Source organism: Micropterus salmoides, unplaced genomic scaffold, assembly GCF_014851395.1.
Source record: "Micropterus salmoides isolate LMB-PRFRI ecotype aquatic unplaced genomic scaffold, ASM1485139v1 Ms_hic_scaffold_19, whole genome shotgun sequence".
Taxonomy (NCBI): domain Eukaryota; kingdom Metazoa; phylum Chordata; class Actinopteri; order Centrarchiformes; family Centrarchidae; genus Micropterus; species Micropterus salmoides.
The window spans coordinates 27122441-27350518 of record NW_024041039.1 but is presented as its reverse complement, the minus strand read 5'-3'; the positions used below and the strand labels follow the sequence as shown (position 1 = coordinate 27350518).

The 228078-nt window shown below is 40.8% G+C and overlaps 8 protein-coding genes and 1 long non-coding RNA gene across 12 annotated transcripts; 5 read left to right on the top strand and 4 right to left on the bottom strand.

The window, feature by feature from the left end:
• Nucleotides 1–1312: 1312 nt before the first annotated feature.
• On the top strand, nucleotides 1313–3376 carry LOC119909867 (potassium voltage-gated channel subfamily S member 3-like). The gene has a single exon (XM_038728117.1). It carries the CDS (start codon nucleotides 1368–1370, stop codon nucleotides 2703–2705), a length of 1338 nt encoding a protein of 445 aa, XP_038584045.1. The 5' UTR covers nucleotides 1313–1367; the 3' UTR covers nucleotides 2706–3376.
• A 10600-nt stretch (nucleotides 3377–13976) lies between these two features.
• On the bottom strand, nucleotides 13977–22288 carry fosl2 (FOS like 2, AP-1 transcription factor subunit). The gene is made up of 4 exons (XM_038728598.1): nucleotides 21582–22288; nucleotides 18668–18922; nucleotides 18182–18289; nucleotides 13977–16808 (listed from the first exon to the last, which is right to left on the bottom strand). Exons 1-4 carry the CDS (start codon nucleotides 21708–21710, stop codon nucleotides 16257–16259), a joined length of 1044 nt encoding a protein of 347 aa, XP_038584526.1. The 5' UTR covers nucleotides 21711–22288; the 3' UTR covers nucleotides 13977–16256.
• A 6313-nt stretch (nucleotides 22289–28601) lies between these two features.
• Nucleotides 28602–32471, top strand: LOC119910900. Its single transcript, XR_005445712.1, has 2 exons — nucleotides 28602–28951; nucleotides 30517–32471. It is a non-coding gene; the product is annotated as an uncharacterized LOC119910900 (long non-coding RNA).
• Nucleotides 32472–40923: 8452 nt separating this feature from the next.
• On the bottom strand, nucleotides 40924–120842 carry babam2 (BRISC and BRCA1 A complex member 2). Of its 2 annotated transcripts, none has more exons than XM_038728064.1 (12): nucleotides 120711–120842; nucleotides 119876–120031; nucleotides 118290–118366; nucleotides 114883–114977; nucleotides 96484–96678; nucleotides 94247–94321; nucleotides 67435–67544; nucleotides 53619–53718; nucleotides 43461–43531; nucleotides 43238–43320; nucleotides 42836–42989; nucleotides 40924–41703 (listed from the first exon to the last, which is right to left on the bottom strand). In XM_038728064.1, exons 2-12 carry the CDS (start codon nucleotides 120010–120012, stop codon nucleotides 41640–41642), a joined length of 1161 nt encoding a protein of 386 aa, XP_038583992.1. In that variant the 5' UTR covers nucleotides 120013–120031; nucleotides 120711–120842; the 3' UTR covers nucleotides 40924–41639. The 2 variants fall into 2 exon arrangements, with proteins under 2 accessions (XP_038583992.1, XP_038583993.1); XM_038728065.1 differs by lacking the exon at nucleotides 120711–120842 and adding an exon at nucleotides 120480–120582.
• On the top strand, nucleotides 119925–154956 carry rbks (ribokinase). Of its 3 annotated transcripts, none has more exons than XM_038728068.1 (9): nucleotides 119925–120057; nucleotides 123610–123671; nucleotides 133015–133147; nucleotides 134167–134230; nucleotides 134577–134639; nucleotides 135693–135857; nucleotides 141538–141629; nucleotides 146765–146953; nucleotides 154359–154956. In XM_038728068.1, the coding sequence occupies exons 2-9, from the start codon at nucleotides 123613–123615 to the stop codon at nucleotides 154530–154532; spliced, it is 939 nt and encodes a 312-aa protein (XP_038583996.1). In that variant the 5' UTR covers nucleotides 119925–120057; nucleotides 123610–123612; the 3' UTR covers nucleotides 154533–154956. The 3 variants fall into 3 exon arrangements, with proteins under 3 accessions (XP_038583996.1, XP_038583995.1, XP_038583997.1); XM_038728067.1 differs by lacking the exon at nucleotides 119925–120057 and adding an exon at nucleotides 120989–121098; XM_038728069.1 differs by lacking the exons at nucleotides 119925–120057; nucleotides 123610–123671 and adding an exon at nucleotides 127389–132750.
• Nucleotides 154957–157063, bottom strand: mrpl33 (mitochondrial ribosomal protein L33). The gene is made up of 4 exons (XM_038728070.1): nucleotides 156928–157063; nucleotides 156464–156482; nucleotides 156215–156321; nucleotides 154957–155244 (listed from the first exon to the last, which is right to left on the bottom strand). The coding sequence occupies exons 1-4, from the start codon at nucleotides 156947–156949 to the stop codon at nucleotides 155195–155197; spliced, it is 198 nt and encodes a 65-aa protein (XP_038583998.1). The 5' UTR covers nucleotides 156950–157063; the 3' UTR covers nucleotides 154957–155194.
• Nucleotides 157064–179458: 22395 nt separating this feature from the next.
• si:dkey-16j16.4 lies at nucleotides 179459–197231 on the top strand. The gene is made up of 5 exons (XM_038728244.1): nucleotides 179459–180055; nucleotides 186792–186873; nucleotides 188453–188967; nucleotides 192911–192964; nucleotides 196743–197231. The coding sequence occupies exons 1-5, from the start codon at nucleotides 179987–179989 to the stop codon at nucleotides 196866–196868; spliced, it is 846 nt and encodes a 281-aa protein (XP_038584172.1). The 5' UTR covers nucleotides 179459–179986; the 3' UTR covers nucleotides 196869–197231.
• Nucleotides 197232–198705: 1474 nt separating this feature from the next.
• LOC119909954 (solute carrier family 4 member 1 adaptor protein) lies at nucleotides 198706–206719 on the bottom strand. Its single transcript, XM_038728242.1, has 14 exons — nucleotides 205692–206719; nucleotides 204108–204312; nucleotides 203822–203950; nucleotides 203680–203740; nucleotides 203410–203549; nucleotides 203123–203283; nucleotides 202514–202583; nucleotides 202213–202402; nucleotides 201844–201940; nucleotides 201500–201755; nucleotides 200893–200991; nucleotides 200684–200769; nucleotides 200511–200580; nucleotides 198706–199747 (listed from the first exon to the last, which is right to left on the bottom strand). Exons 1-14 carry the CDS (start codon nucleotides 206529–206531, stop codon nucleotides 199698–199700), a joined length of 2454 nt encoding a protein of 817 aa, XP_038584170.1. The 5' UTR covers nucleotides 206532–206719; the 3' UTR covers nucleotides 198706–199697.
• A 38-nt stretch (nucleotides 206720–206757) lies between these two features.
• Nucleotides 206758–212143, top strand: supt7l (SPT7 like, STAGA complex subunit gamma). The gene is made up of 5 exons (XM_038728243.1): nucleotides 206758–206856; nucleotides 207443–207927; nucleotides 208151–208475; nucleotides 210546–210783; nucleotides 211517–212143. The coding sequence occupies exons 2-5, from the start codon at nucleotides 207491–207493 to the stop codon at nucleotides 211807–211809; spliced, it is 1293 nt and encodes a 430-aa protein (XP_038584171.1). The 5' UTR covers nucleotides 206758–206856; nucleotides 207443–207490; the 3' UTR covers nucleotides 211810–212143.
• The last annotated feature ends 15935 nt before the right edge of the window (nucleotides 212144–228078 follow it).

The window sequence follows — 228078 nt, the reverse complement described above, 5'->3', positions numbered from 1 at the left end:
TGCATAATCTTAAATACTGTGTGTATGAATGATGTACTTGAAAGGTTGTACTGAAGGCCCGTTTTTATTTGCAACCAATGGTTTATTTAGTAGTTGTTATGTCTTATATACACCCATGCTGTGTTCTAGTAGTTTAGCAGTTTATTGTACAAAAGGTTTTAAATTATTTGAGGCAAAAGTCAGCACATAAAATCCACAGCAGGATGAGAAAAGAAGAGAAACAGAAAGCAGCTTTAAAGAATAATGTAGGCACTAAAGAATCATAAAATATTTACATTATTGAGATACATTTGCACACCTTAAACGAGCTGGCGGGCCTTGGACACTGGTAACATATCATACCAAAGCTTAAATGTGTCGTACAAATCAGCCTGTTAGTTGGGCATGATGTGACAGCAGAATGAGTGATCAGTTCATCAGTCCTGTCGCTGCTGTAGGTGCGCTGCGCCCTGCGCTGGACTCAGGAAGGACCACTGCAATGTGCCATGGACACTCCGGACCGAGCAAAGTAAACCAGCTACAGGACACCTGCTCCGCCAGAACAAAACATGCTCAGGTATGCTGCTGTAATAATTTACTCCAGTTTATGTAGAGATGCTTGAACAGGAAATAAACTAGTCCCTACTGCGACCGTTGACGTTGATTAGCTAAGTTAATTTTATTTCACGGTTTTCGGGTAATTTGGTGCAAAACTCCCAACGTCCTTGCAAGTGGCGCACAGAGGCTGTTTTATTTCACGTACTTTTTATGACACTGACAAGTTTTGGTGCGGCAGAAACGGGTCAAATCTGACCTTGGCACTGCAATTTAAAACGCTTCATTACAATAGAAGTAAGACAGTGCTACTCGTTTTAGAGCTTCAAGCCAGAGTGACTGAGGAAAACTAAGTCAATGTTTGCGTGTAAAATGTTGGTCTAGATAGGCCTATCATAGATGTCTACCATAGTAAACATTAATGGTGCACCAATATTATAATTTCATCAGCATTAGTTTAATGCTCTGAGCCACTGGGAACAAATATGTTCAATTTAATGAGCCAGTTTTTCTTGTGTTAAGGCATGGGTTCCTTTATGTGACTCAAAAAATTGAATAATGTTGTTCATTTCATGCAAATGCATACTGTAGACTACTGTAATGATGTGTAACTTGTCTAGGTTGTAAATTAAAACTGCCCAACAATACTGTAATTTAACCATTACATTACAGGGTGTCACAGAAACCCAGATGCAACTTGATGCTTGACAGCTTGACAAATGGCATGTGAGAAAGTGTGAGGAGTACTAATTTCACTGTCTTTGTATGCAGGCAACAAAGCCTCTGAGATTTTCACCAAAGACAGCTGAACAGCATCTCGCAGCTGCTCCATCATGGTGTATGGACAGATCCTTCATCGGCACAGCCCTGATGATTTATTTATTAATGTCAATGTTGGTGGTTTCAAACAACGAATGGAGCACAATATTCTGAAACGATTCCCACAGACGCGTCTGGGTCGCCTTCTGTGTTGCAGCTCCAAAGAAGCAATCCTGGAGCTCTGCGACGACTTCAGTCCCTCTGAAATGGAGTACTATTTTGACCGCAACCCATGTTTTTTCTCCTACGTACTTAACTTTTACCTCACAGGTAAAATCCACCTGGTGGATGGGCTGTGCGTAGTCTCATTTTTTCAAGAGATTGAGTATTGGGGCATCAAGGAGCGCCACCTGGACTTCTGCTGCAGCAACAAATTCTATGAACTGATGTTTGCTGAGGATAAGTGCTGGGATCAGAGGAGTGATGAACTGCAGCTCCACAGCTCAGACTCGTCTGTTGAGGAGCTGTCAGCTTTGGAGGAGGACATAGAAATGTTTGAAGGCTCCTGGTGTGCAGATGTCCGCAAGAATATTTGGATTCGACTTGAGAATCCAGGTTACTCCACTTCGGCCAAAGTGATGGCTGTAGCATCCCTAACTGTGGTCATTGTCTCTATCGTTGCCATGTGTGTCCACAGCATGCCAGACTTCCATCAGGTGGATGTCAATGAGAAGGAGATTGAAAACCCAGTGCTTCATTTCTTTGAGAGCCTCTGTGTTCTTTGCTTCTCTGCAGAGTTTATTCTTCGTTTGGCTGTTGCACCATCAGCCAGGAAGTTCTTGTGCAGCCCTCTCAATATCATTGACTTAATGTCAATTATGCCCTTCTATGTCACTTTAGTCTGTGATATAATGGATGAAGGTGAGAACACAGACCTGGAGAATGTTGGCAAAGTGGTGCAGATTTTGAGGTTGATGCGAGTGTTTCGCATCCTAAAACTGGCTCGCCACTCACCTGGCCTTCGCTCTCTTGGCGCCACGCTGCAGCACAGCTCCCGTGAAGTGGGGCAGCTGGTGCTTTTCTTGTCTGTGGGCATTTCCATGTTTTCTGTTCTTATTTACTTTGTGGAGAAAGAATCCCCTGAGTCAGAGCTGCAGACTATCCCCATAGGCTGCTGGTGGGCCACCATTAGCATGACTACAGTGGGCTATGGGGACACGGTTCCCATTACACTTGCTGGAAAGCTGATAGGAACCCTGTGCATTATCTGTGGGCTGCTGATCGTGGCTCTGCCCATTACTAACATCTTCAATAAATTCTCCAAGTTCTATCAGAGGCAAAGACATATCTCAGAAGAAGCAATAACTGAACCCTCTCCGGCAAGTACAGGGGTTTCCTACCCGAATGCATAGGCAACTTAGCAGTGGAGTAAGTGGAGCATATGCATCCCTGTTGTTTAATTATTAACAAATCATTAATCACATCATTATACAGTCAGACTAGCATGTGTTGAATAAACCTGCTTGGCCCGCTGACTCCAGCCAAATTGTAAATTAACCTAAAATAGGATTGTACTGTCACTGACATGCCCAAGCACAGTGTGGTTCTTAACATTTTGTATTAGCCCTGTTGACTTTATCATTTGGGATGTAGTGTAGGTAAAACATTCATAAACACAGTTTACCCACCTTTTTCAAATGCAACATGGGGTTTATTCCCCTTTTTATGAGTATACCATTATCTAATATTGGAATATTGTAAAGTTTATCCACCTGCCATGTTACCACTACATCCCCGCTGTGAATTTGTACAATTACTGTTAATATCTCAGGCTAATTTGCTGCCGCACTCTCTCCCTCGCCCAAACCTCTATTAGAGCCCCCTAGCATGTTTTCCAGGTGGTGTAGAAATGCATGTAATTTGTTTTAAATTATATCACCACACTGCCACCAATTATGTATCTTCCAAAGTTTGCTCCCCCATTTTAAAACATAACCAGGCTCCCATGCCAGGATTTTCAAACATTTAATCCTCAAAACTCACAACTCGAGAAGTTGTAAAAAAAAAAAAAAAAAAAAAAAAACAACAATAAAAAGCTAGCTAGCATACAGACTGTTCCTTTATTCCTTAACTTCATGGACTTTTATTTACAGTATGGACAAGTCAACACAAGTGCAATACCCCGTTTGCAAGCCAGTAAAACACCACGTCACATTTCATTCTTGCATTTACAGCAAGTTATTAAAATTCCTAATTTGTGCCAACTGAAAATATATGACACTGCATTCTGTAGTTGTTGATGCCCTGTCTCCATTCCTGCCATGCTGTTGCAGTCCTCATCTGCTATTGATCCATGCGTCTTGTTCTCATATCTCTGTTGTATTTTGTGTCAAAAGGCTTTTAATTGCTTAATCAAACGAGAAACTTCTTGCTGTTTGTTTGGCCAACGGATTAATTAGTTCTTAATCAATGTGCCTGCGTCACCAACAGTTAAAATCAATAAAATCTTTACAAGGAGCTGAATTCACAATTCCTCCCACAATGAGTATTGAGTGTCTTTGAGCCAAGAAGAATAAACTGGACAATATGTGTCTAGGGTTGGTCTCTTGACAGGATTTGTATTTCTTTCATGGAGCTGTTAACAGGTTATATTTCACATTTGTGTTTATATGTAAGCAAACAGTTAATCATGCAGTGGTTTTAATGCCCTCCTTCTTGCCGCAGTTACCTTCATACGCCGATCAGTGAAAACAGACCAAAATATCCGGGCTGTCCTCCAACGGATGGCAACAACAGGTTCATTTTCATTACTGTCTCAATCCAAGTGATTTTAATATAAATCATGGCCTCAACCATAATGTCTCTGGTGGGGATCTTCAGTCATAACATTCCCACTCACAGCTGATGACTTACACTATTTATGGTATTTTGCACCGGCTGTCAGGGAATTGCTAAGCAGCTTGTGGCTTCGGCCCTTAAATAAACATCTACGTCAGCACTCATGGTCACCTTTTATGCTTGGGTTACTCCTCCTACGCACTGCCTTTACGCTGAAAGTCACACGGTATTGCACTCTCATTTAGTGCACTGCTTCAGTTTTTATAAGGGAAAGTCGCTGTCAGCAATATCTGTGGTCATCTCAGTCTTGAAGGACAGCCAGGTGGTTTCTACAGGAACACAGAGATAATGACTGTGCTATTGGGGTACCTTAAAAACAAGATTTAAAGCCTATACATGCGAGTGATCGCCACGAGGCAGTTGACATGATGATGTTATTGACATGACGTTAACATGCATGTTGACAACTTACTTGCTTACTCTCATTTAAACCATTTGCTCCCATCACTTCATACTGTGTTTTATATGTTTGTTAAAGGCCCACTAAGTATTTTTTAAAAGGGAGTTTGGCACTGAACTTATTTTACTGAAACTGTCAAACTGTTGAAGCTTGGTATTAGCTTTAGCTGAACTTCCTATTGCATTTTTACGCAGAATCAGGACTGTGGATTTTGTCCCCCATCACCTTACATGTAAATCACTTTAGGAACGGATCTCTTCACAGCCAGGAGGACCAGTTACAGCAATCACTGACTATTTCAATATACATTTGGGCACGTTAGTATTGTTTCAAAACACACTTGTCAAGATTGTGAACCTATCCTTTAAGGTCCACCCAACACGGATAAATCAGAGGAACATGCCGCGCCAGTAGTCTGCAGGTATGCAAATGGCATGTCCTGGAAAACTGGATTACAATGTCTGATTTTCCTTTTCTTCTTCACTAACCAGCCTCTTTCACGTCAGACATTTTGACTTGCCATAGCAGGAAAAAACAGAAATAATTAATTACTTTAATTAGTTTTGCAACTACATTCAGCAACAAAGATCACTGCTTAAACATATCATGTTTTCCACACATAAAGTAGTTATTACACCTTTTCTGTTCACTTCCCCTATGACTCAGTTTTCCCATCCCTCCCTTCCCAAACCCTCTCTAGCTTGCTTGCTTGCTGGCAAGATTTGATTGGCCTTTTTCACGGCAGGCATTTTGACTTGTCAGAACGGGAACATCAGGTGTAACTGATAACATTAACTATGGCTTAGTTTGAGATACGAACCTAAAAAGCTACAATGTGAAAACTCATTGTTGGCTCACAGATATATAATATATATATGACTGAATAAATTAAGATGATTGTCTTTGTTGTTCTTCTTCTTCAGTGACTTTAGCACAAATGACCACCACAACATACCGTTTATATATGTGTACATATCTACATTATTTGTGCATACTGTACAATACAGTCACAATAAATGAAACTGTGCGTGTGGAAATACATTGAGTTTAATCATATCCAAATGGTGCATTTTATTGGATTGTATTATACAGTATACATGCTTGTAGAACTGTAGTGTTGTCTATTACAATACAACATGACAGAGAAAATATCACAGTATCACATTCCTGTTACCGTGTCTAATCAGAAACCCCCCATTTACAAATCACTTAATCAGTCTCCCTTTATCTTCTGTTTACACTGACCGAAATATTCTACAACTTATCAGTGTGTTCACAAGTCAGTCTCCGCCCAGTTGACCACTTGGTAAATAGTTGCATTTAGTGCTCTTATTTTGTTGTTTAGATATGTGTGCGTAGCTGCTGAAATCTGCTGATTAATAGCCCTACTTTTCTACTGTTATAAAAATGCATTCTATCAAATGTAACCGATAGATTAATTATTAGATTGACTGATTAACTAATTGCTCCTAAGAAAACATTTTTGGACGCTTTGCAGTTTCTTACTCCAGCACCAGAATAACGACTGCACAGCAGTTCACTGGCCGTCAAATAGGGCTTGAGCCACATGTCTCAATGTCTCCATGGTTCATGTTTATTGGCCTTGCCTTTAACTGCTTTGCTAGTTTCACAGTGGCTTCACAAGACTTAAATCAATTTACCTTTAATTACCCTTGCAGGGTTATCAGCTGCTTACTCAGCACACACAAATTGACTCACAGCGAACAAGTTGTGTTCAAATGAAGGGTGTGTTCTTGAAACGCTCCTCTGACTGTGGAGGAAAAAGGTCGGCACTCTGGCTGAAACAGAAGACTAAAAGGTCACAAATACCCGCGTATGTCTTAAATTCACTCTGAGCTGCAATTGTATCTCGAGGTAAAAATCGATTTGATCCGAGCACACGAGATAGTGACAGCAAAGGGAGAGAACGGAGAAATCTGTACGTCCAGGTTAGAACAGTTGCTGCGTGTGCTCATGCACACACAATATGGATCAGAGGAGTGTGTAGCATATTGTTTGTCTTGGATTTAGCTGTTTAAGTGTGTGTGTGTGTGTATTTCTGTCTGTCTGTGTGTTAATAAAAACTAGATAACGATTGTAACTACCTGATTGAAAGATGCTGGACTCAGTGTTTGATTTCCATGAGTGCCCATGCTAGGATCAATAGGATTCTCTCGATGTTTGTGGTGCTGGTCCACAAACACAATCAGATTACACTCTTTTGACATATTAAAAGAAGATTTGTCACTATGCTGCTGGATGTGGGCAACTGAGCACAACTACACTATGGTGTCTTACATGTTGGGATCAGATTGATTTTTACAATCTTTGCTGTGCTGCTGTGAAAACGACACTGAAAGACAAGATTAAGGCTGAGATCATCTCTTTTAAAGATGAAGCATGAAGATCCACAGTGGCTGATTGCAGGAGAGCATCTTAGTTATAGTAGCTATATTATGTGTTTGGTCCCCCACAAGTGCTGTTTAAGCACTCAAAACAGACATTTACAGCATGACAGGAGCAAGAGTTAAGGAGTATGAAGGAGAAATGAAGGTCTGGTTAATTTTCAGCAGCAGTCTTCTGCACTTGCTGTCAAAGACTCTCTGTTTCAGAAAAGCTACTTTCAGTTACATGTGATTCATTTGAGAAAAGAATAGTATCTTTATATAGGAATACAGCATCAGACTCGAAATGCTGTTTGGAGGCTGGGCTGCTTTTTTCATCTCATCATGCCTGGATTACTGCAACAGCCTTTTTACTGGCTTGACACAAAAAACTATTGATCTACTCCAGACTGGTGAACGCAGCTGCCAGGCTTTTAACCAGAACAAAGAAACGGGATCACATCACTCCAGTTTTAGCCTATTTACACTGGCTCCCAGGATGTTTTAAAATAGATTTTAAAATTTTACTGATTACTTTTAAGGCTCTTCATGGCCTCTCGCCTGCTATATATCTGACCATTTGGTACTGTACACACAGGAATGTATTTTGAGTTCCTGGCAGAGGTCTGTTGTCTGTTCCAGAGGCCCGGCTGAAAACTAAAGGGGACAGAGTGCATTTGCAGTGGGGCTCCCAAGGCCACCACTCCTTGGTTTTTATCTCTTTCTTGTTTTAATCTATTTCAACTGTTCTCTTGTTTTGTTTTCTATTTTTGTTTAAAACCTGATTGTTTTGTTTGTGTGTTTTGTTTTTCTACTCCACTTTGTTATGTGGGTTTTGAAAGGTACTCTATGTTTTAGTGGTATCTAGCGGTGAGGGTTGCAAATTGCAATCAGCTGCTCACAGTGCATTCACATGCTGCTCGGGTGGTCCTATTTCCAGAGTTGTGAAGTCGTTCCTACTTCAGTGTGTGTTCATGTGCTCTTAAGTTGGAATGTGGAATCAGCGTGCATGCTACTACAAAGATGTGTTGGATTAGCATTATGAGAGCATATATACAATGTCCATGTAAGAGGATCCGCGGTTATGTAGATAGAAATGACTCATTCTCAAGGTAAAAAAAACCATAAGGTTCATTATGTAAGGTCTTTATACACCACTGAAAACAGTTATGTATATTATATTGCATTTCTGTCAATAGATCCTCCTAAATATTACACACTGAACCTTTATTTATAACCTCTTTTATTGAATGTTTCTGCTGCTTTACATCTCACTGATTGTTGAAAAGTCCAGGATCCAGGAGTACTGGTTCTACATTGTCAGCTGTGCAAGTGGTAACAGGTCACATAATCTGAAACCATCCATGTGTGGTGTGAACAGTCAACAAATAAAATGCATTGTCACTCCTGTTCAAAATTTATACAGTTCCATTTATAGTAATTTACTTTAAAAGTGATTACAGTAGCGTAATTCATTTGGTGGTGAAAAAATTAGTTTTAAGCCCTAAATGTCCTCAGTCACCACTGTCTTTTCTAATTGTTAACATGTTTCTCCCATCCTAAATGACAGCAGATCTAATCTTAACACCATAACTGACTAGCATTGAATTTATAATATTATACCGTAGAAAATAAGGCAGCTGAATGACGTCACTTCTGACAAACTGTACCCCACTCTCCCTTAAACACCAGTCATGTTCTGAAATCTACAGCATTACCCATTGGGTTTTTCTATTTCATTAATTAATAAAAATTCCATCTAAAACAACACATCACTGGCTAAGATAACCATGTATATGAAATTGTACTCTGCATGGAATAATGGAATTGTACATGACTTTTTGTTGTTTGATATCAGCATTATATATCATGCCCTGATCTGCCTAAATATCAGCATCAGCCATTGAAAAAACCCTTATCAGTCGACCACTACTGTAGATTGTGTGGGAAATACTGTTACGCAAAGAACAGATAGCAGTTTTCACCAACTTGGTTAAATTTGGAAAATAGCAATCAATTAATGTTGTGTAAAAATTCAAGACTTGGGCCAGATAAGAAAGCTTGAACTTTTACCAACATTTTTATTATCAACAAAAACCGACACCAATTAGAATACAAAAGTTCCACCGGAGTGTGTCAGACATCGGTGCAAAATAGAGCCCCATTCTGTTACCAGAACAGAGACCCGAGTCGACATGAAAACCATGTAACGACTGACTTTCACCTCCTGTTTCTTGGCTTCACATCATCTCTTGGTTCTCTTTCCAACTGCACCTGGGTCTGGGAAATTCCCTGACTGCCTGCTCCTCCTCTCTGTGTCCTTTGCATGCACTCCGCTTGATCCTGCCATTTCATCCATAACCTGACTTTTGTGGAATAAACTGGTGTTGTTTGTGCTCCGTGCTAGAAACAGGACATTCTTACTGTGATGGACTATATTTATGTATGTTTTGTAATACAATTATCACAAAATCTGCTTCTACATTTTCCTTTGCAAGTGTTTTTGATGCTGTGTTGCTATCTCACTGTGCTCCCCCCAAGTGCCTGCTCACACACACAAGTGCTACTGCTGAGCCTGGGCAGTTAGATACAAAAAGGAGCACATACATTCAGAGCTGTAGAGTTTTAACACCGTGATCCTAACTTTACACTATAAAATAACACTTTAAATGATGACAATGTAGACCACCATTGCTCTAGTAATTAATGATAACAATTTAGGCTATAATGCTCCAAAATAATTCACAACACAATTCCAACATCTCTAGCATCAGCTGACAATATTCATGCACTTGGGAACAGTGCTTTACAAATAAGTGTCAGTACAGACCATGGACATCATTAGGCCATTTGGCCCTGTAATGCCATCATATATGGTACATGAGTTTTAGAGACCTCTACATCATCGGTGTGATAATTTCCCCCCCAAAAAAACTGATAATCCACCAGGGGCCCGAAATTTGTCCACCACAGGTCCTTTAATTGAGACAGCCAAAACTGACGTTATCAATCAGTGACCTACGGGTGGTTTTGCAAGGAAACCTTTGCCAATTTTGAAGGAGTTAAGGTGGGAAAAACATTCAAATTGTTTTGGATACTTTAATATGAATATTTAATGGATTGAAGCGATGTATAGTTACTTAACATTTCATAACTTAATTTATAGTAAAATTGTGTTGAAAATGTGTGTATCAAATTATATACAGCAGGTATATAAGGTAATTTATGTATTCATATATGTACTTAATAATAATTGCCTTTTGGTCATTGATTTTAAATAAAAACTGACCAATTCAGAGAGGAAATACACAGTAAATTGTGTTTTGTTTGTGTTTTTTAAATGGCAAAAAAGTACAGCATTGAAAATATCCTGATTATGGATGGCAATTCAAGTGACATAGAGCAGCTGGGGGAAGATGATGATGCTGATGATGAAAAATGGCTTAAAATATGTTGTGTCCACATCATGTTTTTTGTTGTTTCAAAAAACATGATGTGGACAAAACAAAACTCATACATACATATTTTTTTTTTGCTTTACATTTAATAACCACTCCATATTCAAAAAATTTTAATTTTCTGGCGATTGTTTGATGGTTCAGGTTTTACAGGGCTAACATAACTTGAATGCAGGAAATAAAGTGTTTAATGCTGCACTTTTCTAGGGGAAGAACCCCAGACCCCCTTTTCTTATATTTCAGCATTTCATATTTCTTCAAAATAGTGTTAAAAATATTTTCACCTTGTTCTCGTACATCTTCACATGATCCAAGTGTACCATCACACCCCTAATCTGAGCACTTATGTTCCCACAACATTTCAACACCAGGTGACGCCTTTGTCTACAGGTCAGTAGTGTACCAAGGCATAACTAAATTATTACATGATATTTATTATATTTGCTACCCACTTCACTTTCTGCATTAATTGGCTTTGATAAATTATATAAATATATAGATGTTGCCTAAATGGCTAGGCTCAGTCTGACCTAAGTGAATTCCCCTCACGCAGCTTTGATGTGTCTAAAAGCTAACGTTACAGTAACTTTTGTTCAACAGAGGAGAAATGGAAGAAGAGAATATTTATGTCACTTTTTACCTGTTAACATCTTTGCTTCTTGACTGGTTGTTTGCATAAGTGGTTAGAATACAGTAACAAAAGATGCAAGCGCAAAGACTTTGCAAGCACAAGTTACGCATACCCCGGGGGCTAAGCCCCCCTTGTCTTTAAATCCTAGTGACGTCCCTGGTGCTGACCATTTTAAGGAAGACTGAATAGACCTGTGTACTGCAGGCCTAGAGGGTAATTCCCTATAGTGGATTAATACTGGATTTTATACCTCTAATAATAACAACAATAACAATAGTAATAGTACTAGGAATATAGGTCCCTTTCACATAATGGCAACATAGACACAGACACAGAAACAGCGTTTCCTGTCCAGACGTCTGTAAATGTTTACTTTGAATGTCTTCACCGGAAGTGTCATTGTGCTTTTGTTTCTGCCTTGATGCTGGTGGAATTGATGTTTGTCATGACTGCCATGAGTGTTCACTGACCTTCAGTGGTCATAGTTCATAATTACATGTTTTTATACTTTGGAAGTTTTGCAGAGAGCTTTACTGGTGTGGCTCGAATGAAGCACAATACTGCCAAAGCATGATCTACGAGGTATTGTTAGTATAATAATTCAGGATGAAAAAACTACACAACACTATATACACTATATAATACTACTACTACATTACTGTGCTGTACAATATTTTATATTATAATGAGAGAATAACAAATTGTTGCAAATCATCAAAAAATATAAAATAAAATAATGTATTTACACATGATACGTGACGAGAACACAACTCGACGCCCGATGAATCAAAACTTCACAGGAACAAACCCACATCATCAGAGGCTCTTGTTTCACATTGAAAGGTCAAAGTACATTTGTACCACCATAATCTCATTATAAACCAGTGGGTAAAGGAAGGGCAGTTGTGCCACAAGATGTGTCAGGTTACAAAATCAAAATTGAGAGACAAATGTTTATTGAACAGTACTACCTCACCTGAAAAACTCTATGTACTTGAGATAAATGAGATTAGCCAACTTTTGGACAAGGCTGTAAATAGAGGTGTCATATCTAAGAAAGAATTTGACTTCTTACATGTTAAATCAACACAACTACCAAAGATCCACACATCTCTGGAACACCCTCCTGGTAGACAAGTAGCAACAGGCATCAATTCAGTCACAGCCCAACTGTCTGCTTTTGTGGACTATCACATCAATCCTTTTGTTTTTGAACTACCAACCTTCTTAAAATACATACAATCGATAAAGACACTACGCATTTCTGAATCGACAATCTCATGTGCCCTGGATGTGTGAGCCTCTGTAGTAGCATTCCACACATGGTCTACAAGCTTTGGACCAAGAAATGAGACCTTGATGATCACACAGAACATTTCTAGTAGTCGCAACTTAACAATATTTCAATTGTTTCAGTGTGGGGAATAATTTTTACTGGCAGCGCTATGGGCACAGTTATGCTATGGGCACAGTTTTATCACCAAACTATACATATAGTTTTGTTGGACTTTTTTGAATTGAAATACATCTTGAGTGAACCTAGTGGCAGTGACTTAGCCCCGCCCTAAAGCATACCCTAAAAGAACATAATTCTGTATTAAAGAAGATTTGAAACTAACGATTGAGACTTCAAGCACATTCGGAAAGTGTTTACTGAGGTAATAAATCAAGTTGGAAGTTGGAAGTAGAGTCATTTTCTCATGGATGTTTATACAATGGGACTTTTTTTTTGCAACCAGTGGAGTTGCCCCCCCTACTGGCCATTAGAAAGAAGGCAGGGTTATGACACTTCCACCTTGGCTTCACTTTTCAGACCTGGAGGTTGCTGCTTGAAGTAAACACAATGACATATTAGGTCTTCCGGTGAAAATTTCCAAAATAATATTTACAAATTCGACTTGTGGCCCAAATGTAGTAAAGCAGCGATTTTGCTTAAAACATTAGAAGGTTATGCAAAACTCCATTGTGTCCAGGGCATTATTTACTGGCATTGTGTCATTTTTCCAGTATGATATAACAGCCGTCTACTTTACCGGTGTGAAGGCAGAATTGTACTATTACGTTTAGTGACAACTTTCAGGATAAAACAAGTAGACATGTATGTAAATGGTTACATTATTTTCAATACGGCTATTTGCAGGCCTACTGATCCCACTGAAAATAAGAACCACCATGCATATCTGTACTAATCACTTAAACCTAGTGTTGTAATTCCCTCCTGTGACCACTTGAGGGCAGTAAACACTGATGATTTTAAAGACGCAGAGCCAATAATATGCCTAAACAATTCCACTTTCACAGCAATTGCAATACACAGCAGTGATTATAAATTATGTCCACTCCAATTTAATGGGGATGGACAAACATTCATAATGATAGCACAGGGATGTTGTATGAGAATTAATATGTTTTCTGTTGGTTATATTTTTCAGTTATGTGGCTGCATTGCAGCTGAAACAGCTTTATTGCCTGTAGAAGTCCAGTCAGCTATTGGTAAAGGTGTACTGCATCTCTGTTGTGACAGAGTAGTAACATTTAGTTACAGGGGACATGAGCCATTTTAAACCTAAAGCATATACTGAACATATAAATACCTCTGAATGTGCAATGTAAAAAAATATACATATTATTTACTATGTTACATGTGTTATCACGTCATGTAGGCTGAGAGGCTTCAGTTGGGCTCTTTAATGAATAATGAACCTATATAACCTTTTTTTTTTAAACCTGGGCTGAGCTTGACATCTTTAAATTCCACCAATCAAGTCAAAAATAGTGTCAAATAGTCTTATTTTGGAATGATGAGTCTGATGATGATTAATAATGAGAAAGATGATATTTACACCAGACTGAACGAGTCAGTTAACTGAATTACTGTAAGTGGCTTTCCATAAACAAAACAGGACAATTTCAGGTTGGAAATATTTTTTTTATTATTATAATTCATTTAAATTAACAAACACTGCTATACATATTGCTGTTTTTTATTAATTTTGAATCATTTTAAACAGTTAAAGCGTTTGGAAAAGAAGTAAGAGTAGTTGAAAACAGGCGACAGACAGTAGATGACATGTACAGCAGAAGATCTACAGTCAATGGCTTTTTTCTACGCGTGTCGAGGGGCTCCAGAATATTTCAACATACAAACATATCAGACTCGCCCACAGTAATGTTTTTGGTTATCATTTCGCCTCTTTATGTTGTCATACAGGATTAAAGATGTCCTGTTGCATCCACGTAATATCACAGCCAGTGATCTTAAACCCAACATCCTCAAATGATAAATAGCCAACATATTCTCTCCAAAGTAGCAGCAGCTTATATTGGATTGCAAAGTCCATTTTCTGCATCCAGCGCAACAAAGGTCTCCAACCCCAACTTCTATTCCTCTGATAACAAAAAGGGTTTGAGCAAAGATGACACCCAACTGTGACCCCTGACATTATATATTCATTAGGAATGTTTGAAGTAAACAAAAAAGTCCCGAATATCGCTGTTGTGTCCTCAGTGCGCAGTATTGAAAACCCTCATCCCTTTAGGATACACATGTATAAATAATGAAAAAGAAGTGCTCCATAGATCTCCCAAAATATTACATCTTCTCAAGGTGTCTCTTCTTTCATCTCAGGCCAGCTGTAGAGAGTCATCTAATCCCTTCCTTATTGTCAAAAAGTGATCACTGTCTGGCCCTTGTTGAAAGCCAACATGGCTTCACAAAGTTTCCACTGAGTACCTTGTCGTTGGCATATGTTCATACACCCATAAATCAGCACATCTGTGTTGAATTTAAACATAATTTCTTTACTAAAAGTGACAGATTTACAAACACGGTATAAACAGGGTTGACATCATTGGCAGCTGGCGACAGTCTAGACCACAGTGGCTTTTTTCAAATTTGAGCAAAATCCCTCCTTTTAGACAAAGACGAACAATTTGCATGTGTCATACAAACCTTTTTGGCTTTTTGAAACCTGACCTGCGCTGAGAGGCAGTGTTGAAAAAGGTTAGACCTTTATTTGGAGAGCGTAAGAAACAAAGTACAGAATCCAGTGAAGGAGGGGTTTGTTCAAACTTTTGTGTCATCTTTGAAATGTCTGTGCTGGAAAAGACAAACCTTTCTTGATGTGAGACAATGAAGCGATGGAGTTTATCGTCCCCCCCATCATATAGTACCACCTCTGCAACACTTTGGCTAGACCATACAACAGCCTGCAGTCCTGCAACGTTCTTCACGATGGGGTGCGACTACACATGAGAGATATCCCTGACATCAATGTAAATCACATACACTTTGTCATAAACAGTTCAGGTACAGAATCACTGAGGAAAAGCACATCAACACTACTGTAAAGTCAAGCCACTATGGCAAAATAGAAGGTATAGAGTATTGAAGAACTAGTCATTGATTGAAAGTTGGCTCATATCCTTTGCAACACTGAGAAGTGCTTTGGTCACACCGTGCATGACCGGTTTGCTTTTCTACAGGCAGATTAAGGAGAAGACAATGTCTCAACAAAACACTTTATAAAATTTAATCAGCACAGGCCATAAATACAATTAAAGAGATGGAAATAGCGTCAGAAACGTGTACACACTCTACGTAGCAATTCCTGAATCAAGGTCCAAGTTAGGAAAGGACAAATCTAAATGGAAAAAACGATGAGAGGAAGTCTTTGCTTACTGTCTCTTTCTCTCCTCAGAAATTCCAGTAGAATGCTGACCTCGTTTAGTGATTTATTGATTCGTCTTGGCGGAGTGCAAGTGTCGGCCACATGGCTTTTTAAACATTTTCAAAAAAATATATTAAGTACGCGCTCTCTAATTGCAGTCACATCAACTCACGATTGCCAGATTTTGGCATGTTTCTCTTCAGAACTGTCTGCTCAGTAAACAAGTTGACACTCTGGAGTTGAAATGGCGAAGGGGTGACTCTTCTTAGGATTGGTGCACACACTTTTACAAATAAAAAATGTACACTGAAGCAGAACAAGAAGAAACACACGGCGTAGCCCTTGTGGGTCTCCCTGCGGAGAGGGAAACGGCTCACATGGTCAGCTTGGTCTGGACTGTTGAATGTGCTCTTGGGTCTTTAAAAGACACTGAAGGGGAGGGGTGGGGGGGGGGGCACGCAGTTGATCCTCATGCTTGCCTTCAGCCACAGTGTTTGTTTCTCAGCAGCGCCGAGCCCTCGCTCAGAGGGCCAGGAGGGTGGGCGAGTTGAGGGAGTCTGAGGACTGGTCGCCGCTGCTGCTGCTGCGCCGGTGGGCCTTGGAGCAGGACTCGGAGGAGGGTGAGGGGCTGTCGGGCTCCAGCATGCTCGGGTAGGTGAATATGAGGCTCGGGGCGTGGGGTGTGGTGGCCGGGGTGGATGCCGCCACCACCGGTGTGTTCAGGCTATCTCCATCCGTGCAGTACATCCCGCCGCTGACACCCCCACCACCCAGGCAGATTGGCTTGATGACAGAGCGCTGGAGCTTGCCCATCTTGTCCTCGTCATCCTCTGGCTCTTGTTTCACTACCACTTGGTTCATCTGAGCCCGGGTGCCCATGTTGGGGCGCATGGTGAGGGGGAGGGGGGCGCACTGCTGCTGCTGGTGCCCTGATTGCTGGTGGCGCTCCTCGATGGGGAGCTTGCACACAGGATTGTGGGCAACCAGCATGAACTCCAGCTTGTCTTTCTCCTTCTGCAGGCTCTCGATCTCCTTCTGCAGGTCTGCTTTCTCCTCCTCCAGCTTCTCAGTCTCCTGTGAAGAGAGAGAGAGGAAATAAGGTTGAGCACAACGAGGGTTGTTGCAGTTCACGGTCAGCACCTTAACTTCTAGGCCACCAACTAAGCAGGCTCGTTTTACCTTGATAAGCCAAGATATTGAAAACACGTGGGAAAAGGATCTTCAGCCTAATCAAAGCTTTGAACACGTGATAAGTGTCTTCGACAATACTGACTGTAGTCAGATTGTATGTGTGTTCCCTCAATGAGCCAAAAGAGGGCACTGTTTGTTTGGACAATTTGGACTTAACAATGTGTAATCTCAAAGCTTTCTGTGTGAATTTACATAATAACTGTGTCTTTGTATGTGGCCCGGCAATATAAGAGCTGCATCTACAGACAAAGACAGATCCTATAAAAGCTGTTTGCCAGCTCTAGACATCAGATAGAGATAAGCTGACAAGCTGCCTGAGAACTTTGACTCATGGGCAAAGGTATGAGGAAATAGTACACAAAGAGCCAGGGAAAGGTGTCCAATGAAACACTTAAGTGAATGATATCAGTAAATCAAAGAGCAGACATTGTAGGAATATCGCGCCTTATTTTCACTGGAAAGCGACACTTCCTTATTTGTTTTGTTTTTTTAAACAGGCGTGTGAAGACGGAAAGGCGTTTGGTTTTTTCCCTTGAAGCAATGCCTCTGGTGTGTGTGTTTGTATATCTGCATGTGTGCGCAGCACGTCTCTATGTGGGATTGTGAGACAAGCAATTGGCCCCTTTCACAAAATGTCGTGCATTCATGGAGACAGCTGCCTACAGCAAATTCCATTCCTGGGGTTTTTTTAAGGCCTGACAAGCTCAACCTCGCTGTAATTCGGCTAATTAGTCCATTTAGTTGCCGTTACTGTCTGCCAGGCAGCGTCGCGAAACAGCCCTACCTCTGTCTACAGCTGAGCGAGACAAAAAGCTTTTCATCGCCTGTCATCTCTTCACTCAGACCTTGCACTCGGCGAGACACAGCGTGCGCGCGCTCGAGAGTCAAACCAGTAATGTGAGGTTGTAAATTTAGGTGTGGAGTTCAATCAATCTAGACTTCTGCCAGGCTTCCGAACAAGTGAGACTTGTTTTTTTCCCCTGTGCAACATGAATTCCCTATATGCAAATAATTTCTTTTGTTGTTGTTGGTTTTTTTTTGTTGCCAGTTTTGATATTTTCTGCCACAACTATAAGCACAGCAAATTTTGCCCCAAAACAGGAAGCATCGGAGTTTATTAACTTGAAGTGGTTGCCACATAAGAGGAACAAGATGCTTCAGCCCTTACGAGTGATTTGTGGTCATTTTGTGTGATTAAAGCAGGGCCCAATAACAGATTCTGATCTTGTGGCTACAGCTTTGAGGTTTCTACTCACCCCTTGCAGCATCTCGGTGAGCTCCCGCCTGCGGTTGCGGCATTTGGCGGCGGCTAACTTATTCCTCTCACGCCTCACCCTCCTTTTCTCTTCTTCCTCCGGGGTGAGCTAAGGGCAAGTAAAGAAGGAACACGGCAGGTAAAATAAGCTGTTTGACAGTCACACAATCAATATGAAGCGAAGAGTATAAACAAGAGCTGGGTACTACTGAGTATAACAGTGATACAAATTTTGGATTTGGAATTTATTGGCATGATAGAGTAAACTCATCGATTTGCTTCTTTTTCATTGAACAAACATGATAATTTTATGATTTCCAATGAAAATAATGTCGTGTTTTGTGTTGTTTTCACGACGAACCAACTTCAAATTGCTTTGTAAAAGATCTTCTGAAGCCAAATCCAGCCATATAAAAAGAAATCAATTTCTACCTATTGAAAATAAAATCCAGCTCTGTTACCCACACAGTCATCCCAGATCCCTCACCTGTTCGTCCCTCTTGCGTCGGCCCCTGGCATCCCCGATGGAGCGGATTACCCCGGGCCGAGCCAGTGTGTTGTGCCCCAACAGCCCCGGCCCGTTGGTCAGGTGATGGCCGTACGGGTGTGAGCGCGTGTAAGGATTGGACATGGAGGTGATGACGGTGGGCTGTACCATCCACTGTAGGTCTTGGCTGGTCGTGATTGCATTGATGGTGGGTATGAAGGCACTGTTGGAGCCGGGCATGTCGACCCTGTACTTCTAGAAAGAGAAGGAATGAAAATTGAATTGAATTGAATTGAACTGAATTGAAAAATTGAATTGAATTGAATTGAACTGAATTGAAAAATTGAATTGAATTGAATGAGAGAGATCTGATAAGACATTTTCTGGAAAAGTGGGGTGGCATCCGCTTGTAGAGGAGCAAGCCTATGCAGTGGTGTGGGTCAGCGCATGTAACTTAATCCCATAAGCATCTTACTTCATTTCTACGAGCCCTGCCTCATATTGCTGACAGCACAATTGCTGAGACACTCCCCACCACCCACCATTATAAAATTCACACATTTTCCACATTTCAAGCTCACAGTAATGATTCAATCTACATAGGCAAAACACTGTGTATGTAACCCCTGGAGTGGAACAGTGACACATGTTGTGAATCATGTGGGAAAGCCCAAGGTGTCCAGTGCATCTCACTTCACTACAATAACCATGAGACAAAACATAGCACTGGGCAAGTGTAACACATGTCTGGACTGGCAGGAGGGTAAGTATACATATTAGCTGCACTGGTATAGTGGTATGTTTTATTATTAAATAAATCTAAATGATGCATTTGCCTATAGTCCTGGGTATGTCTAAAGCAACAATGTGATGCAAAATACTATGTCTGGTCTAAAGATAAGATTATGACTTCAAAGCACTTAACTTTTGGCAATAAACCCCCAAATTGTAAATTTGGAGCTTCTGTCAAATCCCTAAAAGTATAAATATTTACATGGCCTTTATTTACAACCTACATCAATATGTGTGTGTGAATCACAAGTATGAGAACCGGTGTCAGGTCAGTGTTACTTCATGTCTCTAGAGTCCACAAACCTACTCGTGCGTGATTTACGCACGTCCCCATATCTCCGTTATTCCCGACTTTCCGTCGGATATCCCGGCAGTCTATTGGAACTTTGTTTATCTGGTGAGTCATTGTGTATGAGATTTGTTAAGCACATGTGAAACGCGTTGAGTTCCAGTAAAGGGGGAAGCAGCCAGCTGTGACAAGTCTGACAGTTAGCCAGAGATTTTTTTGGGCGAGCTTGGCTTCAAGAGCGTCAAAATTCACATTAAAAAAAGAAGAAGAATGTGTATGCTGTGTAGTGTGAAGGACATAAACATTCAGTGGAATCATTACACAAATATAGAGAAGCCCAGGTTTAACTGGTGAAACTGCTGGTCTGATCAAAAATGCAATTGGTCTAATAAAAACAGAAAATGCCTTGTTTTGATATGACCCAATAAACCTAACAAAGAGGTCATGTTCCAGCCCGCTGTAATAGGAAACAGACTGCCAGTGTGTGATTACAGGGAACTAGAGCAATGATAAATACGGGCCAAAAGTCGTTTACCGTAAAGTTGCGTGAGCCTGAGGAGGCTTTTCCACAGAAGTGCTCAATACGCAAGACTTGGGTACGGGTAAACAACCTCTTCCCGGATTTCTATCCTATTATTTTTTAACATATCGGCACGGCATCCCCATAACGTTACACTGGCACGCCTACAGTAGCCTATGTACATCTCACTGAGAACGGATCAAAGTTTACTCTTCTATGAAATCGAGGAGACGGATTGCACGGGTGTATGTAAACAGAACGCAGTAATTTCTTCTTTTTTTTTTTTTTTTGCATTTTCTCGGTAAGGAAAAACAGGCTTCTGACCCGCGCTCCCGGTCCGTGTGCGCTTCCCGCTGGAGGAAATGTGCCATGTGCAGCGCGAGACCTGCCTGAGAAAATCAGACTTCATCAGTCTAATCCTTGATCATGTCATTTCTGCTAGTGCAACAAAACAAATACCTGCCACAAACACCAACTCTAACTGAACTAATATCACATTTTGCACGTCGGTGGCGCACTCCTAACTGGCTTAACTGGTGGCTATAAGAAATTAGACATCGCCTAACCCTTCTATTAATGCCTGCATCAGGCAATACATGCCTGTTGCATTATCCACTATGTGTTCTATCTCTACCCGGTTTATTGACAGCAATGTTTTGCGCAATGTGAAAATAGCTCAGAGTGTATTATGTATGCGTTACACAGGATTTATCGTCATTATAATGCATGCACGGTAGAAAGACACAGTGATCTGTAATTGACATCTGGAAACCCCAAGCTCAAATCCGTTCCAATGTCTCATTTCTACTGCAACAAACAGCACACACCACCTTACATTTGTCGGTGGAACCTGAACGTTTAGAAGTTTTATTTACCATAAGGGCCAACTGAAGAATACATGTTTATTTTTTTTTTCTGATAAAAATCGCCGCGTCTTCGCATTTTACTGCATGTGCGCCACACAGTGCGTAAATGTGATATTTGATCTAAAGTACATCACCCGATTTTGTTTACATAGCCTAGCTTATGACAGAATTCAAATGGTGTGAATCCAGAATACTTGTTCACAGATCGAGTCTTGCATCTGTTGAGTCGCCGATGCAAGACTGTGTCATCAGTTTTTTCCCCAAGCGACCTGGAGAATTCCTATTAACAGAGGCGCGGTGCCATGAGAAAAACCATGATCCACAAGGGCAAACAAGTTGTAATTTTAAGAGGGCGTGTGCTTGAAATTTAACCTAAGACACACACACATACATATATATATTAGAAACATATTTCTAGATAATATCGCGACAGCTTCCTTATGTTACCTGGTAGCTTGAGGTAGAGATCGGACTTCCGATCGTGCTGCTGCCGCTTGTGAAGGACTCTGGCTGGGCCGGAGAGGTGCTGCTGCCGCGGGACGAGGTGTCGTAGTTCCCGGAGTAGTCCTGGTACATGATCCAGGAAAGAGGAAGATTTCAATAGACTGTTTGAGCTCTGAACCCCCTTTTTTAAAATCCTCGCAGTGAAAAGGCACCAGAACAGAAAATTCCTCTGGCTCGAGACGTTGTTAATTGCAGATATCCAGAGAAGAGTAGGCAAAGTGCAATTATGCTCCTCTAAACTAACCTGAAACACCTCACAGATATTGCCAGTTGAATAAATATTTTGTTGTGGGTTAGCCCTGCTTGTAGCCCCCTATTTCTTATGTGCCTTTATTATTCTTGAGCCGCATGTAAACTACACTATTAGAGATCCTCTCAGGTGTGCAAACTTCAACCTAAAGTCAGCAGCACCCCCTCAGCAGTCAAATCCAGTAGAGACAAGTGAACCTGTAGTTACAGAGTGACTCACGCAGGTTAACATTCGCTTTAAAGCCTATTGCCTTGCTAGTGTTCTGAATATTTTCCGTCGCCGTGCCTACTACACACTATCTGAGCTCTCTGCTGTTCACGGAACAGTTCTAACTTTTTTTCTTTTCCTTTTCACCACACTTCCTAGAGATGACTCACTTCAATGGCACTATGAAGAACTGCAACGGCTTTTCAACGCCAACGAAACAGCCTACGTCACGCCTGGGCGTTGCGACTTCTCCCAGGGAGGGGTCGTTTCTGGATAAGGCAGTGAAAAAGAAATATCCGCTGTGACCATCCTTCGCCCAGCGGACACTGAAGATACACTCGAAAAGCAGGGATACAGTTAAAGCAGCTAAAACATGTCTGGGGAGATTTATTTTTTGATACGGACGTCAGTGCCTGCTGTGGAGTTCACTATTTGTCTGACTTGCTTTGGTCCATTGACGCATGTTTCCTAAAATGGGCAGTTGCGTCAGAGAGCGCGTGTGGGTTTCCTTGGTAAAGGAAGCGTCAGACACTGGAGGGATTCCCTCCCCTCGCGCACTGCACTCCGGACTCGGAGCTCTCGGCGCGCGGGTCCCGGTCCGGTACTCATCAGAGCAGGAAAACGACGAATATTAAAGCTTTAGACGTACAGATAAAGAGCTTATGGGCGCAGGCTGGTTTAAAGTCGCGCGGCACACTTGTGCACACTCACTAGTGACTTTAGAGCATTAAAAGCATCTCATGGGAGTTTTCTGTGCCAGAATTAATTCGATATCCGCATCTGTGCTCAGCCAGAATGTCCTTAATTTATTGACGGCACTGAGAGGCCACGCGCGTATACCATGCCCGTTATTTCTGCTGCTTGAAGACACACGAGCTTAACATCCACCGGCTTTCATCTGTTGCTGTTCCTGTTAATAAAGACCACTCAAAATGATTGGACATGCAGCGTTTCTGCACAATCGAGTCTTTGTGTTATTTGGCGGCGACGCATTGTGCGTAATTTGGAGAGGTGGCATGGAGCGCAAAGGGATGGCACAAAACACAGCATGATCCCATGCAATTGGTCAAATTAATGTGGCCCACTGGTTAGGTCTACACAAAAGTACAGCGTGGATGCTTCAAAGGAATCTCAGTGAAATGTGGGCTAATTGTAATTCGGACGCACCTCATAAACAAGGGCACAGCGCCCAGAATGTGACACCTTACATGATATGAAATGGCGTATTAAGTATAATCCAATCTGCCATGGTTCCTATTTTAATCTGTACCACCATAACTGGTTATGCTGAGCTCTCTCAAAGCTGTTTGCCGCGCATGTCTTTGCCAGAAAGAGTCGCTCCCATCAAAAAGTTTCAGCTGCAGTGTTCAGTCGGGGGAAGTTGTGAGGAGGGAAAATAATCCGCAGGGGGTTTTCTAAGGTGACCACTGGCAGCGGAGGGACTCGTTTATGCGCTTGCTCATAACGTGAACACGTCACTCAGATTGTAGGCAGGCTGCTCAAGCCCTCCAATATGTCACCCTTTCCAAAGTAACTGGGCGTCATATTCGCTGCATTACCTTTTGACCCGCGCATTGATCTATGTGCAGAGGCTGCTCTGCAGTCCCTCCCGAGGTTCTGGTTATGGGAAATTGCGACAGAAAGCACGCAGATGTTCAATAAATCTTTATTTGAATGATATTAATTAATGATTAGTGTTTATCGTCTGCCAAAGGCACAGCTTTTGAACGGTAACGGCGTTGCTAAGCGACACAGTTTGTGCTAAATTGCTTGGGGAACTCTAATCTGCCATAGTCCTATAATTAATGCTGTAATATAATTTGAGATGCACCCATCGGCGTCAATTTGGGCAAAGCAAGGTATGGCACTGTGACAGCTTCTGTTCCTATAGTGAGTGCAATTTTGATCTTTAAGTACATAATGAGATATCACGCAAAAAAATTGGAATCCACAACAAACGGCGTTATGTGATGCCTGTCAGTCAGATCCTAATGCTCCAATTTGCCATTAGTTTCATGGATGTTGATGGTAAATGACATATTCGGGGATTTATAATAAAAAAAAACTGGGTGTCTAAGCGCCGCAGTGCAGAAGCCCAAGGAGGCAGCCAAGGCACGTGACAGATATAGGCTCGGGGGTCATTGTGCGCACTGGGGCCGGCTGATCCGCAGGTCGTGCGCCACTGACGCGTCGGTATCCCCTCGATCACACATCATAAAGAATCAGATCCATATAGAACATCCCATCCAGGCTGTCGTCCACTCACAGAATTATGATCACTGACAGACTATTAGCAAGAGGCTTACCTGGCCGTGGCCGACGTGTATCATAGGTGCTCGTGACGCAAGATGGTTGATGGCCCTAATGCTGCCTTCAAGTACCCGTCTGCTAAATCCGAATGGGGGGGGGTCAAGTGCGTTTGGTCAAGTGCTTTTGGTTGGCAGTGATGAAAAAATTACTATTAATATATTAATTAATAATGTTAAAGTCAGTTTTGGCGACACTTGGCTGCATGGCGCAGAGCTGTATGCAGCAGCTGTAAGGCGGCATAAACTCAATGAGACAGGACTATGGACATGGTATTGTGTAATAGTTCAAGTGCTCCATTGTGTGCATTTTATTTCACACATTTTCTTTACATAGAGGCCTACATATCACACATTCCCCTCAGGCTACTACCAGTGGTGGAAAGATTCAAAGCACATTCCCTGAAGTTCAATTTTGAGGAGTATGTTACTTTATGCTACATTTCTAAGGTAAATATTGTACTTTTTTACACAACTAAATTTGTTTAACAACTATGCAGATGAAGGTTGTACAAACATATGATCAGTTTATAAAATATAAGGCTTTGTAGGAGATTATACTACATAGATTAGTTCAAAGCGCCACACCAGAATCCCCAGGATCACTGGAAGATATAAGGGCTTGGAGGTTCTAGACGGTCTGCAAGCTCAATAAATGTAGAAAAGGACTTGCCGAAGTACTATTCAAAATGTCTATGTATGTTTAAATCAATTTTGTGATTACTGTTAAATAAGCCAAAAGTTTATTGCTAAGTTGATGTTCTACCTCTGTTTAAGTAAGTTATTTATTTATTGTTTTGTATATGTTGTTTCCTACCATGTCTTGAGTAAACAGACAAATCCAAATCTATATTTTTCTTAAAGAAAAAACAACTAGCTTAACTATTAAAATACTGCTTATAAATGTGTCCATCAGCAGAAACCATTGTGCTGCATAATCAGTACTTTCATAGTTGGTACTCTTAGTACATTTTTTTTGATGATGCTTTCACTGAAATACGATTTTGAATGCAGGACTTCTACTGTGGAGCATTTTTATATGGGAGGATTGCCTCTTTTACTTAAGCATAGGATCTGAATACTTCTTCCACCACTGGCTACTCCATAATCATCATTAAAATTACTGTTAGAATGCGATTTTGTGTGTGAATCTGTAACACGCACCAGCGCCTCAAACACCTCTCACATAATGCATGTGTTATTTGTTGCCACTGCCAAATTCAGGCATAATTCAGGTGCATTTTCTGAAGTTCTTCAGTTTGGTGATTGAATTGTAAACCTACTCAAAAGCACATTCATGGCATTTACAGTAATATTGAGTTACTTTATTGCTAAATAATTAGCAGGAAAACAGCTCAGCGGAACAGAGAGGAGGAGGCTGTTTTAACTGACACGTTTCCTCAAGTCAGCAAGTTCTGAATTCACCATAATCACTGTGTGTTTCACTTTTAATTTTTTATTTTATTTTGCCCTTGCCTTCCTTTGTTTTCTTTCCTTTAGCGTCACTCACCTGTCATGTTGTAATACCTTAACCTGGATAATAGCTCAACATGATCAGCATGGCTAATCTCACAGCTCAGGTGCAGCCAGCAGGACACACGCAGGCACCAAAGTGCTGACTAGGAGCATAGAGAGTGGGTTAAAGAACAATCAGCATGACTGACAGTGGGATTTGTTGTTGTGCTAGTGGCCTCTTCACAGTTAATATACTGTTTTATGATGGAACCCAGCAAAAAGGCAGCAATGTATGTCTATGTCTATGTCCCACCCAACTGACAATGACATCAAATCTATTGAAACTATCCCGTATGACTTGGATTGCTCTGACAATGCAGTGGCAAACACATGCTCTCTTGTCACAGTGTCTTGTGCAAGTTGGACTTTTTAAATAGAAATCTAATCAGCAGTTTCATCAGGATGCCCACTGTGCGGGTACATGGCTTTAAAAGAGGCTGAATGCCAGACTGGCAGACAGCTCCTGTGAATTAAAGTAACCATCCTTCAGTGATTTCATTTGCTGGTTGCCTTGGTGACTCATGTAAAGCAGTCAAACACAACAGCGCAGAGGGATAATTTGATCATTCTTGACCTCTGGAGTGTGGGACTGTGGAGAGAAGAATATGAATTCATTGGCTGCATATCCTCCAATAAGGCCAATCAAATCCAGGTATGCAAAATTCACCGCAGCTGCTCAACAGCGTCTTCCACTTATTCACATGCAGTCTATCTGGACTGCGTATCAAGACCATCTGATGGATTTATTTTATGTTTATGTTGCTGTGGTTTCAGCTTGAATGCCAGATACCATATGCAAAAACAATTAACATGCCCAGAATTCTGTATATTGCTGGCATTCTGGCACAGTAATTAAAGAGGCACTCCACCAGTTTTAACAAATGAAGATCTGTTTACTTATCATGGGAAGTGCGTTTCAGATATTAACCCTGGTGATGTCATCGGGGTAACATCAGCACAGGCTTGGAGTCAAATTTATAAGTGGAACACTGCATTAAAAAAAACACTGGGATTGTGGAGATTAAAAGAAGTGAGCGCTTACCACACAGGGATGTTCTTCCAAAAAATTATAGCAAACTGCATTATGGGAATTGAAGGATCCAGTGTTTCTGGAGTTTGAGCAATGCTAAGGGCCAAAAATCAGGACATCACTGCCTCTGTCTCTTAAATTTTTGGCCATTCATTTTCAAATCGGTCTCTCACATTCCCACCTGTATGTTAGTGCAATATGGCCAACTTGTTAGCAAACTGTTCCTTATTTACACATCCAGTCATTACGGAGCAACATTATCATTTATTCTGAGTCGTTTTTGTGTCCACCTGATGAATATAAAGTCCAATTTTCACTCTCTTTTAGCTCTGCTTTGGAGAAATATTTGCTTATTTAGCTGCTAAATGATCCATAATGTTCACCAGCTAGTCACTAACTATGTCTGTCTAAGCTTTTCTGTTGTTGTTGAAAACAGCGGTATAGCCGCAGAGTTGGGGGTCAATTCTCTGTAGGTTCATTTGAACCCCCCCCCCCCCATATTGTCATAAAACATTCTCATTAGAGCTGCTTTTAAGGAACAAGTTGACATTTTGGGTAATATGATTAGGCCTATTCACTTTCTTGCTGAGAGCTGGGTGAGAACAATGATGCCAACCTCATGTGTGCACTGTAAGCTACAACCAGGAAATGCTTAGCTTAGCTTAGCATACAGAAGCAGGGGGGAAACAGCTAGCTCAGCCCAAAACAAGCAACATGTTTTCCACTTTTTTTTTTGCACAGATTGAACAAACAGGATATAATTAGTGAGCTTTAGAGGTGCTGTAGGCAGATGGAGCCAGGCTAGCTGTTTCCAGTCTTTATGCTAAACTGGGCTAACCAGCTGCTGGCTGTAGTCTTATATTTACTGGACTGATATAAGAGGGGATTGATGGTCTTATCTAACTCAAACCAAGATATGAGCAAGTACTGAACTACTACTATAATTGTTTAAGTAAAGGAGATCGATTGACCTATTTTCCAGATTTCTGAGGGTTCTAGGTTTTCTTATGGTTATGGTAATTATGTCACTTATATAAATATCACTCCACGTAGTTAAAAGAAAAGGTAGCAGTTGGGAGAATTACTTACTTTCCTGCAGGGCTGAGATGTGGTTAAAGTGTTGCAACCTGAAACCTGCCTACACATCCACAGTGCTGGTTGTGGAGCTGAATCTCCCTTTACAGTAAACTAATGTATTGAACCATTTGATTTTCTAAATGAGACAAACACATCCTTTACTAGAAATGTTTGCTGGCACTCAAACCTGAAAGAAGAGCGGCACTGGAATTGCAGTGAGGTGGAAATTAGGGGGTGGGAGCATATTATCAAATGCCATCACTTAGCAACTGAATGTTTCCTTGCTTATGTGCTGCTGCAGTAGGGAATAAACCAAGTGACCTCATCTGAACTGAACTTTTTTTCATGTCATTGTGCAGGTCCACTAGCTGGCAATTCTAAAATATATTTTGTCACAGGAGATTGCAGCGAAGCGAGGTGCTATATTCTGTAATTTACCGGACAGCTTATTATAGCCAAGTAGAGGCACGTATTTACCTGTACTGAGCTTAGAGTACCTTTCAATCAACACACCCGAAAACACTCTTGACAGTAACTTCACAAGCATTAAGGTATCAGTTCCTGATACAATGGAAGGAAGTGCGTCACAGACACACTGTACCTCGAGGCAAAGAAGAATGGAACGCTGCTCGGGTGAAAACAGCAGAGAGAGAAAGGGAAATGTTGGAGCATGTGGTGGAAGAAGTGAACAAATAACAGGGTTGGAGAGAATACAAGACCGCGAGTGGTCGGGGGACTTCTGAGCAGGCACAGAGCGGTCAACACAGCCACCTGCAGCTCGCAAATATACAGGACCCTGGTGTTCCTTCCACTTTTACTGGACTGCTTGTTTTCAGTGGAAGAAAACAAAAGTCTCCCCCCTTCCCCACCAATACCAGAAACCAAGGAAAGGAAAATGTTGGCTGACTGACAAAAATGGGCTTTATATGTGGGTATTATTTTGTTTTGGTCCTTCTGCGTGTTGTTTTCCTTGTCGTTGGCCCGAAACAGTCAAATCAAATAGTGTTTCACAGTGACGCGTCTTAATGCAGCCACAGACACACAATGGGCAAGTTTAACTCAGTCCGTCAACAAGGTTGTCATTGTAATTTATGAGTATGCTGGTCTGAGAGCAGGCTGAGGGCTGTGCAGCCTGGAATGTTAATGGGTTTTGGTTGAGAAACTGAGTTGTCCGGCTGTTATTTGACCTCCGCTGTAAAACTGCAATCCTCCTTCCTACGACTTGAACTAAACCAATCTGAAGCTATCTTTAAATCTTTATCTGTAATATGTGAGGGTTTTTTGTAGTCTTTATTTCTGTTGTGTTTTCTGCACTTCACCAGAAATCACCTGTTCAACTAAAGGTGTGGGTTGGTTGATGACGTTTGTGTTTTAAGGCTGTTGATCTGTTCAGCTAACTAACTAACCACTCATTTTTCTGGAAGCCTGGAAACAAACACATCACTTCATGGGCACCAAAAGGAAGCGGTAAATGTGTTCAGTCCATAAGCATATCTGAACTGGAGGTTGAATCATGCTGACTGTTATTGTAAAGGAAAAAAAACCATGGATTTAAGAAACAGTTTTTTGCCATATTGCTACTGAGTCTCTTAATCAAGCAATGCTGTATTGGAAAACTTCACTTCCTGTTGAAGCTTAGAGAAGATTAGCACTGTTGGCTTGTTTTTAGATGCAATCTTGCATTTTTTGTGTTAACATACAGAATTCTTTGTGTTCAGTTTTATGTGTGCCAATATCTCGCTCAGCCGCTCATATGCCACTGTGAGGCTTATCTTCACTGTAGAATAATCCACATTGTTTTTGCTCTGTTTATCTGGGTCCTCAGAGATAAATCTATGGAGGAATCAAATGGCAGGATATCAGTGTTGTAACTGATGAGTTTTTAGACTAGTCCCACTGTTGCCTCTGTGAAATTGTACTACTGTTATATGTTGGATACCTTAATTACAATTTGAGGCAAGGAAACAAATATGGCAAACTTTTACCAACATTCACTTTATTTTCCAGATTAACATTAATAAAACAAGGGATGGGGAGGGGATTAAATATTTACACTGCATTTTAACAATGGTGAAATTACAGGACATTCATGGACATAAAGAGAATATCAGTACCTACCTGTAGCTGACATTACAACAGCCCATTTGATGCGATTGTGGGGTCGTGCTCTCCTGATGGCATTTCTTTTGTTGTCTTTCTTTTTGTATTGGTTCCCTGATAGGTCTATGTTGCTGTTAACATGCTCCTACACTGTAAAGTTTTGCACTGTTTCAAGTTTTGCAGACTTAATATTCTAAAATATTAACATTTGACACATAGTCAGCCTAGCAATTTACGAAAGTGAGTTATTACAATTTATTTATTTAAGTTGTGCTTCAGTACGTGGGGCCAAAGTTCTGAAAACACACAAGCATTTGTTGTGAAATGTAGGAAAGCCAACTTATACAGTTTACATTTGTCCTTCCACTTCTCTGACTGGCTGCTATGGATCAGAGCAAGACTTGAGAGCATCCAGGTAAGTTTTGATATTTTTTTAGTTTTGAAATGGTGTTCAGTATTCGAACAGTATTAAAAGTTGTATGCTATGATGAATCCATAGATAAGTTTGGAATTATCAAAGACAAGGTGACAGTTACATATTAAGAAAATATTTGTTTGAAGGAAATTAACCAACTCTTAAATGTTTATTCTATTACCGCATTGCTAATTTCTAGCAACTTGCCAACACTATTGCCTTCATCACAGAGGAGCAGACTGGCCTTGCATTGGCACTGTGTGTGCATTTTCAGAACCACTGGTGCATTGAAATTACACTTTTTTGTGAGATTACACAGGACTGTCCTAAGACAAGAGAACTCAACATTTCACCGCTGGTTGTGCCAGCCATTAACCAGCACACTCCAAGACTCTATTGGGCCATGAGGGCGACTTTTCCATCTGAGATGGATCAACTCCTAAACAGACTGGATGAAGAGAGGAATTATAGATTATAGAGAATATTCTAAATATTTTGTATACTGTGAACATGAATGTAAACCATGGATTTAGAAGGTTTGTTTCTCTTCATAAAGCTCCACAAATCATAACATTTTTTATATAAACAATTGATCTCATCTTGATTGAAGGTATTGCTTGTAGTGACAGTCAGAATAAACGAGCTGTACCTAAGGGACAAACAAAAACAGTGACCTAGGTGAACATCTATCAGATAAAAAGATATTTATATTAGGAGACTGCAGCCTTGACGGTCCTTCCCTTGTATTCCTGTGACAGTCAAGAGAAGCTGTTCAGGAACTGTCTTGTGAGTGGTTGTTAGTAACATTAAATGTATCTTTTTATATTGAAATTAAGTTTCGAAAGTTTGTAGTTCCTTCATTGCTACGCACAGAAAAATATAATCAAATTCATAGAATAACTCTTTCTCCACGCATTTTCGAGTAATGGCTTATTCTGAGCCACAGTAATTGAATGACATGTCTTTCACTTTGATTTACTTTTAATGTTTCCTTTCTGTCATCAAGGCAACTGACCCAGAAGAGCAGCAGACTAAAGACCTTATTGTGGGCATCCTCACTCTGTTGGATGATGATTCAGCTCCTGCAAGTGGCGCGTACATTGCTGTTATCATAGAAGAAGACATCATCATTCAAGATCTCCCTGACCTGCCAACAGCATTTGCCTACCTCTTTGGGCTGATCTATGCTTTAAACCTTAAGTATCCAAAGGAACTGAGGTACACATTTGAGACAATTCAGAGGGTTTCCTTGGGAATTGGAATTGATCTTTCTGCAAGAGTCAGATTTCACAAAACCAAAATCCATGCATGAATCCAGTGTGTTCAGTTGTCAGCTGTTAGCTGACTGACAGTTTTGAATTTCACAAGTCCCTCTTGCCCGTTGTATAATAATGTTTTAATGGTTCATATCTTTTTAATGAGATGGATCCCTCTCCACCTCTTCCGATTTGCTTTTCCCCCTCTCTCTCTCCTCTTTTTCTCAAGTTCCCTCTCTCAACGTCTCTTCTCTCACCCTCGTCTACCCTCTTTATCTCCTCCAGTTCTCAAGCTCTATCTCTTCTCTACTCCTTTTCTTTATCTCAAGTTCCCTTTCCACCTCTCTTCTAGACTCTAGTTCTGTGTGCAGTTTTATTTCAACCCATGAGCTACCTCTTTTGGTAACTTTTTGTTTTGTCATGTTGCATATTTCATACTGATGTCGAATACTAATATCGATACTAATATTAACTCCATCTTGGTATGGTCACAACTTCCAGGGAAGTCTTCTTGGATCTCCCTAAATGCTACCTCATTGTATTTTGCTGTTCGAGAGGTGATACATTGTTACAACCCGAGTAAAGTGTTAAGACTGGGATAGATACAGGTTCTAATTTGCTTGGCCTTGTTAAGAATTTGATACTTGGTTTGATAAAATACAAAAACTTTGAATGTGGATATTTGACGTGTAATTATTTATCCATTTAGACGTGTCAAAGTTATTACAATTCAAAATGATAAGTTATTACAACTTGGGGTTGGGTTAAGAAAACTTAAAAGTGAAAGTTGATCAAACTCAAAAGCAAAACTTAAAATGTTAAGTTTAATTTCCCAACTTAAAATTTTATTGAAGTTTGTTGCGTTAAAATTTTAAGTTCTCCCAACTTTTTATTTTTTACAGTGTATAAGATTAGCAAAAACATTTCCAACTTCCTCCATTTTCACACAAAAGTAAAATTTCACACTGAGCTGATAAAATGAAGTTAAAGCAGCTCTTCCCACAGAAAACCAAACTCCACTTTATCCACTAAAATACAGGGATGTTGCTTCAGTGCTTAAGAGTGTACAGTCATGCTAGCGGCTATAGCGAGGCCCAGCTTTGAGCTTTACATGCTAACATCGGTATGCTAACATGCTCACAATGACAATGTAGCAGTAACAATCAGATGTTTAGCAAATACTATTTACCAAGTTTTATCATCTTAGTTTTGCCTGTTAGCATGCTAACATCTGTTAATTAGCACTAAACAAAAAGTATAGCTGAGGCTGATGGGAATGTCAATTTTGGTATCAGCAAAAGTTATTATAATTCACCCTGTGGGGGACACAAATGTCGGTGACAAATTTCATCCGTTTATCCGAATCTATCCGTATGTATGACAGAATTCAATTCTTGTAACCATCTTAGGAAGCAAAGTAGAATTGTCGTTTTCCAATCTCTGAGAGTCAGTATTTATTATTGGCTAACACAGTTCACTTCATCACAGCTGAGAAGTAAAGGATAAAGTGTACTCGGAACATTTATAACCAAGTCTCTGTGGGGAAGTATAATTCTTTAGTATAGCCTACATTGGAAAACAAAAAATATTACTTTTCAAAATAAGTGCACATAGTTCCTTCTTTGATGAAAACTGAAAGATAAATATTGTGTAATATGACTTTGGAACCTCTTAACTATTAGCCCGATGTTTATCAGTGTTAGCAAAGTGTGGACTCTTTTCCCCTTCTCTTAAAAGCTGAGCTAAAGCAGAATCTACCTAACATTTTTTACTGTATGGTGGTCAGGAATTATAGAAATACAGGGCCATGAGTCTGTAGCATAATCAATAGTTTTTTAAAGGGATGTTTTGAAGCTTGCTGCCATGTTGTCAGTCATTTGGAATAAAAATAAATGCATATTTGGGTGGCAGCCAGGGTAGAGCCAGAGATGAGCTGAAGATGTACGAGTAAACAGCAATCACTAGTGATACATGGCGACACCTGTCAATTCAGAAAGACACACGGAAACATTCTTTAAAAACCTAAATGACGTAAAATGGCACAAAGACACATTAAAGCAAAAGAAGGAAAATGGCACAAAGACACATTAAAGCAAAAGAAGGAATCAACTGTGAATCAAACAGTAATTGATCAAACAGAAATGTGGAATTGCAGGGAGGAATGGGAATGAAGGAGGCGTGGGTGGTGGTTTATCTTCTTCCCGGGGTCGATTCCTCTGGTGCGTCCATTCATTCCGGCTCGATGGAGGCTTAATGTGAGTGTGGAAAAGTGGAAAATTTAATTAGGCTGCCAAGGGGGGTTTGTGTCACTTGGCATGAGCCATCCCCCACCCTCTCTACCACCCCACTCTCACTCAACCCTTGCTCTTATCTGATTCGCCGCAACAACCCCGATGTTTGTTCCTCTTTTTGTATTTATACTGATAGTCCTTCGGGGGACATGACCCACCGGGCCAAAGGAGCAGATAGAGGTCAACAGTTTACAGCTGCACAGAGGTTGTGAGAGTGGGGGAGACCTGATGTTGTGGAGCTGCCACTGAGCACTGACGTGTGGATACACTGAAGCAGTGCGGCTGCTATACGGAGAGAAGGGCAAACACACTGACAGCCATTTTATCTCGCTGCTTGTGTGACATTAAAATACGACGCTACCACCACACTACTGACACTCCAAGCTTCATTTTACATTGTTGCTCATATGTAGGTTTTTGGATAACGGATATTGGCTGGTTATACCCAATCACAGTGGCAAACCCACATTTGAAACTGACATGATGTGATGGCAGTTTGTTAGGGAATGTCTCAGCTGGTGGTGACTTAAGTACTGTGTAAATGCAATGCTAAGAAACATCTGTAGTGCCGCCCAATAAAAAGCAATCATCAGTGTAAACAGGAAGTTTAAGAAGGCAATTTATATTCTCCTTTATAGCCAATCTTGTACATGTAGGTTTCGGTTTTATTTACACTTGCATTAGTGGGGAAAAGTTAGTTTCAGAGTTAGTAGTATTCATGCTGTTAAGAATGAGAGGGAAATAACTAATAATGGTAACCTGACCACCATTATTTGGTAATTTAGTCTGTTATTGGCATAACAATTCTAATTTGGAGTATATTGTGTATTGGGAAATGTGATTCAAAGTCTTCTCAGTTAACATCAATATGTTTAATTACTTAGTGTCTAGTCAGACATGTCGACCATATTGCAAATTGTTTTACTCTTCAATTTAAAGTGGTCACATGCTAAGGTTAGTTCTGTAAGTAACCTTAGTTAACTGTGCTAATCCACACATAATCCACATAAGAAACTAGTTTGTGCCATGCGGCCTGCTTGACCTGCATGTGGAATTTAGTGATGCACAAATCTTCACTTAGTAAACACAAACACAGGACAGTTGGTGCAGCTCACACATTGCAGCGCATGCCAATGATCTTAATGCAAGATTTGTTAGATTTTGCTGCTTCATGCAAAGTCAAAAACACGAAAATCCTCATGTTTAAATTTGATTTCAGACACTAACCTCTGCAACGTCATCAATTTCAGCAGCACTGTGAGTGTCACAATGTTGGCTGGACAGAAAACTGTTACCTTTAATTTTATACAGCCCGTGTGTAGGAATAAGATTCAAAGTGCAAGTTGACAGGAAACTAAACTGATGCCCGGGCCGTACTTCATCATGTGGCTGCATCACATCCGCTCAGACTCAAAAGAAAACTTTCCACCAACTCGTCAGGGAACATGCTCATCCCTCACTTCCACCGCATGGATATTTATTTTTCAGAAGTGGGGGAGGGGCAAGGGATGCAGGAAGGGGTGTTGGTGGAGGGATGAAGGAGTCTTGTCACATTACATGTACCTGTCTTTGCGCGTCTTCACTTGCGGCTGTCATCTCACCTGACAGGTCTATCAGTGTCCACGGCTGATCAGAACGCGTCCCGCAGCCTGACAGGCTGAACCAACAGCACGGCAATCCAGACTGACAGCTCCTCAGGTAGCTGGTGGAGGGAGGGAGGGAGGGAGGGAGGAAAAGAGGGAGGAATCAGGGGGAAGGGGGGCAAGACAAAGGCCGCTGAGGAGCAAAAGAACACACACACAACAGTAAACACCCTGAGATAATCCACCCGGCATGACTGATTTAATAATTTCCTGAATTTCACAAAATCATCTGATAATAAAGTGATTCTGAGATAACGCTTTGTAACAGAGCGATTGTTGCCAAACATTACCTTTAAAACCTCCATTAAAGCCCAGAATCCTCTTTCTGCCGAGGAAACACAGGGTGCCAGTTTGAATATTTTTAAGCAAATTGAGTCTCGTCTCACGACAATCAAGCACATTGAACCAAGGCCAAAATGCTTGCTTAACGCAGGGGAACCAAGAGCTGTATTCCAGAGAAAAAACACCTGCGGGATGTGCTTTGCTTAACCCATGAAAGGTTTAAATCAAGTGTCTATGATCACACCCAGGGGAAAACAAACGAGGAGGGAGCCCCCCCCCCACACTGCTCTTTCCCCTCTTCGACAAAAACTGTCTTTATCTTGTCAAAAGCCATCGAAAACAAGCCCAGCCAGAACGCCTCAGCAACACGAAGACAAGACAAAACGGGAAAACCTACAAGCTCCAGAGCAAAGACTCATTTGATCAGCTTAGCTACGCTCTCCTGGCTTCGCATGTACGACGAGTAATTAGCAATTAACAATCAGGGTTTAACTAGATCCAGTTATTATCTGTAAGCAAAGGGGGGGTGGCGGGGTATCTGCCGCTTTGACTTGGAAGTGCATTAGAATTCCCGTGCTACTCAAGTTTGGTAAAAAAGAGAAGAGTGAGGGACCCAAGCAGTAATTCTCTCATTTTCACGACATCTCTGGGCCATTTTTTTCCTCTTCAAATTCCCAGATCAAACAGGCTGTAACAAAAGGCCCCAAATCCCCCCTCCGCTCTCCTCCCTCAGCTCTCTCTTTCCAAAATTAGTTAAGCCTCTCAGCTCCATCATCCTCAACATGGCTCGCATCAACAACCCTACGCTGCATCGCAAATGCTGCATAGCCTCTGAAATCCACCCCTCCTCACACACACACACACACACACACACACTCCTCTTCAACTCCCACCCTCCAAACACGCTGAAGATGGGGGTGGGGGGTGGAGAAAAGTCCCCATATGTCACTCTGAATTTGTACTTACAGACCAAAACACAAAGTACCCCACAGTCACTAGAGTTTGTGATTTCACCCCAACCCCCCCCCCCCTTCCACTTTCACTTGGCTAACTGTTGTCTTTTGTCTTTTCCGGGGGAATATGTTAAGTCAAAAGGCTGCTGCAAAAAATAAAAATGAAGGGCAAAAAAAAAAAGACTCAGGCGAAGCAGATTGGACACGGTGACAGAAGAGGAACATAAACAATCTCGAATAAGGCGGCTGTCCGCATTTACCCCTCTCTGACATATTCAGGCCTTTTGGATGCTCCTTGTTTCTGTCCGATTACCTCATCCTTGCTTCTGCCCCGGCTGTCTTGGTTCACAAGGTGATGATTCAGGATTTTCAATCACGTTTACACACTTTCTCCTCTTCACTATCATCTTTTCATATCCACTCCCCTCGTCTGTGCTGAACTCCCACAACTTTGTCGGTCTGCTGCATACTTTTCTACACTTCAAAAGTTTCCAGCTACTAGCTGAGGTGAAGTGGGGTGAGTGACGCCAAGAGCTAACTCCGGGTTATTGCCCAGGAAGGTGCTCGTTGCTGAGCTTTAAGTGATCCTGTTTCACACACTTGTCAGTTCTCTGGGCTGGCAGGTCCTTGCTGCCTCCAAGCTAGCTGCTTAAAGGGTTGTCACCAGAGCAGTTAATGTTAATCTAATGCTAATATTCATGTTTTCTGGCTCCCTTGAGCTAAGGACACCTGATTCTGGAGCAGACAGGCCTCCATTAGCATCAAGCCTGCTAGCATCCACTGTATTCTCGTTAGCTTGGGTCAGGTTAGTTGTTCCGCCAACAGCAGAGGCTAGGGCGGAGATGAAATTCTTCTCACCTCAAGCCATACAGTGGAATACAAAAATGGTTGAAACAAAACCAAAACACCACTCGATCGCCCATTCATCCTCCGAGGGAAAATGCCCATTGCATCTTCAGTCATTCCTCAAATGGAGTCCCAGTCCAGCAAAGCGTGAACTCCAGGACCACAAAAAAACCCACTCTCATCAATTTAATCATCCCCCGTCCACAGATTCCAAGCTAATTATTCCAGCCTTTAATTATTCCATCCGACTGCCGTTGAGATCTCTTAAAGACGGCTGGATTAGTGGATTTGGAGTATTAGCTTGGAAGGTTGGCAGACCTCTGCACTGTGATTCAGGGGGCTGAGAAACACATCTTCAAAAGGTACCTTGAGCAGCACCTTCACAGGATCATTACACTGGATAAATCCATGTTAAGTTGCTTAAAAGCGTGTAAAGGTGAGCCATGTTTAGGCGCAGACACTTTTGAGGGAGGAGGCTTACTAAATGTGACTTAAGCACTGCAACAGTGACACAGTTGAAGCCACTTCAGAAGGAATTGTTTACAAGTGACTTAAAGGGCTTATGTCAGCTTGGGTCAACATCAAGGACTGAGGGAAACTTCAGGACTGAATACTTTGTTCCAGATTGACAATCAAAGTTGGCAGACTTTACACATTACAATGTCGTGGTAGGTATTCAAAAGGAATGGTTTAAGCTACACCTTGTAAATTGAATCATTCACTTGAATCACTTTTATTCCAATGAACATAAACCCTTGCTTCAGATGTGTTAGGCTTAGGTTCAACACGCGGGGCTAACCACTATGAAATTCCCAGCTATTGATAATTAATTGCTATAGTTTGAGTGTCGTGTTGTCTCGAGTTGACTGTCAAGTCTATTCTTTGCTCATTCTTGTTAAAGATGCTACCCTTCCTTTGGACTCCCCCCCCCCATCTCCAAAATGAGAGCAGCTCGTCCCGCGGCTGACAGCAGAGAGGTTTTGAAAGCAGGTCGGAAAAGGTTAGAGCAAGAAACATGGAGCGGGGCAGTGAAAAAGACAAAAAGAATCTTGCTTTTTAATTATTTTATTAAGAGCCTTGATGCTATTAAATGCCCCAGATACATTCACCCTATAGTTCTCAATTAGACTTGACAGTTGCTGCATTACCAACAATAAATATAGCAAAGGGCTGTGCCTTAGGCCGGGAAGGACCCCTAACTATGACCCTCAAATTTAATGATGAAAACAAGCAAGAGCACACTCAAGCACATGCATGTGCACGTCCATGCATGGACAGACACACACACACACACACACACACATACATCCTCTCCGTGCTGTGGCTCCTTGTTACACAAGCACATTGGGGAGCTGTTAAAAAACAGCATCTCTAGGGTTCATAAATGCATTACAGATTCTAAGGTGTACACATAAAAGTAAATATTTACACATTTAGAGGGCAGTGAATCAATTTTCAACTTTAAGAGTAAAAATAATGAGACTGTGTTCTGCAAAAAGTGTTTCCCTTAAAAAAAATGATAAGAAGACCTGATGAAATGATAAATGATAATAATTTGGCAACACTAGCGACGCAGCCCTCGGGATGGATGTTGGTTGGTCAGTACAACATTTTGATGGATGCCGTTAGATGGACTGCCATTAAATCTAGTACAGGTATTCGTATATGTCCTCAGAGGATCCCTGACATTACCTCTAGCACCACTAGCACGTCAAAATTTATATTTATCCATTGAACACCTACTGGAAGGATTAGCAAAAAACTTTTTTTACAGACATTTGTGGTTTCCAGACAATGATGCCTTATGACTTTGGCGATCCCCTGACTTCTATATATAATAAATAAATATCATGACATGTATTCGATAACCATTTGGGAATTTGGAACAGACATTGATGTTCTGCACAAGATGAATAAATGGTGATTCCCTAGTTAATCCAGTGCCATTGACTATCTAGTGCTTTAGTTTATCCAAATTCCTGCAAAACTAATGACAGCTGATTAACATTCTAATGAAGATGGTGAACATGTAGTTGTGAATATGTTACCATGCATTTACCTCAAAGCACCCTAGTCACACATTCAGACTGTGGGACTGCTGTAGTTTGCCATTGCTGGCCCAGCTTTCCCAGCATAAAGGACTTTATGGAAATCTACTCTGACATTACATGCGTGGCAATCAGACATGAGACAATTGACCCTTCACTAAGCCACGCCCCCTTAGTTACTGTTGCTAAGTCTGACAAACTGTTGGACCTGTCGGACTTTTATCACTGCGCTGCCGCTGTCTCTAACTGCTCTCTCTGGAGAAATATTGTCTAATTTTTGGAAAAATCGATCTCAGAAAGAAGCAGACAGTTTTGCAGTTGCATTGTGCGTTTGAAGGTTGTATTCAGGCTGTCAAACTGACGTGAAACAAATAAAGACAGAAGCTAAACTGCTTTATTACCAGACTATTGAGAAAGAGGACAATGATATTAAGGATCAACACTGTTCCTGTACAGCTGGGTTAAAAAAAAAACCCAGAACAGTAGGGTTATATAACGTTATATTCAGAAGGAAGTTAGCTAGCGTTAGCTAACTAACAATCTACAGCCGACATTTTTCTGGATTTGTTTTAGGTTTTGGAAAGAGAATAAATCGTACTTCTCCTATCAACCCCTCTGGGTAGCGACTGTCATTATTACAAGTGCCGTAGCAACAGCGTTTCACCATATCTTAGAAAAATACATACGAGTCAATGGAGCGCAGCCATGAAAGTGTCCCACCTATGTTAGAGCTAGAGCTATACTGCACTGTGATTGGCCAGCTGCGTACTGAGGGCGTGGTTTAGCAAAGGGTCAATTGAGCTACACAGTTGTTACACCTACACAGTTGTTTACTCCACTGCTCCAATAAATTAAGTTTAAGCAACAGTCTCAAAGAGCTGCTAGCATGGCTGTAGACCCACAATAGCGTCTTTTTGTATTTATCATAGCTACGAGCTAACTTGTAAATAACGTTCATGTCAACATCTAAGAGGTGAATGCGACTGACTGATTCTTCTCCGACTACCTACGATTTGGTGCTGATCATTTCCAAAACAACAAACAAAGACAAAACAATGACACCCTGTCAGGGGAAACAGACTTTTACTGGAAAGAAATTTAGACAAACCATATTCTTCAGTAACTTACACGGTCAACATGTCAGTAAAAGACTTCGTAGGCCTTTAAACAGTCAAATGGAACATACAGACAAATAAAAGGCAAAACTATTTGTAGATCCTTTTAACATTGGCAGCGGAGCCAAACTTGACATTCACTTGAGTGACAAAGACAAACAAACAGTAAACAAAGGTGTTGCATTGTCCATGCAGCTCTTTGTGATTTACATCTAGTTAATAGTTTATATGTTTACATGAACATAGCACGGCAGCTCTGGATGGAGTGTTGCGAGCTCAACCCTTTGTTTATGACTTTATTGGCAGAACACAAATAAACAATTCTAGATATTGTTAGGTTAGCCGGACAGATTGGATAGATTGTTACATCAAGGTCCTATCAAAGTTTGGAGATTCTCTTCAAAAAAAAAAAAGGGCCTTTACTGTGAGCCCGCAACAAGCAAGAAACAATCATCATTTCAGCCCGATCCCACAAAACTAAAATAAAAAGTGAATGCATTTCAGAGTCTGTGTGCAATAAGCACACTCATTCTCACAGTACAGTGCATTTCATAAATGGTAAGTCTGTGCATACTCATGTACAGGTACACAATGGCATGCACAAACACGCACTCACATACACACTCCCAGAGGCAGCTCTCCGGGCATGTCATTAAGCCAGAGAGTACTAGAGTTTCCCGTTGGCAAAGGCTCCCTCTTGGAACTGAGGGATGAAGCTCTTGAAGTACGCCCTGAGTGAGAGACAGAGAGAGAGAGAGAGAGTTTACAGCAAATAAAACATCAAAATGTGACAGCAATTGTGCATCAGCTGCTTCAAAGCATCTAGCAAATTCACTGGGTCAGTCCCAGCATGTATGGGGGTGCAGATGAAAGGCGTTATGTGTTTACTTGTTACAACAACTTTACATGCGATATCTACTCTCCACGTGTTTACGCTCTTGAGGGAAACGCAAGAGACCTAACAAAAAAATCAAACCACATATTCAGGTCGTGCGTTTGGTTGTGTGTTTGTTTTAGGTTAGACTGAAAGAACTGTTTTGTGTGCTAGATGAGATTGATACCATTGTCATATATGTTGGTTCAATAAGTCTACCAGCTTATTGTGCTTACAAGCTCAACTCGCTTTTCGTGCCCCGTCCTCTGTTTTTCACTGCAGATATGGTACCCCCACAGTGTCGCTGGTTGTCAAAATGCCGCCGCACAAAACTGCCGCGATGTAATCTTCAATGCGACCCACACACGGCACACACTTTAATAATAATAAAGTACAGAGGGTACTCTTATAGCTTAGCATTAGCTTAGCAAGACTGGGAGTACGGGGACACAGCCAGCCTGACATAGTTCACATAATCTGCCTACCAGCACTCCTAAAGCTCACTAATTAGTGAGTTTGACAAATTATTAGTAATTTGCTGAGCCAAAGCTCTTCTAGTCAAATCCAGGAACTAACAGGCAGGAATCCAAATAGGTCTGATATGTTTTTGTGGAGATTTGTGTTAGTAAAGATACAGAGATAAGATATGAGCAAACCACATTTATGGCCTTCTGCATATTTGTAGTCACTCAGCTCTTTCAAATATTTACAGCAGTTATTAACCTTTGCCATGAAAAAGAAGACGCTTTTCAGGCTGTAGCCATCCCCTATAGATTTACTCTGAGGTCATACCAGTTTATGTTTACTGAAGGAGGAGTAAAATCTGGAATAAGGTTTTATTGTATCATATATCTAATGTAGATCATACATGATATTCATCATGATAAATGAATTTGTATGACTGGTCTGTTTCACTGGGCATTACATGAAGAACAGTCCTTAAATGCACTTGACTTTGTGGAGAAGGGAGTATTTCAAGAACTACCCACTTGGCCCTCTTTGCCATCTCATTGCCGTCCCAGCGAGGACTGTAGGGATACGACTTCTGCACCTGAGAATAGAGCTGACCGCTGTTGGTGAAGTGGTACACGGACTGGAAGGTGAGGGTGGGCTGGTCCCTGGGGAAGTACAGCGGGAGATCCACTACAAGGAGCAGAGGGACAGAGAGAGAGAGAGAGAGAGAGAGAGAGAGAGAGAGAGAGAGAGAGAGAGAGAGAGAGAGAGAGAGAGAGAGAGAGAGAGAGAGAGAGAGAGAGAGAGAGAGAGAGAGAAATGTGTAGAAGGAGAACGAGAAAAAAAAAAGGATCATAAGGTAACTGCATCAGGTGTGATCCGGGCAGATCAGAAACAGACCCCAGTATGCGGCTGTGTGTGTTTTGTGACTTTCCTACCGTGTACTAGGAAGCAAAAGTCCTTCCACATAAGTAGAAGAGTGAGTTTTGTGAATCCCTCTGCATCATACTCCACCACGCCCCTGCAATATACAAATATTTGTTTCTGCAAAGTCTCACTGGGTCTCATTTTACACCCACAGTACTTTCTTGTTAAAGGACAGGGACAGTGACATATAAGTGACTACTGAACACATGAAGTGGTCCTGCCTTGTTGACTCACATTCCAAAGTGGCTGAGGAAGGCAGCGATATACTCTCTCCTCTTGTGATAACCTTGGATGACATACTGCACCTAGAGAGAACAAAATGAAAGGTTTAGTACACACAATGGAACTGCTAAAATGCACAGCAACAGCAAAACAGCTTCTGAAACCCAAGCGGTGATGTAATGTATAAGGAGAAGTGTTAAGATGTTTGGAACAAAAAACAAAGAAACAAAAACTAAACAGCATGTGTGACTGTGGCATGTATTTGACTTTACAGTTAAAGGGTATCTGCTTAAACCAGGAAATAAAAAACGGTATTGCTCGATTTACATTTAAGATTAATGTAAAGTACACATGTGTTCAAACTAACTTGTTTCTGATCGAAAGCGAGTTGTTTAAGGTTTTGATTGCCCCAGTGGTGTGAAAAATTAAATAATAAATTGTATAAAGACTCCAGCATTATCATATTTCAGGCCAACCTACTGTAAATCTGTAAATTCAAATCTAGACTGAGGCACACCCAGAACTGAGTTTGCAATGTATACGAACATGTGCCAAAGGTCTGTGCTGCGATTCACAGTACATCCATGGTTCACCAAGTTCACTGCTGTAGGGTCTGAATATAGGCCAATGTTTATTATGCTGGCAAACAACACATTATGCACCGCATCATGCAAGTAGGTTACAGACAGCAGATATCAAGCAACACCTGAGCAAAACCATATCATATGAGCGTGTTTCACACTCATACCATACCAAACAAACGATGTGAAATACAGCCAGAAGTTGTGAGCGGCGGCAGTGGCTGTATGACGAGATCTCACCAAGAAAGTGATTGGACCATTTATTGCAAATCCAGTTTTCTGTAAGAAATTATAGACTGAGTGAACCTACGATGAATAATCAGGCTGGAACGACACGTCAGAATGATCCCAATTTTCACACAAATATGACATGAACACTAGGTCACTCCCTTAAAAGGAAAAGTAGCTAATAAAGAGAGACAAAGAGTCGAGGAATTATTTTCAATGGACTCCTTTTTAAAAAAATAAATAGGGATGCACCGAATGTTCGGGGATGCACTGAAATTAATTCTAATTTCTGTCACTCGTTTCTGAGAAGGCGATTAAGCTAGCCGCAACTACATTTGGAGTGCACACGTATTCAAGCATTTATGCTAAATCCACTGAAACGGACCTGAGCGAGCTGACAGGCAGGTTAGTGACTTTATCCTGTCAGTTTCTCTCTTTACAAAGACAAGTGTTGCAGTATGAGAGTCCTACCTGAAGAGAGGCTGTGAAGTCTTCATGTTGTGCAATAAGAGAACCACATGCAACACTTTTTATATACAGTCTATGATGCAACATTATTTATCATAATGGGTCTGACTTGATGAATTTAGCACGAGGAGGATACACATGTGACAATGTCCAGTTTTCAAAATAAGGCGTCTATACAGAATGGAAATAAGATAAATTGGATTATATTCACAGAAAGTATAAAACATATTACATGTGTCCATTAAAAGTACATTTCATTTTGGTAACTGTTGTTGATTTAAACAGTTCATAAGGGACATCCAGTATATTATTCTAGACTCCATCAGCTTGTCTGTCTAAAAAAAACATATTGTCATATTGTACTAAGGTAATACTCTATATAAAAAAAGGTCTACTTTGCTACTCTGTATTAGCACTTGATGTCAACCCGCAGGAGATCTACATATAATGTAGTTCATAAAACCTTATTTACTTGTATTCAATGTTATTTTAAAGATGCCATTATTTGATAGGTGATTGACAGAGGAGGAGATGACATGTAAACTGGGGACATCATGATTACATGTCTTTGACCCCTTGCAGCAACAGTACTTTTGCATATCCTTTTAACTGAAGAATATTGTGTTTATTGTTTTTAGTCTCATTAACTGCATTCCCCTTTTTATTCCCCTCAGCTCCAACTGTCCAGTCCACATGGTTTCAGGGTTTTTCTTGCCCTGAATTAGGCCCTAATAGGCAGAGCTAACTCTCAGCCTCAGAGGAAATCCTGCCAGTACTGTACCGCTGCTGGCAGAGGCTTTTCTGAGAGATCCTACACAGAATGTAAACAATTAAGAGAAGTGTACTTTTAAATGGTTGCTTTCACTTTAAAACCAGACAGCTCAGACTAGAAAAGCAGTATTACATGCAATCTTTGTACAGGCATATTTAAATGTCACTGAATTACAAAGTCTTTAGCTTACCACTTGACAGCCAAATAAGCTGGTGTTAAAAGCTCTACCATAGAGTCTGTCAAATGTAACCAGAAAATAGTGTCCGCTCAAGGTGCTGTGTTAATTTTAATACAGTTTCTCCGTTTCAGTCAACGTTTTTATATTGAGCCTCTACATTATGTTTTTTCCTACTAAGATCTTTATATGGAAACTGTTGAGCTCCAGGCATGTTGAGCAAGCTTCTGCATCATATTAGAAAAGAAGAAAAAGGCTTTCCAAATCCTGCGTACGCGACCCTGTACGCAGGATAAGTGGTTGACGATGGATGGATGGATAAAGGGGACAACCGTTTTTGTAATGGGTCCAGTATTGAGCTAGAGCGCTGCAGCCAGCAGCCACGGCTGCAATGTAATCCTTCGGAGCATCCAAGTATCGCTCAAAGAGAAGTCTCAATCTGAAATGTCGCAGGAGGTGTTGCAGGAAGACAACAGAGGAGATTTGAGTGATATTTGGAGAGAGGAGTACCGGAGAGAATTTGTTGTATACAGAAGAACACAACAGAAAGTGTACAGATGTCATGGCTGAACACTAAAAGACAATGTGGATGAGGCTTGTGAATTTGATAACTGTCCGTATTAATGTGAGCCAGAGTATACAGATGAAGAGCTCCTACAAATTAGAGTGGATGAGGAAACAGTGAGAGGGGCAACAGGCAGAGGAGGGTGAGGCGAAGCCAAGGAGACCGGTGTATGTTGTAGAGTGGGACCAGATCAAGCAACAGGTAAAGAAGAACTTTTTATTTTTCTGTAGGGTACATTGACGGTGTGCTATTACCCCCAAGGATTATAATGCAGCCCATTTCATGGCTGCCGGCTGCGGTGGTCCCGCTTAATACTGGACCAAGTCAAAGAATTGTTGCAAATGTTTTGCTCTGGCAGATGCGTCTGATGGACTGGTTTGATACAATGACAGACAGAGGAGCGCCGTTGAGCCAACCAAAATGGCTGTCGCTAACGTGCAGCTGTTTTGGTTGAATCCGCTATCACGTCAGTTTGGACATGGTAGAAACATAGTGGAATGAATGAATGACTAATTTGCATTTGTGAATCGGACTGGTGATGGAAGGCTACACTTCGAGGCAAAAATATGGGAAAATAGGGTCCAGGTGGAAAAATACCAAATTTTCCCTTTAAGGTAGTGTCTACACTGAGTGTAACACCCTAAAGCAACTGCTACTTATTCGCAATGATATCATGAACATGCTCCACAGAGCAGACAGACAGGCCCCAGCTGGCACTTTTGCTGAGAGGCAACAGGGTTTCAAAAATACACGAGAGCATATGAAAAAAACCACCAGTGAGTGAGTTGGGGGGGGGGGGGGGGGGGGGACGATACTGAAAATTCCCAATAAAAAAACAAAAACAAAAAAATAAACAACTCCACATTAATTTTCCAACACATGCACACAGGAACAGGTTCTTCTCTTGTGAGCACATGACCAACATGTTCTTAGCGCATGTTGGCAGGTGTGATTACTGATTATCTTTAAGTCCAAAGAAAAAGAGGCTCAGGGCTCACTTGACTGTTGAGCATCCTGGGCAGGTGAGAAAGCCTGCAGTTAGCCAGCCAGCCAGCCATGAAGGTGACCTTAGCAGGATGGTTATATATCACTGCACCTGTTATGCTGACAAAGCTCAGGTTACTGAGCATCACAGAAAAAACCATCAGCAGAATTCTGTCTTACAATTGGACATCCACACTATTTAATCAAAGGTACATGAACAAAATACAGCAATGTGAAATCCATTTCACCACACTAGTGGGAGCATTAAGTTATACACAGAGTTGGGTTGGCTCAAATTCCCAGTTGGCGAAATATTCACTAAGCAACGAGGCTAACACATCATTTATCGAACCTTTTTCTCTCGACATTCTTAGATGCGCAGAGCAACGTACAAAACATTCAGGTGGCAGGCTTATTTTTAGCCCGCGCCGACCGTAACCCTCACCAGCTAAATGACAATCATCATCAGTGACAGACTGTGTCTTTTGGTTAATGCACTTTCTGCAAGCTGGTGTCAATATTCATTTTTAAAAAATCACTCTGTCACAACACCGCACAATCAGGATTGGACATAAAGACCAGCTGAGTGGTGACTCTTCTCCAGAGAAATCACCTTACTGATCACAACACGTCAACCTGAACTGAATCAGAGCCTCTAAAAATATCTATGGCTGCCAATAATAATTGTTTCTGGTCTAGATCTTTCAGTTTAGTTTGTCATAACTTTAGGTACAATTAACCTAAATAAATAGATTAGGGATTCAAAAGGATTTGAATTTGACCCGGGGATTCTGCACTGGTTTTTGATTCAATACAACTTTATCAAACCCCAAACTGAGTTATTCGTATATTTGATGCACACATTACATTGATAAATTATGATGATTATGTTTCCCGTGACAGAAATGCTATCACTATACTGTGTGATTTATGAGCCAGGACTTTCCATAGTGTATCATACTGTACTATTACAGTCCTCTAAATGTAAACTTTTGGAAAGAAGAGTAATTTCACGGTTCACATATCTGAAGGCATAAACTGAGTCTCTGCTCCAGCAAGGTGAGAATAATGTTATAATATAATATGATAAAAGGGGCAGGTGCATCTATAATGCAAACTAAAAGTCTGTTGCTGGTATTGATCATGTGCCGTAAGCAGCCAAAAACATGTAGTAAGTGTGTGCAGTTCAACTGAGGACAGAATATATCAAATAAAGCTAGAGACAGTATTGCCTTACCCACCGCTACTGCATGGGTGTGATTACTCATCAGCCATGCATGAATGACAGCATTTTGTGAAAGAGGAAAGTAGTAATCTATGATACACACAGTCCTGTGTGATGGGGGCTCCTCTCTGCAAGAGCTCTTAAACACAGACACGCATTGTGACTCAGCCTCCTGTTCAATTATGTTTACATGGGACAGTGGAGGCGGCAATTTAGCTTTTTCAAACGCTGCAAGGCCACATACTCAATAAGCTGTTTATCTAGTTACACTGTGTGTGTGTGTGCCTGTTTTAAGGGAACTGTGGATAACTGAACTTTCCCACCCATACTGAGAAAGGATCCCCCCCCACCCCCCCCTCCCACCGTCACTGTGACTCGCAACCAAGTCTTTTTACTGGCTGCCTGGAGGTTTGAGTGATGCAAGACAGGTGAGCTTGCTCTGCAGGTATTCAAAACGTGCCTGCGCCCATGACTCCCTCAGCCGTGCATCCATTTATTGTGTTTGTGCATGTCTCAATGGGGAGTGTGATGCAATAACGCCGGACGTGCTTCCTGCTGTGTGATTAAGAAATCTCTTCTCTCGCATACGCATTCACACCACCCCCACCTTTCATATTATAAAGAGTGACTGTTGAGATATCTGATTGCAAATTCATTTTTAAAAAACAAAGTCTTTTGGTTATCTCATAAGATCCACACGGACATCAAAATCAAATGCTCGATATATGCTAGAAAAATAGTACTGAAAAAAAAAGAAGAAAAGAATAATTACTAAAAGAAAATCACTTGAAAAATTGGAAATTGCAGAACACGGACCTTAGACCTCGCTGACTACTTGACAGTTATTGATAAATAAGATGCGGTCTTCATTATGACATGCTCATTAAAGGAGTAAGCACACACAGTATCTTTCTAATTGATAATATACTTCTAAATATCACAGCATCTTCATATTTGTAAGAAGGTGTTACTCACAGGTTAGAAATGTTATGACTCATTTTTAAGTTTTTTACTCATGCACAGGGAAGAAGTCAGTGAATTGATTGTATATAGCTGACACATCATGAAGAAGATACCCAGCCCTGCCTTTTGTTTTACAGTGATTTAGATGTTAACCTTATTTACTACTATTTTTATTACCATTTCGACATATGACAGCTTCTATGAGATCTTGCGGACATATTTGTTGGCAAAAGCAGTTAAAAAGTAAAATACATCTAAAACACTGGAACAGAGAGCCATATGCCACCGAGACCTTTGGTAGATAGGTACATTTATTTGTCGCAATATAACAAGTTATATAGTGAAATTGAGTTTGTAACTCCCTTCTGCTACATAGCAGACAATATTCATTAATATATTATTATAAAAACGGTAAACAGAAATTTACTATAATCAATGGAGCAGTGCTGAGGATGGATTTTAGCTTGGGGGAAAAGCTGTCTGGTGGTGCGACAGCTGAAACTTCTATATCTCTTCCCAATCGAGAAAGTATCACTTGTATTTTCCTAGGTCATTTTTGTATTTAGTTTTTTTGTGTTACATAATATTACTTTATTATTATTGTAATGCACTGGAAAAGTGTACTGAGATCCTTGTGATTTTAAATGTGTTATTTTGCTGTTTTACAAGTGAGATGCCACCACAGTATTTGTGGCCTGTTTACTTAGCAATCAGCAGCAGAAAAACAACATTTTCCCTCCTCAAATATTACCAGAGTTGTTGCTGGTATAGTAATGTGTCCAACAACAGGGCGATCACTACGATTGTTTTTGTTGACCGTGCTTCTCCTCCTAATATTTACTTTGCATAGCATGTTTGAAAATGCAATGAGAATGGCAGACATGTGAACAAATACTCTACTTACAAGTTTTGTGTGTTGTGACTGGATTGACATTTCTGGATGAAGGCTACTCTTTAGAACCTGTTGGAAATTGGTCTCTTGTAGAAACATTAGTGCTCTCATAAGAGTAAGTTGAAGTGGTTCATTCATTACTAGTTACTCCCAGCTTCTCTCTCATAGGCCAATTTCCAACCTGACTAACAACTACAGATGATTTCATTGAAATGGACTGAAAGCAACTAATTAATTGTCTTGTGTGAGTTGATCACATACTGTGTGTACACTGGAGATGACTGAAAACCCCTCAGGGCCTTTTAGTGTCTGAAGCGGATTTTCATGTGTCATTTTTTTAATGATGCAGATACCAGGTGCTGCAATCACTTGGCACAATCATAGTCACAAGCACAGCTGAGGTATGTGGCGGTATAGTTGTGTCAATACAATGATAGCATCTGGAATAAGTGGGAGGCTGATGGTGTTAAAAGAACAAAATGACTGCACAGCCTGCCTGTTTTTCTCCACCAGTCTTTGGCCACAATCAATAACACACGTACAGAAGCCGAATATCGCTTTGTGTCTCTGCTTACAATTTCAGCTTCTGCCTTTCTCCTCTGATGAATCCACTTATTAGCTCGGGTTTTCTTTTCTTTGCCTGGAAGTGACTCCAAACAATGCCCAATGCCACTTCTGCCACAGAAATGAGCCACATGTCTGCAAGAGACAATGCTAATTGCTACTTCATGCTGTCTAAGCACTTTAAGCAATTTAAACTTTTAGTCCCTTTATGTTTGACCATTGAAAGGCCACAACAAATGACAAGTAACATTTTGAGGTCAAAGAAAGAGGTACAAAAATAACCGTTTTATGGAGATGTGGATGAAGTTGGCATGTGCTTAAACAATAAGCACCAAGACGATTGTCACATTCTCCAAAAACAGAGGTGTAAAAGTCTGTTATAATAATAGTAGTATTGTTTAAAGTTCGCTCTACACTAATGTCACTGTCTAGAAGATCTGTAGATACTGTTGAATCCCAATCAACACTGCTTAAGCTGGTTGGATTACTAGCTTTCAAACTATCTTAACTAACATTAGCCAGTCTTTTCTGTGGAAGTTACTTTAAAATCTCAAATATAATGAAAGCTTTCACTTTTCAAAAAATCCACTTCAAACGAATGGGAACTAACACATAGTTTGAACACAACCCACGTACAGTAGCCTAATCAGAAACTACATTGTGGAATTGATGTTGTTTTGCTCATTTGCATTGCCTCTAGGGCTATTGGTCATATTGTGGACAATATTGCGACTTGCGATTAGATTATAATGGAACGAATGGTACTATGAGTCCGCTTGCTTAATTATCAAGGAATGCGCGGAATACTGACATTTTGAAATGTGCATTTCTCAACCTGAACAAAGTTAAACAATAAAGGTTACGGTAGGTTGTTGTCTTAAAAGTTACTTGCACGCTGCTCATAAAACAATTTTCTTATTGCACGTAGGCTTATCTGTTTTAGGGACACATGCAAGAGCCCAGTGTGGGCGAAGATAATGAGCAGACTGCAGCGCACACACAGAAACCAGAGTGTCACGTACACTTTTTCTGTTTTATTAAATCGCACACTTTTTGCGGTTATGTAATCGCACATGACGACATAGCGATTGCGACTAGATTAATCGTGCAGCCCGAACTCATGAGCAAGAACGGTTTGGCGTGGTTCCGGACATCTGAATCAATGCCTGCCCACATCTGCGATTTGCTCAGCGAGTTGGGGTGAAACAGTCAATTCAGTCTAGTTATCAGGGCACTAACAAATGACTCCAGATTTGTTTGTGGTGGTAATGTGAAATGGTTCCACACATTAGGTCTCACTTTTTTTGTGTTATGATAATCCATTCCCAGCATGCACGTGAAAAGGCATGAAACAGAAATAGATCCAAGTGACAGAATTCTACAAATGTCCCCCACTGGAGTAATAAGCCTGTTGCGCTTATACACTAAACATTTTTAATTTGGACAGATCACTACTGATTACGTTCAAAGGATTGTGTGCATTTCATATTAAACGGCAGCAACATAGCATGATACACGGCTAACAAGGCAATGCTGTTTCACATGGCTGTGTTGTGTTGGCTGCAGTGCTCTTCACACTGCTTTCAGGGGAGCAAGATGTTTGTTGTTGAGTATTAAGTCACACGACTCCTCTGACACCGAAAACACAATAATCCCTAAAGCTGAATTTATGTTATTTATTGGAAATGCTAAAATACTTTTGACTTTAATAACAACAACAGTTGACCAGAATGCAGCACTTCGTGCCGGTTACACTTTGCATACTGCTAGAAAACCAACAGTCCTGAGTGAAATCAGTGAGAGTGACGCTGGCATGGAGAATGCTGGAGCTGTTTGGTTCAGTGTAAAAAAGCAAAGCATAGTGACAGGTCTTTTTTATGGCAGTGCTGCAGGATCTCTGATTAAAAAGGGCTTTAGAGGCAGTATTTGTCTTGCACTGTAAACTTAGAAATGTATATGTGCTCTTTAAAATTTAATAGTGATGGTGACATTATGAGCAAGACTCCTCCTTCCTTGTGTCACACTGCCTTTTATCTGCTATTGACTCTGCTTTTCAACATGCCTTTCCAAACACAGGCTGTGACCTCCTTGACTCTATCAGGGAAGTGGAGGGAGTGCCTCTGACACTGCTGGACTTTAACACCCAGAGACATGGAGGTCAGTCAGGGCCACATGAGCTCCAGACACACTGAGCATGCTGGTCAGAGTCCAGGTGAACAGGAAGAGATGGACGGTATCTGTGTGCATTAGGTGTGTGTGTGTTGGGGGGATTTGTGGGGGATGGGCATTTCCCTTGAGGGAAATGGCATTATGCTGCCTCTACACTGCATACCTACCTGTCAACCTGCAGAGGCTAAGGAGCGCTCAGACAGCCTATGGAGGTTGGCCAGTACGCCCACGTTGGCTGAAGCCAGACACACGTGCATGGATGCACATTAACACACACACACACAAATACACAGCTTGACAAAAGACATCCCTCAGTGGACGCATGCTTTGCTGCACCAAAGCTTACAAATTTGCAATAAATGATTCATATACCTGTCACACACATACACACACAAAGAGTAAAGAGTCTTGTGTTTATTTAAAATAGCTAGACATTAATGGCCACAAATAACGTAAAATAAAGCAGACCCCAACACTAATAACCTTTATTTCTTTACGATATCCAAATACATAACACATACACAACACACAAAGCACATTTAACCACACTGTGTAAAAGAAAAATGAGAACCAAACACTTTTACCTTGTTTGTGAGTAACTGGCACACTTGAGGGACATAGTCAATTAGGCATCCTCCACTGGGGAATGCTGGGATATGAAGTGCTGAGGAGCCTCCCAGAGCACTGATTGGAAAAAAAAGACTACAGTTAGCCTGTAAATTCACATATTTCGATTGCACAGAGCATCAAGTTACTGCCATGGTTGCTCTGCCACCAAGAAAATCTTGACAATTCAACTTGTGTCCATCTGGCTTTATGGAAATTTATGTGAACTACTGAGCAAAAGCAAACCTAACACTGAGCACATTAGTTGGCTGCTATCTACTGAAGTAGTGGAATTAGACAATAAAAGGAGTGACTCATGCCTGTGGCATCCTCGTCATTCTCCTTCACTTGTTCATTTATTCTTTTGACATCCTCCCGATTCAATCCTGCAGCACAGCTCCATTAGTGATTAGCGCATGCTTGTTTAATCAGGAAATCTTCTGCTGCAGCTCTCCAGTGACTAACCAACCGAAGTAGTCACTCCCTCGTTTTTTCTGATGTGGGGCAAAAACAAAGGGAATACCCTGAGGACGGGTTAAAGGTCTTAGGGAATCGCTTATTGGCTTTTAATTCTCATTTAAAGACACATAGAGGAGGACTTCGTCTGCTGCTATCTATTTTAATGTCATTCCCATTATAGCAGGCCAATCACAGGGCATTAAGAAATGCTGTTATGTCATTTTAAAAGCAATGCAGAAGTGGATGACTACCGTTTACCAGGTTAAGCATGCACGTATCATGCAAATAGCCTACATCACGTAACATTATGTCAAATGTCAAAGATGACATATGTTGAGATGCAGCACCTAGGCCAAGTTCTTTACGTGATCAGAAAGTCTATGGCGTGATAATAACGTATCTGAAAGCGAAACAACAACAGCGAGTTACAAACCATCTTTCTTAAGGTGACCATCATTGTGCCATCGAGCTCAACTAGCAGATCCTATCAGTATAACCAAACAACTGCATTTTAAGTTTCCTTTTTGTACAACGAAGGTTAAAGTCGAGGGAAACTGGACTTGGTTGAAGATACTGGAAACTTGAAGATACTGGAACAACTGGATACTTTCCAGTATCTTCAACCAAGTCCAGTTGCCCTCGACTTTAACCTTTGTTGGATAACTATGACCTGGATCACTATAATATAAATTCATGTCCGCCCTGTTAAAGTCCTCTGCAAATGAGTTCACACAGTGCTGATTAAGCCTTTCACCACCAGTTAAACCTCTCTTTAAAAATAATAATAAATCTGGTGTCTGATTAGGACAGCTCGAGGGCTGTACAGCCTTGTTGGACAAAAGAAAAAAGTAACTCCAAATCAACATTAGTTGAATGCACACACAGGCATACTGTGCTGTATTCAACTTAACTAACATGGCTAAACAGTTGTAATAGTTGGATAGAACTCGGAGGATTCTGAAACGCAGTGTCCTGGCTGTGTAACATCCTGGAAACTATCAAGCTACTTATGTGTGTGGAATTTTGTAAGTAAAGACCAATTTCTATAAGCTGAATTTAAAGTTTTCTCTGCTAGTGCCAGCAGCTGCAACTAAACATGCGCATTAGGTTGAAGATGTTGCTGCATCCTTGTTAAGTTATTAATTATTTATGACAGTTTGGCAGCTCTCCAAAGGACAACTACATTCATTAGAGTATTTTCATTAGTTACTCTAGTCTCCTCAGCTTGCCTTCAAGTCTCAAGTCAAGTTGAGTCTTCAGAGATTCAGAGATGCAAAAACTCAACTCGAATCTCAGGTCATCTCAGGACAACCACAGAGAAAGAGCTTATTTACGATACTATGACACTCAGAAATGTTTCCAATCCTATAGCCTCATCTTTGCAAAAATAATAGGTCTTACACACTGGAAGAAGACAGAAGTCCCCTACCACAAAGATGTGGCTTAGTGACTTCACAAATACACTGTATTTAGAAGGAATAAGTTATATTCTAATGAACAAAATTCCTTAATAACACAAGATCTGGGTACCTCTCACTCTTTATCTTGAGCATGTGACCCAAGTTTAATATTTCCCCTCTGACACCAGCTGAGTAGTGAGCTGATGGTAGGGTAGGGTGGTTGGGGTATGGTGGGATGGACCTCGTTTTTTCTTTGTGTCCTCCCCAAACTCATATTTTTTTGTATTAGTTGCTACCTTATTTGAAAAAGTGCACTTTAAGATATGAACATATGTTGATGCGAACGTATCTGCCCTGCTTTCTTTGGACAAATGTCATTTGCTCAAATAAAAAAAATAAAGTTTTAAGAAGGAAGAAATAGCTCATTTCACATGGTGAGGGGAAATATTTCCCACATTTTCTTATTGCTTCAAGCGTAAAGGCAGAGACTAGCACATAAGTCCTAAGAATTACACAATGTTGAAAATTCCAAAGAAAGGTTGTGGGAGTAGTGAGGAGGAAGGTGGAGCACAGCACCATGCGCTCCACCTTACTGTCATAACAAAAAACCACAAATGATTATGGGAAAATTATGCCTTAACGGAGGTCAAGAAAAAGTCAACAGTGAGTGGACTCATAGTTTTGACTGTACATACACACTTGGCCTAAGAGTGTGTTCAGAATAACTAATAAAAGCTGTCATGCTGTGTAGAAAACAGCTGGTTTCTTATCAGCTGGCTCATTTGTCACACGCAGGAGTTTTTTATTGATTGTCTGAATTTACTCAAATTAAATCAAAGATAAGACTCGCATCCATCCACAAAGATTAAAATATGTTAACAGCTTTTTCTCCACTGGTCTAAGTTTGGTCTTTTTTGCCAACTGATGCGCAACTGAATATTAATAAGGTCTTGTTCACAGAGAAGCCATGCAAACTGTCATGAAGCCATTTGTCATTGTCAAAAACCTTTTCTCCACAACTCCAAAGCCATCATTTACAGTAGGTTTTGTGCACATAATTAGCATTAGCCTGTGCATTTTGCTGTGCACCAACAAATGGTCGATTGAAAATGGCTTGCAGCAACGAGGAGAGAAGCCTTTGAAAATGAAAATCTAAATGATGCCCATCTATCCTCCCACAGATCTAAGAATAGCTCATCATTCAGATGGAAATGCGGACAGAGGCACAAAATAGACGGTGGTGTGTTCGTCACTCATTTGTGTCAATGGCAGGCATGTGAACAAATGTGATGCATTTTGGATTTCAATGGTTTTGCTTCTGGAACTCTGAATTGAATGGAGGCTGATTAGACACCAGCCTCTTTGCACTAGTATTAAATAAAAGGTCTTCCAACATCCAAAACTTGACTATCTGAGAAGTTCTAAAACAGTGGTTCCTAACTGGTCTAGTCTTGGGGTTCAAATTTTCCCTTAGACATCAGGTCACAGTCCACGATAGACCAACTAAACCCAGTGAATTTATTCCCATCCATCCATTCTGCCTGTCAGAGGATTCTAACCCAGGACCTTGTTGCTGTGAGGAGACCATGCTTATATTTCACAAAATGAAATCTAAAATACATAACATGTCAAAATATATAATTATGTCAAAGTAGAGAACTTGGCTCACTTTGAATGGACCTGAACCACCAGCTGGTTGGAATCTCTGCTCTAAAACACGACTGAAAATAAAGTTTTAAGCCTCCACAAAGAACAGCAACCTGAAAAATGCTGACTGAAGAGTATATTTGCTGAACATGAGCCATTTTTTACTGCAGGAGACCGTATAAATTGCATTTAGGTGCCAAAACTGAGAATCAAACGTTTGACAAGCTACACCTTTTCTCAAGGTCAAGCTGAGGGGGGGAACTTAATTAGGCCCGCTAGTTAACGCTGTGTTAACATTCCCTAAACTTGGGGGACTCATTTAAGAGATTACAAACAGAATGGTCAAAATGAATGCAGCTGAGGGCAAGATATCCTGACTTTCAGTTCCTAATATCAGTAAAGCCTGGATCCTACCTTTCCTATTACCCAACTAATAATATCTTTATATCCTGCCTGGTAAATGCCTGGTCTTCGGACCCAAGCAAAGTTTCACAGTGTTGAAGAGGAGATATCATACAACTGTTTTTACACGCTGAGTAGTTCTCCCCATGACTCGTGGACTGACTTCTGTGTGTAAAATCAGTGGAGTTCCCCTTTAATCACGGAGTAGGCTGTGAGAACACTGACCAAAGTGATATGCTGTAGGTGTTGATGTCAAAAAAAGGTTTGAAAGTGACTGAAGGGAATCTGTATGCACCTTTTCATATACAGTCTGTAGTATGCACACTCCGAGTCCGAGTCATGTTTAGATGCATACAAAAACAAACACATTTCCACATCTTAGTTTTAAAAGTTTCAAAGTGGTTGTTTCTAAAGGTAAAATCTTTATTAACATGTCAGTCATCTAATACTTCCAGCACGAGCTTTAAAATGCTTAAAATGGAGCTTCCTGTGGGTGGGCTCACAATCTAGACATAATGGTGTTTTACTTTCCAAGTGGCACCCTGAAGAGTCCCCGCTTCTGTCTCCACTGGTGACACCACTCTCGACACTACCCACACACACTGGAGTCATCAAGCAGACATGCTGCCTAACACAACCCCTCTGAGCAATGCAACCTACTGTATGACATATTTACTGTACAGTAGATAATGGTAGATACACGCATGTAAACAAACACATATACAAACACACACATGCTGACAGGGCTGCCTGTGACTTCATCAACCAGAGAGATTATCCTGTGTGACTCAGGTGGATGGTGACGAAGCTCAGTTTGTTTATTTGTGTGTGGTTTTGTGTGTGTGTGTGTGTGTGTGTGTGTGTGTGTGTGTGTGTGTGTGTGTGTGTGTGTGTGTGTGTGTGTGTGAGAGAGAGAGAGAGAAAGGGTGTGTATGACAGTGCAAAGACAGCGTGAGAGCAGATAAAGGCTCAATTGGAGAGAGGGCAGACATGATTCATTACCAAAGTGAAAGATAAGGCCAAGAAGAACTGTTTGGAGATTCAAATGTAGTTTCAAAGCAGCAACATTTCCATTTTGATTGCCTTCTTCATTTCCTAAAGCCTGGAGGGTGCTCAAAGGCCCACATATGACTCTGCTTGTTGACTGCTTGGACTAAATAAGAACCTTTTCTTCCTATGTGTGCCCTGGCCTATGGCCATAGGAGTCAGTAACCTTTCTGTTATGAGGTGACTATCTGGCACAGCAGTACAGAATCTTACTTAGACGCACTATTCATCATCCATTTGGATAAAACCTGATTAATAAGAGCCCCAGGATGCAACCATTACACACACTGACTAGTATATAAGGTTGGGCAAAATATTCTTGTTGGCCACTGTCACACCTTCAACTGGCGGTTGATTTATTTGGTGGTGGGGTGGGTGCTAATAGCCACGTGAGCTCCACATAACCCTCTGTAGGTCGTGGCTATACTCCTACTATCACTGGATTAGTAACCCTTTAATCAAATATACTTGTAATATGTGTATTTGAAAGGGCACAATTGAGAGGTTGTCAGGTGAGGGAGGGGGTTTATGCAGTTTGAGGACAGGCCAGTGAATTAATCCCATTTTGCCACTTCTGCAACTACTGATGACTTACAAATTGGGCTTTTAGAGGTCCTTTTTGTGGAGCTCATAGTCCCTAGATAATTCCTTGTGCCAAAGCTAGAAGTCAGGGCAATCAGTTTTATTTAGATAGCCAAATATCATAAATCTGCCTCAAGGGGATTTTCAATCCGTAGAGCACACGACAGCCTCTGTTCCTTAGACCCCTGTTCAGCAGGTGACCTCCCCCCCCATATAAAATTGATTTTGATTGTTGTCATGAAGATTTCTTTGTTATTTCAAAAAATCTACGATTTCAAACCACATTTTGGAGGGTTTTCAGGAGGCTTACAGTGACTCCACCATTATATTTGTGCAGTGTTTTATGATTATTGGCAAGATTTCTCTCTATATAATGGTACTAATAAATCTGAGAGCAGGAAATGTTTATGATTTCTGTAGCATTACCTAAAACCATAAAGTCACATTGCAAATATCACATGCATAGCAGGTACAGAAAATACATAGAATAAATACATAAAAGGAAGTGAGGGGAAACATTTTAAAAGTAATGTGTAAGTAATGTACATACAGCAAATTATTAATAATATATAAACTATTGTTATTATTAATATGTGTGTTTGCTTTTGGACGCCTCTGTATAACACATTAATTATTTACAGCAACTCAATTGCAGAATCCATTTGTGAAATTTGAATCGCGCTATTTTCAGCTTTTTAATGAACAAAGCTGGTCAGATCTAATGTTTGAACTTCAGTGAAGATATTTAGCATAAACACTGGGGATTTTAGACGGCCTACATATTGCAGGAAGAATCTACTTCCAATAACAAAGCAGCCAAAAAGTCACTTCACAGAAAAAAAAAAAAAACACAAAAACACACACACCGCAGAAGTGTTCAAGGAGACAAGGAGGAGAAAAAGTGGCAGAGTGCTTTGAGCGGCTGAGAGTGAGAGAAGTGTCTGCACTGACATCTTAGACTGTTGAGTGGGTTTGCCGGGTTAGTGGTGAATTTATTTTATCAGACTGACAATTTCTGACTGCGACAAGACGTTCACAAAACCTTGAAAAATATCTGATCGAAATGCAAAGATTTTCAAAGGCTATAAAACACCTCTACAGACCCTGGAGAAGGGACACACACAAACTGTACACCCACACAGGCACATGCACACACGCAATACTCACACACATCAGCAGGCAGGCATGCACACACACACAAACACACAGGCACACACACACAGGCACCTAAAGGCAAATGCAGATACACAAACATAAGTGCGCTGCAGCCTAAAACTGTCTCTCTGTGTTGATTTTTCTGGGCTCCTAAATCTGGTTTGGGGGCAGAGACGGTGCCCACTCGATTCTTTTATGCAATGCAGCAGGTTTTCTGGGGGAAGGAGAGATGTATCCAACTCATCTCATGGGCACCGCACAATCAGGTAAACGAGAAGTAAAAGAGAAAATGAAAAGAGCGGTGAGGAGTCTGCTTACAAAATGGTCGAAGGAGACACAAAAGCAATCAGGTTTAAAGGAAAAGACTCTGCAGATGTGTGGTTGTCGGTGAGGTCTACAGAGCCAAATTCTCTGATTCTGATACCAGCTGCAGAGAAACAGATCGTTCACTATTACAGATAAAAACTCAGTAATGCTAATGAGCTGCAGCACTAACAACAACAACAACATAATCATAAAAAAAAAAAAAAAAAAAAGAACTATAGCTGTCCCGAGCCGACCCTAAGGATCGGTGTCAGGGCAGATCCAGGTATCTTTTAATGGATCGGCTAAAATAAAGCAGTTCAAAATTAGATTCTTTCTGGTTCTGTCCACCTCAGCCTGCTCGTGTTGCAGCACTGCTCTCCTTAACGCCAGCCAGGTGCAGCATTTCACTCTCTCCTTCTTGTTAGCAAAGAGCAGTGTAGAAAGTATTCAGGTTGCAGATTCTCATTTTTAGCCGGCGCTGACAGTCACTTTAACCAGTTCTTTAAAACATCTGAAATCAATATTCATATATTAAAAAAAAAAAAAAACAGATCACAGGACTACTTACCTGTGGAAGGGGTCACTAATAGTGATGAACCTATAGAGATTGATAGCCTCACCGTGCAGTTGCATTTTAGCATCTTTTAGCTCACTGTTTTGGTTGTGTGAATATTGGACATATATTCAGGTAGATGCATGCACAACTGCAAACGAATGTTGCTCTGCATCTGCAGGATGCGTAATAATATGTAATATGTTCCACATACCAACCTAAAAGGTGATTATATGTCATCGCTGTGTTCACAGCTTGTTTCCGCTCTGCCCCAGAGAATCTGTTTCTTAAGGTTTAAAGACAGTCACCAATTCCCAAGCCATCTGGAGAACACAGCGTCTATGCATTTTAACATACAGCTCAGTGAAATGATGAAAAATGAAGTAAAAACAATGTTGCCTAAAGCCACAGAAGGATACTATCTATGTTAGCTCTGCAGAAATTGTTTGATGCCTGTGTGAGATTAACGTTCAAAAAATTCCACAGGGACGCATATTCTGAAAATCTCAGCCCATTCCGATAGCTATTCATATCTTTAATTGGACTTGTCTCTTTGGTATATAAATCCAAGCCAACTTGATCCCAACCCACTTGATACTAGTCACCCTATGACTGCCCTGTCTCATAACTATTCTGTTTCGTTGGGTTACTAGAATCCTGCATTTTTTGGTCTGATCAAAGCAGAACCTCCACTGCAACAGAAGTTGTTAAAAAAATTGGCTTGACAACAAATTCTACCCAAAGACGCCTTCAAAGCTAACATTTTTTACATTCTCTAAATGTCTACATCTATTTTACACTTAACAGTTACTTTAAATGAGCAGGGAGGGAAAATCATGGGAGCTACAGAGTGGAACACCATGCCTTTCACAGTATATTTTATTCTAGGCGGCCGTAAAACATTATATAACAAATGAAGACTGAATCTGAAAAGCAGGTGAATCTTTAAGCCTACAGAACAACAATGATTTGACTTCTCACAATCAATAATTTCTACAGAAAAAGCAGCAAATACGGTTGTACAGTCACATCAAAGATAGGAGCCGATGCAACAGTCTACGTACTCTGTACATTATTGGTAAAAATGTGGGTGTCTGTCAGGGTATTTCAACATCTATTTTTCCCCTTGCCGCTCTGTAAGGCAAAAAAAACCTTACAGTGATGGTCTGTTTGAAGACGGGAAGAAAAAGTAGCAGAGTAAGAAAGAGAGAGGAAGAGGGAATAGAAATAGGAGGTATAACACTGTAGCTCAGGGGGCTTACGAGTCTGCGTTCAGAGCTCTTAGATCCGAGCCCCTGCTGAAGGAGAGTAAAAGTGAGATATCAAACAACTCAGGAGTGATAAAAGAGAAGAGCAGAGAGGTGGAGGAAAGAGAAAAGGATAGAGAGGGAAAAGCTCTCTTCTCCCGTGTGTTGTTTTTTTTCTCTCGCTGCGTTTCAGTCGAGCGAGGGACGACCTTGCTGGGTAGAGCACAGCTCTTCTCTCTCTTTTAAGTCCCACTCACTCTCTCGGTTCCCTTTGAGGATCAGCCAGAGGGATCAGCAGAGGAGAGAGAGTGATAGAAAAATGGAGAAAGACGGAGAGAAAAGAGACAGGCGGCAGACATGTGAAAAACAGGGGAGGGGGGGTGGAGAGATACGACCGAGGACAGAAGTTAAAAACGAAAAAATAAGTGAATTTAAAAAAAGTAAGATAAACAGGATATCAGTGAAGGATAAGGGAGCGGATGGAGGATGAATGGACAAACGGAATGATGGACAAAATGATCAGACAATTGATAAAATGATATAATGGCGGAAAGACAGGTATACAGAAATTGCAGACAGACAGAACACGGGAAATTTTGACACTGAACAGATGTAGTTGCTATAAAAGCCTGTACCAACACTGAAATCCAGTGATGCCAGAACCAAAGCTGAAGTGATGTCTGTAGCTGTCCACAGCTGCTCTGTTCACTATTTTGAATAAATTGGAATGATTTTTGATTTGTGTGCATTTTAGTGTGTCCATTATATGATATATTATCATATTATAATTATTATGACATTCCAGCCCTGGATTCACATTGTCTACCTCTACACGAGGGATTCACAGGAAAACGTTGCAGCATGTAATGCAGGGTAATTGTATCTCCCTGCTAACAGCCTCACTACATACAGTCACTCTCTTCACACTGTGCCAGAGCTATCGGCAGATAATTTTGAACACAATGTCTACTGTACACAGGAGGCATAGCAAACAGCACGTTAGCAGAGCAGCGGCTTCAGTGTCTACGTAGGATGCGTTCACGCAAAGTATTAAGTGTAGCTCAGACTACATCATCATTGTACTTACAGGTGAACAAAAAAAGTCTCAAAATATGATTTGCTTATACACACATATAGAATATGTGAAACGTAAGCCGTTGCCTGGCCTGTGTAGACGGCTGTACTGATTAAAATAAAAACGCTTGTTTGGCTGCACTGTAAACAGCTACACCAGCTGCTCGTCTGTTGTTTTTCTGAAGCCGCTTAACAAGTGCTTGCTGTAGTATAAATCTGCAGAAATCTTCAAGATTACAACTTTAAGAAAGGGAAAGGAAGAGGGGTTAGTTAAAAACCGGGAAAGGTGAATTAAAACAAACTGCACACAGACAAGACGGGGGATAAGGGAGTGAGGGAAGGAAGAACAGATGTGTGGACAGATGGAGGATGAATACACAGACAACACCAACATTGGAAAAAATATAGGTTGATTGTTTGAAAGATGGAATGACAGAAAGACTGCAGACATAAAGAACTGCAAAACATTTTGACACTGAATAGATGTGTTTTATACGACAACCTGCACACTGAAATCCAGTGGTGCCAAAACCAAAGCAGAGCCAATTTCTGTAGCTGTCCACTGTGGCTACACTCACTAATCATAAAATCAAAAGTGATTTAAACAATTTCCAAAGCTGTTTTGATGTGAATTCTATTTTGGCATGATACTGTGACCATTTGTGGTCATTCGGGTTAACGCAGAAGCTCCTGAATGTCGTTGTCTATCAAACACTCGCTAGAAAAACAGAGAAATGTGCAGGAACGCTGCAACAAATGAGTTTTCCTCTTCACTTGAGTGGATGCAGAGACTATGGGCAGCTACACAAGACCAAAGACTAACAAGGGTCAGTAAGGGACATGGAGGAAAACTAACAGGGTAACAGGCTCTGCATGAACACACGTACAGCAATAGGCTGGCTCGCACACGTCCTCATGCTAAATTAAGTAGAATCCACAATGAATACAATACGAACGCGCTCATGCATGAACTCGCACACACATGCAATTGTCAAACAGCGGTGAAGAAGACATACATTTTCGCCCTGGGTCATGAATTAACACACTCCCACACAGCTGACAAATAGGTGCACAAAAGCAAAGTAGCAGAGCATATTCATACATGGCCTTGATATGCATATGTGCAAATCTCTCAAGACAAAGAGGCAACATTAAGAAGAAGAAGAGAGAGCTTGGCTAAGTGATCAGTTGTACATGTCCATAATAACACAATTTACAACTTTATTATTTAAAGCCATCACTGATGTTAATGCTTTTCTATGATCGATGAATGAATGAGCCATTTTCATGCTCTGCTTGGAGTATGATGCACTTATTTTGTCTTATTATTTGATATTTGTTTTTGTCACACTTGGTATCATTTAATCATCTTGTTATGTTTTTTTGTTTTTTTTTAAATTGCGCTTATATTGTACTCTTGCCATGAAGGACTCCCTTGAGAAGAAGATGGTACATCTCAAGGGGTTATTCAATTTCAATTTCCAACAACATGGCAACGTGTTTCTTAGAGGGTTTAGATGAAGAGGGTTTGTTTTATAGCCTCTCCTCCTCTATCTAAGCTGCCGCCGCTGCCGCACCGCCAGAATCTACCCCTCTCCATCCCCTTGCGCCGTAGCTTCCCTACTTTCTGCTCTCGACTCTACTGCCTTTAGCCTCCTTCTGTCTGTTCTCCTCACGCAACTGGCAGAGGAGGAGAGCCTGTAACACCACTGCAACAGCTTCAGTCTGGTCTGGAACCGTGGTAAGGTCAGTCTCTCTCACAAGCGCACACACACTCCATCATAAAATAAGCAAACATATGCATTGAACGCACATATCTAAACCCTGAGGTATTCAACACCATAACAGTGCTCTTGATGTAAGCCTCTTCAACCACATGGATTTTCCATGCAGAAAGGTGTCCATCAAAATAGCTTCTTTCTTGCAAAAACACAGCAGCAAAAGTATGAATATTAAATCAAAACCCAAAGCTTTTATCTTTTATTCTGTGCTTAATACTACAGTAAAAACAAAATAAAACCTCTGCATCAAGGTTTGCAGAATTGTGTGATGTAAAGGAGATATAGCAGTCTCTCTCATACTGTTGCTAAGATATGCTCTTACACATGGACAGCACGGAAAAAATTAGGACTATGTAGGACAAGCAGTAGGCAGGTGACCTTTGTTTTGTGTGGTGTAATTAGGGTATTTTGTTGCAGTTGCTGCATGGGGATAAGGTCCTGTCACAGTTCATTTTTACATATTGAAGAGGAGGAGCATCTGTGTGTGTGTGCATGTATCTGCTTCAGCGATTGCACTGGAGAGAAAGATAAGTGGATATACACAGTAAATGAGAGAGAGATAATGGGCAGAAATGGGATGAAAATGGTAGCAGACAAAAAAGGGGAGAGGAAGGATTTGATTAGTGTAAAAATACAAACAACAGAAGAGAAGGACAAAAACCGAGGAGCCACAGAGGAGCATGGAAGACGAGGATGAAACAGGAACATGGTGAGACAGGAGGATATGAGAGAGAGAGAGAGAGAGAGAGAGAGAGAGAGAGAGAGAGAGAGAGAGAGAGAGAGAGAGAGAGAGAGAGAGAGAGAGAGAGTGGTGGGGGGGCTGTGGGTGTGTGGGGGTTAGAGGTCTCTTAACCTGGTGCGACGGGGCGTGTGCTTGTAAATAAACATCAGCCTGAGATTATTCCGAGCACGAAAGCCCAGACTGTGGGGCCCTGAGGTCAGAGTGGGCCCATACCTGGCTCTCACACACACACACACACACACACACACACACACACACACACTCACACACACACACGCATGCACACTTATCTACATCCACACCTACAAAGACTCAGTGTTGAGAGCAAAGCCTATTCAAATACTGGTGCGTGCACACAAACACATGAAAACAGACGACATACATTTGGGATATAAAAACCCACAAGCACGCATACATTCAAACACACACCCGTCTGCACACACAGACATACGCCCAAATGTAAACTGACAAATGCACACAAAGACATACATGCACACTAAATCTAGCAAGACGAAAAATGGATTTGAACAAAGAGAAGACGCACACTGCTGAGGTACCCACTCATACAGTGCCCACAGACTCACAGAAAACATTCCACACACACGCACACACACACACGCACACACAGAGTCTCTGTATTTATAACACCCCAGATGTCTGCAGACATCCAGTCATTCCTAGCTCAGACGCTGTGTGTCATCCATCTCATTTTTTGTTCTTCCCTTGTTGTTTTTGAGGAACCAACTGATGAGTCCAGACACTGGGATGTGGGATTATTCACAATGACATAATATGTCGCTAGATTCACAGCACACTCACACTAATCCGTCAACTACATCTTGCATCTTCAAAATCAGCAAGCGGAGCGAGTGAGCCCACTTCACCTTTGGCTGACCGTCCCTGTGATTCTAAAGGTATCGTAGCTTTATAAGTGAGTTACTGCAACAAACCTTCAGACCTTTTCGTTTCCCCCTAATACGGATGGAATGTGTCTGATTTAAGGATAATTAATCCTGGATGGTATACAATGTTCATATTAAATACTTGCAGCGGCAAGACCCTAGTCTGTGATGTTTTCTGGTAGTACTTTATGAAAATACTACTTTATTTTGAAAGAAAATGTTAATGATAAACTAATTTCATGGACAAAGAGACAGAGAGTATAAGAGTATACAACTTCTTCTAGCACCACACAACATGTAGAGAAAAGGTTGATCGTCTCCATTGTCCAACTTTCAGATCCTTTGAGCCCCAATTGTTTCTAATTTACTGTCATGCCATTTTTCATGTGGTGTCACAGATTGCATACACAAATCACGATCTCTATCAAAACATACATATAACTGAATTAACTGATAAAGCAACAATACAAAATTATTTATAGGCGCGATGGGCTTACTGTTCAATGCTGGGGGAAAGGTAGAGTTTTGGGAAGACTTGGGTAGCCTCAGCATCCTCGAAGCTCACTGAGAGAAGGGCAACGTCCTCTCCAGGGTCCAGTGCTGTGTCCTGAGAACGACAAAGTCAGGCCTGTAATTCAGTACAAGCACTCCTCATTGGCAAAACGCCATTGAAATGAAGCTGAAACTCATTTAAATAGCTGCAGACTGAAATCCCAAAGCTTCAGACTGTTTGAGTTAAGGCTGGGGATTTGTTAGTTTGTATTTTTCATGTCTGTCACTTGCCCGTCTCGTGGATCAGACAAATTCTATTTTATTAAAGGAGACCTATTATACTGCTTTCCAGTCCTTTATTGTAGTTCTGTGACTCCTGTATGGCAGCTTTGCATGATTTAAAAAGAATTTATACTGGCTCTTCATGTAGGCCTTCATTTGAGCCTCAGTCTGAAACAAGCTGTAGATGCTCCTGCAAGACCCCCCCGACTGAGCGTTGCTGTCCCGTTGCTGTGCGGAGCAAATGACCATATATGGAATACCGTCTCCGTCTAGCTCCTTATGAAGCAGAACGGAGCCGTTGGTAGAAAAAGCAGTTCAAAACAGAGCGTTCAGAACAGGAGGAATCTGAGGTTTTGGCTCACAGGGATTTCTTTGAAATACTTTGACCTTATTTAAAGCTTTGGCCATGTTTAACATGAACATCCAACAAAGTAACATAAACATTGTAGATAAGTCATAAAATATGGAAAAGCATAATAGGTCTCCTTTAAATGAGTCAATCAACACTGACTCTGAGACCATAAGGACACCTGTGTTTTTTTATGCTCCGAGTCTTTCTTTTTTCCCTCTAGCGCACTTAGAGAAGCATTATCTCAACGGACCGATGGTTAAATCACACAAATCTCCTGCCGTTCATGTTGCCAACTTATTAACCATATCTGTAATAACTGATTATGGTCCCCAGTGTCACTATAAGCTTGCTGGCTTCATTATAGGCAGATTTCATCTGCCCTCTATGTTGGGGGGGGGGATCAATCCATGAATCAATAAATTAAACAATGCTGATTTCTTCCTGAGAAGCCTGCATGAAAACTATTTTTGTTCAGTGGGTTTTTGTAAGCCAGTCAGCCTGGCAAAGACAGTTTAGCAGCCGCTGTCCCCTCTGGACCTGCAGCTGACAGACAGCTGGGTGGGAGTCGATGCAGACTGAATGGAAAGAACGCTTCAGCGTCGCTCACATGAAAGGTAAAAGTGTACCTGTTCCCGAAACCTTGCACGACAAAGGCGGGGCAAAGCGTGCAATCACAGAAAAGGGTGAGGCGGGATAATTGTCCAAATTGGGGTTTAATGGTGTTCCGGACAGCATCTCCGTACAGGCTTTGATAGTGTTGACACTTGTTTGACTGTGTGAAGTGGGTAGGCTCGTTGAATAGTCAACTTTTTTTGGATACAGGACCCCTTTCAATCACCACTTTGTTTTAAGCATTTAGCCTTTAGATTCTGAATTTAGTTCCAATTTGACGTGTAGTAACTTATCAATAAAGTAAGCTCCATCTATGTTGCAGAACTTTTTTTGTTTGTTAGAGAGTCAGTCTGAGTTCTTGGGTCATCCACTTCTATGTGTACACGACAAGTCTGCAAGTTCCAAAACACTGAAGGAGATGGAGAGGAGAAGAGGAAAGACACCAGAAGAAACATCTGTTTTGTTTCATGCCACATTAGCTTCAACAGCAGCACTATGAGGCTGAGCTGATGACTAGGAGCACCAATCAAATCATGTGTGAGATGGATGCAGAGGCCACCCGGAGCTGCTCGCTACAAACCTCATCTGTCTCTCCAAGGTTCTAATTTCTCATTCTGTGATGTTTTTCCTAGAGCATGGCGACTTCTCAGGCACTGTCATTAGTGCAATTCCACATCAAGTACCATTCTGTGCTCTCTCTCCCGACAGAGGCTCCGCAGTGTTAATCAAATGTCTTACAGATGGTTTGAACTCATCCATTTGTTATAATCGCTGCCCGCCGTGGTGAGAGGAAATCTAACCACCATACATGATGGACAGAGGCACAGTGCAACCAGTTTGCAGCAAAGCAGCCTCAAACGTGATCAGGCTTATTACCTAATTACACACACTTTGGTCTGCTGATCACAAAACCATACTGACCATTGGTTTGAGAAACAAAAATGGCTGAGTGGGTGGAAAAAGAAACTCCTTCACTGAACATGTTCTCTCCAAGTGGAGTGGAATTAATTTGTCTACATGTAATCTATGATTTTGACCATTGTGTTTAATTAAAGAATAAATAATATTCAAAAACAATAAAATTATTTTGAAAATGAGATAGTTGCAGCCCCAGGGATGCGACAAATGTCAGGGGCTCAGGAAACGCCTCTTAATGGTTTGGTCTTAAATATGCTACATGAAATGCAAATATACGGGTCCTTAATGAGTAGTTCTTGAATCTACAGTACATTCATATTGTAGCGCACGCAGATATCAACAGTCATTACAATAACTGCAGCTCCGCTGATTATCATGCAGTCTGCCTTGTCGTGGCAGATACATTAGGGAGTTAAGACATAAAGAGTAGAAGGGAGGCAATGAAAGAAAGCGGGGTGTGTGGCATCCCAAAGTGTTGCCTGATGGAATCAGCTCACATCAATATAGTGTGCATCAGTAAACAAGAACTGCTCTCTGTCTCACAGCAGCGCTCGCGGCTTCTGCCGCTGACGATATGGGACAGATAGAAACAGGCATGGAGATGTGGGGCTGGGGTGGGCGTGGGGTTTGGGAAAAGATTGTTTTGCTCCAGTTTGTAGCTGTCAAGTCCCGTTCCCATCTTTAAAGGTGATTTAATGGATGCTTCCTTTGGACTGAGACAGAGTAAACAGACAGATGAGAACCAACAGGAAGGTGAGAGGGCCAGAAGAAGAACATGGGGCGGCTCTGTATGGGACTATCTGTCGATTTGGTCAGACCACAGGCGCTGTTGAAGGGAGAGCCTTTTTGTGGAATGATTCAGACTCGTCTCGTCCTAGCAGACAGCGAAGAGCTGTCACAAGTCATACTGCATCAGTGAAACAAACAAACAAAATCTAAAGGCAGACCCTCTAACTTTTAGCTATTGCCATTGTCTAAATTAATGTGCTGTGCAAGGGAGCTGAAACTATGTCGATAAAAATAGTTTTAGAGAATGTTTAGCTATACATCATGATGTATGATTATTTCACAACCCACTTTAATGTAAAACTGAGAAATAACACGCATACTGTCCAAGGAAGGTTTAAATCAAGGGCAGCTGGACTTGGTTGAAGACAAACTTCTTTGGATAACTATGGTTATGTTCAGGCTGCAAGGCAAAGTGAGCCAAATCCGATTTTTTTGCCCATATGTGACTCCGATCTGATCTTTTTATGACAGTGTGAACAGGCCAAGTGACATGCAATCTGATCTTTTCCAGTTCGGATTTGGGCCACTTCCATATGTGGTCCAAATCCGATCCAGATCCGGTTCTTTTTAAATGCTACCTGAGTCTGGACACTCAGGTCGTAACTGATGTGACTTTGACGTCCCTCTAGAGCAGCTGTTGTCACAGTTCTGCTGTAGACGGAGAACGGACAGTGAAAAAATTCCCTTTCTTCCACCTGAAATCCACCGGACCGCAAGCTCTCTTCTGAGTTATGTGCATGCTACATGTCTGTGCGGACACAGTGGTAGAAGTGTTGTCCATCGCCAGAAACCATAATGAAAAGAGCAGAAAGTTGTGAACACTTAATTCAGTAGAAATGTGACCCGTAAGAGGACAATGAAAAAGTCTCCCGTGAACATTGTCAGGGTTAGAAAGTATGAGCTAACCTCTGTGGCTTGTTTACCTCTGTACCACAGCGTGGTGCGAGTGACGTTGTGTTATTCTTCTGCGCATGCGGGACACTTCCAGGCCGCAGACAGTTCACACTAGAGTCTGATATGGGCCACATTTAAACAACAATAAAACAACAAAATCAGATCTGGGAAAAAAAAAATCAGATCAACAAACATGTTTAACAATCTTCATCATCAGGATCACAAAAGCCCCATGACCTGTAGCTTAGAAGTCAAATCAATGATCCCTGAGAAATAGACAAAGTATAACTTGCGTTTTACGTTTTTAAATATTGTAGCTTTTCGTGACTACTGAGTGCAAAACAAGGATGTTTGTCTGGGAAGCTCGCTGCTCAAATTTCATCCTGCCATTTTCTGGAGAAAAACATTTTTATGCTTCTTTAGCAGGATGTTTAAAGTAATTTAGTGTAGAGGGGCAATACAAATGATTTACTTGACAGCTAGTTTTGGTTATGGAATAAACAATGTGTTGAGGGGGTGTCCAGTGTGGTGATAATTTAGAGGAAATCAAAGAAACTCAAATTTAAACAGGAAGTGAAAAGATAGTTTAATGAAAACAAAAGCTGACCTTTTAACCTGCCTGCCTTGAAACCCTTACTTAAATTGAAATGGAAGAGCTTTTCCATCTGTAATGAAACAAAAGACCCCAAATGGCCATTAATGTTTCTGTGCACACATACACACAGTTTAAGCCCTTTTAAACAAATACACTTGAGGGCAACTGCTGCTTGCTTATGTAAAGAGTTGTTAGAGAAGGAACATAAAAAAAGCTCCACAGGCCACAGGCAGAGCCTTAATGAAGAGACTTCTTCATTGGTAAGTAATGAGCACTGAAATGGCCTGGGTCAGAGAACTGCAAGACAAGGAGGGCGTCCTGCAGGGTTGGAGGTTGGACGTTAAAACAGTATTTACTACATGACCCTGAGGGATGTGACTCAACCGCTCAAGGACTAGATTTAAGAAAGCAAGTGAAAAGTGTGCATGCGTGTGTGTGCGTGGACATCAAGGTTAGAGGGTGCCTCCGAGTCAAACGCTTTCACGTGGCCACCACCCCACGTCTTCCATTTTCTATACTCTTTCAGACACATGAACACCGACATACACACAAATGCACAGACACTTTTCCTTGTGTCCGTCCTTGTGTCTCCTGATGCCCCGGCCTCTGGCATCTCCTCTGTGTCGCATGTGACAGGTTGGAGATGTGACAGCTGTCCTTATGCCAGACCAAGTCTGGCCAAAGTCACAACACACACAAACACACTCATCCGCAAACGCCACACAGGGGCTCTACTGCAGGGCTAGTAAGGAGGAGGTAAGGGCACTTTGTCCGCCTTTTTCGCCCAACTTTAAATGTCATGCCCAACGTAATGGGGCGGCTTGACTGACAGCAGGGTTGTTGTGCAAGGACATGTCCAGCTTCTAGGCGAGCAGCTTTGAGTGCCCCTGTACACATGCTGGACACGGTGCTGCTTCGCATCCTGAAAACTACAATTAGCATAAGCAGCGGCTGCAGTTCAGGTAAGACATTTTGGTTCTTCACTTGATGAAGGGAAACTTAAGGTGCTTTCACACCTAACTTGTTTGGTTCCACTGAAAAAAAACTGGTCATTGAACCTTGATGAGGACCAACAACCACACAGAGACCTCTTGAAAATGAGGGTCTCTGTCAGCTTCCATGTGGACTCTGGTGCAGTTTGTCTCTGTGGTGTGAAAGCAAACAGACCACCCAAAGGAATTTTGATAATTCTGTAGATATATGATTTTATCTTTTGAGACTTTGGTCTCTGACCCCCTTTTTGGAGGCAGAATTAACAAGATGTAGAGGGAAAAAAGTGAGGAACAGACACCTCTACAATGCCCCTTAACTCCTTCATGCCTGAATTTATTTAGAAGAAAAAAATATAAAAAATAAATTTCTGTTTTCATTTGCTTTCAGGTTGATGTTAAATTAAGTGGAAATTGTTAATGTGTCTATATAACATAGAAACTATGTAAATTCAGATATGATGTAGGTATGATGAAAATTAGCGACAACAGGCATAAACGAGAAACCAGTGCTTGCAAAAGGTTCCCAGGTACGAATCGAACGCAATCGCCTCTTTTTTCATTTCATCTGATCATGGCTACTTGAGATCACCGATTGGCGGTCTGATCGCCAGAGGGCGGGGTTACGTTGCAGCAAGTCAGTGAAATGCCAGCATGGAAGAAACTGGTTTGTAAATGCACAGTACAGCGTTTCCCACAGAATTACCATGTAACTGTGGCGCCGTGTGTGCGGACAGTGTATGGCCCGAACCCATTAATTCAGAATAATACACCCCTTAGACTCAGTTGTATGAGGCTCACTTGTTTGATGGTCAAGTGCCTGAAAAAGCTTAATGTTGTGCCCAGTTCATAAATGTTTTTAAGGGAAATATTTTTTTGTATTTTTTATGTGGGTGATGGTATTTTTTAAAATTATCCCTGGATTTCTTTCACAGAAAACCGTTTTACAAGGTTAAAATCACTGTAGTATGTAATAATCAAGAATATCTTACGCTATGGCCAAGTGCTATAATAATTTTTATGTGTTGTAAGGTTATATTGCAGAACTTCCTGCAATTCAGCTATGTCTATATCAGCTATTCGGGTGTATGTACTCAAATAATGGCTCCAAACTAAATAAGAGTAAAGTGTTGGCAAATAAATCTGCACAATTTACACTACAGGAGCTCTTTATTCAGAAATTTTAATTCATTTACTTGGTGGAATTTCATGTCCTTCTCCAACAAATGCATTTTAATGTCCCCCAAAAATGTTGACAATCATCACATAGCAGCACAAAAATGTATCTTCTTTGTTCACTGCCAGGAGCCTTGAACAGTGCGGAAACAAAAAGCCTTGATCAGTACAAAATGTTAAATAATACTTTGAGTCCTTCAACAGAATATAGTGAATTCAAGTCTGACATACTGACTTATGTGTTTGTGTCAGCCTTTTCATATGTTTGACAGAGACTTACACCATCACACCCTGAGGGCGAGAAGCATGGGGTCAAGGTGGCAGCTGCCAAAATGTCTTATTGCATGACATGAAATGTTCTGATTGGGAAAGAGCGTTGAGGATATTGTTCCTAATGATGTGGTGCTGCTGCTGCTGCTTGTGGGGAGGGGATGAGCAGCGATGTGGTATACTCCAGGGGCCATGATGATCCCACTGCCTAATGTCCTCTTCTGAAATATCTGCCCTATGCCATGTCCGTCCCGCTCTTTCTCCAACTCTCCTTTCCAACAAACTCTCAGCTTGTGCTGTAACTCAGGCTGATGTAAGACAGGCATGGTAGATGATTAACCAGACAACTTTGTGTCACCACATACTTGTACCCTGTGCCATGGCTTAATTCTGACATGAGGACAATAGGGGAGAGATTACAGAGCACACATGCTCCACCTGGAACCACGGTGGTAGAACAGGACCCAAACACACCTAAACACTGCCCCGTTGCCACAGTCACAACAGCTTTGTGCATGGGGCGTGTTTGCAGACAGAATAAGAATATACTCAAGTGTGTGCCTCTCTCTCTGGAGCACACAAGTCTTATTATGTATGATGGGTGTGGTGACAAATGGTAATCTATCCAGAATCAGTAGCTAGAATGTTCCCAAGATAATTGGTCAGTGAATGCAGCCATACTGTCAGTAAGGTCACATTATGTAGTAAAATTGAAGCCTATAATGTAATCTTCTTAATTCAGATGTAGGCTTTAGGAAATGTAGTGTTGAGTGGTCTCCATTTATAGTTTTCATTTAAATACAGTATTGATAGAAAGCATATACAACACAGAAAAAATGTTGTTTGTGTGCTATTGCAGTTACTCTGTCCTAAAGTACATGTACACATAATTATTAATTGTTAACTTCTAGAAGGTTGACTAGAGCATTCAAGGAAAATGTTAGCAGCTGTTTTTGAGCAGGACTTCAAAATGTTACCACAGTAAAAATTATGCTTGAAATCAACCGTGGTAAAAATAATGGTATAACAAGCAAAACAGTCACTTTGAAGATGACTTTGAACAGTGGCTGCAATTCACCAACACTAAGGGCAGCTTCAGTTAATAGGTCAAGCTTTTCCAGTTGGTGTGATCTTTAGCATGACCTTTCAATAAGTCACTCTAATCCGGTTTAATGTCACAAGTACAGTGTGTTGCAAAACACTTAAACCAGTGGTGTCTCCACCCCAAAAAAAACCCAGCGCTTCGCATCCACTGCTTGGAAATGAGATTGAATGAGACACATAAGTCTGAGTCATAACCATGGGTAAAATACAGGTTAATACAACCAGCTGGGTCAACAGTGCAGTCAATACGAGTTGAGATGAAAATGCATAGAATCGAATCGGGAAAGATGCAAAAATGTAAGTAGATATCCTACTGCAATAATGCCAATTACTTCATAAGTTTGAAAACACTAAAGGGGGAAAATATCAAATATTCTTCTTTCTGATGGAGCACAAGCCGAAAGTCTTCACATTGTTTGTGACAATAACTGGCAGATGACCAATAAATATGCCACTGAGACACTTAACCAAGCTGATCAGTATTAAACTGGAACACGAGTCATGTGTGTGACCGTGGCCAAGTGTCACTGATAGTGTGTCACTGATAGCATGTCACTGCAATGATCTGGCCTTCGCTGTACCGCGTGTTATGCTAGGGCTCGAAGCCACAAGGGTGACTCAAGTATGTGTGTTTGGATGTGGATAACTGCATGCCTGTGTGTTTTCAAGAAATGAATGAATGCATGTAGTATGTTCATACTGATGACACAAAACAGAGTGACCCGTGCATCAAGTGCCATCTGACTGCTAGACTTCTGTACAATCTCTAGATCTTAAATCTCAAAATTACAAAAGGGCTTACTTGCACAATGAACACAGACAGTCTTTTTCCTTCTTATCTGACTTTGGAGACTCGGATATAAAAACGTTACCAGTCACTGCAAGCTTTAAGCCAGTGCTAGACTTAACAGGCTTAACACACTGGTTTGGTTATTGTGGCATTTTCTGGGGGTGATAATAGATTGTAATTGCATTAATATTGCTTCGCTGACAGTGTTCCAGGGTGTTTTTGTCCTACTGCACCATTAATGAGACTATTCCGGTCACTTGAACCAGTGTCGCCCCTTATCCCTATTTAGGACCAATGGGACATTGGGCCTAAATAACCGTGAAATAAACGGCTTTACAGAAATTACAAATCATTTGGCGCGTGACAGAAATGACATTTTTCATGAGGATTTGTCTCGGCACTGAGGACATACCATCCAATACACAAGGCTACTACTGTATATATTTGACATGTATTTCAGCATGCACTCACGCCGCCGTACTATACGAGATGAGGACATTGCTCCCTTGGCTTTGAAAATGTTCTCCATTTCAAGATCATTTGCATTTATGATTTTAAAATCAACCTTAAATGCATAAACTGCAGCGTGTACAGTATGTGTAATGTTTTCAGAGGTGTAGCTGAACTAAGCTGCGTGAGTAACAGGGAGCAGTAACAGCAGTTAGATATTTATTACTATGGACTGGTGACAGATTCACTGTTATCTTTATTGCCTGTGTTAACACGCAACAGTAATCTATTACACCACGTGGGAGCTATAGTAGAGAAAATATCCCATCATACACTATCCTCCTTAAAGTTATACCCAGAAGATTTATTGAGTATCTTAACATTCTTTCTCACAAATGTACTGCAAAAATAACAGATACAGAGCTCTACGCTTTCATTTAGTTTTAAGGGTTCATATGGAAATTTAGGGGCTTTTATTTAAAGAAACCACATTAATGCATCTCTTGCTTTGCTTTACATTATAATGCAGTATGCACAAGCAATTAAGGCAAACTGACTTGACTAAGAGATTCCTGAAGACTTTTGAAACATGGGATCTACTCTAACAAACTAACAAAGCATTGTGCATCCCTTAACAAATAGCTTATATCCTGGTAATCCCTTTGAAATTAGGGTTTGGGTATGATCGGTAATTTATCCGATCTGAACCATTAATTGAATCTGCTTACTGAACCTGAATCAATTGAAAACCCTGATCCCATGAAATCTAAAATGATAAATGACTACAACTCAAAAGATTCAGATGAAGTCTGTTGGCTGAGGAGACCGAAACAGTTATGGTATCCATATGCATATCCACTACATGCAGCTAGAGCCAGAAAAGAAAACAGAACTTAACACACCCTCAAACACGTGTGCCAAAGCTCAGAATAAACAGTAAAAATAATTATCAATACACATGACGGACTCTTCCTATAACTTCTGAAGTATCACACACGCCTCTACCTGCGATTGTACAGTGGTGTAGAGTTATACTTCCTTTCATTCACAGAAAATCTTTGGTCGAGTGCAGACACCGGCTTACAGGGAGTACACAAACTTGCACAATCAGCTAAAAATGAGCAGCTGCTAATATTTTTAGCAAATCGGTGTATTTTGCTAACCTCGGTATCAGAATTTACAGCACTGTAGAGCCCTGGGATGGATGGAAAATTGTTTGTTTGATGTTGTACTCTGGTTCACGTGCTTTCAGATTCTGCTACTTTGAGGCTATTAGCTTATGTACAGTGCTTTGAAGGTATGAAAAGGAAGAAGGAGGAGGAACACTTAAAGTAAAAAAGAAATCTGATTCTTCTTTATTGTAGGGCTTTTTGAAATCATCGGTAAGTCAAGGGTAAGCAAAGGCCAAGACTCACAGATCAGCATAGACACGAAACATATGGGGACACAATTTCACCCTGAAGCCACCAATGTGTTAATAAAAAAGCCTACAGAAGGCAGAACAAGGCACGCGGAAGGATAAGGAATTGAGAGTTTAATCAAAACTGAACAACATCAGGGTTGAAGTGACAAAAACAAACAAAGGATTAGGTAGAAGAACATTTGGAGGTGTTGCAGGAAAAACAACGTATAGATAGTGTATAAGTTGATATAGAGCGAGGGCGGAAAGTAGGCCAGATAGAAGTAATTCCACGGAGGCATGGAGAAGTGTGGGGGGATGGAGGGAAAAAGAGGAAGGGGGGGGGGTTCTCCTGAGTCTGTAATGCTGGAAATCTCTGATGCTCAGCTGGGGCTACAAGCAGGTGGGTGGGAATATTCATTTGGAGACGCAGTGTGGGTGGTACTGGCGGGGGAGGAGGGTTGGGGTGGGTGATTGTGAATAGCAGATTTGCCGAGGGAGACAGGAGGAGTGCAGGACCTTTGGTACCAGGGAGTCATATTGGGGTCACTGGAGCATCAGGGAGTGGATTTGAGCTCCGTGCTCTCTAACCACCCCTCCTAAGGCAGTGATTTCTCCTTAATTCGCCTACCCCGCTGAGGTGCTCACCTTCATCTCCTTGCACAATTCAAAAGGAGGTGACAGAAGCTTCCAATGTTACATGTCTTCTGAAGGGAACGTAACACTTTTATATATCATTTCCTGATATAAAAGACAAGTGCTTTATTTATATGTACTCATGGGGATGTAAAGAACATCATGAAAAGGGTGGGTGGGCTTTTTACAACACGCAGACAGAAATGGAACCACTTCTTTAACAAAGAGTAGATAAAAATAATGTGTTGGTCTAAACTGAAAAGGCAAGAAATGCTACACTCACTGCATATACAGTATGTTTCCAGCACATGTTTTCACCGTGTGAAAAAAAATTACAAATAAAAACAAATGGCCACAAGTGTCATCACCACTGGGGGTGAGACATACTGAGTAAATATGTTCCCTGATTGCATGTCTGCCATGACATCATGAGGCAAGAGATGACTCAGATACAGTGAGGAATATCTTGTTTATCATGTGCAAACAATTATCAATTCACTAGCGTCAGAGGCATTCTGTGGAATTAGTCACTGCGTATGGTCCCACACCTAGCTGAAGATATAATAGGGCCAAATGTGTGTCATCATCGATGGTATGTGCACTAAGTTGACCCCTGATGAATTCTCACCTTTGATGAGGATTACTAGCTTAGTATGGCAGCGCTGTATAAAAGAAAATTATACCAGGAGATGGAAAAACAGAGAAAAGCAGGTGAGAAGAGAGGAGCAGTCGTAAAGCAAAGAGAAAGTGAAAGAAATGAAAGGTCAAGGAGCTCACGTTTTCTGTTGCTGCTAACCACCTCATTATGCACCGAGGCTCCGGTGCCACTGGTCATGTGTCACAAAAAGGAATGATGGAGAATGGCTGATTCCTCCACCTCCAGGCATGACCTTTCTGACAAGCAGTCTGTCAATGTAGAACCAGGGTTGTTGCTGCAAGTGATGGGTCAGTGGATGGAACCGCACCGACGGGGAGAGGACGTGACACACAGCAATCGCAACCTGTCTCCAAATCAATAACCAAACCCTCTGAGCTCGTTACATTTACATTTGTGGCTTTCATTTATTTGTTTATTTGACAGGGTTAGTGCTCATTAATTAACAGTAAAATAATTGTAAATGAGCCAGAGTTAGCTCAACAGGCTAATTTTCATCTGTTGTCCCTGGCCAGTTATTATGAGGGCAACCTAAAATAAAGATTTAAAATTACTTATTACAGTCCACGAGTAATAACAATATACACAGAATAGTAGTAAGACAGGACAGGTAAAACACATAACCATAAGTAACAAACAACATAGGCAAAACATAACGAGAAATGAAAAAGACAAAAGACAATCTGCAAACAAGCAACAAATTTCAGTAGGCAGTCAGTAGTCTAATGTGCACATACCTGATCATCAATTACAACTTTACTACTACGGCTTTACTACATGTCCTGAATGCAAACACTTCAATCAAATCAATAAAAATCCATATCTGTAATATATAGATCTTCTCTCATAGCCCTGGTATAAAAAGCTTTTTTGAGGGCTTGCTCACAATTCATTCTGTGGCAGCACAACGACCAAACGACTGCATGTGTGGCTCTTCATCATATCTTTGATCATGACACTGGTGAGGTGGAGCGAAGTTGCATCAGAGGAGGAAGTGTCAGAAGTTGACAACACAGAATATAATCCACTATTATCTAATATTTGTTGGTCAAAATAATCCATACATTAGACTTTCTTTTACTCAAAAACGACTTGGACTTATGAGGTCAGGTCAATGAGGCCTAAAGTCCAGGCCATAAAGAGCAAGCAGAAGTTCAAAATGTGTAATGTTCACAAGAAGGTAAGTTGATAAAAAAGATCTAAGACATAATTAGGTGATTATATGGATTTATATTCACCTATAATGGGCAGTGATTTTGGACACAACAGGAGGGTTAAGCTTGTTAATCCTGCCGCTTTATTTCAAGTCCTGCCAGAGGTGCCCTGCCCCGGCAGGTGCAATAAAACAGCAGAGTGAGTGAGATGACTATCAAGCACAGCCTTCACATGCCCACACAGTTTTCACACTTCCTGTTGATATGGCATAAGTGATATACTGCTGTGTTTTAGTATTATGTGTTCTAATCTAATTCACTCACACAATGCATCAAATGGGAACGCTTCTGTTCAATATTAAACAAGGTCCTTTACAAATGAAAGTTTAAATAGATTTAAAAAAAAAAATCCAACTCTCTTTGTTGGTTTGCTTTTAGATATTACCATCTTCTCAGAAACTAAAAACAAGTTGAGCCAGCAGCAGGCTGCTACTGCAGTTTAAGAGTAATGGTTATGTCATAACCCAAAGATCAAGTTCAAATATTTACTTTAGGTGCTCTGGTTGTTTCAGGGTGTGGGCATCACCAACCACTAATTGATATTTAGAAGAGCATGGATAAAGTACTTTCTGGTTTCTATGGACTTTCTGCTTTTAGGATTTTACATAGTTTACAGTACAATCAGCTGTCTACATGATCAGCCCTATCTATTTCAGGCGATTTGCTGGAGTCATACTGTGCCGTAATATTTAATGACCTCACACTTGTACACAATGCCAATCAGTGTGATTAATTAGTACAGAGTGGATTACTGCATATGATTACAGTAACGCAGATCAGGACTGAAATGACTCCTCCTTTCAGTAACCAGCACATTTCCAGAGAAGTGGAACTTCCAGAGAACTACACTTTTCTTTCATAATGTTTTCTTAGGCTGATTCCCAATGTCCACCACACACACAGACTTTAATTTACATCACTTCTGTGACCATATAAGGTGCTTTAGTGCAGGAGCTTGTAAGTGTTAAAAATATTGTATGGGAACTGGGACACTGGAGCACTTTGTTAAACGCAAGACTCAAATTTCAAATATATTTTAATAAAACAGTTTCTTGCTCATTTTAATATAATAATAGCCTATAGTATTGGTAATGTTTGGTCAAAATGTATGGCACCACTTCATCTTAATGAGGCAAGACAAGAAACAGTGCTTTATGACACGTACCTGTCAACTGTTTCAGGCCTCAAATCTCCTGCTCACACGTGCATTTGCCAATTATTAATTATGAATTCATCTGATTAGTTAACAAAACAAACACTTTCCACCAGAAAGCAGAGGTTGGAAACGGAGGGGGGGGGAAACATCACCTTAGGGCATTTCATTTAATCTAATAATGGCAGTTTTGTAAGCAGTTTTGAAGGTCACAGATCCCTCTTGCACGTCATAAATGTCAGTTGAGACAGGGTTTTGCTTCAGGGTGATGCAATTAACTGTTTGCTGTTTAGAGGAAGCAGTACACATTTGCAGCTGTGATATGAATCAAATGCTTTCACTACAACAGGTGCTTTTCAGGGATTGCATGCATTAATGAATAAAAACATTATATTGTGTGCATCTGTGACAGTTACACCCAAAAATTATGTGTTTACACGCTAGCACACAGGTGTTCTTTGACTTCAGCACCATGGCCACCGTATGACTGTGTAATTTCTTCGTGACAGTCTGAAACAACTGAGATGAAAGCATGTTACGACTAACAGGAGCAACTTCAACTAGACTCTCTTTAACTCTCTCACTGTACGACATTTTCTCAGAAGGCTGAAAGCTGTGGAGTACCAGATGTTAAACCACCTGGCAGTAATCACAGCAGGGCTCTCAAATCCATGGAGCTTGTGAACAGGACAAATCCGATACAAAGTTCTGGACCTCCAACAAGGAGGCTCAATTACCTGCAATTACAGACTTCAATCAATAGACCACAGGTACATTCAGTCTCTGTGCCCTGCTTTCTAATTATGGCTAACACATTTTAGACTGTGGGTGCTTCAAGGTGAACTTGAAGCTACCAACATTTAAAATAAATGGAACAAATCAGCAAAGGCCTAGTTTGTAAGGAAATAATTGGCCTTGTAGAAAAATCTGAGAAATTCTTACAAAGTCATCTTGATGTCGATGAAGAATCTTTTTTTCGGCTTCTAAATTGTGTGTGAGACAACCAACCGAGGGTGGTGATGGCGCGTAGATAAGATGCTTGTCTTTGGTGTGGGAGACCTGGGTTCGATTCCAACTGTGAGACATCCACCATTGTGTCCCTGAGCAAGACACTTAACCCCTAGTTGCTCCAGAGGCGTGCGACCTCTGACATGTATAGCAATTGTAAGTCGCTTTGGATAAAAGCATCAGCTGAATGAATAAATGTAAATGTAACCGGGGAATTTGTAAAATGCTTTAATTGTGTATCTTACCTAATGACGCAAGACTGTGTTGAAAGCGCCTCTTCTTAGTTTAATATGGGATACAAGTAACAGTTAGCTGCTTAGCTAACACGATAAGCTAACCACTGATAAATTAATAAGCGCTGTCCTATTTTACATAAACAAACAAATCAACTAGCTTTTTTAATTAAATATTCATGATGCTTTGAACTTAATACCCTTAAGATTTCAGTCCTGGATGATTTGGTGATACCTGCGGTTATTGGGGATAACAGCAGTGCTTTAATGCTTCAATGTTCATTGCAGCAGAAGAGCAACTGGTGTTCACCGTCAGTCTGAACCTCAGCAACAGATACATTGCAGGAAATGCTGAGTTTGGATTAGCATTAATACAGCTCTGATACCGCTGTAGTAGAGCGAACAGATAACAGTGAGAAAATGTTTAAATAATAAAACAAAAAAACATTCCTGGATTACATGTATACACTGTTTCCCTTGCTCCTGTGAATGTAATCTGAATCTCGCGTGGGCATGATGGACTCGATTAATAAGAGAACGAAAGAATGTAAATTAACTAAATGGCTATTGCCGAGCAAATTTCAGCCACAAAGTATCAAACAGTGTGTTATTTATTGAAAACATTTCCAAAGGATGGATAATGTATTTTAATATATTTAGTGAATCTACATATTAATATAAAACAGCACAGCCAATAATATTAATAATGAGCATTTAATGGGGTCTATGCATTTCTTTTTATTGGTCTTCTTAACCTGTAATTAATGCAAGGACTGATGAAACTTTTGTTAGATAATAACCCCCAACCCACTGTATACTTCTCTTTTGCAACTGTATCTAGCTTCTTGCAACAGAGGAGTTTCAGTTTACTGTGTCAGCAAACTCAGGAGAGGGGCGTGCATTTCCTGCCATCAGTGTGGACTGATCACCATCAAAAGCAGATATTGTCCATATCGTATAATTTCGTAATATTGCTGATTGGAAAAATAAATCAACTAATGAAACAATCAGTAATCACACTTTTGTTATAGTTTCACCATAAAAAACTCAAAAGATATAATAATATCTTAAGAATAAAAATATATTTTAACACTTTCTCCTCTCTCACTTCTTATTTCCGTTTTAGAGCTGTTACGCCTGACATTTAAATTCATCTTCAAGAGCATACCAAGGTATAATATATACACCATTTAAAAGCCACATAATTGTTTATCTGAGTGGAAGCATTGGCTGGCCTTTTCAGATTTCAGTGGTACACTGCATTAGTGAAGCCCAAACTGGCAATTACTTGACGATGTCTTTTGGGCAACTTGTTTTCCTACTAAATGCCATGTCTCGGTGCTACACAGATAGGACATCAGTCAGCAACAGGACTTTCAAAAAGCACTACGAACACAAAATGAATGCATCTTGATATGCTTTGGTTTACCCTGTATTTATTCCAAAGATTGGCTTTGCATTTTCATTACTGAAAGTAGTAAATTTCAAATGAGATATTAAAACCTACAGTATGCTCATATCAAACAAAGAGTACTATGTCATTGCAGATAGCTCACTGTCTCACTGGCAAATGTGGTGTAGGCTTCACACCCAACCACAAGCATTTGCAATATGAGGAACGCAACCACTGTTAAAATATTCTCAAGCAATACTGACAACCTTTACTGTATCATATTCATTTAAAAGGGATTTATGTGGACATTTACATTGAATATTTTTATTAAATAATGACTATTTTTATTAGCATCCCAAACAGCTATGGAAGGACAGTAAGCATTTGCATTTCCTTTCTATCACCTCAGAGACTACATTATTTTGTCTAGGTAACACCACAATGAGCCAACGGGAGAACAGATACATCAGGAAAAGAAGTACGTTTTTGCATAGCACCAGTAGAGACTGTGCAAAAAGAAAAAGAAATAAGGGGGACGAGACATAGGAGGAAGAGCTGAGGCAAGGAGCAGAACACTCTGGGCATTATGGGAGTAACCTGCAATTATTTTATAGCTCTTAAGATTCCTGAGCTCTTAGTCAGTGTTTACCGTGCAAGGGCACGGCAAGGCCACAAATTACAACCACTTGCTTTGGCACCAAATGCGCAACAGTCACGCACAGGCCTGAGCTTTCTCTCATAGTAGCAGACAGGCCAAGAATAGAAAGACAAAAAGGTAATGGATGGAAGGTGGCCATTAGGTCATTTTTTTTGTTTTTCCTTTTGTCATGTGATCACCATAATTGGTAACAGCATAGTCGTTTTAGACCACGTAATCCGGTTAACAGCTAATTCTATTCAATTCACTCAACTGAGTGACAACAGCTTTTTTAACCTGATGTGAAGCCATGTGGTAAAAACCACAACCAGCAGGTCAAACAAGCAGTCAAAAAATAAGGCGTGCACAGCAGACACAAGCACTACTGAATTCCATGCTCTGGTCATGACACAGCAAATGACACAATGGACAGTATAGTCAACACGGTCAGCGTTAAATGGCTGATTGAGAGCCATTTTAATCATAGCCTTAATGGATCTAAAGTGATGTGTGGTGTTGTGTGTTCCTTCGTGTGTGTGTGTGTGTAGTGGCCACAGTGTTGTTTTCCAGGTCTGTGCAGAGAGTTGTGAAAGACTCATCATGTGACGCAGCGGACTATCTTCAGCCACGACTTCTCCAAAAGCTCAACTGCCGCGCAGAGAGGGACGTAAGCTGGACAGAAAACCGCAACAACGAAAGCCTCATGAGCGGTTGAGAAAGGAGCAACAATTATGTGGCAACCGGAAGGGTAAGGTAACGGCAGCTGCTGCAAACCGATGAGGCTTTTGGCTTATCTCTTGGAAAGCCGCGATAGCCGCCGTGTCCTCGTGAAAATGAAACATTTGGACAAACACACAAACAAGCATGAATGCCGGCCTGGAGTACCCCAAAAGGTGTTCCATCGCTAGTGGTGATTCAGTGGTGTAGGCCGTCACATAAGTGGCTTTGTGTCACTCTCCAGCTCCCTTAATCTGGGTTTTGTGAAGAGGAGGTTTTGAGAGTGTTTTTAAAGGAGTAGTCAGGTGCTCAGATTGATAAGACTTGGAATCATATATATGCTACACTGAAGGATTTTAATGTTTTTTTTTTTTTTTCCACTGGTTCCCATGGTTTAATATTATATGCGCACAATCTGTAGATGTCAAGTAGTAATTCTGTGGCTGAATTTTACTTGACAGCTTTAAATAAGTTCAGGTTTATGCAAAGGACTGTCACTTATAAAAGTGTAGTCAGAGAGTGAAGCCAAATGGTTGAAAGTCCTGCACTGGGCCAATATGTTACAGATTTGCTGTCTTTGCCAAGAAATTTCATTGAAAGCAACGACATCTGTTGTGAAAGAATAAACATGAAAACAGTGGCATTACCTGGCATATCCCAATTTACCCTTACATCAACTGAGTAAATACCTAAAATGTACAAATATTAACAGATTAATTTCTATCCGTGGATGTATTAAGAAAACTGGAGTTCCAAGATGGGCTAGACACTAGACCTGAAGCAATCAATTCATCTACTGTGTGAGATATCAATAACAAAAAATGAATGTCGAAAACATTTTGTCAATAACATTTTGGTAATTTATTAAGCAAAACATTCTTTGGTTCCAGCTTCTCAATTTTGATATTTTCTCGTGATTTTCTGTGCTTCTGTGTTTTATATAATTTCAAAATAAATCTTTTTTGAGTTTTGGACAGTTCGTTAGACAAAAAAAAGAAAACAATCTGAAAGCATTTGCCTTTGGGGAAAATGTAAAGGCATCTTCAATTTTTGCACTGACAATAACTACATGTACTGGCTGTGCTTCTGTAGCAACAGGCGGAGTGGAATGACTTCTATTACTTCGTTTTTTTTAAACAAAGCATTACTGCATTTGGCTGTAGGCCAATACAATAAATGAACTATTTCTAGAGCATAAATTTAAATTCAAATGCAATGTTATGAGTTTCATAAATCTTGAAAGGAGATATTTTCCATCCGTTTAATGACAAAGATGTTTCATTAGTCAGGTTTGCTGTAAACTCACTTAGAATAGGATGACACATATTCATAAACATCATTGTTCAACTGCAAACACTCCACAGATTATTGCTCAAATGAAGGCTGCATCATTTGCTGTAAAGGAGTTCATTACTTGGCCATGACCGACTGCTGTCTATTTTCAAAACCTCACTCTGAGACACACAATATCAGCCAATGAAAAGAGGTGAAGAGTGGGATGGTAACATCAACTGATTTGAATAAACAACACCTACTTATTCAGCCCCCTGATTCAATCAAAAGCTGACCTCATGCTCTCATTGCTGGTTCAGATTTAAATCCCTTCATAACCCGTTTAACTCTAAAACTGAAGGAGACACTTAAACATGCTATAGGTTAGGCTATAGGTGGTGTCAAAACAGGAATTATGCAGAGAAAAATCTAGTGATCTTGCGTAAAAAAGGCAGCAGCTTTGAGAAGAGGTTAATCATTCAAATTACATTTTAAACTCATGTCCTTGAGCAATTTGGCAATGTAAGCACACAAATACAAAAGACCATAAATACAAAAAAATAAATAAAATCACAACTGCGTACTGTTTAAGCGGTTTAAAATGATAAAAGTACTAAGTGTAACCAAAATTGAATTATTACGCACGAGAAAAGAGCCTTCTTGTCGTCATGTGCCATGACAATGTTGAGGATCAAAGGTCCTCTGCATACACAGTGAGAATGGACATTTTTGCCAATCCCAGTTATACCCTTAATCTGTCCTCAGCTGCTCCACTGTGCCCTTGAGGGGAGAGGGGAGGGGGGGGGGGGGGGGGGGGGGGTGCTATTGACATGGAAGACATTGCTCATTGTTAAACACAGCCCCAAGGATGCCATTTTAAGAGGATCATTAGGAGTAAGGGTCTAAATAGTTTGATCGGTGGTCTCTATAAAGACTGATCAGAAGAGCTGATCAGATCACTCCCAGGTAACGGCTGGCGACCGATTTCAACGTTTTGAATCATTTGAGAGAGAAAGATATATTAACTGGTATTATGTTAGAAGACGCAGGCATTTTACAAGCATGGAGCACGTAAAGCAACAGTGAACACACCAGTGCCAATGTCTTTCAGTGGTTTCAATCATTTTGATAGGCTACATCATTAACAACAAGCCTCCTCTGCACAAGACTCAACTGCTGCAGTGAAAACAAGAGTCACCGGTGGAAAAATCCAAAACGTGCGTTGTGCTTTTCGGTCGACTTTATTAAACATACTGCTGACGAAGAAAGTCAACAGAACAGACACATACAGGGAAGGAGTAACAAGCTCGAAGGAAAAAGCAAGTTGATCAGATTCAAGTAAGTAAGTAAACACTAAAATAAGGTGGAGAATTAAGTACAATTAAATGGTGAAATAAGAAATAACCTAGCAGTAATAGAAATGTACCTATCTAGCATTGTTTGGGAAATGCAACATTTGCTCAAGGCTAATTTAAGAGTTGATATTTGGATGAAAGAATAAAAAAAAAACAAAGCAGGAAATGAAAAGGAAGTACAGAAATAATCGAGTCAGTGACGCTGGCACCACAAATGAAAAGACAGAACGAGAGCCCAAGGCTCTGCTTCACCCTGACCCTCCCCTGTCAGTCGCTGCCTGTGGAGCTCAGAAGGTTAAAGTGTGTGTGTGTGTGTGTGTGTGTGTGTGTGTGTGTGTGTGTGTGTGTGTGTGTGTGTGTGTGTGTGTGTGAGGACGCAGGACCAAAAATAATTAGAGTAAAAATAATTAGATGTAAGTGCTCTTGTTGAAGCATGCACAGCTTGTACAGACAAAACCAGCATACAGGAATGCTCAGGGCTCAATGCAACCCTCCCTCAGGTCAGTTTTGCATGAAGCAAAATTGACCTGGGGTAGTGGAATATCCGTTGCTGGGCAATAGAGAGGCTCAGGATAACAAAGATTCAAACATGTACAAATACAAATCTGGCCTTAAAGCGATAGTTCCACTTTCTGGACAAAATGCTTGTTTGCGTTGGATGAGAAGACCAACGCCACTCTCATATATGTTTAATGCAAGGCAGCCGGTTAGCTTAGCACAAAAATAGTAACACCTGGCCTGTCTGAACGTTATATTCAAAATCTGCCTACCTACACATTAATTAACACATTATATCTAGTATGATTAATCAGTACAAAAACTTCAGTGTTTAAATTTGCTATTTTACGGGAGAGTTGTGTGCCAGACTATTTCTTGGCTGGGCCGTAACTTCCTGGAGTCTCCGCTGGATGCCTGGCAACTGCTCAGAGCTTTTGCACCCCGTTTCCAGTCTTTGTGTTAAACAAAGCTAACCGACTTCTGGCTGTAGCATCAAAATCGAATGGACAGATATGAGCGGTGTCAATCTTTCCATTTAACCTCTGCGTGAGAACGCGAAGACGCACATCCCCCAAAATGCTGAACTATTCCCTGAACTGTGCTGAAAATGTGTGCAAATAAAGATGGGGAAGGCTACAAACTAACCTGATGCATCACCACTCAATAAAGAACCCATAATTTATTTAGTTAGATCAATGTTCTGTTTGCAGTTGGTACAATTCTTGTTTATTTTTACATATTACTACAAATTACACAGCAGACATCAGTTCATAAGACCTGGGTCACCTGAAACATCCTGTTAGATCAATGACAGCTTCTTAAGGCCCCCAAGCATACACACTCTCTCTCTCACTCTCACACACACACACACACACACACACACACACACACACACACACACACACACACCCCCATCACGGAGCTGGTAACATGGGCCAGTGCTTGTGGGGGAAACAAAGCTCTAGTGAAGCGAGAGCAGAGGGCTCAGTCACGAATGTAGTGTCACTTCATGCTGATCAGTGTGGACATTTAGAGGCACGCCGCTGCTGCACATACACGTATGTACTCTACAGAGCGAAGACGGACGGACAGACGGCCTAGTGAGATGAAAAAGGAACATCTTTTAACGAAAAGGTCACAGCTGTAACTGGAAACATAATAAGCTGTTCTCTGGGTTTAAGAGAATCCTGGAGCAGAATGTGACAAACTAAGAAACACGGTAGAATTAGTGGTGAAGTTGTAAGCCATTAAAAATTTGTTTGCTTTATGTCTAATAACCTTACAGAATGAATGTATTCACTAGACAATAACAAATGATACTCCCAGTAGTGCAAGCACCAGCCAAGTTAAAGGACCTAACCGATCAAAATCAGTGCTAAAAGAGAGGGTATGAGTAAAAGCAACTCCAAACAAGTGACAACCAAGAGGTCACGCCATGATCAAAGGATGAGACACTAAAACAGTGCCCAAAAGGTCCACCACATGCCCTTTAAAGGGGAAGAAACCTGCCAACATCCATCTGCGTGCATTTCACTATCTTTCCTTCATCTCTGCTCTCAGTGTCCTTCCCACTCTTTCATTTTGACTATGACGGGCTGCCCCCTTAAAATAAACAAATAAATAAACGTGCATTCCTCCCCCCTCCCCGAGGCTCTATGCAGGAAGGTAAACATGTCCACTATGGTGAGCTCAGACCACGCGGATGCTTCGCTCCAGGTAACAGTCGTCCTCCACGGCTCTGCGCCCACCAGCAACATCTCGGCGTTCACAAGCAGTGCAGAGTAGCCAATCTGAACAGATTTCCGCTTCAGTGCCAGACCATCCATCCTCAAGCAAGGACATCCATGGATTTGATGAGGATGTTGATTCAAATCAGGGTCTACAGTCTGACCTCTACCTACAGTACCTGGCTGATGGCTTATATTCTGTCTGAAAAGCATCACCTTTGATTTTTGAAGGGTTTACTTCTTTTGTAAAGAATGATCTGCTCTTGAATAGCATGGAAGCCATTGTGAAGGCTTAGGGGGCGTTTAGACTGTACAGCCCTGTCTTAAAATAATGGAAGAGGCTGCACTGGTGGGGTTGTGTGAATTCAGGTTTCGGTGAGATGATGAAATATGATCGAGGGAGCTTGGTTTAATTGTGATGATCACCAGGTACAGTAAACAGCAGAAATCTGTATTCATTTTGCCCAAGAACGTGCACTTTCAGAAATGTGAACAGAGCGCCTTACCAGATTCCATTGCATTGTGGCACCACTTGAGCCAGGATCAACTTTTTTGCTGGACAACCCTCTGCGTCAGCACCCATGCTGCGTCAACACAGTGGTCCCATTAAATTAATGATGCGGTTGTCTGTCCGTGATTCTTTTGCACAGCAGATCAAAAGTAAACTAAAAACTGCCAGATTTACTAAGTAAATGTGAGCTGCATTAAGTTTGCAGCCGGCAGTTCATTACGCAGTAAGGTTCTGGACTGAACCTAGTACTGCCCTCCAAGCACATTCAGCAAGTGAAGGAAATCAGAGGAAAAATCTGAATCAAATCAATATTTATAGTGTGACCACCCTTTTCCTTTAAAACAGCATTAATTCTTTTAGGTACACTTGCACAAAGTCTGGGATTCTGTATGCATGTTGTCAGGTGTATGATTAAACAATTATGCCAAAAGAAACAAACTGCAGCAGACGAAAGACACATCATGCGTACTTCTCTTCACAATCGCAAGATCTCCAGAAGTGCCATCAGCTCAGAGCTGCAGATAACAGTGGGACCCTGGTACACCCAGCTACTGTCCGGAGAAGTCTGAGCAGAAGTGGCCTTCATAGAAGACTTGCGGCCAAAAAGCCATGCCTCCGACATGGAAAACGTCAAGCGACACAACTATGCATAGAAACACGGAAACTGGGGTGCAGAAAAATGCCAGTAAGTGCTCTTAACTGATGAGTCAAAATGTAAAGTATCTGGCTGGTGGCTTGAACGTTTTGGGATGCATTTCTACAAAGTGGAGTTAGGGATTTGGTCCGAATTAATGGTCTCCTCAATGCTGAGAAGTACAGGCAGACACTTATCCATCATGCAGTACCATCGGGGAGGCATCAGATTGGCTCAAAATTTATTCCGCAGCATAACAACAGCCCCAAACGAGAGTCATTAAAGTCCAGCGAAAGTCATTAAAAACTATCTACTGAAGAAGAACAAGGAGTCCTGGAAGTGATGGTATGGGCCTCACAGAGCCTTCATCCCAACATAATCGACTCTGTCTGGGATTACATGGTGAGAGAGAAGCAACTGAGCCTGCCTAAATCCACTGAAGGTAGTTCTCAAAGATGTTTGGGCCAATCATCCTGCTGAGTTCCTTCAAAAACTATGTACAAGTGTACCTAGAAGAAATTTTTCCTGGTCACACCAAATATTGATTTCATTAGATTTTACTTAATTTATAAAATATAATATATTAACTTGTTTGTTTTTGAAAGCATTGTTACTTTACAGCATTTTTTCCACACCTGCCTACAGTATCTAATTATTAACAGACAAGAACACAATAAACACACTCATGAAAAGGAAAAAGGAAATGAAATGAAAAGGAAATCAAAGTGAAATGATAAGACAAATGAAAAACACACATACATAGATATCAGAGCAGGTGGGGGGTGGAGAGTGTTGATATGGATGTTGACTTGATGATTTGATAAATACAGCCTATGTGAGCAGAATGCATCAAATCTACAGCTTTAAAACAGGTGTAAAAACCGCAGTATATCCGGCCCTGTGTGTCTTGTATTTTCTTTCGTATACTCTGTTAAGATCAATGGCTTTTGACTATCCCATGTCAAAGATATTAATGGAACAACCATGTTCACAAACAATCTTTAATTTAACAAACTTGTGGTTGCAATGCTCCTTTAAAGGAAAAATCAGTCAGGACATACAGCAGTAGTGAATTAACTGCACTTCAACTGCTCTAGAACAGTCTGGAATGTGCACTGCACAGACAAATTTGACTCCAGACAGCTTTCAGACTGAAGGAACTAATTGCACGACAACTGTCAAACTGAAAATTCAGGTCATCGGTTTGGCGTACAGTAGACTTGTGTTCTTAGAGTCCAGCCTATACGCTGCATAATCCCGTTCCTCTGTAATGCGTAGGTGGACAAGGTGTGGGCTGATGTTCATTACTTTCCTCTCTGCGAGTCGATACTCTTCCTTAGTCTTCAAGCGCTCCCGTGGTGATACTATGTATACCCTAGCTGCCAAATACAGCATAATACTGTGAGCGTGTGTGTGTGTGTGTGTGTGTGTGTGCAGCAGAGAACATGATGTGATTAGGGTGACAGGAATGTACATCCATATCCAAGATTTCGTCTCTAATAAAATCACTAAATATTACAGAGTTCTTCTTTGACAACATTGTGTCAATGCTGCTACCACAACCACCCACTGGTTAAAGGTGTCAGTGTGTCTACCTCCTTTTTAAAAACCTTTGCATAAAAACCTCCAGCAAGTGACAGCATTTTCTTGTTTGAAATAATTTCACCAATATAGCTCCCCTCAGGGCTGAGTCTCAAAACGTCCCTGCCTCAAGACACACGGATAAAATTAATAAATAATTTCAAGAATAAATTCATATATAAAAATCCTGACCAGCAATGCAGTGAAGTAGGACATTGGCTTTGAGTAAGTCCACTCAAAGCCTGCAAAGAGAGACAAGTCTCAGTGCTCCAGGTCTGAGAGACATGGGGACAAAGGCTGATGTGAGGCTGATGATGGTTGCGGTTTCCCTTATGTTTACCATCATTTCCCTTCACAAACAAAGGCCAGGCTGGAAAAGGCCAGCATTGCAGGCAGACGAGGATAGGGGGAGCGACAGAGAAAAGAGAACTAGAGATAAGGGAGAGAGTGAGAGAGGGGTAATCACTGATATGAGAGAGAGAGAGAGAGAGAGAGAGAGAGAGAGAGAGAGAGAGAGAGAGAGAGAGAGAGAGAGAGAGAGAGAGTTCAGGCTAAGCTGCCTCCAGACACCACGCGGCTCAGAGCAGATCGAGAGTGACGGCTTGCTGATTAGTCAACTCGCAGCCCCCAAGACTGGAGTCTGCATACATGTACGTACACACACACACACACACACACACACACACACACACACACACACACACACACACACACACACACACACACACAGTTGTATTGCATTTCATTTAAATAAACCCCGCTGTTATCACTGCACACATTAAAACATATAGACACACAAACACGTAAACACTCATATCTAAAGGATGTTCATGTCATGACAGAATCTACCAGAATAAAAACGTCTGCAGTACTGTCTGCAGGTCTGCAATGCGCACGTATGTGCTCATAATGTGAAGAAGGTGTGTACCTTGATTGGGAGTCAGGATGTGGATGGGGTTTGGTGGTTAGTTACCTTGAGGAGATAGACGGGGATGTTGCTGAAGTCCACAGGGAGTTTGAGAAGGAAACGGGCTGAGAACTCTCCTGTCTGGAGAACAAGAAACAGAGGCAAGGACATACATGAAACAAGCGGGAACATTCAGTCTGCACATGGAATTATTATCAATATTGTTTAAAATTTCCAGTGTTGGAGCCAATACAATACCCAACTTTTTGTAGCGGCTACAAACAACACTTTTTTGAAGCATTAAATACTTAAAACCTCTTTTTTCATTCAACAAAATATGCCAAACTGCTCGATGCAAACTGTTGAAAAAGAACCGTGCCTTAACAAATTAAAGTCTAAAGTAAGAAAAGTTTTCTGATTTACAAAACGGCTACTTAAAAATATGACATATTTTGATATTCTACTTTGATAGTAGACTACTTAGACTTCCTCACTTGAGTTAACACTGTTCTGTCTCTACACCAACGACTGCGGAAGACAATAAAAGGACAGACACATTCTTAAATTTGAATATGACCGTCTGCCATGGTCTTATACAGTGGTGCGATGGGACTAAACCAGAAGATATGGTTACTGACTTCAGAAAAACATCTCAAACCAGTGTTGAAAAGGACAAGAAGTGGAAACTGCTGAGAGCTAGAAGTACTTTGGTAAATATATTGAAAAGAAATACAGCTTTGATGTGAACACAGAGGCAACATGCAAGAAAGGGCAACAAAGAATTTCTGCAGAGACTAAATGTTTTTAGTATTGGCAGAAATGAGGTCAGTCCTGACCTCATTGATTTATTGGTATGGGAATATAAATGCGCGAAAAAGGACATAAGCGAGCAACATAGTCAGGGTAGCGATGTCATCTCTCATAAATTTACATTTTATGCTGCCTTGCTACAAAATGAATTTCCCCTCAAGGGACAATAAGATCTGAACTGAACTGATCTATGGGAACTGTCTGGTCAGTACTAAAAAAGTACTGAGGTGTGATACCTAGCCCTAATCAGCATTCTTCTATCCTTCCACCTTGTACAAGATGGGGTCAGCATACAATTGCAATGTGTAACGTTCATGAGTTATTGTCATTACGTTCTTACGAATGTGTCTTTACAGATGCCCACATGATGACACAATGATGAAAATCATGTACCTTACGGCAGCATATCGTGACCTGGTTCTTTGTATAATCAAACAGGAAGTCTTCTTACCAGGGACAGAAAGAGTACTAGATTATTGTACTCTAGTAAAAGTACTGTTACATATATACATTCATCAGTCAAGTTTAGTGAAGCAAAAAAGTTGGTAAGTTAAAATGTCCTTTTTACTGTGTTACATTAAGGGTGAAGTAAACATGTTATAAGATACATGATTCTACTGTTAAATTAAAGAACACCATTAAATGTGTACACAAGTGGAACAACATCCCACCACCGAGCCCTTATGTCCAAACCAACAACAAATTCCATTTCAAGGCAGACAACACGGACAAGTATAAACAATATACAGCGACTGCAGCCACAAACACACACATTAAAAAGAGCTCCGCAGTTTTTACACACCGTAGATTGCAACACACACTACACTGCATTGTAGCGCTACACAATGGTTGTTGACGTTGTGATCTCGAGAGTGTGTTGTATCCATCAACAAGTGTACTCATCTGTCTGAATGGCATTCTGTGAGGTCCTCCTCTCTGCTCAATGCATACCCCATCACCTGTCAACCCAACCTGTCTGCCCCACTGTAGTTGCTGCTGACTGAGAGCTATGCAGTCACAGCTGCGACAGAGATTATTGTTAAAAACAGTAGAAAGGCCTCTCACACCTCACTGATCTGCTCCATGCTCACACTTTTTCAAGTGACTTTTGGTGTTTACTCTGTAACAGATGGGACTTGAAATGTAGCGAAGTACAATACTTGTAATAAAAAGCACTTAAGTAAAATTACCAAGTACTATGGATTATGCCTGCACACAAAATTGTGTGTGATATATACAAGAATTTGATTGTATAAATAGTATTTTTTGTATAATGGCATAGCAGTATAAGGGAAAGTCGAACGTTGCTCGTGTCATTCAATGTCATCTCAACCTCAAAAGTATTGATGTTCTCACCTGTAGACTGACCAAGCTATAGGGAAAACATATGAACAGCGTTTCCAAGGTAGAATGTTCCTATTGGTATCACATGACTTGATGATGTTTCTGGTGAGTTTTTTGTAGGACATCACAAACATTAACCAGTGCCCTACCCAGCTGTTCTTGCGTCCAGCGTAAATCTCCATGTTGCGGCCGTAGTTGGGATCCTCCAGCAGGCTATCATACTCAAAGAGCAGCCTGGAGCTTTCACGCAGACGCTGGCACTGGTAGTGGTGGTACTGCTGGATAAGTTCCTTCACCAGCTGGAGCAAACATTCTGGGTTCCCAGCATCCCACTGAACCAAGTGCTGAGGTAGAGACCAGGGAAGAGGCAAAAAGACAGACATGAGGTATTCCATTCATCTTTAAAAAAAGTAGGCACGTCAAATCAATACACTATTATTGTACACTGAACAACATAATAAATGCAACACTTTTGTGCATTTGTGAGCTGAACTCAAAGATCTAAGACTTCCTCTATGTACACAGAAGGCCTATTTCTCTCACATGTTGTTCACAAATCTGTGTTAGTGAGCACTTCTCCTTTGCCGAGATAATCCATCCACCTCACAGGTGTGGCATATCAAGATGCTGATAAGACATCATGGGGATTGCACAGGTGTGCCTCAGGCTGGCCACAATAAAAGGCCACTCGAGAATGTGCAGTTTCACTGTATTGGGGGGGGGGGGGGGGGGGGGGATCCAGAAACCAGTCAGTATCTGGTTTGACCACCATTTGCCTCACGCAGTGCAACACAGTGAGGTGGATGGATTATCTCGGCAAAGGAGAAGTGCTCACTAACACAGATTCTGACAGATTTGTGGCGCAAAAAGATATTTTATTATGGCTTTAGAAACAAACAGGGTGCTATACTGTCGAGATGTCAAATGTCATCTAATGGGGAAATCCTGGTAAGATACACTAATTAATACTAAAGACTACTAATTGTCTCGACCATGGACTCATTTGTTTCCAGTACTACAGAAAAGTACACAGCGCTGAAACATCCAGTCTGCTACATGTGGTTAGATGAACTGGGTGATCAAGTTGAACAACCCACATGACTCTGAAAGACATTTGAAACAAACATTAGGAACACTTGAGATTTAAATAAATAGGAGTAGTATAGTGGGTAGAACATGTGCTATTGTAGCAGTAGGGATCGTTGGGAAGACCATGGCAACAGTAATAGCCTAATCCCGACAAACAGCACTTCTCATTACCAGATCAGAGGGAAAGGGTTGTGCCATAGGATGTCCTGTTGCCACACAGTGATTTAGACAGATAAGGGCAAAGTCTTGAGCCTCGCCTCTTTTATCTGCAACTTTTCCGACCTCTGCTGCCACTCTGATCAATAGCTATAGATTTTTGATAAGAGTGCAGTTTCATGGTGATATATCACGCTCAGACAACTTATTTACATGTTTATTATGGTGCACTGATTTAGCAAAGCTCAAACGATTTGAGCTTATTATTTTGTGTATCTTGCATGTCTAAATGACCCGTGACGTGCACAGACTTTCCCTCCCTTCACTCTTTAATTCACTCATCACAAACACCACTGCCCCACCGACTGAGGCCAGAAACCAACATGCAGATTTACAGGACAAAACTACAGTCATATGCTACCACTTGTCACATACAAGTAAGCAGAACCCACCAAACGTGACCTTCTACCGGGGTAATTCTACCAAACAGATGTTTTTCCTCTCTTAAGGGGAACCTGTCCATCGATGCGTAAGAAATAAAATGCTTATAATTAACGCAAACAACACTGTGCAAAAATAAATTGCAGGAAACATGTCAGGCCTAATGAAGACAAATGGATGGCTGAGCTCCTGAGAATGATTGCTGTGAAAGCTTTACAATAGTATGGCACGCAAGTCAAGACCAAAGCAAAATGATAAAACAAACCAAACATAACAGGCTGTATGAGTTTACTGCAGTGGACTCTGAAATGACAGTGCTTGTTAATTTAAAGAGATTTATGCTGCTACAAGAAAATGGGACTTTGAAGAGCTGTCATATGTCAATTATACTTTTCACACAATCACCACCTTTTCAGATTTGATAGACATCATTTTAGGTTACAGATTAAATGTGCAACTGGGGAAACTTTTTCCCCCTGACAGATGTAATGATGTAATGTGAAGAGGATGGAAATGATGACGGTAATATTTGAGGTAAAAAGGATAGTAGTCATTTTGGGGTATGGTGTAGGTTTCTAAGCAGCCACTGAGGCCTGAAAAGTGAAAGTGATTCCTTTCCCAACTCATTCTGAAAGTGAAACACTGCTGGCACAGTCAAAATGTGAGTAGACGAAAAATCAGCCGTGTAACCTGATGACATAACTGCAATGCCAACATAAAAGTGTAACTATGGTTCATCATTCCTCCCCGCCTTGCTGTAGCACTAAAACCAATTAAATACAGGTCGACCTAAATGATGAGTGAATCGGAATAGAGCCATTTTGGTGTGTACTGTGTGGGAGGCAGAATTAATAGGTGCTGGAAATACTGTAACCATGAATACCCCTTACATTAAGGTGTCAAAAGCAGGATGTCTTTGACTTGCATTCGCTTGTCTTCCCGAATGTTTATCTTTTTATCCGTCTGTATGCCTTTCTGTCTGGCAGCCTATTTCAGCCCAATGGAGAAAGCTTCCATTGTTTTAGAGTGACCCACACCCCCCTCTGCAATGGTAGAAGGGTGGCAAGGCCAGGCTAAACAGAGACAGTGACCTCATCGTCCTGATCCACCAGTGGTTACCAGCAATGCCGGGATTCCCGAAACAAGGGGGCGATGCAAACAAGGATGGGCATTGTCCTAAAGAGGCAGTCAGCGCTCTGGGGCAGGAGCGAGCTGAAACTGAGGAGGGACTGAGGAAGTGCTGTGTCAGGATTGTGACACAGAATATCAGTGTTTCTCTGCTGAGGAGAGGCAGGGAAGAGAGCTCAGGCAAGTAGGCCAAGGCCAATGAAAACAGGCTTGAGACTCAGTTTTGGTTTCATTGGTAGGTAATAATGACACGCTCAACCAAAACTGAACCTTTGTAAATAATGAAGTGAAGTGAGAGGAGATGCTGTACAACTTTATTACTTTTTAAATGTTGCAGTTGTGAAGCACATACCTGAGAGTGAGATATTTGTTTTCACTAATACAACTGTTGTTCAAAAAAAGGTGCAGCAACAAGAAAGGCTCCCATATGTTAGGACAGGAGTGCAGGAGAAACACTCCCTCAGTAATTACAGTTAAGGTTTCCTCATGCTCAGTAATTAACCTCAACTCGTCTTGCAGAGCTACCCGCTGGCCAATGAAAGAGGAGCTGAGCTTGTCCTGGGCGGCTCCCAGGTGAAACAGGGTGTTGCTGGAAGAGAGCTAGGTTGACTTCTGCCAGTATAAATAATGGCTATTATATACATATTAAGAATACTAAGAGTCTACAGTCATGTTAACTGCTCTGTGAAACTGTACTCTAAATGCTCATATCGGATTGGTAGCATTTTCACAATCACAATGTTACTGACCATTTTCACAATCTTAGTTTAGTGTGTTAGCATGCTAACATTTGCTAAATCGCACTAAACACAAAGTACAGTTGAGGTCCTTAGGAATGTCAATAGTTGGTCATAATCCAAAGTATTGGACAACTTGAACTTTTTATCTAACAATGTCAGGGAGTACCAGGAGAAATCCCGAAGGACCGGTTGCTCTGTGAGCCGTTTGAGTAGCCCATTCTACCACTGAGATGCATCATCGGCCCACTTTGATTATGCAGCTGTCCACCACCTCCTCCTCAAGATCCTCAATACCAGTACAACCACTAGTCCAGGTTTTGCAGCCAGAGGCGTGAGACAGAAGACAATAGGGATAAGCAAGGTTTGGGTTTAGCTGACTATTTAGTAGGGCTGGACGACATGACATAAAATCATAATTACAATCAACTGAACATTTTACCTCTATTACGATTATTTTGTTTTGTTGTTAATTGCTCTCATAGTTCACTGACAAGGTGTGTACTCTAAATATGCTCAACTGGAACATTTGGGATGTTTTTTTTTCAATTCACAAATGTCAAAAAGCGATTATCTAAATGTTAGTGATAATGTAATGTTGACAGAAAGCAAGAGGTTAAAAAGTGCAGTGCCAGACTATATGTGGCGTGCACATAAACATGTTCCCCCTGTTTTCCGCGCATCGCCGCTGCTGAATGAATGACCGCTGCTATTACAATTTCACACGATCATTACTATCAATGCGCAACACTCAATGCTTGACTAGCTTCCTCTCCTCATTCTTCAAAGGAGTCTACGTGACAGGCGCTGTTATAACAGCAGCGAAGTTAGGTCTTTTAAGGGCAGTGCAATGTATGTGTGTAGTGAGTGTGTGGGTGAGCGAATGAGAGAGAGCGGGCAGCAGCAACTAAGGGTGAAAACGAGTTTAGCAGAGGAAAACATTAGCAGGAAGTTGTCAGTCTGGCAGTAAATGTACAGTGTAGGTCACAGTGTGTCTGTTAATAAAAGTCTGTCTGTTGATGAAAAGTGAAGGTACTTGGAGCTAGCAAACATCTCCCTGTTTTTCTGGTCTGAAAGCTGAGCAGGACTGGACTGGGTGGAGTCACGTGACTGCACACGCAATGAACACACAGTGGGGAAAATATTAAGAGGACCAAAAAAAGAGAAATTACCAACAAAATTATGTTGGTTAAAGGTTCTGAATATCAGTTCTAATTAATCGTCTAGCCCTACTATTTAGCTGTATCAGGTGCCTTTTGTTAATGTGCTCATCATTCTCACTTTTTGTGAACGGACCAATCACTGCCTGGACGGGGAAAAAGGTTGAATGCCACAGTAAACTTGAAATGTTGAACTCATTGTTACGCACGAATGGTTATGATGATGATTGACAAGATGGTTCTTAGCATTAACAAATTTGAGACTAACCATCCAGGTACAACAAAACATTTTGCTGGGAAAAAATCCTACAGGACACACTGCATCCTCTGTACCAAATTCCATGGCAATCCATCCATTGGTTGTCAAGACATTTCACTAAAAACAAAAAAAAAGAATTTACCTCTTGGTAGTGCTACAGGTAAAGTCAGAATCAATAGGATTTAACCTCTGGGACCAATGAATAATTAAAATTTCATGGAAATCCATCCAATAGTTGTAGTAGTAGTCGACAGACAGACCCAGGTCAACAATGACATCTCTACAGCCATGGCGCTATCATGGCTAAAAACTCAAAACTCAAAAACAATAACAAACAACAGGACACTGTACTGGTTTGTCTTATACTGTACTGAATGTTCTGACTTTGAGTTAACAAGGTAGTGCTTGAATGCTGCAGCAAAGCATTGGTGTAACACAGTGGGGGAGACATTGAAAAGCACTGAGCCAAAAAGCAATGTGTTACAATGTGTGTGTGTTTGTGTGTAGACATGTGAGTCTGTACAGACTCTTCACTGAATTGATTTTATACGCTCTACTGAAGGCTGTGTGCCAAAACAAATCTATGTGATTTTTTCATGAATAGGATAAGCCCTGCGGAAAATGTACAGATTTGATACATAAAAAAAACAAAAGATGCAATAGTTGCAATCAAGGCTGTTTGAGAGCTGAGATTTAACGTTTGATGAAATGAACTAAATAAAAATCCATCTACATGCCCTCTAGAATCATTCTGTATGGAAGGAACATCTTTCTTAGGGCTTTATCCACAGGGGGTAAATATCATAGTCCTCAACAATACTCCCTGGTTCAATCTGGACCTTATAATCCAATTATTGTGTCACAACACACTGGCTAAACCTGTGTCAAATGATTAAGCCTAAACTTGGCTTATGATAAAACCTGTCACCTCTAATAAATAAACCACTGATACCTTCCTTTTCAAAAAGAGCATATATCTGTATAGAAAGCAATTTATAATCGTATTACCTTAAAATATTAGGATTTGATATAATATAAATGTTAAAAACTGCTTATTAAAAATATATTGGATTAGCAATAGAATTTAGAATTTAGGGTATTCATGTAGCAATGTGTCCAAGCCAATGTTAAAAACAAAGTCAAAATAGCACAGTTGGTAGACATAAATATTATAGAACACTATGCCTTTAGAAAGAAAATACCTCTGCCAATTGATTAACTTACTCAAATGACACCTTTTTAAATTAGACAGACATACTTAATGAGTGTGGCTTTGAACATGAAGAAATATGTAAAAAAAAAGAAAAAAAAAAAAAGAAAGAAATAGAATAATTTATAATAATAGAATAAATAATAGAATAGTTTGTTCTTTAAGAAATTAAGAAAATGAAGGAAAGCAGTTCACAGAGAAACATGCAATTTGTAGTCAAACATGGCCATGGAAATACTTGCAAAATACGGGTAAAATTAGCCAACAAGGTCTGATGAGTTTCAAAGAAATCTATTAGATCAATAACATTTGCTAATAAGCACTGAACACAAAGTACAGCTGATGCCTAAAGATGAAAAGTCAGACAATCAGTCACTAGGATTTATTCTCTGGGGACATAAAAATCCATCCAATAGCTTTGGCAGACCCAGATAAACAATGCCATCCCTACAGCCATGCCACTATTGTGGCTAAAAACCCAATTATGGCCAATAAAAGGACATTGCACTGGTTCAGCTTGTATTGTACTGAATGTTCTGACTTTGAGTTAACAAGGTTGTCCTTGAATGCTGCAGCAAAGCATTGGTGTAGCATAATGGGAGAGACCGTGAAAAGCACTGTGCCAAAAAGAAATAGCCATATGTTACAATGTTTCATTAGTGGTGAAGGTTTTGTCATATAACAAAGAACTGGACAAATTAAAATTTGACCTGCTGGTGGATCTAGAGGAAAAGTCAGAGCATCACCACAGTTATTAGAAGATATCCTTTTGGGGTCTTGAATTTCTGTAGCAAACTTCACTGCAATCCATCCAAAAGTCGTCAAGATTGTTCAAACTGTCTCATGGATCACCAGAGTCAGCACAATTCATCCTCTGGGGGCCATGGATGTCTGAACAAAATCCCATGGCAATCCATCCAATAGGTGTATAGATAATTCAGGTTGTACCAATGTGGTGGACCGACAGACTGACTGCCATCCCTAGAGTCACCCCTCTAGCATGGCTAAAAACAACTCACCATGTAGTATAGTTTGAATAAAGAGAAACTACTTAGTTTAAATTTGTGACTTATTGCATCAAACTAATAGACATTTTAACACATGAGCACTGAGCCATGATTCCTCTAAGCAACAATTTTAGTGAGTCTGAAGTATTGTAACTATGTTGAGGAAAAGGGAAGAACTCAACAGAAACAGTGTTTTCCTTTAAGAACAAAATGTACACCTAAATTGGGAATCTTCACGCTGAATAGACCCAAGTTGACAGAATTATGTCTTCCTGTGCCATCCGTCTGTACCATCTTCGATCCAATATTTATCTTAGGCCAATGAGAGAGGGACTGGCATCTGAAAATGCAAGATAATTATATAGGCCAAGAGACGCTATTTGTTTTTACGTCTTAAATGTGATTTTTATAGATGCTGGCAACCTGATCCAATAAATCGCTGTAGACTTGAAAGTGTGAGGCATTAAAAAACTCCCAAGTATTAAATTAATCTCTGTTAGTCTCTAATTCAAGTGTGGGCTCACACCCTGTTTCGCCCCCAGAGAGTGCCAAGTCTAAGATCACGCTAAATTGCTCTTGTCATGTGTTTAAGACACTTGGCATTCTCATCCCAGTGTTTTTTCACTGTGATCTGTGTAGTTTGTGTCCAACACAGTGCAACTTGTTGAAATAAACAGCACTTTTTGACTAGTTTTAATGTGGTTCAGTAACTGCTTTAGCCCAATACCAATCCACTGTGAGTGCTGATACCCCATCTTAGTCTTGGCACTTACGTGTCTTGTTTTCTCCCATCCATCAGCTGGTGTTTAGGAATTGCCAAACCCATTTCCACCAGCCATCTCTGGTAGCAAACAATGGCCTGCCTACTAAAAGCATTCCCAGACCTGTCAGTGAGCCCTGCCAATAATAAACACCAATAAAAACGGGAACACATTATTCCCAAAAACGGGAAGGAAGCAGGAGCAACAGTTAGTACACTTTGCCCAGGTTGACATAATCTTGCTTCATGGGCCATCTGAGGTCCATTGTTAGAACAGCAACAGGGGACGAGCTGAAGCAGCAGATAGGAAGTGCTCACCATTGCATGGCATTCAGGATTATCAGGGGGTAATGTGAAGTCAGGAATGCTTCCTTTTCCTTGACGGGAGAATGCTTGGATTGGCTTTACACTCTATTGTGTTTGTGGGAGTTGTCCTGATATCTAAATTACAAACAATGTCTTATTGTACAACACCATAACTTCTCTGAGAAATCTTAACTTTCTAAAAAGAGGGAAAATAAACAAATCTTACTGTTAATACATACAACAACATTTCATTGGCCAATGACCCTGACTGACATGAAAGCATTAAATGATAAGGCTGCTGTTATTCTATATTGTTCTTATTATCAACACATCCAATGAAAAGAACAAACACAACAATGCCTTCACGCTTTACTTTCCAACTTCTCTATGCGATCAATGGCACGCCGCGCCCAGTAAAAGTAACGGTACACAGAACTGGCTCTGTTTGTACCTCATTTATGGGGTCACAAGTTGGTATGTTTCTGGTACAGCAGAGAATTTTTGTTTGTGTTATTTATTTTGAAATGTGTAAACATTCAACAGTGGCTCATTGGCCACAATTCTTAATGTAACAGTGAAGGCACTATATTACGGGTATATTGGCAATAAGAAAAAATAAAGGGAATGCTCCATCGTAAGAACAACTGCAGCTTGTGTTCATTTATACAGGGCATGCATAACGGACTGACCAAAAATGCACATGTGAAGGTACAATTGTAGCTGGACTCGACAATTTGACCATATGCTGTATTCTCTACGACGAGTGTGGTTCAGCAGCAATAACACTCCTATAGCTTATGAGTTATTACTTTAGCACAGTCCAAATCTGCAGTGAGAGGCTGCCTGAACACTGTCGGGGGAAGGACGGGCCTGCCCGTTTGTTTTTGTCTCGTTCTGCTATGTCGTCGTAAATGACACGTTTGAAGTGCTTCTGTTTACCCGACCAGGGGTTGTCAAATATTCTCCGTCACTGACTATGACTGCACAATCAATGAAATATTGATCGTGATTCCGATTTTAGCTTCCCACAATTAAATGAACATGATCGACGACGATATCGGCAAGTAAAATGGAAAACTCTGCTGCATATCAAATCAAGCGCTTCCTAAACTCACAGCCAACGGGACGATTTGGCTGCGTGCGCACCCTCCTGCTGCTACAGTCCAGAGTACACCACGTTCCAAATTATTATGCAAATTGGAATTAAGTGTCATAAACATTAAATATTTTGTTTTTAAATCAAACTCATGGATTGTGTTTCCGGGCTCTTTGGACCACTGAAATCAATCTCAGACACCTGTGACAATTAGTTTGCCAGGTGAGCCCAATGAAAGGAAAACTACTAAAGGATGTTCCACATTATTAAGCAGGCCACAGGTTTCAAGCAATATGGGAAAGAAAAATGATCTCTCTGCGGCGGGAAAGCGTCAAATAGTGCAATGCCTTAGCCAAGGTATGAAAACATTACATATTTCACGAAAACTTAAGCGTGATCATCTTACTGTGAAGAGATTTGTGGCTGATTCAGAGCACAGACGGGTCCGTGCAGATTAAGGCATAATGAGGAAGGTTACTGCCAGGCAAATTAATCGGATTAAGAGAGCAGCTGCTAAAATGCCATTACAAAGCAGCAAACAGGTATTTGAAGCTGCTGGTGCCTCTGGAGTCCCACGAACCTCAAGGTGTAGGATCCTCCAGAGGCTTGCGGTTGTGCATAAACCTACTATTTGGCCACCCCTAACCAATACTCACAAGCCGAAACAGTTGAAGTGGGCCCAGAAATACATGAAGACTAATTTTCAAACAAGTCCTATTTACTGATGAGTGCCGTGCAGCCCTGGATGGAGTAGTGGATGGTTGGTGGATGGCCACCAAGTCCCAATAAGGCTGCGACGCCAGCAAGGAGGTGGCGGAGTCATGTTTTGGGTCGGAATCATGGGCAAAGAGCTGGTAGGCCCCTTTAGGGTCCCTGAAGGTGTGAAAATGACCTCGGCAAAGTATACAGAGTGTCTGACTGACCACTTTCTTTCATGGTACAAAAAGAAGAACTGTGCCTTCCGTAGCAAAATCATATTCATGCATGACAATGCACCATCTCATGCTGCAAAAAATACCTCTGTCATTGGCTGCTATGGGCATAAAAGGAGAGAAACTTATGGTGTGGCCCCCATCCTCCCCTGACCTCAACCCTATTGAGAACCTTTGGAGCATCCTCAAGCAAAAGATATATGAGGGTGGGAGGCAGTTTGCATCAAAACAGCAGCTCTGGGAGGCTATTCTGACATCCTGCAAAGAAATTCAAGCAGAAACTCTCCATAAACTCACAAGTTCAATGGATGCAAGAATTGTGTTAACTAATGTTAACATGTAACTTGCCCTGTTAAGATGTGTTTGATTTAAATCGCTTTTGATTTCAGTAAATATGATCTCCTTATGCTGAAAATTCAACAAATGACCATTTTCAGTTATTTGCAACCTATAAAATGTTTACAAAACTCTGCTGTGCATAATAATATGGAACAGTGCATTTTCAGTTTTTTATTTTTGAAAAAAATACTGTTTTCGTTGGGTGGTTTGTTCAATGAAATTTGACTTATACCCTAAAAGTTGGTGACTTGAAAATTATACTGACTGTCATTTTTGTGACTGTGTAGGAAAATCAGTGTAAAATATCATTTGCATAATAATATGGAACATGGTGTAGGCAGCAAAGTCCACAATTCTACATGTGTCCTCTGCGCTGCAGCTGCCGGAGCTGGTCGCAGCCCTTCTATCCAGTGCTTGGGAGTCCGTCAGACGCAGCACCTCGCAGAAGTGTGCTAGATGGAGCTCTCGGCTCCACGAAGAATACACAAGTCTATTTTTGACTGAAGCCGCGTCAAACTGCACAGAGCAGATTGAACTGGGCAGGAAGTCAGACACAGAACGGCACAGAGAATCCGGTCAATTTTCAAAATAAAACACCCTGTGCATACTTCCAATCATACATCAACAAAAAACACAGTTGTCGTTGTCTTGCTGGCTTTAGCCATCGCATTGGTTGGTTATATCGCCACATAGCGCAGCAAAATGGGATTGATGCGGAGGAGGTTGGAGGACAAGTAAGTAATCCTGATAAGGGTTTTTTTAATTTTATTTCCTTTACACTGCTTGATGTTGTTTGAATGTTCATTTGTATTGTATGTCTTGGTGAGCCAAAGACAAATTTCCACCTCGGTGGACAATAAACACTAATCGGTGTCTATTTTTCCTGAATCTAATTAGGAAACCGTAACTAATACTCCCCTACAGTGGATCTATACGTAATGGGAGGAGCCTCCAGCTCTGGTTTCTCATTTGTGTTTGCCATTCAGAGGCAGCGACACTACATCAGCTTGATTAACCTGGACAACCAGGCAGAGACAACTATCACGCTATAGCTGGTAACAACTGCGCACTGCCAGAACTTTCGCGGTAAAACTCGCGCTCTAGAATTACTGTTCTGTGCATGCGATTAGTAGACATAAATAGAAAATTCGGACAGAAATTGTTTGGGTCACAGGGTGTATCAAACCCGGGAAGTCGGATACCGAACTGACAAATACATGTACCATCACACCCCTAGCAAATACACATGCGTATACTAGAATGGCCTACTTCTCAAAGTGGATCTAGGTTAAGAAAACTGAGGAGTCACTGGATTGTCATTAAGACAATTAAATCAACATGTTTCATCACTATTCATGCCTAGAGAATGTGGACAGATAAGCAAATATGTATTTCCATACACTGAAGCAACGGGCAGAAGCCATATTTTTTCTTTACTGAAAAGGGGTTCAGTTTTCCCTGTTCATGCTAAACCAACAAGTGCTCAGTTATTTGATCCAGTGTAACTAGACAGAGCCTACCTCTGTACCACGCGACAAAGTGCTGCAGGAAGGATAAGTGGAAACATGTTGATGATATATCTTGAGAGGCCATCGAGGCTAACCCCAGGTCTCGGGCCCATAGACACACAGACTGAGAAAGATGCAAAACGCTGGGAAACTCCCAAAATGTTTTGTACCTACACGCATCACCAGACAAGTCTAGACAAGACAAATGATACATTACACACAAAGGGGACAGAGGGACAGACAAATAGAAATATTAGGTGAGTAAACAGAGAGGCACAATTAGAGATAACTGCTCTTATGTGCTGCACACTTAATCCTATCTCACAATAAAGGTAAAAGAGTGTATTTCATGTTGTTTTGGCCTATTTGTTGGTTTGCAATGAAGTATCACACGCAACAAAATACTGCAAAAGGCTTTGTAGTTCAGTTTCTCCACATGTGAGAAGTGCTGTCTGTTTAATGACACATACAATTTCACTTTAAATGTCTTATATGTATTAAAATAGAATAGGGCTGCTAATAACTGAGGGATAATGTAGCTTAAAGGTTCAAAAGATTGTTCTGAGATGTTTTGGTCGTGCATTAATTACGTCCCAAATTTTAGCATGGTTGAACTGGAACTCTCTGTTTATCCAAATCAATTTTGGATATGAGGTAAACATGATCTGTTTTTACTAGGCATATATATGTGGGCGTGTACAGTAAGTGTCAACAAATCATGGGAGTTACAGTTACAGACCAGCGCATCACAACCACAAAATGACCCTACCGCCATTACAAAAACAAGCTGAATACACAATCATCATGACAGACACTGACTTTAAATTTTTTTTATATCAAACACAAAAATTATTGAAACGGATTTAGTCAAAAAAGTCAAAATTACACTGTTGTCGTCATTTACTGAACCAGGGAAGGAAAAAAAAATAACCTTATTATGCAACAGTACATCTTCTACGTAAGGGATTTCAGTAGTATTGCTCTACACCTTCCCTCCCTCCTTCCTGCCACTGTCATTTCCTCTTCTCTGGTCATTTTTCCTAGCAACTTGGGAGTTGGCATACTCTGTTGCATTCCTGTCACTGTTCTTAAACACCATTTAAGAACAAAATGTTTCACTCACCAGTATCTTCTAAGACATCTGCCTACAGTATGTCATGGTATTTTGTCCAGGTCTCCTCCAATCACCCATCCATTTACAAACAGAAAAGTTGTTGTTTTCATTAATGCTTTCCAGCAGTAGATACTGGTGGGTGAAACATTTTGTTCTTATATGGTTTTTCCATCTCCTTTATAAATAGTGAAAAACCATCTAGCCTAAATATCAGGGGAATTGAATAAAACAACCACTTTTATCACCAATCAAAACTTATAAAGTTCTATTCCCACTGCAGTTTATCAGGGACAATAAAACCTACTCCAGTCAGTATAATAATAATACAATACAATTCAACGGCATCTACAGCTTCCAAAACAAACTACAAAATTTTAATCAACACCACTGTAAAACATTTGCATCAAATGGGGGCTGTCTTTATTGAAGGGCTATTGTATTTGTCTGAATTCATTTTAACTGTGTGTACCTAATTAACTAGTAACTGAGTCGTACACATACATGGACTGTATACTCACTACCCTGCTAGAGTAGGCCAGCACAAGTCCTCGCAGTCACCCACCACACTGATTTGGGTTTACATAAATTCAGTTCTCATGGCTCAAGGTAAAATCAACATTGCATGTTCTATACTATTTAAAACTTTAAATACAGTCTCTATGGGTTCACCACAATTAAGTCATATATGATAGGCCGCCTTTTAACTACCAACTGGAATCAATTAAATCTTTTGGTTAGACAGCAATAAATGTGTCAGAGTGGTCAAGTGATGATTAAGGCTGAGGGGACGATCAGCGGCTCCACCTCTGCCCAAAACAAACCCATTAGACCGGCAGATGACTTTCCACAGCCCTAACAGAATTAGACTCATGAAGCTCGTGCGACACTTAACATGAGTGACCATTTAAAAACAAGCCTTACAGTATGCGTATGAAAGCACGCTGAGGTGGGAAACTGCTCTGGTGGCCAATTAGCCACGGTCTGGATGCCATTTAGCCTACATTTGCACTTGACAATGAACCCTTATGCCCTAGCAACAATGCAACAGGGAACCTCAATAAATTTGTGGCAGACTTTGCTCATATGCCATGGCTCATGGAACTGTTCTGCTATAAAAGATTTATTTGTGGGAAATGTGGCCTCTCATCATCCAGCTAGAGAATTTAAGTCTCTTTTATCCTTGATGGTTTACATGTTGAAAGGACTTTTCTTAATAATCACTAAGGTTTGAGGATTTCTTCATTGTTGTTGCTGTAGTATTTCATGCAGCAGGCAGCACTTTCATGCAGGCATGTTTGTTACACAAAACTGGAGGGGATTTATTACTGGGATACTTAAAACTACTTTTTCCATTACTGAAATCAGTACATTCAAAGGTTACATTATATTTAGAAACAACTGTTTCCACTTCTGACTACTTCTGACACTTCCACAGATGACTAAAGCTGATGATACACGGAGCAACTTTTAGAGCAATGGTGCTGGGCAATGTTGCCGTCAATGGTAATGAGTAAAGATTACTACCGTAATCCCCTTCCCCCATCACTCCGCCACCCTCCCCGCACCACCGCTATTCGTTCAAAACATAGTCGGACTTGCCACCAGCAAGACTGCCCAGCAACATTGCTCAAAAAGTTCAGTATCATCAGCTTTAGAGGTGTTGGTAACCTCTGTCGAGAAATCCAAATTCACGTAACGCTTATCTGGGGAGATTACAGACAGAGAGTGGTCTAAAATAGGGGACACAGTCACCGCCGCAAATCCGGCATCCAGTGGAGCGTTGATTCTGTCAAAAAGAAAATAAGTCCATTAACAAGTGATACGAAGAGAAAGGCAACTGTCCAAAGAGCAGATGAAAACCGGTGGTGTCTCCTACTGTACTTGCTCACTAACCCCGGGTGAAACCCGTAGGCTACTCTTCTCGGGAAAGTTAATAATGAAGGTAAAAAAATTAATAATAATAATAATAATAATAAAGGCTGCGGGCTAACATCATCCTGTTTTTCATGTATTTCTTGAATTTAACGATCTCCTTCTATCAAAAACTTGCATTAGGATCCTTTTGTTACATCAAGCTTTTACATTATGTCATGAGACATTATCTAGTGTTACATCGCCTACAGCCTTTCTACTAACGAGTGTGTTGTCATCAAACACATCTGTAGAATCAATTAAGTTCCGCCTGTTGACATTTTGTTGATTTTGTAAAAGCAATAAAAGAGCGACCATGTGGATTAAACGAGTTAGCAAACACTACCTGGTGGAAAAGTAAAAGTAGGCCAGCTTAACAGCTATCCGAAAGTTAGGAGAGGGGGGGGAGAGGGAGCGAGTGAGATGAGCGGATATATCATGTGCATGTTTTAGTCCTGTCCTTCGCATTTCTATTGCACCAGCTGTACATTTCTCTGTCTAAACAGAAACATGGATAACTAACCTACTCAAGGCCTGGTGACAGCAGGGAAAAACACAAGGCTAAACAGAGAAGTTAATGATACCCTTGGCCAGCTGTAAACAAGAGCAGTGTGTTGCTGAGACATCAAGAATTCAACCAGCCACTGACAGAGGACCTAAAATTAATGTTTAACCCCACTGGATAACAAAGGCTAGAAACATATTGCTTGAAGGTAACACTTCTCATGGATTTCATCTGTTAAGGAGTAATGTAATTAGCAGTAGCACCCAATAATATTTTCATCATTAATCAGCAGAATCTTAGTTCAGAGTATTCAGTATATAGTTCAGATATTTATTTTTCACTAAATGTTGTAAAAGTCACCAAAACATTCCGCAGACACATGGTTCATTTGTTTTAAGATGATTTTTTCCTAATCCTGATGGAAATTTCCCAGGGAAAATTGGGGGGAGGGGGGTTAAGAAACTGCTGGGAATTCAGCATTTTAAAGAGTTAGAGGGGGCAGTACTTACTGAAAAAGCACAGGAAAAGGAGTGAGTAGGAGAGGAGGATCTCGGGCAGAGACACAGACGAAGGAGGATTATGAAAGCTTGAACAGCAAAACACAGCAAGGATATAAGTGAGAAAAATAAACAAGCGATGGGCTGCCAAGAACTGGCTCAGCAGAGGTACTTCCCCTTATGTGCACAGCTGGATTTGTGAGACGGTGAGCAATACTCCCTTCTCTTCTCCCAGACTCTGACACAAGCAGGGGAATTTAGCGTCTCCATGCTAGGCGGCTTCAAAAATAGCACTCTGGATAACTGCACGGTAGTGCCTTAACAACAACAAGGAAGTGCAGATTGCCATCAGTCCTTAACAATCTCCATAGTCAAGACTGTATTGAGTCAATTACAGCCAAAACACATCCACTGCTAGGAGCATTCAGTCAGCACTGTGCAAGATCATTTATTTGATTAATTTAGAACTAATCAAATATTATATTTTTGTTTTAATAAACCTAAAATGTGATGAAAGGTCCACGGTTGTCTCCTCATGAATTCAGTATGGTTTGAACCATACTGCTGTGGATAATTTACATTCAATGCCAACTTTCATTACCAACACAGGAAGTAGGGTGCCATTTATGTAAAAGTAACCGTATGCAGGTCTGGGTGGTGGATTTGGCAATACCACATTAGCATTTGCCTTTTAATTACACTTAACTACAGTCCTTTCCTTAACTTAACAAAGTGTTTTATTTCTCCAACCATAACCATATTTACACCATATTTTACTGTGATGTTTCCCTGACCATACCCATGATATTGCAGAAAGCGTAAATATTAGAAACACTGGCACTGAACAGACAATTTCTGGTAATAGGTTTGAAAGGTCATAGGGTCAATAAACACCGACCCAAGCAGCGCTGGCCAGTGGCTGAAGGCTACTGCTTGGGCTGCAATTTCAGATGGAGAAATGTAACTATACAATAACAAATCATAATTATATAGACATCAAACAGAAAACCTTTGTTGAGCTACATATCAGTCTTCTATTTCAGTTTCAAGGTTTGTTACAAGCGTATAAGTGAATACAGCTTTACAATATTTGTCTGTGCTGGTATAAAACTTTACAGCATGGGTCTCTTTCTTTTAATCTTTCAAGCAGACATACAACGGCTTTTTTTTTTTTTTTTTTTTTCCCTCTCCTTCTCTTCAACAAAGTTCTTATGAAGAAACCGTTCCACATGCTCCCAATAAAGCATGTGCAGGAGTTTGTGTGTCCTGGCACCTAAATAAAGTCACCAGTCGACCCCTGCATTAACTATTGTTTTTTTTATCTCGAGATCACGAGAAAACAGAAATCTCAAGAAAATTATCCGTTATCACGAGGAATGTGGAGTAAAACATTTTTTTGAATGGATGGCTGCTTAGGGCTTCCGTAGTAAAGTATCCGGAAAATTACCAGAAAATACCTCTGAAAATAATTTGCAGGATCAGACCATTAAAATAACTATTTAGGACTAAAAATCTGGTGTGGTTAAAAGATGTGTTGTAACAACTGTTTGTGGTGCAGCAGCCTATACTGATGTACAAATATTAAAACCACACCCCATCTGAAACTAGACAGTGCTGACGCAATCAATCCTTGAAAACCTTTTCCCATTTTAGACATTAGACAACAATTACTTTACAAAGTCTAGATACTTTTATCTTATCATTTTCTGGTTAATGTTAAAATATACTTTAACACTTGAAACAAGTTCTTTGGAAACAAACTTTAAGAGAAAGATGTTAATGTTCAAAAGTTAAATTCCCATTACCGTAAAACATAATGTTGTTAAAGTCATCCGAGTGCTGGGTATGGTACTGTCTTTACTACAGAGTAGGATAAAATACATGTTCTGCACAAACTAACGTAGCCCCTTTATCCTGTTTAGGCTAGCTTGCTAGTGAATCACGGCTTCATAGAGATGATCAGATACGTAGATAACCAGTAAGTCAAAACATAATGGCTTGTTGAAATACAACTGCCAATTATTGCAACATTCCCACACGCCCATGGTAGCTGCTGAGTGTTCGTTTGCTTTTACAAACGGTGTATGTGGCACTGCTTCAACTGCATCTGGCTACTGGGATCAGCGAAGTTGTGATCGGCAATTTGATGCATCTGTCTGACATTTAGGACCACAGGAGAACTGCGCAATGTGGCAAATGAATGAGAAGATCTGGCTTTAACAAGTGGGACACAACAAAAACAAATCATGTGGTAAATGTGTTTTCTTGTGTAGCAGGCTAATAAAATTAAGCACATATTCACTGTAAAATAAAGCCACATTTTGAAATAAGCATTTTAAAGTCTTGCAGAAAAACTTGCAACTAATGACTTTCACATGAGTGTAGATACTCACCCGTAGTTCTGAGGGTTCAGGGAGAAACTCTGCATCTTCTCCAAAAATAAAATCTGGTGGCAGTTCTGGATACTGAGCATTGAATATGATATCCCCTGGAAGAAGAGAAGGAAAATTCAGCAAACTATTGTGGACAACATAAATTCCAAAAGTCGACTCATTTGCATCTAATTGCGTGCTGTAAAATGAACACAACATAGCAAGGGATCAACCTAACTTTCCTCTCATAAAAACCCTCAAAATTCTCATTTTGTGAATAACTCAACCCCGAAAAAATACAAGAAAATTATTTTCTTTCAACAAGTCAAACAATTTGCAATTTTTTTTTAATGTTAGTGTGGCAATCCGACTTATTCTGTCAATTTCAAGATATGGAGAGTCATTTTTGAACATTGTGGAAACAAGTACTGCAGTGGGAACAATTTGACATCATCATAACCCAGTCAGTTCTGAATCTGAATGTGACATGCAACGGCTTGTTAAGGCAGATGTTTTTTCCAGCAACCGCCTTAACAAGCGCATGATATGCAGCTGTTGAGCTCCAGGGTCTTTTAATTTAAGTACCTACAGTAATGAGCAAACTTGACCTTTACCAGTGAAGCCACTCAAAATCCTGCCAATCAGGTCTGTCTTGTAAAGATAGGTGCTTTTGTTTTTTTTTTTATTTTAGCACAAATAAAGCAACAAATAAAGTTTATTTAATCAAAATCTGACAGGAGTGAAACAAATAAGTGCTAAAATACTATAATTAAAACAAAATCATAATGCACTTAGAAAAATAAAACTACAGACTGGAAATGGCCCTCTCTGAGGGGAGGAAAAACATCAAAACAGGATCACATAACACATTGCTTGGGCTGGTTCACAATGTTCTGATATTATGTTACACAATTCTATTTGTGTGCTGCAAGACTGTTCTGTTCTGCTTTTTTGTTGTTCCAGCGACAGCAAGAAGAGGCACACTAACACATATGGAAGTATTTTTCCAGTGGAGGAGAGTCAAACCAGGAGACGAGAGGCGGTGCTGTAAATCTGTTACAAACCACTGGTAGTCTGTCAGAGATGTACTGGCATGATGCCAGGGGGAAATGGAGGTCTTGGAAGTGAAGCCGTTACAGGTTATAACATAGACGTTTATGTATGGCTTTGTTCATACAAAGAAGCACAGTCTTACTTCTGTTTCAGGGGACCACAAATTGTTGTTTCGCAGTACCAGCCAAGATCGTGAAGTGGAAGGGGGCTGGGCTTGCTTTAATAATGCTTTGTTCTATGCAGAGTGTGCCATGTTTTTGCACGCTATCAGTAGGCGGGTCCACAGACTGGCAGACACCAACCTGCGGCCCTACATCCTTTATTAGACACACCTTTTCTTCAGGCCAAAGCACAGGAAGGTATAGCAACTAGTACAACAGCCGCTGAGATGTGGTGTGCCATGCCAGGGAGCGAGCGGCCTGTTTATTTATTTACTTTCGGTGGTGGTGGTGGTGGTTGGGGGGGGGGGGTTGTCTCCATAAATTAAAACTTCTTCCTAAACTATGACAGATCTACTGTGCATGGTACATGGCTCTGTCAGAATGCAAAATCCCCAATGCCACATACTTTTTATGATATCCCAGGTAACACCATTTACAGCATTCAACATTCACTTATGGCAAATTAAGGCCAAAGACGTGTTGGACACAGCCAATTTTACATGTTGCCAAGTAACTGCACAACTGAGTTGCATACTATTAAACCTTACACCTACACATTCCTCGAGTCTAGCCACATCCTGACGGTCACAACCGTTTCTGCCTGGGCAGATTTTTTGCTATTTTTCTCTAAATAAGCAAATCCCACTTCCCCAAACTAGACTTTTTTTTCCCCAAGCAGGCCACATTTGCACGAACTTTATAGACAGCTGAATGAAATGTTGATTAATTTACCAAATCATAACTGCAGTTTAGAGGGATATTTTTTATTTATACTTAGACCACATTAACAGGCTACTTATGGAAATCCTTTGAAATGAGTAGGCATCTGTTCAAAGAACTTCTCAGTAACTCGTCAGCCACAAAAACCTGCTTCACCGATCTAACAGACAGATCTGGTTTGTGTCACCTACTATATCTTTGAAGTGGGTAAAAATATGGGCTGCCAGACACTGTCTGGAGATTTTCATAAATGAACATATGTGAAATGATGGGTGCACTTACCTAGATAATTGCGTACAAGCTTTGATGTAAAACATTATTTTGTGCTCATCCGCTGAATCAGTTCCACACATTTAATACACGAAGGTTCCTTTAAGTTTCGAGATTTTGTACACAGTCAATTCCAGTCACCTGACAAACACACTTTCCTTGTAATGCCCTCAACTTATAACTTGATTCAAACCAATACCCACGTAAAACTGAGAGATGATAACTGATAGTATCTTGCCGGGAGCTGTGTGTCAACACAGGCCTGACATACATGGGTCTCGTGAGTCACCGTAATTCCTGTAACACTAAGTTTAAATCATTCTAAAGCATTGATTATAATCACTTAACAACATTTAGTGATGTTGCCCATTGGGCACTTTAGGAAGCTAGCTCATTAAAACAGTGTATGATGTGGTGACTTGATTTAGAAGTGAGAGACATTTCCAGTAAAGGTTCAGCGGCACAACCTACAATATGTTTACTGGTATCACTTTGGTGATTAAGCATCACCATAATCAGAAAAATATTAATTTTGTTTTTGTACTTAAGTATTCCTGTGGGTGCTTTTAGTTTTACTGCATGCATTGTAAATTACAAGACATTCCTATGGTACCGTTTGGTTAAACAACCCTGTATTCTGACAAGTTCTTGTCAGAATATTCCCACTGCCTTCATTCTAAAACGACTTCTGAGTCCAGAATATGTGTTTTTAATTGTATGACTTCACATATCCACTGACCTGAAACCACCTCTTATCTTCAAAACTGGCCTACTGTGAGATCTCTCAAAACTAATCAAGGTTGGACTGAGAAATCAAACTAATTCAGCGCTGACGTTTCTTTTTAAAAGTGCAGGCTTATTGCTCTAGACAATGAATCAATTAACGTGAGCACAGTGGGAACTCTGCAAATTGAAATGCTGTCAGCACTTATATTGGTGAGTACAAAGAACAAACAAATGGATGAAAGAAAAAATGGACGAAATTGTTCACTCTGCACGATTACACTTTTAACTGTTCCTTAATTTGTGTCAGCCTTAGCTGACCGCTACTTCTATATCTACTTCTGCTGCTACTTTGTGACTTCATAAGGAAAAGCACTGCTTGCTAATAGTTTCTCTCTTGAAATTATTTACTCCAAAGCCAACAATACAACAACGCTATTTATTCAACCAACCTCAGAGACTAAACTAATCTGAAAATGGCAAAGTGACTCCTTTACTCACATTTCAGGGTTTCTCCAGCATAGGGGATGTGAAGTTTGAAGCGATCACAGCAGGGACCAGGGGTCAGAGATGTACATCTGAACATGGGGGTTAATGAAAACAGCATAATACATAATCAGTCTAATAGTATGAGAACACGTTACAGTAAAGATCTGAAAGGTTAATGACTTTTTAAAACCACCTTATATTTCTGACTGCGATTTTGCAAACTTAACCTTGTGTGCTTTACAGCACGCACTAGGGTTGGGCCAACAGATGATGCCATCATCCATCGGCGATGGCTGACAGACATCACAACGTTGAGAAGGCATCATAATTGTATAACCCACAGATCTAACCACATAATCAGACTGGCAGATTTCAGTTTTGATTGATGTGACTTTGTCTTATCCAATAAGACATAAAATTGACCACGTTAGTCTTGTACAAACACTAACAGGGTAGACATAATCCTGCCAAGCTGATAGAACTCAAACTTCATGATTAAGGCCTTGAAGCTGAGACCACTCATTGCACCCAAGTGATATCCAGCTGCTTGTCTGATTAAATGTCAATTGGCTGTTGAGTCCCTCCTCCAATGCTGCAATCACCTTAAATGAGAATAATGCGGAGCTATTTCATCGCAAAATGTATCAACCCAAACTTGTTAATACTTTTCCAAATCTAAGACGAACTATCGTAGGTCTTAGGTAATACCATTTTTTCCCCATCTCACTTAACCTGCATGCACCTGGTGAGGATTACATTAGATATAGTTAGTAAGAATAAATAAATAAAGATGTACTGCTGAGGGATTTGGAAGTTACAGTGTGACATGTCAGAAATCTGAAGAATCCTGCTCTGTACAAAAAACAATAATAGTAACTGCTGAATAGTATTTTCTTATTCTACCCTCAAGACATGATGTGTAATGTGGCCTGATTCACATTACATATTTGTCCATTCATTTCTACATCTCTATCACATGTTGATTTTAGTTAAAATGACAATTATAAGATCTCTGGTATCTGGTATCTTAAGTTAACCTTGCCATTAAAACCACACTAGTGGTGATTTTTCCACCTTTAGCAGAGCTGTGGCAGTATCATAAAATATGTGAACAACATATAGATATATTTTTCACTGTCAAATTTCCAGACAAACAATATATAGTGACGTCAAAATAATTTGACAGATGCTACTATCACATAAAAGTGACACAATGGTAAAACTATGACAAGTAAATACCAGATATTGATACTTATAAAATAGTAATATAGTTTATCTTTAAGTTGAAGATAGTTGAAGAGTTCTTTAGGATGACTAAAAGATCATCCAGACTTATTTGCTTTGCTTAGCAACAGTCTTTCAAATAAAAAATCCTCCAGCTTTATGCAATTTTCTTACTTAACATTTTGCCATCAATAGCAACCACCTTGGTCTTATTCTGAGTCATTATGAATGTTTAGATGTGTGTAAGACTGAACTCATGCGGGAATAAGATATCAATTTCATATTATTTGAAAGCAGCATCACTGCAGTGCAAGGGAGACTGAATGGAGCCTGTGCTTCACATTTGACACTTATGGTCCAAAACTACTCCTCACCCAGTTTTGAGGTCTGTGACACGGAGACAGTTTGTGGAGTCGAGTCCTACACGGCCGTTCCGCACCACACTGCACAGCAAGGGCCGCAACTCCGGTGAGATCCGGTGCAGTGCAACCTCAGGGGACATGTTGTTCATTGTATCCACTCTGAAGAGTCTGCGGAGATACAGCAGCACTTTACGGTAATGCTTTGACCTAATTTATTAAAACAATATTATGTAAATAAGAACAAAAACAAAAGGAAATGCATGTATTTGCATTGTTGATTCAAAGGACGTGGGCCACATCACGTAGGTGACACGGTCATTTTTAGCTGTCATTTCCTGGTGTCAGGGACAGTTTTGAATGCGCGTCAGAATCAGTTTGCTCTTCCACGATGCACTTCCTGCCACAACTTATTCGGAGAAAATATGTTTTAGCGATACGTTTATCCAGCTCAGCATTCCTTGAAGTTGCACAATAATAGAACCATGTTAAAGACCAAGAGGTGTCACGGGAATACAAATGTAGCAGTGACACTGGTAACCCCCTCTCCCTCACAACTGCCGTGTAGACTGGCCACAGTGCGTGGGAAGCACAATGTAGAACAAAGTTGACGTCGTACCCCTCGATTAGTGTTAACTGTTAATTCAGTGGTTCAGAGGGAGGTGAGTCTGCTCGCCAGATTGTCTGTCAGGGTGTCCAGTAAATACACGTTAGCTTGGTGTCGTTAGCCAATGTTAGCTTAACGCAGGACAGAGTCAAATTGCCGCAAGCTGAACGATTAGCCTACTCGAAAAAGACCCTGTTCATTATTGTTCATTTTAAATACGACATGCGGTGTGAGTGAGAGTACCTGAAAGAGCAGGAAGTCAGATAATTTAAGCGTTAACGCCAATGTTTACTTCATGATCTTAAAATTTCCGGGACATGTTGTTTGGGTCCTTTTCTGATAGCCCCGCGCCTAGGCGTCTGTAAAAATGCCTGTTGAAACAATGAGCGTTTTACGAGTTTTCAAAGTCAGAGCCAAATCTCTCGCTGGTATGTTACTCGTGAAGTATGTTTCGTTAAACAGAATTGTACCTAAAAAAATTTAAGTAACACTATATGCGTGTTAATTTATTCAGTGACAACATTAAGCCTGGCATTATATTTAACGCTGGGCAGCTGTCACTCGACGCTCCGTCACTTTTCTGTTGTGGGTGTTGATATTTCCACTCTGCGAGAACACGTTTGAATGCGAGGTAATTATTGTGTCACATTTCTCAGCACACTTTATCTGACTTCAGCGTTCGTCAGAAATAAAACAGGGTCATATTTTCTTTTTGTTGAGTTTTTGCCGATTTATTGCACAATGCTCCCATATTTACAGAGTTGGAAAGAATGTTTAGCTGCACAAGGGACAAGGTACAAGGTTGTTTATTGGTCATTAACGTTATACAAGGCTGCATAAGAAATGAAATTCTTAGTTAATAATTAAGTGTAGGCCTATGTTAAAATATGGTAACATATAAAACCCCGAACATTCCACAGTGCATTTTTTGAATTTGCATCTGTGGTGAATGTAAACAGCAGCAACCAGATGATAATATGAAAGTTTGATCTTCACAATAAACAGTCTGACTGGCAGAGTCCCCTCATCCGACCCGAGTCTTGCGCTGACAGCTCGGAACATGGACCACCTGCCGAGTGCATGGTCCGGGATGTTGATAGGACAGGTCTCTGTAACGATGGGGGCACAACAGTCTCTGAATTCCGTTGCTTGGTCGGCATGACAAACTGGTATCTTGACATTGCGACAGCTATAGATACTCTACTTATTTGCACAATAAGGATTTATATTCAAATTATCCATACTGTATTATCTATACTTAAGCAAGTGCACCCAGGCCTACATGAGTGAGTGTACTAGCCTAAGTACTTTAATAACTTAAGTATGTGTGTAATTATGCTTATGTACATATACAAATATATATCCATGTAACAGTTATACATAACAGTCTATATAACACAAGTAACCTATAAATACTGTATTAGGTTTGTTAATTTAACCAAAATAAATGTTATTGCACTCACATCACATGGAATTTTAAGTAATGGACTCTCCGATTTCTTAGAAATGAGAAATATGTATCCAAACGTATCGCAGACTTGAGGGGTGGACGGCTGTTTCGCATTTATTTTCCTGCATTTATTGTAACCCATAAATACACCTCACAGACCGAAAAAACATTAGGTGTCATGTGAAATGACACCTGGAATGCAACAAATCTAAATGGAAAATAAAAACAAAAGATGAGTACAAAAGCATAGAAATTCTCTCTGTACTCTCAGCAAGACCAGTGGTGTTTACTATGTGAGAGCAGTAGGAATATTCCACCATCATGGGTATAAAGAATAACTAAGAATAATTCAAAACCATTACTAGTGTAAATCAGTTAATTACATGAAGGGTTGCCTTATTAGTTCAACATTCAGCTACAGTTGTCGAATATAAAAAAAGAGCCATTTACAAGCTATGCGTGTGTGTGTGTGTGTGCGTGTACGTGTTTTGGGGGTGGGAGTACAACAGAATATTGTGGTGATTATAGTCATTATCAAAACATGAACTGAAAAGCATTTTTTAAACATAAATGGTCATATCATTGTAATAACAATCATTATCCTGTTAAGTCTTGACTGCCACACCACACATAGGCAAAATATGTAATCTTACAAGTTTTTTTTTAAATGGTCCAACAACTTTTTCCGTTGAGATTTCGCTCATAGCTCAGTCTATGTTGTTAAAACCCACTGTGTGCAACTTTGATATGCATTTAGACTAAACTGTTTCAACATATGACTGCTGTCTTTAGAAAGCATGCTTTGTTCAAGTCCCAAAAATATATCAACTCACAAATCATCTCTTAATTCATTATTTATGCACATATATGGTTTTGCCTGAGGCTGAGTGGAGCCTTTTTATAAAGCTAAAGTTTATGGGTAATGGTTGAACACCTTTTACATTAAGCTGTGTCTACAACACTACACTTATTCAGGTAGGTCGGCTACTGTAGGATAATTCAGCCTCAATTTCAACAAGAGAGGGAGAATTTTAAGTGTTCCATGCTGGTTCAATGCAGATCTCATAATATTGTCCTGCAGTGGAGCTGTGGAGGGTTCTAGGCTACCTTTTCATGCCTGTCTAGGGAAGACAATATACTCCAAGCTGTGGGAGAGAGAATTGAGCCATCCTGCAGCCAGCGGCCAGGCTTTCCAAGTCTTCCACTGCCTAGGCAGAGATTTGAAGAGATTAACACACTAGCATTAGCTCTGATACAAGCCGAGGATTGAATTAATTATAGACTTTGCTGGGTTGCGGTGCATTCACGTGGTGTAGCATTGAACCCCCCACCCCCAATAATATTGGAACCTATCCAACTCAGCCAGTGATGAATGCTCTATTTTTACAGTCTTCCTTGTTTCAGTCAAGCTCATGCTAATGCGGGAGATAAATAATATCAAGTGATTTTTGTTGGAGGCTGATGGGAAAGTAGTTTACATATTTTGCCTGATATGCTCCCAAGAAGGTCTGCTATGCTTTAGATTTTGTCCTTGTTTATGAATAGTATATACCAGAACGGCTGGACGAATGTTGAGAAATTGAAGAATCTCCTTAATAACCAACTTTTAATTCAATTGAAGAGTCTTCAAGATATTTCATGTCCAGAAATGAGTGTTACTATAAAAATAACACAAATGTATGTCTCAATCAGATCATGACTGAAGAGGCTTTTGATGTGATGGTGGTTGGCTCCTGTATGACTGACTTGGTAAGGTAAGTTAATTTTGCCCTTACTTCACTCAGTCGTCTTCTGAGTGAAGTGCTTTGCTTTTTCACTCTGATTTTTCGGGATTAATCCGGAATTCCGGATTTTCCGACCTGAAAATCTGACCCATGTGAATCATGCAGATCTGTAATAAAACAAAACGGGAGCTGGCCGAGTGATTCCCACTGCAACACATCCACCAAATAAGTTATTGTTGTGGGTCCTGCTTTACCATCCATGTTATAATAGAGCCGCGGTGCAGTATATTTTGCTGCTTTTTTGCCCAATCACATGCTTGAATGACTCAAGTTGTATCAGTAATCTCTGTGCTTCCTGAAATTACCATAAAGCAACCTTTTATTTTTTGAGAAGGCTGAGAACAAGATCTCTTAGCTAAATCTGGGTTCAGGAAACTCCTCGGCTTCCTCAGGTGGGCCCAACAGGAAGCAGCACATTGGGCACATTTTCATAACCATATTAGGACATTATTTTAAAAATGTAAAGCAGTTTCTCAACCTTCGTGTCTTCGTGGGTTTTGGAAAGTAAATATATAAATGTTTAATATTTTAGAAATGCATTAAATATGATTGAAATGTATAATCATCAGTGTATAGAATAATCTCTATATAATATAATAAAAAACTTATTTTATAGCATTGAGATCAGTATTTAAAAATAATTATAGGACTGTTCATCTATCCAGTCATTCCCACCCAGGGAGATAAATATGAAAAGCCACAAGATGATTTAAGGGATAAAAAAAAAAAAGACTAAACTAAATTCTTTTTACTTATTCTGACTCTATGACTCTAATGTATGGCTTTTTCTGGTGATATCTTCACCTCTTTGGGCCTCTAAAAGTTTTTCAATTGGAACAGTCCAAGAATAGGGCTGCAACTGCATAGTTAGTCATAGTCATATTTTCACAGTTAATTGCTTAGTTGTTTGGTCCATAAAATGTCCCAAAGTCCTCAAATTTCTTGTTTTGTCCACAACCAAAAGATATTCAGTTTACTCATAGCAGAGTGAAGAAACCCAAAAATATTCACATTTAAGAAGCTGGTATCTACGGAAGCCCTAAGCAGCCATACATTCAATTTTTTTTTACTCCATTTTGACGTGATAACAGGATAATTTTCTCGTGATCTCGAGATAACAAATCATAGCTAAATACAGGGGTCGGCAGGTGTGTTTCTGTAGGATAATTTCAGTAAAATTTGGCAGAGCTCAGGACTCAGAACTCAAGGATTGCATGTTCAACTCCTACTCTCAATGATTCATTTTTTTCTTCTTTTGTGTGTTTTTTATTATCCTCTTCAACAAATTGTTATGAAGAATTGCCGGGACACACACACTCCAGCACATGCTTTATTGTGAGCATGTGAAACAGTCTTCATAAGAACTTTGTTGAAGAGGATTATAAAAAAAGATCCAAAAGTCTTAAGTGGGGATTGAACACACAACCGTTTCACTGAGCTAACCAGTGAAGCTGAAAACCCCTTTGAAATTATCATGACGAAACGCACCCCGTGTTAAACTACCGTATTGTTATCTCAAGATCACAAGAAAATTATCCCATTATCGCGGGAAAACGGAGTAAGAAAAATATCTGAATAGATGGACACTTAGGGCTTCCGTAGGAATCAGATAATCTTGATTTTTTTATCTTAAAAAATCATTCAAACTGATTAATCAATGTTCAAAATAGTTGGCGATTGATTTAATAGTTAACTAATTGATTAATCGTTGCATCTATCTAAGAAGAAAAGTTAAAGTGGTCACTAATTATGTCCACGCTAAGACCACGCTAAGACAATAGCCTTCTGACTAGAGAAGAGAACAGCGTGTTTATCTGCTCTTGAGTAAGCTGCAATCATTAGCATGCCCAGCTAACTAGCGTGCTACGTAACCGAGTGTTACTTACTTACACACATCATTAACTACATTACTTTGCAGGGTTACAGGTTACGTTAAAAAAAGCCTGGTTCATGACTAGCAGACAGTATACTATATAATATAAGCTGGGTTATTTATTATTTAAGTTTTTATTATATTTAGGGACGTTGTACTCTAGGAACCCCAGCCAACGTTACAGAGTTACATTTGCCAAAAACCTCTGTTAGTCCCCAACCTAAAAGCCTTTTCTTTAAATAACATTTTTGAAAAATGAAAAAGTAAGCTAAACAGCTAAATAGGGTTATGTTAGAATAAAAGGAGTCGGATCATACAGTTTTCCTTGTCATACTAATACTACTAGGATTGGGGCTACGCCGCAATACAAGAACAGGGCTGTTTCTTTATTTCAATGTCTTCTATGTTGATGAAGTCAGCCAGAGACAGTGATGTCAACCAACAAATGTTAGCTTAATTAGCTAGCTACAGCTGATCAGCTCTGCCCGCAAGAGAAAATGAACAGTAGAAATGAGAATCCTGCTTTTTCTATACCTCTGTCTGAAATCAATGAGCCATTGCTTCTGGAATTACTAAGATCTTTGAGTGGTATATCTGCTATCATTGCACAAGAATGGAAAGCTGACAGGCGTAGCAACAGTAACATAGGGGGTGTAGCTTTGGAAATGTTTAACTGTCTTAAAACATGTTTCCCTTTATTATTATTAACCACCACAACCACCGTTTTCCTTCAGGGATTTTATTTTGATGTGCAGGCTTGTGGAAAATATGGCATAAGGGATGATGGATGTTTTCCATCATGGCTTGAAATGGACTGCACAGTCCTGTCTGCACAAGAATTGAGGAAGTAAACTAAATTTAGATAATGCCATTGCCTTTTCAATACTTGTCCAAAATGTTGCGGGGAAACATCCCTGGTAAGAATGGTGGTCCAACAGCTTTTAGAGATCTAAAGATACATATTTCACATTTTCTGCCTGAAGAACAGATCATTCTTTAAATTTTTTAACACATCAGCTGCTGTTCTAAGATATTACAATTGATTCACTAATCCAGCAGGTAGTTATTACTACATTGACAGATGATGAAGGTGTGACCATCCCATGGTAAATCAAAAATCAGGTTTCAGACTCAAAGTGTGTAGATGATCTGGTATAATTACTGCTTACTAAAATGTCAGTGTTGCATCATCCTCATACGTGGTGAGATTCGTTGAGCCAAGTAGGATGCATTCCCACAAATGTTTAGTCATCAACTCCAGCACAATGGGTTACTTGAAAACAATTTGTCACCCTCATTTACCATAACCTTTGAGAGGAATGACACAATCTCAAAAGATAAAGTAAATGGAGTATACGTGAAGTTCATGGGCTTCAGCCAAATATGTTATATACTTCCTGTCAGTGTGAAGAAGCGTGATGTTTTTCTTACAGCTTGTATTATATTTTTATGTAATACCCAGGACTTATAACTGTCACCTGGCTGCCAGCAAATGGAGATCTGAATAAACAACCACAGTCTGTGCTAGTGGGAGAAAAGTTTCATGGCATTCTAGAGAGTACACATTCCAATTCATGTTGTCACATTTTAGTTGTCACCCACAAGTCCCCACTTATAAAAAACATATGCTTTTTTTTTGGGCAAGTATTTATTTTGTTGCTCATTAGCAATTCAACCAGTTACTTTTTGCTTTGAAGGGCAGGAGTTGTCAATTAAGACCCTAATAAGCTAACGGGAAATGGCCTGTTTTTTGGTGTGTGTGTGTGGGGTTGGGGCTTTTTGGATGGAGGTCAGAATGCGGCTAGGGGAGGGTAGATGGAATACATTCGCAGCCCTTCAAAGTGATATGCATGGCTTTGAAGTTAGAAATCCAGTTGTCTTGAACAGCCAGTGTTTGGGTGGCAGCACAATTAACTGACAGACAGCGGAGGCACACACACACACACACACACACACACACACACACCTCTTTGCTTCTGTCTTTCCTTTCAAACACACAACTGTTACACAGATCTTTGTGGTGTTTTGTTACAAATGTATTAGTCAGACTTAAGAGCATGCTATGATCCTTTTTTATTTATAAAAGTTATACTTAATTGTCTACTATAGGCAGTGCACAAAGAAGAATAGCAGAACCTCTCAAGCTTTTAACCTATTGTCAAAGCCATACAGTGCCCCCTACTGCCACAATTTACTGAGTGGAGACACTTTCCACCTGCTGAGTTTCCCAAATTACAGCGCAGAACCACAATGCATCACAAGATTGTTCAGAACAGTAAACACGCCTAAATCTAGTGTTTTTATTAGAGTTAATCTCAAGCCCAGACTCTGAATTGATTAGTTCATAGACAGCAAATGAATCTGCTACAGTTTTGATTCTAATCATTTAATAATTTTTCAAGCAAACTGTGCAGGTTCCAGTTCTCAAATGTGAATTTATTTATTTAATGTTTATTTGACAGGGACAAATGCATAGAACATTGCTTTATAAAGAATACAAAGTAGATGCCATGCATACAGGTTTCTAGCCATGACTAATTTGCAACCCCTGTTCCTGAATGCCCTGAATATATTCTGGTTGTCTTTCTCTTCTATGATAGTAAAGTGACTATCTTTGGGTTTTGGACAGTTAGTTGGATAAAATAAAGACATTTGGGAACATCACCATGGGCTCTAGAAACATGTAATTATTGATGATGAATTAATATTCATGAAAATAGTTAGTTACAACCGTAGTGATCATTATTACTGTAACTGTGGATGCAGTTTAAATGATTACTAACTGTGATAACTCCACAGGTAAGTGTGAAGTTTTGGATTTCTCTCTTTGATATGAGCTTTCAGACCGTGTGTGTAGTGGTGTCCAACCATTTCCCCCTGTTACCTCTTAAAATGAAGGAATGACTGCTTGTAACTCCTTCATCAAATCACACACTGCATACTGCATATGTCATTGATTTTTTAGTATTTCTGGTGATTGTCCCTTCTTAGATTGTTTCATTGGAGCAGTGGTTCAAACCTTTTCACATCAAGGACCCCTAAACTGATTTTGTCCCAGGGTCGCCCATCTGAGAGGATTTTTGCTTTTAGATGTTTTATTACAGAAAGTGGATGAAACACTTGACCAAAATAGTCATATTTTCTGTCATTGCGTTACTTATGGATGGAATTATAGTAAATATAAATTATTCCCTTTTTTGCTGGGAACCCATGTTACAGGTGTTTTCTTCTCAAGTTTTAAAAATCTACCCACAGTTGTATTAACTTAATTGTTCAATATTTTTTTTACCATAAGCTGTGTCAGAGATCTGTCTGGCAGTTTCTTGTGTAAGTAAACATAAAACAAAGCTGTATTTCCATAAGCACCCACCAATTCAGACACTGGTGGATAAGTGGCTTATTATATCCACTGATATAAGCCGTTTCTGAATAATAGCAACATGCACGTGACTCCAACAAATGGTCTGACCACACAAAAATAAACACCCACGCCATACTCCGACACTGCACCTCTTGTTAGCAAAGCAGCTCAATGTGTCCATGTAAGGTATGCTCCCTTTGCTCAACCTGTCCTGATTTACCGGAACTTCAGCTAAAGGGACAAGGAAAATACAACAAAAAGGTCTCCTCTCAGTGGTGCATAGGCTTGAATGGCTCCTTGTCTCAGGTACAATATGATCTGAAGGTTACTGCACTGAATGTAAATGCCCTCTGAGTTTAATACAACCATGTAATATCTATACTCCATATCCACACTGAATTACATTCAGTCACTTTATAAAACTTTGTTGAATACAAGCAAAAGCTTGAGCTCACTCTAACATTGCATGTAGTAAGTTCTCTTTGGAGGTTGTGTTTGGAGATGGAAAGGTTCAAACTTTGGGAAACAGCATTTGAATTTGTTTATGTCCAAGTCTACTTCCTCCTGTTGCTCACCACCAGCTGAGGAATGACTTTAATAGAGACGGAGGAGAGGGAAATGAGAACCAGCCTCAAAGCAAACATTCCACGTCACTGAACACCTGCTTTGGCCTTTTGGTTCCATGGGAGAAAACGCACTGAGGTTGCACTTTAGCACATAAGTGCCCTGTTTGTTTGGTGCACTCACCACAGACAACAATAGCCAAGTGTCTCTCTGGGCATGAGGAGGCGTGGGTGGGTTTATTTAAGAATTTGGAAATCTGTTTATCTTACCTGTCAGTTATCCAGCTTCAGGTGGCTGTCGGCCAAATGTTATGTTTACAGTGTTTTTATAATTTTGAAAGGTTGGGCCCATTGTTTAATATCTCAATAAATGTCATGAGCACTTAAATGTTAGGATCAAATATGACACACAACAAATGAGTGTCCTGGGCATTCTTATAAAACAGGAAGCAGAACATTGGTTTGTGACACATGTATGAAGGACACAGAGAAATGACAAATAGCCTTCCTATCAGACAGTTTTCTAGCATCATGCCCTGCAATAAAGAAAGAACTAGTCAAGCACAGGAACTGAAATAAAATACTACATAAAGTAGAACTTGATTCCATCAAACAGGCTATCACGGTGAATGGATATAGACACCATTTAGCCAAACTAAATCACTAATCACAATCACAATCACTAAGAGGACAATCCTTCTGACAGAATATGGCTCTGGGCACTACCTGAAATATTAATTATTACTGTAAGAATTATGTTTGAATAAAAAATCATTAATGTTCACTAATCACTAATGTTGTGAGTTAAATGCGAAGATGGATACCACTTTCATATCTTTGAGTATTAAGTTTCAGCCACAATTAGGTTACCTTAACGCATTAAATAAACAAGATGTTTGTGGTAGTTGGTGAGCTTTAGAGGTGTTGGTTGGTAATGTTTTTAACGTTGGAGGGAGCCAGGCTAGCTGTTTCTCTTTGTTTCCAGTCTTAATGCTAAGCTAAGCTAACCGTCTCCTGGCTCTAGCTCCATATAAAACATACAGACCTCAGTGGTATCCGTATTTTCATCTAAAATTAATCTGGGAAGACTGAGAAAGTGAATGATATCCTGAAGTGTACTACTCCTTCCTAAACAACACTGACCCTCTACTCAAAAATGAGTTTAAAGTGTCTAAGAAGATCCCCCAAATCTAAGACAGAAGACATAGACTTATATGTACTGATGGCCAACTTAGCCCAGTGATGGTGCATATCAGGGAGGCCAAACATTAACTAAGCAAATGGTTCAGAACCCAAAGTTAAGACCTTAAACAAATATTTAGAAATTTTAGGAAATTCACTTATTTGCTTTCCTTCTAGGTTTACATGAGAAGATCAATACCACTCTCTGCTGTATGCTAAAGTAGAAACCATCGCCACTTGCCAATTAGCTTAGCTTAGCACAAAGACTGACACAGGAAAACAGCTGGCCTGGCTGGGTCCAAAGCTAACAAAATCTGCCTCTAACACTCACTAATTAACATGGTATATTTCATTTGTTTAATCTGTGCAAAAACCTAGGCATAAAGTTGTGGTTTTACGGTTGGTTACGTGCCAAACTATTTCTTGCCCGGTCTTCGGGCAGTTTTGCCATCACTGAGAGCCTGCTAGCCTCACAGTGACAGATTAAATGGTAAATGGACTGCATTCATATTTTGCCTTTCTAGACTTCCAACCACTCAAAGCGCTTTTTGTCACATTCACCCATTCACACACATTCATACACTGATGGCAGTAGCTGCCATTCAAGGACCCGACTGCATATCAGAATGGAACTAACATTCATACACACTCACACACTGATGGCACAGCCATTGGGAGCAATTTGGGGTTCAGTACCCTGCTCAAGGACTTTTACACATGCAGAGGAGCCAGGGATCGAACCACCAACCTTCTAATTAGTGGAAAACCCACTCTACCTCCTGAAACACAGCCGCAAATGAGATATAACATGTTAATCAGTGATCTTTTAATGGTGGAGTATTTTGTCGAGTTTTTGACAGAGCCACACTAGCTGTTTCAACCTGTTTCCAGTCTTTGTGCTAAGCTAAACTAACCAGCTACTGGCAGTAGTCAGATTTACCATACGGATATGGTAGAGGGTTTATTTTTTTTGTCTTTTATGATAGACAAGCATTGAGCAAAAGGCCGGGTACACCCAGGACAAGATGCTAGTTTATCACAGTAGATGGATGTATTTTTGTAATATCTTTGCTGGATCTTTGTAATATATTTTTGTTCCGTTTTCAGATATTATCATCTATTTATGAAGCATTGTTGTTGTCTTTGTGATTTTTTTCTGTCCCAGGCCTGTTTACTGGTTTTTAGCCCACATGTTATGTATGACCTATAACATTAGTGATATGAAGTGTATATGGAAGTAGTAACCATTATAGGTTTTCCCCCAACAGAACACAGCTGCATAATATTTAAATCAATGTGTAGATTGGAGTTAGTAAGCAAGCACAACGTTTTTTAGCAAAAGTCACACAGCAGTGACACAGGTGGGAAAAATTTCCTAAGACAGCTATACCATACAATAACGTACAATAGGTAATGTGCTTGTAGAGGAGGTGTGTGTGTGCGCATGTATATTTACATGTGTTCATCCTTTGTTCCATTTGCTTCTCACCACATTTTTGCCTCACTGACCCTACATCCTGTTATAGCCTTTGGCATTTTTGTGTTTTCACACGCCGGTGCAAAAGCAGCAGCATTTATAACAACCTCCAGTGTTTGCCACCAGCGTCTCACTTACTGGAAATCCTGGGATTGAGTGAACTTACTGTAATAGCACACCTGCCACAAACACACTAACACACACACACAAGTATAAAAAAGAGCAACAACAGGGGGAAAAACAATTTTATGACAACATATTGCCATCCGCAAACCCTTTGGCCCCAGGCAGCTCTGACCCAGGGCCAGACCACAGCATCCTGACGTACAGTATGAAGCTGTCTGTTGTCTCTCTCCCATGTTACTCAGCACCACTCTGGCTCTGTGTTTGGAGGAACCAGGGAACAGCTCCTCCCGAAGGCAACCACCTGTGGCATGTCAACCATGAGGGGAGGGGTGGGACTTTACTCAACCCTGATGAGTCAGACATTAGCGGTGCGGCCAGTGTCAGGTTGAGACATCTATGGGTTTTGCTGGTTACATCATTAGCAAATTTGGAGACTCATGCATGGACATATCTGACTGAATGTCTAGGTAAAATAACTAGAGTGCTTTTTGGAATGATGAAGCAATCACCATGTTCTGTCTGAGTTTATAACTGTTTAACTATGGAAAATAGGGGAAAAGACTCAAGGAAAAAAGTTTCCTATGCTCTATTCAGTCAGAATCTAAGCAAGGGATTCCTTTAAAGAGGAGGAATCTTAACTTTTAATCTCCCAAATCCCTTCTTAGTTCTTTTGAATGTGACTGTGTACTCTTAAAATTGTTTTTATTTGAATTACCTGTCTTTTACCTCAGCCAAGCACCAAGGCTACCCAAAGCCGGGGAAACCATCCATGGACACAAGTTCTTCATTGGCTTCGGAGGGAAAGGGGCCAACCAGTGCATACAGGCTGCAAGACTGGGAGCCAAAACTGCTATGGTCGGCATGGTATGACCCCGGAATCAAGTTTGTAGCCATACACTGCTTCATTGCTGTAGATTCTAGCATGAATGTGTGCATGTCAGTAAAAAAAAAAAGTTATTTTGCTTGTCCAACCTTTGGCTCATCCACATTTTACTCAGTGCGGATAATGAGCCCTCAGCTACCATAGTCCACCAACTAGTTAACAACTCCCAGAAACCTTAAAGCCTCGTTCACACTTCAGTCATTTCACCGCATCAACTCTTCATCCCTCATTTTGTTTTGATCAATACAATACCGCATGCATACGCCCACCCACGCTTGCGCGCCTTCGAACAAGCCTATTCCCATACCATACAACCCTGAGTCTCCAATCAGTAAGCTCAGTGTGGCCTTATAACCTGAGCACTAAAGCACTGAAGCCCCACCTCTCTCAGAACAAAGAGACCCGATCGATAACAACCCAGTGCGGGAGGAGCTCTCCGGGCATGGGGAGAACCCAAAAATAGACACCCGGGCTTGTCAAAAACATCCAAGACGGAAGGCCGCTCTTCAAAGAGATCGGGGCCAAGCAGCCAATACCAGCCCAACCCACTATCACAGCCAGCTAGAAGTGCCCGCGTTTTGGCACGTTTTTTGGAAAGCGTGGGTTCGAAGTAGGCGCCTCGGGCCAAGGTGGGGACCCCTTCCACAACCCAAAGTAGCTACAGATGTGGACATCCCTGTGCGGATCAGGGGTAGAGGGGAAGGAGAGAGAAAGAAAACGAAAGCGAGGTGGGCATGAAGAGGCGTGAAGGCGGGGTTACCGTGTCTTGAAGGCTTGGCGCAGCTGGTCGTGTGTTTGCGCGTGTGTGCGTTTGTTGACTTTGTGTGTTCGTTTTTGCACATTTTCGGCGGCGGCACCATGCCAGTATGCTGGCAGGGCACACGAAAATCCAACCCAACTGAGGTTTGACTATACCACTTTTCAAAAGTTGCCGCTAACCAAGTCTGACCCCGCTTGACACTCTCTTTGTTGTTATCGTTTTGCCTTCAATCTTTTCTAGGTTGGTAAAGACTTCTTTGGAGACAATTACATCCAGAATTTCAAGAACAATGGTGTACACACAGGTAAGACAGAGGGGTTTTTGCATTACATGCCAAATTGGTTGCCATTGCAAGAGCTATGTGTTTTTAGTCTGTATTTTGTCAATTCTTTTTAGTTGCCAGTGCTTGTTAAACCAGATGTTTGTTGCTTCATAGCCAAAAACCAGAGACCTGAGCCAAATTGTACTTAAAGCAATTAGTAGTGGTTACTATGGTTATATTTACTTTTTCATAGGTGTGTTTGATTGATTTGAAGTTGGTCTCCTTTCTTTGGCTATGCTGTCAAGAAAGAAAAGCAACAGCAGGAAAGACAAATAATGGATGCTTTTAAACTCTGTTTTGCACCTTTCATCTTTTCTCTCTGTCTCAGACTTTGTAGGGCAGACCTCTGACGCAGCCACAGGAGCCGCTTCCATCATTGTCAACGACGCAGGTAAATGCTTTTGCCGCTAGCCCACACCACCCTGCTGAGATCCTAAAAGCTCTTTGAGTTGTAGAAATGGTTTTGTGCGTGCACAACCAAGAGCGCATGTGTGCTGTCGACGCACTCTTTTCTCACTGCTACACACAGCCACACACTGTACACCCATGCATTCAGTACCACCATTGACTCACCACTGCTCAAGTGACTGTAATCACTGGATATACACAAACACGGTCACATATAAATGCTTAAGTGCACCAAAGCATGCTGAGTATCCACAGCTTCCAATCTACTACAATCCAAGGCTCCCACGTCGTGGACATGTGGATCCCCTCTTGGATTTGCATCCCTTTTCTACCATTTGATGCAGTTAGGAAAGTACACTATCATGCATAATTTTGCTAGTTGACTGTTTAAATTCAGTGTTTTGAAACACAGAGGTCTAACTGAAAGTGAACCAAACCAAATAGATACATATCTAAACAGTAGGTTTTATGTGTTGGGGTTTGTTTGAAGTATTTTGAAAGTTACAATGTATGACCAATTGAGTATATGTTTAAAGGCATTTCAACAAGCACCTGAAAGTCAGATGGCTTAGGTTATTGAAAAGTGTCATTAACTGCTTTTCAATTTGCACATTAAAAAAACAGAGTGGAAATGCCAGGAAAAAAAGTTAAAATAACGTTTTCTAGCTTAGAAAACATGACTGAGGTGGAAAACTCGGTGTAAAGATAAAAGTTAACTGTAACAATGGAAACAGACTTACCGAATAAATCATGACATAAATTAAGCATATCACTTATATGTCACTCAAGCTTCAGCTCCACTGAGGAGACAAAAATATGACATCTATTTTCAGGCCAAATGTCAGTAGGCATATTGCCCTTCTATTGCCTTTCTAGTGTAAAAATAAAATGTACAGTAAGTCAGCACAGTTTCTCACATCACAAATGTGGATCACAATTTAGACCTATTTATGGCCTGGAGAGGTTCCATGGATTCTCAAAGTCATCATACAGCGGCTGTTGTATCCTCACACGTCTCTTTTGGTGTCCCGGGCAGGTGAGAATGCCATTGTGATCGTAGCCGGTGCCAACATGCTGCTGGGCGGTGAGGAGCTACAGAAAGCTCTTCCAGCCATCAGCCGTGCAAAAGTGCTGGTGTGCCAGTTAGAGATCAGCCCGCAGACATCCTTGCAGGCTCTACGCATGGCTCAGGAGAACAAAGGTCAGTGAGTGTCAGTGTGCGCAACTTCTTCAGAAGTCAGAGAGAAAATTATCTAAATGTTGAAAGTAAAGAAGAAAAGAAGTTTATTTATTTTTTACCAACTGTGGTTCCTTTGATTTTTAAGGCTCATTCAGTCCTTTGTTTGACCATACAGGTATTTATTCACATATATAAACTTTGAGATGAAAAGGTCAACTACTAAGCTTAAGAGCTGCGAGCAAAAGGATTCAGAAGGAAGAAGTCTATTTTGGCAAAATTGGAATTCATGTTGAAATCGTCAAACCATCGGAAACTAGTCTTCTAGCTGAATCCAAACAGACCACAGCCTACATTTACTGCGGAGAATAACATTTCAAATGTTACACTGTCAAAACAATACAGTGTGGCTATAGTATCCCACTTTAAATGCAGTCCCAGGCAGCATTCAAGCAAATATATTCCAAATTAGTAGTAAAGTCCCACTCATAAGCAATAAAACACACTCTTGCTCAATTCAGTACATTCAGAGGTTGCTGCTGCAGCCTTGGTCTGGTCATGGACTTTACTGAGTAGGTTCACTGACTTTATGACTCTTCTCTATTGGTGCTATTGTCACACTGTGTTTTACCATTTCACAGATAAACATATGCAATAAAACTCACTCTTCACAAGTAAAACAATTACACACATCATATTTCACCAGGAGGCATGCTTCTTATTTCATGGTTCTATTCCACATGCTCTTTGTCAGTGGCCTAAAGGTACCGCTAAGCTTCAACCAAAGGGCTTGGTGGATTGTCAAACACCTTCTGAAACCGCCTCCTGCACACCTTTACAATCCGCTACTTTCTTGAAAGCGATAATTCCACAAGCATGGCAGCTTCACACAGCTATTGACCAGCTGTGTGAAGGTGACAAAGCAGCCAGGATTTAAGCATCTGTCTTTAGTTTTTTCATTCCTCACAAAACTGCTTTCATCACTTTGTCATGTCTTAACAATAGCATTTTTTAGGCTAGACCTACAGTTAACACTTTCCTTCACTCCTACACACACTTGAGAGAGGCTTCCCACTGACTCAGATCACATTAGCAAGTTAAGTGTGAGAAGTGGACAAATGTAATATTTTCACGATTGTTTGTTGTGTCCCTGCTGCTCACTTTCTACATCTACCGCCATGTCTGCACAGTCCTGCGTAAACAAAACCTATTTTAAACCACCACACTCCCTCTGTCCCTTCCTCTCTCCGCCTTTTTGGTGATAATCAGGTTATTGAGCTCATCGTCTTTAACGGCGTCCTATTATTAGCAGGCCTCAGCGTCATTCGAGATGTCTGGGGAGCCTGTTGCCCCTGTCATCAGGGCCTGTCGTCGGTAATCGCTCGCTGCAGGCTGCCAGAACGAAAGAGTCGCAGCCATAACCGTGTTGCAGATGGGATACCCAGATGGCCTTGCCGAGCGCCACCCTCTTTCCCCGAACCCCCCTCCTCACCATGTCGACAGTACCACGGGATTAGGCTCGGCATGCGGCGCCAGGAGAGAGGCAAGGCGAGCGAAGACGCTTGGCAATGATGCCACCTCGACGCTGCCGCACCAGAGCATTGCGTAAATGGAGTTCTCTGGAGAGAATGGGTGTTAATGGGTTTGGTGGCGAGGATTTAATGACGCGGGGGAGAAGCGGCGCTCAAATTACGCAAATGTCACCATCGAGCCACACGTACTGTGGATGCCAGCTCTCAGAAAAACACTTGTCAAGAAGAGTTTATTCTCCTTGCATCTAATTATTTGAGAGGGAAACATATGCATATACATAATTTATTGCAATCTACCATTTAACATTGAGAAGTTAATGGAATTATGTTAATTCTAAGAACTGAGGAAATGGTAGGAGTTTCACTCTTTCTTTCTTCTTCCGTCTTCACCCTGTCTTCCTCCCCCTCTTCCTTGTCTGAGCAAGACGCAGCTTTTATATTTCTCATCAGATGCAATTAGAGCCTCTCAAAGCCCTTTCACATACTCACTGATGACTCATTTCTTTTGTGTATGTGTGTGTGTGCATGCGTGCATGCGTGTTGGCGTGTATGAGGGATCTCTGTTTTCCCTCTGCCCTTATTTTCCATCCACCTTTCAAAATCAACCACGGCAACTGTATTTTCGTACTTTCTGAACTGTTCTGGCTGCTCTTCCAGCACATGTGCGACCAGACTTTGAACCTCCCTGCAAAAAAAAAAAGAAAAAAAGAGAAAAAAAAAAGCCCAGAGTCATGACACACACGTACACACACTCTCTTGCCAGACGTGACTCAGTATGCACACATCCCAGCATTACCACATCTGCCCCAGCAGCTGTTAGTGTGTGTGCGTGTGTGTGTATTTGTGTGTGTTTGTGTGGTTTCACTAACACCTGGAGAGCAAAACAAAGCAACCTGAGACCGACATGCCGGTTAATGTGACGTCCGCTTTAGCAGCTTCCTTGCATCAGAGAGGCAGATTCCTTCTTGCATCAGTGTATTTGGGATTTCACACAAGCTGCTCTTGTGTGCATATTGATAAGCTTCTATCCTCAGCAGTCTTATTGCATGTATACTTCATGACATCAGCACTGAAGTAACACACTTGACGCAAACACAGGGGTCAAAGATTACATTGTACTTCCTACCAGTTCTGTCTACGGCTACAAATAACATTAAATAATGTAATAATTAAAAACATGAATTAATATTGACAGTAGTCTTTAGCCAATAGCCTTTTACATTAGTAGGCATACTTTGTCGTATGTCGTTAGTACTTCACTAACTGACTGATGGGTGTCTGTGAATGCTACTGAAATACTCCACATATGCTGTGACAATTACTCCAGTTAGCAGCATAATCAAGCTTACATAATCAGAACGGCGTTAACGTGCGTCCCGTTGTTGTGCCTAATTTGGATCACATGTTTGTTTGATATGCATTCTGAAGAACATTGGAAAAATGTGACCGGGAGCAAACAGCGGTGATTCCTCTTCTGAGTGGAAGAGAGGGGGTGCGTTCTAAAGGGGAGTGGCAGGGATGTGCATTTATCATAGCGTAGATCGGCGGGTTTTTGTACGGATGCATTCATCGAGGTTCACGAGTGTTTATTGTTAGGCTGCAGTGCAGTTTTGCAAAGGAGAACAAAATGGTCACATTTAAAAACCCAAACGGCAATTGAATTTGAATGCCTTTATTGCCATTGCACAAGTACAACGAAAATAGAAAGACATCCTTTTTACGGTACAAAGAGTATATATCTACCATTGAAAAATAGATATAAAGTTAAAAGTAAGATAACACATAGAAGTATGTACATAAATAGGCAGCAGAAAATAGCTAAAACGAACACACAAAGTTAGCTAAGTGTGTATAACAAAACAATGGAAAGGAAAATACAATGTAAAGTCATAACATATGTGGTTTGTAGTGCACATATACAGGATCTCACAAAAGTGAGTACACCCCTCACATTTTTGTAAATATTTCATTATATCTTTTCATGTGACAACACTGAAGAAATGACACTTTGCTACAATGTACAGTAGTGAGCCTTTGTTGCCAGTGGTTTAGACATTAATGGCTGTGTGATGTGTTATTTTGAGGGGACAGCAAATTTACACTGTTATACAAGCTGTACACTAACTAATGCAAAGGGTGTACTCACTTTTGCGAGATACTGTATCATATTACACCATATACTTTGTATCACCCTATCCACTAATAGACATGTTCTCTTTTGCTCCACCTAAGAGTGTCTGAAGAACATTACTCTTTTGTAACCAATGGTTTCACCTTGAAGAGCACCCTGTATGGCTGAAAATAACCCCCTAAAATGCACTTTGCTGAAAACGACAGTGCCAGGCTGTTTAAGGAAATTACTGAGTGTCTTATCATTCACCATGGAACTGTAAATGATCAAACCTTTTATGATTCTGAACACCTCTCACTTCTATACATTATTTACCTACTGATTATAAAGGTTTTATGTTTGTGGCCCATTTTTAAAGAACTCCCAATGGCTTTGGAACTGAGTGGCACAGACAAGAGTAGTGAAGTTGGAATGGTTGTTTGTGTTGGTCTTTCATGGCTTTTGTAGATGGTAAGAAAAAACTAGCATAGCGGCGGCCTTACTCTTTTAAGGATCCCTGGACTTGTGTGAAACAGTTTAAGCACTTAGACTTGTTTTGTGTTTGCAGAAGTAAAAAGCAATTACTGTTTTGTAGTAGTATTTTACCACTAGATGCAGGCAACATAATAACATAAGTGCAATAATAAAAACTTTTTTTTCTATTAAAAAACACATAATATTAATGGCTCAAGCAGCTTATTCGGGTGTGAGTGTTGGTAGTCTCACTGGTAGTGAAACCTTTATGCTGACATGAAAAGGACCATTGTGTAGGAAAGTGAGCAGTACAGGAGCATGCGTGTCTCACTTTGTTGCTATTCATAAAGTTTCATCATCCTTTTAAGCGGTGAGTACAGCAAGAAATACGTGAATAAGAAGAATTTTATCAGAACAGATGAAAACAGGCTAAAATGGAGGCATCACATTTTAAAGAACTCGGACTTGTCTTGGAAAACGAAGTGATGGAATCTGAGACTGACAGAGAGAGAGGGAGAAGAAGAGCCGGGAAGAGTCCCAGTGTCACTGTTTTTTGTGACACGGCTGCAGCTCATGTGGGTATATTTACAATACAGTATGAGTGTGTGTATGTGCTGAAAAGGAGATAAGATACGATATAACAGAGAGAAATGATTTCCACTTTTTCTCGCGGGCAGCCCAGCAACCACCTCAAAGCGCCAGGTGGCCAAAGCCCTGCACAAACCCACACAGCTGCTCTCTTATGTGCCCACGCAAACACACACACACACACACACACACACACAGCAACTAGGCACACACTTTTGCGCAACAGACTTCGATGTCACCAACACTGAACATATATTTCCCTCACAAACACACACACATGCGCGCGCACACTCGCATGAGGCTTTATTTTGTACACAGAGATATCAGAATTAATCGCTTCGTCAAGCTGGGCTTATCCTCACACATACACAGAAATCATGGTATTAGATGCATTAATGCTCTCTGCTCATGAATATGCATAAGACAGTGATGTGCAGTACGTACAGAGGATTACTTCTGACAAACACTCTTGCTCTCTCCCTCTCTTGTGCTCCTCAACACACACAGAAAGGGTCACAACTCATCTCACCCACACACCGACACATATATATACAGGGTTACATACTTCATGTTGAATCTTTTCCACACACACAACTGCAGGGGTTACAGCGTACCACAAACAGCCACAGGATGTGCTATATCCATTTTTCCCCCTCTAGTGTTCTTTTCCAGCGAATGCTAATTTAATCGTTTAAAAGGTGTCTTTTTATAGAAGCTTTATCCACTTGAGCTTTGCCTGCAAGAGCAATCCCCAGTGGTAGCCCACTAGCCTTTGAAAGTTTAATTAAGGTAATGCCAGAATTTGACAGTGAAGCTAAGCAAATGGAAAAGAAACACAGAGGGACATTGTCAAAGTTGTATCCTTTTAAAGGCGAGCTGACCACTATATATATACAATTATATATTTTTTAACCCTTCATGTTATCCCGAGTGACCTGCAGATTATGAGATTTGACACTGTGGTCAATAAAATGGATCACTGCCTGGTTTCTTGTTACAGTAAAGACAATATTCAACCCAGCGCCTGCCATCCCTGACTTGGACAGAGGTTTCTACACAGCCTCTGATGTGTTTTGCTGTAATGAGTCTGAGGTAATGAATCACACACACACACAAACACACACACACACACACACATACACATAGCTCACAGTATTTATCACAGCAGCATTAATGCTTCCTCACACAATAGCTCTGCCTCTCTTACCCATGCATACACTGACATTAACAAGGGAGCAAAAAGGAAACTGAAACCAGTGATGCACAGCAAAACTGGGTACTGAATTGACAAGCCTTATTTTTGCATGCAGTTTACAATGATATCTGTATCGGTTTTAAAATCACAATTCTTAATAATCTTTGAAAAATAGTACTACATAAAAGCAGGTGTTGCATTTCTAGCCAGCGACTGAAATGTTTGTCTTCCGAAATGACAGCTGTCGCTTGCAGATTTTATCAGCTGTAGCTAGCCTGGTAATTTAGCTAACGCTAGCTCCATGAATAACCTGAACATTCCGTCACCCTTTGACTTTTTATTATTTCCAGCTGACCCATTTTAAAAGAAGATCTCTGTAAATATGCACTTGATGGCTACATACATATTATATCGTGTTAAGACCCTAGTAGAAAACAGAAAGAAACAACATTGCTCTTGCATTGCGATAAAGCTATTTAGTCCTTATAAGAAATAATACAAAGTCAGACTATTTTTATTCTGACATAACCCTGTTCGGCTGCTTAGCTTACTGGTTTGTTTGTTTTTTTAAACACTTCCACTTTTAACGTTACAAGAGAAATGTTCAATCAGGACTAGCCGGTGAGTTTGGCAAATGTAATGCTATCTTATGTTAGCTTAAACTTTTATAACATCCAGGAGTAGCTTCCAGACCACACAGTGATGACGGTCCTGAACGGGGCTTTTACGCAACCTGTTAACCCATAAACTGATGTAGTCAGTTAATTATGTCCCCCCGGGCATGGTGTTCCTGCTTTAGGTAGTAGGCTAGTTAGCCTAAAAACTTTTGTTGTTCTGTTTGTTCCATTTCTTAAACTATTGCTTTTGTGTTTTTGGAAAGGATAGAAAAAAGCTTGACTAGATTGTTCAAATCAATCAATTGTCCAATCAACACAACACTTTAGTACATTTGAGGGACTTGAAGCCCTGAGTCACATACAGGTAGAAGTATTTCTTCTCTGTGGAAGGAAAAGATCAGAGGTTTGAGATGTTATGAGCGCCCACACATACACACACTTTTCACAGTGATTCAACTGTAACTCCTGGGTCATGACCCCCTGCTGGCACATCAATAACCCCACTGTAGCCTTTAACTATACATGTAAACCCTCTGGTATGAAGAGGGAACTAAGTATCACTCCACCCTTTTACCGTAAAAACTAATGTCATGGCACCTTGTGTCTTGACTGTCAGGTGATGACAGATGAGTGACGGGGGCGGGCAGGGATAGATGGGAATTGTAGTGAAAACAACAAGGCAGATGTGCACTTTGGCTGAGTCAGCCCCACCCCGGGATAAAGTGGATGTGAGTTTGCCTGGAAGCCTCTATTTGATGTGGTGATGCAGAGCAGAGAGAAGCTGTAGCCAGGTGTGGGGACATGAAAGGGAGAGTTGACGAAAGCACAACATGTCTACTCTTTTCTTTTTTTAAGAGTGACAGGTCGTGGAGGTACAGTCTTATTATATACTATGCAGTATGCAGGAGTGGAAAGAACACCTAAATATCCCACTAAGGGTAGTCTTCTTTTTATTCTTTAAAATCTTAAATAAAATGTATTGAAAGTAAAAGGCACTGAATGAACAGATTAAATACAATGCAAAAAGGAAAAGAGGACAAGACATAACAAGGCAACTACAAGACAACATTTTTGAATTTTACAGTATAAAGTAGCATTCACCATTCTATGATTAAAAATAAAGCCCTTAAACCTATTACATTGTTGCTTACAGTAACTGTTGCTGTACCAGACTTTGAAATAGTACATGAAAAAACACAAGGGGGAATTATTTTGATCTGAGAGTCAGATGGACATGTAGGCATAAAACTTGGTATACAAGAAGATGAATGGATTTCTCCCAGAGGTCAAAGGACACTTAATAAAGTTTAAAAACCTTTATTAACAGTGCAACATAATGATTAAAAACAAGACCAATGTAAATTTACCACTCTTCTTTTCTTACTTTCTTATGTTCATAGTTGTGATGGAGTACCGTCACTATGAATGTGCTCTTACTCAAACAATTCACGATGTAATGATGTGGGAAAAATGATCTGTAAATATATGCAAAGAAAACATAGCATTGTAAAAGGCTTTGGTCAAGACATACTCATTTACAGAAGCAAGAGTTAGACATCCTGTTAATAAGAACTGAAAACATTTTATTTCAACACTGTAAAGGAAATGTGAAAAACTCCCTTTAAGATATATAAATATACAAAATGACTATAATGACAGCACATTATTTCCACCCGTTGGCGTTATGCCTAAACATATACATTCTTGCAAATACACCCACGATGTCAACAGCTTTATACTGCATATGCTTTAAAAAATAGGTGCTCACTTGTGTGATAAACACACACACACACACAGACAGCAAGAGAGACATAATTCAGTGTTCTCATATTCTTGTACACAGAGGGAGGTAGATTGATTCTCTGCCCTGGTGTGAAGCTGATGACTAACAAAACTGCTCTTTTTCTCTCTTGGCACCTGACAACACCGGGGTGGCTGCGGGCTCTAAAAGCACTGATATACTCTGTGGTTTATTTTTGAACTGTCCAAGGTCATTGTTCACTTTGACAAATCACAAAAGCAAGGGGGATCGGATCCTCAGACCCCTATTCAACGCTAGCGTGAGCTGGTCTTGACCCTCCCATGTGGGGTTATAGTTGGCACACGTTCTGTACAGGTGTGTGTGTGTGTGTGTGTGTGGTCGTGTTCTCACTGTACCATGCTCAGGCTGGGGGGGGGGGGGCTTAAGCATGACAAAGTGCAGGCACTCTTTGATCCTCAGCCCACATACTATACTGAAGTGCTTTATAGTGAGGGAAATTATCTTTGATGTCCACCTGAGGACCTCACGTGCCAAAGTGGATCCACATTTCTATCATCCATCATAGAAGCACGATAGAGGCATAAAGAAAAAAGACATTTGTTGATTTAAAAAAAAATGCTTATATGTTTTCCATGTTGCTAGTATTTTTAGAGCAGGGTGATTTTAATAATAATATATAATAATAATAATATTTTAGTTCACACTAATCAAATCAGTTTGATTTCTGTTTGTCACGTTATGGGCTTTTTAAGAAGATAAAAGATGCACAAAATAACTAACACAAGTATAATACACATAATAGAGTGATAAGAGATTTTATGTGACAGACTAAAAAGAGAAGTCAAGTAAGGACGAAGTGTAAATTCAATGTCCATGCAAGTCTGCAATAAACCACTGGGGGAAAAATTACTGGGAGTAAAAATAGATATTCTGTTATATATATCTGTGTAGGGCTATGTCTGCCGGTTTGCAGTATATCGCTATTTCTTTGGCTCACGTTTCACAACAGAGTTTCAATTTGCAAAACTCTGAAGAGAAAATGATACACTCCCGTTTTTCCTTTCAAAATCTCACATGGCACACACAATAAAACAATATATAAAATTGTCATTACCAGATTATGTCTAACAGTAACTTATTCTGCAGTGGTCACTTCCTCAACATTATACAAGCTGTCTAAATATAAACTGTGGAATCTAGAGGGTGACTTTATACTTCTCTAAATCCTATATTTGTCAATGCACTTGTATCAGTTTACTTTTTTTGTTCAACATTAAAACACAATTTACTCTGACAAGACACTCAACACATTTTAACACTTTGACAGTATTTAAAAATAAAGGAATTCCATTTGTGTTTCATTTTTTCCACCATTTTAAATGCACGGCAGTGGTGGTGAAGTAACAAGCCATTATGTTGCAATGCTGGTAACCAGGAAAAATTAAGAGAAATGCTTGCGGACACATGTTGCACTCAGTAATAAGCTCTGAAACTTGTGCTAATATGAGATGCTGAAGAGAATAATTTATCATGTTAGTGTAGCATATTGAAACTTGAAGCTTATAAAAACTGAGCCAAAGCAATTGTTAAATGCCTTACTAAAAATATTTAACAATGATGATGGGTTTGGTAGATGGCAGACCAAGCAGGGCTGAGCAAATAATGTCAAAACAATAAAAAGTGGCACGAATAGTAAAAATATTTCAAAAGATAAGATTATTTTACATTTTTATATATTGATATAAAATATCTTTTTAAAATTTGTGTACACAGTGTGCAGTAGTATTTGATCGTACAAGGAGTGGTGTCACATAAACTGTATGTCACATACGTTTCTCTCAGAACTTCCTCAGAAAAGCCTCAGGTATTCTTGCACATGTACACCACACAATAATAATGTGGCACAGCTTTATGAAGGGTGCCATTTACTCTGGAGAGAACTATTGTGGCTCTGAGTTTCCTTGAGGTTTTTCAAACATCAGCTGTGGAGTCCTGCTTTGTCACTGGTTAGTCATTTTGGAGCCAGATGAACCAGCGTATTCAGAGAATCCGCTCTTTGAAAATATTTGGTCCTCAGTCTGCTGGCAGACTGCCACAAACTGAATGTGTTTTATGAGTCTGTCTCACCACGGTCAGCGTGTAATTAAAAGCTGACCTCCTAGAACTGTTAATACAAAACTGTAAACTATAGCAAGTAAGCAAAAGACTTGTAATAGACTACTAATTAGGGATCCTTGGACATATTAAATGGTTGTGATGTACTGTGTGTTCATTAGAGGGACAAAATGAGCTTTTAGGTCATTTTTTCAAGGCAAAAACTGAAGGCATTGCTTTGATATCTTGTGTGTTACAAACAGTCCTTGGTACTGGGTTTTTGCCTTGGGAAATTTATCCTCCCAGCATCCCACAATCATGCTGGTTTTGCCCTGTCTTTAATTTTAATTCCTAACCTCTGATTAACTTGCCTCCCTGACCTAGAAAAGAAATGGTTTAGAAGAAAATGTCTAAGAAATAGTGTCCCATTATCATCTTATGCTAAATGAGTTGAATGTTTAAAGAAAGAGTTGATGAAGAGTCTGTTTTGTACAGTACAATGTGATTATACAGTACTGTACGCCTGCAGCGCGTCATACTTCTGTTCCTCTCCACACAGGCTGAGCTGCTGACTGGTTCCTCAGTAGCTAATGTGGAGCAAGCACACCGGGCTGGTCAGGAGCTGCTGAATCGAGGCTGTGGGTCAGTCATCATCACTTTGGGACCCCAAGGCTGTGTGGTGCTCAAGGCACAAGAGTCTACCTCAAAACATGTTCCAACTACTGCCGTCGCAGCAGTGGACACTACGGTAAGCATGACACTTATATATTAAAAAGCTCATCACAATCTCCCAGAGCCCAAGGCTCTGTCTTTATCTTTAGATTGTTTCTTCCCACCAACACCACAAAGCCCAAACATTTACCATGAAATTAGCAAATTGTCACAACTGAGAAGCAGAGAATGTTTAGCATGATAGCAGATAATTGGGTTGACATGAAATTTGGTGCACACACATGTTCACCACAGGAAGAATGGTAATCACTTTGGTGATTATTTAACTTTTCATACGCCCATCATTATGTCAGTTTTTTGAATTTGTCCAATGCTTTGTGATAGAACTGAAATGTTGTGTCGATTAGTCAATTCACAGCAAATTTATAGGCAACTATTTTAATAATCTATTAATAGTTTAAGCAAAAATACTAACAAGGGTATCTGTACTTTTACTCAAGTACAGGATTTGTGTACTTTGTCCACCACTGTCATTTATGCTGTATGTCCTTTTGTTATGTCTGGCCATGTTTGTTTGTCTGTCTATCTGCTGTACTCAGGTCTCTCTTGCAAAAGATTAAATAAACATGGGGTATCATAAATGAGAGAATCCCGCCAGTAGAGTTCCACAGACTTGGCAAGCAGCACTGAATCTGTTCTGGATGCTCCTGGTGGTCTGACTCATTTCTAAGACACTTCATGTTGGCTTTTCCGCTCATTTGTAACCTGTATATCCTTCAAGAGATAATACATTAACTAACAATAACTATTTTTATATTTATATATATATATATATATATTATATATATATTATATTATATGGCGCTTACTCTATTAGTTAAAGGTTAAAAAAAAAAAAAGTTCTTTACAGCAATAACAGCTTATTTTTCACAGAAAATTCTCAGATTTCACAACAAAGCATCGTCACACATAACCTTTGATCTGCCTATTCATCATAGCTGAATGAACCCCAGGTACTCAAGTAGAGCAACAGATCTGTCTGTCAAGTGGAAGAGTGTAAGATCATCGGGGATGTGGTGACCACTGGCTGTTTCCCCTCCTTGATTCTAATCTTTTTAAGAGACCAGCGTCGCTTGACTCATTTCACACCGGCCTCTGTGGCTTGTTTTCGTCACAGGGGCCTCGGCTAGATGTTTGAGCTTCCTGTCTCTTGGGGTTTTGTGGGGCCTGTGTTCTACAGGCCAAATACGTCATCGCACAGAGGTGTTAATCACCTCTTTGTGCTTACTGGGTTTGATTAAAGCCTTTTAATTGTTTGTGTAATGGATTCTTTTACTGAATAGTTCCCCCAGGGACTTTTATTGAATATAATTTTCCAAATGCTGTTTATCATGCAGCATAGTAAAAACTGAAGTACAACAATTACAAGAATGCAGTCTGAGTTTTACATGAACCAAACATCAGACATTGTGAAAGGGAGGAAAAAGTAAAGAAGCTTGGTAAAAGGTGTGTGTGTGTGTGTGTGTGTGTGTGTGGCAGAGAGACAGAGACAGGGGTGTGTGCTTTCAGACACACTCCAAAGGAACTGCAGCTGAACTAAACAGCAGCATCTACTTCCTGTCCCAGGTCACTTTGGTATTTCCAGGACAAAGGGCTCCCTTTCTTGAATGGCATGTGACCTCCTCTGTGCCGCCACAGTCCGAAGCAGACACAAATATCTTCAATCTTTCCTGCTTCCCAGTAAGACCCAGGAGAACTTACCCACCACCCCTTATCCTCCCCCGTCCTCTCCCGTGACTCACCTCTTGGGCCTGCATCAGTCAGCAGAAAGCTGAGGTTGGGCCTGCCCCCCCCCCCCCCCCCCCCCCCCCCACACACACACACACACACACACTCTCTCACCCCACCCCTTCTGTTCTTTGATGGGCCCATAAATTCTGGAGTGTTTAACTCTTTTGGACATCATAATCCCTCTTCCAGTAAGGCCCTTTCTTTTTTTTTCTTTTTTTTTTACTGGAGAGGGGGGGGGGGGGACAACAGGTTGTTATCAAGATCATTATTCACTTCTCCAAGCCTGTTCTGGAAACCCGGGCCTCTTTAGTTATGTTTCCTTCTTCTGTTATTACGGCTTTGATTGTGTGTTTTCTGAAATGTTTTGAAAAGAGTGGCCTAAAGCTGCACCAGGAATTTTCTTGCTGTGACTCTCCAGCTTTACTAGAATCGGGGACTGTGAATTGACGCCGTAGTCGAGGCTACACAGTGAGTCATTTGCGGTTTCTTTTTTTAGCTAGGCTACTGTTCAGCTTAGCATGACCCGCCACTAATCAGAACAAACCCAAATCCACCATTTATCTTTATTTGGAGTCATTTCGTCACTTTGTTTTGGCTTGTCCCAGACGGGATATTTCTCTGTGATTGATGTAGCTTCGATAGGTTAATGATGTGCCAGTATGTCTGCTAAATCATTAAGCTTTCTCCTGAGTGTAACTATTTCATCATCTGCTCTCCTGCAACTGTCTGAATAACACATTTTACATGGCGCAATCAATTATGGCTGAGTCAGGGTCGCGAATCTGGATGAATAACAAAGCAAATCCACTCATCCACTGTGGGTTTCCCCCATCCCTCCCCCTTTATCCAGTTGTCTCCCTTTTGTCTTAAATTGAGTACAGGCTTCCTTCACTGAGATCAGAGCCTTGGCTGTTTTGTGTGGACAGTTAAATTAGGCTATAGCACACACACAAACACACACACAGTGCCTTTTAGCCCCAGCAGGACTTGGGTGGCCTTGGTTTCCACTGCTCCGGGAGGTCCACTGTGTAGGGCGAAAGGTAGACAGAGCTGTCTAAACCAGACATTACAGCTGGTGGGTCTGGACAGTCAAATTATTCCCAGTCTTCTCCTATGACTGGAGACATGTAAGGACCAATTGCATGATTCCTTCCTGGAAGCCTAAGGTAAGGGAATACCTCCTGAGCACTGCATTCCTCAAGCCTGCACACTGTGGGTCAGCATGATACAATGAAAAAACTGCCACATCACCATGCTTTAATGGATCGCACATGATGCTGCAGCAGCTGCTGTTCCGCAACCCAGGTGTTAGGCCAGTCCTCTGCCGGCACAGTCATGGTGATCAGTGTTGTACACACAAGGGTGAAAGAGGACTGAGACAAAGCACTGTGGATGGATCAAAGATGTGAGAGCTCCAATTGGTCCAATTAAAAAGGTTTTTGATTACTGAATCTTCCTCCCTCATTAATGCAGACTAGTCGTCCACGGCTGTTTGCGAGTCTTACCGGAAGATTCCAGACATGGAAGCCATTGTGAGTCATGGCTGCCCCCCGGTCGGTCTTTGCTCTCCCCGGGGTGCCTTTCATTGACAAAGGCTGTAGGCTTCAGGAGTTAACGGCACATAGCTCCATCTGTCATACCAGGATGGGAGTCAAGATCACAGGAGGCCTCTGGGTGAGAAATACAGTCACAGGTTCTGGAGGCTCGAAAGCGCAGCAGACTCTGTAACATGAAATATATGCAGCGTGGAGCCCTTTCTGAGATCTGAGAGATCTTCTGAGATTTTCTTTAGGTCCTGTTTTTTGTTGGGGGTTTTTTGTTTGTTTTTTTGGTCTGTCTTTGGTGTTTAGCACTCACTGCTGTGGTGTTTCTGCATTGCACTTTCCAAAGATCACTTGTCAATCAAATCGTGTGGGCGCTACTGTTGTCTTTGTCCTTGGATTTTCTGATGATGGACTTCTGAGTTTCTGTATGCACTCCTTTGTTTGTCTGTACAGCCACAGTGGTTACTGCTGCTTGTGTTAACTATTGAGTTTTTCTTCTATTTATTCTAAACGCACACCACTCATGCTGCTGTCAGAAGCTTTACAAAAAGGTCACTTTTAAGCGTTTAACAGCAAATGGAAAGCTTCCAATGGTTATCTGGTTGTCACTGTAAATTGACCCAAGATGACTAACACCGTCACGATTATATTTTAATCTGTCCTAAATTAGAAACGCTTTTGATAGATTGAATTACATTGAACCAATGTTATAAAAGTTGTATGCCGATTTTTGGAAGTAGTATGATCACACAAAGTAAAAAACTTAACTGGCCCTCTGATCGCATGCTTTTATTGCAGTGTCACACTACAAACACATCAAACTGTAGAGAACTTCCACACCATACTCTGTAATTTGGTAAGCTTCTCGGAGACACATCTGCCATCCTAATTTCTAACTTCAATCTGAGTACCAGAGGAGAACAGGCAGAGGAACGGCACGGAGGTCAAGACGAGGCAGACGGAGCGGACCAGTAAGAGCATCAAGGCTCATCCGCGGCAAACACTTGTGTCACTTGATTGACAGGCCTTCAGATCTAACCTTCACCAAACTGTGTCGAGGGCAACGTCGGCGGGGCTGAAGGGGGTAGCGCTTGTCAGCCTCGTTGAGCTTCATTCACTAGATCCAGTAGCGTCACATGCCAGTCTCAGGGAAGGAGAGGTTAGTTAAACAGAGAAAGGTTGGATGGTGGCTCGTACAATCAAGTGACCAAAAGATTACATTGGAACAGTGAAGTCTTGTTTCCTCAGTACTTATTTAGATGTGACTTACGAGAAAATTACATAGGAAGTCATATAAAACTGAAATTTGTTCGCAAATTGTTACGTCACCAGTCCCCTGTTTATGAATGGCGAAAAAACTCCCAGCACCAAACAGCTGATCCAGTTAGCGATTTCAGGAGTCAGTGGAAACCAAAACAGAGCTAAAAGTACAGTGGATATTGGAGATTTATAAGGCAGAGAAAACTCAAATCCAAATGAATGCTTTGGTTGCTTGGTATCTTCTGGATGTTTATATAGTCAGCCTTGCTAACAAGTTCACCGTATAAACTTGGAAGTTGATGACGGTGTTGTGTTGGACCTCAAGTAGCCAAATAAATCAGGCATTGTAGGTTTAAAAACAAAGACCATGCAGCATTTGGGGATTTGAATTGTATGCAGTAATTATTCATTCAAAAGTTAAAATTTAATTGATAGAAAATAGAAGTGTCCAGTATCTTGGATCATATGAAATTACTTTCACCATTCCACTTTAAGCAATTAGATCTTTTGACATTTTTAGATTTAAAAAAAATAACCGTTTGAATCCAATTGAATATAGTTTTTGGAATACTGGACACCTGGATAATAAACCTGGGGTTTATGAACACAAGGAAAACATACTTGAAAGCTTTCAAGTTTTTGAAATTGTACAACTTGAAATTTATAAAGATGGACATTTTAAAAGGGGGGGATTCAGGGAGCATACAACATTAGCTGAACATCAGCTGCTTAAAAGATTCAAATCTTTACAGACTTTTATTGCCCTCATAGTGCGGGCCCAGTTAAGGCAGATATTAGTGAGCTCTGGTCCTTTAAACAATTTCTCACCTCAAGAAGTTTAATTTGTATACGAATCTAATATTGTCTAAAATATAAATACTGTCTATGAGTTTGTTTCCACCCTGAAAAGATTACAATTCTGAGCTTAACTGTTAATATAAAATGAGATTTGTCAAAATTGTCAGCACAAAAATATTGACTATTAGCAAGTTTAGCCCTTAATACTAGTATTAGCTTTCAGAAAGCGGTTTCAGCCCCACCCTATTGTTGTCTGACTAGACAAAGGTGGCTGCTTTGCAGGGATTAGTTAGACTGTCAACAGGTGATTCAAAACGTGAGAGAAAACCGAAGAGGCATTTGCAAAATGTATCTATATGACTATGGAGACCGAAATGTTTCATCGGTTCCCAAGCATCAACTCCCATTTAAGATATTGTTTCAACCACAGTGTGAACTGGGAGACAGGCCAGAGCCAAGCCAGTGGGACTGCTTCACCAAAGCCGTATTTCCAAATGCTGGCTGTACTGTAGTGCAGCCCAGCTACCAGACAGGAGACATAAACACACCATGGCTTTAAACATGGAAATCCACCAGGCCTGTGAAATGTTTCAGCTCTGATCTCACTCTTTCCAGCATCTCTCCAGTCCAGGAGTCACACCAGTGGCATGCACCGGGGTGGGGTGCAATAATGCTCTTTCAAAGGTCAGATCGGAGCACTTTTTAAAAAAAGTCTTCCTACATTGCTTTAGGTGCTTGTGACAAAATCCATGCCGTCTGGGCTGTGCCCTCCAGCTGCCCCATATACCATGGACCCTGTTTGGCCCTCTGTATTCCTAGTGCTGTTGATCACAGGGCACTACTCTCTCTGCCCGGCCGGGGTCACGGTTAGGGTTTTTGTTTTTTGCACCATGCCACTGAATCATCCCAGTACAACTGACAACCTTCCCCCTGACAAAAGGGTTACTTTGAGGTTGGAGGGGGGAGGGAGGGTTACAGAGGTGCTCAAAAGAGAGAGTGCAATGAAGTCTTTTGAGAGCTGCAGTGATGAGTAATGGAGCGGGCTTGTGAGAACCAGTGTCGGCGGTGAGGGGGGGGGGCATTTGTGGTTAAACACGAGCGTGTCGCCACATACCATTGTGCCTTTTCCCATCAGCAACCCATCCCACCCCCTTTGGCGTCTTGTTCCAGCCAACCCCCCTAGGGCGTAGACGGCACATTCCATCTCTATCAATAGATGCGGGGTAAATGGATAATTTATCTGTTCAGAGATGGCCAAAACCAGAGCTGTTGGCAGTTATGGTGAAGCCACTGTCGAGTGAATAAAGCAGCCATGTGCTATTCAGCTGACTTTGAAAAGCAATTAGTAAACTCAGTGGGGTTTTTTGTTTGTTTTCAGTTTGTGATTGGTAAGTTGTTTCAGAAAAAAACTAAACAAATAATGATTAATTATTAGCAACAATCTGGGGGATACAATATAGTTTTTTTCCATCCTTCATTTGAACATATACGACTTTCCTTTTATTTTAATGAAAAATGTTTTTTCAAATAAACAACGGCACGTAACAATTATTCTGTATTTAAGATGTTTCAAGAATTCATTACAGTTCATGTGTCATTCTGCTGGTGTTGTGAGGTCTATGTCACTACGATTAATGCGCATAATACAGATGTTTCTCTGATAGAGCTGACAAAGACACACTTTGAAGCAAGGTAACAATTCAGAAACTCATTTAAAAGTAGTTTCTAGTTGGGATAGCAGGCAGCATCACAAGACTTAAAGAAACAGCTGACAAATGCCACAGCACCCCCTACTGTTGACGGTATATTGAAGTCTAATATGTTACTTCCCTTCATTTCATATTTACCTAGTGTTCCTATACTCTTCAAACAGTCAGCAGTATGGAACATTTTGAAACAATAAAGACGATAAATATTATCACACTGATATGGAGTTTGTTTTATTGCTCCTCACATACACTCAAAGCAGGCTGCCCAGATTTTATGATTCTGCCGAGTGGGCCATGTGGTTGTAGAATTATACACTGGAACGGTTTGAATGTCAGATTAAATTTAATAAAGCGTTGTTGTAATATTGTTTCTTCCCAGGGTGCTGGAGACAGCTTTATTGGAGCACTGGCATTTTACATGGCTCATTATCCCATGCTGCCTCTGGAGGAGATGGTCCGCAGAGCCAATCAAGTGGCAGGAGTGAGCGTGCAGGCTGTCGGCACGCAGGCGTCTTACCCCTTCACAAAGGACCTACCAGCTGAACTGTTCTGAGAGCAGCAAATACACAGCAGTGTAAATGGACCAATTCTGGAATGTTTTTATTGACTTGGTAACATCAGGGTCTTGTGAAATTGGCTGCATTTGAGAAATCTGAGAATAAACATTATTATGAAACTGAGAATTTTCAGTAATGTGCCCAGTATTATTTTAGCATAAAGCTAAACATGACTTAAATTTACCTGTCAATGTGAATATGATATCATATTAAATGAAATGTGCCTATGTGATGACAAGCTTACTTATAGCAGACATGTATTTGTTTTTGTAAAACTTGTTTAATCTCAATTGTTTAATTCATTCGTCATATCAGCGATACTGTATAATACTGCTTAACAGCACCGTAACATGCTATTCCATGATTTAACAGCATTAGATCGGCTGTGGTGGCTCCAATAAATAACATCACTTTAACAAATGAGTAGTAGTTTCTTCTTTAATGGTGGTAATCAAGACTTTCTTGAAGTTCTGTCGGGGTTTGCATCATGCTGATCTGGTGCAGTGGAGAGACAAGAGGCCATTTAACAGATCCAAGAAGAAGTCCTCTGAAAACATGTCAGCCAGCCGAACACAAATGTGTAATCCATTGCAATGAAAAAAAGAAGAGTCCGTTTAAACCTAGCAGGTTTATGTTGTCCATATATTCTGGTGCCTAATTAAATAGATTTGATCTTCCTCTTCTCAAAGAATAGGACATGCTTGTTCACTGCAAAGACAGAAAGCACATTTTAAATACAAGTCGCACAATAACAATGCAAAAACTACATATTAAGGAGAATGAGGATTTCTGAGGAGAAAATGTTATTAGAAAGTACATCACAGTGCAACATGACATTTGAAGTCCAATCCAAATACATATACAGACATTTCTGTGCTGTAATATGATGGTTAAAATACCATTACAACCCAATTTTACCAGATTTACAGTCCAGACTTATAACATTTATGATTAATTTAAAGTTCTTACATACATCATGAAGATTATCGCATGTACTTATCAGCATAATGCTATAAAACAACTTGACAGTCTGAATGCAGACATTTCCAATTTCAACTAGTTTTCTGTTACAATTAAATTTCACTTTAAGTTCTTGAAAACTTATCTCGTTCAAAAACACTTCCTTTTGTAACACCTCTAACCCCTAACATGCACTTCATCTTCCATCCCCTTCCAATTCTCTTTTATTGATTGCACTTTTTTGTTAACGCCAACTTCTTTCCCTAGGTATTTACCCCATTGATGCAATACATGCAAATAGCTCTTCCTAGTATTTATTGCTGCTTTTACTACTAGATCTCTTACTGTGTTGACGCTTGTATGTAGTTCCTCAAAGGTGTCACTTTGAATAAAAACGTCTGCCAAACGAGTAAATATAAATGTACAGTATTCTTATCCAGTGTCAACTCTACAACTCTACCTTTAAGGTTGTTTAACATAGTCATAGAGGTTTTTGTCCTGGCGACTGATTCGTTTTCAATGATATGGACTGAAACAGCCACCTGCTACAACGCAGACTTAGACACAGGTGGCTATGTTGCCATGCTGAAAGTCCAAGTGGTAGTTTCAACGGGTTGTTCTAAGACATTAACAACCTGGTACAGAGTAATGGTTAAAATGGGGTTTTGTGTGCATGCTTCATCTGCAGAGCACAAACAGCTGGTTAGTCCCATCTTACCAAATGGATCATGTTTGCGCAGAACCAGCTTGTCTCTGAGACGATTCCTCTTTGTGTTGAAGAAGTAGCCTGTCCCCGCAGCGCTCACCATCTGCACCAGGACGGTCCTAATTAAAAAGAAGATTTACGAAGATTACAGTGGCTGCCTTTCTGTACGGGGTGCTGGTATTTTATCTTCTTTTTGCTTGTGTCATTGGTGGTCACATCAACCCTAATTTTTTTTTAATCATTGCAGTCGCGTCCACTTACTTCGATTTTGCCTTGGCCACTGAGGATTGAAAAAGAGCATAAGATATGTATTAGAATCAAGACGATTAACGCTAATTAATGATTAGAAAGCGAGTCAAATAATTTGCATGAATGTACTGAGCTAACGTTACGTGAAAAAGCAAGGTAAACAAGTAACAGTTGGTTTGCTAACGTTACTAGCTCCAGCTAACCGCTGAAGAGACATGAGAACATTTGACACACACAATACTTAACGCTGAAACCGCCACACAAATACTGATATTTAAAACACAAGTATATAGAAGCATTATAGACAATGTCGTGTTTGGTCATGTTGACTAACACCGGCGAAGAAACAGCTAACTCAACGTTAGCATAGCTCTAGTTGGAGCTAGCAAACTGATTGGTTACTTTAGCTACGTTTGAGTCAGCCCTGCATGTGTCCGTCTCCTTAAATAACAATATGCAATGATTAAAATACTTACAGTTTACGGTGGTAAGAAACATTTTGTAGTCTTTAAACCACTACCTGAAGACAGAATCAAACCATAACAGTGTTGTGGCCACGGTAAGTCACATTGAGAAACCTGGACGTCCGGTTTGAAGTACTTCCGGGTTCCCTTAAAGGTGTAACGTTAGTTTAGGCGATCATAAGTCTGTACGCTGGAGTCACAACATACTATGTTCATTCCTAACCTTCCCAAAGTAGTGATATATTCAGCAAAACAGATAAATGGGCAGGTTGAAATTAAACTATCTATTAAAATAGATATATATCGCATTATGTATGGGAATGACCCAGACCCCCGTGGATAAAGGTACAAATACATTTCAAGTTGTGTGTGTGACCAAAGAGAGCAGTGATTCTTTCATCAGGAAATCCATCATCATGTTGTCTAGGCCTTTGTCTGCTAATATGTAAATTAAGATAATCAAGGTAGGCTGCTCTGACAGAAGTGTGGTGCACTACATGTGCACACATTCACTTATGTCATATCATTAGGGCTACAGTAGGCTATGGAGTCAGTGGAGAGATATGGAACTGACACATCCAGAAGTACAACCAAGGGTCTCAAGGGAATGCACTGTAAATTTAAGGTGTCTTAACATTTAAGTTTTTTCCTCCATTGCATCAAGACATCATCAGCACATGAAGTACCCTTATTTTTCACATCAGGCATGTTGAACTTTATCTAAACAAGAAGAGTTGGGTACCATCTTCTCTTGGATGTTTGAAATTGGCTTAGGGGACATATTGTAGGTCAAAAGGTCAATACAAGGTCCTTGTATTGACCATCCACAACTCAAACATTTCTCACTCCAAAATAGTGCATCATTTTCTACCATCTGTATGTACATTGCTGTAGATTTAGGGTGAATTCAATACATTCTTAATTCTTCCTTTAATCTGATTATTTCAAAAGAACCAGCGTAGGCCAAATGAGACACTGAAACGAGTGACTGGTGTGACAGCTGAAAATCTCAGGCCCATGATGAAGTGAGAGAAAATAGCTTAAATTCACACCCTTTTGGACCATAGTAAAATATTCAGTGTTCGCCTGCCTATTGCTGCTGCTTCTTGTGAATATCTTGGAGACTTTGCAGGTTTTGTGTGTGTTTAAGCATTAAAGGGACTTAAGGTCTGAGCTGAGAGCATAAAGAAGACAACTGTGATTGTAAAGCCAGTTATACCTGTTGAACAGTCTCTTATGTCTGAGAGACTATTGAACATCTACATTTTTGTCCTATACGTGTCTAAACAAAACTAATCTGTCTCTATTGGCCAAAAGGGCACTGAGTTCTTCCAGTTTCTTGTTTGTTTGCAGTTAGACATGGGCGGTGGCCATGAGAGCAAATAAGCATCTGACCAAGATGGGATTGTCAAATTCACTTGTGGTGGATTTGGTCATGTTCCTTTTGATCCAGCAGAATGTCTCAAAGCTGGCTTTGCAATTCCACCCAAAATATGTCCACAACTGTTTCTTTCTTATACAATGATGCACATAATATATCTCACTCTATGTTCTGAAGCTATTTTAGCTTTTTTCTATGCAGTTTTACTGACTTAGCTTCACCTCATTCTGGGTAAACTTAATTAATTTAGATTTAGTCCCATGAATAAATAAAATAATTAAAGCCATTACGGAAAAAGATTACAATGTTACTCGTTGTTGCTGCTCATCATGTCTCTGGCCTCGGGGAAGCCACTCAGATTTCATGAATGGGCAGTAAGGAAAAAGATACACTGGAATGTCCCAAAACCTTAGTGGAAGCCATTTTTTTCCTAAAAGTATACAGCCAGATGAATGGGTGAGATACCAATAATGTCACTATGGAAGTCCCCTTAACCCATCAGGAAGTAATAACTTAATAGCCTTTTGTATGGTGGCAGAGGCACACTGGTGCAATGACAATTTAGCCTCCTCCAAACTGAAAAGTATTTTGTCATTTTTACATGACTCCGTAGGAATGGCAATGCTTTCCATGAAAGGGCATGTTCAGAAAATACACAAGAATACCGGTGGCAGAAGTAATCAGATCCTTTAGTTCATTCAGTAGAAGTACTATTACCACAAGCTAATTTTACCTTTTGTTGTGGCTTTATTTACTGTAATCATGCACCATGATCTATATGCTTATTATATTCATTAAATAAGCATTGTATTTTTTATTATTAATCTGAAAAGTAACTAGTAGTTAAAATAAATGAATTAAATGAAAATATATTAAATATTTCCACCTTCAATGTATTAAAGTAGATGTATAAAGTTGCATAAAAATAATATTCTCAAGTAAAGTATTCAACAGAATTGTTCTGAAGTACAATACTTGAGTACATACTTAACATCACTTTTGTAAACCTAAACCTGCGAATATACTTTGTCACTATATTAAAAAGGTACATAAGATTTTATTGTGTCTCAGGGCCGTAGTCAGGATACTCTCCAAATTCCCACAATGGAACCTTACCTACCAAACTCTGTACAAATTGCTTAAGATTTTTTTTTAACAAAAGGTATTACTTGATTTATTCTTTTTACTGTTAAATTATACTTTCTGTACATATTTTATTTTGCTAATGTATATGATGGTCTAAAATGTAAACTCTCTCTACACAGCAAGGTATGTAATTCTGGTGGAGAATACCAACTCCCTTTTGTTTTAATTTATCAGTTTTAGCCACACTTGTAGCATGGTTTAGTGTTGGACATGTTAGCCCACCACTAGCCCACCAGACTGAAATATCTCAACAGCGTTTAAGGTCACCAGAGGATGAACCCTGTGACTTTGGTGAATGATTGACCTATCGTCTAACAACTTCATCAGATCAACATTTCAATGTGCCCCATGTCCTGTCGGCCTCAGCTGTACTTTGTGTTTAGTGCTAATTTTGCAAATGTTAGCATGCTAACACACAAAACTAAAATGGTGGCCTTGGTATATTTAATCATGTCATTGTGTTTCCAATGCCATGTGAACATGTTAGCAAGCTTACTTTAGTATTTAGCCAGCCTCACAAAGCTGCTAGCATGGCTGTAGACTTGTAGACTCGTCTTGCGTGCCTGAAACAGTCATATTTCAAAATATTTGGTCTATAGCCTACAGTATCAGTCTGTTTACAAAAAAGTTGTACCAGTTATTCTTTGGTCTGTTTTATCAGACCAAAACCAGACCAAGACCTAGTTTCACTGAAATCAATTTGTCATTGTCACCTTTAGTGTATATGATCCAAACCTTTAGATGTTTCATTGAAGGACTCCTGGAAAAAGAATTATGAGGGGGTGGCATGTCTCTGAAGTCACTGAGGGCCCTTCAACATCCGGTGTATTTTAATCTGTTTGTCGTCACTATGGAACAACAATGCCCGAGACGAGTGGAGTAAGAATAATGGCTCATTTTCCTTCATAGCTTCTCTTCATTATAAAAAAGGGGATCCAGTGTGTATGCCACACTCAGGTCCCACTAGTGCATAGATTACATGAAAACAAAAAGCAGTAAGTGAACATGTACTAATGAGCCTAAATGGAGCTGTATTGGTAAACCCAGTGGGGGAAAGCCTTGCATTAAAGCGGAAATCAGCACGAATGTTATTGGACAGGCCGAGGAGCGCTGTAACCAGGCAGGGAGCAGCTGTCAGGATGTGAGTGTGGGAGCTTGCGTCACTAAAGGATAATTCTGAGAAGGAGGCTGAGACCACCAGCTCCAGCTTCAGCTTTTTTCCTCCTCCTCTTCCTCCTCCTCTTCCTCCACCACCCCACCCACTCAGCACTCTCCACAGCCACTACGGACATTAGCTACTCTTTCCCACTTCATCTCACTTATACATCTCACTCTATCTCACATGGCTTTTCTTTTTCATTTACAACCTATTATTTCCCAGCTTCTGTATCACTTAGACACTCATTTCTATTTTAGACACTTGAGCTCAGGCTGTAATCCAAAGCAGCTTACAATAAGTGAACAGGTATGGTTTAGTGTCTTGTGAGTGTTGAGATTTGGCAGTTTATTGTTAAGAAAATAATTGAGGGAGCAGAAAGCAAATTTATACAATTAATTAACAAGTTAAGACTGAAGAGCTCACAAGGACAGATTTGTAAGTTTTGAGAGAAAGCAAGGCCAGAACTGTGAGCTGAATAGATGTTTTGAAGTATTATTCTAAAAGACTTCCCCTCCAGAAAACCACATGGTTCTTCCCAGCTACCGTCGACCTAATTTTGATTTCTTTTTTTTATTATCTAAAAATGATATGACACCTGCAGTGATATTGACAAGTTACTTATCAATCAACGATGTTGCCAAGTATCCTATGATCATGATTTAAAGACCTCCCAGTCTGCTAAAACACAACTAGAATGTTGTTTTAGCAGACTGCAATTTTAGGGAAATTACTTTTTACTTTTCTAAACATGAAACTACCTATTTGTGACCCATTCAAAGTCTTTGACTGGGTTTGTGGCTGAGTATAGGGGCATTGGAAAGAACTGAGAGACCAAATAACTCATAGGTTTTGGTCTATAAATGGGACTTGTTGACAACATCAGTCTTCTTCTTGAAATGCCAAATTAGATTTGTTCAGGCTCAGTGGTTTTAACCTATATACATTTCCATTTTAATCCTCACATTTGTGCTTGTTCAATCACTCATTTTCTTGCTCCCTCAAACGCTTGTTCACTCATATATTTACTTGGCCAGTTATGAATTTCTATACTTTGACAGACTGTCATACTGCCCTATTTGTTGTCCTGAAGACAAGAAAACAGAAAGAGAAAAATCAAATCATTCATCTCTCTGTTCCTCTGCCAACGAAAACAACATATTCTTGATAAATGAAAAGTTGAATTAGGGTAAACTACAACTTCTTCATACTAATATTTAGGTAGGTAGATTTATTTTGTCACAATACAACAAGTTATGGAGTGAAATTTAGTTTGTAACTTTGCAACAGACAATAAACAGAAAATATATTCAATGGAGCAATGCTGAGGATGAAGTAGAGTTTAAGAGTCTGATAGCTTGGGGGGAAAAGCTGCTCTGCAGTCTGGTGGTGCGGCAGCAGAAATTTCTATATCTCTTCCCAGAAGGCAGCAGGGTGAACAGGCTGTGGCTGGGTGGGTACTGTCCTTTAGTATCCTTTGGGCTCTGTGTAGGCACCTCACCTCACCGATATCACTGATGCTCGGGAGATGGGTACCAATGATCTTCTGAGCAGTTTTAATCACCCGCTGCAGAGCCCTCTGGTCCTGGGCCGTGCACATCCCATGCCAGTTAGTGATGTTTCCAGTCAGGATGATTTCTATTGCTCCTCTGTAAAAGCTGATAAGGACTTGGCGTGGAAATTTGGCCTTGCAACGTATACAACATGTTGTATATGTTAGAGTAATATTCATTTATTCTTTTGGACACTTGGGGGCAACAGAACAAGCTGTAAATGGAGTATTGGCCTCGTAGACACGTTAGTAAACAGTTGTCTTTTTATGCATCCAGCAAATGCAGAGCATTGTTAGCATTTATGTTTCAGATGACTTGACAAATATTAGACCGAACACTATTCTGCTCTTCTCCTCCTAGCTTTGTTTTGGTCTCCACCATCTCTTTAGCAGCCAAATGTTCCACTATCTTCCCCAGCCAGTCACTAATTTTCTGTTTCTGCTATTTAGTGCTGGCCAAGTAAGGATTTATCAGAGTTTTTAAAACAGCTACCTGCAGTTGCTGGAAGTAAGGTTGATGAGAGTGGAGAGTGAACTAAAACAGTAAAGTTGTGGGCCATAAAACCAAAACAATGAGGTCAAAGATCCCAAAAACCTCTATAAAACTGAGAGGAACTGCAGAGATAGAAGCTCTGCAGGTTTGTGACTAGGAGGGACACTGTTCACATTTCACAAAGTCATTTGATCCATTGTTAATATTAGATTGATACTTTAGTTCAAGGGGTGTTGAGCCATGTACTGTAACTACAATAAGAAAAATCTAAATACTGTTCACTTTACATTGTATGTGACATTCTAAATTAAATTAAGTCTAATTTAATTAACAACCAAAGCACTTGTTGATAAAATGCATGTTCCCACTGGCTGATTATTATTAATATTTTTAAGGAGGATGGGCCTCACAGCACACTCGCACACATGCACACAGACCACCTCCTCCGAAATAAGCCTTAACTCTCATATTATAAGCTGTCACAACAGCGGTTTGCTGTTCTTTTGACCTACCAACCTGATCGCAGTAGGTGACACGATGACTCACACAGACACACAGAGTCAGAGGCCCCAAACACCACACACTAACTCCCCAGCTTGCATCAGCACAACGCCCTATTAGCTATTATATAAAAGCAAAGACTACATAACAAAAGGGAAATGTGTTTTTATCCCTTCACCTCACCACATCCGTCTTTTTACCATCTATAGCAATTATCTGTAGTTCATTTCTTTTCAGAGTATGTGGTGCGGGGAAAGTATGACCTTTAAAGCAAATGAGGAATAGCCTGCCTTCAGACACCAGAGTGCACACAATGGAGACATCTGAGAGATTATTTTACAGTACGAAACAAACAGAACACAACAAAAAAATCTACCCTCACAGAACAATCTTCATTACATCCCATAATATAAGCACATACACAACAAGAGCAACATTTTGATAATGTTGCCTGTAGTATGAAACATTTACATGTTACATACATAGTACAAGTCTTTTCCTTAAGTGGCAAGAGGCAAGGTCTGTTCATCCTGAGGGGCTCCTCACCTAAGGACACTTGGTCAAGACCCCTTAGTGAAGCTTTTTAATGCACTGGATGGCCCCTTAATGTGCAGGGCTTCATGGTCAAGTTAGCAATAATAAATATGCAATGATTTTCAAAATAAAATACATGGTTAACGTTGTAAAGCCGTCGAAGTTGGTTAGATTTAAGCAGCAAAACTCCACGGTTCGGTTTAGGAAAAGATCATGGTTTGTGTTAAAATAAGTATGTTAGTTACGTAAGTTAAGTTACGTAACTTAAGTTAGTTACTTTACGTATGTTATGTATGTTATGTATGTTAAGTACGTTACGACCTTATGTAGCTTAACTGACTTGACTATTGTTTTCACACAATGAACATTGTTCTCCTGGTTAAAAGTCTGGTCTGAAAGGTAAATGGAAAATGGACTGTATTTGTATGGGACCTTTCTTCCGACCACTCCAAGCGCTTTCCACTACATGTTCACCCCATTCACACACATTCATACACTGATGGCAGTGGCTGACATTCAAGGTGCCGACTGCACTTCAGAAAAGAGGTTTGAAAAGATTATGGTTTGCTTAAACATAAGGTTTAAGTTATGTAACTTAAGAGTCCTCCTGTGTGCAAGTCCAGTGTTTGACCCTTTCAACCACCTACGCCTATAGTTGCAGTGGTGAACAATGACATTAAAGGGGTACCCAGTGCGTTAAGTGACGCCAAAGGGTCTTGACCAAGCGTCCATATGTGATGACTTTGGAGTGAGACCAGGTGAAGTGGGGAGCACAAATGTGCTCAGTAAATTCCATGGGAATCTGCTCATGGACTGATGAGTGGAGAGTGGCCTAACAGTGGTGCTAGAGGGGATTATGAATGTACTGCCAACAGCACCTTGTCACGTACTTAAAAGGGCACTTACATATTTTGCACATGCAGCTCAGTTTACTGTTCACAAGGAGTACTACTAAAAGAGTTGGATAATATAGTCTGTGGCTCTGGAGCTTTTCAAAGTTAAAAGAAATAACCCTGGTCATGTCATCACAGTTGTTTCAGCTTAGACTTGAAGCGAGAGAAAGAAAGAAGAAACACAAAGTGGAGGTGTGGGGTTTAAAATAAATGGCAATTTAGGAGGCAGCAGGGGTAAAGACTAATGTTGCATTGTGGGAAATGTAGGATCCAGTGTTTTTGGAATATTACCCATACTGAAGAAGAAGTCAGCATATCTTGAAATCTGCTGCTACAATCTTATTTTGACCACTCTTTTTTTAATCTTTCTCTGGTGAGACCTTCTGGAAGAACCTTACTAAATTACTGGAGTATCAGATCAGTGGCTGTAAATAGCACATTGAACAAAAAACTGTAGAATTTACTGCCAAAATTCCTTCAAATAAAATACTTTTTAATTAAGGTGTATGGAAGATTTTACTGGACTTATATTTGTAATATTTGTAACCCACAGAAAACAATCCACAAATGTGTACTATGATGCGCAAATATTTCCCTATCTACAAATGTGTATTTTTACATTTGTGATGTGTAAAATCATATCCACAAAAATACAGAATGACTTCTACACACAAAACAGTTTTTGCACACTTGCAGATCATTTCCTTTCAATTTGCAGGTCACGTTACATTTGTGACTTCCTTTTTACGCATTTGTGGAATTTTGTCCCCTCTGTACCACTGATTATATGTGGTGGCAGAAAATGTTTAATGCTCAAAATCTTCTGGGGGAGGAGAACCCCCATCATATATTTCCACATTGATAGTTTTATCAAACCAGTGTACAATTATCATCTTGTCTTCTTCTTGTGAACCCAGAATTGTATTTCTTCATGTTTCATGAGCTAAATCCTAGTTCACACTACACAATTTTTAGCCCGATTTGCAGCTTGGCGATCTCAGTGACCGTCAGGCTGTGTGACCAGGGGTAAATCAGCGGTTGATCGGCGGTCGCCAGCCGTTATGTGTGAACTACTCAATAACGCATCAAAACAGCTCCCCGACACATTTCTGACACATCATCTGCCAGATATCTAGCATGCGAAATATCTGGAGAAGTCAGCCGACTTGACAGTGTCCAATGTCCTAACCCCTAATCTGAGTCCCTATGTCCCGTCAGTTTTCAACACAAAGTTACTCTCTTGCCCCCTACCCTCCATCTTTGTTGTAAACCTCAAACACATTTCAGGCACAGAAAAATTTCTTGCTTTAAGCCCTGTATCTTTGATTTGCACAAACTGTATTTCCCAAAATTCCAAACTACATACATATGTTAATAAATATATTCTTACTAAAAAATCACACAAAAAAGTTAGAAATTCTGAAACAGAAGAACAGAAACACATGGCCTCCTAAATGCTAAACTTAACAGCTGTTTGAATTTCAGGATTCAGTAATCTAGTACAAACTTCATGTACAAACTGGTGTTAGATTTTCAAGTTTCTATACCTTTATGGATTGATTGTTTCCATATTTTGTGTTACAGAAAGTCCCATGGTGTTTTTGTTAGACGGGGGAAAAAACACAATTAAACATAATTACACATTTAATGCTCCTTTATTTAATCAGTTAATGTAGCAGCTCTCATGATGCTGAAATCAAGCTAAAGTGGGGAACTGTGCCTCTGACAAGTTGTAGGTGGTTGATTTTGTGGACTTTTAGAATGTTTCATTATGCTTTTACACCCACGTCTTTACTTACCTTGCAGCACTGAACCAAAAGACATTGTTACTTAACCACAAAACCACCCTAGGTACTGTCAGCACGTCCTCACATTCTGTCTCTAATTCATTATCAGTGAGGCTGTTCCAGAAAATGCTATTTGATCACATCACATACTGGTCCTGGCTCTTTCTGGAGCTTTTGAAGCAACTTGTTTCTGTCTGTATGTCTAATCCAGCTGTCCAAGATCATTGGGAATTCTCTCCCAGGGTGGATTTTTGCTTTCAGCATGACCCAGATTTGACTGTTCATGTTCATCTTGCAATGAGAAGATCTAATCTCTTGTTTACGTGGTGCGACAAATCTAATTTCTGTTTTGTTCTTGTGTAAATCCAGCATTTGCATTTGAGCGCGCTCTGTTACCAGCACACTGTGCCATTTATAAAATGTTTTTATCATCGCCGTTTGCAAACAGAATCTTATGCAATGCTTACTTAAAGTCGTAGGTAGGAGCTGGTACAGGCAAAAACAATAATAGCAGAATTGTCTTTCCACTTGCGTAAATGGGAATGATTGTGTCAGTTATGATGTCATGCACTGATGTGCATCAGGTCGCTATGGTTACACCAATCTTGTGACAGTGAAGCCCTCAGATTGGATTTCCACACAGGCAACAGGTCTGTGGAGGTGAGCTTATGGTCTGAAAAGTTGGATCCAATTAAAAACATGAAATGAGAAATGTTCCTGGTACTTGTTAAATCATTATGCGTATGAAATAAGCCACACATCGAAGTATTGCCTGAGTTTCCTCTAAAAAAGGTCACCATATTACCTTATATATTTTCAGAATTATGCATAGACCATTTAACCTTTCTCAAGGTGTGGGACAACATTTCCTTTTCCCACCAAAAGTGTCAGTTCCTGCTCCGCCATATTCAGCTTAGTCCTATATATAGGCTTGCTTGATGAGTCTACAATAGCGTGCTACTTTACATAGTCATACTGATGACCACAGCGTTGTTAGGAGTAATGTTATAAAACAGGCAGCCAGTGTGTCCTCCTCCCATCTGTTCTCTCTCCTCTGTCTCTATTTCTCTGTGTTCCATGACGCAAAGCCTGAGTGGGAGTGGACAAACCTTCTGCTCCCTGAGAGGACTGAGTGGGCCGCCGCCATCCGCTGTGCGCGCACCAGAGATGGAGGCAGAGATGGAGGTATATGGTAGAAAAGAGGGAGGGTAGAGATGGGAGACATTTGAACAACAGTGAGTGGAAGGTGAAGGTGCATGTGATTGATACAGAGAAGTAAAAAAAAATGGGGATGAATGGGAACAGGAAAGGAGAGAATGAATGAGAGCGCAGATTGGAGGATTAGGTTTATTGGAGGGAGGAAGATGTGGATGAGTGAGAAAATGCAGAGAGAATGTGAGGGGAGGAGGAGATGAAGGGATGGGGCGCTAATAATGGGGAGATAAGGATAGAAGAGCGGAAGCAGGTCTTCTACACAGACGAATGCGGAAAGGACGAGTCGAAAAGACAAATATCAGGAATCAGAATGATAGGCCTCCAATGACATCTGGGCCAGCCGGGAAATGATTCCGAGGACAAATGCTTTTCAAATCAACTGATGAAAAATCTGAATTGATGCCATCGGCTGGAGCCAATGAGATCATTTACATACACATCATAACACAATGTGAATGTTGCCAGTACTCACAACAGTGCAATTAAAACTGTAGAATAATTTATTGCATTTAGTCTTCATTTCACATAATTTTATATTTTGCCTGAAATTTGTAAAGCATAATATAAATATTAAGGGTAATACCTTTAATATTTATATTATATTATTTGATGTATTTTATTTGCAATTGTGCTGCTGTCTCTATGTTACACGGATGGTAAAGCTCTTGGAGATGTGGCTATAAAAATTAAATCAACTTGACTTAAGCTTATTATCTGGTTCATTTGTGACATGTGGGTATTGTAAATATTATTCAGTAACCCTAATACAGTGTATTAGCTAAAGTCAGTTTGTTTTAACTCAGCCCTTCTCCAAACTTGAGCGTTTAATAAAATGTGCTCGCTAGCCTATTAACAATTTTTCAAAAGCTCAAATTAAAATGTACTTACATTATAATTTGGACCTTCTGTTTCCACCATAGAGTCTCTGGGAATAGGCTAAGCTAAGTTCTACCAAACAGAAATATAAGAAAGGTACAAATGTTAGCTCCTCTCTAGATGAGTAAACAAGAAAGCAAAATTAACCTGAAACAAACATCCCTTTAAATAATCAAACCTGAATTAATAGATTTTACTGGCCACTTAGCATCATCGCAAAAAGCTGTAAACACAATACTATAATATAACACTATAAATTAACATGGCAAACATATTAGCAAACACTTTCCATATTCACACAGCAGACACAGAGCAACATTAGCAATCATTAGGGCCCAAGCATGAAACATGAAACAAGGACCCTACTGAAACGGATTTTATTTTTATTTTTCTTCTTCTTCTTCTTCTTCTTCTTTTGTCTGCAAAGTAATTGCATTTTTGGTGGTGTTAATATGCTCAAAAACTCATCAAACTTTACATATGACAATTTACGTGTCATATGGTTTCATGCATGGGCGTGGCAAAATGGCTCGCTATCGCCCCCTACAGAGCAGCCTCTGGGCCACGTTTCACTGAATTATAAATTTTTTTTATGGCAGATGTATCATGTCCAGACGTATAAAAAAGCTTCTCAGAGCAATGTCCTGAACCCATTTTCGACGAGTCACAGGCTGCGTACTTTAACAAACTCCTCCTAGGGAATTAATGGGACTGACTTCAAATTTCTGCTGTGCATCTAAAGGCACTGACAATGAAAAGTTGGGCTATCTGTGAGTTTTCATCAATGGCCATATCCGTGGCGTGGCCTCAAACATTTATGATTCGCCATTAAATAGGAAGTTGTTATAACTGCAGTGTACATGCTCACATCTGTACCAAAATTTACATGTATGATAAAAGTCCCACCCTGAACTCCATATGCCAACAAACACTCAAAGTCATAGTGCCACCCACTGGCAAGAGGAAGTGTCAAATTTCATGCTTTTATGTACTACTCCAAACAGATTGGCCACACAAAATTCACTCATACTCAGCGTCACCTGCTGGCAGCAGGAAGTGAACATCCACTGATGCAGCCCCCACGCCCTGTTTCACCTAGATGCACGATAGTTATGTTGCACATGTATCATCCCAAGACACACGAAAAAGCCTCTAAGAGCCCTACCCAAAACCCAACAGGAAGAACCATTTTGATTTGAATGTGGCATTTCAGCCCATTTGTGGCCCTTTACAGGGTGTGTACTTTAAGGAGCTCTTACAGAATAAATCTGATCGACTTTTCGTCAATGTCTGTGGCATGGCATTGAATACTGATGATCCGCCATGAAACAGGAAGTTGTTAAAACTTGTTGTGTACACGCTCAGATCTGTACCACACTTTACAGGTTTCACGAAAGTCCTGCCCTAAACACATCTACATGCCAGTATTCACTCAGTGCCATAGTGCCATTTACTGGCAACAGGATCTAAGCCCTCTGACAAAAATAATTTGATTTACATGATATTTTCACAGCATGGTCCAACCAAACCTCATGTACTGGTACACAACATATAAGTATGTTGCCAACTAGAGGACACAGGAAGTGACGTTTAACTCCTTCGTGACTGGTACAAAACATGCAACAATTCAGAGCCACGTCTCCTTTGTCCGTCTTCTGTGTGGTGTTGGGCAGCTAACTCACAGTGGGTTTATCAAACCTTTTTCTCTGAAAACAGCTGCTGAAATGACTCTGATGAGCAGCAAAAAGCCAAAGCAATGAGATTAAAAAACGCTAAAGGGCTTTGTAGAGCTGAGGTTACAATAGTGTCAGGTGACTTCGTCACTAGGTGGAACAAATTACACATTAATTTCAACCTTATTTAATCTAATTACATCTGCTTTAAGTAATTGATTACTAAGCAATTACTTGAATTGAGTAATGAATCGATTGGCCTTTATTGACCTCTATGGGTGAGCACTACAAACACCAACACTGATAGAACTGATCTCTTCCTACATGTTGTAACTATAGCCCCTCACTCCCACCTATACAGTGGCCTGCAATTGATCCCAGCAAGCTGATTAGAATTTAAAGGAATACAAAATAATTGGTGGAGAGCTCATATGATGCAAAACACTACTAATTAAAGAACTTTGTCAATTGATATCGTAACTTTAGAAGAATTTTATGACTTGGTCATTGCAGCACACACCAGAGGGTTGTTCCCAAACAATGAGTCTTGAAAGTGAATTCAAGAAACAGAGATTTAAATGTAAGCAATATAATATTTTACATGTGTAATTAAGCAAAAAGCCTGTTACCTTAGACACATTTTGACAATAGATGTATGCAGTATAAATATCACTTACTCAATATTATGTTACATTTTGCTATAAAATCATGTTGTTTTACATAGATGCTTTTTAATCAGATTACTATCCAATCTGTTGTATTTTTATGCTCATTTAAATGCGTCCAGTAAAACAATATATAGCCATGAATCAATGACCCTCATAGTGGCCTCTGTCTATTTTCTGATACCTCCCTCTTTTCCTGCCTTCTGCTGCTTATCTTTAGTAAGTCGATCCTCCTCATGATCCATCGGTGGCTATTTTACAATTTGGCTAAATCCAGCTCTGAGGTAACAAGTGACACCTTCTGTTTCCATGCTTCCGGTCGCTAGGCAACCTCAGCAATTATGCCACTGCCAAGAGAGGGAAGAGAGGAAGTGGCACCACAAGGCCCCCTGCCTACGTTAATCTTGGCCGCGGCCGGTCAGGCTTCATCCGTCGTCTAAGTGCAGTGCTTCCATACCAAGTCAGTGATGAGGGCCTCTGTAGCATGCTGGGTTTCCTACTGCTCTCATTAAATCAGCTCTCTTTCCAGTGTTATAGAGATACAGTTCTCTAGTAAGGACTTCTGGGAGGAACCGGTTGTACCAAAACACTCTGCTGCCCTCTGTTGTTCTCTACAGTTTAAAAATTAATGGCTGAATTGTTGAACTGAAAAGTTGAAAAATGATTGTTATAATAATAATAATATTTATATGCAGAGCACTCTTCATGCAGGTTAAAAACAGCTTTACACAAGGCATAAAAATCAACAAATTAAACTCAAATGGAGAGGTGACAAAAGACATTAACTGGATCACAATCAAGTAGGTGACATAAGTGCCAGTAATTTAAGATAAATGCAATAAAGAGACAATTTAAGTAAAATCAAGTTAAAATGTAATTGTTAATACTGACTCAGCTAGCTTTATTTTCTAACTGCAAAGGTCTTGTCCCCTTCAGTTGTGAGCGGGGACTCTTGCCCAAGGACCTCAAGCTATGTACGGGCTCATGTGGGACTAAAAGGTCAGACATGTTGCCAGAAGCAGGGCCACAAAGAGGTAAAAGGTAATCAGTAACATCTTAAAATCAATCCATATAAACACACCAGGAGCCAGTGTAAGAAGACACTGTACCCTGCTGTGTAGTATTACTTCCAGTGATAGAGCTTTTTGATAAAACAAGGCTTCTACAGGCAATCAAAAATCAATTGCTCTCTTTGGAGGTCATCATGACCCGGTGGAGGATACATAAATACACACACACACACACACACACACACACACACACACACACACACACACACACACACACACACACACACACACACACACACACACACACACACAATGATCCACTATGTTGACATCGTCAGACAGCAATTGCACGTTAATTTGACTTTTGTAAGTGACTGCAGGACATAAATCAAGGTTGTGTTCCCAGAGACAGATTTTCCATTCAGAATTTGACCCCACTTTGTTGGGCAAGAATGACCATGACTGGAATAATACTCAAAGATACACATGCTGCAGAGGAAAATGTGCTTTTAAAGGCCAGCTTTGTGTGGCGAACATCTTATGGAAAAGGTTGCACATGTATATTTAAATCCCTGCTCCTGGAGAGAGATTTCTAGCAAGGTGTCACTGTGGATAAACATTCACTTCTTGAGTAAAAAAAATATATATACTTTGCTGTATTAAAACTGGAAAAATAATTTTTTTTTGTTCATGTTTAAGTTCCTCTGTGTTGTCATGTGTTAAATATAACATGGTTCACAAGACCAACTTGTGGTCAAAGGAGCTATTTTTATCAACAGTGTCTGTCTCAGCTGTTTAACCTGCAACTTAGATAATTTCTCCTTTTTCCTCTATAGTCATCACAAATCTCCCATCATTCATTGTCTATAAGCATGACTTCATATCTTTATTTGGCACCTTCATGTACTGTTGTCATCACTGCAGTCCATATGTGATTAGACTATATGAAGTTGTCAGATGTTTCCTTAGTTGATTTTGAACTCATGTTACTTATATATATATATCTTTCTTTTGTTTATTTATGTTTTGAGTAAGGCGCAGGCAAAATAAGATTTTTCCTTTTCGGTCGTTGACTGTTTAAATTTGTCTTTTGATTGTGACAAGATAAAAACAAAAATTCTGGAGTTGAGCAGAAAAATATTAACAAAAATGTGAATCTATGGTGTTTCTTACTGTAATACACCTATAACAACATATGCAGTGTTTTAATGTATTATTCATATTCATATTATTCATACAGAGTGTAATTGTATTTAAATGTAATAATGTTGTGTTATGCCAAAACAGAAACATAAATTAGTTTGAATAAAAAGAATAAGCATTTTTCCCAAAATGTTGAAGTATTCCATTACAACCAATTTTATAAGTATTTTAAGTAATATAAGTATATAATGGTCTTTTAACAGCTTAACAGACTTCAATTTTTGTGTGTAGTGCTAATTTGTAAACCAGCATATCAATGTGAGAATGTTGGCATGCACACATTAGGATTTGGCTCAAAATTTTTAGTTTAAATGTGTCACAGATTTTGCAGGACACACATATTCAATATATTTACAGAACTAAAATGGGGAAAATAGGTTTGGTGGTAATTGTTGCTAAGACTCACACAAAATCATTTCATTTCATTTCTGCACACACATATATATCATATAAAGTCACTCTTTTGTGGGATAATATAGGAAACATACTGGTTTTACTTAAATGTATGAACTAGAGTTGGTGTTTTTTAAAATATGTTGCAAATGGGTAAAATGTACTGATTTGGTTGATTCCCTTCTTGATCTGAGCTGCTATACCCCAACTGTTAATATAAATATGCAGTACCTCCTCAGAGACTACTATTTTAAACCATTATTCCTTCAGTCACCAAATTTAACAGTCACTCTTCCTGTAAGAGTGTGTTCCACTAGCCAAGTGCACTGTTGTGTAAACAAGACCTGTGAAGCAATGGGAGAGAGAACCGGAGAGTGAGACAAGTATTGCGTAAGTAAGCCTGTGCTTTGTGGTTTTAAGAAAAAATAGCAGCCTGGTAGACTAAAAGTAACCTCTAAAGCACAGATGGCCCCCACGCTTTCCGCCAGTGGGTCAGTGGGTGAGGGAAGAGTGGAGGGGAGTGGAGGCGAGAGGAGAGGCTGTGGCCGCACGCCGCTATCCAGGGGAGAGTGTGGGCGACGCGGGCAGCAGGAAAGAGAAATACAAGGACTTCCAAGGCCAAGTGGGCTGAGGTTTGCAGTATACATGGCTAAAAACAGACGTGATGACGCTCAGAGGTCAGCCGGCTGATTTGTCATCAGCTATTTCAGTAATGTTAAACAACTGACGAGGGAGAGGGAAAAATGTTGACATCACTGGTGCATGCTCACATCACTTCTTGCCCCCGCATTCTTCCGATTGTGCAATCATCAAGGCAGAAAAATCACTGTTGCCTGGATTAAAGATTGTGCCATGTTTGGTAATTTAGACAATAGGCCTACTGGTCAACATGGCTGAAAACTGGTGTCATAGCATCACCTTAAGGTGGTCTCTGGTCAGAGTGCATCAAGAGCTCCTCTCCTCTGCTCTTCTGTCTGATCTGTCCTCTCTGAATCGCAGCACAGTGTCCATCCAAACCTCAAGAATAAATGAGGAATAACACTAAAGAACTTTGCTATGAACTCTTACTGTAACATCTCTTACACACAGTGGAATTGCTTAGATATAATTGTTTGGTAAATGACTAAACTTCAATTGAGGAAGAGAGAAACATTTCTGACGTTAACAGGAAATGATTGTACTGCCTTGTAATGCAATGTTAGGAATAGTTAGATTATGTAATTTTGAGGTGTGACAGAAGAATGAACCTTTCACACCCCTGCCCTCTACAAACACGTAGGACCGGATCAACCTCCACTCCACTTGATCTGTGCAGTATCAGCGAGCTGCCAGCAGAGAGCAAACAAGACTACTGCTTACCCTGTAGGCAGTTGAAACACCATGCAATTTCCATGGAATCTACAAAATCTACAGAATACCCACTTTATACAAATGAACTAGTTACATTTACGGTCAGTCAGTAAGTTAAAGTTAAATACCCCATTGCTATGAACGTTATGTGTTAGATGCGAATGTGCTAACCATTAAAGCACACTATAAACTGGAATACAAGGGGCCTTAAGGTGGCCCCAATTGAACTTATGTCGAAATCTAGTTTGACTTCATTAAATGTTTCAGGTGGTAATATACTCACATGTTTCATATTTCTAAATAAATATGTGTGTAGTCAAATAATCATAAAACTAACAACATCACACCAGGGGCTGATTATTCACGAGGCAGAACACTGGTTAGTATCTGGGGGTCCCAAATGGGGCTCAACAGGGGCCCACAGCTCATTTTTGCCCTATGGCCCCATGGTGGGTTTATCTGGCCCTGAATCTGATTTTACTTAACGAGATAAAGATACCCATTCTTCAGAGAAACTTGTAGAGACTTGTTTTCTATGTCACTGGGAAAATTATGTGCTTTGGGTGAAGGTGAGATTTTTTTCAGGCACTTGTTAGCATGTAGTTACTGAGAACACAAAAAGCTAAAGAGGGGTTTTGCAGAAAACAACAGCAGTCAATAGTAAAACAATTAATCTGCCTTTATTTGCGATATATATATATATATATTATATTCTCTTTTCAGACTGACCGGTTATTTTAAAATAATGACCCACTATGCCTAACAGTGTTCACTTCAGGATCGCCATCATCCAAAGGTCATGGCCATATTAGTGAGGGTGACTTCAATTCCACCCTAACCATACTGTGCTACTCAAAGGATCTGTGACTCTCCATGCAATCTAGGGTATTTTCTTTGACGTAATCCACTTATTCCTTGCCTCCACAAGAATACAAATGCTGCCCCCGTGTGGCTAAAAAGACAAGAACCCACAAAATGAGTTAAGCAGCCATTTAATCTTTTTAATAACTTCACATTCAACTGAAGACTAAACACGATCATAACTATCATGTACTTTTGCTCTTGTCGTGATTTTAGACAGTTTATATTTATTTATTAATTGGATTGGCAAATTGGATTTGCATTCAGCTTGACCTGAAGCCAAGCCAAGGGTTCACTGGAAAGGTTATCAGGTCATTGAGCGGAGGTGTTAAGTGAAAAAGCCTCTCACACACAAACAAGTGAGCAAGAAGCCTTTAAAGGCACAGCAGGCTGTTTGTTCGTTCAGAAGCATCAGAGAGAGGAGCACTGCATAAACTGGCTAAAACGAAAATTACTCTAATGAATCTGATTCATGGATTTTACTTTTACAAAGAAAAAAGAGACACCTGCAGGAACTCAAATGTATGTTTTGAATATGGGACAAGCATATATGTAAAATCTTTTTTCCAGAGTTTTTAAAAAATTTTTTTTTACAGAATTAAGATCGACATGACAAATGCAGCTACCGTGCAGGACATGTGTGCAACATATGAACACATGCATCAACTTAGAGTAGACATTGTTTGCAAAGAATGACATCACTGAAACTAGATTCCCCACTTACACCAATTATACCTGACATGCTCTTCTTCACATCTTCCTCTGTCTCTTTGCTTGTCGCTCTAGTTTCATGAGAAGGTCTGGTAGTTGTGTGCCACTGGAAAAGCACAAAAATTAACTGCTGTAAAAAAAAAAAGAAAAAAAGAAAGAAAGAACAAAAATGTACTCCACATAGCGAAAATGTAAATATTAGTTCTAATTTTGATTTAGAAAGATTTTCTATGCTTAAAAACAACAGCATCTGCAGCTTTTTCAAATATTCACTGTGTTTACTTACTACAATAAAATAATGATTCTTTTGTTCTTCTTTATGATTTTATTATGCTACATACTGATTAATACAGTAAACCCCCAAAAGAACACATAACTGCCTTTGTTTTTTATGTTTTCATGCCAGTGTATTGGATGCCAGTAAAATTTTGCCTTCATGACCCCACAATGTCTTTATTTATGTAGTACCTACACTACATTGTACCATGAGATAGTAAAAAGAATGAAACCTTGGGGTATAACAGTCATCTTCAAGATCAAGCATACAGCACTTTTTCTAACATTTTGCTACATGCCCCTTTCATGCCCAGATGAACGCTCCTTAATATGTGGTAAATTGCAATGGGAAAAGTAATTAAATAAAAGAAAAAATATATAATAATAATAATAAAGAAAACTTGATAGTGCTCTTCTAGTGCCCTTCTAGTGGAGAAAACATGATAGTGCTCTTTTAGTGCCCTTCCAGTGGAGAAAACATGATAGTGCTCTTTTAGTGCCCTTCCAGTGGAGAAAACTTGATAGTGCTCTTTTAGTGCCCTTCCAGTGGAGAAAACATGATAGTGCTCTTCTAGTGCCCTTCCAGTGGAGAAAACATGATAGTGCTCTTCTAGTGCCCTTCCAGTGGAGAAAACATGATAGTGCTCTTTTAGTGCCCTTCCAGTAGAGAAAACATGATAGTGCTCTTTTAGTGCCCTTCCAGTGGAGAAAACATGATAGTGCTCTTTTAGTGCCCTTCCAGTGGAGAAAACTTGATTGTGCTCTTTTAGTGCCCTTCCAGTGGAGAAAACATGATAGTGCTCTTCTAGTGCCCTTCCAGTGGAGAAAACATGATAGTCCTCTTTTAGTGCCCTTCCAGTGGAGAAAACTTGATTGTGCTCTTTTAGTGCCCTTCCAGTGGAGAAAACATGATAGTGCTCTTCTAGTGCCCTTCCAGTGGAGAAAACATGATAGTGCTCTTCTAGTGCCCTTCCAGTGGAGAAAACATGATAGTGCTCTTTTAGTGCCCTTCCAGTGGAGAAAACTTGATAGTGCTCTTTTAGTGCCCTTCCAGTAGAGAAAACATGATAGTGCTCTTTTAGTGCCCTTCCAGTGGAGAAAACATGATAGTGCTCTTTTAGTGCCCTTCCAGTGGAGAAAACATGATAGTGCTCTTTTAGTGCCCTTCCAGTGGAGAAAACTTGATAGTGCTCTTTTAGTGCCCTTCCAGTAGAGAAAACATGATAGTGCTCTTTTAGTGCCCTTCCAGTGGAGAAAACATGATAGTGCTCTTTTAGTGCCCTTCCAGTGGAGAAAACATGATAGTGCTCTTTTAGTGCCCTTCCAGTGGAGAAAACTTGATAGTGCTCTTTTAGTGCCCTTCCAGTAGAGAAAACATGATAGTGCTCTTTTAGTGCCCTTCCAGTGGAGAAAACTTGATAGTGCTCTTTTAGTGCCCTTCCAGTGGAGAAAACTTGATTGTGCTCTTTTAGTGCCCTTCCAGTGGAGAAAACATGATAGTGCTCTTTTAGTGCCCTTCCAGTAGAGAAAACATGATAGTGCTCTTTTAGTGCCCTTCCAGTGGAGAAAACATGATAGTGCTCTTTTAGTGCCCTTCCAGTGGAGAAAACTTGATTGTGCTCTTTCAGTGCCCTTCCAGTGGAGAAAACATTATCCAGTGCACTAATAGATGCCCTACTAGTGGAAAAAACACAATACAGTGCCATATAAGCTGCCCTATATGCTGGAAAAGTAGTTGGCCTCCACATGCTCCTACATGTGAGACAATATGCCCTCATTAAGCCTCTATATTTGAAAATGCCCATGCCTAAGTCTACCACTGACCAAATATAAAAGAATAATGCTACTTACACAAATATCCTTCAGTAATAATACGTAATTATTCCATCCATCCACCCATCGTCAACCGCTTATCCTGTGTACAGGGTCGCGGGGGGCTGGAGCCAATCCCAGCTGACATCAGGCGAAAGGCGGGGTACACCCTAACAGGTCACCAGTCCATCGCAGGGCCACACATAGACAAACAACCAGTCACACTCACACCTAAGAACAATTTAGGGTCACCGATCAATCTAGTCCTCATGTCATTGTATGGTGGGAGGAAGCCGGAGCACCCGGAGAAAGCCCACAAGACACAGGCAGAACATGCAAACTCCACACAGAAAGGCCGGGGCAACCGGGGTTTGAACCCACAACCTTCTTGCTGTGAGGCAACAGTGATGATAATACTTATATCATTACAACATCGCTTCAATTTCCCCCTATCAAAATTGTGGCCTGATATTTATTTCCTTCTAAATACAGACAGTACTAATACACTATTTTACATGGCACATTTTACCTGTAGCTTAACCATGGCAGGAAAAGCACAAGTCTAACTAATCAACTAATTACCAATGGCTCCAGAGTCCGGGCTAGGCATTTCACAAGGGACAGCACCTCATTGTAATACAAAACAATATGTTATAAATTACACCTGTACTTGTCATCTATGACAAATTTCTGTTGTGGAAAATGTCAGTGGATTGAGTATTTAAAGGAGTAAACTTGAACTTCAATACAAGTAGGGTTTTAAAAACACAACACAACACAACAACCTCAGCTAAAGTAGAGAACACAATGGCAGCATATCCACTTGATCAAAATCAGGGGCTGGTTTGCGAAACTGCACATATTTTTTTCTGCGTAAGACGTTTTTTTTAGTTAGTACATTTATTACACTGACATGAAAAGAGGAAGTAAACAGACCAGATAATGTGGCTTTAACTCTCTGCCCTCCTCCTCATGAGAATAGTATGACATCACTCAGCATTACAGCCAATCAGAGGGCAATACGCTCCAGCCGGAGGAGCACTCTGTGTGTTCGTGTAGCTGGTGTGCATTTGGTTGTGTGTATGTGTGTGGGTGTGCGTGTGTGCGTGTCTGAATGCGAACAAGTTGATATTGTTATTTTTTTTTTGTAATTTTTCCAAACATATTTGAATTAAGCTCTGGAAGTAAGCCGGAGTTACGGCGAGTGAGGCATTTTTCAGAGCCGCCCGAGGGAAAGAAAAAGACTTTCCACCACAGCGGAGACTAATGAACTCGAAAATAACAAGTTTGCTACGTACTACCTTTGAAAACAAGCCACATCTACGCAGTTTAACGGATTTCGGTGTATCATTTTTTTTCGACACAAGCTAACTTGAAGCTAGAGTGTGCAGCTGCTCACGCTTCTGTTTTTTTTTGTGTGTGTGTTTGGCAGTTTGCAGTCAAGTGATAGTCCCGTGTGCCTTCTTATAAATGCTTATATAAAGTTGCTCATGTTAGCTAATGAAGTCGTAGTCAACGTCACATAAGAAACAGTAATAAGAGCGTAATTGTGGGGGATAAGCCATAAGCCACTCAGAGAAAAAATGCTAAAGACGCTGACTAAGAAGCTAAGAAGACATTCACTCAATGAAATACATCCTTTCCAACTGAAGGTAAGTTTGAGTTACTCACTGTTGGAATACTATTACTGTTGTAACATTGTTTTAAAACATAGGTTGTAGTTGCCAGTACATACGTCAGTGCACTAAAATACACTGTACAGTACAGCTTAGAAGAAATGAGCTTGTTTGCGAACAGCGTGGCTTTACTTTCGTCTTGTGACTTGCTCATTTGTAGGCCATTTGACCACGCACCTTAAACACTATTTAACTGCCTGTAACCTTGTTTGAACGGGGTTACAATGAGTTCAGCAGCTCCCTTTCTCTTTCTCTTTCATGCGCGCGCACACACACACACACACACACACACACACACACACACACACACACAGTCACACACAGTCACACACACAGTCACACACCACGAGACTGACGACACACCGCACAGCTCCTCTGTGGAAATGGTCAGCCTGTGTGTTCTGATATCCTTAGCGTGTGGTGTGTGTGTGTGTGTGTGGGGGGGGGTATTTTCCACTTCTGGGCCCATTCATTAGCACAACTATGTTAGGAGGAATTTACTGTTCTGTGGCTTACAGGACCAAGCCAGATGTTTACAAGAAGAAACCAGGAGATCCACGCTGCTAAACAAGCACATCAGCAAATATGTTGGCATGTCAACAAACTCTCCTACTCACAGATGGACACTCCTGACCGTTTGTCATTTGAGAAAGTAAATCAAAAGAATAGTGTGTCCACCCTCCTTGTCCAGAGTTCTCTTGAGTGTAAGGGAGGATAATGCGTTTTGAGGATCACGTTCGTAGCTGAGAAACTAGTCTTGGTTCTTCATCCAGGCTGTAATTTCCGTGTGGAAATAGCTGTGTGTGTGGTGGGCAAGGGGCTGGCAGTGGAAGCTCATTTAGATGCATGCAAAGGCTAGAAAGCTGCTATTGTCCTGACATTTACATCTGTACCCTCCAATTTTCCACAAAATAATCCATGTAAGTGGCCCTCTTTTTGGTGAGTAAGAGGGGTGAATTGTATTCTGCATGGGTCACTAACTTGCTCCATCCACAACAATATTGTGCATCAACCAACTGTACAGTTGCATGGCAGCCATTTTGTGCCAAAGTGCTTCCGATCAAAGGCCTGAAAGTGTGCCGTGGGTGTTGTTTACTTTTGTTTGTGTTTGTTGCTCTGCTCACTGGTGGGAGCTACTCCAGGGGTTTATAGTGCATTTCCACAAAGTTGGGGGACATGTGAAAGACACCCTAACACAAGAATGGTTAAAAATGATCCAACATATACAGTATCTATAATCCCCAATATGGGTGTAGCAAAATCCACTTTGGTAATGCGGGATTTTTGTCATACCTGTAGTGTTATTTGTAGCCCTCTAACCATGATGACACCATTAGGGTTGCTTTCATATGGACTCAGAGCCACAGAAGACATTTTGCAGCTATTTATACAGACTGAATAGCACTCCTTTTGACAAGTAAATGAATTTTCATGTTTCCTTTTTTTTAAGTTTAACTAAAAGTGTTAAGGGTCATATTTGTAAAACATAGTTAATTGCAGGTTTGCTGTTGTTGTGAATGTCAGCCAACCAAGTGCCTGCCTCCAGGAAACAGCCACAGATGACCGGAGCGTGAACCCTGTTTTAAGTCCACGTTTTCATTAGTGCTAAAAATCCATTGTTTTGAATAAAGATTAATAAAGCAGAATTCTGATTCTGGTGGATTTAGTCTGAGGATTTGTTGCAGCATTATTATTTTTATTTATTATTACTTTTTCACAAGTTACTCAGATAATATTTGAGTTCGAAGTGTGCTGCTGCAGCGCTCACTAGGTGATTGAGGGCTGAATGGCCATTTCAGGACAGTTTAAAAGAGGCTAAATGTCTCTCAGACCGTGTTACAGTACCTATTTCAGAATCTTCTAAACACTAATCACGAGTACTTATGCGACACTATGGGGAAGATCCACTGGAGTGCGAGAGAAAGAGAATCAACCATCTCTGGCCCTTTTGTTGTGTGTTTTCATGAGAGGGGGAATGGGGTGTGACAGTGTCCATGTCAGTGTCGCAGGACAGAGCAAAGCTGATATGTGTGTGAACTTGGTGGTGTGTGTACGCTGTGTGACATTGCCATTGATCCAGCTTAGCAAGCTGCTCAGCGATGCAAGGGACTGACAAGGATTTCATTCAACTGTTCTTGACACAGAAACACACAATTCTTTGTCTGTCTTTGCATGTATGCACAAAAGCAGTTTTTTTTATGTTTTATTCATGCAGTGTCACTTATGTGTCCCAGCTGCCTTAATGGTCACTGGTACAAGACAATATATATTAAAAAAAATGTTAATCACAATTCCAATTCATATAAACCTGCCAATTTATGAGAGCTGACATGTCATTTTGTCGCCCTGTCACTTTTTACACATGTCTTCTGAAAATTATCTCTAGAAACTTGTGCGCAGCAAATAATTGATTGACAGTTGATAAGTTTGATATTCTAATTCATGCAGAAATGTGCTAATATGTTAAAGACTGTACTGTGTATTGCATTGCATTATTGCAGATTAGCATATACCTTTTTAAGGATTTTAAACACAAATACAGTACAGTTTTTTGGTCAGGTCTCAGACTTCTAAATGGAGCTCTTCAGTAAACTTTATTGACACTTCACAAGAGTGATTAAAAAGATGGAAAGAGTGGCCTAGCCAGTGTGGTGCAGATGTTCTCAGGTGCACCGCAGGGCCACAGTGCTTTCATGGCTGTTCAGTAGGTGGACAAGATGCTGACAGTGACTTGAATATAATGTTTGAATGATGTAGTCATTCAGAGTTAATATTTGTTGAAGCTATTAGAGATACTTCTAGTACACTAATGTGGAAGCTGCACCAGAGCCTCATTTAGCTTTTTAAATGTCATTTTCACACTTGTTTTCAACAGGCCTTCTCACCATGCTTTGTTTTTAGTGTGACTTTGATGCTATGACTAATAAGCCTGTGGGGATGGTTGGCCTTGATTGAATATCTGATTGAGATATATTTGTGTGCTTCATGTATACATTGTGTCCTCTCTCCTTTGCATGTAGCTTCCTATCTTGTAGCGTAAACACAAATGGAGTACAAATGGGTCTGTTGCATTGAGTAGTTCTTTTGCACAAATACTTGTCTTGTGGGGTGAGGTGGCAGCTTACAACAGTGAATGTTCTCGAAAAACTTCTGGAAAGGCAGTATCGATGCTTAGCTGCAGGGATTATAGAATGAGGCAGCCTATCCAGGTTGGAGTAGTGTAAGCCAGGCTTAACCACAATATTATACAGCAGCTGACAATAAAGAATGAACAACTGGAAGTGACAAGAAACAACAATAATAATAATATTAATAAAATTGTGTATTTCAGGTGAAATGACAAAAAATCCACATTTTGTAGCTGGAATGATGAGTATGTTGGTGAAACCCTGTTATTCCTTTTCTTTTGGGAAAGCCCTGCCATCCTATCAAACCATAAACTGAATGTCACTTATGCGGCATTCAGACCAACCGCGAATTTCTCCTCGCGACGTTTTCCTCGCGTGAGTACATTCGCTGCAAGTGTTCACACACAATGCGAGAAGGCGATTTTAACACGATAAGGTGAATAAACACAACTAACACAATTACTACAACTGTATGAACCCAAAGTAAACATTTTGCTGTGATTAAATAGCAATAAACGGATTAAACTGATGCCGAAATAACTACAACATGATGCAGATTTGTTAAACATATGAATTCATGCTTTGTCAGGCCTGTCAGCTAGACAGCAGGACAACAACTTCTAAAATGTTTGTTTGTCAGGGCTATGCTATACTAACTTGGTCACAGTAAAGTACAATGATAGCTGGAATAAAGTTACAGACACATGTTTTCTGAACTCACCTGGTACTCAGCGCCATGCGACTTTCTCGCTTCAGTTGAAAATACTCAACTCACACGAATTCCTTCGCGTCGCCGGCCCCGCCCCCCTATGCATTGCTTCGCGCTGCCCGACAGGAAATTGCAGCTCTAGGCGTCTTTACATTGACTTTGTATGCAAACTCACTGCCCCAAACGCTCGCTTCGCTTTTGGTCTGAAAGCACCATTAGGCAGAGTCCAGTATTTGTTGTAGCGAGCTATGACAAAGCAATAACCATATCAAATGTGGTTCACTGAAAAGCACAAGGTTTTCAGAATCAGATTATTGCCAAACGTAGGTTTACATAAACATAGAATTTGCTATGGTATTTTCGTGCATACCAATATAAATGTAGTATGTAGCAAGTATAAAGAAAGATAAAGCAAGTCAAGAAGCAAATAGAATATTGACAGTAAGATATGATAAAATACTGTTATTCTATTAAAAGAGCTGTACAATATGTGCAGGAATGTGCAAAATATTTACCAGAGAATTTGCAGAAGTTCATAGTGTGAAATATAAGAGTATTTGCAATGTAGAAGATATGAGTTAATGCAACAATGCAGTGTTAATGTAAAATGTTTATTGCTGTCTCACAGGCTCTCTGCATGAAACACAGATGCCATTTGTAACAACAATTCCTTACTGATATCAGATAACTGTGATCAAATGTTATGACCATTCACACTTGACTGGGGATTTAAAACAGTATTGGGAGTGAAACTTATTCAAATACTTGTACATGCACTCAGTCCCGGGTTTGCGTTGGCGGACCTGCTTTGTAAAGCAGTAATTTCTCACATAGTGTATGAGCTAAAAAGAGGTGGTTAGTGCTACAGGGATAAACTGTGTATCCGTGAAGTAGAAGGCTGTCGTGTCAGGTCTTGGTCCAACGCACTGTATTACAGCATATTGCGACAGAGCATGAAATGCAATAACAAGTTTTGTACTTAATTGTTAAACCTCAGCCCAAATCCTACACCTGTGCTACATTTCTGTTGTTCTCTGATCTATCAACAACAACCTCTGAGGCGGTTCCTAAGAGAAAGGCCAAAATTGAGCTTGTATTTGCCTCTAGTTGCACAGACAGTGATTGCTCTGTGGAGAAACTTAAGACTTTGCACAAAAATTGAAGCTGCTAACTCTGTAGCTTTAAATGGTAAAATATCCAAGGAAAAAAACGAGTATATGATCCTGGTGATCTCACTGAGCGTGAATACAGATTCAAAGGTCTCAGACTAAAGTCAAGTCTCTTCTGAGTACAATTAAGACATGACGTTTATGAACCACCATCATCACTTCATTCTTAGAATCCTGCAGCAGTGACTTTTAATAGGTTTTCAGCTGTTTCGTGGATGCTGCCCAACAATAATTCACTGGAGTGTACGGTGTAGCTGAAGCCCTGAGCCAAAATACATTTCCCTTCCCACAGTTATTCCTCAGTGCAATTTTCCTATGGAGTTCATCAAGTGACGCTGTTTAACTTGAGAGCCAAGTTTTTTTTGTCTTGTGCGCTGGCTCTGGGCCTGTTCATTGAGAATCTGTCCCACAGCTCGTATACCATTGAAAAGCAAGACTGCAATCAGGCCATATCCAAATAGCTTCAACAACAGAGTCAATACTGTGATCATAGCTCGAAATTAATTAAGTTACGTGTATGTCCTATTTGATATTTCACTTCAGTACTATGCTGGACCACAAATCTGTATGGGAAGCTTTTTGGGTATATATATTCTGATGTAAGTTAGTCATGCCAAAGTATGCTATTTTTCTTTACTTATCTTTAGTTGCAAACCATAAACTCTACTGAACATACTATGCTGAATATGTATATTAAACTTAACATATAGGATCCTATTAAAATATGTGTTCATTTCAGTAAACCTTATATCTCAGCTACAGTGTAGTTGGAAATGTTTTTAAATTTGAATACACAGCAATGTGACATAGCAAAGAACTTGCCATTTAAAATTTAAAAAAGCAACATACAGCATTGTTCAGTAGCCTTTTGGTTTTTATTCTACTGAAATGCACAGTGAACAGTCTATGAAATTATACATGGAATTCACACTTAACACAAAATGAATACTGTCTGCCCTCGCTGGGCTCAGAGGCCTTGGCTCCTTTCTCCCTTTTCCCTCTTTTTGAAGAGCTTCAAAAAGAAGAGGAGGTGTGTGTGCCCGTGTGTGTGTGTTTGTATTAGAGAGTAGAAGGGAGGACACTGTATGTTTGTGTGGATGTATGTGTGTAAGCATACACGCACGAGCACAGATGGCAGCTGCTCAGCGAGGTCTCGGAGTGGTAATTACTGAGTGTGAGGCGCATTACTTAACTCTTAGCGTTGCAGTCTGCAGGATATCTGTATTGTTGCTACTGGTGTAGGAACTGATTTTAAACAGACAGACTGGTCCGGGTTGTGAGAAAAGAAAGTAGCCTGAACTTCAGCAGAACTGTGACTCAGCTAGTCTTGCCTCGTGTGGTTTTACGCATCTGTGCTGTATGCAACTGTAGATATGATCATGCAACAATTGGTTACAGAAAAAAGTCTGACAAAAATGCAGACTATGTTTTTGTTTCCATTAAAAGCCCAGGTTATGTCTGTGTTGCCTGTTAGCGGTGTGTTTTTATTGCCAACTAAGAAAACTATACAGAGCTCTGGATTAGGAATTGGATTGAATCTTTGTAATGGTTAAGGTTTTGCCTTTTATTTCTTTTGGCTTTGTAAGTGAAAACATCCTTCATAATTGATTTTTTTCTTGTTCTTTATGAAGCTTAACAAATGTAACAGTTACATTTTGAGGTGTTGCCATATTTGACCTACAGTATAGGCTCAATCCTTTTTCCAGATTTCTTACCATGGCAGTGGAGAGGGAGGGGAGAGCGATGACTCCGAGGGGGAGAACCAGGAGCTTGCACAGATTGACAGAGGTAAGTGCCCTCTGTCAACCAAATTATTTTAGTTTTAAATAGATGATGATCTTCCACCTCACTTATCGATTCTCACACATTATAATTAGATGTTTCAAGTCACCAGATTCAGTGATTAATTGATTATTATTTGAGATAATCAGCATCTGATAGCTGCATTCATGAGGCTGCTATAATCTAACACCATTCCTGGCTAGTTTTAAATATATATTGTTACTCTGCAGAGAATAATACAGTTGAATATCATCACTTCTGAGTAACTGTACCCCACTCACTCTCGCTTAAACACCAGTCCTGTTCTGAAATCTACAGCAGAACCAGGGCTGAACAATTTTGGAAAATAATCTCATTGCGATCTTTTTTACTTTCTGTATTATTCAAAACGGACAAGCAGTAAATCAGTGTATAGTATGACCAACACAATATTAGATAGATTAAACATACACTGTTCTTTCTTGTAGGTCAGGCCTGTGTTATGATGAAATTATTTGATGCATGAATTGCATGAATTATTATTATGAGCAATGGTGGAGAAGAAATATAAAATTTTAATAATATGAGGAAGATAATTTGAGAGTCAAGTCATGGCATTATACAATATATCATCAGGTAGGCCTACCTACAGACCATAAGAAAAACAAACCACCACACTGTATTATACAGCAAGTGCTCAATACAAAACCCACAGTTCAACCACCAATTAATAAGTTTATCTCAAAAACCTCCAAAAATACTCAGTTTGAGGTTCAGTTCAAAAGTTGGCCAATGAAAATAAAACCAAGTGTCGCCTCTTGCGTTCAATAGACAGCTTAGTAATTCTCCGACAACACTGGAGTTCCCCCGCAGCCTCCGATGCTGGTGAGCAGCGCACTGGCTTTAACCAGGCTGTAACTTGGGACACACTGCTCCTCTTTCACAGATATTTGCCGAGCTGACTGGTGGCTGTGTGTATGACGCAGGCGCCGATCGCTTACCTCACTACACGTGTCTTTCTGTTGTGCATTTTTCCTGTCCGCCAAAGCGGCGGATGGCCCGACGATTTCAACCACCAACACCACCAATTTACCCGCGGGTGGCAGGTGCTACTTTCATGCCCTGTGTGACGCTAAAGTTTCTGTAGTGTCAGCTTCTGTCAAACTCAAGGCCATTGTACAAAAACAAGTCAAGGTACAGCGTAATGTGCGAAGTTAATGCTTCCTCTGCAGACTGTTTAACTCTCACGTGTCATGTGCAGCCTTTGCGATTAGAAAATCTCGTTTTATCACATTGTGATCACAAATGCAATTAATCGTTCAGCCCTAAGCAGAACACAGTGTTTTTTTCTATTTCATTAATTATTAAAACGTTACTGGCTAAGATAACCATGTGTACTAATTTGAACTCTTCATGGCATAAAGGAATTTTACATGACCTTTGTTTTGATATCGGCATTATAAACCATCCATCGGCCATCCTGCTCTCTTGAAAACCTGCATCGGTTGACCACTAGATTAGAGCTTATAAATAAGAGCATTTGCACCCTTTTGCAACCATGTCTCCACCTTCTCCTTTGACATGTCCTGTTTATCGACTACTTTAGAGAGACGGAGAAATTGTGCCCTCACCCCCTTGGCCACAAGCCAGCAGCACAACCAGGGTCCCCTCTCTCCTGCCCGGTTACGCCGCCTCCGCCTCCTTTTAGATGCCAATCTGGATCGGCACTCTTCAGAGGAAGAGCTTGAGCGAATCAGCTGCGGTGAAAACAGGAAGTGGGTGTCGGCGCTTCCCCAGCGCCATGGCGATCACCACAGCAGCGCCTCCAGTGATGAGGAGGTGCGGGACCTCTGTGGCTGCGGGTCACCGGCTGCCTCTGCCAGGCCGCTGGTTGAGCCGGGTGCATGCCTGGCTGCCTCCCCCAGCCCTGTACTCTTCAGCTCCAGTCCACCACGTAGCCTCAAGCCACCCCCCATGCGCTTTCAGCTGCAGGTGGTGCAGCCAGTGGTACGGCCCATCATTTTGACTCACTTCGACCAGTCAGCACCTTACAGAAAGTATCGGCACAGTTACGGCGGGGAGCTGGGGAGGCCCAGTCTGGACCTGGAGAAAATGCAACAGGTTAGTAGTCCAAGTCATAATAAAATACCTTATGACTTTTTTTGCTGGCACCAATCTCTGCCCAAAATGTCAGCACTGCACCTAAATATACATCAAGAATCAAAACTGAGTACTCAATGCAGAAACTGCCCTCTGTGAGTGGAATACAATTAAACTAATATATTAATGCATTATTATTACTATTGTATTAATGTGTAAGTAGCACGTAAATGTTATAGCTGGTCGAGGTGAAGCTAATTTTAACTACTTTATATACTGTTTGGTAGTTTAATCTGTAGCAATGCATCATATTTTATAAGATCATCATATGTTTTGTATCTTATTTAGAACATTTTTACACTGTTCAAATACATGTAGTGGAGTAAGAGGTACAATGTTTCTGTTTAAATTGTAGTGGAGTATAATGTTACAAAGTAACATAAAATGGAAATACCTCAACGGTGTGCAGTACAGTACAGTACAGTACTTGAGTAAATGTACATGAACAAACAGTACATTTCCCAGGGCCCTACATAGCTGATAAATTAATATCTGTAGAATTTTTCCACAAATTGTCTCTCAAATCATTTATGTCTCTCTTACTCTGTAGGATATTTAGCTTGGGGAACACTTTAATTCTTGATAACCAGGGTATACAATAAAGTTACATTGCTCATTATGGGTTTTCTTCTGTTACACATGGTGATCCTCTTGGCCAAATTCATTTTCTGCCCCCAAATACTTACTAATACTAAATATAAAAACCCTCACAGGAATCCTTTTCATGTCTAAAAACCCATTTCACCATTAGTTGTATGTAAGTAAGTATAAGTCTCAGCAATATCAATACAATTATTACATGTGATTTCATATTTAACTTGCCACTGTAGCAATATGTGTATTCCACTGAAAACATTAAAAGTACAAAACAGCAGATGAGCCTTACTCCGTCCCCCCTCATCCCCACCCCCCCGAACAACTCAAACAGGGATGTCGGGCCGAGGATTTGGTCCAAAAATACAATGATGTCCCAGCAGTCTAACCGGCTACCCTACACACACACGGCTGCACAAACGTGCGCGCTCTCGCACAAGCAAACAAAGTCTTCCCTTTCCATAGCCGGACGCTCGCCACCACGGTGGTCTGGCTGGAGAGGGATGAAGGAGAGGGAGGCACGAACGGCAGATGTCCGCCCTCGTTTCTCACAAAGGCTGGCAAGCGAGGGGAAACGATGGAGGGGTGGAGGCAGAAGGAGAGGATTAAATAAACAACAGAAAAACGACAGACACTAATGAGTCATGGAGAAGCTGGTCCACTAATCATTAAAATCCAATAGACTTGTTGGCCCACACCATGGATGGGAAAGGGTGTGTGTGTGTGTGTGTTTGCAGAGAGAGAAACTGCAGGTTTCAGGGGTCCATATGCCCATAGGGTTTTTAGAGCGAAAGAACAGATGATGAGAGACAGCGGGCAGTAATGCGAGGGGTGAAGAGAAAAAAAGAGGAAGACTGTGTGTGTGTGTGTCTGTGTGTCTGTGTGTGTCTGTGTGTGATGCTGGGGTACGCGTCGATCATCCTGCCTGTCTTTTTGTGTCTGCTTGTGTACATCCTCCTGTCTGTGAGTTTGTTGCTGTGTCAGTGTGTGTCTGGTGCCTCAGTGTGAGTGTGTGTGCGAGAGTGTGCACACTCAGTCAAGTGGAATGGGAGGTGCTGCAGGGAATACAATAGGGGGCCTACAGAGGTAGCTAGCAGACGCAACTCCAGTCTCCCATTAACCCTTTAGCTGGACAACTTCCAGTCCCAAAGTCTGCCTCAACTTCTGCACCATCACCTTGTAATTTCTTTCACATATGCCGTCCTGGGATTTAAACCTAAGAAAGAAAGATGATCCAGCTGGTTCCTTTGAAAAAAGCAATTTAAAGGTGTCAGTACCAGGGGAATTCTTTGTTACATGTGTGGAAGGTAGAGGAGCAGTGCACAACTGCTATCTAGAATGAATTATCAAACATTTCCCATGCCATGCTCCTAAAAAAAAATTAGACCACAGATGTTATATATGAATTGGTGAAGAGGACTGTGGGGGGTTAAACTATTGATGAAGTCGTAATTGTTAAACAATGTCGCTTGTTTGCTTTTAGCCTCCCACATGCATGCTAAAAAAAAAAAAGCTGCTCTGTAGTCCGGTGGTGCGGCAGCAGAAACTTCTATATCTCTTCCCAGAAGGCAGCAGGGTGAACAGGCTGTGGCTGGGTGGGTACTGTCCTTTAGTATCCTTTGGGCTCTGCGTAGGCACCTCACCGATATCACTGATGCTCGGGAGATGGGTACCAATGATCTTCTGAGCAGTTTTAATCACCCGCTGCAGAGCCCTCCGGTCCTGGATCATGCACATCCCATGCCAGTTAGTGATGTTTCCAGTCAGGATGCTTTCTATTGCTCCTCTGTAAAAGCTGACAAGAACTTGTTGAATGTGGCAGTGCCGTTGTTTGTTAGCCTGATCATCATGAAAGAATAACAATTTGTGCGTTAGATGTTGGTCATTAGCGGACCTATGGGCACAAATGTTGCAACTCTGCAAAATATAATAATATAATAAAAACAATACAAACTGGTAGCTCAGAGTACCATAGCAGTATTTTACATGCTGTAACAAATTAGCTAGTTTATTTTACTTACAGCAATTTCTCAAGCATAACAGTTTTTAATTGTCCTGCCTACTGCACAGCCACTGGTTTCTATTCATTTTATGATAGTTTGAAAATCCACTGGAAGACACAAAACTTTCTTGCAATGGGTAATCTGTCATGTTGAACAGGATGCTTATTGGCATTTCATGTTTTTAAATTACAGTTGCATTTGAAGCAGATGTAAAAAAAACCCATTGGTGTGTTGATGTTCCAGTGCTCAACTTCTGAGACTACATAAAAACATAAACAGTGGTTATATTATAACTTTCACCAACATTTAGCCTAGCCATTAGCCTAGATAAGGCAACTTTAGAAATCATTCAAACAACAACAGGTAAATGATACATGTCCAACTATCACACACATACAGATCTTTAAAATCACCCCCCCCCCCAAAAAAAAAACCCCAAATCACATCCTAAAACAATCATAAGAAATTGAAGGTTTGTAGTAAATTGGCTAAACATATAAATCCATGTTTATGGCTGTTTTAAAAAAAAAACTATTACATTTTTGAACAAAATTGAGTCACTAAATCTACATACAGTAACTTACTTTTATTATTAGTTCTTGTTCAACCACCCACATAGACTGTAGTGCCATTGATAAAAAAAGATAAGGGCTGGCAGGAGGTGAGCATGAGGGCAAGTGCACACTCTCTCCCACATTGCAACAGCAGGAGTCTTGTGTTACCATTCTTTCCTCTGCTCCCTTCCCCCTTAGAAGCTACCTCCCCAACTCGAGACAATTTGATGATTGTGTGGTCCCTCCACCCCCGCTATTTTTCTTCTTTTTTTTTTTTTGGAGAATAGTGGAGCTGCGTGGACATGGAGGGGAGTGGGAGACAGGATATTGCATAAGCTTCACGGGCTGACTGTTTAGTTTAGTGAGACAGCTGGATTTGCCTCACTTCCTTGATCATCCTGATTTAATGATAGTCGACTGCCAGTGCACAGTTCTTGTCATATCACAAGTGTTGCTGTTTCAATGTAAAGGTTACTGTTCACATACTGATTGTGAAATGGCTGAATTTTACTAATCTGCTTGATTAAAATAAACATGCACGTAAACGTAGCATTTTATCACTTCATCCAGACCGTGGTGCTACAATTACTTGTTTGGGTTCACAGTAGCCTACAAAAAGGTTACTGAATTATACAAGACAAAGTGTGCTAGTTGCACAAGCATGCGGCTTTTACACAGCTTTTGGACTGTCCATAAAAGCTGCTGCAGAAGGTTTATTTGACTTGAGAACTCTGTGCTCTCCCATCTCCACAGAAAATGCTGTTGAAAAAGAACTGTGGAGGGAAAACGCGGACTATAAAGATTCGGGTGAGTTCATTTTTATTCAACTAAGTTTCCCACAGTAAATAAAACAAACAACAAACAAAACAAACAAACCAAACCCTCTTGTAGTCTTTTGTCGTGATGAATGCAAACAATTGATGGCATGTTAAAAACCCTGTTTTGGATGTCTGTCATAAAGATATGTTGTTTATACAAGTGGTATTTATTTGAATATACACACACAATCTTTCCTTTCATGCAGACCCATAATAGGCAGTCCAGATCAGGGTGTCCATTACAGCAATGATAAGGTTGCAAAGTTGCTCGGCCCCCGTGAACAGCCCGGCCTGTCTTGTCGCCAGCACCTTGATGTCAATCCAACTGCATACTGGGACAGCATCTGGCAACAGCGTTTGTTCCCATGCCCTGCTAGCAACAGAGCCATGCCTGAGACGTCTGAAAATCTGATAGCACTGTCAGATTCCTTTTGCAATCAGAGCCCAGCTAAACACTGTTTACTGCAGTGGTGCTTAGGACAAAGAAAAAAGAAGAAAAATGTTTCCTATTTTCCTTTTCGGGTTTGTTTGATCTCTTGATCTCACTCAGCAGCCTTTAATTGCTGAGCTTTCCACTTGTCCCATTAGTGCACATTTGCCCGCCTAAATAGCTTACACAAGGTATTTTCCCAAGACTGCGGTCCAACTGATCTTCCTGTAAGGTGGTTTTCCAAACACAACCTCCGATATAATCATCCACCAACTCAGCACTGCAACTGTGTATGGGTTATTGTTTTTTGTTTGTAGTGGTTAAGGGGAAGCATGATGGAGAGTCGACTCGAACAAGCCTGGGCATCTTGGCACAGAGCAGGGTACTCCAGAAGGATGCACAGTGTGGTGAGAAAAGTGACGTTATTATCACGTTGTGTGGGATAGTGTCAATGGAACCTTAGCACACACTTGTTTATGTACATACACACTTACACCAACTGTAACAGCATCTAGGCTGCTCCAGCCCTCCATATAGGGATCTGTCATCAATACAAATACTGTATATAAGAGGAAAAAAAGAACTGAGGATCATCTTTGAGAGTGGTTTAAGAAGAACAAGTCAGTGGCGATGAGAGATGGAGCTGAGGAGGAGGAAGAGGAGGTGGAGTGTTGCGCGGTTCCCTTGTGGTGTATTTCCAGGGATGAAGTCATTTTCCATTTATAGCCCGGCCGGCTGCTATCTGTTTAGCTCCACTGATACATAGAGATATTGCTCATTATCCTCTATTCTCGCTGGCGTAGTTGGTAGTGTTGTTGTCGCTGTCAGTGACGTCTGTGGGCACTGGGTATGTTCCAGTTCATAGATTTTTCTTGAAGTGAGTACACAGTGAGTCTTTGGATTGATGAGCCACTTGGAGGCTTGTTTCGACTGTCTACCCTTTGTCCATCCCATCTCTCCATCTCCATCCGTCTTTCTTCCTCTATTAAAATCTTTTCTCGGCCCGCTGCCTCTCTCTTTCTGTCTCTCTTTCCCCCTTTTATCAGTCAAGTGTCAAGGCTCTGTTACCTGGCCAGAATCCCGAAGAGACACTGGATCTGGATGGAGCCCCGGCCTGGATACTGGATTCAGCCATGGGAGTTGTTACGGGAGTTAAGGTGGCTGATGGGGGTGGTGGTTGTATGTGTGGGTTTTAAAGGGGGGAGGGGGCGGGTCATGAGGAAGTAGTAGGAGAAAATACAGCTTTGGCTGGTGCTGCTTAGGCCTTCCCTCCCTCTAGGGGTTGGAGGGGAAAAGGCGAGCGGGGTGATGAGAGCTTCCCAGGCTGCAGCGGGCAAGACTGATGGCGTCTGGTTTCAGCCATCATAAAGAATGGGCGGAGAGGAAGGCAAAGATTGATGAGTGAGTGAGGGAAATGGTGCAGATATGGAGGGGGAAACTAAATGGAATGAAAACGTGCTGCATACCCCTTTGATTTTTGATTGAGGTAAACTGCATGGCTGGGAAGTGACATGAAGGCATTTTTTGGTCTTAGCATTAGGACAAACAGATGTTTGAGGAATAGTCTGACATTCATTGCAGAGAGTTGGATGAGGAGAGCGATACAACTCGGCAACTACACAGACATGTAAACCTCCCTACCTAGCAGCAGACAGATTTTTTTCATGGTGGGATGACGGGATGTTACCCAACTCCTTACCAAAGCTTCCTGGAACAGCACATCCACACTGAGCCTCCTCTCATGATGAAATATTATAGAGAACCATCGGATCAGACTTGGTATGGGCCTAGACACAATTTCAAAGGACTCCCATTGGGCCAGGTGAAAAACATCATGATCAGGATGATCAGGACATCCCAACTTTGGACTGAGTCCTTTGACTTTACAACAAGAAATGTTAATAACAATCACCTCATACACAGGCTATAGTTCAGGGCCCCCAGACCCCTTGGGCCCCTGGTCCAGTGCCCCCTAGGCCTAACCAGCATTCCATCATGTAATAAACTTTCCCCCAAACTATTAAACTAGTCCTTTAACAGAGGGCTGGTAACACAGTGTGGAAACTTTTCTAATGTGCAGATTGGGGCCTAAATTAATACAGGACAGGAGAAACTTGTAACAACACTACATCTGTAGAAAGAGATTCCAACTAGTTAAGCACCAGGACAAGTGGGATATTATATTCCTGGTGTTTTCCCTTTGATGTCTGCACAGAGAGCCTTGTACTTTTGGGACTTGTACTTTATTTGCCCCTTCTGGGCCCTAAATGTCCATCATACTGCAGATGTGACCACAGGACAACATTGCCAATGTGGACAGGGAGCCTTCATGATGTATGACTCTCCCCCACAGTTGGACTGACTCACAGCTACCATATGGAGAACATCTTAACGCAGTTCACATCTATCAAGTTTACCGTAACGTGTTCTCGGGCTATGATTTGTTTTTCCACCTCTCACTTTTTGTCTGTTTATATAAACATCGGTAGATAAAACAAAGTGGTATTGGGAATTGTTGCCGTGTTACTTTGGCTCAGTTGTCAGTACTGAATCCCTCTAGATGTTGGCTGAAGTCATAGCAACACCTGTAGCCTCACACATACACTGGTAATGGTCTTATTTCACATGCACTTACAGTATGTCATTTTTCCTAGCAGTGGGCACTTTCTAAGCATCTGAATGAAATCAGTCCCTTACAGGGATGCATCTATGTCTGTTCTCCGAGAGGTGTTCTGTAATGCCTGACGATGAGAATATAGAGCTATCCATATAAACACACACTCAAGTTTTTCCATGGGATCAGCTCCTAATTACGACAAATCTGTCTCAAGGTCCCCCCCCCCCCCCCCCCCACCCCGGCAGCCTCTGGAGAAAGTGCTGCCTCACTGCCAAATCCAACAAAGTCATTTCCTGTCGTTTCCTGTACAGAGGAAAATGACCAGGGCTAATTTTAGACAGAGGGCTTGTAGAGCCACGAGAAGCGAGGTTCTGCACGGAGGGAGGTGGCTCTGTGAGTGGAAAAGCATTTATGTCACTGAACCTGCAGTGTGGGTGAAAATGTTCTAACGAGGTGTCATTTTCCCCAACCCCTGGTAGTTTGGTTTTCAGTCACTTTTCTCACAGTCTTGTAACACAGCCACACAGTTATGCTGCAAAAATAACAACAACAATGTCACCGCTGACGTGAACTGACATACTGTAACTGACCAATAATACCATAACTCAAGGGCAGCGGCAGGTAATCCTCGCCTCGTCATCCATCGGATAAAGCTCAAAAGCTGGATGAACCCGAACACCTCACCACCATGACCGCTCCTCTCTCTCTTTGTGTCCTCAGAATCTGACAGGCAGTCGTCCTCCGCCCAGGTACACCTACGATCCCTCCATCTTCGCCTTCCGCTCCTTGAGCACCGCGCCCCCCTGCAGCCCCATGACCCCGTCCGAGGATCCTCCCTGCTCATAAGGAAATTCATCCGCCACCAGATACTCCTCTCCCTCCTCTCTTCATTCCCAGACGGCTGCTTTTTTTTCTTTTCTTTTTTTTTTTCGCGGCTTCTGCAGCAAGGCCAAGGAGCGGCTGTTGCGAAACTGACTGCTAGAAAGACGTTTGTTTGATGAGCGAACTATTGCACACTCAGGTAATCCCACCCTGTAACGCTGTCACTTTGATCATTGTTCTCCACATGAAATCAACAGGAACACTTTGAGTATAAAACGGCCTAAACACGACATTTCTAAGGATGCTTCAGGTATTGTATGTATAGCTCTCTCTGAAAAGATCCTGTGATTGGAGGAAGAATGGTCAAGACACAAACCAGAGGTGGTACAAAGGTGGTACAAAGGGACAAGACCAACCATTCTGAAGCCTGGATTTAGCTCTGGGCTGGATCAATGTTCAAGGGAAATAATGCATGTAAGACAATCAAATTGTTCCACGGTTTCTTCCTTTGATGTGATTACTGGACATCTTGTAAGGTGCTTGATAACTATATATACTACACATGGCGAGGTGAGTCATCTGATATCTTGTTATTGTTGAGATGAACATAGACAGTGGTCACATTTGTCTGTCTGAAAAACTACTTCTTTGGATGTGTTATTGAATATGCAGGTCATGACGAGCTATAACGAACATGTATGTAGTTGAATAGTTGACCTTTGACGATGTACGTTTCTTAATGGGTTTGTCACTCTTAGTCCAGGCAGTGAGTTAAGTATCCTCTTTCCTTGCATGAAAGCCACTGTTTTGCAGAAAGAGAGGTATGTGAACATAAGGATGAGAATAGTTTGCTGCACATTTGGCAAGTGTAATTGGTCCTACTTGTAGTGTGCCACCCCCCCCTCACTACTTTCTAGGTAGAAGAGGACCACTGGTATATCTAAGACATCCCAGTGTTTTTTTTTTTTAAAGATCTCTTAATGCCTTGAAATCACATTCCTGTCGTATTGAATGAAACTTCTCTGCTCCTGAAACGAGCTGGTCAATTCATTAAACACAACATCACCACTGTAACTAAGATTTCGCCGAAGTGAATGTAACATTGTGACACGTTTTCGTCCATTGTTGCACAAAACAAATCAATAAATGCCCTGTGGCCTCTTGTTTAGGAGGTGATTTTTATTTGGATCAATATGTTATATATATATTTATATTGTGAGAAAGGGGGAAATCATAATTGAGTGGACAAACACAATGTGACAGACATGCTGGGACTGTGCTCTCCATCAACATCATCAAAATAATCAGGAGTTTTTGAAGACCAAAGCAGAGAGAGAAAAGGAGAGTGAACATTGGATGTAATTCATTCTTGTCAGCATGTTTTGGTTAACAAATTTTATGATGCACAATTTTGCACTTCCCAGGTCCACTAGCCATCTACTGAAGTGACTGGATATACTGTAAGGCATAGCAACCATGTACAAAGAATTGAAACTGCATAGAACCGTTGCATGGGCTTCTCTTTTATCATTGGCACATCATCATAGGTGTGTATAAGAAGGATCTGCCAGGTGGAAGGAGAGAGGACTCATGTGTTTGGAGCAGGAAAGAATGCTCTCCATCAGTGATTAGTAGGTCACAGAAAAGATCTACAGCCAAGACCACAAAACTCTGTGCCAGATGTCTGTCAAACACTGAGAGAGAGAGAGAGAGAGAGAAAAAAAAAATCTGCCATCAAAACTGGGTTAGGTGGGAGGAAGGCCCAGAAGTGTACACCAGAGAGCACAGACGGCTGGAAGATTTGGGGGAGAGCGATGAGAAGGGGGTAAAAGTGTGTAAAAAGCTTGGAGCAACTCGCAGGTTACATACAGGCAGTTTTATTATACATTTATATAACAAAATACAGTTTACATTTCTTTACTTTGTCTTTTTGAGAAAAGATGACAGGAAAGAGGGTGGAGAGTATGGCAGTAAACCAACAGAACAGCACTGAGTGGGATTTCACAGAGCGAGGAATCCTGCTCTAGGCAAACACACACCAATAGCTGACTCGCTCATAAAGACGATCTTGTTAAAAAGGGAACTTTGAGAAGGTTGGGGCTGTGTGTGTGTGTGTGTGTGTGTGTGTGTGTGTGTGTGTCATTGTAGACGCTGACACACACTCCACTTAGCTTGAGTCATTATCAGCTTGCGTTTCATCCAGTAAGCCATCCAAGTGTCCAGATGGTCAGAAAAGCTGCTTCAATGCTCTCCCTCTTTCTCCCTTCTTGCTACACACTGTCCTTTTGGAGAAAAAAAAAAGGTAATGCCAGCGATGGACTGAAGCCAAATAGGGGAGGGATGCAGATTGGACGTCAGGTGGATTTAAATGCAAGAGGAGCGGGCCAAAGACCAGAAAGCTGAATTCAGATCAGTTACTGCTCCTGCTCTGCCCCTTTCTATTTTCTACTTGGATGATATGCAATTCAAATAAAAGAACAAAATTCAAGTGCTACCCATCTCTATTATCGTCAGGGGTGAAAAGTGCCAGCAGGCCGACTGCCCAGTGTCTGCTCTGAGTGGGGCAATTCCCAAAGCAGGCCAGTTTAATTTGAAGTGGAATGGTGCTTTTTGTTTATGGCAGTCTGAGAATGGAAATATCCCCAAAAGACAAATAAAAAGGTGCAGCATTATTATCTTATCTTTGCTTGTCCTTTGCAGGCTGCCATTACTTCAGCCACACAAACACACACACACTGACTGACTGGGATGGGTAGGATGGGTTAATGGTCAGAGCTAAGGGGACAGGAGGCTTTGTGCAGTGTAGAAGCTGGTGGAGTGGAGACACAAGAGCCCTCTCGCCGATGGTTTCCCTCAGTAGCCGTACTTGTCGTTCAGGTGTGTGCGGCCGTCTCCAGTCTGACCTATGAGTGGAGAAAAGCGAGGATTTTAGCATCAAAAGGATTCATATTTACAGACCATTTCACATACCTGTTGGGAGAAAATATAAAATGCTCAAAATGCCCTGCAAGAACAAATTCACCCGATTGACCAGTAAAGTGCAGCGCCCTAGTTGGTGAATCATCAAAACAATTACAACCCGATAGTGACGCAATTAGTTCTGACCCTGAATCTAAGCTCAGTCTGGCACCCGGTTTGAGGTTTATTTTTATTCCAACTTATTTTATCATTTTTAAGTGACTTTGATCTGCATTCCTTAGTGAACAATGAAAATGTCGCTGCAATTTCAGCAGCATAAATGGACCATGAAAGCCTGTTTACCTCCTCTCACCATGTCCTTAAACCCCCCGCCATTCCTGAGCTCAGCAGGCCGGGAACATACAAGCCAGTCAGTGTCAACGAGTGTTTGTCAAGTTAGAGACACAGAAGCCCATTTCTCCGTCGTGAAAGTATAAGAATGCCACTGGTACTGTGTCATGTTAACCTAGGTACCTCCTGTCTGCTGCATAGACTGTAATCATATCTGAATTCTAGATATCTCCCATATTTACTAGGTTTATATTTAAGCAAAAGATTCAGACAAAGTTATAACTTATATGTCACTTATAATAACATAGAGCACAAAGGTTAAAGTTGCACTGCTTGCTTAATGAGCTTGACTATGATCTGGACATGATAATCGGTCAATAACACCATCTTGGAGTGTATTGCATTAGTCGTGTTTACCTGAAGGAGGCATCCAGACACAATAATCAGGGTCGTCCTCTGGATACTGCCCCGAGAGCTGCACTGGTGGCTGTAGAGGCAAAGCATGAGGAAATTTAATTTAGTCTCACTTTTCTGTAAGATATAAATATATATTGGTTCCTGTGTGTGTGTGTGTGTGTGTTTGTTTCTACCTTGCTGGGGCCCATCATTTTCTTCTTCACGTTCTGTCTGGGGCTGGGCTCTGCTGCTAGCTCTGTGTCGCCTTCTGCTTTGGACTCTGGAGACAAACAGCAGGTACAGTAACATTAGAGATGGTGCGCCAGTACCACTGACACACAGCAGCCAATACTGAATACTGGAGAGAGCGCTGACTGACGTGGAAATAAAACGCAGTACCCACCTACACTTGATGGGGCCACAGCCTTGTTGCTGCTGCGCTGAGGGATCTGCTCAGCTGCTGCGGGAGAATCCTCACCTCTCCTCTGTTTGTGGCTTTGCTCTAATATGCAGTCATTCAAACAATAAAATAAATAAAAAAGTGTTACAATTAGGATATGCACTGATATACGAATTTAGAACAAATCTACACAGCATGTATAAGTGCTAGTTCATTTCAGAAATCCTTCTAGCATGTTCAGTTTCAAGATTTGCACCTCTAATTATTTTAACATTGCAAATGTGAGTCACAGAGAAAGATATTTTCTGATTTTGCATTACATACAATTGTCAGAGGTCACATTTTTCCAACTTTCTGAATAATTTATCAATAAAAAAATAATTTTAAAAACTAGATATAAATCTATAAGATCTTTGTGATTGTGACTTTGTCTTTACATATCTATGTACGGATGACACAGGGACAACGGCGTGCTCTTTGTATGCATTGCAAATCTACTGCCACCCGGTGGTATAGGAAATTCATATTTATAATATGAAGAACTACAGTGAGCACATTTTCCCTATTAATGTTTACTTTAAAACTTCCCCCACTTCTTATGGCTTTTTACCTTTTGGCTCTTGAGACGGTGCTGGTTGCGGTCTTTGCCGCCCTGAGGGAGCGCTCTCTTGAGACATGGATACACTGGACTCTTCAGAGTCAAGATTAGTCTCAGTTATGGTTGGGCACTCTTCATCATCATTATCCTCATTTTTCTCTGCATCCTGCTCCTCTTCCTCCTCCTCCTCCTCCTCTTCTGCACCAGGTGGAAGTTCTTTCATGTTGAAGAGCTCTGCAGGCAAGTTGGGGCGCTTAGGAGGCAACTTCTACAAGAGAGAAGAAAAAAAAAAGAAAAATCAATAGCAGAGGGAAAGACAGAGCGCCGAGCTATCAAACATGAGAAACAGCACCTACCCCGATGGTACCAGTCTTCAGTTTGAATTTGCTTCCTCCCTTCATGGCTCCAAACAGCGGTAAGGTCTTTTTAGGCTTCTCCGGCTCTGAGCTACCACTATCACACAAACACACATCAAAATAGTGGATAAATGTGGTCTAATATTGGAATAAAAGATTTCCCCATATATTTCATCACCGTTAACTCCAGAGAATGTTTCAAAGAAGCTACAAAACACATTCCCGTACTTCTGTAAAATAATCCAGATGGAAAATGTGCATTTATTTTAGGACTTGTATTGTATGTATTTGCTTAAAAAACAATGTTCAGGTTTCAGTGATATTCTAGAACAACCAGCGTGACCCCTTGAACGTAGCACTGTGTCTAACCTCGGCAGCAACGCGGGCATCTGGGCGGGCCGTGTGAGCTCGACTAGTTTGCGGAGCCTCTGAGCGTCTTTGCGCAGGTCGGCCACGCGCATGTGAAGCTTCCTGCGCGCCACAGCGTCCATCGCCGCCTCGCTTCGCACTGCAGTCATGAAGGCATCCAGCGGGTCCTCACTGGAAGAGCCGGAGGAGTCTGAGAGGAGGGATGACACACACACACTGTAACACGAGGAGAACATGCGTCCGTATGTAGTGTGGCGTCTGTCCGCAGAGCAGGGAACACACACGGGCGATCGTGACTCACCTCCCTTACCAGCACTGAGCTTTTTCTGAGTCTCTGCTAGCTCCTTCTCCACCTCTGACAGTTTGGCCACCTACATGAAAATCAAATACATGATCAGTAGCACAGAAACACAGAGTGTGCTTAACATTATAGCAGTGCAGTTTACATCAACACACACTACAGTATAAAGCTGTTTCCAAAGCAAAGTGATTTTTTTCCCCCAGTACAAAAAGCATCTGTATTTAATGTGTTCATGTATTAACATTCATTTGACAGCGAGGAGACGCAGGCAGCTCTTATGTGTCATATGTGACTTGTGGTTTCATAGGGTAGAAACACTGCAGCAAGAAAACAAAGAGGAGCCTATGGTATCTAACGATATGTGCAACTTAAAATTAACACTTATGAAATGACAAACAATGCCCTTCTCTTACATCTATATCAGACTTTACACAGAAGTTTAGTCAATTAAAGCTAGTTGGTGAATTCTCAGAACAATGTCATTATGCTACAGCCTCAGGGGGAACAGGGTGCAACTAAGGCAATAAACTAAGGTGAGGATAAAGATGTACTGAATCAGAATATTGTAATATTCCCCAGCCATGTGTATAAACAGTAGCAGATTTGTACCAATGACTCAAAGGTCTCAGGCCGCTCCTCAATCTTTCCCGCCTTCTTCATTCTCTCCTGCCTCTTCTTCTCCACAGCACCGGTTCGATCCAGGAAGGTGTCGTCATCACTGTCGTAGTAGTCCTCATCTTCCCAGTTCTTCTTCTTGCGCTTACGGGACACTGGAAATAGGATGTAAAAAAGAGGCATATCTATTACTGCGATCTCCATAACTACAAGCTGTAACCTCTCTGGGTGGTGGTTCACAATTCTACTTTGGGACATTCCCACTGGAGCCACGTTCGCACCTGCTTCCTGGCGCAGCAGCCCTCTGGCTTCCAGCATTCGACACGCCTCCAGGCAGCACTGGATGGCAGCTTCTTTCTTCTTCCCTGTGTGGGTCACCTCGGCAACCAGCTGCCGGCCCATGGCATCATCCACCGGAAGCCTGACAGAAACATCAACACGGACTGTGTGACCCTTTACACACTTTACAGCCTTCCTGGCAAAGGTTGTGAAGTGTGTATGCAGACATTCGTGTACACTCAATCACAAATGAGGGGCTTTATGTTACTAACTTTATTCTGCAGAGCCAGCTGCCATGGCTTTTGTCTTCATACTCAAACTCCAGCTCCTCTCCTAAGACAAGGGAGGTCAACGTCAATAAATTAAAGAAGCAGAAGGACGAGACATCTGTGGATTAAGAATAAGTCGTCTCACCTTCCCTGTCATAGAAACCCTGCAAAGCTTTCTTTGGGTCTTTCAGGTAGGCAGCTTCCTGGTCCTCGTGGAACTCTGTTGAAAAAGGGTTTTCCTCGTTCTCGTCTTCCTCTGGAACGGCCTCCTCAGCTGCAGTAGGGATTTATGGAGACAGATGGAATGATAGGAAGAGGAGAGAACAAAAGCATTAACGTGCTTCTTTAGTTTCTCGCCGTAGCAGAAACTTGGTACCAACTCACCGCAGACAACACGTAGCATGATCCTGCAACCAGCAGAACAAGCTCACCTATTCCCCACGAACAGCCCGAGTCTTCATTTGACAGTTTGCTCTGACTCTTGTTGCTTTCGCCTTCCTCTATCTCCTCCTCCTCCTCGTTATCAGAACCATCTCCCATCATCCTCCTCTCCAGCTCTGCCTTCTGTTTTCGTGCTCGCTCCCTCAGCTCTGTCACTGTTAGCTCAGACTCCTCTTCCTCGTCAAACTCTGGACCCTGTGGGATGGGGAAAGTGGAAAGTTGGTGAAAATGTAATATTTTGGGGGCATTGTGACACTGCAGACATGTCATGACATTTAAATGATTATGATGATTGATTTCTTGTTCAAAGGGCACTCCACCGATGAGTCATTGTCAGACTCACAAAAAAAGTCTTTTTAGTTGCACACATTATTCTTCCTTGTGAAAGCCAGCTGCCTACATTCTTGATAACGACTCCACAGAGGTCAAACAGCTGGGACTCACTGCCAGTCAGTCAGGACTGAAGAAGCCTCTTGGATGAGAGGCGAAACGTCTCCGAGTATCAACCAAGTCCAGCTGCCCTTAATTTTAACCCACCTTGGATAACTATGAACAGGATGAGTGTCCCAAAATCCCATCAAACTGCTCCAGAACCCAACGTAAATGTCTACAGATTTCTTGTTTTGTCGGATCAACTGCCCAAAATTAATCAATGACATTTAAATGATTACTAAAATTGTTTAATAGCAAATCATGTTCTGTCGATCAACTGATTAATGAATCAATAAACCATTTATTGTTTATTTTTCTGCTTAGCACAAGTTCATTCCTCACACACAATAAAGGTTGTACAAATGAGGACTCCCATAGTGTAGTCAGGTGGGTTGTTTAATAAAATGTGCTTTAATTAGCAATCTTTTGCACAATATTGTGCTTCTGGGCAGGCACACAACAAACACTTCTTTTCAGTATTGATTAAGGAACTGGTTATTTAAATGAACTGATTAATAATTCATCTGAAAATAGTGAAAAATGACCACCATGATTTCCCAGAGGCCAAGGTGATGTCTGCAAATGCCTTGTACTATACAATGAAATGTCAGTGATTCAACACGCCGCCTGTCGTGCTCAGATGCAGATATCTTGGTTTGTGACTCCCTTTTTAATCAGCAGCATACAAAGTATGGATCTATCTGATTTGACTGTGAGCTTCCTGTTTGGAAAAAACAGATTTAACATGTTTTTTGAGGGCTTGACAGTTCCCTCATCAGACAGTTTGAGCCCTGTAAGAAACTACAACCAAGTGGAAAGACGAGGATTAGTGCTATAAATGATCATAAATGAGGAGAATGGTCTGGGCTGAATTATAGAGATATTCCATCTCATGGGTTGTTTTTAATTCCCTTATTTTTGCTTGTTTGTGAAGGCAGTAAAAACAAATATAGTCCTACATATAAGTACTGTATGTTATCATATGTACCCAAGAGTTAGAGAATCTCAGGCTTTAAAAAAAAAAATGTAAAAGCATGGTTGGACAGCTGCAGTCCATCCCTACTTTTACACGCAGGTTAAATAAAGCCCCCTATGTCCTCCTGTCAGTGTAGTGAGTAAAGGGGGTCCACATCATGATTTACCTGCAGGATAAAAAGCCTCGTGCTCCCACCAAACTTCAAGACATGTCCCACGCGCAGTCTGATGTAGGTCTTCGGAGGGATCCTGTTCTTGTTCACCACAGTGCCGTGTGTGCTGCCCAGGTCATGGACGTAGAACCCTCTCTCCTCTCCCACACACTGTCCCTCTCCGCCCTGTCTGCGGTACTGAATCACCGCGTGGTACCTGGAGATGGAGGGATGCTCCAAAGAGACGTCACACACAGGCAAACGTCCAACCACGAAGTAACTTCTCTGTGTGAGGGGCACTTTGTCCACTATGGTGCCGTTTTTAAGGATTTCTAGGGCATATGGGACATCCGGAGCGATGCCACCCCAGGGCGGCTCTGTGTATGGGAGAGGGGGGAACTTACCAGCCGGGGGCCCTTTAGTAGGAAGCACCCTGGGTTTAGCTTCTGGCTTAGTTTTGACAGGAGGAGGAGCTTTCTTGCCTTCACCGCATTTGTTTTCCTCTTCTTTGCTTTTGTCTGTGGTTTTGTTTTCATTTACAGGAGCCGAATAATCCTCACTCGTAGTGTCTACGCCTTCAGCGTCGTTATTTTCTGTCACGCTTGTTGTTTCGGCAGCTTTGGCTTTGGACGGAGCAGCGACGCTAACGTTGCTGCGTTTGCTGGCGAGGGAAGGCGCTGCGAAAAGAGCCGGTTTCTTAAAAGTGTCTTTTGTTTCTGGCTCACTTTCGTGTGAGTCTTTCTTTTGACGGTCTCCCGCGTCCTCCGTGGCTGAGCACTCACCCGTTTCCATTGCACAATTAATGTCTTCATCCGTATTTTTCACACACACGTCTGACGGCGGGGAGGCGGCCATGTTTATTTGGTGCGACAGTGAACGTCGCCCGGGTTTTCTGAGCAGCTATAAAACTCAAGAACACAAGAGCTAATAAAGACTATGGTTCAGAAAAAAAGTCGTTGAAAAATAGTTTAGAACACGACAACAATGCACGTTAATATAATCTATAATGTCACCCCAATCAAAATGAATGGTTTGATGCAGAACTAACATCTTGTTCAACTGTTCACCCGAGTTTTTTGCAACAAGGACGAGAAAGCTTATTTCCTGTGCAACTTCCTTCAAAGATCCAAGCGCCATTGGTTCCAATTATTAACAGACGATTTATTCATCTCTATGTGATGTGAGTTACAGTTACGTTTATATTATTATATGCAATTCAACTAGCTAAACCTGTATGCTACGTACCTGACTAGCTGCCTTGTATCGTAGCCGTCGCTCCTTCATGAATGAGAGTTGTTTGTTGCTGCGACCTCTCTTTTATGCTCATGATGTAACCAAACTTCAGTCAGATACAGTACCTTCTGTGTTGTCTTGCTGTTCGGCAAACATACACACTTGTTAAACCTTGACTTCGGAGCGCACGTTAATCAGTGCAGTTTCCCTCACAATTCGGCACACACATCAAGTACTTTTAATTGCGTTTCCAGTGCGATCCGATTATAATGGGTGGGTGGTCAGATTTATGCCGAAATAATCACAAGAAAAGTACAGCATTGTCTATGATTTGTGCACGTTTGCCCACCATGCGATTGGTAATACATTTCCCAGCTAAGGACTATTACCTTGGCACACATTTTTTTGAAAGCGGGTTCTAAAAATGTGAATAAACGCTGTTTTGAAAGTGTTTTTCTTTAACTCTGATGTTTTTTATACCCACTTCATCGTTGGTCGTGATGGCCTCTCCAACCTCCTCTCGACTTTTCCAGCTCTCAGACTGATAGTTTGAATCCGACTGGTGTCTTTAGTCACTCATCATGATGCGTTACTGGGGTGAGATCCCGGGACCTGCGGGGGCTCCTCCCAGTCGCAGCTCCTTTGACCTGCTCCAGCGCGAGTTTCGCTCAGTGGAGATGCAGGACCCTCCCCTGCACCAGCCCTCTGCCCAGCGTCCGCGGCCCACCACGATGCTGGACATCCCCTCAGAGCCCTGCAGCCTCACCATCCACACAGTGCAGCTGTGTCAGCACGTCCGTCGCCTCCGTGGCCTCTTGGCAGCGGCCCAAGCCCAGGCTCAGGGTCAGAGCTCAGTGTCCTCTGAGGGTGGCAGCAGGCTGGAGGAGGCCGATACCAATCTGCCCCTGCATCCTCCCACCCCACCTGCCATGCCAGATGACTTGCTACCTGCGGACAGCAAAGCCCCTCGGCAGCCCTTCCAGCTCCGCCACAGTGACCCTGAAAGTGACTTCTATAAGTAAGTTAATGTGAGTGTGTCTGAGCCATCATGCTGCACTCCTTTATTTGTGATTAAATACATTCCATAGCCAGTAAAGCACTGAAAGTGTAGGCTTATCAGTCAAGTTTAGTTGTTTTTGTTATTCCAGATTATCAAAAATTTCACAGATATAATCTCAGTTAATTAAGCAAACCAGTCATCATTCATCTCCTTTCATCTCCGCTGGTTCTTCCATCATAAGGGGTAAAGGCGAGCCTGTCACAGAGCTGAGTTGGCCCTCCTGCAGGCAGCTCCTCTATCAGTCAGTGGCCACCGTCTTGGCCCATGCTGGCTTTGAGTCAGCCCAGGAGAGCGTGCTGGAGACCCTGACCGACGTGGTCCATGAGCATTACCTGCGCCTCACCCGCCTTCTGCGGGTGGCGGTGGACCGGGAGGCTCGGCTCGGAGCCAGTCCCTTCCCAGACGTGGTGGAGCAAGTGTTTCATGAGGTGGGCATCGGCAGCGTGCTGGCCCTGCAGCGCTTCTGGCAAGTGCGGATCAAGGACTACCACAGCTACATGCTGCAGGTGAGGTTGGGAGAGGATCATAGCTGTTCATGGGGTTGTGTTATTTGACAATAAGAAGATATTAATTTGTCAGCCATCCAAGATTTTGGCATACTGTACATATACCGTATCTATATTAATATCTGTGGTCGTATTAGGTCATTTTTGAAAACTGAAATGCCTCATGAAGCAGTTTGCTGTGGGGTGTACAAATGGCAGAGCAGAAGCTATGACGTAGTTTCTCCCTGCTGTCTCGTTTAGTGCTGAAAGGATTAGTCAATCACCTCTATAAGAAAAATAATTCTCAACAATTTTAATGATCTGTTTGTTGTTTTAAGTTATTTATCAAGCCAAGACATAAAACATGATCTAGTTCCATTCTGTTTTTATTATTGGAAATGAAATATCTATGGATTTTGGAGTTTTGGTTGCACAAAAGAAGGCATTTGAAGATCAGGGTTTCCGGCAGCATTTTACAGTGGAGTAAACCCGGCTGGATAAAGAGTGCCCCCATTAACACCAGAAGAAATTATTGCTTTTCTATAAAAAAAAAAAAAAAGAGGCATATTTAGGGCTGGGCAATAAAACAATAATTATCACAATATATTTTTCCTCAATAACAATATAACAAATGTTCAGTAAATGTTTGAATTTGAATTCAAATAAGAATTACAAATGAATTAGCACTTAATTTTTATATTAAAATATTATAATAAATATTGTTGAGGAAGAGAGACTGAAAAAAGATTTACTAATCATATTTGTTGAAAAAAGATTTTATCATAATTGTTTTGAATGTTCCACACTTCATCATGTTCTGACCATAAAGAAAAGTTTAAAACCACAATTAACCATCTGGTTTCTTCAGCTTTCTCTCAGGGGCAAAAATCAGCCTTTAAACTTGAAAGAAATAACAATTTGACATTTATCCTAGGGCTGGACAATAAAACAATAACAATAATTATCGCAATATAATTTTTTTCAATAACAATATAACAAATGTTCAATAAATATTCTATAAATGTTTGATTTGATTCACTTGAATCATACCTGAATTAGGACTTAATTTATTTAATAAGATGTTTAATTTGTTGAGGAAAAAGGACGGAAAAAAGCTTAAAACCACAATTAACCTTCAGGTTTCTTCAACTTCAACGATTTGATACTTATGGCGATAATTATCGATATCGAAAGACATGAAACTTTTTATTGCGATAATATTTTTGGCCCAGCCCTAATTTATCCTGATAATTATCGATATCAAATGATTTTTTTTTTGTTTGTTTGAGGAAAATGAGCAGTAGCACTACCTCGGGACACATACAGTATTTAATGATTAAGGTTTTTTAACCATCCTCTTATAACAACACTGATGGTGAGACTGATGGGTCACATGGTACATTTGCTTAGCACAAATTAATCAGAGCAATTTAGCAGCTTAGTTTTAAAAGGTAAACAGCCTGAACGGTCAACCAGGCAAAAAAAACACCACTGCGCCTACCACCTCCTCTAAGCAGTTTCCCGGGGGGAAACGCTGGGAGATATCACCATAAACTCTGGGAAATTAAGATGGGCATTTTTCACTGTATTTTGACATTTTGTTTGCCAAATGATTAATTGGAGTAATACTCAGCAGATTAAGTGATACAAAAACGAAGAATGAAACTAATTTGGGGCAGTGTGGTTTTTTTAGTGTAAGCTGCCACGGCTTCACCACGACAATGCTGACTCATCTCAGAAAGCATAAAGAACTTGTATGAGTGAGAACAATGGGCCGTATGGTAACTCGTGAGCAAGCTGCTTGGAAGTGAGACAGAAACCAAACTGAGAGTCTCACTGTCCTCAGTGCCAACAGGACTTCTAAAGATATAGTGATGAGCTCTGTAGAGAGGATCCTTTGTGTCTGTGATTAACTTTGACATATTACACAGACCAGTGCTCTATTGTTTTTTTTTATTTTGTTTTAATTATGTCAAAATAATTAAAATGTCAAAAAGCATGTGAAGTTACTCCTAGGAATGGATAATATGATCATTACAGAAGTGAAATGCTGGATCATCTAGGCTCAGCTCTTACTTCTTCCTCTTCCAGGTGAGTAAGGATCTGTCTGTGGAATATGAGCGACTGGTGAACCCAGAGAAGGCCCTGGAGGACTCCAAGCCCCTGAGGATTAAGGAGGAGCCCATGAGTGACATCTCCTTCCCTGTTAGTGAGGAGCCTGAGGCCGACCTGGCCTCTGGGGACCAAGCTCTGCCCATGGGGGTCCTCGGGGCCCACGGCGAGAGGCTAGCTTCAGGCCTGGACGGTGACCATTCTCCTCACACCTCAGGTGAGACCAGCGTTCCCGTTCAAATGCATAACCTGCATATATCTCTGTTATTTCTACGGAGAGGATTGAAGTGTGCAGACTCACTAGATGAAACCTTCGGTGTTCGATGTACTGTGCACTGATGTGGAGGAGATAAAGGTGCTGCTTGTAGTGTTCATCTGCATCAGTAAATCAATGGGTGTGCTGCGTCCAACAGGGAGCATCCAGCGTTCTCTAAACATTACTAGAGAGCTTCCTCATCAGGTCTCTTCCACTGCCCCTGATATGATTGGTTACATTATCCAGATGATATTTTAAAAAAGGACAATTTGCAGAGTGTACCGTTACCATTATCATGTTTATAGATGCAGATACTCTTCCGTTGGCTAATAGGAGTCCCGCTGGCCTGGGTTCTTCCTTACGGTCTCTGTACTTATGTTGTTCCAGTCACTGTGAGAGAGCGGGTCACAGTGAGCAGAAGGTTAGCAGTGGAAATGACTTTGAAAAGGACAAGATGACGAGGCCTTTTCATAACATATATGCATCAGAAAAAACAAGCAGCCCATGCTGACCCCAGGAGGTCTCTCTTTGTGGCCCCAACATATAGTTTCATTTTTGAGAAGGCGCACATCAGCTATAGTGTAGCTACTGTATATGCCTAGTAGCTGTGCTGAAATATGAACTGTGTGAACACTCGGTGGCTATTAAACATAAAACATAGATGGATGCTAAATGTGTTCTTCTCTCTTATAAGGTGGGGCCAACAACTCCCCGTTGTGGCCACAGGTAAAAATTGAACCGCAGGATGGCGAGGACGCCCAGGGGGCCGGCCATCATCATCACCACCACCACCACGGTGTCCTGGGCGGGGATGTGTTCGAGGATGGGGGGCCCATGTCCACCATGAGCGAGTCAGGAGGAGACATGGCGCCTTCTCCCGGAGGCGCGGCGTCAGATGGCAGCTTCACTTCGCATTCGCCCGACTCCCTGATGGGCACCTCGCCCGTCTTCAACCAAAGACCTAAGAAACGGGCGAAGAAGATGTGAGGATGCATTTGCGGATGCAAGACATTCTGAGAAGTGGAATCTGAACTCACCCGCAAGTCTTCCACGTTTAGTTATGTTGCAATGAAAAAACACCAGTCTGACAGAAAGATGTAGTGGTGAAACACACCAGCTGCTCAGCGTAGGACTCATCAGTGGCTGCTGAGACTGCGGCCACTGCATAGACTGACTGAGACATTAATGTTATGAACAAACTGATTTGGGGGGGAAGTAATATTTTGTACTTTTTCATGTTTGTTATGATTATAATTTCTCTCAAAATAGCTGAATATATTGATAGGGTTTATTGTCAAAAGAATAAACATCTTTTAAAGCATCAGTTATATTCATTTGAGTTATTAAGGTTGTTAGGAGGAGGGTTACAGTTAGCCTAATGAATTGAAGAACAGGAAAACTACGAGGTCCAAAAGCAAATTATTTAGTTAAACAGCTTAATAATTCAGCAGAATGGTTTGTTTTCCTCTCTTCACAAGGCTCTTTAGTTTATTTCTCCTCACATACCAATTACTGCCTGTGCCATTCATTACCATTAAAAGATGCTCCACCAAAAAGCAACTTTTTCCTCCTCGTGAACATGCTGTCGCATATAATGATGTATTTTCAACTCCTCGTTTCCCTTCTGCACTGCACTTTACATGTAGCCCAATACAGCGGAAAGATCACACACACACACACACACACACACACACACACACCTGTCAACCTGAAGCCACTCCGCTAAATTAGCATCTGTTTCAGTAATGAGACAAAGCTGTGAATGCAACACCAGAAGCAATTATGGCTTGGTTGTCTGCATCATGAAGGCAACATCAATCCAGCCTTAATGGCAAATTAATTATGGCATGCATAGTTTTGCATGCTGAATGAGCAGGCCTGTCTGAATACATGTGGTTTTCTTCTGTGTGGGCCACTTTCATTTTCACAATTAGGCAGGTAATTGTCCATGCCTTTGGGAAGAGCTGATGGGGTCATATGTATTGATATTTATGGTAGTTTTTTACCCCTTGCCGCTCCTGAAAAAATGCTTCTGATTTATATCGCTGTGTGACCCAGGTGGGAGTTGAAGATGCTGGAAAACAAAATCAGTATTTAGACCTATGAGTGAAACAGCTCCCCCTTGTTGATGCTTATAGGAGTCCTAAATTATTTTCTGCTCAGACATTCTTACTTTAAAACTCCACAGAAGTCGAAATACAGCATCAACAATGACCTCATCCCACTCCCCAACTGCAGTCGCTGCACAAAACAACATACAACATACTGTACCAGATACAATACAAAATACAGTGTTATAGCACACTAACAAAAACAACAAAAAATCTGCTTCAAATACTGTTTTACATAAAAAAATTATATATTGAAATACAAATATTTTTAGCCATTCTAGCTATGGAGCTGCTGCTCAGTTGGTCGACCACTTTGGTCTAGACTGAAATAACTCTGCAAGTTCTCCTGTGGCCCCACCAGCAGGTTCACCTTTGTGGTTTTGCGTAAAATGTCTCAACAACTGAACTGAACTGGATGGATTGCTGTGGAATGTTTGGTAGAGACATTTATGTCCCACTCAGTGTGAACTCTAATGGCTTTGTGATCCCTTCGCAAATATGTAAGCTTTATACCCACTAAACATCAGCAATGCTAGAACTGTCAGTGCAAGCATGTCAGCACGCTGACATTAGCATTTAGCTCAAAGCACTGCTTTGCCCAAGTAGGCCACCGGCTCACCGCGCCGCTAGCTGGCTTTTAATACCTTAAGGGGTATAATGTAGGATTATACACATTGTGTTTTATAAAGTGAGGATTGTGTCGAGGTCCTCAACCTAAACGATGAAACAGATTGTCATTTCCTTCCTAAATGACCCATGTGAGTATTTTCTGATCTGGTGCCCATACTTGAACTCTGTTCAAAGGGAAAGGCTTCATTGGTGGAAATGCTGACAACAACTCAAGGAGGGGCGCCAAGAAACAGAAAGGGATCACTCCACGCCATAAACCACTGGTCTAATCTTCACCAACGCATTGTATTTTACAGGCTTATCAAATGTTTTTGTTTAAACTCTTGATTTGAAAAAGAATTAGTAACCATAGCTGCAGTTGATCGTGCATTACTAATACAAATTTCTTCTTAGAAAGTAAATCTATAGCCTTAAAAATAGAAAAGTTTTCAGTGGGATTAAATAGCTTTTAACACGCAGCCTTGTTATATTGGTGCTGAGGCAATGTGACCCCTCAGTTTGCCAACAGCTGCTGAGTTGCTTTGCGCTGGGGAGAAGAGGTGTAATTACAAAAATGTCAAGATGTTTGTTGAGCAGGGGTCTCTGGGAGCGTGCTCAGAGCCAGAGAAAGGACCCAACAAATGATTAATTACCTTCCTACAACTGACTTCCTCCAAAGTCATTCATTTAGCATGAAATTTAATCTTTCCAGCCTAGTTTTGAGTTTATGGGCTCAGTCAGTTTTACACGATGAGCACGGATGATCCTTCAGGGTGCTCGTTTGTCTGTTTGTGAACAAATCAAATGTAAAGCGGAAATGAGACACTCAGCCTCAAGTAATGACCATAGAATTTCTCACACTTCTATTTATTGTTATCATGTAGGAGATACTGTACATGTGCAGTGGAGACAAATAATCAATCATGAGAATGATCGTATCAACAGAAAGATGAATTGCCAGACATAAGGGATATGGCAGGAGTGGCCCACTTGCAAGCCCTGGCTGGCCCCTGTATGAAAGTTAAAGTAAGGCAACTTACATCACTCAAATACTTATACTTTCCTTTACAATTCTACTCCACTATATATCAGAGGGTCATATACTTTTTAACTTCTCATTAATACTGTATGCATATGTACTTTCAGATTAAAATTATACATAAAAATATGTGATTATGTTGTATAATACAATGCATTGTTAAAGATAAAACCTGTTGTTTCTAACCTTTGGCTTGTGACCCTTTACAAAGAATCAGTGTCCACTTGTTCACTTTAACTTGACATTGATGGAAAATGTCATGAGGTCAAGGTCAAAAATGTGAAGGAGAATTCATAAGGACTTATAAAGACAACCACTTATAAAGACAACCACAGTATTAAGAGAATCCCACTGTGCTTACAGTATGGTTTAAAAAAAACAAAAACAAATTTATTTACAACCCAAGGAAGATAAGTACAATGACAAACTCAGTGCTGTACAAATAAGGTTTCCTGTCCAAAACAGAATCACACTTCCAAAGAAAAGATATTTTCAGTTTATACATAGGGTACATTAACCACCAATTACTTATAGGAAGTAACAACAAATAGATATTGTTGAAAATAAAAAGCAGAGAAGAAGTAAGAAAAGTTGAGCCATTAAAGTAAAAATTAAATAAAAAATTGGGAATTGATCAGTCACAAGCTTCAGAAACCACCTCCCCCTACACCTTCCCAACATTGGAATATTAGGGTTGTGTCTGTTACATCTCTCTGTGTGGAGGTGAGGAAGTAAGGAAGGTTCGAACTTCCTGCTCTATTTCTCTTTTCATCTTTAATGCAACACTAATTTTCTTGCATATTGAGTGCTCCCATTTAAACATAGTATGCACAAGTTTGTTTTGCTGATAATACATCTGTATTTCTGAGGAGTTTGTATGGAATATTTTTACATGGTTGTATTGGTAGTGAGTAGCCTACTTCTTCCGCCACTGTGGTACACAACAATTAATTCTTAGTCTAGATAAATCTGAGGGGTTGTGAGATGATAAACTGAGAGCAAAGCAGAACAAATGTATTTCTACTACATGAAAATTATGTGTATTTTTTCTGACTTTTTTGAAGTTTTACATCTCCTGCGAAGTATTCAGATCACGCAGTCCAAGGAGCCAAAATACTCTTTGTTTGTACTGGCCACCACTTTAATTAAGCGTTCACTGGGGAGGCAGGAGCTGCTCAATGTGGGACACCCAGGGCAAAATAGTCAATTTCCATGTAGCCCTCTGTAATGGTTTTCAAATGATAGCTTTCATCTTTATAAAATAAAGTCGACTCTAAAAATGGAGCCACTCCACACCAATCTATTTTACTGGAAACAATACTGGTCTTAGAAATGACTCTTGGCAGTTCATCAGTGTTCCATCGGAGGGCAGTCTTGTGCTACATACAAACTGTAGCTGGACTGTGGCCTCCACTTCAAATGCAGGATTTAGCATTCTCACAGTTGCCACAGAGACCTGGACACTCCCAAGAGCAAGGCAATAGTTTCATGGCATCAGAATGTGAAGTCACCAAAGACATACAATTTTTCAACATATGGCAATAATTAGCCTGCTGCTGCCACTGCATGGCCATGCACCTGAATGTCAGGATCGGGATTTATCTAAGAAACCAAATGTAATATCCTACCAAACAATGAGCATCAGATACGTCCCTCATCAAGCCAGAAAAAAATATTCCTTCAGGCCTGTCACTTTTCAGGATTTTCCCCACTACACTGTGTTGTCAGTTTTTGATCTTAACATGCATTATATTTTCTGAAAGGTGCACTTAAAATTCAGCTTTCAGTCTTTAATTGCGTGTCAGTCATGGCAGTCAGTTGTTGAGTTGATGTTTTCTCAGATCTGCCTTTGCAGCATGACGGTAACCAATTAGGGGGCAGTGCCTGCATTTAGCTGGCAGCAAACTCATCAGTGGCAGCACCGCCATTTTCTCATTCCATTCCACCACAACTGATATGGCTGCTGGTAATGTATTTACATCAGGCGCTGAAAGCACTTTAGATGATGGTACTGATATCGTAAAGAATCCTTGAATCCCTCAGCGCACAATCTACTGTAAAGTACAAGCTCTTAGTGTTTGTATTCATTAAAGTGGTTTAAAATTAAACAGGCCTGAAATTGCCTTGGCATGGGTAACAGAGCTAAAATGCTGCTGTTTCATTTGTATACAAAAGGGGAATGTTTTTGTTCTTTTTGTATTAGATTATCACACAAACATAAGTAACAGAAATGAAAGAAAAGAAAAGTTAAAACAACAACAAAGTACTTCATGAAAAAAAGTTAATACACTTCTATTAGTATTCTTTTTCTTACCTCTATTTGGGAGATGATCAAGCTCAGGATTTTGGAGTCAGGCTTGGGGTCATAACTTGAGCCCATTTTATTCTATATTTATTTACCTTTTGGAAAACTAGCACCATTACAAGTATGCCAAATAAGCTATTAGCAGTTCCTGTTTGCTATGTACCCATGGATGAACCAAGAACTATCACTGGATTACTTTGATACTGAAGAAAACTTAAAAAACATGATTCTCAAGCAAGTTCTGGAGTTATAAGGAGCGTCATCTTTCTCTGATTTCTAAGGCAGGCTTATAAAAATTTATTCACAATGGACATTGTAGGCAATGATTGTCACACAAAACCTAAAAATATGTTCAGATTCGACTGTGTCATGACTTTGAGGAGTGAAATGTTTGACACAAATTGCAGCAATCAGGTGCTAATGGTACCTAAAATGCCACCATGAGCTATGTGTCACAGGAACTGCTGCTGCTGCAACAACCGCTAACCGTGTTGATAAGTGCACCAATTCACAACACTGGCATGCACCCACCCCTTCCACCCCCCTCAGTATATTTGCCTCATGTCAAAGGGCAGTAAAATGGAATTCATCATTGCTAATAAATGCTATGTTTGACATGCTGGAATGCTGCAGTGGGGTATTTTTTTATGGGCCATGTACTGCATCCTCAAACCACAACAGTCCAGTAACTGCCCCAGAAAAGAAAAGAGTCACTGGGTCGTTTCACCTTCCGCCTTATGGCCTGTTCTTGGAAAGCGTCTGTGTAAAGTCTGACACATCGTCATGAGCCTGCATCAGTTTGTCACACCGCGGTTGTGAAGCTGTGACACTTTGATGAGTCCTCGATGTCAGCTTGTTGATACCGAGAAGATGACACCCCCCCCCATCCCCTTCTGCTATTCGTTGGCACATTCTCCGAAACTGTCAAAACACTTTCGAGATCGTACAAAACTGGGTGCCAGCAGCAGCAGCTGACACAGATGCTGCAGCTCGGATTGGAGGTGCTCGCTTTTTTGATTTACGTGACACCATTCAATCATGGTGGTGATTTGTCGGTATTCCCTCCAAACCCGCTGAATTTAGATGTGCAGAGGAATGCCTGGCAGAGGGGGTTTGTTTACTTATATGAGGTGATGTGTGAAACGGGGATAAAACAGTGACCTAACCCTTTTCTGTAAAATCCTCTTAGAGCACCACTCTGGGTAAAGAATCAGATTTATTTCCGAATAAAAAAGTGCTAAAAGTCAGCACAAGCCACATACTGCAGAGAAAGGTTCCTACAATACTTTCTTTTGAAAATGCAATATGTCTAATATGCCAACTTACCGGTGTACCTGCGAAGCGACAATATTCCTCTTTATTATTCTAAGCCATACATTTCAGTCCAACTTCACAGATTCTTTGGAACATGTTATTTCCTCTTCACCACTCTTCATCCTTTTTGAGATGTTTTCTTTCATTGCTAATCGTTGTCACACCCACAAATGGAGGAATCAAGCACGCTCACGCTGAGAGCTCAGTGCTATTTCAGTTCACTTTGTCAAGTGTTATGAAGTACATGGTAGTACCTCATAGGCCTCTGTGGTATTTTGTTGTTACGTTAAAGCTGAGTTCTTTTTTCCCGTCATTACTTCATGCAGTGCTCTCTTTGTTTTCACTTCCTGCACTTGAGCTTTTCCTCTTATCTCACTGATTTCTGGTAGACTGTTTCTTGACAGCAATAAACTGCAAAAAATGATCTGTAGTAGGTCTAGTTAACCTTGCTGTCTTTTTCTCTCCTTTTATGGATGAATCACACTTCAGCAGTTTCACTTGTTTCACTGTTGCCTCATATTGCTGCTGTTGAGACAAACTTCATTGTCTACGACAAGTGCTTTCAGGAAACATGCTGCAGCAGCTCCTTCGAATTTTGAAAAACTCATGTGAAAGAACATATTTCCCCCTGGCTAAAATGAAAACCCACTGAATAAATATTGTATGTTTCGTCTGTTTGCTGCACTATTGTCAACCAGTGAAGCAGGGCAGAACCTGACTGTGCTGAAAAGATGTACAATAGTTAAAGGAACAGTTTATTCAGTTTCTTGCAAAGAGTTAGATGAGAAGTTTGATACTACTTTCACTCCTTTATGGTGCATATGAACAGTGTAATAAATCCATGAAAAAATACATACATTACATACTACTCAATGTTATGGAGGTAGGCTATTTACTGGCCATTAACAGCTGGCTTAACATTAACTCCACTGACTACATACTACATAGGCCAGCTGCCCCTGTCAAATTGTAATCCCGTTGCACTACTCATTACTGTAAAAGTAATTAAATGAATGTAACTTGTTATTAAGTAATATGTTTTTGTCCAACAATGAGTATGGAGCTACCGCTAGTTTAGCTTAGCATAAAGACTGGAAACATGGAAACCAGTGGTGGAGATTGGGGGAATGCACTGGAACGGCATTCCGGCTCAGATTTATTCTCTATCTATTTTTCTAGATCTATTGAAACTGCTCATACAGCCAATGGGAAGGTGTGACATTGCGGTGTCCCAGGAACTATAAAGTGACCAGATTTCTGAAATGAAAACCGGGGACATTTTTGGTTTGGTGGTCAAAATGTGATTAAAAAATATAATGTCATGAAATAAAAAAGAGGACAATTTCGGTCTTATAATATGTCAAATATAACTCGTCTGAATGAAATCAAGTCATTAGAGGCTGCAATCACTTTCTGGCATATAGCATACTGCATTTTATGTGTTGTTTTGGCCATTTAAAGGTATTTTAAGAGGTAAAAAAGTTATAGGTGCGTTATAATCGGTCAAATATAACCCTCATGAATATCATCAAGTCATTTTGAGGATATTGTAAGAGATCATGTCGTTATTTTATATTTAACTCAGTAGGAAGTCATGTTAATTATAGGCTACAGTCTGTTTTCCAAATATAAACAAAGATATAGACATAGGCCTACCAAACACATTTTCCATCTGCAACAACAGGCTTCTGTTGTTGCCTATAATCACGTAAATGTCACGCCTGGTTACGTTATAAACTGCAAACACTTGTGATTATTCCGTTAAAAGAAACGTTAAAGTATCATAAATAGCCTACATACCTTTGCTGTTACCACAGAAATAAAGTGATGTTTATTTGCATGTCTGTTTGATCCAGATGCAGCTGTAGTTGTACATAGATTCACAATCACTTTTCAGCACAACACCTGTATGCTCTGCAATCCAGTCTTTCTGACCACGTAAAATCTGATTTCAGGTCTGCCAACACCTTATACAGTCTATGATTGACACACAGTGAAAAACAGGGACATTTCCGGGGACAGCTCCAGACAGGGACATGCCACCAAAACTGGGGACTGTCCCCGGAAAACCTGGGATGTCTAGTCACCCTAAGGAACTAGTCCCCAAAGTAGTGTTTCTGTGTCAGCGTTGTCATCTCTATCAGCTACAGGTATGCTGGAAGCTACAGTGGTGTTGCTAGGTATGCACCCTATGTCTCTGACGCATTGAGATCCAAAAGGACGAAGGAAGCACACTATCAACACACATCACAATTTTTTGTGATTATGCCAACGTTGCTTTGCGGGCAACAAATCTGTGTTGAAATCATAGAAATTCTGCTCTGCTGTGTCAAGGTCCTACACATACACACATATGGAGCATAGTCAATAGCAGAGCAGAGCGGCTACGGTAGAGACAGTGAAGTGAACCAGGTGAAGTGAAGGGAACTCCAACTCCTCACTCGAGTTGACAACATGCTTATTACTGCGCAATAAAACCTTCACGAGTAAAAAGCCAATACAATCAATACACCTCTTAAACAAGCGTGACCATGTTAACCTAGTTTTCTCTGGACCCCTGCCAAATCTGACCAGTGATGACATGTTCAAGGTGGTGTCCAGCAAACGATGTGGGCTTTGTAGATCATTGGCAGACTTTCTGGGGAAGACCTGGTCTGATTCGGAGAGACGGCATCCATCCCTCTTGGGAAGGAGCAGCTCTCATTTCTAGAAATCTGGCCAAGTTTATTAGTGGACCAAATCCATGACGACCCAGAGTTGAGACCGGGAGGCAGAGTCAGAGTCTAACACACTTCTCTGCCCTTCTTTTTCAGCAGTTACCCACCCAAAACCCTATGCAGAGTCGTAGTCTAACACACTTCTCCTCCATTCCAGGAGTTACTTAGTGAAAACCCTATAGTGACGGTGTCTGCCCACTGACCATTGAAATTATTTAAATCAAAGGTAAACAGAAGAGGAGCTGTGCATAAAAACCTCATAAAAATGAAAACCACAAGAGCAATAGTGCAAACGAATAGGAGAGTTAAATGTGGACTCTTAAACATCAGATCTCTCTCTTCTAAAGGTGTACTAGTAAATGAAGTAATATCAGATTACAATATTGATTTATTTTGTCTGGCTGAAACCTGGCTGGATGATGGAGAATATGTTAGCCTAAATGAATCCACCCCTCCCAGTCATATTAATACTCACATTCCTTGAGGCACAGGCCGAGGAGGTGGAGTTGCAGCTATCTTCGACTCCTACTAGCCTACTAATCAGCTCTAAACCTAAACTAAACTATAACTCACTTGAAAGCCTTGTTCTTAGTCTTTCACAGCCAAGTGGAAAACACTGCAACCAATTCTTGCAATTTGTTATAGTGTACCGAGCACCTAGTCCGTACTCTGATTTTTGTCAACTTTAGTCCTTAAAACAGACAAAGGGGATTTTAATATTCATGTGGACGTTGAGAATGACAGCTTTAGTACTGCGTTTATCTCTCTGTTAGATTTTATTGGCTTCTCTCAGAGTGTTCATGAACCGACTCACTGTTTTAACCACACCCTCGACCTTGTTCTGGTATATGGTATTGAAATTGAACATTTAATAGTGTTCCCACATAATCCCTCTTTATCTGACCACTCTTTGATAAGTTTTGAGTTTGTATTGCTTAACTACACGCCATTGGGTAAAAATTTCTATACAAGATGTCTGTCTGATAGTGCTGTAGCTAAATTTAAGGATGTGATTCCATCAGCTCTAAATTCATTATCAAGTCACAAAATAACGGAGGATGTTAATTTGAGTCCCTCCCAAATCGCTGCAGGCTCGCTGCGAATGACACTCAACTCTATTTCCCCTCCAAAAAAATAAAAAATAAAACAAAGATGGTTAGTTCCATGGTATAATACTGAAACTCGCAAATTAAAGCAAATATCGTGGAAACTTGAGAGAAATTTGCATTCCACCAAACTGGAAAATTCCCTTTTCCTTGGGCAAGATAGCATTAAAACTTATAGGAAGGCCCTCGGTAATGCCAGGGCAGCGTACTACTCGTCATTAATAGAGGCAAATAGGAACAACCCCAGGTTTCTTTTCAGCACTGTAGCCAGGCTGACAGAGAGTCACAGCTCTATTGAGCCAAGTATTCCCATAGTTCTCAGTAGTTACGACTTCATGAGCTTCTTTAATGATAAAATTCTAACTATTAGAAACAAAACACACCAGGACCTGCCCTCAACTGGCACCAACTTATCTCTAAACTCAGGAACCTTAGAAACAGCTGTAAAACCAGATATATTTGACTGCTTTGCTTCCCTCAATCTTTACCAACTTTAATAATTTCTTCATCTAAACCATCAACCTGCCTCTTAGACCCCATCCCGACTAGGCTGCTTTAGTAAGTTTTACCCTTAGTCAGCACTTCTCTACTAATATGATCAATCTATCTTTATCAACAGGCTTATCACCTCTTCTGAAAAAGCCCAACCTTGATCCAGATGTTTTAGCCAACTATAGACCTTACATTTCTCTCTAAGATCCTTGAGAAAGCAGTCGCCAAACAGCTGTGAGACTTTCTACATAGCAATAGTTTGAGGATTTTCAGTCAGGATTTAGAGTTCAGCAGAGACAGCACTAGTGAAAATTACTAATGACCTCCTAATTGCATCAGACAAAAGGACTTTTCTCTGTACTGGTTTTATTAGATTTTAGTGCTGCATTTGATACCATTGACCATCAGATCCTATTGCAGAGACTGGATCATTTCATTGGCATTAAAGGAACCGCTCTAAGCTGGTGTAAGTCCTATTTATCAGATCGATTTCAGTTTGTACATTAATGATGCGTCCTCCATGCACGCCAAAGTTAGTCATGGAGTTCACAAGGATCTGTCCTCGGACCAATCCTCTTCACTTTGTATATGCTTCCCTTAGGCAATATTATCAGGAAATATTCCATAAACTTTCATTGTTATGCAGATGATACTCAGTTATATCTATCGATCAAGACAGATGAAACTAATCAGTTAGCTAAACTTCAAATGTGCCTTCAGGATGTTAAAACCTGGATGACCTGTAATTTTCTAATGTTAAACTCAGATAAAACTGAAGTTATTGTTCTGGGGCCCAAACACCTCTGTGACGCATTATCTAAAGATATAGTTTCACCGGATGGCATCGCCCTGGCCTCCAGCACCACTGTGAGGAATCTTGGAGTTATCTTTGATCAGGACATGTCATGTAACTCTCACATTAAGCAAATTTCAAGGACTGCCTTTTTTCACCCACGTAATATTGCAAAAATCAGGAACATCCGGTCTAAAAATGATGCAGAAAAACTAGTCCATGCATTTGTTACTTCTAGGCTGGATTACTGCAATTCTCTATTATCAGGCTGCCTGAAAAATTCCATTAAGACTCTTCAGCTGATCCAGAATGCTGCAGCACGTGTTCTGACAGGAACCAGGAAAAGAGATCACATTTCTCCTGTCTTAGCTTCTTTGCATTGGCTTCCTGTAAAATCCAGAATAGAATTTAAAATCCTTCTTCTCACATACAAAGCTCTTAATGGGCAGGCACCATCTTATCTGAAAGAGCTCATAGTACCTTACTACCCCACCAGAGCACTGCGCTCCCAGAATCAGAATGAGAAATCAGAATGAGAAATACTTAATTGATCCACACATTGCACAAGGGCAAAGGAATATAATAGTAGTAGCACAGTATTGCACATTATAATTTAAGCAGGTGTTATTGCATAAAACAGATAATATTGCCCAGTTTAAAACTAACTAAGTGTCCGTGTGTCAGACACTTAGAGGAAGGAGTTATAAAGCTTGATGGCCACAGGCAGGAATGATTTCCTGTGGCACTCTGTGGTGCATTTTGAGGGAATAAGTCTTGCACTGAAAGTGCTCCCGTGTTTGAGCAGCAAGTCATGGAGTGGGTGGGATTGTCCAAGATGACATGTAGCTTGGACAGCATCCTCCTCTCTGACACCACCAACAGAGAGTCCAGCTCCACCCCCACAACGTCACTGGCCTTGCGGATCAGTTTGTTCACTCTGTTAGCGTCCGCTACTCTCAGCCTGCTGCCCCAGCATGCAACAGCAAACAAGATAGCACTGGCCACCACAGACTCAAAATATCCTCAGCATCAACCTGCAGATGTTGAAGGACCTCAGCCTCCTCAGAAAACGGAGACGGCTTTGGCCCTTCCTGTAGAGAGCTTGAGTGTTCTTGGCCCAGTCCAGTTTATTGTCCATGTGCACTCCCAGGTATTTGTAGTCCTCCACAATGTCTACACTGACCCCCTGGATGGAAACAGGGGTCACTGGTGCTATGGCTCTCCTTAGATCCACAACCAGCTCCTTAGTCTTTGTCACGTTGAGCTGTAGATGGTTCTGCTCACACAATGTGACAAAGTCCCCCACCACTCTCTGTACTGTAGTCTCATCTCCCTTGCTGATACATCCAACCACAGCAGAGTCATCAGAAAACTTCTGAAGACGGCAGGACTCTGTGTGGTAGTTGAAGTCTGTGGTGTAGATGGTGAAGAGGAAAGGAGAGAGGACCGTCCCCTGCGGGGCCCTGGTATTGCTGACCACGCTGTCTGACACACAGTGTTGCAGGTGCACATACTGAGGTTTGCCAGTCAGGTTGTCAACAATCCAGGACACGAGGGGGAATCCACCTGCATCGCTGTCAGCTTCTCACCCAGCAGGGCCGGCTGGATGGTGTTGAAAGCACTGGAAAAGTCAAAAAGCATGACCCTCACAGTGCTGGAGGAGTTGGGCGAAGGGATCTCCCAGGAGGAGGGTGAGGGACAGTGAGGAGTTGGAGGGGGGAGTAGTGGGGTTGGAGGTGTTTGAGGTGTTAGAGGAGACAGCAGCTGAGTTAGTGGGGGATGGGCGGGAGCCATAGCATTAAATCTGTAAAGACCAGATTAAGTTCGTTGGCCCTGACCAAGCTGCCTTCAACTCCTTTGCTGCCAGTCGGTCTGAAGCCAGTGATGTTCCTCATGCCGCTCCAGACCTCCCTCATGTTGTTCTGCTGGAGTTTACGCTCCAGCTTCCTCCTGTACTTCTCCTTAGCCTCCCTGATCTTTACCTTCACGTCCCTCTGAAAGCCCTCCTCTTTGCATTCAGGATGTTCTTGATGTCCTTTGTTACCCACAGTTTGTTGTTTGGGTAAAACTGAACAGTCTTTGTTGGGACAGTGCAGTCTACACAGAAGGTTATGTAGTCTGTATTAAACTCAGTAAGCCCATCTATGTCCTCTCCATGTGGCTCACAGAATGCATCCCAATCTGTCACCTCAAAACATCCCTGAAGTGTCTCATAGGCCTCCTCTGACCATCTCCTCACTGTCCTTTTGGTCGCAGGCTGCCTTTTCACCAGAGGCACATAACAGGGATTGATATGAACCAGGTTGTGGTCGGACCTGCCCAGGAGGGGAGGGGGGAAGAGCTGTATGCATCCTTAACATTAGCATACAGCAGGTCCAGGGTCCCCTCCTCTCTAGTATGGCAGCTCACATACTGGTTGAAGTTGCTTAGTGTGGTGGTCATGGTGACATGGTTGAAGTCACCGGAGATCACTATGAGGGCACTCGGTTGTTGAGTCTGGAGATCAGCAATGGCGGTGTGGGTGATGTTACACAGCGACGTCAGGTTGGCAGAGAGCGGAATGTAAACAGCAACAGCGATGGCATGTGAAATTTCCCATTGCAGATAATATGGCTGGAGTCCCACAGCAAGCAGTTCAATGTCTGGGCTACAGATACGCTGTTTCACCGTAATATGACCGGGATTACACCATCTTTTGTTAACTAGAACGGCAAGCCCCCCACCTTTACGCTTACTGTCTGAAAGCCGTCAATGGAGACATTGTGGTCAGGAATATCCAAGTAGCCAAGTCTCCGCGAAGCACATTAAATTACACTCCCGGAACTCCCTCTGATTCCGGGCTAACGCTGTTAGCTGTGGGCCTGGGCGTCCCGGTCAGCTTCAGCGCAAATCAGCTGCATCTCCACATTTAAGAGTAGGCTTAAGACTTTCCTCTTTGATAAAGCTTATAGTTAGAGCTGGCTTAGGTGAGTCCTGAACCAGCCCTTAGTTATGCAGCTATAGGCCTAGACTGCCGGGGGATTTCCCATGATGCACTGAGGTCCTCTCTCCTCTACTTTCTCTCCCTCTGTATGCAACCTCATCCCATTATTGCATGTTACTAACACAACTTCTCCCCTTTCTGGTAGTCTTGTGCTTTCTCGTCTCTCTCCTCTCTCCTCCTATCACTTCCTGCAGGTGTTTCTGGCTCTGGAGCTGTGGAGTCTGGATCTGTGGCTGCAGGTCACCTGCTGCCCACGTGTTCCTGCTCGACACCCTACAATTATTGTTACTAGTCCTATTGTAATTATTGTTATTATAATCATTAACATTATGATTATTATCATTAACACTACTATAAATATCTGTACCATTTTTCATTTAGTGTATAGCAACCTCACCTCCACTGTCTGTACCTCTGTGTGTATATTGTGTAGGCTGCCTCCCTCCCCTCTCTCTCTCCTTACATCCCTCTCTCTCGCTCTCTTACCCCCAACTGGTCGAGGCAGATGGCCGCCCACCCTGAGCCATGGTTCTGCTCGAGGTTTCTGCCTCTTAAAAGGAAGTTTTTCCTTGCCTCTCTCGCCTAGTGCTGCTCTTGGTGGGAATTGTTGGGCTTCTGTAACTAACATCACAGAGTACGGTCTAGACCTGCTCTTTTATGAAAAGTGCTCTGAGATAACTGTTGTTGTGATTTGGCGCTATATAAATAAAATTGAACTGGACTGAATTGAACCTGTAGAAAGCAATATTTTAATCTGCTCTGTCCACGATCTCATTCACTGTCGATGTTTTACACAAGCGCAGTGCTATCTCAGCTAATAGCAAATTGTTATAAACAATCTAAAACAAAAGATGTGGGTTTGTAGCCTAACTGTTCAGCTTAGTTCCCCTCTTCATTCTTTCTAAACTTCACTTAGTTTGATGTCAGGAGTATTATTTAGTTTATTGACATTATGGATTGGTCTGAAGAGAAATATTATTGTATATTGTGACTTAGCTAGTTATAGATAAAATATAAAAAATCAAATCCTGTCTTGAATGTATTTTTTTTTAATAATATATTTATTAAAAAGCACTATAACCCCCCCAAAGAGTATTGATTGAGAGAACTGAACTGATAAGAGTAGTAGTATTGATAAAATCACAACGATACACATCCCTAAACACTACAATTTTTCCTAAAGAGCACACATTTCAGTGCAGACCCACTCAATTTCCCCAGGACCCACTCAAAAGACCACCTTCAGGTCCTGGGGACTCACTACATTGAAAAGCTGTTAACATCACTGAAGCTGTTGAGAAAGTCACCCCACACTGGTGGCAGCGTTGACATATCAAGTCTAGTTAATGTAACGTTAATCTTGATTACTTGATGTTGTTGTTGTTGTTGGAGAGGAAAGGAGATGCAGAGAATAGTAGGATTACATGTCTTACAAGTTGGATAAGCAGTGTCATCACGAAAATCAACGGGAAATAATCAGGATATACTTGCAAACTTTGTCATTTTAAGTAGCTTTAGTAGATTTTATATATGTACAGTAGCTCTCATAATAATGTGTAAAATCTGTGAATGTGAAGACATTTTTAGTGATTATCACACACATGAAAGACCTCCCGGGTTTAATATAAATAAATGTATGACGTTGGTTATGGGGAGAGTGAAGTGACATTTATTCTGTCTGCTCAGTTATCACAGGCTATCAAAAATGATGACCAGCAACAAGACTGATCAGCTTTTAACTTTACTGCAGTGCCATGTGGGTACATTTTGGTCCTGACTGCAAATGG

Coding starts and splice junctions, on each gene's coding strand:
- LOC119909867 (XM_038728117.1), top strand. CDS start 1,368: ATGGTGTATGGACAGATCCTTCATCGGCACAGCCCTGATGATTTATTT.
- mrpl33 (XM_038728070.1), bottom strand. CDS start 156,949: ATGTTTCTTACCACCGTAAACT. Junction 155,245..156,214: donor GCGCAAACATGATCCATTTG/GTAAGATGGGAC, acceptor CTGTCTTTGCAG/TGAACAAGCATGTCCTATTC.
- rbks (XM_038728068.1), top strand. CDS start 123,613: ATGACTGAAGAGGCTTTTGATGTGATGGTGGTTGGCTCCTGTATGACT. Junction 134,231..134,576: donor GAACAATGGTGTACACACAG/GTAAGACAGAGG, acceptor TCTCTGTCTCAG/ACTTTGTAGGGCAGACCTCT. Junction 134,640..135,692: donor CATCATTGTCAACGACGCAG/GTAAATGCTTTT, acceptor TGTCCCGGGCAG/GTGAGAATGCCATTGTGATC.
- fosl2 (XM_038728598.1), bottom strand. CDS start 21,710: ATGTACCAGGACTACTCCGGGAACTACGACACCTCGTCCCGCGGCAGC. Junction 18,290..18,667: donor GACGCAAGAGGGACGAACAG/GTGAGGGATCTG, acceptor ACTTGCCCTTAG/CTCACCCCGGAGGAAGAAGA. Junction 16,809..18,181: donor TCACCGAGATGCTGCAAGGG/GTGAGTAGAAAC, acceptor CTCTCTTCACAG/GAGACTGAGAAGCTGGAGGA.
- LOC119909954 (XM_038728242.1), bottom strand. CDS start 206,531: ATGGCCGCCTCCCCGCCGTCAGACGTGTGTGTGAAAAATACGGATGAA. Junction 204,313..205,691: donor CGAGGCTTTTTATCCTGCAG/GTAAATCATGAT, acceptor CCCATCCCACAG/GGTCCAGAGTTTGACGAGGA. Junction 200,581..200,683: donor AAATGATGGGCCCCAGCAAG/GTAGAAACAAAC, acceptor TTGCCTCTACAG/CCACCAGTGCAGCTCTCGGG.
- supt7l (XM_038728243.1), top strand. CDS start 207,491: ATGATGCGTTACTGGGGTGAGATCCCGGGACCTGCGGGGGCTCCTCCC. Junction 207,928..208,150: donor CCTGAAAGTGACTTCTATAA/GTAAGTTAATGT, acceptor TTCCATCATAAG/GGGTAAAGGCGAGCCTGTCA. Junction 210,784..211,516: donor CCATTCTCCTCACACCTCAG/GTGAGACCAGCG, acceptor CTCTCTTATAAG/GTGGGGCCAACAACTCCCCG.
- si:dkey-16j16.4 (XM_038728244.1), top strand. CDS start 179,987: ATGCTAAAGACGCTGACTAAGAAGCTAAGAAGACATTCACTCAATGAA. Junction 180,056..186,791: donor TACATCCTTTCCAACTGAAG/GTAAGTTTGAGT, acceptor TCCTTTTTCCAG/ATTTCTTACCATGGCAGTGG. Junction 186,874..188,452: donor GCTTGCACAGATTGACAGAG/GTAAGTGCCCTC, acceptor CGACTACTTTAG/AGAGACGGAGAAATTGTGCC.
- babam2 (XM_038728064.1), bottom strand. CDS start 120,012: ATGAACAACATGTCCCCTGAGGTTGCACTGCACCGGATCTCACCGGAG. Junction 43,321..43,460: donor TTCCTCAGCCACTTTGGAAT/GTGAGTCAACAA, acceptor TGTATATTGCAG/GGGCGTGGTGGAGTATGATG. Junction 41,704..42,835: donor GAGATGGCAAAGAGGGCCAA/GTGGGTAGTTCT, acceptor TCTCTCACTCAG/GGCGTACTTCAAGAGCTTCA.